This window comes from Trachypithecus francoisi, unplaced genomic scaffold (genome assembly GCF_009764315.1).
Source record: "Trachypithecus francoisi isolate TF-2019V2 unplaced genomic scaffold, Tfra_2.0 Lachesis_group19, whole genome shotgun sequence".
Taxonomy (NCBI): Eukaryota; Metazoa; Chordata; class Mammalia; order Primates; family Cercopithecidae; genus Trachypithecus; species Trachypithecus francoisi.
Genome location: NW_022681464.1, coordinates 37690770 through 37945695, shown reverse-complemented (window position 1 = coordinate 37945695; position 254926 = coordinate 37690770). Strand labels below are relative to the sequence as shown.

The following is a 254926-nucleotide window of genomic DNA, read 5'->3' as shown; positions in this document are numbered from 1 at the left end:
ATCCCAGCAGCAGCTGCTTTGGAAAGTTTTGTCCTCCCTGACTCCAGCACCACACACACACACACACACATACACGTAACACACACCATTCTAGGAAAATTGTCAAGGTGAAGTTTTTTCTGTTGGGTGCAGTAGCTCACACCTGTAATCCCAGCACTTTGGAAGGCTGAGGCAGGAGGATTGCTTGAGTCCAGGAGTTCAAGACCAGCCTGGGCAACATAGCGAGACCCCTCTCTACAACAAATTTTAAAAATCAGCTGGGTGTGGTGGTGCCCACCTATAGTCGCAGCTACTTGGGAAGTTGAGGTGGGAGAATCATTTGAGCCTGGGAGGTCAAGGCTGCAGTGAGCCATGATGGCGCCACTGCACTCCAGCCTGGGCGACAGAACAAGACCATCTTATAAAAACAACTTTTTCCCCTTCTTTCTCCTGCCAAAGGTAGCGGATGGGGCAAGAAATTTCCTTATACAGTTGGCAGGAACTGCTGCACACCCTCTCCTTTACAAGTTTAAGGCTGGAAATTGCTTCTCATCTGACTGTGGCCAATCCTTTTGTCCAGACAAGTGCTGGATGCTGCTGCTGTGACACTGAACACCAAGCAGGAGCCAGATGCTGTGTTCTCACTCCCAGATACGGCAAGTAGATGAGCTTCCCAAGGGTCAAGTGGACCCCATGGAAGGTGGCTGGCCACGAGCAGTCTGCAGTTCTCCCTGCCTCAGCAAGAGGCCTACCTCTGAACAAGCCGACCCAGAAGGAAACTGCCAGTGGGGGGACACCTGCTGGGGAGCTAAAGGCAGGACGGTGGCGGGGTGGGGGTGGGGGTGGGGGTGGGGAGGGTTCAAGCGGAGGCAGAGCTCCCATGCCAAGGGCCAAGGGCTGTACAAGCGAGAGGCCCCTAAGACTCTCCAAAAAACCCCCACCACACCCTTCAAAGGGCCAGCAACAGAGTTCCCAGCATCAGAGAGGTGGGGTTTCGGCAAGCAGCACCTCCCACCCCTTCCCTCATTTCCACCTGCTGGAGCCCAGACTGGGGAGAAAGCAAGAGGGATGTTGAATCAGGTGGAAACAAAATTTCAAAACAGTGTGTTCCCAATTCTGAAATTGTACAAAAATGTATGAAATCGAAGTGTGGCCTAAGACCCCTGTGCCCAGCAGAGGGGCGTGATAGAACACGGCAGCAGTGAGTCGGGAAGATGGCTTTGTGTTCGGAGCTCCATACACTGAGATTTCTCAATAAAAGAGTTACAAGAATCATTTCAGCCATTATAATGACCAAACTAAACCAGTGACCTCAAGATTTAATAGCTGAGGTAAAAAGCTGTTATTTCTACAGGGAAAAAATATAACTGAAACTATAGATCCATCACTTTAATGATGCCAAAGGTACTTTGTAACACGTAAGAATTTATGAACCTGTGACCTGGTCAATGTGAAGTGGTGGTACTTAGAGGATCAACTTGGAACACAGAAAAGACCATTCAGAGTTTACTTTAGTTTTATAAAATTAATATATAGATTGGGCGTGGTAGCTCATGCCTGTAATCCCAGCACTTTGGGAGGCCAAGGCGGGCAAATCACCTGAGGTCGGGAGTTCGAGACCAGCCTGACCAACATGAAGAAACCCCGTTTCTACTAAAAATACAAAACTAGCTGGGCGTGGTGGCGCATGCCTGTCATCCCAGTTGCTCGGGAGGCTGAGGCAGGAGAATTGCTTGAACCCAGGAGGCGGGTTCAATTGCTCTCACCATTGCACTCCAGCCTGGGCAACAAGAGCAAAACTCCATCTCAAAAAAAAAAAACCAAAAAACACACACACATATATATAGTATAGTCAAGTGACACATTTTAAACCCTAGATCTTCCTAAATTCTTGAAGTTCAACTTTAAAACATTATTTTTCCATTTAAAAATCTAACCATTGAAGAACATTAAGGCTGCTTTTTATAGCATAACTAAATTCCCTTTAATTTGTTAAGCTTTATTTATAAATTAATATATTTTCTCTCCACTTTAAGAACTACTATTGTCTGACCTAAACAAAACTGTCTCAAGAACTTAAATAACTTTAATTATCTACTAAACTAATTATATACAGAAAATTTGGAGTTTTGATAAATATTCTCATGTTGTATATAAACTTAGTAAGATGAACATAAAATCATAGTCAATGAAACATTTTACATTGGAATCACAAAGCTGGAGGCTGGGTGCAGTGGCTTACACCTGTAATTCCTGCACTTTGGGAGGCCAAGGCAGGAGGATCACTCGAGCCCAGGAGTTTGAGACTAGCCTGGGGAACATGGTGAAAACCCATCTCTACAAAAAATCCAAAATTAGCTGGGGGTGGTGGCATGAGCCTGTGGTTCCAGCTACTCGGGAGGCTGAAGCAGGAAGATCGTTTGAGCCTGGGAGGTCAAGACTGCAGTGAGCTGTGATTGCACCACTGCACTCCAGCCTGGAAGACAGAGTGACATCTGTCAAAAAAAAAAAGGACTTAAGTCACTAGGCTAAGACATTTCAAATACATGAAAATCAAATATGCACAGCCTACATAATGCAGGAATACTAATTTTGCCTAGATATAGGCCCTAAGATCTGGGACTGGAGTTTTAATACCTATGCCAGAATGAGAGAGAGATACTGGAGTTTTAATACCCATGCGAGAATGAGAGATGTAGACCTAGATTGTTTAAGGTAGTGAGTTGGTACCAGGATCCCTGCACAAATCTGAAATGCACAAAGAGTGGCTTAGTCAAAACAAAAATGGGAATAGTAAAAATATCACCAACTGACATAGAGAAGCTATACTGAAGCTTTCCATCTGCCTGAGGGCGGTTCTGGATAGACAGAAGATGTAATGGTTCCTCAAAGCAGCGCTGCGTGTTTGCGGGGTGCACATTTACAGCACCACATGGAAAGAATAGCAAGCCAAGAATTCCCATAACAATGGTCGATGTCGGGGGCCTCAGGGAAGCAAACGCAAAACTGCGCTCCACGGGACTTCTCTGTCTGCCCACAAAGGATTACTGTTATGGAAATTGTCCTCCCACCATGAACAACTAGAAAAACAGGCAAAATAGATGGAAAAATAACTTTAGGGCATTGGCCAGCAGATGTGCAGGCCCAGGATGCCTGAGAGAAGGAGAAAAAGCGATGAGACAACTATGATTGCTCCAGCTTCTTCTTGCCTAGACAGAGTGCTCAGGCTGCAATTCAGCAGGGGGAACCTGTCAGTCTCATTGAATTGAGGGGATAGAGATTGAGGTTCATGGAGGCTGGGTCGTCTAGAATTGATGAGAAAGAATAATAGAGAGAGGAGAGTTGCACGACGACAGGGTGCTGGAGTCTGCACGTGCTCTTTGGCTGAGTACTGTTCTGTGAGTGCACGGGAGCAAGAAATCCGGAAAGCCTCAGGTCACACAGTTCTTGGAGCTCACATGGGCTGGAAACAGATTCCATTTCCACCAGCTGGAAGGAAAAGAGTTTGTAATAGGTGGGCCTCGGGCAGAGTCCTCAGAAGTTTCTCACCTCAGGAGTGGGGCACTACCGAGGTGAGAAATTAATCCTAGATTAAAAGCTGCTCTGGCCCCACCCTAACAGAGCTTAAAAGCAAGCCTCAAGAGGATCAAATATCTACAACAAATTGTGTGTCACAACAAGGTGCAGCACACTTTAAATGAACACACTCTAAGATTCACAATAGCCAGTATCCAATCAAGAGCTAGCCAGCATCCAAAAAAGCAATATGACTCATAACAGAAAAGTACATTCACAAAACAAGCCCGGAAATGACCCAGATGATTGAATTAACAGACAAGGACTTTCGCGCATCCACAATAACTATGTTCCATGTGTTCAAGAAGCCAGAAGAAAGTTTTAATACATTAAGTACAGGTACGGAAGAATATCAAGGCATAGCATCATGAGTTTGCTGAAAAACATAGATCAAGAGAAAATCTTAAAAGCTGAGAATAAGACAAATTATGTACAGAGGAGCACAAGTTAGAATAATACAGGATTTCTCGTGAGACACTATAGAAGCCAGAGGTCAGTGGAGCAAGGTCTTCAAATCGCCAAAAATAAAAACAAACGAACAACAAAAAAACTGTTCACCTACCATTCTCTACCTGCTGAAAATATTGTACAGAAATTGAGTAAAAGAAAATCTTCTGACAAACTGAAGATAAGAGATGTACCACCACCAAATCTATGTGGTAAGAAATGTTAAGGGAAGATCTTCAGACGGAGGCAAATTATATCAGACAGGAGTTCAGATCAACAAGGAATGCAGAGTGACAGAACTGGGGAACACGTGGGTAAACATACTTATGTAGTTCTTGAGCCAGGGTCTCGCTTTGTCACCCAGGCAAGTGTGCAGTGGTGTGAATGGCTCACTTCAGCCTCAACCTCCTGGCCTCAGGTGCTTCTCTCCAGGAACTGGCTCAGATGATTCTCCCACCTAGGCCCCAAAGTAGCTGAGACTACAGGTGTGAGGCACCACGCCCAGCTAATTTTTGTATTTTTTGTAGAGATGGAGTTTCAACACATTGCCTAGGCTGGTCTTGAACTCCTGAGTTCAAGTAATCTGCCCACTTTGGCCTCCCAAAATGCTGGGATTACAGCCATGAGCCACCATGCCTGGCCCAAAATACATTTTTTTAATCCCAGCAGTTTGGGAGGCCAAGGCAGGAGGATTGCTTCAGCCCAGGAATTAGAGACCAGTCTGGGCAACATAGTGAGACCTCATCTCTGCATCAAAAGAAAAAAATGAAATACATTTTTTTTCTCACTTCTAGTCTCTTCTTCCTGCTTCTGATATGCCTCTGCCAGAGGCCCTCTGGCCAAGCCTCATACGTAAGCATGTACTCCCTCCATGTCAACCCTGCCCAGCACCAGGGTGCTCTGGCCTCAGGGCCAGTTTCTTCAAGGGCGCTGCATAGAATAAATGCTCACCCCCACTGACAACCTGTCCCATCCCTCCATCCCTCTGTCCCCAGGAAGTCCCACTCTACCCTCGGATGGACCACGTAGGAGGCTTTTGCAGAGTCTGTGAGAGGGTTGGCTGAGAAGAGGACACGTGGATCTGAAAGATATTTCGGAGGTGTAGTGACAGGACTTAAGTGTGGATTGCAGAGGGGCAGAAGGAGAAGGAATTGCTCAGGACCACTTACCCTGGTGCTGGGCAGGGTTGACATGGAGGGAATACATGCTTACGTATGAGGCTTGGCCAGAGGGCCTCTGGCAGAGGCATATCAGAAGCAGGAAGAAGAGACTAGAAGTGAGAAAAAAATGTATTTCATTTTTTTCTTTTGATGTAGAGATGAGGTCTCACTATGTTGTCCAGACTGGTCTCTAATTCCTGGACGACTGGACGGCTAAAAGGGGAGCCATCTGGAGACAGAGAGAAGGGGTTGCAAATGTAGCATCATAGCGAAATTGTGAGTTTACTAAAAACTTGGGGTTAGAAATTATGGCTTTCAGAAGATATCAGCTACAAAGAGCCCTGAATGTAAGAGAAGGGGGCAATGTGAGATGTGTGACCAGAACCTAGGAGATGGTGAAGCTTACATGATTACTGGGGTTGAATTGTAAGAACAAATAAAAGGGAAAATGTGAGTCAAAACACCAGGAACTTGGAATTCTTATACCCTGTATTACAAAAACGGAAACAAAACCCCTCCCAGCTTTGTGGGGTGTTCATTATGACAGCAAACCTTTCACAACAGAGGTATTAAAAGTCAGTTCTGGCGGGGCAAGGTGGCTCACACCTGTAATCCCAGCACTTTGGGAGGCCAAGGCGGGTGGATCAACTGAGGTCAGAAGTTCGAGACCGAATCGATGAAGCCCCCATCTCTACTAAAAATACAAAACTTAGCCGGGCACGGTGACATGTGCCTGTAATCCCAGTTACTTGGGAGGCTGAGACAGGAGAATCGCTTGAACCCGGGAGGCGGACAATGAGCCAAGATTGTGCCACTGCACTGCAGCCTGGGCAACAAGAGCGAAACTCCGAAACTCCGTCTCAAAAAAAAAAAAAAATGAGTCAGTTCTCTGAGGCATAGAATCAATCATTTTTTTTACTGCTCTGGCGGTTACTGTAGCACTTCCAAGCACTGTGTAGCATTTGTGGCACGAACCAACACTGTATTGTTATTAGCACAAACTGCATGTTCTGGTTACTTCTAAGTATCCACTACGATCAACTGAAAAAGTGGTTATGGATGGATAGCACCCCCGGCACAGTCTCAAGTGTTCATTAGTTCTGTTCTGTGGTTCTGCTTCACTTACCCACAGCAAGATGTTTAGATAAAACACTAATACATCAATTATATGGAGGATTACAAGCTGGATACACAGTGACCATCACATCACGGCTTCAAATATTTGCATTTTGACCTCTACCTTGGGCTTTAGAGATAAAATTATGTTTAAAAAACAGTCTTAAGTTATTTAAATTGCTTCTGAAGAATCAACTGATATATGTAAATGAAAATCTCAATCTCTAAAATGCACACGAAAGTTTCCAAAATTACTTAGCTCATACTTACTAACATCTAAGTGGATTTTTTACGTTTTTGGAACATACTTTAATTGTAGCCCAGCATCAGGAAAGCATAGTAGACTTGTCACAAAGCTCACACACACTGTGGTCACCCAGAGACAGTCCATGCCCCCTGCTACCCACTTTTGAGGACAAATATTTACATTCTGAAAAACGATATACAACTAAGTTTAATTTAAAACACTGTGGAAACAAATTAGGCACAGCTTGGAATAAATCATGGAGATAGTGCTCTCCTCCCCTGGTCTTGAGGTTCTACGGTTGCCTTTCGTGGTTTCTTTCCTCTCGTTTCTATTTTTAAAAGGTTAAGGGCATAACCTATCGGGCTGGGACTTCAGCCTGAGGCATTGCTAGTGCCCGTGGTATCACACAAAAGCCACCCACTCTGCTTGCTAAGAGCTGGTTCTAAGCCAGGAGAAAAGGTGTTACCCTGCTGGGTCAAATAGAAGCGAAGTGTTTCCTTTCAGAGACGAGGGGACGTGTCCCAGAAGCAGAGGGTGTTTTATTGCATTGACTCTATTTCAGTTGTTCCAGGGCTGATCTTAGTTATGTAAATGTCCCGTAGTTGCCCTCAGGAAGCCTCTCCAAGGAGACCCCCATGCCGACTGCAGTACCTATGAGAATGCCCCTCAATTTCCTTGTTCTTCACAGCTTAATATTCCTGGCTGGAAAGAGCTAACCAGATCTCGGAACCCTCTTTGCTCACAGGCTTCTGTCAGTACAGGCACCTCTGGGCCATAAGCTTCCCATGCAGTCCGGACACATTCTCCAGAATTTCACGAGAAGCGTGTGTCTTCCTTACACACTCAAAACCAGGAACTGAATTGCCAGGAGGCATTTGGCTTCATGGAAGTGAATACCGTGCAGAGAAAGAAGAGAAGCAACTCATGGCTGGGGCGGAACTGAGAAATCTGAAATCATCCTCTCAGGAGACAGTTTCAAACAGCAGCACTGAAGTACAGATGAAAAAATAATGAAAATGAAATCAGTTCCTGGTTTTCCTCTCAAAACTGGAGGAAAAAGCAACTATGTCATCCTATTAAAAACATGAGGCATTGCCTGAGCATGGTGGCTCACACCTGTAATCCCAGCACTTCGGGAGGCCAGGAATTTGAGACCAGTCTGGGCAACACAGAGAGTCTCCATCCCTACCAAAAACAAAAAATAAAAATAAATTAGCTGGGCATGGTGGCACATGCTGGTAGTCCTAGCTACTTGAGAGGCTGAGATGGGCAGATGCTTGAGCCCAAGAGCTCGAGGCTGCAGGGAGCCACGATCGTGCCACCACTCTCCAGGCAGGGCAACAGCAAGACTCTGTCTCCAAAAAAGACAAACCATAAGATATCATTTCTTCCATTCATTCATTCATTCATTCATTCAACAAATATTTACTTGACTCCTGGTGCGGGTCAGGCCCTGTTCCCCCAGGGTCTTCTGATCTGCCATGGTAGAAAGCCCTTTGTCCCTAAAATTCCTGCCTTTTTGCCTGGTTTATGTCCAGCACAAGTGGAAAATCACCAACAGCTTTGACCTCTGAACAGACACTGCCGGAAGTCATGGAAGTGAACTGGGGTGAGGAATTGGTTTTCCCATCTCACTCAAGTGTGGCAGGACAGTCGCTCTGTGGCGCCGGGGGCCAGGAAGTGAGGGAGAAGAGGCAGGAAATATGTACTGGCTTCTACACATAAACTTCATATCTATAAAGAATGAGACTATTTTGTTTAAACGTTTTTAGTTGGAATGTTTCTCACTTTTATATTTCTTGAGGCTCTTAATTTTGCTTCTTATCTGGGCTGCATCATGGTTGTTAACATTTCAAAAAGTGGTTCAGCATTTCTAACGCTGTGTAAAAGACGGTTGTTGCCTTTAAATACAAGGCAGCAAAGAAAAAGAAAAGCTGTCAGTAAAAATATAGGCCAAGTACGGTGGCTCACGCCTATGATCCCAGCCCTTTGGGAGGCCAAGGCGGGTGAATCACCTGAGGTCAGGAGTTAGAGACCAGCCTGGCTAACATGGTGAAACCCCGTCTCTACTAAAAATACAAAAATCAGCTTGGTGTGGTGGCACACGCCTGTAATCCCAGCTACTCAGGAGGCTGAGGCAGCAGAATCGCTTGAATCCAGGAGGCGGAGGTTGCAGTGAGCTGAGATTGTGCCACTGCACTCTAGCCTAGGCAACACAGGGAGATTCCTTCTCAAAGGAAATATAAAAATATAAAAACGTAATGATAATGAGAAACCATTTTAGCTAGAGTCATAGAAAAAATTCATTTGCATTTTAAAATATGGTCATGCTAAAATCACTTCAGCTTTTCAATAGACACTTTGATGTCCCTGGTTCTACTAGAAACTGTCAGTGACATGTGAACAACTTTTATGAAGTAGAAGCAGATTGATCTCCTGCATAGCTAAGGTTCAGAGACAATTTGTCTCATTTTCACTCTACTTTGATAATATAAAACTAAAATAATGGGGAAATGTATCACCATAAGGCAGAGGTTATTAAGTGTTCAGACCTTTATTGATAAATAATTTAAAGCAAAATAAGTCCAAAGTCTAGGGGAAGTTAAAAAAAAAAAACCACATGTCACTTCAAATGTTTATTATAGTGGTATGCTGTAGAGATATTGCTGTAAAGTATTGTTACTGTAGTGTTTGTGTGTTCTATAGAGATATATAGAGATACAGTTGTATATTGTTGTTATAGTAATATTAGCTTGTTTTATGGTTGTATATTATAGAGCTACAAACATAATAAAAATAAGAAAACTTGAAAGAAATTGTATAAAGGCCTTAATACAGTGACAGGATTGGAACTGCTCTCATTTCTATGGTAGTCACAGTAACAGAAATTCAGTGTGTCCTTTGTCAACACAGGAAGTTTGTTACAAAGACATCATTCAAAACAAGAGTCAAATTCTGGGAACTCCCTTTAAAATGAAAAGGGGAAAAAAATCAGAAAGCGTTTACTTTTATAGTCTTTAAAGTACTTTTTGTAGAGATTAGGCTAGTCGCTGCAAAATAAATAAATAAATTCTAATTCAGTTCACTTCTCTATGGACCACTTGCATGAGTCCTTGAAAATTCCACACCCTTAGAGCATATTTTCTTTTGCCAAAGGTGTTCATCGGCCTGTATAAAGGTGTGTATTAGTTACATGCCTCCTCTGCCCAACAAGGCAGGCTTTTGAAGCATTAACATTTTTGTTGTTTTTCTGTTTTGTGGGGTGAGTGGTGGTGGTGGTGTTTTGAGACAGGGTCTCTGTGTCACCCACGCTGGAGTGCAATGGCGCAATTATGGCTCACCGCAGCCTTGAACTCCTGGGCTCAATTGATCCTCCCATCTCAGCCTCCCGAGTAGCTGGGACTACAGGTGCACGCCACCACACCTGTCTAATTTTTGTTTTTTGTTTTTTTTGTAGAGACAGGGTTTTGCTGTGTTGCCCAGATTAATCTGGAACTCCTGGGCTTGGGTGAGTCACCTGCCTTGGCCTTGAAAGCACTGAGATTACAGGTGTGCACCACTGTGCCCGGCCTTGAAGCATTTACTCTGAGGAGCTGACAAAAGCATATTGTGTCTCAAATCAGTCAATTATTGATCATGGATTTGGGGAGCTTCTCAATACTTGACTTTAGGTGCAAAATATATGCCAGTTTTGCTGCTATTGTTATCATTCACTTATTCCTTCAACAAGTGTTTACTGAGCCATGTCTGTGAGAAAACAAAGACGAATCAGATGGAGATTTGCCTTCAGGATGTTTACTGCTAACTGATGTGTTAGCAGTATCAGAATGTGAATAACCACAGTATAAACAAAGTGTGCATAGGGAAGAGACAGACAGCATGCTACCGTCTGAGTTCAAGGAGAGTGCGATGCTTGCTGGGCGGTGAGGTTAGGGTACAGGGGAAGGTGGCTACAGGAATCAGAAAAGGCTTTGTGGACACAGACGCATTTAATCGTGCTTTGATGAGCAGGAGGGTTTTAGCCAGTTTCAAGACTGAAGGGAAGAGTATTTATGTTAAAGAAATCCCTCGGCTGGCTGGGTGCCGTGGCTCACACCTGTAATCCCAGTACTTTGGGAGGCCAAGGCAGGTGGATCACTTGAGGTCAGGAGTCCCAGACCAACCTGGCCAACATGGTGAAACCACATCTCTACTAAAAATACAAAAATTAGCCAGGCGTGGTGCATGCACCTGTAGTCCCAGTTATTCGAGAGGCTGAGGCAGGAGACTCGCTTGAACTCAGGAGGCAGAGGTTGCAGTGAGCCAAGATCATGCCACTGCACTCCAACCTGGGAGACAAGAGCAAAACTCTGTCTCCAAAAAACAAAAAAAGAAATCCCTCAGTACCATGAAGGCAATCCCAGAACAGACAAGTATACACAGGCATGTGCTTCAATATCTACTCCCAGACGAAGGAGGCATTGACCAAATTCATTCTGTCCTTATTACAGGCTGAATTGTGTCCTTCAAAATTCGTGTGCTGAAGCCCCCAAACCACAGTGCTTTAGAATGTGACTGTACTTGGAGGTTATGTCTTTAAAGAGGTAATTGAGTCACAGTGAGGTCACCGGAGTGAGCTCTAAACCAAAATGGCTGCTGTCCTTGTGAGAAGTTTAGGACATAAACTCAAAGGGAAGACCACATGGAGAAGGAGGGAAAATGTGGCCACTCGCAAGCCGAGGAGGGAGGCCCCGGGAGAAGCCAACCCCACGCACGCCTTGATCTCAGGCTTCCAGCTCCAGAACCATAAGGTAATACATGTCTGTTGCTTAAGCCACATAATCTGTGATCCTTTGTTATATGGCAGCACCAGCAAACTAACACAGTCCCCGTGGAGACTTCAGACATTCTCCTGGTTTGCACTTGGTTTGGTTTCCAGGCTCCCTACCTTGCCCCAGCTTACAGCTCAGCCCAGCAAGGCTGGTGGACCACTGTGATGGGCCATCTCACCAGCAGGTCCTGACGCACAAGGTGTGCAGGTAGAAGAAACCAAAATACAACAATAAAGGCAACAAGAAACACCTCTCCAAGACCTACTAGTCCTAGAGCCTTGTGATTGGCACTGGGTCATTGGTGTTTACACTGCCTCTATTCACAAGTACTTATAATGTGCCAGCTCCTGTCCTAAGTGCTTTACTCACTGAATCCTTTCTATAAGCGTGTAGAGGAGATGCTATTATTGGGCTGCTTTTCCACATGAGGAATCTGAGGAACCAAGAGGGTTCCTTTTGCCCAAGACCACACAGCTAGTAAGTGGTCTGGGATTTAAGCCTAGGCATTTAGGCTCCAGATTTTCTTAACAGTTAATTATACCCAGCTGCCTCTGGATAGAAATATTTTCACAGTCTTTAAGATATGCCAGGAGCATAGTTCACAGGGCCACATGTAAGGCAGGGGTGACCTCTGGCTATTACTGCAGGTTGAGCTACCTCCGTCACAGGACCCCCACAAACCCACATGCTCCAAACACACAACCATGCAAGATCAAATATAACAGGACTGTCCTTAGTACATTTAGAGCATGGAAGAAGAAAGAGAAACCTCTTGAATGTACAATTGTTCAGGGAAAAGACATTATTTACTTCATTGCTGCTTGTCTAGGGTTTAGAATCATGCCTGGCACATTAGTAAGCATTTGATAAATATCTATTGAATGAAAAATATTAGGGGTAGAAATGAACAGTGAACTCAAAGGCAAAGTAGTGTGCAAGTGTAAAAGTGAGTGGATAAAGAAGGTGTTGGAACTCAAACGTCAGGAGTGTGGAGCTGCTGGGGTCTTGTTCATACATCAAATGATCGTAGATCAAATATGTAGTATTCACTCATGTCAAAAGATGAAGCTGGCAGGGCGCGGTGGCTCATGTCTGTGATCCCAGCACTTTGGGAAGCCGAGGCGGGCAGATCACAGGGTTAGGAGAACAAGACCATCCTGGCTAACACAGTGAAACCCTATCTCTATTAAAAATACAAAAAAATTAGCCAGGCATGGTGGCAGTCGCCTGTAGTCCCAGCTACTTGGGAGGCTGAGGCAGGAGAATGGCGTGACCCCAGGAGGCGGAGCTTGCAGTGAGCCGAGATTGGGACACTGCACTCCAGCCTGGGCAACAGAGCAAGACTCCGTCTCAAAAAATAAAAAATAAAAAAAAATGAAGCCACAAACCTGTGTGAGGAGAGTTCCCTGTATAAAGCCAAGGAATTGTCCCACCTGTGAAACTGAGACCAGAACATTCTAACTGGACAACCAGTCCTGAGAAGCCTCAGCCGGCTGACTTGCTCCTCCTGTAACTTCTTGTAACTATACAACCTGAGGAGTGTGGCTCCTGAGAGAAAACTGGTGGAAAATACCTACTACAGATGGGTTCGTAGGTAAAAAGTGAAAACCATCTGGGAAAGGAAGCAGCACAAGGAAGAATCACAAAAGAGGTCATTCCCATCCGAGAACTCGAGTTAATGAATGGGAATGATCCATTAACTCAAAGACTCCTCCAGAGTCCCCAGAGTCCATTATGTCATTCTTATGCCTTTCCGTCCTCATAGCTTAGCTCCCCAAAACAATCATGTTTAAAATATTGAAGGAAGTAAAGGAAGAAATACAACCTCTAAAGCAGGAACAACGTATTATTGGGGGGAAAAAGCTACATGGATTTGGAAAATAACATACAGAAATCCTATACTGAAAACATATGAACTAATTTTTTTAATGTAATGGATGGTACGGGACACTCTGCCCTTCATTCTCACCCACTCTTCACAAAGTTGGGCTTCAATGGGCCAGAAGAGCACTACTTTGGCAGGAGGATCAGAGGTCTAGCCCGTCAACCGTGGGAGGTGGACAGATTAGGGGATGACGGCTAGATTATCATTTTATTACAGTATCAGGAACTATCTCAAAAGGAGCATTTAAAATAGCTGGCTATGAAGTGATGTCAACATATTATTTGTAACTCTATTTCTGTTCCTCTTAACTTTAATCCTGCTTCAGTTTTGGATAGATGCCCAAGAATATGCTTTTATGTATTTATTTATTTGAGACAGAGTTTTTATTCCCTGACTTCGAGAAAAAATAAAAATAAAAATAAGTCAGGGTTTTTCTCTGTCACCCAGGCTGGAGTGCAGTGGCGTAATCATAGCTCACGGCGCCTCAAACTCCTGGGCTTGAGAAATCCTCCTGCCTTAGCTTCCAGAGTACCTGGGACTACAAGCATGCACCTCCATGCCCAGGTAATTGTTTCTTTTCTGATTTTTGTAGAGACAAGGTCTTGCTATGTTCCCCAAGCTAGTTTTGAACTCCTGGGCTCAAGCAATCCTCCCACTTTGCCTTCCCAAAGTGCTGAGATTATAGGTGTGAGCCACCAAACCCGACCCAAATACATTCTTTACTGGAAAATAATTAAATCATGAGTCAACCAACAAACAGGCTTCATTGCACAGTATCACTTTTTTCTTCAAAAAATATTTATTGGCTGGGTGAGGTGGTTCACACTTGTAATCCTAGCACTTTGGGAGGTTGGTGGCGGGTGGATCACCTGAGGTCAGGAGTTCGAGACCAGCCTGGCCAACATGGTGAAACCCCGTCTCTGCTAAAAATACAAAATAAAAATAAAATTAGCCAGGTGTGGTGGCATGTGCCTATAGTCCCAGCTACTTGGGAAGCTGAGGCAGGAGAATCGCTTGAATCCAGGAGGCGGAGGTTGCAATGAGTCGAGATCATGCCACTGCACTCCAGCCTGGGTGACAGAGGGAGACCTTGTCTCAAAAAAAAAAAAAAAAAAAATTATTGAACGCCTACCAAAAGTAGGATACTGTGTTGAAAATGTTAGAGTGAAGAGCTGTGAAGATGTGACCCGACTATGAGTTGTAGAGATGATAAATAGTAATGACAATGAGTGGTAGAGACGATGAATGGTAGAGATGATGAATGGCAGAGATGATGAATGGTAGAGATGATGAATGGCAGAGATGATGAATGGTAGGCTTGAACTGGTTTGGATAGGATGATCCAGGCAGAGGGCGCAGCAAGTGCAAAGGCCCAGGGGCATATCTGCCCTTCGCATGTTTTAATAACAGCAAGTCGGTCAGTATGCCTGGAACGTAGGTACAAGGTCAGAAAGGGAAGCAGGGGTCAGATCATGTGGGGTCACATAGAGTGAGGTAAGCAATTTCGACTTTATTCTAAATCCAGTGGGAATCCACTGGAGGGTTTTAAGCAGAGGAACTTGAGTTCAATAACTTTTTTAAAAGATCACTCTGGGCCAGGCACAGTGGCTCACACCTGTAATCCCAGCACTTTGGGAGGCCGAGGCAGGCGGATCACAAGGTCAGGTGATTGAGACCATCCTGGCTAACATGGTGAAACACTGTCTTTACTAAGAATATAAAAAATTAGCTGGGCGTGGTGGCGGGCACCTGTAGTCCCAGCAACCCAGGAGACTGAAGCAGGTGAATGGCGTGAACCTGGGAGGTGGACCTTGCAGTAAGCCGAGATTGCGCTACTGCACTCCTGCCTGGGCAACAGAGCAAGACTCCGTCTCAAAAAAAAAAAAAAAAAATCACTCTGGGTGCTTAGTTGGAGATGGATTGAAGAAGGACAAAAACAAAAGGGGAAAGGGTCAAGTTGCTCTTCCACTGTTCAGGATAAAATTGAGGACATCTTAGACTAAAGCTAGCAGTAGAGTTGCAGAGAGACTGACGGATTTGAGATACAACTTCAGGATAAAGTTCTGTTGAAGCACTGGACATAGGGAATGAGGGAGAGAAGGAAGAGCCACGAATAACCTGGAGACTTTTAGCCTGTCGGCTGGAAGGGGCTGGGCACCAGTACTTGAGACATGAAAAAATGGGGAGAAAGAGTTTTGAAGGAAAATCAAGCCTCCCATATTGGGCATGTTAATTTTGAGACACCTGTTAGACGTACAAATGGATAAGGCAGGGAAGAAGTTGCATAGGTAAGTCTGTGGTTCAGGGGAGAGATCATGAGAGAGATGGAGATTTAAGAGTCATTGGACTACAGATGCTCCTGAAATCCACGGGTTTCCAAGAGAGGACCCCTTCTGGAAAGAGGGAAGGAAGGAAAAGAGAGCCCTGGTGCATACCAACATTTAGAGTTCTAGAAGAGGAGAGGAACCAGCAAAGACAACCGAGGAGAAGAAACTTGGGAGGCATAAGAAGGACCAGGGAGTGTCAGGGCGGTGAAAGAGAAGAGCATGTGTCCCCCAGACAGAATGGTCAGCTGTGTCCAGTGAGGATGAAGTTGTCATAGAGTTTAGTTTTTGTGACAGAAGCGTTGGCATGAATTTGAAAGAAAATGGAGGTTGAAAAAAATGGGACACAAGGCCAGGTGTGGTGACTCACGCCTGTAATCCTAGCACTTTCGGAGGCTGAGGCAAGTGGATCACCTGAGGTAACGAGTTCGCGACCAGTCTGGCCAAATGGCGAAACCCCATCTCTACTAAAAATACAAAAATTAGCCGGTCGTATCCCAGCTACTTGGGAGGCTGAGGCAGGAGAATCACTTGAACCCGGGAGGCAGAGGTTGCAGCGAGCCGAGATCCCGCCATTGCACTCCAGCCTGGGCAAGAAGAGCAATATTCCATCTTAACACGAACAAACAAATAAAAACCAGAAAGGAAAAAATGGGACACAGAGCACAGATAGATTTCAAGTAGTTTTTTGGACTGGGGAGTAAAGAAATGAGATGGTAGCTGAAGGGAACTCAGTGTAGGGTGGGGGACTTTAGGATGACGGGTGATAGATTAGAAGATGCTGGTGAGACTCACTGAGGAAGAGGGAGGAGGAAACAGTGCAGACAGATCTCAGGAGACAAGAAAGGGTAACATTCAGAGGACAGGCAGGAATTCAGCTGTGCTTGGATGAGGACCCTTGCCCTCTACCTTCCTAGGACAGGAGGCAAGAACACGAGCACAGATACAGGTGATTAATGGTGAGATCATGAGGATGTTCCTTTCTGTTCCCATGCTTTTAAGGAATTATGAGGCCACGTCGTCAGTTGAGAGTGAATAATTAAGAGGAAGATGGAAAATGAGGTAAGTGGAGAGACAAAAAGGCGAGATATAAATATCTTAGAGAGCAGTGGGATGTGGGAGGTTTCCAGGAAGTGCCAGGGTCCATTCGAAATCTGTGTGTCACATTCGAAATCTGTGTGTCGTCACATGCGTGACACCATTGTGCAATTATCTGCAACATTCATTTGCACAAGTGTGGTTATGCTGGAGGACGGGGCTGTGTCAGGTGGGTAAATAAATGGAGAGAGAACAAAGGAACAAAGTCAAGGGTGGCCCTTTCTTTTTTTTTTTTTTTTGAGACAGTCTTGCTCTGTCGCCCAGGCTAGAGTGCAGTGGCAGGATCTTGGCTCACTGAGATCTCCACCTCCAGGATTCAAGCAATACTTGTGCATCAACCTCCCAAGTAGCAGTAGCTGGACTACAGGTGCACGTCACCAAAACCAGCTAATCTTTGTGTTTTTTTTAGAAGAGATGGGATTTTGCCATGTTGGCCAGGCTGGTCTCGAACTCCTGATCTCAAGTGATCTGCCCACCTCGGCCTCCCAAAGTGCTGGGATTATAGGTATGAGTCACTGTGCCTGGCCAAGGGTGGTTCTCAGGGAACTGATTGTAGTGTTGAACTTTAGAGTCTAAGGCTGGGTAAGAAGAATGAGAAGAACATTTGACAAATGACGTTCAGTAAACTGATAGTCCCAATGAGATAGGAATATTTGGAATTTAAGCTTTTTGGTAAGCAGGCCAGAGGATATTATGGTCAGAGAGTGGAATGCTTAAGTGTGAGATTTCAAGACTGTTTTCCCCACTAACCTCTTTTATTAATAGGCAGAGTATTTAATAATCCATGGAATGAGATTCCAGAAATAGAAAAAAAAGGTGCATTGTCCTCACCTCACCCAAAATATATATCCCCTTATTTCCTCTCAGTGGGCTGGAACTGCATAATGAGAGAGCCATTCGCCGTTCATCAAGTTACTTCCTATGACTTACGCCAACCCAGCAGGGCACTGCATCTACTCCTTCTACTAGCGAGTATGAATAAAGCCCCTCTTGGCCCAAAGTTCCATGCAATCAAGTCACCCATGCACAGCACTGGGCAAGACCGATGCTGCTCCCAACTTCACACAATGAGCATCCTCCCTGCTTCACCTTTCTGGGAGAATTAATTTGTCAGATTACTACCAGAGAATGAGTTTTTATGTGATAAAGAGAAGAGAAGTCACCTGTAATCCTAGCACCTGGGGAGGTCAAGTCAGGAGGACTACTTGACCCCAGGAGTTCAAGAGACCAGCACTGGCAACAAAACAAGACCTTATCTCTACGAAAAATTTTAAAATTAGCTGGGCATGTTGGCATGCACCTGTGGCCCCAGCTTCTCTGGAGGCTGAGGCAGGAGGATCACTTGAACTCAGGAGTTGAGATTATAGTGAGCTATGATCATACCACTGCACTCCATCCTGGGCAACAGAGCCAAATCCTGTCTGTTAAAAATAAGTAAATAATACAAAATAAAGAGCAGAGAAGGTTTGGGCCTCCACAATTTGCTTGGTGCTGGCATTGTTTTTCTAAAAGGTAGAGCAAAACTGCAAGTTTTATGAAAGGGAATAAAAAGCAGAAATATGTATCAAAAATCTTAAAATTATATATCGCTAGACACAGAAATTCTGCATTAAATAATTCTACCATAAGAAAATAGAGATAATGGCCTAAGATATTTGAATAAAAATGTTCACCACTATATTATTTACACATCAAAACACACTCAAAGCATTTCAGTGCTAAAGAGTGAGACCTCTATTTTTTTAAAAATTAATGCTAAAAAATAGGAGATTTTTAAAAATAAAAATAAAAAATCCTGTGGTAATCCATAGAGGAAATGCTATGTAGCTGACAAAATGTTAATTGATATATTGCTTAACTGGTAAGGAAAGTTTATTTTCTTTTCTTCAATTTAAAATCACATAAATGGGCCAGGTGCTGTGGCTCATGCCTGCAATCCCAGAACTTTGGGAGGCCAGAGAGGCAGGATCACTGAGGCCAGGAATTTGAGACCAGCCTGGCCAGTGTAGCAAAACCCCGTCTCTACTAAAAATACAAAAAATTAGTCAGGCATGGTGGTGCACGCCTGTAATCTCAGCTACTTGGGAGGCTGAGGAAGGAGAATCACTTGAACCCAGGAGGCAGAGGTTGTGGTGAGCAGAGATTGCACCACTGCACTCCAACCTGGTCAATAGAGCAACATTCTGTCTCAAAACATTAAAAAAAAAAAAAATCACATAAATAAATGTGGAGGAAGAAAGACGAAAGGGGCATAAACCAGATTGTTCCGGCTGTAGGGTGGGATTACGTGTGAGTTTTAGTTTATTTTGCAATTTTTTTGTGCTTTACTGTTTTGTGGAAAAGCAAACTAAATGTAAGTGTATTTAATCATGAAGAAAAATATTCAATTTGATTTTATTCTCTAGCTGTACAAAATGTATTCATCAACCAGCCTCAAAATTCTGCCATAAGACTTAAATTAACTCTAACAAATAAAGCTTTTCATTCACAACACCTATTCTAATAGCATCCATCGCAAAAAAAACAGTTGACTCAAACTGAATTACTTGATCATAAAAAGAAATTATTGCCAGAAAATAATGATGCCCACGAACAGACAAGAAGGTACAGCATTCTTTTCCTAATATATATCTTTTTCTGGTAACAAAATTATCCCACTTTGGGAAATATAGTTAATGCAGTAGCTTGAGCTTGAAGACTGGCAGTATGGTAAGGCAAAAACAGTTCCGGCATCTTCCTGGAGTCTGACTGGGAGCATCACCGGAGGAAGTGATGGGGAATAATTGCAGGGACTGCCATCCATCTCTGCATGCAGAGAAGTCGCAGTCTGCCTTGGGAAGCGCTGTGTTCTAGCCCACTTCCTATGCTTCTACGTTAGACTCCAAACAGAGCAAGAGGGATGGGAGGGAGAGGAAGGAGGGCAATGAATCCAAAGATGGAAAAGCAGAGAGGATTTAAAAAGAGAAGACAAAGAGAAAAGAGAGGCCCATGTTACTTGTTCTTTGGAATGAAAGAGGGCAGGAGATACATTTATTACTCAATAAGACAATCATATATTCATTCATTCTCAACAAACACAAACCAGGCTCCCACAATAGCCCAGGCCCTAGGTTAAGACAAGAAAGAAAACCGTCTTTCCATCCAGGTGAACACAATAGGCCAGTCTTCTAGATGTGCTTTTTTTAAAGACAGAGACTCAGTTTGTTGCCCAGGCTGCCATGCAGTGGCACCATCATGGCTCATTGTAGCCTTGAACTCCGGAGCTCAAGCAATGCTCCCAACTCAGCCTCTCGAGTAGCTGGGACTACAGGTAAGCATCACCCAGCTGCCTACTGTTTAAATGTTTTGGGCTGAGCGCAGTGGCTCACACCTGTAATCTCAACACTTTGGGAGGCCAAGGCAGGAGGATCACTGGAAGACAGGAGTTTGAGACCAGCCTGGGCAACAAAGCAAGACCTTGTCTGTATAAAAATAAATTAATTGGGTTGGGCGTGGTGGCTCACGCCTATAATCCCAGCACTTTAGGAGGCCGAGATGGGCGGATCACCTCAGGTCAGGAGTTCAAGACCAGCCTGACCAACATGGAGAAACCCCGTCTCTACTAAAAATACAAAATTAGCCGGTCGTGGTGGCGCGCACCTGTAATCCCAGCTACTCCAGAGGCTGAGGCAGGAGAATCGCTTGAACCTGGGAGGCAAAGGTTGCAGTGAGCCAAGATTGCGCCATTGCAATCCAGTTTGGGCAACAAGAGTGAAACTTGGTCTCAAAAAAAAAAAATAATAATAATAATAATAAATAAATTAATTAATTAAATTTTTTTGTAGAGATGAGAGTCTTTCTATGTTGCCAGGGTTGGTCTTGAACTTCTGGGTTCAAGCGAGCTTCCCACCTCAACCTCCCAAAGTGCTGGGATTGCAGATGTGAGTAGAATATATTTTTTGTTATTCCTCTACACAAAACTTTAATGACCTTGGCTCACCACCTGGCTTCATAAACTTGGCTCACGGTTTTCCAGCCCCTGGAGTCACGTTCTCTTCCATGTTGCCTAGCCAAATTCTAATTCTTCTCTGCTGCTTATCTGTTCCACAGAGTCATCTTCAACTATTTCCTCTGAGCCGTGTGGGTATTTCACTGAACTCTAATTTCATTAATACTGAGCACTAGACTTACATGTTAGAATAATGTTATTCTTTATTTGTGTGCATTTTCTGTTCGGTTCGTAAGGTAGGTCTTGTGGGTTCCTCACACTAATACACTAAGAATAACAAACATCTATGTAGCATGTCTGTGAACTATAAACCAGGTGACATGTATAGGGGAAAATCATGAATGAAACATGGACCCCACACATGAGAAGGTCCATTGTCTCAGTGAGCAAAATAAGCACATTACCCGGATGTTTCACATGGCAGTATCTGGAGGCTGTGTGGGTATAATTTATCACCCGAGAGAACACACAGTCTTACTGGGAACCCCGCTCAAACACACCCTATGTCTAGAGAACACAGAAGTGAGTCTTAACTTTCACATCCAAACCCCCTGCCACTCACACAGAACTCTTTCCCTTCCGATGTTTACTACAAGTTCCATCAACTTCTGGTCTCCCTCCCACTTTTCTTCCTTGCTGTTTCCAGGGGCCTTTTCTGCCCCCCTGCCCTCCTCCTGCAGGATCCTAAGACACCAGGCACTGTCCCGGGCCCTCCTGCACCAGGGCAGCTGTGGGTCCCTGGTGGGTCTAGGCCTCACACATTCTTCAGACTGGACAGTCTATGAGACAAACCAACCTTTCTCCTGCTAATCTTGAGACCATCCCTGTAGTGGGTGATCAAGGTAGAAAGGGAGGGTCCAGGACCTGACACATCCTGTACCAATGCAGATCCACAACAAAATACAGTCGTGTGTCACATAATGACCTTTTGGTCAACAGGGAACCACACAGATGACAGCAGTCCCGTAAGATTATAATAGCGTATTTTTTACTGTGCTTTTTCTTTTTTTTTTTTTTTAATTGAGACTGAGTCTCACTCTGTCGCCCAGGCTGGAGTTCAGTGGTACGATCTCAGCTCACTGCACCTCTCCCTCCTGGGTTCAAGCGATTCTCCTGCCTCAGCCTCCCGAGTAGCTGGGATTACAGGCGTGCACCACCACACTTGGCTAATTTTTGTATTTTTAGTAGAGATGGGGTTTCACCATGTTGGCCACGCTGGTCTTGAACTCCTGACCGCAAATGATCCGTCTGCCTAGGCTTCCCAAAGTGCTGCGATTACAAGCGTGGGCCACCACGCCCAGCTTACTGTACTGTTTCAATACACACTTACCTCATTATATCTCCCAACTCCTTGCCACATAGGAGCTTCTCTGTAGGTATTTTATTATACACCAATGAGCTGAGTATAAGATGCGCAACACGAAGAAAGTGCCTACTGAGTAATCCAGACAGACGCAGGACAGACAGGCCATCTCCGGCCCAGGCAGTTGAGTCGGTTGAGGGGGTGCTAGGCACAGAAACTTCCTCTTGGCTTGTTGCCCTCAGTGGGGCTGTTAGCCTTTCTGCCCTTTATTTGCTTACTTTATTAGATTTGTTTAACTTCTTTTTGCATCTAGCACAGTGTCTTGCACAAGGTAAATACTCAGTGCATGTTCACAGAACTTAATGCAAACCGTGCCATGATTGGTATTTGGTGGCGTTTTTGTTTGCTTGATTGTTGATGAATGGGAAGCATAAAGCCTGCTGCATATAGGAATTGCTGCTTTTGTTTCCTGCCACCCTCCCTTGATCTCACTATGCAATCTGTCTTGTTCATTTTATAACTACCTGGGCGGCCTCAGTACAGTCCCCTGCAAGCCTCCATTGCTTCCACCCTCAGCTGGCCTTGAGATAAGCACTCCTAAGACTATTCGGCATGGGGGCTGTCCAGCCTAATCCGGCCTGGCATTTCCCACCATGTCCTCACAGATGGATCCCCTGCCCACTCTGGACTCCCTCTCAGGGTGCTCAGTGCAGTGTTCCTAGGTCTTGGCTACATTCCACCAGATACAGTCCTTGCTCAGACGATCTTGAGTAAACACTTCTCCCCGCTGAATCCAAATCCGGGCCATCTGTGGGTGGCCCATCTGCACGGTTTACCCTTTTCAGCAAGCAGAAACTAGACCAGACTTGTTGCTAATCCTCAAACCATTTAAATCTATAATTCTGGAATTCACTGACTACTTTTCCACAATGAAGTCTTTCTAAGAGGCTATTTGGGGGCATGAGAAAGTCTAGGGGAAGTTACTGGTGATATGACTGCTGTGTAAGGGAAGGCAGGACAGAAGCCGTGGACTCTGCGATATGGATACACAGTCATCCCTCCATAGCCACAGGGTATTGGTTCCAAGACTGCCCCAAAGATACCAAAATCTACAGATGGCCAAGTCTCTTATAGAAAAGGGCATAGTATTTTCAGATGACCTATACACATCCTTTTGTACATTTTATTTATTTATTTATTTATTTATTCATTCATTCATTCATTTATTTATTTTTGAGACGGAGTCTTGCTCTGTTGCCCAGGCTGGAGTGCAGTGGCTCGATCTCTGCCCACTGCAACCTCTGTCTCCCGGTTTCAAGCAATTCTCCTGCCTCAGCCTCCCAAGTAGCTGGGATTACAAGTGTGCAACACCGAACCCGGCTAACTTTTGTATTTTTAGTAGAGATGGGGTTTTGCCATGTTGGCCAAGCTGGTCTCAAACTCCTGACCTCAGGTGGTCTGCCTGCCTCGGCCTCCCAAAGTGCTGGGATTACAGGCATGAGCCATGCTTCTGTACATTTAAAATTCTATCTAGATTACTTCTAATTCCTTATGCAATGTAAATGCTGTGTAGATAGTTGTTATATGATATTGTTCAAGGAATAATGACAAGAAAAAAGCCTGTACCTTTTCAGGACAGATGCAACTATCCATATTTTTTCTGTATATTTTCAATCCGAGGTTGGTTGAATCCCCTGATGTAGAACCCACAGCTATGGAGGGCTGACTGTATTTAAAAACTCTCCAAGAAGGGTGAATAGCGCCATAGTTCTTTTTATTTCCTAAGTAGGAATGCCAGCTCTTGCCAATGAGGAAAATAAGCATAGAAAATAACGTATAGAGTAGACACGAGGCAGGACCAAAAATCTGAACGCACAGCTCCCAACTGTAACGGAGGGTCACCTACAGGATTTCCTACATCAGATTATACCTTTTCATTTTTTCTCAGACAGTGTCTTGCTCTGTTGCGCAGGCTGGAGTGCAATGGAGAAAACGCAGCTCACTGCAGCCTTGACTTCCTGGGCTCAAGTGGTTCTCCCACCTCAGCCTCCCAAGTAGCTGGGACTACAGGAATGTAGTCCCACACCGGCTAATTTTTTAAAATTTCTATAGAGATGAGGGTCCCACTGTGTTGTCCAGGCTGGTCTTGAACTCTTGGGCTCAAGTGATCCTCCCACATCGGCCTCCCAAAGGGCTGGGGTTACAGGTATGAGCCACGGCACCCAGCCTCAGATTACATTTTGTTGAATATCTCAGTGTAGGTGGAACAGTATTGATGTTATTAAGCTGAATCTATTCAGAATGTGTCTTGCAAAGCACAATCAAAGGTTATCCTGTGCTAAAAGCATAACTGATTAAAGGTCACTTGGGGAAAAATAAATAAGTCCTTTGCGTGTACATTTTGCTCCCCTGGTAACTCTGTTACCACCTTTCCCTAGTAGATCAGCAAGCAAATGAAGCACAGTCCAGTGGCAGAACCCTGGGGTTAGACAGATTGGCTTCAACCCCACCCTTTCTTACTGTGTGCAAGTTAGACCCCTCGCCTCAAGTCCTCCTCTAAGGTGGGGATAAGGACACTACACTGTCTCCCACATAGAGATTTTGCAAGGATTAAAGGGGTTCATTCATTTTTAACAGTGCCTAGGAGAGCACGTGGCACATAGTAGGCCGTCAGGAAGGGGCTTTCCCCCTCCCTGTGTTTCCTGCCTGATTTTTCCAAGGGTAATTTTCCAAAGGGCAAATAAAAACATATTATCGAAGTGAGAAAGGCCTCTGTTCCCTTCGGGAATACAGAAATCACTGGAGTATACGAAATCAGGAATTCCTATTTGTGGGATTTTCTTACTGGGACTGCCTTAAAAATTTTACTGAAACTGTTGTGTGTATGAAACATGTTTCTAAGTTCTTTCGTGTGCGTCAAGTAACATATCACCCCAATGAGGCAATTCGTGCTCAGATTACTGACCTCATTTTATGGATAAGCAAGCTAATGTTCAGGAAGGTGGAGTCAATCAAGCCATCAGGGTCAAGTAATATGCAAAGGAGGGAAGAAGAAACCAGGTCTCTCAACACTTCCACCGTTGTTATTTTCTTTCCAACAGCCCAGGATCGCACAGGTGGGAACACACCTTTGTTCAATGAATCTGTGTCCTGCTGCCAGTATATTCAGAGAACACATGTCCTTTGACTAGGATGGCTGGTGCAAATGACAGCTGCCCCCAAAAATCTCAAGGATTTCCTCTATTGTGCTGCCTTGGAAAAAGGAAATTTCCATTAGTCTCTCTCTCCTAAGAGTTTGCTACTATGGCTGTAATCACTGTCATTTGAGCTAAGGGACAGATGAAAAGTGGGAGAGGATAAAACAGAAGACAAGAATCAGGACAAGAGGCTTGTTCTTGATGAGGCTTTAATAGCTTCATCAAGGCAGACGGCAGCTGTCTATAAAATATGTTTCTAGGTCTTACTTCCTCCTTCACTTTGGTTTGTTGTGACAACTGGAGTTAAGTTTTAGGCAAATAAACACATAAGATCATATTTTCACTCTGAGTATTGGGATAATGAAAGCAATGGGATGCCTCACTTTATGGAAGAGATTTTCTTTTTACAAAGCAAGTTTTACTCTGCTTTCCTGGGGTTTGACGGAGGTGGCGGGACAGGTGGAGAATGTTAGGATCCGTTTCTCCCATAGAAACAGCTCCCAATATATGTAACTAATAAGTGAGCACCGGAGCAGTTGGTCTAGCTTCATGCTGCTTACGTTTGTACTCCACACTTCCCTTTTGTGCATTTGGCCTGGAGCCTACTCACCTGATACTGGTTCCTGGTTGATCAAACCTCCAGTCCCTTGGGTTCTGACATCTGCTTTAGATATGCCTCCCATGACAACACACCCATCCCAAGAACGAGCCTCCTCAAGATGTTCATGTTTTGTGCTCCAATTCCCTCTGCGCCCTCCACGCTGAGTGAGAGGATTACTAGTGTAAAATGCTAACCCCTTTTGAAAAACACGTTTTATTTTAACAAAGGCCCTTAAAGCTCAGATCTGGGATCCATGTTTTAGAGGAGCAGGTTCTTTCAGAATTCCAGCCGTGCTGCCCCTGCAGAGACAAGGATCGCTGGCGAACAGTGGTGAGGACAATGCCACCTTCATCTCCTGACATAAAGGTCACCTCAGTCTGCCAGTTATCAAGAAAGAGCACCTTTTCTCCCCATCTAATCCACTTATTCATTTTAATAAAATATGATTGTCAGGATGATGATGATTATTGCTATTATTATTTTTGGAGATGGGGTCTCACTCTGTTGCCCAGGCTGCAGTGTGCAGTGGTGTGATATTGGCTCTCTGCAACCTCCGCCTCCTGTGTTCAAGTGATTCTACTGCCTCAGCCTCCCAGGTAGCTGGGATTACGGGCATGCGCCATCACACCCGGCTAATGTTGTGTGTGTGTGTGTGACAGAGGCTCACTCTGTTGCCCAGGCTGGAGTGTAATGGCATGATCTCTGCTCACTGCAAGCTCTGCCTCCTGAGTTCACACCATTCTCCCGAGTAGCTGGGACTACAGGCACCCGCCACCACGTCCGGCTAATTTTTTCTATTTTTTAGGAGAGACGGGGTTTCACCGTGTTAGCCAGGATGGTCTTGATCTCCTGACCTCTTGATCTGCCCGCCTTGGCCTCCCAAAGTGCTGGGATTACAGGCGTGAGCCACCACGCCTGGCCTAAATTTTTTATTTCTTTGGTAGACACAGCGTCTCACCATGTTGGCCAGGCTGGTCTTGAATGCCTGACCTCAAGTGGTCCACCCACCTTGGCCTCCCAAAGTGTTGGGATTACAGGAATGAGCCACCAAGCCTGGCAATTATTATTATTATCGAGGTAGGGTTTCATTCAGTTGCTTAGTCTGGAGTGCAGTGGCACAGTCGTGGCTTATTACAGCCTTGACCTCCCAGGCTCAAGCAATCCTCCTGCCTCAGCCTCCCAAGAAGCTGGGACTACAGACATTCACCACCACACCTGGCTAATTTTTAAATTTTTTGTAAAGACAGGGTCTACCTATGTTGCCCAAGCTGGTCTCAAACTCCCGGGCTCAAGCGATCCTTCTACTTCAGCCTCCCAAAGTGCTGGGATTACAGATACAAGCCACTGTGCCCAGCCAAAATTATTTTTTAAATGATACATTTAAAACATTTTGAATGATTTCACATTTCTATTCAAGAATCAGCTCATCAGTGATCATTTTCCAGACTATCCTACTTTTTTTTTTCTTTATTTCAAATTTTATCTCAGGATTGTATTGGTTTGTTACAGAGTTATATTTTGTGATGCTGTGGTTTGGAGTGTAAATGACTCCATCACCCAAGTAGCTAGTACAGTACCCAATAGGTAGTTTTAAAGAAAGCATCTTTCCAAATGACTCAAACTAGAACCTCCAGGGGAAAATGTGGTACATCACGAATGACTAAAATTCAATAAAGCAAGAACTGAGTAGCAAAGGCCAGGGGGGAAATCAAGTGAAAGATTAAGAGTAAGAAAAAGATCTGTAAGGATAAGAAATAAAAGAGATTATATGGAAAGGTGCAGAAATAGAGTTTATAGACACGGAAGGAAACACCAGACAGTGAATGTCAGGTAGAACTGAGAGCAAGAAGAAAAAATGAGATGCTTCACAATGGTTGCTTCCTGGTGTGATGAGCATAATTTGACTTGATTAGACTGTCTAGAGTTCCTGATTTACATAATGCAGGAATAAGCTCAGGAGTGATCTGGTTACTGTTTACCTTTGAAAAACCCTATGTTTTTTGTCTTCTTTTAAATTTGGATTGGGTGGATTCTTTCATGTTCATTTTTAAATGTCAGTTTGTTTCTTTATAGTATCGTGAGATGTTAAAAGCAGATGAGAAGGGCCGGGCACGGTGGCTCATGCCTGTAATCCCAGCACTTTGGGAGGCTGAGGCGGGTGGATCACCTGAGGTCGGGAGTTTGAGACCAGCCTGACCTACATGGAGAAACCCCATCTCTACTAAAAAGACAAAATTAGCTGGGTGTGGTGGCTCATGCCTGTAATCCCAGCTATTCGGGAGGCTGAGGCAGGAAAATCGCTTGAACCTGGGAGGCACAGGTTGCAGTGAGCTGAGGTTGCACCATTGCACTACAGCCTGGGCAATAAGAGTGAAACTCCGTCTCAAAACAAAACAAAACAAAACAGATGAGAAGTTGCACTTTAAAAAATGACTGAAAAAAAAAAAAGACAAGACTACACCCTCCCAAGAAATTAAAACTCACCTTTATAATTGAAAGGGAAAGGACATTTCCTTTTTCCCTAAGTCCTAAGTCCTTCTTAGGCCTTAAAAAGGGTTGAAAAGAATTTTTTTTCCTCTCTTGTGCTTTTTTCAAGATTTCCTTTGGTTACACTGCATAATAGATATTAAACGTTTCCTAGTTCTGTAACCTTAATGATTGAAATAATATTGCTTTTCTGGTTTAAAACATTTTAATAGATCAGAACGGAAAACAATGTGATGGAAAAAGTAAATTTTTCAAAGGCATCTTGCAAAGTTTCTCACGTGAGCTAAATAGGCTTGTATATTGTGGTGGCTGATGATACAGGGTCTGGGGCTGCCGGGCTCCAGTTGCCATTCTGAGCTGTGTGGCCTTAATCAAAGTAGTTGATCTTAAGGGCATCAGTTTTTCATCTGTAACATGGAGATAATAATAAAGTCTAATACTTACAGTTGTTGGGAGGATTGAGTTAATATACATGTAAAGCACTTATTAAGCCTATGTGTTTGTTGTTTTTATCCAGTGAATTACAGCCACACTCAGAGAAGTCACAGAGATTAGAGGTTAGGCAAATTTGAATACTTAGAAGAAATCTTTTCAGTAACAATGTGATTTAATGTATGTTTAAATGCTCTTGGATGAGCGCAGTGGCTAACATCTGTAATCCAAGCACTTTGGGAGGTCAAAGCAAAAGGATCTGTTAAGCCCAGGAGTTCAAGACCAGCTTGGGCAACAAAGTGAGACTTCCATCGCTACAAAAAATTAAAAATTAGCTTAGCATGGTGGCATACACCTGTAGTCCCAACTACTCAGGAGGCTGAGGCAGGAGGATTGCTTGAGCCTGGGAGGTCAAGACTGCAGTGAGCCATTATCACCCCAGTGCACTCTAGCCTCGGAGATACAGCGAGATCCTCTTTTTTTTTTTTTTGAGATGGAGTCTCACTCTGTCGCCCAGGCCGGAGTGCAGTGGTGCGATCTCGGCTCACTGCAAGCTCTGCCTCCCGGGTTCACGCCAGTCTCCTGCCTCAGCCTCCCGAGTAGCTGGGACTACAGGTGCCTGCCACCACGTCCGGCTAATTTTTTTTTGTAATTTAGTAGAGACGGGGTTTCACCGTGTTAGCCAGGATGGTCTCGATCTCCTGACCTCGTGATCCACCCGCCTTGGCCTTTCAAAGTGCTGGGATTACACCCGTGAGCCACCGCGCCCAGCCGAAGAGATCTTATCTCAAAAAATAAACAAATAAACAGGCTGGGCACAGTGGCTAACACCTGTAATCCCAGTACTTTGGGAGGCTGACGGGTGTGGATCACCTGAGGTCAGGAGTTTGAGACAACCAGCTTGGCCAACATGGTGAAACCTCGTCTCTACTAAAAATACAAAAATTAGCCAAGTGTGGTGGCGGGTGCCTCTAATTCCAGCTACTTGGGAGGCTGAGGCAGGAGAATTGCTTGAACCCAGGAGGCAGAGGTTGCAGTGAGGCAGGATCACTCCACTGCACTCCAGCCTGGGCAACAGAATGATTCCGTCTCAATCAATCAATCAATCAATAAACAAACAAGTCCTCTTTGTTATTGTGTAAAAAAATCAATTTCTTTTGTAAGTTACTTGCAAAATGTCCAAACACGAAATGCTAAACAGTATGGTTGCAAGAGACCATAACTAGCTTAATCTGTAGCTGGAACGAATATATCTTTACTACCAAAGTCTAATAAAAAGCAACTTCCAAGAAGCAAAATGTTTGCCTCCACTTGATGACTTCTGCTGGGAGTTTCAACCCTGCAGTGGGCATTTTGTCCTTTGGCAGCTGCACAAAATCCAAATTCCTTTATTGTGTTAGAGGGAAGATCCTACTATATGAGTCTTGTGAGGGAAAGTCAAACAGCCCATGCCTATTGGTTTCTATCTTGTGCTATATTTAGCCCTCTTCTAGGTACACAATATATGTTGGCTGAACTAAAAATGTGAACAGGAAGGAGAAAGGTTTCACAACCAGGAAGACTACCCTGTGAGTCAGGGCTTTGTGCTCTGGACCCAACTAGCTCCATTGCAATTAGCTATCTTTGGTCAAAAACTTGCTCAGTTAGTTGCTATTTCTGCATCAGCATATTTCAAAAGGAAATGAACCTACTGATTTAAGTGATGTAAGGAGTTATCAGTGAATGAAAATTAACTGGAGATATCCATACAAAATTCTATTTGTATTTTATACTAAAAGATAAAATATGCCTAACTCACAAATACTCATTATAAGTTTTTTTTTTTTTCAGTTTTCTTTAGTTCAGCTCCTAGGAATTTCTATACCATATGTTATTATAAACGTTAATTTATTTTATTCTTCATACAATTATAAAAGTAAAACAAAACTTTTTAGATTGGGTGCAGTGGCTCACACCTGTAATCCTAGCACTTTGGGAAGCCAAGGTGGGCACATTGCTTGAGGCCAGGAATTTAAGAACAGCCTGGACAACATGGTGAGACCTTGTCTCTACAAAACAAACATTTTTTAAAAAATTACCCTGGTGTGGTGGTGTGTGCCTGTAATTCCAGCTACTCAGGAGGCTGAGATGGGAGGATCACTTGAGTCCGGGAGGCAGTGATCCAAGATTGTGCCAATACACTCTAGCCTGGGCGATAGAGTGAGACCCTGTTTCAAAAAAAAAAGAATTTTTTTAATCATGTTTCCAAATTCCAAAATTCCAGTTTCTGCACATTTAGGGAATCTTTCTTCTTCTTGTACTTAATTAAATAAAATCTTTTATTTAATTGGGAATTTATTTAACAGCTAACAACTTTTTTAGTTTTAATTAAATTGTATATTTCTTACTGTATTATTCATTTTTCTTTGTTCTCACCTTCTTTAAGGGCTTCTATAAATTCAGTTTCCTTTTTTTTTTTTTCCTTTGAGACAGGGTCTTACTCCGTTGTCCGGGCTGACGTGCAGTGGTGTGGTCTTGGCTTACTGCAGCCTCAGACTCCTGGGCTGAAGCAGTCCTCCCTCCTCTGCCTCCCAAGTAGCCAGGACCACAGCCACGCACCACCACACCGGCTAATTTTTTTGTTTTTTTGTGGAGCTAGGATATTGCTATGTTGCTCAGGTTGGTCTTGAACTCCTGGACCCAAGTGATCCTCCCACCTCAGCCTGGCAAAGTGCTGGGATTACAGGTATAAGCCACCACACCCAGCCACCAACTTTAACACATGAGTATACATCCTGTTCAGAAAACACACATCCATACATGGGCACATTTGCTTTGTTTTCCCTGCCACCTTCATCAACCTCTGCGATTTTTGCAAATCGTAAATCATAGCCACTAAATACAATAGACTAAAATTCCCCAACACGTGTGTGTGTCTCGCTAAAGCCAAGGTGATTTAGGATATAAGCTTAAAAGGACTATCACTGCTGTTTATTGACCTGCCTTGCCATTTTATGGCTTTTCCCAATGAAATGAGACATACAAACGTTTAATGAGAAGCGCACACAGTTTGGGAGACATAGCATTTTTAGCAATCTTTACAAATTAAATGCTGCACATGTGGGAGCCATACAGACGTAGATCACTTCACTGTCTGTAACACCGTTTCCACGTTCCCGAAAATCTGAATATAAAAGGAATTTTTGAAAGTGAAGCTTAATTCTTTCTGAAATGTGCCTTGAATCTTTTTATAAAACAAAGGAGCCTTCTGACATGTGAGCAGTAAGTCACCAATGTATCCTGTTTTACCAGCATAGATTTTAGGCTAGAACTAAAACTTCACTGAGCTTTTAGAGGTTTGGTTAATGAATTACCAAATATTGCCCAGGCATGATGGTGCTCACACCTGTAATCCCAGCTCTTAGGGAGGCCAAGGTGGGCCGATCACTTGAGTTCAGGAGTTTGAGAACAGCCTGGGCAACATGGCAAAATCTCATCTCTACAAAAAAATACAAAAATTAGCCAAGTGTGGGACTACGTGCTTGTAGTCTTAGCTACTCCACAGGCTGAGGTGGGAGGATCCCTTGAGCCCAGGAGGTAGAGGTTGCAGTGAGCCAACATTGCATCACTGTGCTCCGGGCTGGATGACGGAGTGAGACTGTGTCTCAGGGGAGAAAAAAAAAAAAAAAGAAATTAACAAATATTAATTGAGCACCTACTGAGTGTCAGGCACTATGCTATGTCTCAGGTGCACTGGTGAACAAAACAGGTAAGATCCTGCTGGAATGAAGTGTGCAGCCTAAAAGGCAAGACAAACAACAAGGAAACAAATAAATGAGATCATCACAGGAGAAAATAAGCAGGATGGTAAGACGGGAAAGTAGGCTGGGTGCAATGGCTCACACCTGTCATCCCACCATTTTGGGAGGCTGAGGCAGACATATTGCTAGAGGCCAACCAGCCTAATAAACATGGCAAGATCCTGTCTCTACAAAAAAATTTAAAAATTAGCAAAGCGTGACGGTGTGTACATGTAGTCCCAGCTACTCGGGGGCTGAGGTGGGGGACTGCTTGTGCCTAGGAGTTTGAGTCTTCAGTGAACTACGATTATGATTGCGCCACAGCACTCCAGCCTGAGGAACAAAGGGAGACCTCATCTCTAAAGAAAAATTTAAAAATAAAAAGAAATGGAGAATACTGGAGAAAGCATCCTTAGAAAAGATCACCAGGGGCTGGGCACGGTGGCTCATGCTTGTAACCCCAGCACTTTGCCAGACCAAGGCGGGTGGATCACGAGATCAGGAGATTGAGACTATCTAACACAGTGAAACCCCGGCTCTACTAAAAATACAAAAAATTGGCTGGGTGTGGTGGCATGCACTTGTAGTCCTAGCTACTCAGGAGGCTGAGGCAGGAGAATTGCTTGAAGCCCGGAGGTGGACGTTGCAGTGAGTCAAGATTGCACCACTGCACTCCAGCCTGGGCGAGAGAATGAGACTCTGTCTAAAAAAAAAAGAGGGCCCGGCGCGGTGGCTCAAGCCTCTAATCCCAGCACTTTGGGAGGCCGAGACGGGCGGATCACGAGGTCAGGAGATCGAGACCATCCTGGCTAATACGGTGAAACCCCGTCTCTACTTAAAAATACAAAAAACTAGCCGGGCGACGAGGCGGGCGCCTGTAGTCCCAGCTACTCGGGAGGCTGAGGCAGGAGAATGGCGTAAACCCGGGAGGCGGAGCTTGCAGTTAGCTGAGATCCGGCCACTGCACTCCAGCCTGGGCAAGAGAGCAAGACTCCGTCTCAAAAGAAAGGAAAAAAAGAAAAGGTCACCAGGGAAGGTCTCTATGAGGAGGGATCTTGGGAGCTGAGGCTTGAAGACAGAGAGAAAAGCAACTTGTGAAGAGCCAAGGAAGGGCATTCAGGTATTAACTTGGGGGAAATTTCATAAGTGCAGGGGCAAAGAAAGGCCTCAGGGAAGGCTTTTTGTTGGAGTTGTGTTTATCCAGTACACATAGAGGAGAAGGTTGGAGATAGGAGAGATCAACACCTTGGCTCAGTGCTCTAGTTCTCTTGCTTTGTTGAAAGATGTTGCCTATGATGGCATCTTTGAAATACGATAGTATTTCCTCAGGAATTCATAGGTTGATGAAAAAAAAAAAACAGATAAGCAACTGTGTTTCTTCCCTTTTAAAGCTCAGATGCCACAGGACCAGGGCTGGGGGAAAATAGATGGTAATGGAGGCGTACTTTCAAACAATAACAGTAACCTTCTGTTGAGGACTTACTCTGGGAGATTCTAAGGGATTTACATTAATCTCATTTACCCTTATAACCAGACTGTGAAATGAGGTACTCATTAGAGATGCACTCAGCTGCAAGTAATAGAAGACCTCAATGACAGTAGCTTAAATCGATGGGAAATGGGAGGATTTTTTCCTCATATAGTAAGGACTTCCAAGGTATACAGTCCAAGGCTAGAAGAGCTGCTCAATGATGCTGTCATGGACTCAGGATCCCTCTATATTTCTGCTGCCCCAGCCTTAAAATGTTGGTTTCTGTTTTCTGCTTATCCCCTCGCAGTTACAAAACAGCTGCTACAGCTGTAGCCATTACATGTATGTTACAGGCAGAATAAAAGAATACACAAAAGAGAAGCAACAATACCTCAGATTAATTTATGTCTTACTGGTGATAACTGAACCACACTGCCAACTCTGCCACACTGCCAACTCTGCCACACTGCCAACTCTGTCTGCAAGAGAAGCTGGAACACACACTCTGCTTTTTTTTTCTTTCCCCTGAGATGGAGTCTCACTCTGTTGCTCAGGCTGGGGTGCAGTGGCACGATCTCAGCTCAGTGCAACCTCTGCCTCCTGAGTTCAAGCGATTCTCCTGCCTCAGCCTCCCGAGTAGCTGGAACCACTAGGCGCATGCCACCACACCCAGCTAATGTTTATATTTTTAGTAGAGACAGGGTTTCACCATGTTGGCCAGGATGGTCTCGATCTTTTAACCTCATGATCCGCCCACCTCGGCCTCCCAAAGTGCTGGGATTGCAGGTGTGAGCCACCGTGCCCAGGCACATTCTACTTTTTATAGCCCGTAAGGTAGAGATAGATAAGGGAGGAGGGAGTTAGACTAAAGATCAGGTTTGCCAGTCAGTAGTACCTGCCAACATTGGGATTATCTTTCCATGCAAAAATCAAATTTAAAAACTGAGGTTTTTGGCCAGGTGCAGTGGCTCACGCCTGTAATCCCAGCACTTAGGGAGGCCGAGGCAGGCAGATCATGAGGTCAGGAGTTCAAGACCAGTCTGGCTAACATAGTGAAACTCCGTTTCTACCAAAAATACAAGAAATTAGCCAGGAATGGTGGTGTACGCCTGTAATCCCAGCTACTTGGGAGGCTGAGGTAGGAGAATCGCATGAAACTGGGTAGGAGGGAGAGATTGCAGTGAGCTGAGATTGCGCCATTGCACTCCAGCCCGAGTGACACTGCAAAACTCTATTTCAAACAAACAAACAAAAAACTCAGGGGTTTTTGTTGTTGTCGTTGTTTCTTTTTCATTTCATTTTTTTTTGAGATGGAGTCTTGCTGTTGCCCAGTATAGTGGCACAATCTCGGCTCACTGCAAACCTCCACCCCCCAGGCTCAAGCAATTCTCCTGCCTCAGCCTCCCCACCAGCTGGGAGTACAGGCATGCACAACCACACCCAGCTAATTTTTTGTATTTTTAGTAGAGACCGGGTTTTGCCATGTTGGCCAGGCTGGTCTTGAACTCCTGATCTCATGGGATCCCCCCACCTTGGGCTCCCAAAGTGCTGGGATTACAGGCGTGAGCCACCGATCCCAGCCTCTACAAACTGAGTTTTAAAGGAGTTACACTAAGACACAAAGTCACAAGCAAACAAGGGATGGATTCCATGGTTTTAACCACTGCCTGTGTCAGTAGACAACTCTTCCATTACTTAAAGTGTTCCAAAGATACAAAGGATGTCTGTGGCAGCAACAACATCCTCAAAGCAGCGTTAGGAAAAGTGGTACAAGCATTCATAATTATCTGTCATAGTCATCATTACCAAAAACATTTTTTACCAAAACTTCTATCCTAAATGACAGGGCTGCAAATAATTGAAGGACATTTTTAGTCCTTGAGGGAGTTACAAGTTAGTTGGATCAACCAGACAAGTGGTGGCTCATGCCTGTAATCCTAGCACTTTGGGAGGTTGAGGGGGCAGATCACCTGAGGTCGGGAGTTCAAGACCAGCCTGACCAACATGGTGAAACCCCATCTCTACTAAAAATACAAAAATTAGGTGGGCGTGGTGGCGGGTACCTGTAATCCCAGTTACTCAGGAGGCTGAGGCAGGGAGAATCAGTTGAACCTGGGAGGCAGAGGTTGCAGTGAGCTGAGATGGTGCCATTACCCTCCGGCCTGGACGACAGAGCGACACTCTGTCTCAAAAAAAAAAAGATAAACAACAGTGCAAGTAAGCATGGGTTTGGTACCAAGTGAATGGTTGCAGCAATATAAGTGCTAGAAGTTCCAAGAATGGAGAGATTAGTATTATAGACTATATTAACCGTTGAGGGCTTTGGAGGTCAGGTAATTCAATAACTCATTTTATGAATGAGGAGTCAGAGGTCAAGTAGTTGAGCAGAAACTAGGACCCAGAGATAGACTATTTTAATCCATTCCCTTTCTTCATGGCACACTGCATCAAGGACTAAACTATTCAAGGAAGGCTTCCTGGTAGAGATGGACTTTAAGCTGAGCCTCAGAGGCAGGGCAAGACTTAGACAATCAGTAACGGAGAATTAGAGTGTTTCAAGTTGGCTGAATGTCATAATAAAAGCTGCAGACCTGGGAATGGGTATGATGTTTTCCCACAGTAATGAGGAGATGGGTTTGGCTGGATCGGAGAGAGAAGAAAGGGAAAGCAAGGTTGGAAGTTGGTGGAGTTAAACGCCCTGGACTCTAGCTGTCTGGAAACAGGGCCAGGACACTACTCACTGTCACACAACTTTCTTGCCATTGGACATAGCTGTAGGAAGCTGTCCACCCACTGAGTAGATCTGTCTTTGCGGGTAAGGCCACATTCATCCATGTGTGCATCTTGTGCTTATAGAGGTTCTGCAGTGTAAGACCCAGGGCTGAATACTCTTGAGGAAATGACACAAATTAGCCATGCATCAGGCAGGCGAATATCTAATAATCTGGAAAGGAAGATTGGATTTACACCTAAATAATCACATGCAGGGCCTGTGTACAAGATACACACGCAATCTAGTTCAGATACAAACAAGTTGCCTTGCCATTCAGCAAAATGAAAGGAAAAATGATGTCTAGTTGGTGAGATGAAGGAAAACTTTGCAGGAGAGGCAGCACTTGCACAGAACCTGGAAGAACTGGTGGAATCGAGGAGCAGGGCAACACTGCAGGAGGGATCAACTTCAGCAAAGTTGGGTGAGGGGAAGGGAGTGCGTCCGGTTAACAGAGAGGACTGGAGGACGCGTGAAGGCGATAGTGAGGATCAGAGTGAGTGCTGCATGTCACCAAACCAATCCCTCTGGGGGCTCATTGGCTGAAGAGGAACTATAGGGCGGCACTGCCGTTGTGAGTATCTCCAGATTGCTCGGTTTTCCTCATATAACTGGTCCAGGCATTCAAAGGCTCGCTCTGTCTCCCACGCTGGAGTGCAGTGGTATGATCAAGGCTCATGGCAGCCTCAACCTCCCAGGGTCAAGCTATCCTCCCACTTCAGCCTCCTGAGTAGCTGAGACTACAGGCACAGCTAATTTTTGTTTTTTGAGAGACAGGGTTTTGCCATCCTGCTCAGGCTGGTCTCAAACTTCTGGGCTCAAACAATCTGCCTACCTCGGCCTCCCAAAGTGCTGGGATTACAGGCGTGAGCAACCACACCTGGCGCAAAGGCTACGGAGACTTTAAATTGGAAATAGTTGACTCTTAACAATTGTGTCAGTTACACCAAGCAAGCATCCTTCAGGTCCCACTTTCTTATTTATTTGTTTTTGAGACAGAGTCTTGCTCTGTCTCCCAGGCTGGAGGGCAGTGGCGTGATCTTGGCTCACTGCAACCTCCGCCTCCCGGGTTCAAGCGATTCTCCTGCCTCAGCCTCCCAAGTAGCTGGGATTACAGGCGTGCCATGCGCCACCATGCCTGGCTAATTTTTGTATTTTTAGTAGAGACGGGGTTTCACCATATTGGCCAGGTTGGTTTCAAACTCCTGACCTCAGGTGATTCACCCACCTCAGCCTCCTAAAGTGCTGGGATTACAGGTGTAAGCCGTGGCACACAGCCTCTTTTTAATTTATTTTTATTTTCATTATTTATTTATTTTATTTTATTTTATTTTTTAAAATTTTTTGAGATGGAGTCTCGCTCTGTCTTCCAGGCTGGAGTGCAGTGGCACGATCTTGGCTCACTGCAAGTTCTGCCTCTTGGGGTCATGCCATTCTCCTGCCTCAGCCTCCTGAGTAGCTGAGACCACAGGCGCCCATCACCACGCCCGACTAATTTTTTTTATTTTTAGTAGAGACAGGGTTTCACCATGTTAGCCAGGATGGTCTCAGTCTCCTGACCTCATGATCTGCCTGCCTTGGCCTCCCAAAGTGCTGGGATTACAGGTGTGAGCCACCACGCCTGGCCTCTTTTTAATTTTTATTTCTTGCAGAGATGGTGGGGGGGGGGTCTCACTTTGTTGCCCAGGCTAGTCTTGAACTCCTGGCTTCAAGTGATCCTCCTGCTTCGGCCTCCCAAAGTGCTGGGATTACAGGCATGAGCCACCATGCCTCGCCCCTGAACCTACTTTCTAACAGTGATGTGAAAGAAAGTTTTATTGAATATTATTAGGAGGTTTTTGAGTGCAACTCAGAAATGAGTTGATAAGATTCTCTGATGCCAGGGGCTGGCTTTTCAGGAGCCTTCTATCTCCAAAACAATAATAAAAACAAAATAACATGTCCTCTAGGAGGCTAAAAAGGGAAGAGGTAAAGAGATGTCAGCTCTGCAGGAAAAGCTTTCCAGGCCCGGGCATGCTCTTCTATATGGTGATCTAAATTTAGACTCCAATCTGAAAGCTGGAGACACGACTGTTTATTTCCCTTGTAAATTCCACTTTCCCGGTTTGAATTTCCTTTAGAATCTTGTGGAGTCATTTCAAAAACTCCCATCCCAGGCTGCATCTGCTTCCAGACTGTAGACACACAGAGCTGTGTTTTTGGGCACAGGACCACAGGAAGATTCCAGAAAGCTCCTCTAAAGTTGAGGAGCCTGCAACTTGGAAAGGAAGGTCATTATTTGACCGCGACAACATCAGCTATGAGGAAGATTTTCATCACAGTGCCCTACCTTTCCCCCACACTGCTCTTGTTTCTTGTCCACAGGGCAGTGGGTTACTGAAGTTGATGGCTGATTGCCGATAGCATGCGGAGGCCTGGGGTTCCTCCTTGTCAGCCTCCTCCTTGCCACTCCCCTGTTTGTGCCTTTCTTTTATCGCTTCCCTCCCGGGCTGACACAGAAGGTCTCAGTACTATGTGTTTCGTGTTTTGAGGGGAGGTTGGAGCGGGAGTGGGATGTGTTATCTGAGGGTGAGGGAGGGTTGGGGACGGCAGATATTCCAACGAGGAAACATTGGAAAATCTGCCCTTTTTCTTTCTTCCTGTATTCTTTGAGACATGTGATGATGCTTTCTTGTCCTCCCAGAAGTTTGTAGTCACAAACTAGGCAATCCCTGAGTTCAAAAGTAGTCTCCTTATAAAAGTTTTTTTGTTTTGTTTTGAGGAAGGGTCACCCAGACTAGAGTGCAGTGGTGCCATCTTGGCTCACTGCAACCTCTGCCTCCCAGGCTCAAGCAATCCTCCCACCTCAGCCTCCTGAGTAGCTGGAACTACAGGCATGAGCCACCACACCTAGTTAATTTTTGTATTTTTGTAGAGATGAGGTCTCACCACCTTGCCCAGGTTGGTCTTGAATTCCTGGGCTAAAGCGATCGGCCCGCATTGGCCTCCCAGAGTGCTGGGATTATAGGTGTGAGCCACCATGCCTGGCTAGATTAGCTAATTTTAATAACTACATAGTGCTCTAAAATTACTGAGCATTTATTTAATCACTTCTGGGAATTTTTACTTAATGACAAAAGAATCTCCTAGTGAGAATACTGAGATTCTATTTCTACCAGAGTAGAAAATAATCTATAAAGCCATACATCTTCCCCTTAATTTTTCTAACATTGGTGAAAGTTTGTCTAACATTAATAAGCCATTTAGGTAAATAAGGAGAAAGAAAACAAAAACTTTGTGCTGTCAACAAACATTTGTTGAATTAGAAGAACTTTCATGAAGGAGAAAGTTGGAAGAGGAAAAAGAGTGAAGAGTGAGAGACAACCACTCTTTTTTGCTGAAAGAGTCACTTCCCCAATAAGATTTCACTTTCATGATGTTAAATAAAAATTATGTTCAGGTGTGGTGGTGCACACCTATAATCTCAGCTACTAGGGAGGCTGAGGTAGGAGGATCACTTGAGTTCGGGAAGTGGAGGCTGCAGTAAGCCATGATTGTGCCACTGCACTCCAGCCTGGGTGACAGAGCAAGACCCTGTCTCAAAAAAAAAAAAAAAAAAAGAAAAAGAAAAAAATGAAAAAAAAAATTATGGGAGGTCATTGTTTCAGACTAAGCTCCTGTGCTAGGCCCCAAAAGACCAGACTAAAAATTAAAATGGGAGTCATCCATGCTACAGTTTCACATCACCAAACCCAAACTAAATTGTTATTGGACCTCCCAAGCAATCACGAGAGAGATAACAGCCAATTTCCCAAACAGGCCAGTGTAAATATTCAGTCTGCAGGATAAGGGAGTTCCCTCCGCTTTAAATCTTACGTAAAAAAGTAGAGTGACCTAATATTAACTAATCAGTTATTTTTCTATTGTTCTGTCTCCCTGTCTCCCCTTACAAGAAAAATAGCCTCGAAACGAATGCTGTCTTTGTTCTTGGCTTCTGCTCTCTCTGGCCCTTCCCTGTCTGTAAAGACAACCCTTCTGCTCAGCTCCGAACACTCACTCTATTTGATGGAAGGAAGTGCTGCCCGATTCTCATCACAAGGGCAATTGAGATCTTTCAACTACGTTTGTTGAAAATGTGTCTTTTGACACTACTGTTTAAGGAGCATCCCTTATCAGGGATCTTTGTGCAGGGCCCACACCCAAAAACTGAGGAGAAAGAAAGGAGGGGTTTAAAAGTGTTTTTTTTGAAAGGCTTAAGGAGACCAGACCTACCCTGGGAACACCTTCTTAGGGACAGTTTGCAGTAGTTCCAACATTCCATTCAAATTTGTGGCTATTCTGAAAATAATTTAAGACAATGGCTGTTGAACCCAGCAACCTGGAAGCGCTAGGAAATGTTCCGGGCTGGCCTCAGGGTCCTCGCCGTACAGCAGCTTTCAGACACGCTGGTGAGCCGATTTCTTCCTCCGTGAGTGCCTTTTAAAATCTCTCCTCCCCTCTATAGCTTCTAAAATGTTACTATCATTATTTGTTTAGTTATAATGTAAAATATGGGATGATGAAGGCTTAGTGTTACAAAGGATCAGAGACATCTCCACGTGCTAATAAATCAAATCTTTCTTACACAGAATTTACAGAACACATTTTCTCTATAAACGGCCCGGTTTTAAACTATGCAAGGCAGTGTGTTCTCCAACGGGATCATGATTTTCAGAGTGAGTCTACAGGCAGGTCTCCTTGGAGAGGTCTCTCTGCTGAGTGGAACAACAGCCCTGCCTAATCTTGGAATGAATTGTCCCTGACAAGAACTGCCCATGACCTGAGGGATTCAGACAGCACAAGAGTCCAGAGGAGATTTCTGCACAGCTGCAGTTCCCATACCTTGGCCTTGAAGATCCCTGGTTTTATGACCTGGCAGCACATGACCGGTGAAAAAAGAAAGTCCATTGACCAACTGGAAGAATCTTTGTACCCAGGACTAAGAATGATAACCACCCAGTTCAAAGAAATCAAACGGGCTGGGTGCGGTGGCTCACGCTTGTCATCACAACACTTTGGGAGGCGGGTGGATCACATGAGGCCAGGAGTTAGGCCAGCCTGGCCAACATGGCAAAGTCCTCTCTCTACTAAAGACACAACAATTAGCCGGGCCTGGTGGTGCATGTCTGTAATCCCAGCTCCTCTGGATGCTGAGGCATGAGAATCACTTGAACCTGGGAGGTTGCAGTGAGCTAAGATCGTGCCACTGCCCCCCAAACTGGGTGACAGAGGGAGACTCTGTCTCAAAATAAATAAATAAATAAATAAATAAAAATAAATAAAGCTAAATGGAGTGATCTGGGGCTATGTATATGTGAGTGACTTACTAGAAGAGTCTTCATGTTTCTACTAGTTTTTTTTTTTGCACTTCTGACCCATTTTGTGTAACTTATTCTTCCTCACCTTTTAGAAGGATTTATTACAAAACAAACTGCAGTGCCTTGTTGAAAAACCATTCCTTGCAGTGCTATAGGCAAGTTCTAGGGAACACTGAGTTTGTCTTATAAGTGTGAACGGAAATTTACAGAGCTTATAGGAGCACAATAACGTTTAAAAAATGCAGACGTATGTATTTATTAATTCATTCTCCTTTACCCGTCATCTATTTTAGTTTATATTGTGAAATAACAGTACACACAGACACCTATGTATCCATCACACAGGCCAAGAAACAGCACATTCCCCTGCTCTAGACTTACACCCAACTCGGATTGCGCTGTCTCTCTCTTTCCTGCAATTTCTGTCATTTCCTTATTTTTCTTTATAGCTGTTATCACCTATTTTATCTTGAAACAGTATATCATTTTTGGAATAGAATAAGTAGAGTCATGCTTTAATCTTGTGACGTCTCTTTGCTTAAGATTTTATTTTTGAAATTCATCTGTGTTGATGTAAATCAGTAGGATTTCATTATATGATTACACCACAGTCTAAGTATCTATCCCACCCTCGGTCGACACTCATGTTGTTTCTTTGCAATGATGAGCAATGCTGCTCTGTTTCTGTATGTGCCTTTCGGGGCACTCGGGCAAGACTTTCTAGAGGCATGTACTAACATTGGAATTACTGGTCCCTGTGTGTGTTCATGTTCAACTTTCTAGATATATCAAACTGTTTTCTAAAGTTGTTATAGTTTGACTCTGGGTACCCGTAGTCCCAGCTACTTGGGAGGCGGAGGGAAGAGGATTGCTAGAGGCTAGGAGTTCAAGTCCTGTCCGGGCAACATAGGGAGTCAGAGACACAAGCACCCATCTGAAAGACCTGGTTTCTTAGAGCAACCCATACAAGAAACAGGCTGCGTACACTACCAAGGAAGCTGCTGTCTGCAGCCATTGCACACGTACAACTTCTTTAACATGGATGTTCATGTCTCTGACCTTGCACTACCCCAGTGTAGGCTCCAAACAGGCATGCGAGGTGCCTTTGGAAAGAAAGCCCCAGGGCACTGTGGCCAGGGTTAACATTGGCCAAGTTATCAACATCTCTCTGCACCAAGCTGCAGAACAAGGAGCATGTCACTGAGGCCCTGTGCAGGGGCCTCATCTCATCTCATCTCATCTCATCTCAAAGAAGTGGGGCTTCACCAAGTTGAATGCTGATGAATTTGAAGACATGGTGGCTGAGAAGCGGCTCATCCCAGATAGCTGTGGGGTCAAGTACATCCCCAGTCGTGGCCCTCTGGACAAGTGGCGGGCCCTGCACTCATGATGGCTTCCACTGTGCTGCCCCCTGTTAATACTCACCAATAAATTCTACTTTCTGTCCCCAAAAAATGTGATACCATTTGGATTTGAACCAGTGATGTGTCTGAATGCTGGTTGATCATTGGCATTAGTAACACCTCCAACACTTGGCATTGAACAACTTTAAAAATTTTAACCATTCTGGCCAGGCGTGATGGCTCACACCTGTAATCGCAGCACTTTGGGACGCCGAGGCGGGCGGGTCACTTGAGGTCAGGAGTTCCAGACCAACCTGGCCAACGTGGCAAAACCTGGTCTCTACTAAAAATACAAAAATTAGCTAGGCCTGTAATCCCAGCTTCTTGGGAGGCTGAGGCACGAGAATTGCTTGAAACCGGGAGGTGGAGATTGCAGTGAGTCAAGATCACGCCACTGCACTCCAGCCTGGGTAACAGAGCAAGACCGTCTAAAAAAAAAAAAAATAATTAATTAATTTAAAAAAATTCAATCATTCTGATGGGTGTGTGGTGGTATCTCACTGCAGTTTTAACTTACATTCTCCTGATTACTGGTCAGGCCTCTGAGCCCAAGCTGAGCCATCATATCCCCTGTGACCTGCGTATACATCCAGATGGTCTGAAGCAACGGAAGAACCACAAAGGACGTGAAAATAGCCTTAAATAATGACATTCCACCATCGCGATTTGTTCCTGCCCCACCCTAACTGATATGATATATTCTCCCCCCGCCCTTAAGAAGGTACTTTGTAATACTCTCCCCACCCTTGAGAGTGTACTTTGTACGCCTATCCCAAACCTGTAAGAACTAATTATAATCCCACCATTCCTTTGCTGACTCCTTTTTCGGACTCAGCCCGCCTGCACCCAGGTGAAATAAACAGCCACGTTGCTCACACAAAGCCTGTTTGGTGATCTCTTCACACGGACGTACGTGACATTACTAATGAAATTAAACATATTTTCATAAGTTTATGGGCATTTGTGCTTATTTTTTGTGAAATTCATCTTCATTTCTTTTGGTAATTTTTCTATTGATTGGGAGATTTGTATTTACTGATTCATAGGAGTTCTTTATATATTCTGGATTCTAACCTTGGGTTGATTATGTATGTTGCAAATATATTCTCCTGGAATGGTGCTTATTTTTGTTTTGTTTTACTCTTTTTACGGTCTCTTTTAAAGAAGTCCTAACTTTAATGTAGTTAAATGTATCAATCTTTTCCTTTATAGTTAGTGCTTTTTGTGTCTTGTTTAATAAATCCTTTCACTCAGAATCTGATGGCATATTCTCCTATATTGTCTCCTAAAAATTTTGTATCACGAATCACGGAGTCTAAGTTGACGTTTATTATAAAAAAATCAATCACAATTTCAGAAATGGTAAAATGCGGAAAAGAAAGTATATCCTTAAAATGATGACAGCAGCACAATTTTGATTTGTCATTTAGATCTTTAATCCAACTAAAGCTGATTTTGGGATATGATGCGGAGTTGAGTCTAAATTTAATTTTCCCATATAGATAATCGCTATGGTTTGAACATATTCCCCAAACTTCATGTGTCGGAAATGTAATCCCCAGATTCATATGTTGATAGTATCTGGAGGTGGCACCTTTGGGAGGTCATTGGGATTAGATAAGGTCATCAGGGTGGAGCCCCCATGCTGGGACTGGTAGCTTTATAAGAAGAGGAAGAGGGACCTGAATGAGCATCCCTTGCCCTCTTGCCACCAGAAGTCCTCTGCTAGGTTACAGCACGAAGGACCTCACCAGATGCGGCCCATCCACCTTGGACTTCCAGCCTGCAGAACTGTGAGCCAGAGAAACTTCTTTTCTTTATAAATTACCCAGTGTGTGGTATTTTGTTATAGCAATGAAAATGAATAGTCAACCGCCTCCTAACCATTTATTGAAAAATCCGTCTTTTCCTCAATATTCTGAATTGCCCCCTCTGCCATACATCAAGTGTCTGTATATGTTGAACCTATTTCTGAGCTTTCTATTGCAGTTTTAGAAAATGGCTAGGTGTGGCGGCTCACACCTGTAATCCCAGCACTTTGGGAGGTCGAGGGAGGAAGATCACTTGAGTTCAGAAGTTCGAGACCAGCCTGGGCAACATAGTGAGACCCTGTCTTTTTTTTTTAATCACTTTATTAAAAAATAAAATAAAATTAATTTACTTTTTATATTTTCTTGTTTATTTTTATTTTTTAAAATAGAGATGGGGTCTTCCCACGTTGTCCGGGCTGGCCTTGAACTCCTGGCCTCAAGCAATCCTCCCACCTTGGCCTCCCAAAGTGCTGGGATTACAGGTGCAAGCCACTGTGCCTGGCCTAATTATTAAACTGACAAAAGTTACATATATTTATGGTGTACAACATGATGTGTTGATACACGCATACATTGTGGAATGGCTAAATCCAGTGGATTAACATATTCATTACCTCACATACTTTTCTGTGTGTGTGTGGTGAGAATTTCTATTGCATCGATTGGCCTATTTGTCTGCCCCTGTACTAATATCACCCTGCCTTCATCCTATAGTTTTAATATATAGAAAGTAATTCCTCCCTCTCTGTTTTTCTTCAAGAGTCTTTTAAAGAAGTAACCTCTATTTGGAATGAAATTGCATTGAATTCATAGATCAATTTATTAAGAATTAATATTTTTATGAGATTTGGTATTTCTATCTCCAAATATGGTATTTCTCTAACTAGGTCTTCTTCATAGTTTTTCATTGAAGTTTCTTAATTCTCTTTATAGAGGTCTTGCTGGGCATAGTGGCTCATGCCTGCAATCCCGGCACTTTGGGAGGCTGAGGCAGGAAGGTCACTTAAGCCCGATAGTTCAAGACCAGCCTGAGTAACATAGTGAGACCCTTGTCTCCACACATTTTTTTTTTTTTTTTTTTGGTGAGATGGCGTCTCACTCTGTCACCGAGGCCGGAGTGCAATGGTGCGATCTTGGCTCACTGCAGCCTCCATCTTTCAGGTTCAAGCAATTCTCCTGCCTCAGCCTCTCTAGTAGCTGAGACCACAGGCGTGTGCCACCACTCCCAGCTAATTTTTGTATTTTTAGTAGAGATGGGGGATCTCACCATGTTGGCCAGGCTGGTCTTGAACTCCTGACCTCAAGTGATCTACCTGCTTTGGCCTCCCAAATTGCTGGGATTACATGCGTAATACCGTGCCCAGCCTATTGCCACAAAAAGTTTTAAACAAGTTAAAAAAACTTTTTTTCAGCATGGTGCTGCAAGCCTGTGGTCCCAGCTACTTGGGAGGCTGAGGTGAGAGGATTCTCTTGAGCCCAGAAGTTGAGGCTGTAGTGAGCTGTGTTCATGCCACTGTACTCCAGCCTAGGTGACAGAGTGAGACCCTGTCTCAAAAGAAAGAATTTAAAAATTAAAGGTTTTGCTCATATTTTGTTAGATTTATTCCTCAGTTGCTTATTTTTTGATATTACTCTAAACGTATCTTTCAAAAAATCTCATTCCAAACTGTTTATCACTGGTATACACAAATGTTAACAATTTTGCATATTGATTTTAGCATCCAGCAACATTACTAAACTCTCATATTTATTTCAATAGGTTATGTATATATTCTTTTGAATTTTGTACCCATACAATCATGTCATGTGATTTCTTTCTTTCCAATACGTACATATTTGATTTCTTTGTCTTACCTTATTCCACTACTAGAACCTCTAGTACTATACTGAATAGAAGTGGAGATGTCCGCACACTTATGTTCCTCATTTTAAAATTTTATTTTATTTTTATTATTTATGTATTTTTTTGAGACACAGTCTCACTCTGTCACCCAGGCTGAAGGGCAGTGTTGTAATCTCAGCTCACTGCAACCTCTGCCTTCCAGGCTCAAATGATCCTCCTACCTCAGCCTCCCAAGTAGCTGGGACGACAGGCATGTACCACCATGACTGTCTGATTTTTTTTTAGAGATAGGGTTTCGCCATGTTTCCCAGGCTGATCTCAAACTCCTGGGCAAGTGATGTGTCTGCCTCAGCCTCCCAAAGCGCTGGGATTACAGGCGTGAGCCACTGCACCCAACCCCTCATTTTTTTTTTAAAGCTATGATTACTTATGATACTCGCTATATACGCTTTTGTAAATTCCCCCTTTTTTTCAAGGAAAATATTCCTAGTTTCCTATGAATTTTATCTGGTTGGATATTCAATTTGATCAAAGGCTTTTTCTGAACCTGCTGAGATTATCATAGGATTTTTTTTTCCTTTAGTCTTTTAATGTGGTGAATTACATTAACTGATTTTCTCATTTTAAACTAACCTTGCATTCTCGGATAAGCCAGTTTGGTTATAATGTATTACCTTGCTGGATTCATATTGTTGAAATTCAGCTCAGGACTTTTGTGTCTATATTTAAGAGTGTTTTGGCCTGAGATTTTTGTTTCTGACACTCTCCTGATCAGATTTTGATACAAGGCAATGCCAGCTTCATAAAGCGAGTTGAGGGATAATCTCCTTTTCCATACTGAGTGTGAGATTGGAATTACTTATTACTGGAATGTTTGGTAGAAGTCACTGGCAAACTGTTTTAGCTGGATTTTTCTTTGCAGAAAATATTTAACAACAGATTCAACTTCTTGGACAGTTACCAGTTTCAGTTTTATTAATTTACGTTTCTTGGAACTTCACAAAGTTCTTTTACCTTTGTAAGTTCTATATCATATGTGATTATAGCTTTCTCTTTATGCTTCACATTGTGTGTTGTGCCTTCTCTTTTATCCCTGATCATTTTTCACCATATTTGTCTTTCACAAATGCAGTGTTTGGCTTAGTTGGTTCTTTCTATTGCATGTTGGCTTTCGATTTTACTATTTTTAAGATTTTATCTTTATTATTTCCTTTCTTCCATATGACTTTAATTTCCTGTTCTTTTTCTAACTTTTTAGCTCTTTACATTTCAAACAATTTTCTCTTGTAATATAAACTTTTAGGTCTATAAGTTTCCCCTTAACAACTTGCTCAGTTTTATCCCTCATATTTTCATACATAGTATCAAATATTTGATATATAGCATTTAAATGTTGTCACATTTCCATAGTGCTGTTCATTGGCCCATGGATTTCCAAATAGGTTTTTCTAGTTACTTCTTTAAAAAGTTGATTGTTGGCCGGGTACGGTGGCTCAGCACTTTGGGAGGCCGAGACGGGCGGATCACGAGGTCAGGAGATCGAGACCATCCTGGCTAACATGGTGAAACCCCGTCTCTACTAAAAAATACAAAAAAACTAGCCGGGCGCAGTGGCCGGCGCCTGTAGTCCCAGCTACTCCGGAGGCTGAGCCAGGAGAATGGCGTAAACCTGGGAGGGGGAGCTTGCAGTGAGCTGAGATCTGGCCGCTGCACTCCAGCCTGGAGACTCCGTCTCAAAAAAAAAAAAAAGTTTATTCTTGTCTTAATTGCATTGTGATCAGAGGATATAGTCTGTATGATAAACATTTTCCTTTCTTTCTTTCCTCTCTCTCTTTCATTCTTCTTGAGACAGGGTTGTGCTCTATTGCTCAGGCTGGAGTGCAGTGGTGCAATCTGGGCTCACTGCAACCTTAACCTCTAAGGCTTAATCAATCCTCCCACCTCAGCTTCCCGAGTAGCTGGGACTACAGGCACACGCTACCCCTCACAGCCAGCTAATTTCTTACATTTTTAGTAGAGATGAGGTCTCTCTGTGCTGCCCAGGCTGGTCTCAAACTCCTGAGCTCAAGCTATCTTCCCAACTTGGTTTCCTGAAGTGCTGGGATTACAGTTGTGAGCCACTGTGCCCGGCCAATGCATTCAAAATTTTCAGATTTGTTGAGACTTGCTTATATATTTTATTTTATTTTATTTTATTTTATTTTATTTTATTTTATTTTATTTTATTTTTTGAGATGGAGTCTACCTCTGTTGCCCAGGCTAGAGTGCAGGTGGCCCAATCTTGGCTCACTGCCTCTGCATCCTGGGTTCAAGTGATTCTCCTGCCTCAGCCTCCTGAGTAGCTGGGACTACAGGTGTGTACCACCACACCTGGCTAATTTTTGTATTTTTAGTAAAGATGAGTTTCACGATGTTGGCTAGGCTAGCCTCGAACTCCTGACCTCAAGTGATCTGCCTGTCTTGGCCTCCCAAAGTGCTGGGATTACAGGTGTGAGCCACTGCACCTGGCCTATATGTGTTTTTTTTTTTTTTTTTTTTGAGACGGAGTCTTGCTCTGCCGCCCAGGCTGGAGTGCAGTGGCCGGCTCTCAGCTCACTGCAAGCTCTGCCTCCCAGTTTCACGCCATTCTCCTGTCTCAGCCTCCCGAGTAGCTGGGACTACAGGCGCCCGCCACCTCGCCCGGCTAATTTTTGTATTTTTTAGTAGAGACGGGGTTTCACCGTGTTAGCCAGGATGGTCTCGATCTCCTGACCTCGTGATCCGCCCGTCTCGGCCTCCCAAAGTGCTGGGATTACAGGCTTGAGCCACCGCGCCCGGCCCTATATGTGTTTTATATGTTCATATGTGACCAGCTTTAGTGAGGTTTCTGGGTTGTCTTGAGAAGTAATTTTTTTTTTCTTATTCTACTATTTTGCTTTCGCAATTCTACCTCTATTGGGTCTTCTATTAATCTCCCCACTTAAAGTACATACTAACTTTTACTTCTGCTGCACAAAACTCCCAAGGCTTCAAAAATCAACATTCAAACTCACTAGATTCAGCAAAAACTCTCCAGGCATATGCTGACTTTGGGCTGGGCTTATCTCTCTAGGTTCTGACCTTCACCCTGTCCTAGGGCAATTTCTTAATTTCTTGCCAGTTTATAGATGCCTTCCAGAATAGATTTTTATTATTTTGCCCAGTATTTGTGTTTTTGTTTTCAGTGTGGGAAGGTTGGTCTAGACACCCAGCTGAGCATATTAGATGAAATAGAAATCTTCACTTATTTTTTCATCACATATTTATTGAGCACCTACTATGTGTATAATAAGTACTATAATTGTGATCTGTACAAGGCGAACTGAGACACAAGAAAAAATACATTGACTGGGGTAGGACAGTAGGGCAATTGAGGGAAGGTAGTGGGAGGTAAAAATACAGGTTTGTGTTGGGCCAGGTGGCTCATGCCTGCAATCCCAGCACGTTGGGAGACTAAGGTGGGCAGATCATTTGAGGTCAGGAGTTCAAGATCAGCCTGACCAACATGGCAAAACCCCATCTCTACTAAAAACAAATTTAAAAAAAATAGTTTTGGTTCATTCATTTGATGGCTAAATAATAACTTTTTTAGAAAGAGAAGAAAAAAATAGAGGTTTAGGAGTCAAGGAGGGCTGGAGGCAAATTCTAGCATCCCTGCTGATAAGTTGTGAGATCTGAGGCAAGTCACTCAACATCTCTGTGCTGCAGTTCCTTCATCTATAAACTGGTGTTAGTGATAGACGTTAAATTACTAGAAGAGCTGGGCACACAGTGATGGTACAGAAAATGCTGGCTATTCTCTGTCCTCACAGATAAAGGGATGTAGAAGCTGGGAACAACAAAGCTATTTTTCTTTTTTTTTTTTTTTTTTGAGACGGAGTCTCGCTCTGTCGCCCGGGCTGGAGTGCAGTGGCCGGATCTCAGCTCACTGCAAGCTCCGCCTCCCGGGTTTACCCCATTCTCCTGCCTCAGCCTCCCAAGTAGCTGGGACTGCAGGCGCCCGCCACCTCGCCTGGCTAGTTTTTTGTATTTTTTAGTAGAGACGGGGTTTCACCGTGTTAGCCAGGATGGTCTCGATCTCCTGACCTCGTGATTCGCCCGTCTCGGCCTCCCAAAGTGCTGGGATTACAGGCTTGAGCCACCGTACCCGGCCCAAAGCTATTTTTCTAAGGCTGAATCATCTCCCCTGAGAGCTGCCAGATAGGAGGGCATAGGACCACCTCCTTCCAACTCCAGGCTAGATTCTTATTCTAGAGAAAATCCCTCTCTGCTTTCCAGATTCCCTCAAAGGTATGGCTTCTCTCTGGCCCTCTCCCCCTTGACTTAGATAGGTTCCTCACTGAGCATAGAGTTTTGGAAATAAAAGACAGGAAGGAAATGTCTTGCAGACAACTTCTGCTTTCCACTCTGCCAACAACCTCCTGAGACAAGCAGAATGCCTGGGTGCATTCTTGTAAGGAGAAGAAGAAAGAGAGAACTCAAAGAAAAACACAGAAGTTAATATATGAAAAATTATTCTTGCCAGCTACCGTGGCTCAAGCCTGTAATTCCAGTACTTTGGGTGGCTAAGGTGGGAGGCTTGATTGAGCCTAGGAGTTTGAGGTTGCAGTGAACCGTAATCACACCACTGCACTCTAGCCTGAACAACAGAGTGAGTGAGACCCTGTCTCAAAAAAAAAAAAAAAAAAAAAATTCTGTTGCAAATGGGATGATGGAATGGCTGAAGCATACAGACTAGAAGGTGCAGGAGAGAAAATCAGACAGAAAAGGAGCACACTGGATGCCATGCTAGGGAACTTGGCTTGTTTAGTCAAGACAATAGGTTGCCAACCACCTGTGCCATGGCCAGGTCTGCAATTCAGAGTAGAGGATGCTTGGAATTGGGCAGAACTAGAGGGTAGGAAGACCAGTTGGCATATTCCTACAATGGACCACAAGAGAGATGGCGAGGGCCTAATCACAAGCAGGGGTGAGTGGTGCAGCGGAGGAGAGCCCTCAAAGCGGCCAATACAGTAGCTCTGCAGAGAGCTAGAGCAGGAGTGACAAGAACTCCCTTAGGAAGAGTAGGAATCATGAGGAGGAATAATGAGGAGGAATGATGGAGGCAGCATGGGAGTAGAGGGAAATGAGACTCCCTTCTAGGTTTCTGGCAGGGATGACTAAACAGATGACAGTGCCATCAGCCAGGATAGGAGATTCAGGAGGAGCAGGTTTGAAGAAGCACAAATAATGGGTTTGAATCTGACATCACTGTGGACCTTGCTGGTTGAGGCGTTGCAAGCCACTGAGCACAGGCACATAGAATTCAGAGGAGTTCCCACTGATGAGGGGAGGAGAGAGTTTCAAGAAGAAAATAATATCAAGAGCATCTTGCCTTGCAGAGATCATGAGGCACGGGACATGAAAGGAGTCTGTTTTATTCAGCAACCAGAAGGTCATCGGTGACTTTAGCTTGAGCAGTTCAGGGTTAGAGGAGGAGCAAGCCTGTGAAGATGTGAGAAAACCTGAAACTCTTTCAGGTAGCTTGGGTGGAAAGAGAAACTGTGTGGTAAGTCAATAGCCTGAGGGGGAACCGAGGGGGCCACAAAAGCTTCTTTTTCTTTCTTTTTTTTTTTTTTTGAGGCAGAGTCTCGCTCTGTCGCCCGGACTGGAGTGCAGTGGCCAGATCTCAGCTCACTGCAAGCTCCGCCTCCCGGGTTTACGCCATTCTCCTGGCTCAGCCTCCCGAGTAGCTGGGACTACAGGCGCCCGCCACCTCGCCCGGCTAGTTTTTGTATTTTTAGTAGAGACGGGGTTTCACCGTGTTAGCCGGGATGGTCTCGATCTCCTGACCTCGTGATCCGCCCGTCTCGGCCTCCCAAAGTGCTGGGATTACAGGCTTGAGCCACCGCGCCCGGCCTCTTTTTCAAGAGCAGGAATGAAGCCAGCATTGAGGAAGAGGGGACAATTAGTGGAGTGAGGTTCCTCACCTTGGAGCTGGAAGGCGGTGGGTCAGAGGCCAGTTGAAGGAAGCCCTTTCTTCCTCTGACACTCCAGTGGAGTACGTGGACCTGGGGTGGCCCCTCCACACTTCCTAGCGCAGGAGGTACAGGGATTTATCATGCAATAAACACTTAATGAGTCACCGCTTTGCTTAAGTGGTGGTGTAAGCTAATAGACATGGGGAAAATGAGGAAAATACTAGCAACTTGAAACACTCGTTCTGGGTGAGGTCTCAAACGCAAGGTTGTTTGGAGGAAGGGGGTGGGGAGCTCTAGGGCTTCCTGAATGATGAAAGGAAGGAAGGTAGCTTGGCAGAATATTTCCCTCCCAAGGCAGATAGAGAAAATAGCCTGAGAAAAACAGGAAAAGTCTAAGTGGGAAAAATGGAAGAAGGAAAGAAAATAAACACTAACAGCCTGTTCCAGGTTGCAGACACTAAAGCAGGCACTTTATAAGTTATCACGGGGAATCCACAAAACAATTCTGTAAGAAAGACACTACTATCTTTATTTTATTGACGTAGAAACTGAGGATTAAATTCTTTCTCTAGCTTTAATTTTTCTTCTCCATATTTATAAAATCCATTGAATATGGAGGGGGATATTTTAGTCCTTAAATTTTTATTTTACTTGCGAGGCCAAGTGAGAAGCAGTGAAATGAGGAAAATTCCTAGTGGGCTTGTGCCAGTGCAACTACCTATGTTTCTGTAGAGCCTTGATTACAGATGGGGCAAAACTTGATCGAGTTTCAGAGAAAAGCAGAAGGAACTTAAGTGAGGAAGTGGTCGCCTGCTCCCTGGATCCAAGCACCGCCCAGCTACACTAGGCACTAGTGGGAAGAAACTTGGGCTGCAGCCGCGTCCTTCCCGCAACAGCTTTGTGTATGCAAATGCCTATTTCAGTACCCTCAGAGCTGTATAAATGATCACACACAAGATGCACCTCATAAATTAACTGGCATTTATATAGAAATAACATAGGCTTCTGTTCATTACTTTCAATCATAGAATAGTAATAGAATAGGCTGCAAATTAAAAACCAGTGTGCGCCAATAGTATAAAGCACCAGCAATCTAGTTTGTTTGAGACACAGTTTCGCTCCCAGGCTGGAGTGAAGTGGCTTCTGGGCTCACTGCAACCTCTGCCCGCCGGGTTCAAGTGATTCTACAGCCCCCGCCTCCCACGTAGCTGGGATTACACGCGTAATCCCAGCCAACACGCCCGGCAAATTTCTGTATCTTTAGTGGAGGCGGGGTTTTGCCATGTTGGCCAGGCTGGTCTCCAACTCCTGACCTCAGGCGATCGACCCGCCTCAGCCTCCCAAAATGCTGGGATTACCGGCTTGAGCCACGGCGCCCGGCCACATTTCTTTTCTTTTTGAGACGCAGTCTCTCTGTCGCCAGGCTGGAGTGCAATGGTGCAACCTCGGCTCACTGCAACCTCCGCCTCCCCGTGTCTCCTGCCTCAGCCTCCTGAGAAGCTGGGATTACAGGCACGCGCCACCACGCCCGGCTGGTTTTTTGTATTTTAGTAGAAACGGGGTTTCTCCATTTTGGCCAGGCTGGTCTCGAACTCCTGACCTCAAGTGATCCGCCTACCTTCAGCCTTCCAAAGTGCTAGGATTACAGGCGTGAGTCACCCATTTCTTAAAAAGTATATTTTAATGCTGGGGACGCTGGCTTATGCCTGTAATTCCAGTACTTTGGGAGGCCGAGGTGGGAGGATGCTTGAGCCCAGGAGTTGGAGACCAGCCAGGGTAATACAGCGAGACCCTGCCTGGATAAAAAGAATAAACAAAAAACAACAAAAGAACCCCGACATATTTTTAAAAATGCGTTGTGTAACAGGATTTTTTTTTTTTTTTTGGTGGGGATGTAAGCAAAGGAGATGTGCTACTACTATTGATCAAAAGGGGATTATAAAACATTCATTCCCTAGACTTTCTTTGCACTTTAATATTCCTTTTTGGCAACTGGACTCTCAGTCCCACGTGACCCGCCGCAGGGTTGCCATGGGGACCGGAAAAACTTTTTTTTTTTTTTTTTAAAGTAACGCTCCTGTCGCCCGAGGCAGTAGAAAATCGAGGCCCCGCCCTCACTCGGCCAGGGGCCCAGGCCCGCAGCCCCGGGACTGGGAGCGGTGAGAAGCCGCACGCTTGCCGCTTGCCTGCTGGGGCGCGGCGCGCGGCCGGGAGCGCGCGTCACGTGGCTGGGGCGGGGCCTGCGCGCTGCCCGCCCGCCCGCTGCCGGCTCGGCCGCCGCAGCCGCCGCGTCCCATTCATGAGGGCCGCCCGACTCAGCTGCGGCCCAGGCGGCTTCCGAGACAGCCGCGGCTGCTGGCGCCCCGACCCTGCGCGCGCCCCCGGCCGGCCCCGCCCCCTCGGCTTCCCTCCCCGGCGGGTCCTAGCCGTCGCAGTCCAGTCGCCGCCTCCCCTGAGCCGCCCGCGGGCCGGGAGCGGAGCCGCCGCAGGTAAGTGGGCGCGGGCCGGATTCCTCACTGGCGTCCCTCCGGGGCTGGCGGCGAGTGTGTGCGCCTGGGGGCTCCCCTCGGCGCGGACCCGGGGCAGTCCTGCCGGAGGCCGGGACCCTCCGGGGCGGCGCGGGCCCGGGGCTGTCCTGCTGAAGGCCGGGACCCTCCGGGGCTACGCGGGCTGAGACGTCCCCTCCTCGCGCACCAGTTCCCGCGCCCCAGTCCCCGCCTCGCAGCGACAGCGCCACGTAGACGCGGCCCCCGCTGTCGCCGCAGGACGGACCCCCGGGGAGCCGGGGGCGGCGGGGCATCGGTGGTGGCTGCTGAGGACTCTGAACCCGCGCAGCTCCCCCGCCGCTGCCCTGGGGATGGTTACCCGAGACCACCCCGGCCCCCGGGTTTGGGGCGCGGAGGGGAGTGCGGAAGGCGCGCGGGAGGCCGCGTCTCTATCCCGCCCCCGGCCCTGGGGGAGGGGGCGCCGGGCACGTGATCCGCGGCGAGGCAGGGGCAGCAGAGTTGCTGGTATTTCTTCCCCGCCGCACTTTGCCGCGCACCTCCGCGTTCAGGCCGTGTGGACCGGATTCAAATGTGGTTGGTTTTGTCAAAGCCCCCAGCCCCCGGTGCAGATCTTAATTTGTAAGGAACATGTTCAGATACAGTTTGTACTGAGAGCCTGTCAACTTCTAACGCCAGCGGATCACCATTTTCTCCACTCGCCTGAATATTTTAAGACTTTTCATTGAAAATTCAAGATGACATTTTTTAGGTATAATTATGCAAACCAGTACCAGAAAGATCACCCTTCCTTTCAGAAAGGTACTGGAACTCTGAATACTTGGAAATACTTTGAAGAACTGCCTAGCAAATGGCCAAACTAATTTTTAATGCACATTTGGGGCTTATCCACGTTTTTTAATGAAAACGAGGCTCTAGACTTGGTGTCAAGGTAGGCCCTGTTGAAGTTCTTTGTCCAGTAGTGATGCTGGGTGTTACTGTTTATTAAAACTTGGACTGGCTAGATTATAATGTTTTGACCATACAAAGTCGGTTTTGAAATACATTTTGAAATATTTACTAATTATTTAGTGGCCCATACTGGTTTATGTTTTAACGGTCTGGTATTGATCATTCTCAGTGGCTTAAGATTGAGAAGTGTGGCAGGTGATGCTGAAGCGGGGGAGAAGCGGCAGAGCCGGCCACACAGTGCAGGGGACGGAGACAGGTGCTGGGCTGGTCCTCCTGCAGCATCCTCAGTTGTTGGAGGGCAGTCATCCTCAGGCCATACCCAGCCAGAGGAGAAAAACAACAGTGTGAAGCCACACGTGAAAGCCATCCAACGTCGGCTCTTCCCTCCAATTAAATTGTAGTTGATTGTGGTATGTCAGACTGAAGCATCTCTTTTATTTCGAGACGAAGTCTCGCTCTGTCGCCCAAGCTGGAGAGTAGTTACGCGATCTGTCACTGCAATCTCCGCCTCCTCTGTTCAAGCGATTCTTGTGCCTCAGCCTCCCGAGTAGCTGGGGTTACAGGCATGAGCCACCACACCCAGCACATTTTTGTATGCTGGTCTCGAACTGCCGACCTCGGTGATCCACCCCTGTCGGCCTCCCAAAGTGCTGGGATTGTAGGCGTGAGCAACCGCCCCGGCCAGACTGAAATATCTCCATGCCCAGCTTTTGATAGAGGTAGCCATAGAATGTTAGAAATGAAACGACAGGTTCTGTTTTCACGTTTGATGGCACAGTTGAGAGTCAATAGGGACGCATTATGCTTAAGAGAAGCTGGAAATGATGTGTTTGAAAACCCTTGAACACTACAGTGAAGCACTGTTAAGAAGCAAATAATAGAGTCAGCTGGGGCTTTGTCTCCTTTGTTGCTGGGAGAAGGTAGCAATAGAGGTTCTCATCGCCCTGTATTTAGTACTTTTGGTTTTAAGGACTGGACCCAGAGTTCCTGAAAGCCAGACTCTATAGCTGCTCAGTAAGTTCCAAGCACATAGCCGGCTCTGGGATGCGATTCGCTCGAGGTCTGTTGAATGAAGGTAGAGGCAGCAGGCAGTTTGTCCTTACCAGTGACCTGGAAGCTGGTGGCACTTCCTGAGTGAGCTCACTTACCTTCCCTGAATGGTGAGGCATGGATGAATATTCCTGGTGGTGCCACGTGTTAGAGGTGGTGAAAGGTCGAATGTTTACTTTATTAATATTACATCATGGCTTGGTTCTCTGTGTCAACAGCTATTTTTCTATGCTTTGGGTACATACTTCCTAATATGTATCAGCACAGTAACGCTTAGCTGGAGACTTTGTCTTGTTAGTTGATAGATTAGTGGTAAGAGGTAGATTTGGTTATTTGGTTATCTCCTGTAGATGCTTAGCAATTTAAATGAGGAGGTTTTTCTTTTTTTTTTTTTTTTTTTTGTTTTTTGAGACGGAGTCTTGCTCTGTCGCCCAGGCTGGAGTGCAGTGGCCGGATCTCAGCTCACTGCAAGCTCCGCCTCCCGGGTTCACTCCATTCTCCTGCCTCAGCCTCCTGAGTAGCTGGGACTACAGGGGCCCGCCACCACGCCCGGCTAGTTTTGTGTACTTTTTAGTAGAGACCAGGTTTCACCGTGTTAGCCAGGATGGTCTCGATCTCCTGACCTCATGATCCGCCCGTCTCGGCCTCCCAAAGTGCTGGCTTGAGCCACCGCGCCCGGCCAGGAGGTTTTTCTTTAAGCCTGATTTTAAGTCTTTCCATCTTTAATTTAAATCCATTTCTTTTTACTCTGACCCCAGTGACTGTCATTGAGTATTTGCCTGACTTGCCATGCCAGATTGGTAGGCAGTGGTTTGGAATCTTCATTTTGAAATCCTGTTTTTCTCTCTCTCATACCCTTCACTGCTTGGTAAGTTTTTATACTTCTGAATGAGACGCAGGCTCTTGTGACCTACCATTTGCCTCCTTCATGATGAAACAACTCACAAGTTGGTAGACAGAGCCTCCAGTTGGCAGAATCCTATATAGAATGTGTCTTTAAAACTTGAAGAGTTTGAAGGTATTTATTATAGCCTGGAGAATTATGTTTTATGGCTATATCTTGGTAATGAGACATTGGAATCACTTGGCTTTAGTGGCTTTGGTAATTAACTGATTTTTGGAATCCACCTCCCCTGCCGCTGGCTGGAGTCTTCATTTTAGTAACACACTATGACTAACACTAAACATGTATTACACGTGTGTTTCAAGACAAGCGTGAGTGAGTTGCTCACTCTGGGGTCCAAATGAAGCAGAGTCAGTGGCAATCTATGTGTAGTGGGGAGATGGCCAGAATCCCGCCGGGGCCACTCCGTGGGGTGCCTTGCTCTTGATTTTCAGCAGGAAGCTGGTGGAAGCTGGGTTGGGCATCTGGCACTGCTCAACTTCTCAGTCAGAAAGGAAGGAGAAGAAAAAAAATCTATTAGGAGGTAAACTGTGTTTTAATACAAGATAAAACTCTTAATGTCACTTTCAGGATTAAAATGATGATAAAGTAAACATTTTTACTAATTTGATTCACTGACTGCAATTCAGTCTTTTTCTGCTAAAGCCTTTGAATGCTGCATTTCAGTGATCAGGTTTGCTTAGTTTATGTTGTTAAAATTGTTAACAAGAAATGAGGAAGAATGCCGGGCGTGGTGGCTCACACCTGTAATCTCAGCACTTTGGGAGGCCAAGGTGGGCGGATCACTTGAGGTCAGGAATTCAAGACAGCCTGGCCAATGTGGTGAAATACTGTCTCTACTAAAAATACAGAAAAATTAGCCAGGTGTGGTTATGCATGCCTGTAGACCCAGCTACTTGAGAGGCTGAGGCATGAGAATCATTTGAACCCAGGAGGCAGAAGTTGCAGTGAGCCGAGATCGTGCCACTGCACTCCAGCCCAGGTGACAGAGCGAGACTCTGTCTCAACAAACAAACAAACAAAAAAAGGTCCTATTTTTATAATCTTTGGATTTAGAATTTTACTAGTGTTTTTTTTGTTTGTTTTTTGAGACGGAGTCTCGCTCTGTCACCCAGGCTGGAGTGCAGTGATGTGATCTCGGCTCACTGCAACCTCCGCCTCCCAGGTTCAAGCGATTTTCCTGCATCAGCGTCCTGAGTAGCTGGGACTATAGGCGCGTGCCATCACACCTGGCTAATTTTTTGTATTTTTAGTAGAGACGGGGTTTCACTGTGTTAGCCAGGATAGTGTTGATCTCCTGACTTGGTGATCCGCCTGCCTCGGCCTCCCAAAGTGCTGGGATTACAGGTGAGTCACTGTGCTCGGTCACTACTTAGTGTTTGTAGTTACCTGTCGTGTCATATATTTTCAACATGAGCTATCTACAGTAGGCTTTTTCTAACTTCTTTGGAGGAGAAACGTTGGCTCACAGGAAAGCACACCTTGTGATGCTTGGGTAGCTGTGGATTTGCCTTCCCAACTTTGCCTTTTTCTGATTTCTTGGCATATATAAACAGTTTAGAAAATCTGTATTTTGGTACTTAATTTTCTAAACAGTAACTTATATTAAATTTGACTCCGTTGCCTTCATATCTTGGCTACCAATTCCCTTAATTTTCTTGTTCAGTAGTATGTGTATTTGAACTGCCTCATGTTTTCTAACCAGGAACGATATAAATTAATTAGTGATTTATAAGTTGTTTTTAGCTTTTAGCATTTAAAAAAATCTTTCCTGTTGAAGAATCTGCTGCAGTGATCCATTTTAATCCTTTAGCAAATCTGAATTTCTTATTTCAGTTTTCTTGTGTTGATACTGTTGTTTTGTGCTCTCTGTAGTGTCTTGCATTTGCTCTCAGGGTTTATCTGTGGCTTTCCTCTAGGCTTTAATCAGTAGTAGGGTAAGTAATATACTGTTTCCTCAGTTTTCTGGCGCTCCCTGTGGATAATGCCAGTCTGCCTTCTTTGCTGTCTGTAAATGTTGAACTAAGGAAGGAGTAGAGAGGGAGATGGAGAGTGTTGAATGGAGGTAATAAGAATCTAGCATTGGGCCAGGCTCGGTGGCTCACACCTGTAATCCCAGAAATTTCCGAGGCGGGTGGATCACCTGCGTTCAGGAGTTTACGAGCACCCTGGCCAACATGGCGAAACCCCATCTCTACTAAAAATGCAAAAGTTAGCCAGTGCGTACCTGTAATCCCAGCTATTCGGGAGGCTGAGACAGGAGAATTGCTTGAACTCGAGGCAGAGGTTGCAGTGAGCGGAGATCGCGCCACTGCACTCCAGCCTGGGCAACAGAGCAAGACTCTGAAAAAAAAAAAAAAAAGAATATAGCCTTGAAGGTTTGCAAATTCTACAAGAGAAAGTAGGATTTGAGGAGGGGAGGAAAGAACATTTAAACACGGACATCTTTGAAATATGGCCGTGGGGAGAGAGGATCTATTGATTTTATTTCATTTATTTTTATTTTTAAAACTTTTTTTTTTTTGGCTGGGTATGGTGGCTCGTGCCTGTAATCCCAGCATTTTGGTAGGCCGAGGCAGGCGGATCACCTGAGGTCAGGAGTTCAAAACCAGCCTGGCCAATATGGTGAAACCCCATCTCCACTAAAAATACAAAAATTAGCCGGGCGTGGTGGCAGGCACCTGTAATCCCAGCTACTCAGGAGGCTGAGGCAGGAGAATCACTTGAACCTGGGAGGCGGAGGTTGCAGTGATCCAAGATTGCGCAAGACTCCATCCAAGGGGAAAAAAAAAAAGAATTCTTTTGAAAGAGAGAAGTCTCCCTATGTTGCCCAGGCTGGTCTCAGACTCCTGGGCTGAAGTGATCCTCCTGCTTTGCCCTCCTAAAGTACCGGGATTGCAGGCATGAGCCACCGCATCCAGACAGATCTGTTGATTTTAAAATGGATATGAGGCCTGAGCCCTGGAGTTCGAGACCAGCCTGGACAGCATGACAAGAAGCTGTCTCTCAAAAAAAAAAAAAAAAAAATAGCCAGCTGTGGTAGTGTGGGCACCTATGTGATCCCAGCTGCTCAGGAGGCTGAGGTCAGAGGATGGCTTCAGCCGAGGAGTTGAGGCTGCAGTGAGCCATGTTTACACCACTGCTGGATGACACAGTGGAACCCTGAGTCTAAATAAGTAAATACATGAGTAAGTGGGAAGGAGGGAAGGAAGGAAGGATCTAGGTTTAAAAATTATTTGGCCTTAGTGGTTATGAGTAAGCTGTATTAGATGAAGGGAGGAGCTAAAGATGGGGAAAGCATCCTTCAGACACTTTTACTGCCCAAAAAATAGATATATGGTACAAAGTAACTTTGTTAGTGACAGATTGAATTTCTGCATTTACCTATTTCTGAAATAAAACGAAAGGGATGAATAACCTTAGAATATTGATTTAAACTTCTATTTTATTTGAGACAAGGTCTCACTTGGTCACCCATGCTGGAGTGCAGTGGTGCAATCTCGGCTCACTGCAACCTCCACTTCTAGGGCTCAAGTGATCCTCCCACCTCAGGCTCCCGAGTAGCTGGGACCACAGGCAAGCGCCACCGTGCCCAGCTAATTTTTGTACTTTTCTCTAGGACAGGGTATCACCATGTTGCCCAGGCTGGTCTCGAACTCCTGGACTCAAGTGATCCACCCACCTTGGCCTCCGAAAGTGCTGGGATTACAGGTATGAGCCATGTGCCCAGCCTAAGCATCTGTTTTTATATTTAAAATAAGATCATCTCTTTTTATAAAAGGAATCATAATTATAAACAAAAAGTTCATTGATTAGTGTGGGATTGCATTTTGCCTAGAAGACGTTCTGTATACCCCTGACTAACCAGTAGAATGTATGCTGACCAAGATCATCCTTGTCTCTTCAGTGCATTATGATATGACATTTATGGCTCTGGCAAGATAGATATGTCCAGCTGTACTGGAGACATGGCTTTAAACTTATTCTGAAAGGGAGGTGTCCAGAATGCAAACAGCTCTTGAAAAGTATTTGGAAATAATTTCAATATAAAGTCATCGGCTCATTTGATTATATGATTTTGAATTGCTGTCCAGTATGTGCCAGCAAAACCATCAGATTGTTAATATGAATTAGAAGCTCTGATTTGGAGCTGCTTAAGTTGTTATGGATATTTTTCTTGACGGTTGAGTCTATAAACTTGTGGTCTTTGTAAAACAATATGCTTTTCTTATGAGCCAACATAAGTTAAGAAATTTTTGGGCTTACCCTTAGCATCATAAGGGATATAATATATCTTTTGTTTGTTTTAGGAGACTGTGTTATTTTTTTCTTTGTAAACACTCCGAGACATCTGTCCATGAATTACATTTCTTTAAACTCTTTTTAACAGTTTTTAAAAAATTAATAATAGGTACCTGGATGGGCGTGGTGGCTCACGCCTGTAATCCCAGCAGTTTGGGAGGCCGAGGTGGGCAGATCATGAGGTCAGGAGATTGAGACCATCCTGGCTAACATGGTGAAACCCCATCTCTACTAAAAATACAGAAAATTAGCCAGGCATGGTGGCAGGCACCTGTAGTCCCAGCTACTCAGGAGGCTGAGGCAGGAAAATGGCATGAACCCGGGAGGCGGAGCTTGCAGTGAGCTAAGATCACACCACTGCACTCCAGCCTGGGCGACAGAGCGAGCTCCATCTCAAAAAAGAAATAAAAATAAAAATAAATAAATATAATAAGTACCTATTTGACATTGTAGCCATAATGTCAATTTACATATAAACTTCGAGAGTAAGAGTTACTTAGAGAAATACTAAAGAGAGAGAGAGAGAAAGCTTTCTGTTTTTATTATTTAAAATATTAAACAAGTGCTTGTCTTTTTTTTTTTTTTAAAGAGACAAGGTCTCACTCTGTCACTCAGGCTGGAGTGCAGTGGGGCTATCACAGCTCACTGCAGCCTTGACTTCCCCAGCCTAAGCAGTCCTCCTACCTCAGCTTCCCCAGTAGTTGGGACTACAGGCCTGCGCCACCATGCTTGGCTAGTTTTTTTTTTTGAGACGAAGTCTCACTCTGTCACCCCGGCTGGAGTGTGGTGGCACGATGTCGGCTCACTGCAAGCTCCACCTCCTGGGTTCACGCCATTCTCCTGCGTCAGCCTCCCAAGTAACTGGGACTACAGGCGCCCGCCACCACGCCCGGCTAATTTTTTGTATTTTTAGTAGAGATAAGGTTTCACCATGTTAGCCAGGATGGTCTTGATCTCCTGATCTTGTGATCCGTCCACCTCGGCCTCCTAAAGTGCTGGAATTACGGGTGTGAGCCACCGCACCCGGCCCATGCTTGGCTAATTTTTGTATTTTTTTTCTGTAGAGATGAGGCTTTGCCATGTTGCCCAGGCTGGTCTCTAACTCCTGGGTTCAAGTGATCTGCCAGCTGTGCTGACATTACAGGTGTGAGCCACTGTGCCCGGTCAACAAATGCTTTATAAGAAAGGACTGATCTTCTGTTGCAGGATTTTCTAACTGGCTCAGCCATTAAAAATAACTTACCTAGGTAACATTATTTGAAATATAGAAATTTGGCATTTTCGGGTCTTTAATATCTAGTCTGTCCACTGACAGTCTGTTGTAAAGTGGTGCTGATGCCTTCTACTTAGGAACACTAGGTATTTCGAGGAGGTGTTTAATATTTGTAAAAGATTATCATTATTACAGTTACTTTATTGAACAACTTTTTTAGGCCCTTTGTTAAGTTTTTTACATAAAGTATCTTTTAAGAGTGACGACAACTGTACAGCGTACAGATAACAATGCTTTTTTCTAGGTGAGAACCCTGAAGCTGAAAGAGATTTGCCAGAGGCCACAGCCGTGTGGCAGTGATGACCTGCCTTACCACATTGTCTTGTTCCTATGCTGCCCGACTGTCTAAGGACTCTTGACAGTTCCTGTGCATTGCTTTATCATCCCTAAATCAATTTTAGTGTTTTGGTTTTGCTTTATTATGATTATTGTTGTGAATTGTTATTTATAGAGGTCTCGCTGTGTTGCCCAGGTTGGTCTCAAACTTCTGGGCCCAAGCAGTCTTCCCGTTTCTACTTCCTGAAGTGCTGGGATTACAAGGTTGGGCCACCAGGCCTGGCCGTTGTTACTTTTATTAGGTAGAACTGGATAAGCTGTGTGTGTGTGTGTGTGTGTGTGTGTGTGTGTGTGTGTGTTTTGTTTTGTTTTTTGTTTTTTTTTAAGATAGGATCTTGCTCTGTTGTCCAGGCTGGAGTACAGTGGCACGATCTCAGCTCACTGCAGCCTGGACCTCCTGGGATCAAGCAATCCTCTTGCATGAGCCTCGTGAGTAGCTGGGACCACAGGCATGTGCCACTATACCCGGCTAATTTTAGTTTTAGTAGACGTAAGGGTCTTGCTATATCAGCTGAGGATGATCTGGAACTTCTGGGCTCAAGTGCTCCTCCCACCTCAGCCTCCCAAAGTGCTGAGGGGTTACAGGCATGAGCCACTGTGCCCTGCTGAGATGCTTTTCTTTTCTTTCTTTGTTTCTTTTTTTTGAGACGGAGTCTTGCTTTGTCACCCAGGCAGGAGTGCAGTGATGCGTGATCTTGGCTCACTGCAGTGTCTACCTCCCGGGTTTAAATGATTTTCCTGCTTCAGCTTCCCTAGTAGCTGGGGTTGCAGGTGCCTGCCACCACACTGTGCTAATTTTTGTGTTTTTAGTAGAGATGAGGTTTCACCGTGTTGGCCAGACTGGTCTCAAATCCCTGATCTCAAGTTGTCCACTGGCCTCGGCCTCCCAAAGTGCTGGAATTACAGGTATGAGCCACTGCACCCAGCCGAAGCTTTTCTTTATAGATGTCAGCATCTATAAATGGGTAACAGAGGGATAGCACCTACTTTAATAGGAGCTGTGGGTTTCTCTGGGTTATTTATGTTTTCAAAGGCAGTTGTGTCAAGGGGAGAAATACCACCCAGGAAGACGAGGAGGTGATGTGGCCCTACCATGCCTACTTGGTGCGCTCTGGAATGAGTTGGACAAGGTGAACCTAATGTCCTTTAGCCTGCCTTTCACAGCATGAACATATCGCTGGGCTGAGAATGGATTGAATGTCTAAGCTGTATTTCTCATACAACATGAACCCTAAAACAAGCTAAATATTGCTCTCGGGCTCATCCTGATAGGAAGGTGACTGTTTTAGTGTTGGGGAGGAGGAAATGGGCTCAGTGGGACTGTGTGAGACATGGTATGTCAGTATCCAACATGGTGCCTTCTTCACGGATTTACCCTTGTAATTTCGACAGTTCCTGATTTGAGTAAGTGTACACTGTGACCCCTGGGTTACATGGCACTGGACTGTGTGTAGAAGGATCATGAAGTTAAACAATTTCAGAATTGAATAGAGCTTCTTATCTTTTACTTTGTTCAGTGTTGGGGGAACCAGCCCCCAATATTTTAACGTAGGTTCTTTCTGTTTTCCCTAAGTGTCGGCTGGTCTGAGAAATAAAGAGAAAGAGTACAAAGGGGAATTTCACAGCTGGGCCTCTGGGGGTGACATCACATATTGGTAGGACTGTGATGGCAACCCCGAGCCGCAAAACCAGCAAGTTTTTGTTAGTGGTTTTAAAAGGGGAGGGGGTGTATGAACAGGGAGTAGGTCACAAGGATCACATGCATCAAAGGGCAATAAGATCACAAGGCAAAGGCAAAATTAGAATTACTGATGAGGGTCTGTGTCCCGCTGTGCACGTATTGTCTTGATAAACATCTTTACAGGAAACAGGGTTCGAGAGCAGAGAACTGGTCTGGCTAGAATTTACCAGGCTGGAATTTCCCAGTCCTAGTAAGCCTGAGGGCACTGCAGGAGACCAGGGTGTATTTCAGTCCTTATCTCAACTGCATTAAGACAGACACTCCCAGAGTGGCCATTTATAGGCCTCCTCCCAGGAATGCATTCCTTCCCCAGGGTATCAATTATTAATATTCTTTGCAGGGAAAAGAATTCAGCGATATCTCTCCTACTTACACGTCCATTTATAGGCTCTCTGCTAGAAGAAAAATATGGCTCTATTCTGCCCGACCCCACAGGCAGTCAGACCTTATAGTTACCTTCCCTTGTTCCCTGAAAATTGCTGTTATTCTGTTCTTTTCAGGGTGTACTGATTTCATATTGTTCAAACACACGCTTTACTAAAAATTGATTGTACAATAGTGGTCCTGAGGTGATGTACGTTCTCAGCTTACAAAGATAACGTGATTAAGAGATTAAAGTAAAAGCAGGCATAAGAAATTATGAGTATTATTAGGGAAGTGATAAATGTCCATGAAATCTTCACAATTTATGTTCAGAGATTGCAGTAAAGACAGGCGTAAGAAGTTATGAAAGTATTAATTTTGGGAACTGGTAAATGTCCATGAAATCTTCACAATTTATTTTCTTCTGCCTCGGCTCCAGCCACTCCCTCTGTTCGGGGTCCCTTACTTCTCACAACAGGTCAGAACTCCAGGTCCCATCACATTGTTGGTAGCCAGTGGAAACCCCTAATACAGTTGAGTATCTGAATTCTCTTTGAGCAGATCTGTCTTTTGAACTAGTGCTTTCTTCACTGTATCATTTGACTTACTTGGTAACTACATCTGCAGATGAGCTCCCCGCTAACGGAGTTTTAGTGGTGTTTTACTTAGTATAATTGAATAAATGAATGGCATATCAGCTCTGATGAAGAACCTTTCATTAAATAGAAATATACTCATAGACCTTTAGGAATTCCCAAATTCATGAATATTCTTTTGATGAATCATTTACTCTTTTGTAATAGGGAGATAACAGTACCTACTTGACAGGCTGGTTCTGAGGATTAAATGAAGTCATACGTTAAACTGGAGCCAGCAGCCACCTCTAGGTCTTACTAGGCCACAGGAACCGGTGTTGAGTCATAGGACAAAGGGCGAAAGGTGAATGAACATTCCTCTTGTCCTGAAGTAGCTGATAGTGTCATAGAGCAATCAAGTAGGTCTGCTTCTGCGTAAAGCAAGGTTTTATGAATCATGGACAAGGAGGGACTTAGAAGGGCGTACTGCTTGAGCGATTGTGGAGAGTCTGAGGAACTGTCTTGGAGATAGCACTGGGCTTATATTTTTAATGTGAGAATTTAATGTTTAGTTGGAAACTTATTTTTATCTCAAAAAAAAAAAAACCCCGTTTCGTGTGTTTGCTTAGAATTTCCTTCTTGACCCAGAAAGAAAGAAATTTCTTTATCCTCATAGTGCCAAAGTTAGAAATTTTGTATACAAATCTTATGCACGACATGTGTTTATAAATGTAATCCTTAAGATTTTTGCCATCATTTCATCTATGGCTGCTTGAATTTTGTTAATGTGTGGGCCTGTAGGAGGAGCCTTATCTTTGTATTTAGAATGGGACTTCTAGAAAGCACAGTTGTTTATACCTAGTATATTGCAGGTGAACATTTAACTAAAAGAAAAACATTTACTGATTAATTCATAAGGCCTCTAACATATTTCTATAAGCTTGAATAATTGATTTTCATTAGAATGGACACCAATTTTCTTAGATTATAAAACTACATGAAATTTTATTCTCTGCCAGTTGAAAAACATAGGAACTGGTACACCTGTATTGCTATGGTGGCTATTTTTTTTTTTTTGTCTTTTGAAGGTCATCCTTTTAAATGCTGTCTGAATCTTTCAGTGCTATCCTTGCCATGGAAATGGACCTCCCCCCCCCCCCCCCCCCCCCCCCCCGCAAGTGTGCTATCTTCATGACAGTCGAGGAATAGGACTTTTGTTTTAGGTCATCTCCCTGTCCCAAGTGAAAGAACTAGATAACTTTGTTGTATTTAAATTTCCCGGTTTGTTTGTTTTGTCTTACTAATGAGACATACCTAAAGGTCAGATGGACCACAGGTGCTGATCCTGAGAGTCGGAAAGTAACTTTTCCTAATTAAAAGCAAAACAAAAAAAGCCTTACAATGCTTATATTTGCTTGGTGTTCATATTTTCCTTCCCTTAGTAGTTTTCATTTCTGTAAATACGTTCTTATTCATTAGGCTATCTCACATAATAGTTCTGTTTATCTTTTAAAATCGTAAGTATATTATTTTTACATGTAAGTGAAACATTTAAGTACATAGTACTGTGAGGTTTATAATGAAAAACCCCAGTTCTCTTTCTCACAGCTGCTTACTGCTCCCTAGCAAAAGCCCCTTTCATTTTTCTGTTGCTTGTGGGATTTGATGCTGTGCTTGTATGCATACACTACTGTAGGTTGTGTTTTTAATTTTAGACCGTCTCTATTGATTTCCTACTCTGCAAGATGAAGGTTCATCTCTTACATAACCCTCCTATCACACACACGTTTCTTTATACTAAGCTCTCAATAACATTTTCTAATTTTCTTAATATTCATTGTTTATATTTTCATGGCTAAATATATTGCTTACAGCTAAGCATGTGCAGTGATTTTATTTCTTCGCCAGTTCATATTTTTTTTTCTCTAGAGTCAACAATTTTTTTTTGGTTTACATTTCTTAGTACCAGTCACAAATTCAGGCCCCCGGTTTCTGATAGGACTATAGAACTCTGCAGTCAACACCTCACTCACCCTGAATCCCAGTAATTTCCTGTGTTGGATTCTGAGTCCTGGATTACGCGTTGTCTTCTGTCTTGGCATACTTCCCCATTTTGATGGAGCACATCCTCCAGCAGCTTTTTGAGAAAGGGTTTACATGGAGGAAATTCTTTGAGAGCCTACATGTCTGAAAATGTCTTTATTTGAACCTCCTACCCAACTGATAAGCTAGCTATAGAATGCTAGAATGGAAATAGTTTTCCTTTAGAATTGTTACTTTTGAGAAGTTACCTTTTTTTGAGGAGTCTCAAGGCTTTTTGATTTCTCTCTCTTCCTCCCTCTACGCCCTCTTTCGCCCTTTTCCTATCCTTTCCCCCCACCCATTTTTTTTTTTTTTTGTAGCACTTTTACTTTGTCTCTTTTTAAAATATCTCATTATCATCTCTTGATGAAGCGCCTTGGTTTGGGATTTGCCATCTCAGTTTTTGGACGAGACACAGTCTCTTAGGAGGGAACCCAGGAAGTACCCACCTTATCTGGCTTCGCAGTGAACCCTCACCCCTGTCCTTGTTTCGTTACTTACACCCGGCTAGCGGGCAGGTATGTCACCAGATTCTCCGCAGGCCAGAGGGCATAGAAACACCCAGAGACTGTAGTGGGTATTTAGCAGGCCTGCTGAGGCCTCTTCCCACAGGTGGAATCATCTGTAGCTGTGTACACTCATGATGTTGGGTAAGTGGCTGGCACTAGGTGCCGTACATCTGATGGAGGGCGTGGTATGTATCCTGCTTTGTGTAGCCGTGCCCATATGGTGATTTTGGAATCCTGTGTGTAGCCTTTAACGTTGTCTGTTGGCATGTTTCTGTCGTGACTGTCTTAGGTGGAGCCCACAGCAGTGCAGGTATTTCTTCATCCTTTGACCTGGGCACCTGGTGGGAACTTTCAATTTGGAAAATAATGTTTCTGACTCCAGGAAATTTCTTGTATGATTTGTTTGATAATATCCAACCCCTGCCTTCCCCTACCTTTCTTTTTCCCCCTCCTGTTTCTGTTCTTTAAAAAGCCTACAAGTCAGATATTGGGGCCATTTTGGATTGATACTCTGATATTCATCTTTTTCCTCCTTTTGCCCATCCTTTTATCCTTACTGGATTTACTGGGAGATTTGCTTTCTACATTTTCTCCTCCTCCCCCTCCTGCTCCTCCTGCCTCTCTTCCTCCTCCTCTTCTTCCTTCTCCTCTTCCTCCTCCTCCTCCTCTTTCTTCTTCTTCTTCTTCTTTTTTTTTTTTTTGAGACTGAGTTTCACTCTTGTTGCCCAGGCTGTAGTGCAATGGCACGATCTTGGCTCACCGCAACCTCCGCCTGCCGGGTTCAAGCGATTCTCCTGCCTCAGCCTCCCGAGTAGCTGACATTACAAGCATGTGCCACCATGCCCGGCTAATTTTTTTGTGTTTTTGATAGAGACGAGATTTCTCCATGTTGATCAGGCTGGTGTCGAACTCCCGACCTCAGGTGATCCGCCTGCCTTGGCCTCCCAAAGTGCTGGGATTCCAGGCAAGAGCCACCGCGCCTGGCTCTTCTTTTTAAAAGAAAAAAAAACCAAAACAGAGATAGGGTCTCATTAATGTTGCCCAAGTTGGTCTTGAACTTCCAGCCTTAAGCAGTCCTCCCACCTCAGCCTCCTGAAGTGCTGGGATTACAGGTGAGACCCACCGTGCCTTGCTATTTTTTAATTTTTGTAGAGACAGGGTCTTGCTGTGTTTCCCAGGCTGGTATTTATTTTCCAACCGTTCTATAGAATGTCTCAGTTTTACAGTTGTGTTTTAATTCCCAAGAGCGCTTTCTCATTCTTGGATGCTTATTTTTATTAGCATCCTCTCCTAGCTGCTGGTGGGTCGCTGGCAGCCTTTGGCATTCCTTGGCTTGTAGATGCATCATCCCAATCTCTGCCTTTATATTCACATGGCGTTCTTCCTGTATGCATGTCTGTCTCTCTGTCCAGATTTCCTCTGTTTTTTTTTTTTTTAATTTTTTTTTTTTTTTTTTGAGATGGAATCTCACTCTGTTGCCCAGGCTGGAGTACAGTGGCACAATCTCGGCTCACTGCAAGCTCCACCTCCCGGGTTCACGCCATTCTCCTGCCTCAGCCTCCCAAGTAGCTGTGACTACAGGCACCCGCCACCACGCCTGGCTAATTTTTTGTATTTTTAGTAGAGATGGGGTTTCACCGTGTTAGCCAGGATGGTCTCGATCTCCTGACCTCGTGATCCACCTGCCTCGGCCTCCCAAACTGCTGGGATTACAGGTGTGTGCCACCGCGCCCCAGATTTCCTTTTTTTATAAGGACATCAGTCTTACTGGATTCGGGCCAGCCCTGATGACCTCGTTTTAACTTGAATACCTCAGTAAAGATCCCTTTTCTAAATAAGATCACATCTGAGCTACTAGAGGTTAGGACTTCAGCGTTTCCTTTTTGGAGAATATAGTTCAACCCAAACAGTGGGGTTTGAGAGCAGAGATAACACGTGACATCCTCTGACAGGATGTCTAGTTACAGCAATGTTTTTAAAGATGCTTTTAGTTACACCTGTCTTCACAAATGATCAGAAAGAAACTCTTAGAAAGTAATTTTTAGATAACAACTGGAGATTTTTGTTCAGACTTGTGACTGCTAAAATTTTCTGCATGTTCCTGAATGTTTAGTGACAGTATCTCAGTTGTCTCATTTTCACTCTTGCTTTGTTTCTAAAGTCATTTGAAGGTTGGCAAAATGACTAAAGAAAGAACAGCAGCAGTGTCTTATGAGAAAGTAAACCCTATCTATATCCTGGCATAGTTAGGTGAACATGTTAGCCAGTTTCTCATGCTCTGTCCCTCCATATTATACTCTTATTCTTTTTTCAGATATGAGCCTTCTTGGAGCTTTGTTGCTTTAAAAAAAAATCTGTCATGTACTTTCCTGTTCTGGGCTCTACAGCCCTTTTCTTTACTTAAAGTGTCTCTTGCTGCTCTTCCTCCCTCTCCTCAGGCAGCAGCACCCTCTTTTGTTTCCTTGATGATAGTTGTCCCAGCCTAACATATGTTGTTGCTGTTGTCTCTCTTCCCCCATTAGAATATAAGCACTACAAGGACAGGTACCTTGTCAGCCAATTTCACTACTTGATCCCCACTCTCAGAATAGAATAGACACTGCTGTTGAACAGATCAGTGAGTGAAACAGGCTTTCTTTTCTGACTTTCAAGTGCTGTTTCGCTGACTTGCTGTTGCTCTTGGAAGTCCTTCTCTCTTGTTGAAGTAGCTTAGTATGCAAGTCAGCTTGTGATAACACACTGCTGCAGCCTTACTTGGCATTTGTTTTGCAAAACTACTTAAAAATAGCCTAAATCTGAGTGATTGGTGGCATTGATTGCAGCAGTGCCATTGATATGGCCACAGCCTTTCCCTTTATCCACCCAAGTGTCCTCCCAGAGCCAGGAAAGGGAGGTTCCCCTCCTTACATTTCTGAAGATTCTGATGTCCCAGTGGACACCATGCAGAATTTAATAAAGCAAGGCATGAAACTTGAACTGTGTTTTGATTGACAATGGGAAGGTCTCCTCTGCAGACACAGGCACAGGGTGCCTGGAGCTGCCTGGCACTGGGAACTCTGCCTCACGGTCACCATGTTCTGTTTAACTGAGACAAGGAGACACTTCAGGCACTTCCAAAGGAAAGAGTAGAGAAGTAGTGAATTCATGCTTACTGATCTAGCAGACTTACAGTAACAGACTTCTAGTCATTATGGAAGAGCCTCCTTTCCCCCCCCGCGGGAGCCATTCAACAGTGATGGATGCCATATGTAAGGTTGGTGAATTGTTTATGCAGCAGAAGTCACCTTTTGATCAGTATTGTGGCAGTCTTGGTTTCATTGTGGCACACTGCAGAGTTACGGGCATAGTGGCCTGGTGTTCTGATGATGTCTTGAAAGTGACTGCTATAGCTTTGACTTCATTCATGTTCCTTTGAATTTGTTATGTTTAGAAAAGTAGAAGAAGCCTCTGCCGGGTGCAGTGGCTGATGCTTGTAATCCCAGCACTTTGGGAAGCTGAGGTGGGCAAATCACATGAGGTCAGGAGTTCAAGACCAGCCTGGCCAACAGAGTAAAACCCCATCTCTACTAAAAAAAAAAAAAAAACAAAAAACAAAAATGAGACCAGGTACAGTGGCTCAAGCCTGTAATCCCAGTACTTTGGGAGGCCAAAGCTGGCGGATCACCTGAGGTCGGGAGTTCGAGACTAGCCTAGCCAACATGGCGAAACCCTGTTTCTACTAAAAATACAAAAATTAGCTGGGCGTGGTGGTGGGCACCTGTAATCCCAGCTACTTGGGAGGCTGAGGCAGGAGAATTGCTTGAATCCAGGAGGTGGAGGTTGCAGTGAGCCGAGATTGCGCCAGTGCACTCCAGCCTGGGTGAAGGAGTGAGATCCCATCTCGAAAAAAAAAAGAAAGAAAGAAAAAAATATAAGCCTGCAAAAATGAAATGTACACATTTATGATATGTTGACTCTGGCACCTCTTCTGCAGAAGTTTACCATTAGCAAGTACAGCAAACTTGGTGCCATTGTCAAGGCCTTTGTAGAACCAAATGATGCTTTGTTTGGAGAGGGTGGGATGTGGTTCTGTTGTTCTGGGACGTATATGATGTTCAATAGATAGATAAAGATATTGGTTGGGTGTGGTGGCCCACGCCTGTAATCCCAGCACTTTGGAAGGCCGAGGCAGGTGGATCACGAGGTCAGGAGATCGAGACCATCCTGGCTAACACAGTGAAATCCCGTCTCTAGTAAAAATACAAAAAATTAGCCGGCGTGATGGCGGGCGCCTGTAGTCTCAGCTACTCAGGAGACTGAGGCAGGAGAATGGCGTGAACCCAGGTGCTGGAGCTTGCAGTGAGCTGAGATGGTGCCACTGCACTCCAGCCTGGGCAACAGAGCTAGACTCTGTCCCCCCCACCCCCCCCAAAAAAGAAAAGATTATCCTAGGAGGTTAGCGTGTAATCATATCTTTTCTGCAACATCACCATGCCTGTTGAAATGGAGATGTTGGATGATGTAATTGATGGACATTATAAAATAACCAATGTAACACTTTTATTTTTCGGAGGGAGTCTCGCAGTGTCGCCAGGCTGGACTGCAGTGGCGTGATCTCAGCTCACTGCAACCTCCAGCTCCTGGATTCAAGCTATTCTCCTGCCTCAGCCTCCCAAGTAGCTGGGATTATAGGCATGCACCACCACACTCAGCTAATTTTTTTTTGTATTTTTAGTAGAGACGGAGTTTCACCATGTTGGCCAGGATGGTCTCGATCACCTGACCTCGCGATCCACCCGCCTCAGCCTCCCAAAGTGCTGGGATTACAGGCGTGAGCCACTGCGCCCGGCCTTAACATTTTATTAGTAAGCCTAAAGTTTGCCCATAGAGCTAATTGCCTCTGATTCTTCAGTTTTGCCCTCCATTATACACGAATAATAATGAAACTTGGTACCCTGCTTAAAAAATGTGACTGTGAAGGAACATGACTAAAAACTTACACAATGAAATGTACTTTGCACTTTAGGGGCAACATATACATTTCATCTATGCTGTCATTCTGGAAAACATTTTGAAACACCCCTTCCTTTTTTTTTTTTGAGACGGAGTCTCGCTCTGTCGCCTAGGCTGGAGTGCAGTGGCCGGATCTCAGCTCACTGCAAGCTCCGCCTCCTGGGTTTACGCCATTCATTCTCCTGCCTCAGCCTCCCAAGTAGCTGGGACTACAGGCACCCGCTACCTTGCCCGGCTAGTTTTTTGTATTTTTTAGTAGAGATGGGGATTCACCGGGTTAGCCAGGATGGTCTCGATCTCCTGACCTCGTGATCCGCCCATCTTGGCCTCCCGAAGTTCCTTTTTAAATTGCTTTCAGAGTCTCACAGTATAACCTTTTATTCCCAGTGGTGGAAAATCTTTACCCTTCAAGGTAGATTAGGTGTTTGGAAATAGCTAGAAGCCATTCAAAGCAACATCTGATGAACCATGCACATCAGATGAATTATATTTACTTTTGGAGTATAAGAGTTGTGTGACTGTGGTATTGATACTCATTTTTATCCTGTGTAGCACCTAAATTAAATTTAAAGATAGTTCTTTCAGGAAGAAAGAGGAGCCCTCATGTCTTGTTACACAGTGGTATATCAGTGGAATTAATTTATTACAGCCTTCAGAGGTGATTGATTTAAAAGACAATATTCATGTTAGAGTGCAGATGTGACTAGACAGTTTTACACTAAAACTTAGAAGAAGAGAAAACACTGGGGACAAATAGGCTGTAGAGTGGGGTTCAGTTGGATGAGTCTTAAGGCATAGGGAAATGGTTTGGGAAGTTAAAACAGATGCACAGAGCTGATGATTGAAGCATTTAGATTTAGAAAGTCATTTGTTTTCCGGCCGGGCGCGGTGGCTCAAGCCTGTAATCCCAGCACTTTGGGAGGCCGAGACGGGCGGATCACAAGGTCAGGAGATCGAGACCATCCACGGTGAAACCCCGTCTCTACTAAAAAAATACAAAAAACTAGCCGGGCGAGGTGGCGGGCGCCTGTAGTCCCAGCTACTTGGGAGGCTGAGGCAGGAGAATGGCGTAAACCCAGGAGGCGGAGCTTGCAGTGAGCTGAGATCCGGCCACTGCACTCCAGCCTGGGCGGCAGAGCAAGACTCCGTCTCAAAAAAAAAAAAAAAAAAAAAAAGGCCGGGCGCGGTGGCTCAAGCCTGTAATCCCAGCACTTTGGGAGGCCGAGACGGGCGGATCACGAGGTCAGGAGATCGAGACCATCCTGGCTAACATGGTGAAACCCCGTCTCTACTAAAAATACAAAAAACTAGCCGGGCGAGGTGGCGGGCGCCTGTAGTCCCAGCTACTCGGGAGGCTGAGACAGGAGAATGGCGTGAACCCGGGAGGCGGAGCTTGCAGTGAGCCGAGGTTGCGCCACTGCACTCCAGCCTGGGCGGCAGAGCGAGACTCCGTCTCAAAAAAAAAAAAAAAAAAAAAAGAAAGTCATTTGTTTTCGTTTTCCTTTCCTGGGTCCCTCATTATTAAGTAGCTCCTTGATGGCTGGAAACCTGTCCTAACAGTCAGCTGCTAAAGCACTTACTGTGGCATATGTCTTGGAACTATTCAGTTCATTGTTCTTTTTTAATGAAAAGAAGAAAGAAAACTAGCATTTATAAAGCAGCTGGTAGTTTCCAGGCACCACCTTATGGGATCCTCACAGCAGTCCTACCTGACAGGTGCTCTTAACCCTGCTATATGAAGGGGGCCTTTGAAGCTCAGGTCCAGCTGAAACAGAGGAAGGTTCCATCCTGGAGGTCTGTGGCAAGTGGGAGAGTTTTGGTGTAAAACTCCCCGTCTAAATTCAGCCACGTCATGTGCTTGCCGGCCCTAACGTGTTTGTGGGGACCCAGTCAGAACAGGCTTATCAGTACAGGGCCACATACCAGCTGTTTAAACCAGTGGTTCTCAGCTGGGGACAGCTTTGCCCCCCACCCCACCCCCGGGGACATTCAGAAATAACCTGAGACCTTTTTTTGGCTGTCATAACTGGGGAGGGCACTACTGGCATCTGGTGGTTGGAGGCCAGGGATGCTACACTCCTCACTTCCCAAGCAAAGAATTATCTGACTAAAAATGTCAGTATGCTGAGAAAACCTGTATCTAAACTATTAAAAGCTGTAAATCCAAAGAAAAGATCGTTGTTCAAGGGGATGGATATCCCATTTACCCTGATTTGAGCATTACACATTGTATACATGTATAAAATATTATTACATGTCCTCCCCAACTATGATATATCATTAAAAAACATTTTTTTACAGCTATAAATCCAGTCACCACCCCCATGGCCTGGCCTCCATGGCCACCAGTGACCCTGCAGAAGCCTTGTCCTTTGCCAGCTGCCCTAGGGAGCCTGAGCGTAGGTCTGCTGCACAGATGTACACTGACTTGCAGGGCACAGGTCTGGGGCAGCTTGGCTTGTGATAACCACCTGTTCCCTTATCTAAATTGTCTTCAAAAAACTTTCCTAGAGGTCTGAAATGAATCAGAAAACACTTACTGCCTTCGTATTTTGGGTTCGTGATACACAGAGCCTTCTAAAGTGCAGGACCTAGGACTAAAGGCAGTATTGGTACCTGAGACATTATAGGCACCGGGGAAGTTTTTGAATGATAGGCGTACGTTTATGTACAGTCTGCACCACTTCATTTTAAGGGCTGTTACTGTGTAATGTAAGGCTAGATTGAGCATGTTTTAACTACTTTGACTAGGAAGTGATTGACTTTTTCAATGCGTGTATGCTCTCATCTTTCAAATAGCAGTGTGGTCTAGAATCAGGGGTTCTTTACTTGCGGTCTGAAGACTAACCATAGCAGGGTTCCATCGGATCCTCTGAGCACAAATCTGTGTATGGTTGTATGGGAATGCACGTATGCTGCTGGTTTGCATGTTTTCTGTAAAGAGGGTATATTGCAAAGCTTAGTTGGGGTCTCAGAAATGAGAGTAGCACAGACTACTCACGGGCTATATATTCTCTAGGGTTACTTCTAGATGTTTAGAAGCTGAGATTAGGAATTTGCGTTGAGATCAGAAGTGAATTTGTTGTGGTCCAATGTAATTTTTGACGGAAGGAAGAAGCTCTCTGTTGTGTGTAGGTATACATAAAATGAAAGTTACATGTAATTTTTTTGTTGAAATTACTACTGTGGAATTACCAAGCTCATGGTAAAAACTAAGTTGTGGGAAATACTTTGCTTTGTGCTTAGTAGAGTTGAACACCCAGAAAGCCATGGTTTTTGAAATGTCAGATTGTTTTACCTAGAAGGATACGTAGAAATTGTCTAGAAATTCACTTTTTGGGTGAGGAAATTGAGGGCTAATGATATTCAATGAGTTGTTCGAATAACCTAGGAAGTTTGTAACAGTATAGGAATAGAAGATGATATTTGTAGCCAAGAATGAATATATTCTCACTTTAAACTGTGGACTGTATTGACATTGCTTTACATTCAATTAGTTTTATTGCATAATTTTATTCCTATTTTTCTTCTTCTACCTTTTTTCCTTCTTCCTTCTTTCTTCCTTTTCTTCTTTTTTTTTTTCTTCCTCTGTCAGGGCCTCGCTCTGTTTCCTAGGCTGGAGTGCAGTGGTGTAAACATGGCTCACTACATGCTCAACCTCCTGAGCTCAAGCCGTCCTCCCACCTCAGCGTCTGAGTACTACAGATGCACACCACCGCACCTGGCTAATAATATTTAAATTTTTTTTTTTTTTTTTTTGAGACGGAGGTTTGCTCTATTGCAGGCTGGAGTGCAGTGTCACTATCTCGGCTCACTGCAAGCTCCGCCTCCTGGGTTCACGCTGTTCTCCTGCCACAGCCTTCCGAGTACCTGGGACTACAGGTGCCCGCCACCACACCTAGCTAATTTTTTTTTTTTTGTATTTTTAGTAGAGACGGGATTTCACTGTGTTAGCCAGGACAGTCTTGATCTCCTGACCTCATGATCCACCCTCTTCGGCCTCCCAAAGTGCTGGGATTACTGGCATGAGCCACTGCGCCCGGCCTAAAAATTTTTTATAGAGAGGAGATCTCACTACTGTGTTGCCCAGGCTGATCTTGAACTCCTGGAACTCAAGTGATCTTCCTCCCTTGGCCTCCCAAAGTGTTGGGATTACAGATGTGAGCCACCGTGCCTGGCCCCATTGCGTAATTTTCTTATTGTAGCAAGATTCAACCATTTTTGAATTTATGATTTCGTGATATTAACTACATTTACTATGTTGTACAACCATCACTGCTATTTCCAAAATTTTTCATGACCCCAAACTCTGTAACCATTAAGCAATAACTCTCCATTTCCCCCAGTCCCTGGTAACGTCTAATCTACCTTTTATTTATGAATTTGCCTATTCTAGATATTTCACATAATTGGAATCATATGATATTTGTGTCAGGCTTATTTCCTTTAGCATGTTTTCAGGGTTCATCCATGTTGTGGCATGTATCGGAACTTCACTTGTTTTCATGACTGAGTAATATTCCATTGCATGGATAGAACACATTTTGTTTCTCCATTTATCTGTTGATGGACAGTTGTGCTGTTTCCACATTTTGCCTGTTGCGAATAATACTGCCATGAACACTGGTATACAAATGTCTGTTTTCAGTTCTTTTGTGTATATACCTGGGAGTGAAATTGCTGGATTATATGGCAATTCTGTATTTATTTATTTTTTATTATTATACTTTTTGTTTGTTTGTTTTTGAGATGGAGTCTCACTCTGTCATCCAGGCTAGAGTGCAGTGGCACTGTCTTAACTCACTGCAACCTCCATCTCCTGGGTTTGGCAGTTCTGTACCTCAGCCTCCTGAGTAGCTGGGATTACAGGCGCCTGCCACCATGCCCAGCTAATTTTTGTATTTTCAGTAGAGATGGGGTTTCACTATGTTGGCCAGGCTGATCTTGAACTCCTGACCTCATGATCCACCTACCTCAGCCTCCCAAAGTGCTGGGATTCTAGGCGTGAGCCACTGTGCCCGGCCTTATTATTTTTTGAGACAGGATCTCACTCTGGCGCCCAGGCTGGAGTGTAGTGACGTGGTCTTGGCTCACTGCAGCCTCGACCTCTTGGGCTCAAGCAGTCCTCTCACCTTAGCCTTCTCAGGAGCTGCAATTATACGTGCACACCACCATGCCTGGCTTATTTTGTTTATTTTTTGTAGAAACAGGGTCTCACTATGTTGCCGAGGCTGGTCTCTAACTCCTGGGCTCACATGATCCTCCCACTTTAGTCCCCCACAGTGTGAGCCACTGTGCCTAGCCTCGTAATTCCATATTTAGCTTTTCAGAAACCACCAAACTTGTTTTCTACAGTGGTTACACCATTTTACCTTCTCACCAACAGTGCACAAGTGTTTCAGTTTCTCCAGTTTTCTTTCTAACATATTTTTTCTCTTTTTAAAAAATGTTGACAATTTTATTTTCATATTTCACAATATAAATAAAAACTGCACTTTTTTTGTCCCACTTCTCCACTCCAAAACTGTTCTCTCTTTAATAGGAAGGGGGAGCACCTTTCCTGTATCAGGCTGCTAGGAAAACACCCAGAGTCACAGCATTGTGATCTCCTGGTGAAGTAGAACAAGTAATATAGTATAACATAGGGAGGCCTCCCCTCTATCCTTTCTGTCTGCTCGAGTCATTCTGGGCCAAGTGGGCACCATCATGGGACAAGCAAGAGGTCTCATCATTGGGGGCCCAGGCATCATTGGCATGTGGCTTCCCATGGGCAGCCTCATTCCAGGAGCAGGTCCCACTGGCATCATCCTAGGAGGGGGCCCCATATGGGCTGCTGGCATCTTACCAGGGTGAGGAGGACCCAGAAGACTGGAGGGAGGTGGTATCATTGTTCCTGCCGGCGGAGGAACAGGGATTGAAGTAGGAAATATCGTTCCTTGTTGAAATGCAACCCTTGTTTTGTCAGTCAGGCTCTGAGCCTGTTCTTCCATCCATTTCTAATAGTAACCTTTCACATTCTCTCTGTTTCCTACCACGGCAGTATGTCTTTCTCATAAATGGAGAGTCATGGGTGAGGTATGTATTGCAGTAGTCACAGCCATTGGCCACTCTGTTCCCTTTTTACAGAAACGTTAGCCGTCATAGTGGGTATGAATTGGTATCATTGTGGTTTTGATTTGCCTTTCTCTGATGGTGAATGATGTTGAGCATCTTTTCATGTATTTATTTGCCATTTTGTCTGTCTTCTTTGAAGAGGGGTTTATCTAGATATTTTGTCCATATTTTAATTGAATCATTTGTCTTTTTGTTGTAGGAATTTTTAAATGTATTCTGGAGTTAAACTCCCCGATTTGCAAATATTTCACATTCTGTCTGATGTCTTTTTCTTGATAACGTCCTTTGATACAGAAAAAGTAATTTGAGTGAAATCCAGTTTATCTACTTTTTGTTACTCATGCTTTTGGTGTTACATCTGAGAATCCTTTGCCAAATCCAAGATCTGTGTTTTCTTCTAAGAGTTTTATGATTTTAGGTCATTGGTCCATTTTGAGTTAATTTTTTAGTACGGTGTAAAGTAGGGTTCCGAGTCATTCTTTTGCATATAGAAACTTAGTTGTCTCAGCACCATCTGTTGAGGAGACTGTTCTTTCTGCCATGCAGTGGATTTGACACTCTTGTCAAATATCAATTGGCCATAAATGTTTGGGTTTATTTCTGGACTCTCAAGTCTATTCAGTTGGTCTGTATGTCTGTTTTATGTCAGTACCACACTGTTTTGATTACTGTAACTTTTTTTTTTTTGAGACAGAGTCTTACTCCGTCACCCAGGCTGGAGTGCAGTGGTGCAATCTCGGCTCACTGCAGCCTCCGCCTCCTGGGTTCAGGTGATTCTCCTGCCTCAGCCTCCTGAGTGGCTGGGACCACAGGAGCCTGCCACCACACCTGACTAATTTTTGTGTTTTTTGTAAAGATGGGGTTTCACCGTGTTGGCCAAGCTGGTCTCAAACTCCTGACCTGAAGTCATCTGCGCACCTTGGCCTCCCAAAGTGCTAGGATTATAGGTGTGAGCTACTGCACCCAGCCTGATTACTGTAACTTTATAATAAGTTTTGAAATCAAGAAATGGAAATCTTCCAACTTCACTCTTTTTCAATATTATTTTGGCTAGTCAGGGCCCCTTGTAACTCCATATGAATTTGAGGCTTTGGGAATTTTGATAGAGATTGCCTTGAATTAGAAGATCACTTTAGATAATATTGGCATCTTAACAATATTGAGTCTTCCTATTCGTGAACACGGATGTCTTTCTATTTACTGAGGTTATCTTTAATTGTTTTGTCAGTGATTTTTCAATTTTAGTTGTACAAGCTTTCACCTCCTTGCTTAAATTTATTCCTAGGCATTTTTTTCTTTTAGATGCATTACATAATGTTTGAGATTTTAAAAATACTTAGCATAGTAAATCTGAGTTTCAGCTTAAATAATGAGTCTAAGAAGGTCCTGTGGAAGACATCTTGACTTCTAGCTGGTTTGGCCTTGGATATTTAAGTAACCTGTCTCTAAATCTCCATTTCTTCATCTGTAAAATATAGAGATAAAGCAAATCTGTCTCTCACGAAAATTGTGTAGATCAGAGATAATATATGCAAAGGATTAATTCCAGGGTGTGGCTTAGAGTAAATACTAAATAAAAAGTGCTTGGCTGCCCGGATTGTGTTTTCTTCTATGATTTCAATATAAATACCTATGTTGTACTTGAAGTATGCTTTTTAAAATTGAATACAATTAATTTGTTGCAAAGGCTAAGGATTTTTACACAAACGAAAAGCCCTGTTCCTGAGAGAGCCTTTTTGTATGAAGTATGCTGAGTCTGGAAGAAAAATAAAATGAAATGTCACACTTGTTCTGTTTCAGTGGTGCTTTATCCTTACAAGAGGGCGTATTTCTTCTACTGTTACAACTTTCAGATGCCTCTTTGCTTTTTGAATCCTGTGTCTTGACGTTACAAGGTTAAATCTTAGACATGACCAGCATTTAACTTGAAAGACTAGCAAAGCTGACTAACTTTTCCCCTTTTACTACTTAGTGCATTGAGGCTTTACCCTCACTGGAGAATGCAGTTACTGCCACCATCTGGAATCGGATTCATCTGTATGTGTAGAATATAACTTATGTATACAACTGAGTATCAGTGTTTCAGTTTTTTTCTTACACATCTTAGTCGAGCTTTGGATTGAAGTAGGCAGATTCACTAAGTGTAATCTGAGAATTCAGTTACTTTTCATTTTAATTTAAATTTCACCAGTTAAATAAAATTCTTCATAACAGACTTAAATATAGCATTAGAATTTCTAAACATTGTGAAACTAAATTCTTTATTCTCCTAGCAAAGTATATTAGTCATTTTTGCTGTTTCTCCTGAAGAGCATAAATGAGTCTGCATTCAAGAATATGGAATGTTGTACGTTCTGGTGGGGAAATAGAGTGACAGAATAGAGTCAGGTTGAGGAGCATGGAAGTTTGAAAAAGAACCAGTAATTGGGAGAGAGAGCTGACCACAGAAACCAATGAGGGTTGCCAGATTCTGTTGGGGACCCATTGAAGGCTACAGGTCAGTAATTTATTACCCATCTGGCCTGCTCGTGATTATTCTTTTTTTTTTTTTTTTTGACATGGTCTCGCTCTGTTGCCCAGGCTGCAGAACAGGCAGTCTCGCTCTGTTGCCCAGGTGTGATCTTGGCTCACTGCAACCTCCGCTTTCAGGGTTCAAGCGATTCTCCTGCCTCAGCCTCCTGAGTAGCTGGCATTACAGGCATGAGCCACCATACCCAGCTAATTCTTGTATTTTTAGTAGAGATGAGGTTTCACTGTGTCGGCCAGGCTGGTCTCGAACTCCTGAGCTCAAGCGATCCACCCACCTGGTTTCTAAGTACAGTACTTAACATTATAGCAGCCATTCGTTTCTATAGATGGAAGAAGGTAGCAGGAAGAAGAGTACCAGCTGATTACAAGTATCTTTTAAATTAAATAATTTTAAGTAATAGTTTGAAAGAGATCACAGCAACAGAATAATTTAGATAACCATCACCAGTTTTTCAGGTGGTTGAGAAAATCTTGAGTTAGAACTGTTGTGGGGAACCAGCTATAGAAGAGAAAATTGGAGTCGGAGATGGACCTGAAATGTCCACGTGGAAAAAAACAAGTAAAGGAATGAGAGGATGCGGGGTTCCTACATGTTGCCGATACATTTTGTGATAATTTTCACTTATATTTTCTTTGGATTGTCTTAATGATGTAATCAACTCTTGCTCACCTTCATTTGTTATTTGTTGCTGTTTTTGGGGGGCAAGCTTTAAACTGTCTCCCTTTTTGATCTGGAGTATAGGAACCCAGCACTAGCTTCTTCCAGTACCTTCACTTGGCCTCACTGTTGTGATGCACTGGGCCGCCTCTGTTATTGTGAGTCTATAACAAGTAATTTGCTTCTGAGAAGATTAAAGCACTATGCTTTGAAAATTATTTAGTGTTTTAAAATTTGACGATAGTAAGACTTGCATTTCAACAGGATTTTTGAGTTTGAATTAAATGGGGGTAATATAACCCTAGTACAGAAAATCGTATACTTAACGGTGTCATCACTGTGCAAACTGCTGTTCAGAGGTGAAATGGGAGAAGAAAAAGACACATTTAAACAGAAACCATTATGCAATTAACAGGCCCCCTCTTCGCCCCCGACCTCCACCCCTGTCAAGCAACTGAGGCCTCAGGACTCCTGCCTGAGCAGAACGGAGGGTTTTCCATTTCTTTTGACTTCAATTTGTTGAAAACGTTGTCCAAAAGTTGTGACACAAGTCAGGCCATAATTCTTCTGATCCATAATTAGGCTGTTTAGCTTTACTCTCTTAATGTTCAGATACACTTGACTGCTACAGCCAGGCAACTCTCGGTATTGTCTCTCTCGTCTCCAAAGAGTGGGTAAAAGCTTGACCTGGAACATTTGTGTTGGAAGGGTTAGACCACAGAGGTTGTTTGGTCCTAAGCTCCTTAAACTGCGATGTGCACACCGAACGTATTCTAATTCTTACAGTAAATGTATTGCATTAAGCTTTGAACTTGGTAGAAGAAAGCTTTGGCCAGTTAGTCTTCTTTTTTTTTTCCCCCACATTAAAAAAAAAATAGACTTATCAGAATAGACTACAAAATGTGTGAATTTTAAAGATAAATGACAAGTCTTCAAAGAAGTTTATCTTTGCGAGAGGCACTTTAAGCTGGGCCTCTGACCTCAGGAGACCCTCCCTTGTTTTTCCTCTTCTGTTCCTGGAAAGATCTGCTTGCTTTTGATTATTCACTCGCAGTTCAGTGACGTTGCCAGCCACTAGCTATCTTGTTTAGAATTTTGAGATTGTATGAGGATATTATGGAACACTGGAACTTGAGTAAACTATTTAACCATTACCCAATGAGCAGTTAAACTACAAATGTTTGAGAAACCCAAGAATGGTAGCAAGAGGACTTTTGGTTTTGAATAAAAAGTCAGTCCCTTTGGGGTTGTTTTCATAAACAGTGAATTATAAGTGATTCCATTTAGGAGAAGAAACACTTCATATGCTTTAGTGTAGATGGTGAGAGCCATTTGGCTCTAAATGAAAACGACGTTTGTTTCAGTTGAGCCATGGTCCTTTACATGTTCCCTTTGTCATGAGGGGCCTTGAAAATGCAGAAATGCACCTAAGTTCTTCACTATAGAAGAATTCTGGTAGGTGTTATGAAATTCTTTGTAATTGAGGTTATAAAATCTTTTCATGATTTTTAAATAATCAAAACTTTGGTTTTGTCACATCTTCATTGGTAATCCAGGAGCAAGGTGTTGTGTTGCCACAGTGTGGCCACTGGGGGAGTACAGTTATTTTCATGTTTTATGGTAAAATAACACACTTGTGGTGTAAAGGTATTTCTGTTGAACCAGCTTAGTACAGCTTCAGGTAAGCAAATTCTAGCTAGAAAGTTTTAAATACATCGTTACATCCTCTTAAAAAAGCCCTGTATATCAATACTTATGGGATTAGTAGTAGAAAAATAAAAACAAAGAAGGTGTATATTTTACTTAGCATCATTTTAAGTTGTGGAATCTGAACAAGATTCTGTTTTTCCTAGCATTTTAGCTTTGTTTCCCTAAGTTAGACTTTTTTAAGAGTTAAGTCTTGGGAAAAAGACTTCCAAATTCTACGCACTTTTAAAAAAAAGATCATTGAAGATATTATGCAAAAGTGAAAAGTAGCATTTCTCAGTATTCATTTATTCTTATTTTAGCCTGTAGAGAAAAAGTTTGACAATACAGTAACATTTTCCTTTGAAAATCATAGGGATGATTAAGAATTGTTGGTTGTGATTTTAACATTCATCCATGAAGACTGAAAAGTGTCACCTTACAGATGGGGGGCTGGAAGCAGAACTTTGGCTACTAGCCTTGAAGATCAGGGTGATCCACAGGTGGCCATAGGAGGAAACTGTAGGTGTGTGCCTGTTGGCAACACAGATGTTTAGAAAATGAGCTCACTTCTGATGGGTCCATAGTACATGTTCCTTGCAGTCAGGACATTCTGGGAGTCATCAGCTAAAACAAGGAAACAATACAAACACTAGCAGGAAACCCCAAATGACTGGCCTTGGCACTCCGCTTGTTGTGTAAGTTGCGTTGTAGACAAGAGTTGCTGAACAGAATTCTACCCACTGACCTCTCCTGCTGGATCTCCACCACGCCTCACTTGCTAAGCCTTTGCTCCTGCCTTTTGTCAGCCTCCTCCTGCCGATCTCCAGCATGTTCTCTCTTGGTCTCTGTTTGGCATAACACAAAAAGGCACTGAATCCGAAACTGGGAGGCTTCTTGTCCTGGCACCTTTGTTGACCAGTTGGGTGACATTGGGCTAATTTCCTGACCTCTTTGTGGACCTTAGTTTACTCACATTTAAAATGGATATGGTTTTTGTCTGTCTTCTTTCCACCCTCCTTACAGTTTTCCCCTTCTTCTGCTATCCAGTTGAATATTTTCTCATCTCTTCTACATTTTACTTCCCCTGCCCCTCTAACTTTTCTTTTTTTCACCTTCTTAGGTTTCTTTTTTTTTTTTTTTTTTTTTTTTGAGACGGAGTCTCGCTCTGTCACCCAGGCTGGAGTGCAGTGGCCGGATCTCAGCTCACTGCAAGCTCCGCCTCCCGGGTTTACGCCATTCTCCTGCCTCAGCCTCCCGAGTAGCTGGGACTACAGGCGCCCGCCACCTCGCCCGGCTAGCTTTTTGTATTTTTTAGTAGAGACGGGGTTTCACCATGTTAGCCAGGATGGTCTCGATCTCCTGACCTCGTGATCCGCCCGTCTCAGCCTCCCAAAGTGCTGGGATTACAGGCTTGAGCCACCGCGCCCGGCCAGGTTTCTCTTTAATCTCTCTTTCTCCTGCTAGCCTCCCCTTCTTGCTGACCTCTGACTTTTTCCACTTTTCTCCACCGGCAGCACCCCAATATCCGGTTGTTATCACTACCATCTGATGCCAAGGATCCTGAGCTGCAGTAGATCATGGATGAAGAGATTTAAATTTTATTCATTGCATAAAATTTAGACCATAAAATCCTAAACAGTTCTTTTCTGAAAGTAGGAGTTTGTGTACCTGATGTGTATTGAATTAGATTGCAAGTGACTGGGCACTTTGCTGTACTGCAGGCCACATTACTATCTGCTGGGCTAGAAGGCAAGCAGGAAAACGTGCTGCGTGCAAGATAAGTTTTGCCATTTCTAATTTTGATGAAATAGGTTTTTAATTCTGCCACTTAACATTTTTATTATATGAACCTTTGTGGTGTGTTACTGTATTAAACATCACCAAACACCTATTACTTGGTCAAATATTTGAAAATTTTGTCTTTTGTGAAGTTTACATGCAGAGAAAAAGGTTTACTGTGAAGATCATTAAATGGATGTGGATCAGCTAGTGTATTGTTGATGAATGAAATACTTTAAAGGAGTGATAAACAATCCGGTTGTCCTTAGTTCTTCCTTACCTGTAACTTGCCTGAATGTCCTTTTCTCCACCTTGTGCTCAAGATTTTCTCGGGGTTTGAGAGCAGCATTGTCCAATAGACATATAATGTGAGCCACATGTATAGTTTCAGATTTTCTAGTAATTACATTTTAAAAAGTGGAAAAGGAAAAAACTAGGTAAAAGTAAATGTAATACCTTATTGAACTCAGTATATCCAAAATATTCTTTAAACATGTTATATATGTTTGAAATTATGAGATTATTTTATTCTCTTTTCATTCTTAGTCTTGGAAATCCAGTGTGTACCTTACCCTTGGAGCACACTGCAGTTGGTGCTGGCCTGATTGCCAGTGCTCAGTAGCCACATGTGGCTCACGGCTGTTTGTGATGAACAGCACAAGCCTAGACAATGGTATGAAAAAAAATAGTATATCTTAAATCAGAAATCTAATATGTTTGTCCATGTGAGTTAAGTGTGCTTTCGGTTTTTAGAAAAATTCAGTTGAATTTACTGTGTGTTGACTTACTGAGAGCTGCCAAAGAAATACCGGGAATATTTGAATTTTACAATGTTGCATTATCATATTCTTGAAATGAAGTAAATTCTGCTTGTTATAGTCAGTGCTGAGCAGGATGCCTCCCAGAATTGTGAGAATGTCTTGGGTCATGCCAGTCTGACAAAGTCAAAGTGTTCAGTAGTTAGGCTCTTTGAAGCATGTCATCTGTCTGACTTTGGGAAGCTCTCTGCTGCTGGGAAAATGTATGTAAATGACTTCCCTTACATGATTAGCTTACATAAGATCACTCTCCATATGTATAGTAGCTGTTTTAATTTCTTAAAAATGAGGATGTGATTGGTTTAGAGAATCATTAACTCAATCCCTGTCCTGTGTGATGGAAGCTGCAGTGGCCATCATGTGATTGGGCAGGTCTTGGTGCCTATCAGTGTAAACACATGGCACAACCTGTCCCATGCCCCTGCTTATCTCCTTTGGGGAGAAGGGGTTGAGGCATTTTGAGCAAATCTCATTGGTAAACTTGTGTATGCATTGCTTTTTTTTTTTTGTTAGAACCATTTCCTTTCCGTTGTAGCCATATAACTGTGTCTGCAAGCAGTTTGTACCTAGTTTATCAAGAGAGCAGCTTTCTGTTTTGATTATACACCTTCATCTCTGAAAAAAGACATGCTAGTTGATTTTCAAGATGTTTTACTTAGAAGAAGATAAGGAAGATGAGGAGGTTTGTGAAGGCTCATTAAGTAAAACTCAAGATGTTTACCATGACAAGTCCCCTCCTGGTATCCTGGTGAGTTACATCTCCCAATGTGCCTCTTCCCTTCCCTGCTTGCTCAATCTGGACACTACTGAGAGAAGAGGGGACGGCACCCACCAAAACAAAAAGACTAATGTCCTTTCTTAGGAAAATGCTGTAGTGAATTTTATTAACTTCTAAGTGCTATGTTGAACAGAAGTCTTTGGCTACCTACCCTCCTTCATTCACTATACCATCTTTCTACTGTCTCTATTTGTTATTATTTAACAAGACTTTTTTTCTAGGAAAAAAATGAAGTTGCTGTTTTAAACTGAGAATTTTTAAAAATTACGTTTCAAAAATAGTATATTTGGTTTCACATTCTCTTTGCATTTAAGTGTAGTAGTAAAAATCATATAAAAGTGTTACAGGTTTTGTTGGCCTAGCCATAAAAATTATTGGAAGGGTAAACTAATATCTTGAAGCTGACGTTGTATTTGGATATATGATAGAGAGTGGCTGCAGTTGCTTTCTTCTGTGATCATAAACAAGAAATTTTTGTAAGCTTGAAATACATGGGGAAAATATAAATTGTCTGAACTTTTTTAATCCAGAGTTTTCTCTCTTGTTACAAGATATAACTTAGAACAAGTTATATAAGCTTAATGTAAGTCCCAGAAATCTGCATTAAGGAAACAAAATCAGTTGACTTGAGGACAGTATAATTCTACCTGTGGAAGCTTTCCTTTAAAAATAGTAGTAAGTAAACACGTATTTTCAAGTTTATTTTTTAAAATTAAGGATGGATATTTTTATGAAAACAAGCGTAAAATCAGTGAGACAAAAATTAGTTTCTGAAATCTGTGGCTCATAATCTGATTTTAGTTTTAAGGTTATACAAATGTTTATTATCTTTAAAAATGTTATCACACTCTGCTTTTTGCTTTTGGATCTGTTAGTAAAAGTGTGCTTGTTCAGAGTTCTCAGGGACTAATGGGAAGATGTGGTTTGAATATGAATGGAAGAGTCAGGTGCTACCAAGGGAGACAGTTTGGTTTTGAAATCAACATTTTAATATTATAGAGTGTATACATATACAGGCTGACTCACATTTGTTAAGGTCAGAAGGGAGAATAGAGAACCTTGCTGACTTTTTACGAAAGACTTTAAAAATCCATTTATTAAGTAGCACTAACCCTCATAAACTGTCCCTCACAGGAAGTTCTTGGGACTTGTGTCTGCTGGTGTTTTCCAGAAAGAGGTCAAGGGGTGTTTGCTTAGGCTGCATTCTATTAACGGTTCGGTTTTATGTTGCCATTAGAACATTGAAGTCTAGTGAGTCACCTCCCTGTCCCGTGAGAAACATGAGTTTTCTTAATGCTAACGTTTGGGATAAGGATCTGATATCTGCTTAGTAGCCTGTAATGATTATATAGGAGTTTGACTTTAGAACCTGGGTGTGTGTGGTGAGAGGGAGAACCCTGTTTCTCAGGGTCCAGGCCTTCTGTGACCTGAACACTCCTTACAAGTCACATCCTTTCTGGACACCCCTCTTGTAAGGTGACAGTTTAAGTTTTGAAAGAGTCTTTTCTCATGGTTTTGTGATTTGGGAATATAAATGTATCATCTCATGATTTAGAAAACCATGAGAACATTTCTGTGCTTTGTTAGAAACATGGAAATTTCAAAGACCATGTTTTCATATTTTTTGAAACAAGTGAAGACAATACCTTTATTTGCTAAAGAAAAGGCTAAATTATTTTATATTAAAATACCCTGAAGTCCCAGAATAATCTACTGGCCATATTTTCACCCCATTTTAAAAAATCACTTTGATTGCATTTTTTTTTTTTTTAACGTTTGGGCAGAATATACTACAGGAGTTCTTAGCCAAACTTGTAATCCTCAGAAATGCTTATAGAATTGGAGCCTTTCTGCAGTTTAGAGCTGGCAGGGACTCTAGAGGTCACCTGAGCATTCCTGTTAGAGAGAACCCCTGGCACAGAGCCCAGACCTCTTCTCCAGCAGAAGTGAGGCTTGATCCTGGGTCTTCACATCCTCACCAGCTGCAGGGGACTCCAGGAAGCCCTGAGGGCAGTGCCCCTCAGTCCTCATCTCTGCGAGCTATTTATCAAAGGACCTGGGCACCTCTGGTTGATGCCAAAAAGCTCAACCAGTTTTAATAACACAAACCGTGGTCGGAGGTGGCAAGTCACCCTGTAGGTGGGGCACATGATATGAGGCAGAGTGCTTCATGCTAAGTTAGGAAACCCTGAGTCCACCTGGAATTTGGGGTGGGGCTGAGGTTAGTTGTGGGGAACTCTACCCATAACACATTGTCATGACTGATTGCTGCCCAGATTCCTAGAACAACTCTAGGTGAATAAGTCTAAAACTAATTATGTTCCTCCAGTCTAGCATGGCCAGTGTTCAAAAAAGTATTTAATTGAGTGGAATTTTGTTTCCTCATAGAAATTGATGTTACTATACCTAACTGTCTCATAATTAGCCAGAGAACTCAACCAGAGTTCTGAGTCCTAGAACAAGGGGGGAAGAAGGGCTACTGCAAGAATTTCCTCTTTCTTTCTGGATAAGGGCCAGGTTTCACCAAAATTTTTGAGATAAACATTTTCTGAGCTCCATTTTCAAAACCATGTTTTAGCTCCCACTCTCCACAGCTAATAACTTTGGGCTTGAAAGCGATACCTTTCCTCCCTCCTAACTCCCCTAAGTTTTAGGAGTGTTTGTGCTCTTGCCACTGAGCTGTGAATGGGTGATGGTTCCTTAAGCCTTGCAGAAGTAGCTGCATTCGAGGGAGAAGATTCTAGTAAACCTACAGGTGTGCTTTGGTAGGCTCACTAGCCAAGTGACAGTGTGCGCTAAAATGAAAACTGAGGCCTGCTAAGAGGATATGTTGGGGGACCATACAAGATTACTGGTTCGGCAGTTTGGGGGATTAAATTCTCTGAAAGTCTTTGTTTTCAAAGCATGCTCACCACAGATGAGCTCAGGAGTTTGGGGGAGAGTAGTTTTGGGATTGTGGACATGAATAGGTTTCGGCTGTTTGAAAATTATTTATTATTCATTTTTATATTTTTTTCATTTTTATATTTATGCCCCCATCTGTTTTCAGTAAGGAAGGACTTAGAAGTAGTTTACGATTAAGAAATATATGCACACAAACTGCCTCCACACAGACTGTATATTGTATAGCTAAGCCTATTAATGTAGAGGAAACAAAATTGTCTTCATTTAGCAAATATTTATTGTGCTACAACTGAGTCCCCATAGATGCATGTAAATAAATTTTTTTTTTTGTTTGCCTTCACTAATATGTCTAAATTTTTTGCTGCTCTGGGTTTATGAATAACACAGCTGGGCAGATATCCAGCAAATGGCTATATGAATGCTACCATGTTGAGTTTGCCTGGATACTTGGTCGTGATTACATACTCGACATACTCAGTTCCTTAGAGTGCCTAGTGAGCCCTGTATTGTAGATGTGATCCAGGTGTAGTCTTTGTGCGTTGGGAAAACACACCTTAGTTCCATCACTGTGCGTTTAGATGTCCCAAAAGGTCAGGCTGCTGGCCTGGCCTAGAGGAGACGGACACAACTCTGCAAGGATCTAAATAAAAATCCCGGTTGGGCATGGTGGCTCGCAGCTGTAATCCCAGCACTTTGGGAGGCCCAGGCAGGTGGATCACTTGAGGCCAGGAAGTGAGGCAGGAAAGGAACAGGAACTACACCCTTCTTCAGCTCTGTTCACTGTCAAGAAAACAAGAGGGTTTGGAACTCATTCCATGCACCTGCGGTCCTGAGACACAGCTTGAGATGTGCTACATTCTGGGATCATTTGGAGGCTTTTAAAAGTACTTGCACTGGAATCTGCAGAGGGGGTGGCCTGGTCATGCGGATTCCCCAGGCACCTCAGTGACTCCCAGCGTGCAGCCGGGGGTGAGAAACAAGTCGCAAGGACGGTGATGCCCACATCTGACTCATCGCTGAGTGAATCCCTGTGGAGCTTTCAAAAGAAAATACGGATTTTCCAGACAGACTGAAGCAGAATTGAAGGCAGTAATGGAGGCCAAGAATAACTGTTTTGTTTTGAAAATGAAAGTACAGCCTTTATTCAGATTCTTCTTACTAACGTCCTTTTTCTGTTCCAGAACCCCCTTACCTTGAATTGTCCTGTCTCCTTAGTCTCTTCCAATTGTGACAGTTCTTTAGTCTTTGCTTTTCATGACCTTGATATTTTGATGAGCACCAGTCAGATATTTTGTTGAATTTGTCTCTACTTCGGTTTGTCTGATAATTCGATTGAGGTTGTATGTTTTTGGTCAGAATATCTCTGAAGGCCTTTTCAGTGAGTCGTAGCAGGAGTCCCTGAGGTGAATGTGTCTTAAGTTTTCCTGATCACTTGGTTATGGTGGTGTCTTCCAGGTTTCTCTACTGTTGAGTTAAAAGTTTTTTCCTTTTGTAATGAATGTGTATCTTGGGGAAAATACTTCAAGAATATCCAGACATCTTGTTTCTCCTTCAACTTTTTTTTTTTTTTTTTTTAAAGACAGAGTCTTGCTCTGTCACGTAGGCTAGAGTGCAGTGGTGCTGTCTTGGCTCACTGCAGCCTCCGCCTCCCAACTTCAAGCAGTTCTCCTGCCTCAGCCTCCTGAGGAGCTGGGACTACAGGTGCCACCACTTCCAGCTTCTTTTTGTATTTTTAGTAGAGGTGGGGTTTCATCATGTTGGTCAGGTTGGTCTTGAACTCTTGACCTCAGGTGATCCACCCACCTTGGCCTCCCAAAGTGCTGGGATTACAGGCGTGAGCCACCAAGCCCGGCCTCTCCTCAAACTTTTGCCTCTTATTTTTAACATCCATTGATGGATCTTGCCTTCCATAAATAATACTGTGATATATTCCAATAGTGAGTTTCTGGTTTCATTTTTTTCTTCATTAATTAGAATTCATCTGTAAGAGCTGTCATTTCTCACTTACATATTAATTTATTCTATCAGTGAGGACTCAAGAATATTTTATTCAACTGATTATAATCTAGTAATCCTATTTTGTTGCTCAAATTGTTCTGTGTTTAGCTCTTGGGAGTATACTTCTGTTTTTTCTGTGACATACACTCGCTCTTTTGATTTTGAGCATTTCCCAGTCTCTGGCTCCACAAGATGCTCCAGCATTATCTTGTATTTTCCTGCCCATAGCCATGGAATGAACCAACCACTTCTCCTAGGAGCCCTGGTTCCTTTTATTGAAGAATGATGTTTAGAAAGCAAGATCTGGGCCGTAGATACGCACATTGTTTTGAGAGTATCCTTGATTCTAGGTCCTGTTAATAGAGTTAGGATATTTGAGTGTGTTTTCTAGGTATAAACACATCAGTGCTTGTGCATCTAGTTACCTGTGTATATACTTTAAAACCATGAGTTCATACTGAGACCTCCAATTCCAGTCAAACACCACAGGGTTCGTTTTAGCCTTCCTCTCTGGGAAGTTTTATTTTTAGAAGCTTTCCCAGGTGTTTATGATTTGTTTTTGTTTTTTTTTTTTTGAGACAAGGTCTCACTGCCACTCAGTCTGGAGTGCAATGTAGGAGGCAGCCTCTGCCTCCCAGGCTCAAGCAGTCCTTTCACCTCAGCCCTCCTAAGGAGCTGGGACCTCAGGCACATGCCACCACACCAGGCTAATTTTTGTATTTTTCTGTGGGGACTGTATTTTGCCATGTTGCCCAGACTGGTCTTGAACTCCTGGGCTCAGGTGATCTGCCCGCCTTGGCTTCCCAAAGTGCTGGGAATACAGACATGAGCCACCACACCCAGCCTCAGGTGTTTATGATTAATTAGACTTGCAACGATGACTTCTGGATGTGTATCTGTGGATCCAAAGGCTATTATGGCTTAGTTAAGTACTCTTCGTTAATGAACAGTCTGTTCCATGGTGAAGTATCGTTTGCCATAACTGGGTTAATCATCATTTCTTCTTATACTAAAAAGAATTTTTATGTCACTCCTAGCTGGCCCTCATTAGTAAAGTCAGTCCCCTGTTTTGTGTGGGAATTGGTATAGTTTCATGGCTAGTATGCTTATAAAAATTTGTCAGAGAAATTGAGCACACCTCAGGAAATGTTTAGTGGGTTGAACACGCAGGGAAGCTGTTAAACATTTCAAAAAACATATAATCAATCCATGCGTACAAATGACAGAAAGGCTCAGGATTGCACTAAAACCAAATTAATTTTAATCCTTGAGGTATCTTCTTTTGATAAGGCAGTCTACATTCTTTTTTCTTTTTTTTTTTTTTTGAATTTTTTTTTTTTTTTAATTATACTTTAAGTTCTAGGGTACATGTGCATGACGTTTATATCATGTGTATAACTCCCCAATGCAATCCCTCCCTCCTCCCCCCTCCCCATGATAGGCCCCAGTGTGTGATGTTCCCCTTCCCGAGTCCAAGTGATCTCATTGTTCAGTTCCCACCTATGAGTGAGAACATGCGGTGTTTGGTTTTCTCTTCTTGTGATAGTTTGCTAAGAATGATGGTTTCGAGCTGCATCCATGTCCCTACAAAGGATGCAAACTCATCCTTTTTTATGGCTGCATAGTATTCCATGGTGTATATGTGCCACATTTTCTTAATCCAGTCTGTCACAGATGGACATTTGGGTTGATTCCAAGTCTTTGCTACTGTGAATAGTGCCGCAATAAACATACGTGTGCATGTGTCTTTGTAGTAGAGTAATTTATAATCCTTTGGGTATATACCCAGTAGTGGGATGGCTGGGTCATATGGTACATCTAGTTCTAGATCCTTGAGGAATCGCCATACTGTTTTCCATAATGGTTGAACTAGTTTACAATCCCACCAACAGTGTAAAAGTGTTCCTATTTCTCCACATCCTCTCCAACACCTGTTGTTCCTGACTTCTTAATGATTGCCATTCTAACTGGTGTGAGATGGTATCTCATTGTGGTTTTGATTTGCATTTCTCTGATGGCCAGTGATGATGAGCATTTTTTCATGTGTCTGTTGGCTGTATGGATGTCTTCTTTTGAGAAATGTCTGTTCATATCCTTTCCCCACTTTTTGATGGGGTTGTTTGTTTTTTTCTTGTATATTTGTTTGAGTTCTTTGTAGATTCTGGATATTAGCCCTTTGTCAGATGAGTAGGTTGCAAAAATTTTTTCCCATTCTGTAGGTTGCCTGTTCACTCTGATGGTAGTTTCTTTAGCTGTGCAAAAGCTCTTTAGTTTAATTAGATCCCATGTGTCAATTTTTGCTTTTGCTGCCGTTGCTTTTGGTGTTTTAGACATGAAGTCCCTGCCCATGCCTATGTCCTGAATGGTACTACCTAGATTTTCTTCTAGGGTTTATGGTATTAGGTCTAACATTAAGTCTCTAATCCATCTTGAATTAATTTTCGTATAAGGGGTAAGGAAAGGATCCAGTTTCAGCTTTCTACTTATGGCTAGCCAATTTTCCCAGCACCATTTATTAAATAGGGAATCCTTTCCCCATTTCTTGTTTCTCTCAGGTTTGTCAAAGATCAGATGGCTGTAGATGTGTGGTATTATTTCTGAGGACTCTGTTCTGTTCCATTGGTCTATATCTCTGTTGTGGTACCAGTACCATGCTGTTTTGGTTACTGTAGCCTTGTAGTATATAGTTTGAAGTCAGGTAGCGTGACGCCTCCAGCTTTGTCCTTTTGACTTAGGATTGTCTTGGCAATGCGGGCTCTTTTTTGGTTCCATATGAACTTTAAAGCCGTTTTTTCCAATTCTGTGAAGAAAGTCATTGGTAGCTTGATGGGGATGGCATTGAATCTATAAATCACCTTGGGCAGTATGGCCATTTTCACGATATTGATTCTTCCTATCCATGAGCATGGTATGTTCTTCCATTTGTTTGTGTCCTCTTTGATTTCACTGAGCAGTGGTTTGTAGTTCTCCTTGAAGAGGTCCTTTACATCCCTTGTAAGCTGGATTCCTAGGTATTTTATTCTCTTTGAAGCAATTGTGAATGGAAGTTCATTCCTGATTTGGCTCTCTGTTTGTCTGTTACTGGTGTATAAGAATGCTTGTGATTTTTGCACACATTTTTGTATCCTGAGACTTTGCTGAAGTTGCTTATCAGCTTAAGGAGATTTTGGGCTGAGACGATGGGGTTTTCTAAATATACAATCATGTCATCTGCAAACAGGGACAATTTGACTTCTTCTTTTCCTAACTGGATACCCTTGATTTCTTTCTCTTGCCTGATTGCCCTAGCCAGAACTTCCAACACTATGTTGAATAGGAGTGGTGAGAGAGGGCATCCTGTCTTGTGCCAGTTTTCAAAGGGAATTTTTCCAGTTTTTGCCCATTCAGTATGATATTAGCTGTGGGTTTGTCATAAATAGCTCTTATTATTTTGAGGTACGTTCCATCAATACCAAATTATTGAGCGTTTTTAGCATAAAGGGCTGTTGAATTTTGTCAAAAGCCTTTTCTGCATCTATTGAGATAATTATGTGGTTCTTGTCTTTGGTTCTGTTTATATGCTGGATTACGTTTATTGATTTGCGAATGTTGAACCAGCCTTGCATCCCAGGGATGAAGCCCACTTGATCATGGTGGATAAGCTTTTTGATGTGTGCTGCTGAATCCGGTTTGCCAGTATTTTATTGAGGATTTTTGCATCGATGTTCATCAGGGATATTGGTCTAAAATTCTCTTTTTTTGTTGTGTCTCTGCCAGGCTTTGGTATCAGGATGATGTTGGCCTCATAAAAAGAGTTAGGGAGGATTCCCTCTTTTTCTATTGATTGAAATAGTTTCAGAAGGAATGGTACCAGCTCCTCCTTGTACCTCTGGTAGAATTCAGCTGTGAATCCATCTGGTCCTGGACTTTTTTTGGTGGGTAGGCTATTAATTGTTGCCTCAATTTCAGAGCCTGCTATTGGTCTATTCAGGGATTCAACTTCTTCCTGGTTTAGTCTTGGGAGAGTGTAAGTGTCCAGGAAATTATCCATTTCTTCTAGATTTTCTAGTTGATTTGCGTAGAGGCATTTATAGTATTCTCTGATGGTTGTTTGTATTTCTGTGGGGTCGGTGGTGATATCCCCTTTATCATTTTTTATTGCGTCTATTTGATTCTTCTCTCTTTTCTTCTTTATTAGTCTAGCTAGCGGTCTGTCAATTTTGTTGATCTTTTCAAAAAACCAACTCCTGGATTCATTGATTTTTTGGAGGGTTTTTTGTGTCTCTATCTCCTTCAGTTCTGCTCTGATCTTAGTTATTTCTTGCCTTCTGCTAGCTTTTGAATGTGTTTGCTCTTGCCTCTCTAGTTCTTTTAATTGTGATGTTAGAGTGTCAATTTTAGATCTCTCCTGCTTTCTCTTGTGGGCATTTAGTGCTATAAATTTCCCTCTACACACTGCTTTAAATGTGTCCCAGAGATTCTGGTATGTTGTATCTTTGTTCTCATTGGTTTCAAAGAACATCTTTATTTCTGCTTTCATTTCGTTATGTACCCAGTAGTCATTCAGGAGCAGGTTGTTCAGTTCCATGTAGTTGAGCGGTTTTGGATTGAGTTTCTTAGTCCTGAGTTCTAGTTTGATTGCACTGTGGTCTGAGAGACAGTTTGTTATAATTTCTGTTCTTGTACATTTGCTGAGGAGTGCTTTACTTCCAATTATGTGGTCAATTTTGGAATAAGTGCGACGTGGTGCTGAGAAGAATGTATATTCTGTTGATTTGGGGTGGAGAGTTCTATAGATGTCTATTAGGTCCGCTTGGTGCAGAGATGAGTTCAATTCCTGGATATCCTTGTTAACTTTCTGTCTCGTTGATCTGTCTAATGTTGACAGTGGAGTGTTGAAGTCTCCCATTATTATTGTATGGGAGTCTAAGTCTCTTTGTAGGTCTCTAAGGACTTGCTTTATGAATCTGGGTGCTCCTGTATTGGGTGCATATATATTTAGGAGAGTTAGCTCTTCCTGTTGAATTGATCCCTTTACCATTATGTAATGGCCTTCTTTGTCTCTTTTGATCTTTGATGGTTTAAAGTCTGTTTTATCAGAGACTAGGATTGCAACCCCTGCTTTTTTTTGTTCTCCATTTGCTTGGTAGATCTTCCTCCATCCCTTTATTTTGAGCCTATGTATGTCTCTGCATGTGAGATGGGTCTCCTGAATACAGCAGACTGATGGGTCTTGACTCTTTATCCAGTTTGCCAGTCTGTGTCTTTTAATTGGAGCATTTAGTCCATTGACATTTAAGGTTAATATTGTTATGTGTGAACTTGATCCTGTCATTATGATATTAACTGGTTATTTTGCTCGTTAGTTGATGCAGTTTCTTCCTAGCCTCGATGGTCTTTACATTTTGGCATGTTTTTGCAATGGCTGGTACCGGTTGTTCCTTTCCATGTTTAGGGCTTCCTTCAGGGTCTCTTGTAAGGCAGGCCTGGTGGTGACAAAATCTCTAAGCATTTGCTTATCTGTAAAGGATTTTATTTCTCCTTCACTGATGAAGCTTAGTTTGGCTGGATATGAAATTCTGGGTTGAAAATTCTTTTCTTTAAGAACGTTGAATATTGGCCCCCACTCTCTTCTGGCTTGTAGAGTTTCTGCCGAGAGGTCTGCTGTTATTCTGATGGGCTTCCTTTGTGGGTAACCCGACCTTCTCTCTGGCTGCCCTTAAGATTTTTTCCTTCATTTCAACTTTGGTGAATCTGGCAATTATGTGTCTTGGAGTTGCTCTTCTGGAGGAGTATCTTTGTGGCGTTCTCTGTATTTCCTGAATTTGAATGTTGGCCTGCCCTACTAGGTTGGGGAAGTTCTCCTGGATGATATCCTGAAGAGTGTTTTCCAACTTGGTTCCATTTTCCCCCTCACTTTCAGGCACCCCAATCAGACGTAGATTTGGTCTTTTTACATAATCCCATACTTCTTGCAGGCTTTGTTCATTTCTTTTTCTTCTTTTTTCTTTTGGTTCTCTTCTCGCTTCATTTCATTCATTTGATCCTCAATCGCTGATACTCTTTCCTCCAGTTGATCGAGTCGGTTACCGAAGCTTGTGCATTTGTCACGTATTTCTCGTGTCATGGTTTTCATCTCTGTCATTTCGTTTATGATCTTCTCTGCATTAATTAGTCTAGCTGTCAATTCTTCCACTTTTTTTCAAGATTTTTAGTTTCTTTGCGCTGGGTACGTAATTCCTCCTTTAGCTCTGAGAGGTTTGATGGACTGAAGCCTTCTTCTCTCATCTCGTCAAAGTCATTCTCTGACCAGCTTTGATCCGTTGCTGGCGATGGGCTGCGCTCCTTTGCAGGGGGAGATGCGCTCTTATTTTTTGAATTTCCAGCTTTTCTGCCCTGCTTCTTCCCCATCTTTGTGGTTTTATCTGTCTCTGGACTTTGATGATGGTGACGTACTGATGGGGTTTTGGTATAGGTGTCCTTCCTGTTTGATAGTTTTCCGTCTGACAGTCAGAAGGACTGTCTGTTGGTCTGTTAGAGATTGCTTGAGGTCCACTCCAGACCCTGTTTGCCTGGGTATCAGCAGCAGAGGTTGCCGAAGATAGAATATTGCTGAACAGCGAGTGTACCTGTCTGATTCTTTCTTTGGAAGTTTCCTCTCAGGGGTGACGCCACCCTGTGAGGTGTGGGGTATCAGACTGCCCCTAGTGGGGGATGTCTCCCAGCTAGGCTACTCAGGGGTCAGGGACCCACCTGAGCAGGCAGTCTGTCCGTTCTCAGATCTCAACCTCCGCGTTAGGAGATCCACGGCTCTCCCCAAAGCTGTCAGACAGAGTCGTTCGGGTCTGCAGCGGCCCCGCTCTTCCCTAATGGACTGCAGCTGTGCGCTGTCCGCAGCGGTAGAGTCTACAGAGACAGGCAGGCTTCCTTGAGCTGCTGTGAGCTCCACCCAGTTCGAGCTTCCCAGCGGCTTTGTTTACCTACTTAAGCCTCAGCAATGGCGGGCGCCCCTCCCCAGCCTCGCTGCTGCCTTGCGGATAGATCGCCGCAGACGGCTGTGTTAGCAGTGGGAGGCTCCGTGGGCGTGGGACCCTCCCGGCCAGGTGTGGGATATATTCTCCTGGTGTGCCTGTTTCCTTAAAGCGCAGTATTGGGGTGGGAGTTACCCGATTTTCCAGGTGTTGTGTGTCTCAGTTCCCCTGGCTAGGAAAAGGGATTTCCTTCCCCCTTGCGCTTCCAGGTGAGGCGATGCCTCGCCCTGCTTCAGCTCACGCTGGTCAGGCTGCAGCAGCTGACCAGCACCGATTGTCCGGCACTCCCTAGCGAGATGACCCCAGTACCTCAGTTGAAAATGCAGAAATCACGGTCTTCTGTGTCGCTCGCGCTGGGAGTTGGAGACTGGAGCTGTTCCTATTCGGCCATCTTGCTCCGCCCCCTTCTACATTCTTTTTTCCAAGTGTTGTTTGCTTTCTACAGCAGGTGCTCTGTCAAACTTCTTGATAAGAAGCCCTTCAACCCCAGTTGTTGAGAGTACTGACTGTGAACTTTGGTTGTGCATGTGCTTGTTAATTTAGTAGCTGCCACCTTAGCTATAGGACTTGCAATGGTAGATCCATCTAGCTTGTTCTTGCCCTCATTACTAGGGTACCATATGATACAGGTTGAGGGACCTTCAACCCAGGGCATGAACACAGTTAGGACAAGTAATTACTTGACATTTTAAACTTTTCCTAATTGTGTTAATGTTAACTGTGATATTAACCAAAGTTCTTTGATGGGTGAGAGAGGACGAGATGGGAAATAGGGGGGATGAGCAAAGTTTAACATGTCCTTCCCTAAACGTAGAACCTATAGTAATATATTAGTTTGTTTCCAGTCTGGGGTTGTAATTTTGATGGTGGAAGAATCCTACGGATTCCTGACTTAGGTCGGTGTGTAAATAGAAAGAACTTCCGATAGAGTTGGAGTGTTTCAAAGGAAATTGTATCCCACCAATGTCAGTGATAGTAAACCCTGAAAGTACTACACATGGTTTCTATAGCAACCTGCTAAAATTGTTGCCTTTTGTATGTGGAATTAAGCTAAATAATCAGATTTCTTGGCTTATTTTAGAGTTGCTATGGTTATCAATAGTCGCCACCAAAATAGGTTAATTACACAGTTCTTTTAGAAGGTTTAGGGTAAGGACATACCCCCTAAAACACACTTTTATGATCATAACGTAATCATATCTGTAAGACTACTCATAAAAAAAGGCTTGGCTAGGTGTGGAATCCCAGCACTTTGGGAGGCAGAGGTGGGAGGATCACCTGAGGTCAGGAGTTTGAGACCAGCCTGACCAACATGGAGAAACCCCGTCTCTACTAAAAATACAAAATTAGCTGGGCGTGGTGGCGCGCACCTCTAATCCCAGCTACTCGAGAGGCTGAGGCAGAGGTTGCAGTGAGCCAGGATTGCACCATTGCACTCCAGCCTGGGCAACAAGAGTAAAACTCCCATCTCCAAAAAACATACAAAAAAAAAGGCTTAAGATTTTTCGTGTATGGTAGCATATGAAAGAATCATCATAGCCTTCTAAAAGCCTTTATGAAATTCTTAACCGCACATAGCCTGAAAATTCCATGAAGTTTTAGGAGCTGTTTTAGGTTTCAGTGAAATGAGCATGGGTATTTAAGGTGGACATCCCAGGGTTGTTGTCTGGTCATGTCTCTGTGTAACTGCTTGACTATAGATACGTTGCTTCTCTGGACCTCAGTTTTCTTATTAGTACAATGAATATAACATTTACCTCACCTAGTTGTGAGGATTAAATCAGATGAGGTATGTAAAATGGCGTTTGGGGTTTGAACAATTTTTTTTTTGTTTGAGTCAGGATCTTGCTCTGTTGCTTAGGCTGGAGTGCAGTGGCACAAACATGGCTCACACTACAGCCTTCACCACCCTGGCTTGGGCGTTCCCTCCCACCTCAGCCTCCAGAGTAGCTGGGACTACAGGCATGCACCACCACACGCAACGAATTTTTTAAAAAATTCTTTGTAGAGATGGAGTCTCCTTCCATTGCCCAGGCTGCTCTCAAACTCCTGGGCTCAAGTGGTTCTTCTGCCTTGGCCTCCCAAAGTGCTGGGATTACAAGTGTGAGCCACCGCACCCAGCCTAAAATGGCAATTGGAAGGGGTGAGTTAGCGCCCTCTCCTCTTTTTCCCCCATCACCTCCCTGTAACTAACATTAGGAAGAATAATGAAGAAAACATCTGAATTGTAGCTTACGTAATTTGTCAAGGATATACAATGTTTAAAAAGTTAAGACTGTGAGAAAATGAATTTGAATTTTCACCAGTATAGAGGTGAATTTACATTTTAAGCAAATCCCACATGTGAAAATCCAAACTGAAAAAACAAATTATTATCAGTTTGTAAAATAATGTAAGGAAGGATTTCTCTAATAATAGGCTCCCCCAGGGACACTGAAGATACCTTCAAAACAATAACAGTAAAATCAACTTTGTAGAAATATACCTTAGCAATCCCATTTTAAAATATTCAAATAAAATAAAATTACGTTCACACAAATGCCTGTACACAAATGTTTATAGTACAGAATGAGCATCCCTAATCCAAAAATCTGAAATCCAAAATGCTCTAAAATCCAAAACTCTTTGATGCCACATGTGGAAAGTTCCACACTTGCCCTGGTGATAGATCCCAGTCAAGGTGCAGTTGAAGCTTTGTTTTGTGTGCAAAATTAATTGAAAATATTTTCTATAATTACATTCAGCCTATGTGTTTAAGGTGTATATGAAACATAAATGAATTTTATGTTTGGACTTGGATCATTATTTATATGCAAATATTCCAAAATCTGAAAATATCCAAAATTCAAAACATTTCTGGTCCTGAGCATTTTGGAAAAGGTCTCAATTGCAAATAGAACTACTCAACCTGTAGTTTTATTTGTAATTGCCAAAACCTGGAAACAACCCAGATGTCTTCTAGCTGGTGAATGGATAAACATTTGATATATCCATACAGTGGGGTACTACTTAACAGGAACAGACTACTGATACATGCAGGAATATTGATTAATGTCATGTGGACTGTGCTAAGCTAAAGAAGCCAGAATCCAAAGGTACGTACTGTATGGTGCCATTTATATGATATTCCAGAGATGGCAAGACTAGGGACAGAAAACAGATCAGTGATTGGCGTGGGTAGGGAAGAGGGATGGACTCCAAATGGGTTTGGGCGTTTTGGAGAACAATCTGATTGATCTATGTCTTGACTTTAGTGGTGGGTACAGGAATGTGTGGTCACAACTAATGACTGTACACTACGAAAGGGTTAATTTTACTATCTGTAAAGTGTATGCTTTTTTTTTTTTAAGAAAAATCTATTTTGAATCGTTCAAGGTACAGCTATTTGCAGTCTTAAAACTTCATTTCATAGCTAAATTGGCATGAACATTTAGCTGGAATTCTTTCTGTGCTGGTAGGTATAACCATTACACAAAGGTTAACTTAAGTAATAGTTTAATATCTTTCATTATTAATTATAAACAGAATGTTGAACTGATTACAGTTCTTAATGATTTTACTTCTTGCATTTCTCTCTAGTTGCCAGTCAGGTTAAATGCCAGTCAGGTTAAACAGCATCTGTCACTTCATGTACAGAGGTCAAAACGGGGCATATTTTAGCCTTGATGGGAACAGACAAGAAATAAATTATCAGAAAGCTTCATGACAAGGTCTTATTCTGCGTTTTGGGAAATGAAGGGAGAAGCATGAAAGAGAAATGTGGGAACAGGAACCGTTTAGTTTTACAGAGCTGTGATAGTTGGAAACAAGTTGGGCCATGTGAGTGTTGTCGGGGCTGAGTAAGGGAGTTGGGGCCCCCTTTTGAGCATGCTGCTTGCCGTTTTGGGATCTCCTTAAGCCATACATGTTATTTTGAAGTCTAACGATAAAATTGAACACTATTTTTTCTTGCTCCGTACCAGGTTCTGTTGCTGAAGAAAATGAATATTCTGGTACATTGTTGAGCACAGGAAAATTAAACTATTGTTTCCAGCCATTTTTCTTAAAGGCTACGCTCTATAGCATATTATACTGGGCATTTTCATAAAAGTCAGCTGACTCGTAGAAAATGGGTAACTTAACTTGATGGTTGCGTTTCACTTTGTTTTCTGTAATAATCTGCAGTTACGGCACCCTTGCTTCTGCCTCGGCTGACTCCACGCTGACTTCCTCTGACGACCAGCAGTCTCTGCTGCAAGTTGCTGCTGGGCTGCTCAGTATTCTCCAGAATGATCTACGTGGCTGTCATTTGTTCATTTGTTCTCACAGGGATATTTTTAGATTTACCCATCCTGAAGCGGTGTCATTTTTGTCACTGACATAAACTAGATTTATGCAGGTTTTTCTCTGTGAGGTCTTTGGCAGCTTCTGGAGGAAAGTACTGGTTTCTGAACACATGAGCATTGCTTTTGGGACTTTGGGTTAACTTCCACCATGGATTTCTTTTCTTTTCTTTGTTTTGTTTTGTTTTTGATACAGAGTTTCACTCTGTCGCCCAGGCTGTAATGCAGTGGCGTGATCTTGGCTCACTACAACCTCTGCCTCCTGGGTTCAAGTGATTCTCATGCCTCGGCCTCCTGAGTAGCTGGGATTACAGATGCCCTCTACCATGCCTGGCTAATTTTTGTATTTTTAGTAGAGAGTTTCACCATGTTGGTCAGCCTGTCTCGAACTCCTGACCTCAGGTGATCCACCACCTCAACCTCTCAAAGTGCTGGGATTACAGGCGTGAGCTACCGCGCCTGGCCTGGGTTTTTAAAATTATTTTTTATTTTTTATATTTTTTACTGCACAGTTATATGTATCTTCACTTACCTCTTGAATTTTACTCTAAGTCAGTGAGATAAAACAAAACACAACAGTGTGTATAGTCCTCCCTCTCCGTGCCGATTCTGTTCACTAGGCCTTGCATTCATTCATTGATTTATTCATTGGTCCATTCATTGATCCTAAACCACTTACTAAGAACCTGCTGTTGGCTAGGCACTGTGCTAGGCTTCCAGGAGACAGTGAAGCTTGCGGGACTTCCCCTTCTTTACTGGACTCAGAGTTTGAAGGTGGCCTAATGTTCATGCCGCAAGGTGAGTGCTGTGGTGGGGAGAGGGCGGGGGCCTTGGGCACCCACAGCAACGGATCCCATCTTGTCACCTCTGCTTTCTTCTCAGCCACCAAGCCCACACATCCTCCCTCCATCATCTTTCTGATCTTTGCCATTGTTCTCTGGGGATTTACAGTCTGTTGTGGATGTACGTTCCTTTTTGATCCCACTTCCTCCTTACCGAGGAAACCTGAAACATCCTTGCTTCTCTTACAAAATATTAGATTAAGATGAAAACTGGTGTTGGCTTTTGAAGGATTGTCCAGAAAATTATTGGGCCGATGACTGGGGTGGGTAGAAGATGGGGGCTGGTAAATTTTGGAGATGAAATAGGTGATGTTCATGGTCCTTCCTTAAGTTATATGTGCTGAAAAGCGAAAGCAGAGACTGTCATTGAGTAAAGGTCTGGGCCACCACTCGGAGAGAAGGTGCATTGCTATAGTGGGAAAGCGTCTTCCCTTTTCTAAGCCCTACTCAGTCCAACAAAGCAGTTTATCTGTTTATAGAAAGTATGTTGAAACCATCATAGAGAAGTGAACTCAGTGAGCAGAAGTCTGAGCTTTCAGATTCCCTCAAAGGAAATAACATTGTGACAGATCCAAAAATCCTAATTTATAACTTAACAGCCCTGAGAACTAAGCTTAAGGCCAGCTTCATATTTTCTCATTTTTTAAAAATTAAAAAAAAATTTTTTTCTTAACAGATTAAATTGTTAAGTAGAATAAAGTGTTATCTGGGTTACATTGGAAGCATGTTCTTGCTAGTTTTGCCAGGCCGATATTTGCAGGAGGGTGGTGTAGGGCTCCAGGTTGCTTTATCCAGCCAGGATCTAGCCTGTTTGATGTAAGTGCTTTGTTGGCAACATTGGAAATGGACTCTGAACAACCCCGTGAAGAAACTTATGACTGGTTCATCATTCAGAGAGATGCCGAGAGGGCGAGCGGCTACTTGTGGTGTCGGTGTTCCGAGCTGGTGGGCCTTCTGCATCCCATCTCAGGGGGCCCCGCCCTCCCAGTCTTGGGTGGCCTTGGCTCTCCATACACTTTTCATGAATATCTGTTGGGGCCGGATGTCTCCCACCCCTGTCAGCCAGCAGATACCAAGGCCTGGATCCCATATTGTAGACATGGCTACTGGGGGCTTACCCTTGTGTTTCGGGGCCTCTCTGAGCACTGAAATCATTGAAATCCAGGAAGCCCTGTTTTTTCAGATCTGGCCATTGCCTTATGTGTCTGTTTAAATTCCCAAACAGAAATATTGAATCAGAAAATCCCCTCTTCTTACGTATCCCAAAGGTTGATAGTAAATAGTATTTGGTTGTAATTGTGGAAGGGTCCTTAGGAAAGCAGTCTTCCCAGGCCAGAATTTCTGAGTTTTGACAGAAGCACTGCAAGTTCTAGAATTTAAGTATCATAAAATAATCAGGTCAGCTGTCATTAAAATGTCTAAAGTTCTATTACTATCTATTGCTTCCACTTCTGATCCACACTTAACAGACCTTGACATCTTTATATGACAGGATCTGAACTTGAGCCCATAACAACTTAGTCTTTGTAACAAACTTAATCAGGGTTAAGAGGAGAAAGTTCTTGCAACAGAGCCTAGAGTTAGTTCCCAAACTTGGGTGTCTGTCAGAATCATGGGTAACAGATTTTTAAAGACCTCATTTCCAGCTTTTTAGGTAGTAGGTCTGGGTTGGGGTTCAGAAACGTGTATTTGTTTTTATCCCCCTTTCCCATGTTTTTCTTGAATGCACCTACATTCTTAAGCACCAAAACTTGATTCTATTGCAGACAGTCCAAGGACCACTCTGAGAAATACTGACCTAGAGTGTGCTCCTTGCCAGTTTTCCTCATTTAGTGGGGAAAAAGAAGTTAGATATGAAAACCTCCCTGACTGCGCCTTCAAACAGTGGAGGTGATGGGGTTGCTCTAATTTAGAAAGACAGAGTTCGTGATCTACAGGGAGTTGACTGGAACCTCAGATCCTCCAGAGCACACCTCATCCTGGCTAAATCTCATTCTCTCAGGAGGGAGTCCTCTGAGGCCCAGCACCAGCTCAGAAAGATTCAAAAACTCCCCTGTATTTTTTCTCTGTAAAAGGCAAAGGACAGGACAATTCCCAAGGCTCGGAGCCTTTATGTAGTCAGTTTTCTGTTGAACTGATTTTGGAAGTAGCACAAAGTAGCAAGAGCTCTTACTTTTACATGGAACTATGCTTCCCTAACCTGGCTCGTCTTCATAATTAGTTTTTAAGCTTTAAAACAAAGAGAAGGCCAGGCGCGGTGGCTCAAGCCTGTAATCCCAGCACTTTGGGAGGCCGAGACGGGTGGATCACGAGGTCAGGAGATGGAGACCATCCTGGCTAACACGGTGAAACCCTGTCTCTACTAAAAAATACAAAAAACTAGCCGGGCGAGGTGGCGGGTGCCTGTAGTCCCAGCTACTCGGGAGGCTGCGGCAGGAGAATGGCGTGAACCTGGAAGGCGGAGTTGCAGTGAGCTGAGATCCGGTCACTGCGCTCCAGCCTGGGCGACAGAGCCAGACTCTCTGTCTCAAAAAAAAAAAAAAAAAAACTAAGAGAAATTTCCATTTTTTAAAACCACCCCAAATGATTTTCATGTACAAAAACTTTTGAAGCAGTGTAATAGTAAGTAATGTTCTTTAAGTTCAACCTTAATAGGAAATTCCCCACCAGGTCTACTCTTTTTATTTCCATATCTCTAAGTTGGTTCATACAACAGAATTCACTGAATGCCACCCACCTATGTGCCAGAGGTATTTCTAGCTGCCTGGAAATGGTGGCATGGTCCTCACCAGTTTCCTTGCCCTTAGCATCTACCCTTAGTCATCAAGACTAACGGATTTTCAGCTCCCTGTGTGTCTCTTCTGCCTTAGAGCTGTGCAGTCTCTTGCCTGAATTTGTTGTGGTGACTTCTGGAGTAGTCTCTCTGCCTTTAGCTACCTCTTCTCCAGTTCATCCTCCTCCTGTGACCTAATCCTGTCACTTCCCTGAACAGAAGCACTGATTGCACCCGTTGCCCACATGGTAAGCTTGCCCAGAGTCCAAGGCCTTGCATCATCTCACTTTTGTCTCTCAGAACTCAGCACACTTTCCCATAAGCTGTTCTGTCTGCCTGGCACTGCCCGTGGGGAACCTCCCCTCCTTAGTCTGTTCAGCCCTTTATACATACTTCCACTCGAACAAATACTTTCTGCTCCATGAAGCCTTACCTAACTCTCCCAAGCAGATTTTTTCTCTTTTTGTTTCTGGTCTTCCTAACAGTTTCCCAAATAGCATTATCATAAGGGATTATGTTACATAAGACACCTGGCCACCTCTAGGTTACTCTGGGATTCTTGGAGAAAACCACAGGGATTTAGTATAACTTGAGTTCAGCCCTCAGATTTTTTTGCGCTCAGGGACACCACATGACCTTGAGACCCAATGATTTAAGCCATGGGTCAGAGGCAGTAGAGAAAGTTGGGACCCTGAATAGAGGTAGAACTGTGTTCTAGTGAATAGTACACACATCTTATCTCAATCTCAAATATAAAATGAAATTAATAATGCCTGCTATCACAACCTACATTCTCTTTTTGAAAATCAAATGAGGTATATTTGAGGAAGTTCTTGAAAAATATTGCATGCTAATCAAATGCAAACCGTAATCATGGGTGTCCTGAAGGAGTTCGGTCCAGGAGCACAGGAGCAAGCTGGAACGTTTACCCACGTCCTGGGTAACAGTGTCTTGTTGTCTGTTTCCTGAAGCATCTGATATCTCTGTTCCCTCCTAGCATACTCCTCATGCTCATGAGCAGAACGTTAGCTGCAATGGCATATGCTTTGGTAAAAACTGTTTTAATCTCTGTCCACAAGCCTCACAACATGTGGCGCTCCCAGGAGTCTGCTTTGTAACACTGGACTGTGGTCCAGTGGGAGGGTTAATAGTAGTGGTGTGAGGAGACTTGGAGGGTGAGTATGGCTTCTTTGGACTCCCTGTAATCATTTCATCATTATGTAGCCAAGTAGCATTAAGTAAAAATGATACTCAGATTGCTGAAAGTGGCCCACTTGCAGTAAGAAATCTGGAGGCTTCATGAAGGCTTTTGTCATGTTTACTTAGAGCATTTCTATCACTTAGAGATGCAGTCAAGGGCATAGGTTCTAGACTCATGCTTGTTTGAATATTAGCTCTGCCATTTAATAGTGTGCTGACCTTGGATGTTTCTGAACCCGAGTTTCCACATACAAGTGGGAATACCAAATCCATAGGTGTCTGTGAAGACTATATGAGATAACATACAGGTTGACATAGCATTGACACATGAGCGACGTGTAACAAGTGTAGTTGTGTGTTTGTTGGTAGTACTAACGATACTAGTACTGATTAGATGTTTGGAGATAAAGTTAAGAAACAGATTTTGAAACACTTAAAAGAGTGGTATAGAATGTATCCATTTTGAGGCCAGTCGTGGTGACTCAAACCTGTAATCTCAGCATTTTGGGAAGCCAAGGCAGGTGGATTGCTTGAGCCCAGGAGTTCAAGACCAGCCTGGGCAACATGGCAAAACCCCATCTCTACAAAAAAATACAAAAATTAGCTGGGCATGGTGGCACATTCCTGTGGTCCCAGCTGCTCAGGAGGCCGTGGTGGGAGCATTGCTTGAGCCCAGGAGGCGGAGGTTACAGTGAGCAGAGATCGCACCATTACCCTCCAGCCTGGGCAACACAGTGAAACCCTGTCTCAAAATGAAAATAAAAATAGATAGAATGTGTCTATTTTGTGCTGATAATGTATAAATTTTTCTTATTGTTTTAACTACCTTGTGTCTCTGATAGCTCTTTTCCTTAACAAAAGTTATTTTTGATTGAACACATCAAATAATTGAACTAATTTTAAGCAGTTTTTGTAGGAAGGGGACTGGTATTTGAACCTATTTACTGATACTTTTTTTTTTTTTTTTGGAAATGGAGTTTTCATTCTGTTGGCCAGGCTGGAGTGCAGTGGCGCGATCTCGGCTCACTGCAATCTCTGCCTCCTGGGTTCAAGCAATTCTCCTGCCTCAGCCTCCCGAGTAGCTGGGGCTACAGGTGTGCGTCACGATGCAGGCCTATTTTTTTAATTTTTAGTAGAGATGGGGTTTCACCATATTGGCCAGGCTGGTGTCGAACTCCTGACCTCAAATGATCTGCCCGCTTCAGCCTTCCAAAGTGCTGCGATTACAGATGTGAGCCACCACACCCAGCCTTCATTATCTTTAAAAATAGAAATAATACCACCTCTAAAGTAATTCTGAGATGATAATGTGTAAGTTTAAGAATTTGGGATGTTACAAGCTTTCAAAAAAAAGTTGCTTCTGGTGTGATTATTGTTAATGTTAGAATATTTCAGAGATGTGTTAGAAGCATTTTTGGTATTTGTTAAAAGAATGGGCTGGGTGTATTCTTCTTGTTCCAAGAATCAACAAGTGCACTTTAATATTTTTATTTGTGCACGCAAGCCTCAAGGGTGGGGATGCTGCTTCTGTGACTGTTCTTCCTTTCCACGTTTTGCTCTCTGTGTGGGCATCTCCAAACCAGCCTGCCTTTCTGGTTATATATTCTCTCTTTGCTCTTGTTCTTTTTTCTCTATGACTTCTTGTTTGTTTCTTTCTGCATGGCTCTCCCTTGGTCTTTGTCACTCTCCGTTATTTATTTTCTCCTCCCACATTTTCCCTCATCATTCATGATAAAATATGAGGAATAGTTTATAGTGGGTTTTTTTGCTGTATTTTTTTTTTTTTTGAGGCGGAGTCTCGCTCTGTCGCCCGGGCTGGAGTGCAGTGGCCAGATCTCAGCTCACTGCAAGCTCCGCCTCCCGGGTTTACGCCATTCTCCTGCCTCAGCCTCCCGAGTAGCTGGGACTACAGGCGCCCGCCACCTCGCCTGGCTAGTTTTTCGTATTTTTAGTAGAGACGGGGTTTCACCGTGTTAGCCAGATGGTCTCGGTCTCCTGACCTCGTGATCCGCCCGTCTCGGCCTCCCAAAGTGCTGGGATTACAGGCTTGAGCCCCCGCGCCCGGCCTATTTTGCTGTATTTTTAAAATACTTGGGTTACATCATTGTGTATCTTTTCTACTGCTGGTTCAGAGTGTGGCTTTCCCAGGTGTTGACCAGGACAGGTCTGACTTGGTTCTTACTGTGTGGCTATGCTGGGCTGGCATGTAGGAATAAGGTATATGGCGCTAGATTATGCTTCAAGAGAAGGCTGTTTAACATATCCCTCGTGCCTGTGATGAACAACTGCGTTTCCTCTGGACATAACTGTGAGGAAGGCTCTTTCCCCCGCTCTGTTGTGGTGACCCTTCTAGCAAGCAGCTGCTCAGCGTTCCCAGGGTGTAGCACTTTCAGCTACAGGCCTTCCTTTACTTTTGTTTTACCAGCCTTCATAATATAAATGTAATTGTTTCATTATCTGTCAAGAGAAAACCAGTTATTTGACAACCTGTATTTTTCTACATTTAGCAACTGGCATTTACACATTAGATTTTCCCATATAACAGCACATTCCTTAACCATGGTAATTAAAATAATCTTGAATAGATACAGTTACACTTAATTATGAATTTTATGCTGTAGTTGATGGAAACTTGTTACGTATTTATGTTTATAAGACTTGTTTGTGGCTGAATGTCAGTGCTTAAAAGTTAGCATTTTTTAGTTTCTTTTAAGAAAAGGTGTCATAGTTATGATTTTTTTGTTTTGTTTCTTGTAATAAAATTCATTTTAACATTGCCACCACCATTCAAGCAGTAATACAAAGACTGACTGCTTGGATGCTGTTTAATTCATATGTATGCTGTATAGGTAAAAAGCATGTTGTGAATATGCATTACTTACAGAATATATGCATGAGATTTGGCTGTGTTATATTTTAGAACCACATGTGAATCTATGGTCACCTCAAAATAGAAATTTAATTATTAAAAACATAATGGGCTGTTACATGAATATTTTGATGAAACACTCTTTTCTCTCTACACTTTTTTTTGGTTTATTTTATGTTTCTTTTTTTTATTCTTATTTAGTGCTAGTTCATTTGTTCATTCAAGAAGTGATTATTGAGCAGTTGATAACGTGCTTACCTTGGTTTAGCTATTGAGGGCAAATCAATTATTCCAAAACCAAAACCATCACCAGATTGTAATTGTTTGATACCACATAAAGGATGTCACCTTATTTTGTTACGTAGGAGTAAGTTTTGCAGAACAAGTGTTTTCCAGCTCTTCTGTGGGTGCGTTTTAGGGCCTTGGTAACATTAACTTTAAAATATTTTAAAAATTTCTTCTAGGGTAAAATTGCCATGGCGATGCTTCATGGTGTAGAACTGATGGGCCTTGATTACACATTCATCCGCGTGTAGGAACAGGAAACAATTTAGAATCAGGGTTCTGCCGTGGCCACTCATCTGTGAAGAGCAGAGTGAATTTCTGTGCAGGCAGATATCCTGGAGGCCCCTGAGTTTTCCCAAGAAGACAGCTTTCTTTCTCCCAGTTCGGTTTTGAACTCAGCTGGCAACACATAACATGGAGCATGGAACTTTAAGCTCAAGGCAGCCTCCAAGCTGGGTGTAGGGAAACCATGAGCGGCCTGTGGCAGACAGCCTGGAGAGCAGTCAGTCCGTCCTGTGGTTGGCTGAACGTTGGCCCCTGAATTGGCTGCAGCAGTGCACAGGGTCTCTTGGTTGCTCTCTGTCATTCCGGTCTCCAGAACGGCTTTCCCTGAATTGTACTTTGACATCGTATAGGGGTGTCAGTATCTAATGAATAAAATGTGCGAGTGTGTTCAATAGTTGGAAGTGAAATCTGACATTAGGACTGAAGGGGGGATTTTTTTTTTATTAGCGGAAAAGTTGGGGATGGGGCCAAGGCACTAAAGCCACCCCTGGCTTGAGCTATACTTCCTCTCCTTTGAGCCTTTCTGGAGAACTTGCAGACCTTTGATCCTGATTTGAATAGTGAACTGAGGTTGAGGAACAAGAGTAAAACCCTTTTCTGTGCTTTGAACTTTGTAGAAGTTGAATGTATGTTCCAGTTAGTTATATTGAGGCATAGAAGGGATTTTTCCCTAGAGGTAATGTTATAAATAGGCTAGGGTCAGGCAAACTTGCCAGAGTTTATTTAATCCAGCATGTATCTGAACCATACTATTCTGTTAATAGTTCCTTACAAAACGTAGCTCTCAGTAATTTATTACATTGGTTCTGTTGGAAGATGAATCTCTGGTTTCTCCTGGGGATGATGTTTGTTTTTTCTGTTTAGCTGCTGTGGCCAAAGTGGATGCAGTAGCCCCGGGTTCCTAAGGCTCTTGGGCAGGAGGTCAGGGTTCTTTGGTGACTCTGCTGGTCCTAACTTTGAGGAAAAAGTCCCTAATGGCAGAGCCAGTGCTATCCAGGTTGCTGGGAAAGAAAAGGGAATGCCTCAGGCCCTGGCTGGAGCAGCCTCTCAGATACAAAGGAGAATAGTCAGGGGTGGTCCGTGTGTGGAAATGTGTAAAAACAGTGGTAGCATGAGACTGTTGGGTTCAAAATTAACAAGGCTAATGATACCAAATGTGGCGTACGAGTGAGTGGTGTCGTTTTTGTTACGACTGTTCTTTGCCATTGTCAATAGATCACAAATTTAGTGTTAACATCTCATCTAATTTTTGTTTCTCGTAGTCTCAAACCATGAATTATGTGGGACAGCTGGCTGGGCAGGTGATTGTCACTGTAAAGGAACTCTACAAGGGCATTAACCAGGCCACCCTCTCTGGGTGCATCGATGTCATCGTGGTGCAGCAGCAGGATGGCAGCTATCAGTGTTCGCCTTTTCACGTTCGGTTTGGGAAGCTGGGAGTCCTGAGATCCAAAGAGAAAGTGGTGAGTGTCCTCAAGGAGAGGAAAAGTCATCCTGAGATTGAAAGAGAAAGTGAGTGAGTGAGTGTCCTCAAGGAGTGGAAAAGTCATCCTCTATGAATACATCACTACTGTGAGCTTTCTGGGCTTTTTTTTTTTTTTTGAAAACCTGAATGATGGGAGACAATGTTATGAGAAGTCAACCTTTATGTATTGCTTTTGAAGTCGCTTTTAAAACCAGAAAGCTTGACTGCAGGAAGTCTCTTCAAAAAAAGGGAAACTGAAAAATTATTATGATAATCTTACATGTTGCAACTCAGAAAAGCAAAACAGAAACTAGATGGGAGAACTTAGGCATATTTAGAAAAAGAAAAATTTCCTTTACCTTATATAGTATTTTTAAATACTTAGGTTACTTCATACTAATTGTAAGTGGAATAGGTTGGTATAGTCAAGAAAACACACACACACACATTTTTTTGAGTCGGAGTCTCGCTCTCTTGTCTAGGCTGGAGTACAGCAGTGTGATCTCAGCTCACTGCAACCTCAGCCTCCCAAGTGCCTGGGATTACAGACACACGTCACCAAGCCCCCCTAATTTTTTTGTATTTTTAGTAGAGAAGGGGTTTCACCCTGTTGGCTAGGCTGGTCTCAAACTCCTGACCTCAAGTGATCCACCCGCTTCGGCCTCCCAAAGTTCTGGGATTACAGGTATAGAGCCACCGCACCTGGCTGTTTTTTTTTCTTTTTTTAAAGGAAATTAATGCCACATTTTGTTTGTTTTGACAAAGCTGTAAAAACTTTTGTAATCTAAATTATGTTGTTGATACCAGGACTTGTCTCCACATTTGACTGAGATACTAACCAACAGACCATAGGCTGGTTGACTTTTGTTTGTTTTAGGGAAGATTCATTCAGGAAGAAGATACTTGTATAGGTTTTTCTTTTTTTTTTTTTTTTTTTGAGACGGAGTCTTGCTCTGTCGCCCAAACTGGAGTGCAGTGGCCGGATCTCAGCTCACTGTAAGCTCCGCCTTTCGGGTTCACGCCATTCTCCTGCCTCAGCCTCCCAAGTAGCTGGGACTACAGGCGCCCGACACCTCGCCCGGCTAGTTTTTTTTTGTATTTTTTTAGTAGAGACGGGGTTTCACCGTGTTAGCCAGGGTGGTCTCGATCTCCTGACCTCGTGATCCGCCCGTCTCGGCCTCCCAAAGTGCTGGGATCACAGGCTTGAGCCACCGCGCCCGGCTGTGTAGGTTTTTCTTTCTCTCTCTCTCTCTTTTTTTTTTTTAGATGAAGTCTCGCTCTGTCGCCCAGGCTGGAGTGCAGTGTCGTGATCTCGGCTCAATGCAAGCTCTGCTGGGTTCACGTTATTCTCCTGCCTCAGCCTCCCAAGTAGCTGGGACTACAGGCGCCTGCCACCACGCCCGGCTAAAATTTTTGTATTTTTAGTAGAGATGGGGTTTCACCATGGTAGCCAGGATGGTCTCAATCTCCTGACCTTATGATCTGTCCGTCTCGGCCTCCCAAAGTGCTGGGATTACAGGTGTGAGCCACCACGCCCAGCCAGGTTTTTCTTTTTTGTATATCCTCTTCAGGTTATGGAGCAGCTGGAAGTTTTGCTAGGATATCTGATGTTAATCAAATGAGAAAACAGAGCTAGTAATAACACTTTGCAGGTACATAGTAAGATTTCTGTTTGTACACTTGCCCCACAGTGTCTACTTAAACAACATAGAAAGGCTTTGTCAGCATTTTAAAGCACAACAAAAGATCCTCACCATTTTCTGGCACAGACCTAAAAGTATGTGGTAGAGGACCACTGGTGTAAGTCGAAAACATTTATTTTCAGCTTTCTGCTGTTTTATATAGCTGATCTTTAAATAGAAATTTCCCTCTATTTAATTAAACTTAAATGTTATTTTGAGAGGGAAAGAAAATGGATTTCACAAAACTGGAAATTCTTTTTCTTTTTTTCCTCCAGGAATAGCGTCTCATTTCTAGGTATTACAAAATCAGTTTACACAGGAGAACGACATTTCAGGGTAGCAGGGCTTGTGTGGTCTGGCCTCTGTTCAGGGTCACGCTTTAGAAAGCAAAAGCAGTTGCAGGTTACTTGGGGACTTAGAAACTTTCCATTGCACAACAGTGTTATTTAGCCATAGTTGAGCTTCTCTGGGATTTTTCTTTCTTTGTGGTAATACCAGTAGTACTTTCAGACTGGACCTGTTCTGGGGTGATTGGCAACAAACTGAAGTTTCCCATTAGTTCTGTATGGATCTATTGTAAAACTGCTGATAAGGTATCAGTCATCATTACTTTTTTTGCTGGGATTGTTTTTTTATCACACCGGATCAGTGTCTAGCCTTTCAAAATGGAACCTGCAGGCAGATATATATATAAGAACTTATACATCTGTAAACGGTGACCAAATAGATAAAACACCTTTTCCTGCGTGCTATGTGCCACTATTTTAGGAAATAGTACAATTCCTGTGCAAAAGCTACACAATCATGTTACTCTCTTGTCAAAATGTTGCATTTTTAATAGGCATGTACCCATGAGACACAGGAAAAGATAATTTTTTTCCCCCTACTCCCTTAGTATCTCAGAAACCAAAAAAATATGTTTGGGAGGAAATGTGGCCATTTGATTTACCAGAACAGCTTTCCTGTGAGAAAACTGAAAAACTGTGAGAGTAAACCTGAAATCATGCCTACTTTGAGATATGCTGGCAATTTGCATTAACTGTTTGTCTTATTTTAAGTCAATTTGGGTTAGGGAAAGCTGGCCATTGATTTGAAAGTAAGACCCCAATTTTTCAAGTATGGGTGTACCTGTGAAGTGAACTTGAAATCATGACCAGCTTGAAACCACTGTTTAGAGTGATTTAGTATAATAATTTTCCCACTGCCATCGATACGTAATTGTTTGATAGAACAGCAGTACTCCCAGTAAATTTAATAACTTAGGAGTTTAATTTTATAAAGTAAACCTGTACTTGATATTTTAAAATTTATTTTTATTGATATCAGAAAACTGATGACTTGCTTATTTATAAAAGTTTCTTTTTTTTTGAGATGGAGTCTCACTTTTTGTCACCCAAGCTGGAGTGCAGTGGGGCAATCTCTGCTCACTGCAACCTCCGCCTCCCTGATTCAAGCGATTCTCCTGCCTCAGCCTCCTGAGTAGCTGGGATTATAGGTGCCCACTACCACACCTGGCTGATTTTTGTATTTTCAGTAGAGACGGGGTTTCACCATGTTGGCTAGGATGGTCTCGAACTCCTGATCTCAGGTAATCCACCCGCCTTGGCCTCCCAAAGTGCTGGGATTATAGATGTGAGCCACCATATCTGGCCAGATTATTATCAAAGTTAAATAACCCAGCGTATTAACACTGTTTTCATTGCTGATAACAGAAATTTATCCTCTTCCAGCTTAGGCAAAACAACTTGCTGTCAGAATTCCCTTTTTCTTTCCCCACCTCTCAGCTCTGCTTCCACTTGTGTTTTCTCTGTAATGTAAGATGGCCACCAGTACCTCCAGGCTCACAATCTGTTAACGCATCACCCCCAGTGGGGAGAGAGCTTCCTACAGCAGTATCAGCATTTAGCCTCCCTGTCAAAGGAGCAGACATATCTCTGGGACCAGTTTCTGTAGCTGGAAAAGGGGTATATTTATTGGCTTGGACAACAGTCCACCTCTACTCGCTAAAGCCACACCAGAAATACAGGTTGACTATCCCTTATCTGAAATGCTTGGGACCAGAGCATTTTGGATTTCAGTTTTTTTCATTGTTTGGAATATTTACATCATACTTACTGGTTGAGCATCCCAAACCTGAAAATCTGACATCTGACATCCGAAGTGCTCCACTGAGCATTACCTTTGAGTGTCATGGTAGTGCTCAAGAAGTTTCAGATTTTTGAGCATTTTTGGATTTCAGATTTTTGGATTTGAGACCCAACTTGTATATGATTGGAAACAGGATGAATAGACTCTCAAAAGACATTTGAGATATTCTTACCCAAAGAGTGGTAAGCCAGTTCAAAAGTCTACTACATCGACTGTTTCTCAGAGATACCAGTTTCATTTCAGCATCTTAGTCCTATATTATGTTCAGCACAATTAAGCCACAGTGTAAGAAGTAAGACTATATGGAAATGAGGGGTTATTTTTAAAACCGTTTTACTAGCATTTAATATATCAAATTAGTGTCCTTTTTAAAATAATCACCTTGGTGGGAAGAATTTGTTCCAACTTGGTGCTCTCTCAAAATATTTCTAAAACTTTTGTGTTGTTGTTGCCTAAAGAGTTCACAGCATATTCTTTTAAGTATTGCCAATATTGGCATAATTTGATGTTAGGTTTAATATTTGGAAAGACCAAACTCCATTTAAAGTCAGACAAAGATAATAAAGTAAGTAGTCATATTGAGAAGTGTCGTATTTGATTTCTAAAAGTAAGGGCTGTGAAGTGTTAATTTTTCTGAGATGGTGTATGAATAGAGTCTGAATTTGCATGTTACAGAAGCATTCTTCTATTTTCCCGGCTACCCTGGATAAATGGATAGCCTCCAAAAATGAAATTAGTTGCTCAAATTGTCCCAATTTGACTGTTAGTATAGGTCCTTCAAGTTGAGTTCCTTTGAAATACTCCCATCTGTTTTTGAACCCTTACTTCCCGGTACCCGAAGATGTTCCAGAAGAAGCTACTTTCCCTGCCTCAGCTCTGGCATTGGTTATTTTACCTCAGTTTCTTTTATTGAAGAATAGTATTCACAAACAAAGATCTGGTTATTAGGTGTGCTCATTACTCCTGAGGTATCATTGCTTTTAGGCAACCCGAGCTGGCAGAGCTAGGAAGTGGGTTGGATGTGTGTGCAGACACACACACACACCCACCCACCCCGCATCTATATATAAAAATCATGAGTGCACACGGTTCCTCCAATTCCCATCCGCCATCACAGGCTTCTTCCCCCTCCTTATTTGTAACTTTTCTCTTTCAACGGGAAACATGGCTCTGAGTATCATCAGTATATCTGCTTAGTTAATCCTAACACAAAATAGTTTCAGAATTGCTAACTCAAATCTCTGTGAATGTACTAAGTACTGCACAATATTTGTTTGGAGTAACTTATATAAAATATGTCTTTAGACTTACAATACAAGTCAAAATGCTGTTTCCAAGGTGACTAAGGTCTTAGTCCCATTCTTCCTCACCTGCTTCAGTGTGGTTATGTTATTCATACATAGGAGGTTTTTTGTTTGTTTGTTTTGTTTTTCTTTTTGAGACAGAGTTTCACTCTTGTTGCCCAGGCTGGAGTGCAATGGTGTGATCTCGACTCAACTGCACCCTCCACCTCCCAGGTTCAAGTGATCTCCTGCCTCAGCCTCCCGAGTAGCTGGGATTACAGGCGCCCACCACACCTGGCTAATTTTGTATTTTTAGTAGCAACGGGATTTCACCATGTTGGTCAGGTTGGTCTCAAACTCTTGACCTCAGGTGACCTGCCCATCTCAGCCTCCCAAAGTACTGGGATTACAAGCATGAGCCACTGCGCCTGGCTCATACATAGGAGTTTTATAACAAGAATTTTGACAAAATGTGTTGATAAGGTTTGGATGTCCTCTCCAAATCTCATGTTGGAATGTGAACTCCAGTGTTGGAGGTGAGCCTGGTGGGAATGTGAACTCCAGTGTTGGAGGTGAGCCTGGTGGGAATGTGAACTCCAGTGTTGGAGATGAGCCTGGTGGGAGGTGTTTGGATCGTGGGGGCAGATCCCTCATGGATGGCTTAACACCATCCTCTTGGGGATGGATGAGTTTTTGCTGAGTTGACAAGATACAGTTGTTTAAAAGTGTGTGGCACCTTTGTGTGGCACCCCCAGTCTCTTGCACCTGCTCTCACTATGTGATGTGTCTGCCCCCACTTCGCCTTTCACCATGAGTAAAAGTTTTCTGAGTCCTCCCCAGAAACCAAGCAGATGCCAATGCCATGCTTGTACAGCCTGCAGAACCATGAGTCAGTTAAACCTCTTTTCTTTATAAATTGCCCAGCCTTGGGTATTTTCCTTATAGCAACACAGAAATGGCCTAACGCATATGGCTACCTCAATATTTTTTTAAACATGGTATTACTTATCCCATCATTTCACCTGGTTCCTGGGAAAATGGAACCACCATCATCAGTGACCAGTCACAGCACCGATTGTCACCTGTTACTTACATAGTGAGTTGTGGGCTGAAGAGCTGTCAGTGAGGTTGTACTTGATGCAGTTGCTCACAGCTCACATACTGAGGTTCCTGAAACTTATGTGTATCTGAACTGTGTGAGGTGAGGCCTGCCTGTGCCATAACTTGGAAAGTGTGCAAATGTTTGACAATAATATTTCCATTTTAAATTTGAAAAATAACTTAAAAATTTTTTATATGTTGTAAAAATAAGATGGTGAAACATTTTCTTTCAATTCCTATTTATCCATCTCTCCTTCTACCAGCTCCATTTGGCTTCTTAGGGGTTGGGTAGGGGCAAGTAGCAGTGTTTCTCAGAGGCTGTATGTAGTTCTCAAAACTATACTAAGTTTGGCTTGAGAACTCAGAGTTCCGGTTTAGTTTAACTTGAAGGAAAGACTCCTTGAACATTAAGTCATACTTTGTTTCTCCCACAGATTGATATAGAAATCAACGGCAATGCAGTGGATCTTCACATGAAGTTGGGTGACAACGGAGAAGCTTTCTTTGTTGAGGAGACTGAAGAAGAATATGTAAGTTCGCGTGGGTCACACCCTCCTTACACAGTGTGCTCAAGCCTCTGGCACGTGGCCCAAACTGACTGTTTAGCAGTTTTTTATGGTTGATTGTACACAGGACTGTTGTTGGCTAGACAAGCTTTAGTTTCATGTTGAAGAACTAAGCCATCAAAAAGGAGCTGAAGGGATGAGGAATTTCTCTCCATACAAAGTTTCAGGGTGCAGGGAGCATGCTGAATGCATGTACTTGCACTTTTTGTAAGGGAAGGCACATCACTTTCTAACTTTAGTGAGCCTACTTACTTAGTGTTGCTTCTGGTTCGCATCTTGACTTGAATACATTCATTTCTGCCTGAGTAAGGCATTTCTCTTCTGGCTATGTGTTTATCCACACGTGTCCTTTCCACTGGGAATCATGTTTACCATTTTAGTTGGGATATTACATCGCTCACCTTTAGTAGTCAGGTGAATTCATTTATTATGATCTCAAGAGAGTTAAATTGATTGGCCTATATCCTTTTATAAGTGATTAACATGTTTGACTTCTTCTAGCAAATGAGCATCATTTGTTATGATCCCCCCTCCCTAGCACATACATTCTGTATCTACTGACTTTGAACGCTGATTAACTGTTCTTGATGGATTCAGTGTGGATCTATTTATTTATTTGTAGATTTTACATTCTCACTAAAAATTCAGATCACATAATGTGAATCTTCTTAAAAATTCTTTCAAAGGCATCAGTACATCATTCTTAATAAAGAATAAAATCTCAAATAGCAAAACTGATGAGCGTCAACTTATTAAGGATACAGGACTACTGTTTTGGCTTTGAAGATGAACTTACAGTTTGATATAATAAATTTACAAAGAAAATTATTACCAAAAAATACAATAGTAAAATGAGGATTGTTTATCAGTTTTTGATTGAGAAGCCAACTGCTTAGTTACCAGTATGTAAAGCAGCATTGAAACACTATGATTTATGAAGGGGAAGCTTGATCAGACTGGTGCTTTTTCTAGTTTCTTAACTACTTGTCTTTATAATACCTTGTTTGCATTTACTTGGCCTAAGCAACATTTCTCCTTATCAGAGACCAGAGGGAGAGAGCAGAATGAAAAGTAATGAAAGACATCTGTCACAAAAATAAAACACTTTTTGTATGTTTCTTAAAATTATAGATAATTCATAACACTGAACTTCTAGATCAGCAGGCACAGTAAGTGAGAGGACTGGGTTATTGATAATTACCTCGTTTTCATGGCTTATTCTGACAGTTCCACTAAAAACTATGCTTATCAAGGACAACTTTGAGAATGTCAACTTTTCAGCCTTTTTCTCCCTATTCCACGTGTGACTACATTGACCAGAGTTTCTCTTGTGTTGTATGCTTCTCTTTAAAACAAAAAATTGTTAATTTATCCAACAAATGTTGTAATTACTAAGCTATGCCACATGCTATGAATACAGCATGCTGCTGTTCCTCTAGGGGTTCGTCATTTAGAGTAGGATAACAATGACCAAAAACCCAGTTGCCATTTATCTGCTTTTTTTTCTTTCAAATTTTTCTCATTTAATTATATGTCATCAACATTCTTTTCAAGTCTAGTTCTAAACCTAACTGTGCTTTTGATAACTGCACAGTATTCCATAGTATGGACATACCACAGTTTGTTTAACCGTTTTCTTACTGGTAGGCGTTCAGGTTATCTTCATTCCACAAACATTGCTATAATAGAACTAAGAAATACCACCAGAAACCAAAACAGCTTTCAGTAAGTAAAATAAAGATCATTGAATTAAAAAATCCTCAAAGTCAGAGACCACAACCTCTCATCTGGGTTTCTTTTGGGCATTCAGAATATCTTATTACAGTTTCTCTGTAAGTGTGTGTTGCTAGTGAACACACATTTCTCCTAGGTAAATCAAACTTTAGCTTCAGGGTAGTATGTTTATCAAAGCTAAGTTCAAAAGCTTAATAAAAAACAATGACAGAAACCCATACATTTTCAGAACTGTTGTTTAAAAGCTTGAGTGTTTTAAATTATATGAGGTTAATTTTTTGTTGTTTGTTTTGAGATGGAGTCTTGCTCTGCTGCCCAGGCTGGAGTGCAGTGGTGTGATCTCTGCTCACTGCAACCTCCCCCTCCCAGATCTAAGCAATTCTTCTGCCTCAGCCTCCTAAGTAGCTGGGATTACAGGCATGTGTCACCATGCCCAGCTGATTTTGTATTTTCAGTAGAGACAGGGTTTCACCACGTTAGCCAGGTTGGTCTCAAACTCCTGACCTCAGCCGCCCGCCTCGGCCTCCCAAAGTGCTGGGATTGCAGGCGTGAGCCACCATGCCCGGCCTGAGGTTAATTTTTATCTCTATTATGTGCCTTCCATGAATGAAACAAATGGCTAAGACATGAATTTACTGAACACCAGACTTGATCGTTTATTTAGTATTAGGAGTTTGACTGCTTCTAAATATTGGGCGTTATTTTCTTCTTTTGAATTCCTACAAGAAGGAATATTTATTTTTTTAAAAACATAAGTGCTTTATGGTTTAAAAATTTACTAACGTCATTTGTTATAGGATATTGTCTCTAATTGCCTTTCTCCACTTAATTTGGCAAAACGTAAGCATTGGCCACTCTGTATCACTGCATCCTCACGTCACTCACCTGTCCTGCTGCCCTTTGTCTGATACAGTGTCCTTAATCTCTGCCTTCTACTTTGTCCTGTTCTGAATGTTCTGTGTGAGTTCTTGAGCGAGTCCTGTGTGATACCTCCTGAGATTGTTGTTGCTGCTTTGATCTTTGCTTTGTGACTCATGTAATGGGCTTAGCTTTCATTATGGCTTTGGGGTGTTCATGCTGACTTGGCGTGTCAGTCCCTTCAGGCAGACTCGGTTACATGTACCCAGATGGGCTAGCACTTAGCTGCCTCACAAGGGAAAGGCCTCCTCAGAGTACAGTAGGCAATACCTTAGTTCCATGGGACTGTCTTGCCTTTAGGGAATATGTATTTTCTTTTTTACCACTGTGAAAATTTATGTATTCAATATATTACTGCTTTAATTCACTGTTGAGTTTGTCATGGATAACTTTTCTTTCTCCATTCTCCTTAAGGAAAAGCTTCCTGCTTACCTTGCCACCTCACCGATTCCTACTGAAGATCAGTTCTTTAAAGATATTGACACCCCTTTGGTGAAATCGGGTGGAGATGAAACACCATCTCAGAGTTCAGACATCTCACACGTCTTGGAAACAGAGACAATTTTTACTCCAAGTTCTGTGAAAAAGAAAAAACGAAGGAGAAAGAAATACAAACAGGACAGTAAGAAGGAAGAGCAGGCCACCTCTCCTGCTGCAGAAGACACATGTGATGTAGGCGTGAGCTCCGATGATGACAAGGGGGCCCAGGCAGCACGGTAGGGCTCTCAGCCTGGGAAGGGTCTTGTGCTGGTACCTAGAGTTCATACAAAGCCAGGAGCTGCCAGTTTTTCATGGATATATAGTGTGAGGTTTGGGCTTGTTTTCCCCCTTTACAGTTTATTGTGGAATCCAGCAGCAAAGGCAGTTACTTTGTTCCTTTCAACTGTTCTACAAATATGCTACTGAAATGTCATTTTTAGCAGACTGATTGTGTGTTTCTTTCCATAAATAAGTTTCCAGGAGCCAAATAAGTTCTAAGTCAAAAGATCTGAATTAGTGATTTGTTCTTGGGTGAGCAGATACAGTTGGACACAGTGTCATCTCTGGAATTGCCCTACCCAGTGGCCTTAGGGTTGGTATCTTTTTCCTGAGGAGTTGAATTTTGTTTTATTGGAATTGCAAAGGAAGGAGTTTTATTTATTTTTTTTATGTGAGCAATCTTGATTGCTGCTTATTTACCTGCTCTGTAGAAGAGCTCATTATATGCCGTTTTTCATGTCAGCACTGCTTGGGGTTGAAGGGTAACAGTTGGGAGTAGCACACATTTTCTCATTCAAGATTCCGTTTTCTTTCACCTGTTCCACTCAGTGGCCACCTTGGCAGTAGGACCATGGTGGGGATTCTCTTTATTGGTGACTACTGGACAAGAAGCTGCTGCCCACAAGTGGCCCTGCATTTCCAGACTCTTTATTTGTGGAGGGAGCTGCTGGTCCACTTGTGTGTTTTCACCCCCTCTGCTGAAAAGAGGTCACACCCTACTTCCTGGAAAACAGTGCCGTTCAAGTGTTTTTCATCCTAGAATAGAGGGAAATAATTTATTTCTCTAGTTACGGAAACCAAATATATATCAAGGGTAAACTCTACCTCAATCTAGTATATGTTTTGTTTGCCAGTCTTTTGTTTTAAATGGGTCAAATCAGGAAAAAAAATATGCTTTGTTTTGTTTTTTAATTGAGACAGGTTCTCCCTCTGTTGCCCAGGCTGGAGTGCAGTGGTGCTATCATAGCTCACTGTAACCTTGAACTCCCGAACTCAAGCAGTCCTCCCACTTCAGCCTCCCAAGTAGCTAGGACTGTAGGTGCTTACCCCTACACCCGGCTAGTTTTAAAAATTTTTCTGTAGAGATAGTGTCTTGCTATGTTGCCCAGGCTGGTCTCAAATTCTTGGCCTCAAGCAACCCTCCCGGCTCAGCCTCCCAAAGTGCTGATATTACAGGCATGAACCACTGAGCCCAGCAAAAAAATGTTAATTAATATAGTATTAGTATATTATAATTATACTGCATTAATGAATAACATAATCCCTTTTTTGTAAAACTTCATTTTCTAAAATTTTGAAATCTAGATTTTAAATCTTAGAATTAAACATCTACATTTGATAGTAATTTTTTACAATTTGATGTTATAAGTAACAGCCATTTTTAATACATGAAATTGTTTTCTACTCCTCTTGTTTCGTTGCTCACGAGCTGTCATGTCTGTGGTGTTCTCTCTTACTCCCCCCACACTGAATATGTAGAACACTTTGATTTCAGTTCTGATAGAATGCAGAATTCCTCCAATAGGACTAAACAACAAAAGATGGAAAGCAATAATGGAAAAGTATGTTAAGCTCTACAAACCAGAGTACACAATATTTACAAAATTTTAAAATCCTGAATGAATCAATAAATTTCGGTAATTTTTTTGTCAGTGTCAAAATACTAGCCGAGAAGAGTTTCATCGTAAATGTTCTGAACTCTACTTTTATATATCATCGATTCCCAAAGAAATTTAAGCTGATAAAAAGTACCAGAATTTCTTAAAAAGAGACTCTTCCTGTCCTTTTCCTTCCTCCTTTCAGTCTTTCAAAGGCTATTTGTCCTTCTCTTCTGTAGGAGAATAAAGTATGAGAAGTTTTACTTTTCTGCTGCTTGACTTCAGGAATATTAAAAACATTATAAAAAGGCCGGGCACAGTGGCTCATGCCTGTAATCCCAGCACTTTGGGAGGCCAAGGCGGGAGGATCACCTGAGGTCAGGAGTTGGAGACCAGCCTGGCCAACATGGTGAAACCCCATCTCTACTAAAAATACAAAAATTATCTGGGTGTGGTGGCAGGCTAATTACTTGGGAGGCTGAGGCAGGAGAATCACTTGAACCTGGGAGGTAGAGGTTACAGTGACCCGATAATCACACCACTGCCCTCCAGCCTGGGTGACAGAGAAAGACTCCATCTTTAAAAAAAAAAAAAATATATATATATATATATATATAAACAAACAATTCCTTTAAAAGTTTTGTCTTATGTATAGTAAAATGTGTAGGTGGGCAAGAAACATGTATTCTTTTGAGAAAAACTTGAAATGCTTACACATCTTAAATTTTATTAGGATCAGCCTTGTAATGCTCCCAGAAGTGCTTCGTTCCTAAAAATATTTTTACCAACTAAAATTCTTCCAAGATCTACCAAAAAGAGCACCGAAGTAATGCTTTTGCCTTAAAATTTTGTTAACATATGTCCTTTGTTAGACATAATAGAGCAAAGTTGAGAATTCCTGAACAACCTATAGCTTGGGAAGTAAAAAAAAAAATTTCTAAAACATAGGCCAAGTTCCCTACTAAATTGTACAAGAATCGTTATTCCAAAGGAATTTGTAAATGAATGTTGTAAGCCAATGCATGGCAGAAATATTAGTACACACCTTGTTTTTCCAGATGGTGTGAAAGGCTGTATCCACTGTGTACTGATTTGGTTGACAGGTATGAATGGCTGCCAGCCTATCTCTAAGCCAGCACCTTGCTGGCTTGGTAAGCAGGCATGTCAAAACACGTGTAAGCTGGGGCCTTGCAGTCATTTTCAGGTGGTTGGTGGTTTGCTTTTTCTTTAGGTTACCGTGGAATAGTAGATGCTGCCACCTGGAGGAACGCTTCCTGAAATTTCCTTAAAATAGAATCTGCTTAAATAATACAGTCAACAGAAATTAGGTCGTTAAAAAAAGAAAACAAAATGTAAACATCTGTGAAAATTCAGGTTGTATTCTGAAATGAACACTGAGCTAAAAGGTAGACAGACTGGGCCCATTATAGATTGTAGAACAGTAGCCTCTTCATCACTCAGGGCGTTGGTTTCTTTTCTTTTTTTTTTTTTTTGAGACGGAGTCTTGCTCTGTCGCCCAGGCTGGAGTGCAGTGGCCGGATCTCGGCTCACTGCAAGCTCCGCCTCCCAGGTTTACGCCATTCTCCTGCCTCAGCCTCCCGAGTAGCTGGGACTACAGGCGCCGCCACCTCGCCCGGCTAGCTTTTTTTGTATTTTTCAGTAGAGACAGGGTTTCACCGTGTTAGCCAGGATGGTCTCAAACTCCTGACCTCATGATCCGCCCATCTCGGCCTCCCAAAGTGCTGGGATTACAGGCTTGAGCCACCGCGCCCGGCCAGGGCGTTGGTTTCTTAATCTATAAAGTGAGAGGATGGAAGAGGCCTTTACAAGGCCCCTGTCAGCTCAGCACCTAGACTCTTAACATTATTTGAGGGAAGCTATTTATGGTCATTAACAGCATATGAAACAACGTGTTCAAAATCTAAGAGAAAAAGAATAGGAAGTCAGTTGCTTTTGCAGTTGTGAGGACTAGGAATTCTGTGGCGTTGTGGAATTTGCAGCTTTCCTATAGCATATTCTCCTCAGCCCCTACCATTTAGAAAAGAAATTATTTTTCTAGAGAAGATAAATGCACAAAATAGTTTTCTCTTTTGTTTTGACAAATGGCATTTCGTTTAAACTCTACTTTTCAAGAATTTTGTTGATAATAGAATTAAGGTTAATTGAGGCTCTTGAAGGAGGCAGATGGAAGAGGGAATCGTTTTTAAAGCAGATTGCTATAGCACAGCTGGAAGAAACTCATTTCTGGAAATTGGAGAGCTTTAAACTATACAGAGCTTTGTTTAAACTGTACCTAGTAAGTCTCCCTCCCCTCCTAAAGATGGGCGTTAGGCTTAAATATAACAGAAGCCTTGTTTGTCCTTCTAGAGGATGGACGGATGTCTGTGTTTGTGAGAGAGATTAAAAACATTGCACCTAGGCATACGTAGCCTTTTGGAGGGAAGAGACTCTGCATATTGGATGGTGTTCTAGCATAATCTTGAGTGCAAATATATGAAACATGCCACTGATGGAAATATTTCAAATACCAAGCAATAGCAAAAATGGAGGCTCAATATCAAACCATCAGAAAGGAGTCTCAACTTTTAATCCACTAAAGCAGACTTACTTAAAAAGTGATACCTGGGAGCTAAATCCAGGGAGCCTAAGACTTTTCACAGATAGCACCTACTGCTCTGATGATCTACATACTTCATCTGCTGATCAATAACTGACTTCTAGAGAACCCTCCATGTTCTTCTGGGGTGAGTGTAGATACTCGGGGTGACATGGATCTTACAGATGCTCCCTGCCTTTTCTCTCCTTCGATTCTGACACAGAACACAGAGAGAAGTATTGCAGGGCTCCATTTGTTTTATGGGAAATGCTCTATATCCAAATGCCAGCTGAGATCATTAGCCATGCTGAAATTCATTGACTAGTACTGTGCTAAGGTTACTGCTAGATGTTGTTAACAGAGTTAGTGATCTTTGGTTATGGTGGTTAGCAACCCCATTTATCCATTACATACTACCAGTGAAATAGTTTAAAATTCATGTTGCACCTAAAATTGATCCCACATAAATAATTCAGGCTATTTATTTTAGCATTCAATTGATTTTTTTTCTCACTTTAAAAAAACTGAGATATAATTTACACACAGCAGTATTCACAGACCGTAAGTGTGCAGTTCAGTGCATTTTGGCAGTCATATACATCCATGTAATCTCCGTCAGCTTTTGAATTGGAAAAATGTTAGGCTTAGAAAATGATGCGGAATTTGAAAGATGTGATGTTGTAGCACATCTGTGAGGGCTGGAGTGCCATGTTCACACTGGCTGTGAACCTCAGCCTCCGAGCCCCCAGCCCTGACAGAAAGTCACCGTTTACTTCTTTTGCTCGATTCTGATGTATTAGCACTCCTGTGTTTTACAAACAGAATCAGTCTTGTGCTGTTGTCTTCACGTTCTACTATGTGCACTCCACTGTAGCCTCATGCCACGTGCCTAATTTGTTACTCTGTCATGGTTTGCCTTGCAGGTCCCTGTTTTAAGGGATACCTGCCGTTTTGAAAGTTCCTAACAGGTTTCTAGAATTCCTATTTTAATAAAGGAATCTTAGGACTGAAAGGGATCTCAACATAAATCTTTTCTGTCACTGTAGTGGGCCTAGACTAATGGGCTGAATTTTTGTCAGGATATGACCAAAAAAGGCCATCTCTTGTCTTCCCGGGGCTGTGAATTCCGGTGGTACCTGATCGCTGTTTCAGTATTTTACTAAATCCTTTTTGCTTTGCTGAATTCTTCTTGGTTTACCTTTTATACTGCAGTGAAACATGATCCAATAAGTTAAATATTTGTAATATAAAAATTTCGGTTAGAAGTTTGTGTGACTTTTGCGTGGTTCTTTTCAGACCACTTTCACATCTGGATAGTGATGGCTCAAGCTGATGTGTCCTTTCAGAGTGGGCAAATAAGGACCATTCACAAACCTGATTTTCCCTTTCTCAAGGGAAAATTTGCCTTTTGATATCCCTTTATTGAAAAATAGAGTACTTTTTCCTAGATATCTTTCTCAGGCATATGTTCTCTCCCCTTGAATGAGTGATATGCCGGAGTAAGGCCCTAGAGATCAGAGTTAGGAAAACCTTAAATTAAAAGATTAAGCTATGTGGAAAAACTATTAACATGTCACAGTTAGTGGTAAATAAGAGTATGTTAAATTAGGATATAAAGGAAGAGCTTGGGCCGGGCGCGGTGGCTCAAGCCTGTAATCCCAGCACTTTGGGAGGCCAAGACGGGCGGATCATGAGGTCAGGAGTTCGAGACCATCCTGGCTAACATAGTGAAACCCCGTCTCTACTAAAACATAGAAAAAATTAGCCGGACATGGTGGCGGGCGCCTGTAGTTCCGGCTACTGGGGAGGCTGAGGCAGGAGAATGGCGTGAACCCGGGAGGCGGAGCTTGCAGTGAGCCGAGATCGCGCCACTGCACTCCAGCCTGGATGACAGAGCAAGACTCCGTCTCAAAAAAAAAAAAAAAGATATAAAGGAAGAAAAGTAATGTTAAAATACAAAAAAAAAACTAGCCGGGCGAGGTGGCGGGCGCCTGTAGTCCCAGCTACTCCGGAGGCTGAGGCAGGAGAATGGCGGAAACCCGGGAGGCGGAGCTTGCAGTGAGCTGAGATCTGGCCACTGCACTCCAGTCCGGGCGACAGAGCGAGACTCCGCCTCAAAAAAAAAAAAAAAACAAAAAAACCTGGTTTTCTATCCCTGTTTTTAGTCCAGCAAACTAAGTGATGTGGATATTCTCATTTACATTTATTTTCTGTCCTATTAGAACATTGAATTGTCTATAAGAAGCCTTTAAACTCGTATAATATGGCACTTTATGCTTTGCAAAGTTTTGTTTGTTTTTGAGATGGAGTCTCTCTGTCACCCAGGCTGGAGTGCAGTGGCGTGATCTCTACTCACTGCAACCTCCGCCTTCTGCGTTCAAGCAATTCTCTGCTTTAGCCTCCCAAGTAGCTGGGATTACAGGTGCCCACTTACCATACCTGGCTAATTTTTGTATTTTTAGTAGAGACACGGTTTCACCATCTTGGCCAGGCTGGTCTTGAACCCCTGACCTCGTGGTCCACCTGCCTTGGCCTCCCGAAGTGCTGGGATGAGCCATTGTGCCTAGCCAGAGTTTTTCTTTGTGCTTTCCTTTTTACTTTTCAGAGATTTCAACACGCTACACCATGTAACTCTCACAACAGGTAAATTGATTAAAACCTTATTAGCATTAGTACAACACCCTACCCAAGGTCCTTTTATGCATCTTAAAAGCATTTGTCATTTTTGTATCATCATCTTCACATCTTCACGTCTTGTAGATTCCAAGTAAAGGAAACCTTCTCACATAATTAGTCCTGAGATTTTAAGAGTTTAGGGTATTTTTTAAATTTTGAGCCATAGATCTTGTTTGTCTTTAGCTAATATTCATACATTTTCAAATGCTTTCAGTCAAAAGGGGAGAGCAGTGGAAAGAATAAGGGCTTACTTGTTTTGAATCCAACTACTTCCTAGCTTTTTGACTGAGCAAGTGACTAAATTTCTCTGGATCCTTGATTACTTAATATCTACAATGAAATATTACCTCATTTTGTAAGGATTGAATGAAATAGTCATAAAGCCTTAGTTTTCTTTTAGCCTTTGAATCACCCTTAAGGGATGGAAAAAAGAAATCACATTTCTCTTTTGTTCTCCCCCTATTTATTCCACATGTGAATAGTGATTGTGGTGTTTTATAGTGGGTGGCAGTGGTGTATCCCCCCTTCTCCTTCATATATTTTAAAGAGAGTTAGTCATCATTTATCCCTCTTCATTTTTATTGTTTGTAGTATCAGTAGGTTTGGGGGATTTTTTAAAGCTGACAAGAATGTCATCGTTCCTGCCTTTCTTTGGTTTCTCCTTTCATAGAGGATCTTCAAATGCTCCCTTGAAAGAAGAAGAATGTAAAGAGCCTTTGCTTTTCCATTCTGGGGATCATTACCCCTTATCCGATGGAGATTGGTCCCCTTTAGAGACGTAAGTATCTTTGAAATTTCTTGGTTTCTTGAAAGAGGAAGGAGGATGTATTAATTAGCTTTTCTGTTAATCTATAGTAATGATATTTCCCGTTTCTCTCACACAGCCGAGGAACTGAATGTTTACTTTTAACATAAATATGAATCTTTTCTCAATGATTATTTTATTTCTAAATTTGATCTGACTTACTCTAACAGTGTTGGCCAGTTGTAGATCTGTATAATCAGCATGGAATTTAGCCATCTACAGTTATTTTATTTTTTTTCTTTTTCTTTTTCTTTTTAGTAGAGACAAGGTCTTGCTCTGTTGCCCAGGCTGGAGTGCAGTGGCACACTCATGGTTCACTGCAGCCTTAAACCCCTGGGTTCCCGTGATCCTCCCGCCTCAGCCTCCTGAGTAACTGGGACTACAGGCATGCACCACTGTGCTCAGCTAAGTTTTAAGTTTTTTGTAGAGACAGAGCCTCGCTAGTTTGCCCAGGCTATTCTTGAACTCCTGGCCTCAGGTGATCCTCTCGTCTTGGCCTTCCAAAGCACTGGGATTACAGACATGAGACATTGTGCCCACTCATCTACCATTCTTAAAAATTCTCATCTTTTAGTGTCAACTGTTGGCTGTAACTGAATAATATAGTGAAAAAAAAGTATAGCCATAACTGTTTATTCTGCAATCAAATCCTCAGGTGTTACGTTAATTTGCCTGTTCTTCCTTAGCCTACAAAATTGTCTTCTTTCTCATTGACTTCTTGTGAAAAGCAAATTAGATTATGAATATACAGTGTTTACAAAGGACCTGGTAAGTCCTCTTAAATGCTAGTTGGTGTCATTTTTAGTATTATTAAAGAAAAGTGGAAGAAATAATTGATCTTCCCTTCCATGGACCATGTTTTTGTATTTGCAGGATAAAGTCGATATATTCAAATTTGTTTCTTTTCATCTGTCAGGCTCAGCAAGACTGAAGGTTTCCCGACTTTCAAGTCATCATGTGTCTTTATTCTCTTTACAGCACCTATCCCCAGACAGTGTGTCCTAAGAGTGATTCAGAGCTGGAGGTGAAACCTGCTGAGAGCCTGCTCAGATCAGAGTCTCACATGGAGTGGACATGGGGCGGATTCCCAGAATCCACCAAGGTACTAGGGTTTACTTGCCTGTGGAAAGTGTCTGATGAAACAAGCGAAGAATCCCTCCACCCACAAGTAAAGGAGGCAGTTTCTGACCGAGCTCTCATGAATGTAAATGATAGTGCTCTCATGTCGTAGAAGTAAATTCAAAGTTAACAGTTTTTGTAACATTTGGACTGTATATTTGCAACCGAAGGAATTCAGCAGTATTTTGTGTATATTTCTATTTACTGAATAATAATGATTGTCAATTATTATAAGGAAATTTTAAAAGGCACCTTAAACTAAAATTTTCTTTTTTTTTTTTTTTTTTTTGAGACGGAGTCTCGCTCTGTCACCCAAGCTGGAGTGCACTGGCCAGATCTTAGCTCACTGCAAGCTCCGCCTCCCGGGTTCACGCCATTCTCCTGCCTCAGCCTCCCAAGGAGCTGGGACTACAGGCGCCCGCCACCTCGCCCGGCTAGTTTTTTGTATTTTTTTTTTTTTTTAGTAGAGACGGGGTTTCACCGTGTTAGCTAGGATGGTCTCGATCTCCTGACCTTGTGATCCGCCCGCCTCGGCCTCCCAAAGTGCTGGGATTACAGGCTTGAGCCACCGCGCCCGGCCTAAACTAAAATTTTCACACTGCATTTTTATGTTTTATTTTTTTGGAGACAGGGTTCTTGCTCTGTCACCCAGGCTGGAGAGCAGCGGTGCAGCCAAAGCTCACTGCAGCCTCAACCCCCTGGGCTCAGGTGATTCTCCCACACCAGACTTTCAAGTAGTTGAGACTGCAGGTGTGTGCTACCACACCCAGTTAATTTTTTAGTTTTTATTTTTTGTAGAGACAAGGTCTCACTATAACAGCTTGGCCCGATCTCAAACTCCTGGGCTCAAGAGATCCTTCTGCCTTGGCCTCCCAGAGTGTGGGATTACAGGTGTGAGCCGCCATCCCCAGCCAACACTGAAATTTTAAACAAGAAATTGTTAAACCTTTTTTTGCAAGCTCGTAATGAAAGAAGAAAGAACTGGGAAGATAAATTTCTTGAGAGAGAAAATGTTTAGATCTCCTGTTGAATTTAGGTTTTTTAAATATACAGTTTGCTTATATTTGTGATCGAATTTAGACTTGCCACTTTTTTATACTGCTTTAACAGAGCCTTGATGTGGTCCAAGGAGGGCTAAATTTTCATTTAGTTTTCTCCCCCAAAATGAGTATTTTCTACTTCTTAGTAACTGAAAATTGTCAGTTTCTTCAGTCTTCTCCAGTATAACTTTTCAGTAGAACATTTAATGTATACCTTTTTTTTTGAGATAGAGTCTCACTCTGTCACCTAGGCTGGAATGTAGTGGTGCCATCTCGGCTCACTGCAACCTCCATCTCCCGGGTTCAAGCAATTATCTTGCCTCAGCCTCCTGAGTAGCTGAGATTACAGGCGCCTGCCACCATGCCTGGCTAATTTTTGTATTTTAGTAGATTTCATCCTGTTGGCCATGCTAGTCTCGAACTCCTGACCTCAAGTGATCTGCCCTCCTTGGCCTCCCAAAGTGCTGGGATTTTAGACGTGAGCCACCGTGCCCAGCCAGAACATTTATAAGTATCACGATATTGAGCAAAATGCAATTATTAGTTTTTCTCACTTTATTATGGAATTTTTACATGTACAAAGTAAGACATTTAATGAATGTGTTAAGTTAAAAATAGAATGAACACATTGGCAAATTATAACAAATACCCTGAAAATAGTTTAATTTTTAAACGATTTAACTTTTTTAGGTCAGCAAAAGAGAACGATCTGACCATCATCCTAGGACAGCTACAATTACACCATCAGAAAATACCCATTTTCGGGTAATTCCCAGTGAGGACAGCCTCATAAGTGAAGTTGAGAAGGATGCTTCCATGGAAGACACTGTCTGTACCATAGTGAAGCCCAGACCGAGAGCCCTGGGTACACAGATGAGCGACCCAACGTCTGTGGCAGAGCTTCTCGAACCTCCTCTTGAGAGTCCTCAGATTTCATCTATGTTAGATGCAGACCACCTTCCCAACCCAACCTTAGCGGAGGCGCCCTCAGAATCCAAACCGGCAGCTAAAGTAGACTCGCCGTCAAAGAAGAAAGGTAATCATTTGTTTAATTTGGCTGCAGGTACTCTCAAATTACATGGTGAATTATTTCAGTGTTCCACATAACATGTGATGGGTGCCTCTGTATTTGTACTCACCAGTCAAAGCCCATCGCACACTTTCTTTATTTTTCTTTTTCTTCTTTTTTTTTTCTTTTTAGCTGGAGTTTCGCTCTTGTTGCCCAGGCTGGAGTGCAATGGCGTGATCTTGGCTCACTGCAACCTCTGCCTCCTGGGGTCAAGCAGTTCTCCTGCCTCAGCCTCCTGAGTAGCTGGAGTTACAGGCACACATCATCATCCGCAGCTGATTTTTTTGTATTTTTAGTAGATATGGTATTTCACCATGTCTGGTCTCGAACTCCTGACCTCAGGTGATCTGCCCGCCTCGGCCTCCCAAAGTGCTAGAATTACAGGTGTGAGTCACCATGACCAGGCCCTTCACTCACTTTCTTAACAATTGCTTTCCATGGTGTCCCCCCTGGAAAGTCCACTTGGAGCAGGGCCTGACTTTCAACTCCTGTCTCCTGACTGTTGCTACTCAGTGGGTTCTTGAGAAGCATTTACTGAGAAAATAAATAATGAGTTGTAATCAATTGATGAGTAAAATTAACCACTTTATTGATTAGGTATGTCAGTAAAGTGAAGTAGAATCTTAAAAAATTAGAATAGAGAAAAAATGTTTTCACTTGTTTCATCTTCTTAGTTGAGGCTAAATTAGGTAGGTTTTTTAGCAGTAACATTGGATAAAAATAAATGCATACTAATTATGAGAATGTGCTCTCTTGTGCTGATTATTTCCCTTTAAAATAGGTAGAAGGCTAGGTGCAGTGGCTCACACTTACACACTTGTAATCCCAGTACTTTGGAAGCTGAGGCGGACAGATCACTTGAGCTCAGGATTTCAAGATCAGCCTGGGCAACATAGTGAAACCCTGTCTCTATCAAACATGGAAAACTGAGCCTGGCGTAGTGGTGTTTGTGTGTGGTCCCACCCAAGCTGAGATGGGAAGATCGCTTGAGCCCTGCGGGCAGAGGTTGCATTGAGCCAAGATCACGCCACTCCATTCCGGCCTGGGTGATAGAGTGAGACCCTGTCTCAAAAATAATAATAATAATAATAAATAAAAATTACCTTAAAAATTATTCTAATCACCTGAGCCCAGGGAGGTCAAGACTGCAGTGAGCTGTGGTTGCACCACTGCACTCTAAACCATGTGACAGAATGAGACTGTCTCAAAAAAAATAAAATAGGTAAAGCAAACATCCAACTCCTGGTTCAACAGTTCTTCCTCACTTTTGGAACACAAATTTAATCAATCAGAACATCCTTACTATTTGAAAATAAAAAGCCAACCATCGCTACTTGGTACAGTAAGAGTCAGAACAGACATACTCAGAATCCTGGCCTTGGATCCTATTTTTAGGGAAGTGTGAAACCTTCCCTAAAATTACCCAACATCATATATAGCTAGCTACCTATTTCACTTAAAAAAAAATTCTAGCACCAAAGATGAGGTAATTATAAACCAACTTAATATATATTCACTACAGGTATGGACCTTCAAGGTCACTCAGAAATAATTTATCTAAAATGAAAGAATGTGACTGTCAAAGGTATTCATGGTCAAATCCAACCATCTAGCTAATGGTGGCTTCACTTGGCACCTGCTCTTCCACCAAAGGCCTGTAGCCATTTGTTCTGCTCTAAGAGATGTTAAGGAGGGAAATCCGGTTCTTTTAGGATAAATGCTTTGTTTTTGGAACTGATGACCCTTGTTCTTTAGCACACAGTGCAGGATCTGACTAGAGACAGGAACCCTGAGTGGTTTTTACTATTCTTTGGCCTCGTTCTTTTTACCCTCTACTTTTTATTATACATTTTTGCCCTCCCTCTCTCCTTCTCAACCCCCTCTCCCTACATCTCTCCATTCATCCACATACAGTGTTGTATTAATGAAACATTTGAAAACAAATTGCAGGCATGACATTTCATTCTTAGATATGCCAGGATTTACCTTCTAAGAGTGTGAACATTCTCTGCATTGCCCCAGTACTGTTGTCATCTTGAAGAATTCCTGTTTCCATTTCCCTAATTGTACCAAGAATATTTTTTTAGCTGGCCTGTTTCCCAAGCCAGAATCACATCAGGGTTCACATGTTGCATTTGATTTTTATGTTTCTTTTAATTGATCTTTTTTATTTTAGAACGCTCTCTCATATACCCATACACACCCTCATACCCACTCTACACCCGTGATGGTAACCTTTTAAAGAGCCCAGCCAGTGTCTTCCAGGCTCTCTCATGTCCTGGATTTGTCTGTTTTTTTGAAGGTGACATTCCTGTATTTTCTTAACTGGTAGTTAGCTCTAGAACATACTGCCCACTGGAAATGGAATATGAATCACATGTGTCATTTTGAATCATCTCATTGCCAATTTTAAGAAAGTAAAATAAGGTGAAATTAAGTTTAGTAATATATTTCATCTAAGCCAATAAATCCAAAATATAATTTTACTGTGGAATCAATATAAAATTATTAATGAAGTATCTTAATTTTGTTTACTTTAGCAACAGTTTAAATGCTCAGTATACCCACATGTGGCTGGTGGTCACTAGAGTGGGCAGTACAGGTCTAGAGGCTTAGAGTTATTGTTTCAATTGCAGATTACTTTATTGCATATATTGGGTACTCATATTGTGTCTCGTGATGACCACTAATAGTAATGCTGAACGTGATTATTGTTTAAGATGTTATCTGCCGCATCTATCCATTGTGAAGTGTTTTTTGTCCTTTTGTAGTTAGAAGGTAACGCAGGGTGGATACTTGGGCACCATGTGAATATCCTGTGCCCAGACAACCTTCCCTTCATCGTTTTAGAGTAGTGCCCTCGTTCCCAATGCAGGTCATTGCCTTAAGTTTGGTCATGCTTGTTCTTACCTATAAATATAAAAAAGACTTCACCATTAAAATATAAATTATTTAGGGGCTAGTATTACTCAATTAACAGCAAATGAGAAAATAAGTAAAATCAAAGTATGTGTATGAAGCACTGAACTTCTCTTCTATTGGCATGGATGGGTGAGAACCAACCTAAGTAAAAAGGTTGGTTGACACCTTTAAAATTAAAACCCTATTCAAATCTTACTGTTTGCAAACCTGTGTGTGTTTTGCAAAGTTGTAAATGAAGAATAAATTCTTACCTCTGATTTTTTTTTTTTTTTAAACAGGTGTTCACAAAAGAAGCCAGCACCAGGGACCTGATGATATTTACCTTGATGACTTAAAGGGTCTGGAACCTGAAGTTGCAGCTCTTTATTTCCCTAAAAGGTAGAGTAGTCGAGTAGTCCTTGTTTATTGAAGGACAGCTCTGAAATAGTCTAATTATTTCTAGAGTAAAACATTTTATCTCAGGAAAAAAGAACAAGTTGATGGTATCCTTTAGCTAAATGTGATGATGGCTTCAGGTTTTGGAAAATTTAGAAATAGTTCATGTGTTATTTCGATATAGTGACTTGAAACTAATAATTATGAAGACATTTTCAATACAATGAGGAGAGAGATACTAGTTAAACCTACATAAGGGTATATGACTTCTGATTCGCTTTTCCTGTAGTGGTTAATACAAACTCAACATGCTTGGGGAAATTTTTTAGCATTTATTTTATTATGTGTTTTTAAAGAAACGCATCTTTATTTGAAAATGTTTTCCAAAGAATGCTTTCACTCCTTTGGAATCTGAGATCCTGAGCCTTTTCTGAGCCGGGTCTGAGTCTGGTGAGGTGCTGCCCCAGCCGCCCGTGCTCCCCACATGCCCTGCAGTCCCACAGCTGTCACCCAGCCCCCTCACTGTCCTGCACCATTTTCCCTTTGAATTAATTCAAATAAGAGCCTCAAATATGATACACTTGGACTGCCTGCCCAAGTTCATTTCCACTCTTAGGAGAAATCTGTTAAACTATTACTCTGTGGTTACAAAAAAACAGCTTTTCTCCACGGAAAATGTGACTTGCATATACCGAGCCATAGGCACACATAATTAAACACTTGCAATGAATTACTGAAAAGTATATTTTGTTTTTTATTTGGAATAGAAAGATGGGATTGATATAAGGCTATTTAAATTTTTTACAGGTATTTTGGGAAAGTTCTTAAAACTCTAGCTCTGTCCTAAATTTATCTCAACATATCTACTTCATTTGAGGTAATAGTTGGATTTTTTGAAGGTGAAAAAACAGAAGTGGCTTTATTTTAACAGTAGGAAAGTTCAAATATAAGCTGTCATAGAATTACCACCTTTTCCCCACATTTCCCAGGCCTTAATCATTTATTTATATTGGTGTTCCTTAGGTATATGTCTTAGTTTCTCTTTTAAAAAGTGAGGAGAGTAACTAAGGTGATGATACCTTACTCCACGCTACTGTAATTTACCTGTTCACAGTCACTGTCCATGCACTAAGGAAGCTTCTTACCTCAACTACTTCTTGAAACATTTCATAAATATTTAAAGATAGTGAGTGAGACTCTTGTAATCCATACAAGCATAGTCATGTCGTGATCCTTACCGTCTTCATTACCAAATTTACAGTATTGGTAATTATCACTGAACTTTAGTATAAATCACACACTTCTGTATTCGGTGGCATACTGAGTCAGATGGCATCCCCATGTTTGTAGATGGTGTTACTGGTTGGGGTAACACTAACCGCTGTAGAGGTGGAACCCCTGACCTTGTTGGCCTACCGCGATGGAGTTTTGTTTCTTGCCCCTGTGAGAACGCGCTGCGTTGGTGTTGGGGGGGAGGCCTTGCCCACAGGGATTCAGGAACACAGGCTTCTTTCACCTTGAGGCTCTCCCATCCCCAGAGGGTCTCAGAGTCCAGAGTTTACGGGCAGCAGAGAAAGGAATGAACATCGCATAGGAGAGGGCCCCTGGGGAGAGGCACCACGTATCCCTTGTTCACGGCTTGGTCATGTGCTCACGTGGCCACACCTGACTGCAGGCGGGCCTTGCCGTGTGCCCCAGAGAAAGAGGACACAGGTGTGGTGAACACAGAAGGGTTGGCCTTGCCCCTTACCCCCAGTATAACAACAGTTCTGATTTTCTGTGTCCAGTGAGAACATTCTGTCAGTCCAATTAATCTCAATTTTGTGGGTATGAGTGTGCATTGCTATTAAGAGAAAAAAAATCCAAAAACCTGAATTTTTTTGTTGATTCAAATGCGAAACAGCTTTTGAAGCTGTTTAGTTACAGCATAGCTGCAGTCTGCTGCCACCTACTGCTCGAAGATGAGATTTGTTGGAAAGAGCGAGTAAACCGCTGGGTCACTGTTTTTTTTAAATCAACATGAAAAATACCGGTTTTTTGAATAAAATAAGTGAATTTGAAAATTCTCAATATCTCAAATGTGACATGAAATACCTATTGAAAGGGTATAGAGTAGTAAGTGTTGGTGACCATGAGACTTAAGGTGCTGTGCCGTTCGTGATTGTTCCCTCTCATATTTGTACTTCATTGCATAAGGTTTCCCTTGATCACCTTCTGAAACCTGGCTTCTGTGCCTTATCTTGAAACATGAAAATATTCAGGAACCTCATCTTTAGCTCCTGGAAGGACAGTTACATCCAGTTTATTTCTCACTGCGTTTCTTTTTCTGGGTGGGTCTTGCCCCTGGAGAATTTGCTCGTTGAATTTCCCCTTCCTTCTTTGTGAGGTGACAGGCGAACTTAGGAAAGCCTTGGTTTTTAAAGAATATAACCTTGGACTACAGTAATTTTCTACAGGATGTGTAAAGTGCCACAGCTTTTTCTAGGATGTTAGGATCAAAGGTTTGCAAGCATCAGATTTTCTTAATTACCCTGTCATTTTCATCATGGAAATGTAAATAAATACTTATAACTGTTTTACTCCTTTAATTAAAAATCAGAAAGGCCATAGTTGAAATGTTTGCATTATTGTGAATGATCGTAGTGATTTTGTGACATATTTACTATATTCACAGTTACTTTCTCACTATTACTATATTAGGTTATCTTTAATGTCATTTATGATACAATTCTAAACCCTACCTAAGAAAAGTTGTGCCTGATTATGGGTCCGTCTGTTCTTTTTAGGGGATGTGTTATTTGGTTTGAGCCCCCAGAGAACCATGCAGTAAACCAGGAATTCAAGGAGTTGTAATAAAGCAGATCTTTTTCCCCATCCCCTGCCCACAGCGAATCGGAGCCCGGCTCCAGGCAGTGGCCTGAGTCTGACACACTCTCCGGCTCCCAGTCCCCACAGTCTGTGGGAAGCGCAGCTGCAGATAGCGGCACTGAGTGCCTCTCAGATTCTGCCATGGACTTGCCTGACGTTACCCTCTCCCTTTGCGGGGGCCTCAGTGAAAATGGAGAAATTTCAAAAGGTACGTGGGGTGTTCGTGCCCCGTCTTCATTTCAGAGAGCAGTCTGGTCATCACTTGCTTAAAACTTGCCATGTAAGCAATATCCTGCCATTTCAGGATATATAAATTCTTTAGTGATTTTGTGCAGTTAACAGGTATATTCTGTAATGTCAGACCCTTACACCCTCATTTAAGGTCTTAATTGACACCTGTTTATGGGGTGGCTTTGAGGTAGTGTGCCCTTAAAGGCTCTAATTTCAAATTAAGAGATTGGGAGTTATCCGGCCGCCCTGTTTTCTGAGCCGTCAGGGTGGGATCATCACACTGCACCAGTTTTCCCGTCTGTAAAGTTACTGAAACATTTATGGGAGTGGGGCCCAGCTGACCTTCTGGAAAGCACTGGGCCTTAGATGTGAATATAGGGCCCTGAAGTTGTAGAAAATTGATTGTCCACTGAGTAAAGGGTCTTTCTGGCAGAAATTAGGAGGTTTACTTCCTGTGTAAGGCTGGAGAGTTGGCCCACGAGAGTAAAGCTTGCTCAGAAGTCGGGAGGGAGTTTAGCAGAGATGTCAGGACGCATTTAGGCTGGGCTGAGTGCCGTGTGCGTCTGTCCTCAATTCATCAGCATTTTTTTTTTAACCTTCCTTTTTGAACTGAACTCTTCTTGGTATTTCTCAGTTTGGCCTGTGGCCCCTGTTTGATTTTCCTCTAAGGAAATATTTTCTTTCCATGACTAGTGTCATCTTTTGTCTTCCCTTTCCCTTAGAGAAACTGAAGGCATGATGTGGCAGACCGTATGGCCAGAGGCTCAGGACCATGTGTTCCTGAAGTCTTTCCTTTCCAGGGTCACAGGAAAGCTCATTATGTGTCTTCTCTGTCTCTTCATTGTTTGTTTGCTTTATATTTTGCAAGAAATTTAAAGTGTGATGTGGCCTGTGGTTCATTCTAGGGACAAAGTTAAATAGGTCACATTCTTTTTGTAATCCTCCTAAATGTTCAGTTTAAAAAATTATATGTGAGGGAATGAGAAATACAAAATATGTAAAATATAAAAGTTACACCTTTGTTTTAAATAGTGGTGACTTAGTCTGGTAGAGTTTATTGGAAGAGGCAGAAATGGCAAGTAAAGGTAAATAATACACACATTACCTGGAGAAACAGTCCAAGTGAGCAGTTTCTCTGTTAGCCTAGATCTAAGAGAATACAGGTTTAGGAACAGGGTACAAAGATTCATGGGAAGCCCTCATTCACTCTGTAAGAACTCTGGATTTATTTCACAGACCTTGAGCCCAATTCCAGGGTTTGTTTGTTTATTTGTTTTTAATTCTTCAAGCAATTCTAAGATACATGTTTTGTTGTTGTTGTTGTTTTTATTATTTAAGACAGAGCCTTGCTCTGTCACCCAGGCTGGAGTGCAGGTGGCATCATCTCAGCTCACTGCAACCTCCATCTCCCAGGTTCAAGCGATTGTCATGCCTGCCTCAGCCTCCCAAGTAGCTGGAATTACAGGTTTGCGCCACTACACCTGGCTAATTTTTGTATTTTTAGTAGAGATGGGGTTTCACCATCTTGGCCAGGCTAGTCCCTAACTCCTGACCTCAAGTGATTGGCCTGCGTTGGCCTCCGAAAGTGTTGGAATTACAGGCATGAGCCACTGAGCCTGGCCCAAACAATTTTAAGATATGTTTTGATATAGTGTAGCTTGCTAAAGCTGTAAGACCCCCTATGAATATTCCCCAGTTATGCCGTTGCCTGCCAGTAAAGTTTCTTCCTCTGAGAATAGAACTTAGAGTTTTCGCGCACGCATGTGTGTGTGTGTGTCCGTCTGTCTGTGTTTGTCTTCCGTCCCTCTCTAGCCACATCTGTATGTATTTTTTTGAAAGTCTCTGGCGTGTCCCATTTTACTAGTTTGTTTTCACTGGGAGACAGTGGAAAAGGAGAATAGAAAATAAGTGTTCTTTCTTGTCCTGGGGGAAAAAAGCATCTGATATTTTGCTTTTGATGAATATTCAAAAATTAGTTTTTTTAGAAAGATGATTTTAGCCTGCAATTTCTGCAATGCACAGAATATTATAATAATCTCATATAGGGATTTATGTAATCTCTAACTAAATTGATTATTATTTTACATTGCAGAAAAATTCATGGAGCATATCATTACTTACCACGAATTTGCAGAAAACCCTGGACTTATAGACAATCCTAACCTTGTAATAAGGATATATAATCGGTAAATACTCCAGCTTTTATAATTGTTAACTACTCTTGCCATTTTTTTACAAGGCCATTTTTAACTGTTACTTATCAAAGTTTTCCTTCTTATAAGACTTGTCATCTCATATAAATTAGCCACTGGGCAATGACTTTGAAGTGAAAGTAAAGCTTCAATTTTGTTTTTAAATGAAGCATTGAAATGTTACTCTGATAGATTTTATGGCTTTTCTGTTCAGAGAAGTTGTGCTTGAAGCAAAGGTTATTCATGTGACAAAAAATTAGCTGATCATCTTTATTGAAAAGAATGAGCAATTTTATATGTCACTTCTCTCCTCTCTCCCTTCCCCATTCCCTCCCCTTCTCTCTTGCTCACTTTCACTGTGTAATGGTTTTGCAAAATTTTTGTTTCTCACAGTTACTATAACTGGGCTTTGGCAGCTCCCATGATCCTTAGCTTGCAAGTATTCCAGAAGAGCTTGCCTAAGGTGAGGTGATCCACCATCTGCTGCCTTTCCGAAAGCATCCACTGCATCTAGTACTTACACGAATCCATATGTGCATATTTCTGAACTGGGTACTAGTCAAAGTTTTACTTGAGCTTAGTATTTAATATAAAAGATCAAAGTCATATGTACCCACTCAAAATATCTCATGCCCAAACTCTAGGAAATTAGCAGGGCTGCCACTTCTTTATTTCATTTTTATTAGATACAAATACTAGTTTCTGATGGTCTGTAAAAGTTGAGAGATTTTACTAATCATAAGTTAAATATGGAATGAATGAAAAAAACGTTTTCTCCCATTAATATGGGAAGAAGCAGCAAGAAGAAGGTGATGTAGCCAAGAGAAGCTTGACATCAGTGTGGTTAGGGCGGATGGTGGCTAACATACCTGTTATATACAAGCTCACAATTGGTTTTTAATCTGTCCACCAAGAAGACATCATCAGCCTAGTTGGTCCTCTTAACTCATGAGGATCACATTCTCCAAAGATAGATAAATTAGATTTGCCCACCTGTCAGCCCCTAAGGTCCTACATAGCAGACCACACGGTCTCATGCCACAGAGCTGTCACAAAGCTGTGCTGCCATGAAAGTAGGACAGGGTCTGTCTCTCAGAGGTGTTGAAAACGCTAGAGGAGTCTGGGAGGTGTGGAGAGAGCATCGCTCACGTTCTCACATTCCATAGTAAGGCCCCGTCCTTCAGGCTAACATAGAAGGTAGGTGCTGTGTGGCCGATAGATTGCCCAGACTAACCCAGCTTGGTTGTTTTCAGGCCACAGTTGAGTCCTGGGTCAAAGACAAGATGCCAAAGAAGTCTGGTCGCTGGTGGTTTTGGCGAAAGAGAGAAAGCATGACCAAACAGGTAACAGACCTAGAGGTCATCATTTCCATGGGCTAAAAGAATCTTTCATTTATTCAAAAAACCTTTTTGTCAGGTACAGGAATGTGGACTGTATAGTGCGATCTTACCATATAGCAGTTTCCATTTTTGAGCACTTACGACGTGCAGGTGCTGTCCCAAGTGCTTTGCATACATTACCTTGGTCCTTTACTATAGCTCAGCACTAGAGATGTTGGAGTTGCCATTTCACAGGTAAGGAAACGTGGGTGCTTCACGAAGTCACGTAACTGGTGAGAGACGAAGCTGGGGCAAGACCTTGAGTCTGACTCCAGAGCCTGTGCTCTTTCTACTGCGCTGCATTACCTATCAGATAGGAGCAGAAGGTTATCGTCTCCCTGCACAGCTCCAGATACAAATAACCAGAATCTGTCCCACCAGGTCTCCATGGAAATTCATCCAGAGAACCATACTAAACAAGCAGCAGAGCAAGTTTTTTCCCCAACACCTTCTGAAAAAGAGGGTTCAGGGAGTTTTCACCTGTTTTTCAAATGTCAGAAGGGAAGTCATGCCTGAACCAAGTTCACGTCCACATCAGCATGGGGGCTGCCTTTCAGTCCCTTCTGAACATGCTGAGTTACTCCCAGGAGGAAAAGGAAGCTGGGGACCTAACAAGTGTGGGTTGCTTGTATTATGTTTTGTGACTTGAAATGGTGCCCTTAAAATGCTTTACTTCTGGGTCTGTAGGGACCGTGATTTGCGTAGAAGCACATGACTTCTGTCTTAGGTTTCTAATTCTTTGGCTCAGAGTAGAGAAAGTCTGGTTTTTGAGCATTTTTAAATTGTGGGTTCAGAAAGCAGTTGTGTTCTTTCCTAGAGAGGGCTGCTGATGCACTTGGCTTATCTGTAGGGAAAAAATTGCATGTTGCCATTATCTTCTTGCTGTTACAGCTGCCAGAATCCAAGGAGGGAAAATCTGAGGCACCGCCAGCCAGTGACCTGCCATCCAGCTCCAAGGAGCCGGCCAGTGCCAGGTGGGTGCCCTGTCCTCTGCCCAGCTCATAGCACTCAGGCCCTCCATTACTTCTAAGTTGATTTTGGCAGCTTTTTTAGTTCTTGGGAACGTCTTCTACAGATATGACATGATGTGATACATTTGTGCCACTCAGCAGATGACAACTGCTCTTCTAAAAAACATCACCAGCTTAGAAAAATAAATACCCTACCTCCTTGTGGAGGCATCAGTGTATGGGAACGGGTTATGAGGAATGTTTTAACCGTGTTGTCCCGGGTGCCCCTGCTCCCCTGCATCCCATCCAGAGCCAAAGGGAGACATAAAAAATAATCTGAAGGTTGGCTTGGGTGGATTTCGTTTCCTGGAAGAAATAGCATTCTTTGGACAGTTAGGGTGAGCAGCCCTGAGAGGAGTTGCTCGCGATATGCCCTGTTCCTGCTTCTGCCTGTCCACCTCCCCCAGGCCAGTGCACGCTTGCTTCTCCCAGCCCTTGCCTATCTCATTTAGTGTCTAAGGCTGAGGTTTTATTTTCTTGCCCCTTACCAGCCCCCATCCTGTATCTTTTAAGGGGTGTCTAAAATTTTTCATACTAGTTGTTGATTTTTTTTTTTTTTTTTTTTTTTTTTTTTTTGAGACGGAGTCTCGCTCTATCGCCCAGGCTGGAGTACAGTGGCCGGATCTCAGCTCACTGCAAGCTCCGCCTCCCGGGTTCACGCCATTCTCCTGCCTCAGCCTCCCGAGTAGCTGGGGCTACAGGCGCCCGCCACGTCGCCCGGCTAGTTTTTTTGCATTTTTTTTTTTTTTTTAGTAGAGACAGGGTTTCACCGTGTTAGCCAGGATGGTCTCGATCTCCTGACCTCGTGATCCGCCAGTCTCGGCCTCCCAAAGTGCTGGGATTACAGGCTTGAGCCACCGCTGGGATGCAATGGCATAATCATAGCTCCTCCGGTCATGCAATCCTCCTGCCTCAGCCTCCTGAGCAGCTGGGACTACAGGCGTGGGACACAATGCCTGGCTAATTTTTAAATTTGTATTTTGTAGAGACAGGGTCTTGCTATGTTGCCCAGGCTTATCTCAAACTCCTGGGCTCAAGCAATCCTCCTGCCTCAGCCTCCCAAGTAGTTAGGACCACAGGCAAGTGTCACTACCCCTGGCTAATTTTTAAATGTTTTGTAGAGACTAGGTCTCCCTATGTTGCCCAGGATGGTCTCAAACTCCTGGCTGAAGCTGTCCTCCTAACTTGGCCTCTCAAAATGTTGGGATTATAGGTGTGAAGTACCGCGCACCCAGCCCCAAGTTTTGTTAAATCATTGTAAACGGTTATGTTTTTAATTTGTACCTTGTGAAACCTACATACCCTTTTCAACAAGAGTCAGTAGACCTTCTGGCATTCACTGGGCATAGCAGAAAACAGCAGGTCGCAGTCAGAAAGGAAGTACTTGCCAGTTATGAAAGTGGCCTTATCAGTTAACAATATGAATATTTCAGGCATGAAGAGCTGTGGATATGGGAGAATGGCAGAAGGGATAACTCTACCCGTTCCTAGAAAGGATTTAGGATATCTTTGTTTTCTTGATCCTAAATGAAAAGCTCTCATCAATAAAATGCCCTGCTGCCTCTTCTGTAACTGGGCTAATGTTGAACAGGCCGGCCGAGAATGACTCCTCGAGTGATGAGGGGTCACAGGAGCTCGAAGAATCCATCACAGTGGACCCCATCCCCACAGAGCCCCCAAGCCACAGCAGCACAACTTCATATAAGAAGTCTCTCCGCCTCTCCTCAGACCAGATCGTGAGTCTTGCGTGATGCGTGTTGTCCAGTAGGACTTATTTTAGTCATGGTTTAATTTGATGCACATCCTCTTCTGTCCACCTGTCCCCAGCTGCATACATGCCACACGGCATGGTCGTGTCAATGCCTATCCGTAGTGGAACCACGACCCCCACCCCCAAGAGCTATCAGACCCACCTGGGGGACCTGTGGCTTGGGTCCTGCCACCCACCCCAGACCTCCTTCCTCCTCCATCTCTGAGAGTCAGTCGTACACAGCTAACCCAGCGCTGAGCCAGGTACTGTCTCTTAGGAGCCACAGCAATAGAGAAATGACATTTTAGACACAATTTCTCCTCTCTTATTTCCCACCCTGACTTTGACCCATTTTCAGTATGGAAAGGTCTTCCTGGGACCAGAGCAGGCTGTGTTAAAGCAGTAATTCTCAGTTACGGAAGAAGAGTAGTAGACCTTTTGCTTTGTAGGGGTTCAGAAAAGTCCTTGGAACCCCAAAATACTGTTCAGGCAGTGGCTCCCTCAGTGTTGTTAGCTGTGCTTGGCACAGGGTGGGCTGTGTCTAACACCACAGAAACCATCCTGCCTCTTGCTGGGATTCCGAGACACCAGTTGTTGTTCTGTAAATTTTTAAATCGTTTCAAACTGTATGTTTTCAGCTGATTTTCTTTATTCTTATGCTTTTTAAAAAGGCAAAACTGAAGCTCCATGATGGCCCAAATGATGTTGTGTTTAGTATTACAACCCAGTATCAAGGGACCTGTCGCTGTGCAGGGACCATTTACCTGTGGAACTGGAATGACAAGATCATCATTTCTGATATTGATGGGACAATAACCAAGTAAGCTCAATCCTTCGGATGGGTGGCCGGGAGCAGCCCGGTGCTCAGGGAGGGACAGGCGGTGCGTGGTGGGGAGTTCCTCACCTGGGCTCGAAGCCCTCAGCCAAGGCATTTGATCAGCCATATGCCCTGAGGCATCCCCAGTATAGTCCACGTGGGGTCATTTTTTTGCATGGAGGAGATGGTGAGGGTGCATAACCAATGTCAACAATCACTTTGGGAAATATTTAGTTATTTGGTTTCAATTCTGATATGAAAACAAAGAAGCCCCTTGACATTAGGGTAGAGGAAAAGAGAACGTGTGGTGGTCAAGTACCTCCGCCCACACACATCTGGTTCTCATGAGACTCCGCTTTCAGAAGCACCTTGGTGGGTGCACTTGCATGGGATGGCCTTGCAGTTGCTTGAAGCTGTGATTAAATCCCCTTTCAAGAGTGTCCCGCCACCAATTAGTTATTGGCAGCTGATAGTCAACCAAATAGGAAAACACTGTATGTGTTTGATTCCTGATACCTTTTTCCTGTTTCTGCCATCGTCTTAGGTCGGATGCTTTGGGACAGATTCTCCCACAGCTGGGCAAAGACTGGACTCACCAGGGTATAGCAAAGCTCTACCATTCCATCAATGAGTAGGTACCCTCCCCACATGTTAACTCGCTCTGGTGAGCTGGAAGCTTGCTTTAAGAACAATAGAACAATGGTGTAAGTCTTCAGTCCACATAAGTCATGTGTTTATGCTGAAGCATTCCTGCTCTTCCTCACTCCTTTCCTGTTGATGGTGTGGGAGCTGTGTGCACCTGGCATTGACATCGAACCATGTGTCTTACCTGTGTCATCTCAGTTCTCATGGTGCTGGTGTTTCAGGCACTGCCTACATCTATAGCTAGAACAGTAGTTATTTTTTTTAGCTAGAATTTAACAAGATAGCTGATTTTCATTTTTGGTTTATTTTCTGGGTATTTTAAAATTGTATCTTTTTTTTGAGATGGAGTTTTGCCCTTGTCACCCAGGCTGAAATGCAACGGTGTGACCTTGGCTCACTGCAATCTCTGCCTCCTGGGTTCAAGTGATTCTCCTGCCTCAGTCTCCTGAGTAGCTAGGATTACAGGCACGTAATTTTGTATTAGTGTAGACGGGATTTCATCATGTTCGTCAGGCTGGTCTCGAACTCCCAACCTCAGGTGATACCCCTGCTTTGGCCTCCCAAAGTGCTGGGATTACAGGCATGAGCTACCGCACCCAGCCTTAAAATTGTGTTTCTTCCAGTAGATAGTGCACGCATGCATGGGGGAAATAGTTCTCGCATGGGCTGCTCTCTCTTGTGGCACCCTTTGCGGAGAAGATAGCAGTGCCATGGCCTTTGTGGGTTCCTAATACATATATTACATTGATCTGAAGAATCTCAGTGTCTTCATTAGTTGAGAATGCCCTAATAGGAAAATTACGAGTATGTCAGTTACCTGGGTATAATTTTGCTTCTTGTCTGATGGAGTGGTTTGCATCTTGCACATTGCCTTTATAAATAAGATCCCCTGTATTTTTTCTTTACAGTGTGTAATTTAAAGATAGTCCAAGGTTTTTTCTGTCCTCTAATCTGGCTTTCATGGACTAGATACTGAACATTTTATATCAGTACTTAGACATTTAACATAATCCTTAGTTGCCTGTACATCCATTTTTTCCCCACGTTTTCCATGGAAAGGTGAAACCTCTATAATCCTAAGCAGTTTCCTACTAAATTTGAGAATTTGGTTTTCACAGTAAACAAGAGGAACTTTATTTGGATCTTTTAAAAGAAAAGTGTGGGCCAGGCATGGCGGCTCACACCTGTAATCCCAGCACTTTGGGAGGCTGAGGTGGGCGGATCACCTGAGGTTAGGAGCTCAAGACGAACTTAGCCAACATGGTGAAACCCTGTCTGTACTACTAAATATAAAATGAGCCGGGCATGGTGTCACACGCCTGTAATCCCAGCTACTTGGGAGGCTGAGGCGGGAGAATTGCTTGAATCCGGGAGGCGGAGCTTGCAATGAGCCGAGATGGCACCACAGCACTCTGACCTGAATGAGACAAAGAAAAAAGTGTCAGGGTTTTTTGTTTTTTTTTTCCTCTTAACCAGAACATGGGGGCTAACAGGGTGTATTTTCTTTCAGGAACGGCTACAAGTTTCTGTACTGCTCGGCCCGTGCCATTGGCATGGCCGACATGACCCGTGGCTACCTGCACTGGGTCAATGACAAGGGCACGATCTTGCCCCGGGGCCCCCTGATGCTATCCCCCAGCAGTCTGTTCTCCGCCTTCCACAGGTACCTTTCCGGCAGGCAACTTGCTGCCCCACATGCTGGGCCCAAGATGGGGGGATGTGTGGGAACAGACGTCAGATGTTGGAGCTGCCAGGCCTCTGCCAGTGCTTGGGTTCCTGCTGGTGTCCTGTCCCATAACTGCTCACCTGCCATGTGGCAGGCCTGGTGAAGAAAGGTTCTAGGAACTGTTAAGTTTTCTCCTTCCCTGAACTTCCACTCAAATTTTCATAGTTATTAGACTGGCAAATAAGGAGAATGAAAGATTCCAGTTACAAAGGATTGAAGAAATTGGGTGGTTGTGAGCACTAAAATTTTTTTTTAAAATTTTAAACTCACTGGGGAAAAATGACCATTTTAAGATTGGTGATTGTATTTGTATTTTTTTCTTAGAGAAGTGATAGAAAAGAAACCAGAGAAGTTCAAAATTGAGTGTCTAAATGATATCAAGAACCTGTTTGCCCCGTCCAAGCAGCCCTTCTATGCCGCCTTTGGAAACCGTCCAAATGTGAGTATCACCTGGGCTCTGAGTTCTGATATGGGTGACATTCAGAGGTATGTATTTTGTGGGACGTAGCCACCTCCCAATTCTCAAAGCAGTTTTGTAAGCAAAATGACATGTCTGTTCTGCTCGCTCGGTTTTCACTTGACCTGTTCCAAATATCTGTAGCAACTGTGGAGGTCCTATAGGTGCAGATCTGCCCCAGAATTTATACGGAGGATGCTTTTGATTATTTCTGTGGCTGCCATTCCCTATCCTCAGGCAGCTCCAGCTCCTCTTCTAAGCAGTTCTAAGCTGCATCCTTGGATCACCCCAGAGCCAGGGTCAGTGCTGGCCCTTTGCTAGCACTTCCCAACCTGCCTACCTTCCGCAGGGCCGTCGGGCCTCAGGCGAGCAGATGTGGCTTCCCTGGCCTCTTCTGCATCAGGGCCCCTGGCCTCCCTTTGGTGGCTGCCCAAGTTATCTGACTCTCCAAGTACCACTCTGTAGTTTATGTTTGTCTAAAGCTCAGTTTCGGTGCCAGTGGCACTGTGCCGCCTCCATGTTTTCTGTCGAGTGTGTGTGCAGCGCTGCTGGCTCACAGGGATCCTGAGAAGCACCTCCTGACTTCTCCCTGGAATCACCCACTTGCTGTTTTCTTCTGCAGGATGTCTATGCCTACACACAAGTCGGAGTTCCAGACTGTAGAATATTCACCGTGAACCCCAAGGGTGAATTAATACAAGAAAGAACCAAAGGAAACAAGTCATCGTAAGTACATTCTCAGCTCTCAGCCCAGCGCCCTGCAGCCAAGGGTACAACTGGGGACAGACAGACCCTGTCCCTTTCCCCCCGATCGATCCTTGGGATCAGGCCCCGGTCAAAGGATTGCTACATCTCTGTGGGTATCTCTCTTTCACGGTATCTGTTTGAGGGGTCCCTGGTTCTCCTAGACTTGTAAGAGGGCGTTTGAGCCCTGGGATGGGACTGGGGCCTGCCTCTGAACCTGCCTGTCTGAGCGATCTGAGTGACAGCTTCTCACAGCCCCCCGTCTTGTGCCTTTGACCGATCTTGAAGTGATAGCCTGTGCCTCCTCCCCAACCCTTCTCTTAGGTATCACAGGCTGAGTGAGCTCGTGGAGCATGTGTTCCCCCTTCTCAGTAAGGAGCAGAATTCCGCTTTTCCCTGCCCGGAGTTCAGCTCCTTCTGCTACTGGCGAGACCCGATCCCTGAAGTGGACCTGGATGACCTGTCCTGAGGCGGCACCTCCGTGGGTGGGCAGGGCTCAGTCCCCCTCCCCACAGCAAGGGAAGGCGGCTGGCTCTTCTGCTGACCTCGGATACCAGCCTTCCCCAGCGGGGACAGACGCTCCTGGAGCTGGTCCCACCATCCTCCTTTGCCTTCCCAGGCTGGCTGCTGAGGCTCAGTAGGTCTGCAGCTCAGCTCCTGGAAGGAGAAGGGAGGCGCTGGGCTGGAGGCCTGGGGTCCCTCCTTCGTGGGTTGCACACGTTGCTGCTGTGAGCTAGGGCCTACTTCCATTGCATCATTTTAAAGGAAGAAAAAGGCAGCTAAAAAAGGGGACCAAAGCACTGCACACAGTGTGGTGTTACAGTTTCCACTGGGCAGTTGAGGTAGCTTCTGTAACTGGGGCTGTCAGGGTTGCTGAACTGCTGCAGGCCCAGTCAGTGATGCTGGCTGAAGCTGCCTGTGCACGTTTTTTCTCTGGGCGCCTCATTTCTGGAGCTACACTGAAGAGGTCAGCTGCTCCAGTGGGCCAAGTTGGGCAGCACCCCCACCCCCCGTAGGGCCCATGCACCAGAGCCACTGAGCCCAGTCCCATAAACCTGTTCCTCTTTGGGGAAAGATCCCCACAAAGCATCCTCCTTTCATCTGTGACGACTCCATGAGCCCTTTATTTCGTAGACCTCACAAGAACAGGTCTCACACGTATATATTTGATGTCTGTAATAAAAGTGGGAAGGTGGGTCTTAAGGAAAACCAAACTCCCCTCCACCCGCCCCCCCCCCGCCAAACAACTCTGCTTTTAGGAGACCTCAGAAATGCAGATGGGCAGTTGAGTGGGTCCTGGGAAGAGCGCTGGATCCCTCTGCTTGCTGCCTGGTGTGGGCCTTTGGAAAATGTCTTGCTTTGGGACAGGACTTCTAAAATTCCATGATTCAGATTTGTTAGGGAAGCACAGTGAAGCCTGCTTAAAGGCCCTGGCTAGCAGTGTGTGACTTTGGCTTTGGAATCCCACCCTGTCATCGGGCCCGTGAAAACCGTGGCAAAGAGGGATCTTGGAGCTCCTGTGGAGCAGACTGACCCCGAGCAGTGTCCCCAGCCCAGCCCTGAGAGACCTCGTGGGGACACGGGTGCCTATGTATTTTCACTAAAATATACATGGTAGCTCCATTTACTGATGCGGTTGTAATGAGCTCACATCCTGTCTGAAGGGATGGCACCAGGGAAAGGTGTGCCATAAGCTGCTCCAGAGCTTTTGGTATGCTGAGTGTTGACAGAGCTGCACTGTGAACATCGAGAGAACTGGCAGGAGCCCAGAACCAACCCCAGGTCTTGGTCTCCATGGGCGAGAACACAGGACGTGGTGGTTCCTGAGCAGAGAGGGATCTGCAGATCCAGGCTTGGTGCTCGGGGTGGTCTCACGGCCAGCTCTTCATACCCCTGCCGTTCTAGTGGAACCTCTACATGTTTTAGTTTGCTTCACCTAAAATAATGCTAATCTAGAGATAGAGAAAATAGGGGTGGATATTTTTCCAGATTGGAGAGTTGAAAGTCCCTGACTGATTTCAGCCATTTTTCCTAGTGCTGTTGGATGCAGAGACAGTGTTGAAATCCCCTAAACACAGTTCTCAGTGGCAAAACCTAGGAAGGCTCATGTTCCCAGAGAAGGGACCACATGAGCCTTCTCCCATGCAAAGCTTCCCCCAGTTCAAATAGTTCACAAGGACTATTTGTTTAATGAGTTTATGTACAGTAGGTTAGGGATCCTGGGTTGTTGATATGAAGTTCTACCCAGTTTGTGAATTAAAATTCTAGTACAGCAGCCGTGCAGCCACCTGATTTCATAGACGCCATCTGTGTCCTCTTGACTGCCTTCTAGAGGAAGAATGAGCTTTATGTGCTTCACTGAGCTTGTAATAGGACTTCTTCGCATAGGTATGGTACTGAAAACTCAATATACACCTTTAATCCTTGTTAGGTTGTCCTTTCAAGAGTTTTTGACTAGTTTCTTTTTCTCGACAGCTCTTCTCTTTGGACACATGGGCCTTCTTAGAGCGTTCAGTCTAGGACCCGGCTCTCCTGGCCCTGTGTTGAGGGTAGCTGGTCCCTCTGTCCCTGTGTCTGCTAGCACTAGACTTTGTTGCTACAGATTGATCCAGTGGGTACATAGGCTAATTAATGTGAGTCTTTTTCCTTGTTTAAAGGAGTCCCTCTTGCTGAAAGTACATGATTACTATTGCTGCGGTGTTAGGAAAGTATTAAGTTTGTGCTGAAAATCCATTGCCATTTGGTACAAATGCCATTTGTTCTTTCTGTGAAAGAGATGCCCTCGAGTGTGTGTGTACACAAACCCTTAGGATGGTGAGTTGAAGCATCACCCTCGCGCTATCTTCAGTGACGGGTGACAGCTCAGGGAGATGGCAGGCAGATTGGGCTCTTAAGTCATTATTCTCTCAGTTACTCCATGGGTGAAATGGCCCTTTCCCTCTTTGCAGTTCAGTCTAAGTCTCGTATCTGCTTTGCTGTCTGTGTGCTGAAGCTCGTCCTGTGTGAGTGGCTGTCTGCCTCTTGTCCGGCTGTGAGGTGCTCATGTAGACCTGGAGCATGCAGGCTGCCTCCACGTTTGGGTACTGTGCTGCGTTTTGCCCTGTCTAAAAACATCTGCATAGTTTTCAGCTGGAAAAAGAAAACTTAAAAATGGGATGTCCTAAAATGAAAGCTGCTCAAAGTCACAGAACAAGCGAGGGACAAAGGAGATAGGATGACTGGGAAGTGCTGGCCCTGAGTAGCCCCGCGACGGGGGCCTGCACACAGCCCTTCCACGGTTGGCACTGTGGGTGCAGGTCATCCCTTTAAAGAACAAACAAACAAAGAAGTCGGCTCTTTCACTTTTTGCAAATTGGCAAAAACGGACTTCCAGGGAGTTTCATCTTTTTATCATCCTGTGATGTTTTCCCGTGTTTTTGAGCTTCCGGGGGTTAATAAAATTGGTTAAAAATGGAGTCTTTCCCTGAAGTAAGTGCTCTTTCCAGGTGAAAACTCCTCTTTTGGTTTTGTTTGAAAGTAAGAAAGGGAGGGGAAACTTTGCTCTTTTAATAATTATGTTCAGCCTATGATGAAGTATTTGATTATTAGACAGCAACGTCACTAATAAGTTTTAAGTTGTCCAAAGTTAATTGTAAACATCAGTACAGTACTCTTAGTTACAGTAAAGCAATTGTCGCAAGATGAATGGCTCATTTTGGTGCAGTGTTTGATGTTCAAAACAAAATGTTAGAACAATAAACGAACATACACTGAATGCATTTGGCTCTTTTCTTCAGGGGACATTGAAACCATCTTTTTAGATTCTTGCCAGAAATTGGTAATTTCCATAAATTAGTATCTTGATATTTGCTGACACTTAAATTTGTCTACAGGAGGAGCTCCTTTTTGTTGCTTATCCTTAAAACCTGGCTCCAGAAGTACAGCTACACCCCCAGGAACTAACCTCTTGCTTTGTACCTTCTGCCAGGAAATGACCCATCCTATGTGACTTCTGCTGTGGCCTCGCGGCTGTCCAGGAGGCTGTGTTTACCTCCTGTCCCTAAGCCCTTGAATTCCCTGGGAGTCCTGTCCAGGGCCCCTGGACACCCCACCTTTCCTTAAACCGTTCCTCAGGGTGGATACGATTTAGCAATCAATCCTGATGTTTCCATCACGGAGTCAGAGGGAACTTTGAGCCAAACCCCGTCTCATCTGTTATTTAAATACTGGCCTTTTGTCCTCAGATTGCTGGGCCCTTACCAGATGCAAATCCCGAAGGCCCTCGAGAGGAACGTGTGTTCAGGATGGAAACGTTTTGCATTTCATGCCTCCTTGCCATGACGTGATGGCAACCATGGGTCTTTAGGAACACAAAAGAAGAGCTCAGGGAAATTGGTTACAAAGGAAATGGTCTTTACCCAGAGCAGCTTCGAGGGCTTCAGGGGAGCAGTGGACTCGCATCCCTGAGCTCTGAGGATGTGCCTGCGTGTGGCTTCTTTCTGTTGTGCCCTGCACCCATTGGAGTTGGCGTGTCCTTCCCTTTTCCTTCCCGTTTATAGGATGGCATAAGGAAAATACACATTTATGTTTGGAAAGGGGCTGTGGTGTGGATATGTGCAAAGCTGGGTTTCCAAGCTACAGGCATGAACTTCAGTGACTCCAATCACAAATACTCCCTGTCAAGCTGCAAATACATAAATTGTGAGAAAATGAGTCATCTGGGAAAGCTAGATTAACATGCCAACCAGGAAGTAATTTCAAATGCAGTTTAAGGTTTGCATTTATTGATGATACCATGTTGTTTTTAATCATGTAAATGAGGCCATTTGTTAGTGTCACCTGGAGGTGAGGACGGGAGGTCACAGTCCTTCTCTACCGAAGAAGTGTCCTGACCTTTTCTCAGCAACAACTTGATACCAGAAGTTGTGAACTTGGCTGGGCGTGGTGGCTCACACCTGTAATCCCAGAACTTTGGGAGGCCGAGGTGGACAGATCGCCTGAGCTCAGGAGTTCGCAACCAGCCTGGGGCAACACGGTGAAACCCCGTCTCTGCTAAAATACAAAAAATTAACCAAGGGTGGCAGCATGTACCTGTAGTCCCAACTACTTGGGAGGCTGAGGTAGGAGAATTGCTTGAACTCAGGAGGCAGAGGTTGCAGTGAGCTGAGATCATGCCACTGCACTCCAGCCTGGGCAACAGAGTGAGACTCCGTCTCAAAAGAAAAAAAAAAAAGTGAACTTGTTCCTGATTATGTCTCAGGGTTTGCCTCTGACTCACAGGCATGCTACTTCAGGGGTGATGACTTGAAGGGCTGCTCTGAACCCCACAGCCTTAAGCTCAGCCGACCTTGTTCTGCTTCCTGTACAAAAAGACAGCCTTTCCCTTTCTAAAGGTGTCTCCTAAGTGGGCCAGGATCCAGCTGTCATCCTGCTTTATCTCAAAGTAGAGGCAGGCTCCAGCCATAATGAGGCGTATTCTGTTTTGCCTGTTTTGAATTCACAGAGCTGAGATTCACCTTTGTTGGTGAGGAGAGACGCACTGAGAGGAGAACTGGGTTTTACCCGATGTTCCAGACCCATCTGCGGGGTAGGGAAAGCAACAGGTAGTCATCACCCACCTTCTGCCTGGGCCCTGCCCCTGCAGCTCTTGAGCATGCCCCCTTGGGCGCGGACTGCAGTCTTTTCAAAAGCAGCGTGAGGGGAGAGGGCCATGGCGCGTGCCGGCTGGGTTTTCCTGAGAACACTGCTACACTGGGCCTTTTTCCATGAGTCCCTCCTAGGACAGCCAAGGATACTCTGACAGCTCCCTTTAGCCAGTTCCCCAGCTGCGGTAACGGGGTGAGATGCCATTCTGCCTCCTGCTCCTGGACAAAGAGGTCCAAATTTTAAATAGTAAAACGGCACATCTTTAGTTCTTGCTCATATCTTACCTTGCTGTGGCTGGGGAAATAAATAGGAACTCGGAAGCATTTTTTACAGCGTAAGATCATCTTCTGGGCCAAGGAAACTGCAGCTCTTGTTTCTACTGTCCAAACCTTTCCCCAGTGGGACTTGATTAACCAGTAGGTTTTACCAACCTGATCCACAGAGACTACCTTGAACTGAGGGTGCTGAGAGGTCTCCATGGCCACTGGTGACAGATGAATACTCCCAGGCCTCCCCTCAGTAGAGGCGTCTCGCTGTGTGACGATGCCGTGTTCTCAGTGGGCTCAGCTGTCAGCCTGTGGCCAGCGTTAGGTTGAGCCTCCTGCTGCTTAGAAACCCGAGCGCTGGGCGAGCTGTGTCTGCTGGAGAGTGGTGCAGTGAAGCAGCAGGGATTCCGTTAGCCTGGGCAGCTGCTGTGGGGTCTGAGTGCAGCGTCCCCAGAGGAGCCGCTCCAGCTGCAGATCACATGGGGCCTTGACCTCCGTGCACATCTGGTCCGTCTTCACAAGCCAGAAACGAAACCCAAGTGTACAGCTTGGATGCGAAGGGGTAACAGTTTTGTAGCTGAGATGAGTTATTGAGATTAACGTTATTCAAGATTACTTTCTGTAGCCCTTTTTGAAACAACACATTTCTACAGTTTGCTTTTTAGCAACAACTCCTGATCCGTAAGGCACCACCCTTCACAAAAGTAACCGGAAATGGCTTTACATCTTTATTGACACTCCCTGTCTTTGCACTTAAATTGTACATGTCATTTAAGGAGCCCAACAAGCTTTGGGAACCTTCTCTAACGTATCCCCATTTGCAGCTGGGCCAAGGCCCAGGTGAGCAGGTGAGTCCCAGGCAGCAATGGTGAACCAGGGTCTCTGTGCAGCGGCACGGGCCACTTCGGCACTTCAGTGTTTCAACTTCTGCGTGCAGTGTACAGACAGACAGCTGGCCACAGTGCTGCCCTGCAGTCAAGACCAGCCACAGTGACCAGCTCTCCCCTGCCTCCCTCCCCCCAGCCCACAGTCAGACAGAGCCTCTGTGGCAAGCTCAGACCCAGTCCAGGGCCCTCAGAGTGTAGATACAGGTGGAGGCCTTTCCAAGTCTTCCACTTGTCCAGTTAGAGTGACAGAAAAGTCAGTGACCACATTCACCATGTGCCTCACTCTTCGCAGCCTGGCTGGATGCAGTAAGGCATGGTGGCCTCAACAGCGAGGGAGGGCCTTTATGTTAGGGACAGGTGGTGGGACATGCGGAAAACTCTACCCCTGTGCTTCCCCATTACATACAAAACCGAATATATTAAAGCTTTAGAGTTTTTACAACTATCTTTCCCCTGACCTCTCCCCAGCCACCTTAGAGGTGGGAAAGGAAAGGATATAAGAAAACCCCACTAAATGTGGAGTACATTTCATCAAAGTCTGTGTGAGCCAGCTTGCCCCCAGTCACGACCACGTTGACTGCATCTCCCGCCTTCAAGTGCACGATGAGGTGGAAGGCCCCCGGGCCCCCGCAGGTGTGCAAAGCCCCTGGGGGGCGGTGGTATTCCAGGAACTCTCTCCTGTACCCAGCGGTATGCAGCTGGGCCACGCTGGCATTGGAGACCGAGAGCACTGCTTCCACATAGGCGTCTCTCTCGGGGGTGAGGGTGGCTGTGATCAGGTAGCGCCCATCGTAAGGAGCCGTGAAGATGCCTGCGGGGAGACAGGCAAACCCTGTGCTCACCTGCTGTTGTCACAGCCCTTGCCATGGCAGTAAGTGGCCCCCTAGTGATTAACCTGGGCCTGGGAGACCAGCCATCTCTGTCTTCCCATGGCAGCTGGCTGCCCACCTCAGCTTCTTTTTACGCTTATCCCCTACAGCTTACCAGTGATGCAGAGACCACCTTAGCCCATACCACTTTTTGCCACGGACCTAAGAATGCCTCTTGGAGCATTTCTCCCTTATTTAGCACCTAACGGCTAAAGTCAGCCTCAAAGCTTGGCTGCTGGGCAGAATACCCGTGAGGCAGGGCCAATAAAAACGAAGCTTGCCATCAACCCAGGGAGAGGCAGACACAGCACCATGTAACCCCAGGGGCCGTGCCAGGCTCTTCCTGTAAGAGGCCCATTCTCCCCACGCTGGGCAAGGCCAGAAGTGAGCACTGATACTTAGCCCATGACCCACACATTCTGGGCCTGGGGTGGGAAAGGAAGTGGTGGCCAAAGATGAGGAAGGTGGAAAGATCTGTACATGTCACTATTTGCTAAGCAGAAGCAGCTGTAGGTGACCCCACAGCTAGGAGAGTCAGTGCCAACACCAAATGCTGGCAGGAATGGCCATCACTCACAGGCTCCACAGTGGATGCCAGACCTTGCCACTGACCACAAGCCAAGAGTGGACATAAAACGGCCCAGGAGCTAAAAAGAGTGGTACTGTGCATTCGTGGTGGCTCACACCTGTAATCCCAGCACTTTGGGAGGCCAAGGTGGGCAGATCACCTGAGGTCAGGAGTTTGAGACCAGCCTGGCCAATATGGGTAACCCCGTCTCTACTAAAAATACAAAAAAATTTTAGACGGGCATGGTGGTGTGCACCTGTAGTCCCAACTACTCGGGAGGCTGAGGCATGAGAATCCCTTGAATCCACGTGGCGGAGGTTGCGGTGAGCCGAGATGGCACCACTGCACTCCAGCCTGGGTGACAGAGCAAGACTGCCTCAAACAAATTTTAAAAAGTGGCTCCCAGGGGCCCAGGCCTTCAATCTGCTCTGAAAAACAGAGAAGGCCTGGCTACCCAGTCCCCTTCCCAACTTTGAACAGCAAGTAACTGAGGACTTTACAGAAGCTTCCTAAGGCACCTGGCCCTAAGGCCAGCGCCAGCCCTGGCGTTTTAGGTGTGGCCTTCACCTTTGTTCAGAGTCGCCTGTGGTGAAGCCTCGCTCAGTTCACCCAGAATTTCCTTTCTGCACGTGCTCCATGCAAGACAAGAGGGAGCTCTGGGAATGCGAGACTGTAGGTCACGGTCCCTGCCTGCAAGCACCACCTGACCTGTCCAAGCAGATGAGCCATCCCTATGGCCAAGGCAGTGCAGAGTGACCTGGGGAGGGTGACCTTGCTACAGTCAGGCAGATGGAGGCAGGGCAGGAGAGCCCCTACCCCAACTAGGAATGTCAGGCAACCATCAGCTGATGGTCCTGTGGTTGTGAACTGTCTCTAAACTAATGATAGGTTGCAGCCGGCACCACAGAAAGGCAGTGGCCCAATAGACAAAACCTGAAGCTGGTAATCAGCTGCTTCCCTCTAAGATCTCCGGAGTTGGGCGATGAAGCTCATGCATGCGCGTTAATAGGCAAAAAGGACGTTTAAATGGTGTTTAACTGCTGTGTGACCTCCTGGGAACACCTGACTGGTACGGGAAGAAATGTCACATGGGCACGCACACACCTCCAGGACACACCGCACACGCCCCCTCAGGCGCTGGCAGGCCACTGTGCGTGTGGACGGCCCCCCAAGGGAAGAATCAGGAAAGGGACACAGCACCCCGGAAGCATGCCAATGTATAAGACCCCAAGTCACCAGTCAGACCGCACTTGAATCTCTCAAGTCACCCACCCGGCCGTCTTACGAGTGGACTTTCCTGCTCTAAAACTTGCCTCAGTCTCACTCTGCCTCATGCCCCTTGGTCAAATTCTTTCTTCTGAGGCGGCAAGCACTGAGACCCATATGGATTCCCCTTCACGGACGTACTGATCCCAAAGGCCACTGCCACTCTGAGCAGAGGCCTGGAGGCCTGTGGGGCCCGGGAGGAAGTTCCACGGCGGTGGAAAGTAAGCAGCGCTCCTCTCGCCCTGACCTGCCTTCCAAGCCAAGCTTCAGGCTCATCAGCCCGGGGCACTAATAATTCATTTCTCTTGAGTTCTGCAGGTAACTTAGGCTTGCTAACATAACAGTTAAGAGCCACTGCCTAAGGACAGATGGAATTTAGCCAGACAGTGACCAGACAGGGCAAATGTGAGGCTGGGGGTGGCTAAAAACTACCAAGAAGGAAACCAAGTCCCCCTCCCTCCCAGTGGCTTATGAGTGTCAAGGCCTCCCTGAAATCCACTGCCCCGCCCCAGGAGGCCCTGGTCACAGTACGTAAGCAGAACAGTGACTGCTGAGGGCAGAGATCAGGAAAGACCCCGGGCCAGGGGGATCTCCTCACACCTGCCTGGGGGCTCTGTCCTGATGGGCCCAGGCACCCCTGGGCCCTGCTTTCCTTGAAGCTGCCCTCGCTCTGGGCAGAGCAGCCCAGCCCAGGTGGACGCTGATGAACAACAGAACTCAGAGGTCAACTCCACACCCATGATCCTTGGGACCCCCAGAAACAACCTGGGGCCGGGGGGCCCGCCAGGCGCCGCAGGAAGACTCGGGCTCCCAGCTGAAGGGATTGTGTGGTGGAGCATGCGGCCCTCTGGGGAGCGCAGTCCCTCTTCAGCTCTGTTCGTCATAAACCAGGAGACCCTGAGGCAGCCTCTTGCTTGTCGGCCAGGGTGTCAGGATGACTGTCGGAGCCCGAGACGGGCGCAGCGGTGGCTATCAGAGGTGGCCAGGCCATGGTGGGCTATGCTGGCAGAGCCCTCATAACTGCCACAAAAAATGAACAGCAACCCCAGTGGTGAACACTGAGGACTGGCGTGTTGACCTCACCACTAGAAAATGTTACACACCCATACAGCCTGCAGCCCTCGGGCTGGGAAGTGTTCTACATGAAAGCCCGGAGTGGGGCAGAGGAGTGCAGGCCCACTCAGGCATCTGCTCCAGGGTGGTGTCCTCCCTGAGCCCACGGGACCCTGGGAACCAGCCAGCCATGGTGGGAGGGGCCCCACCTGCATTGGGGTAGGAGGAGGACACCAGTTCCCTTCAAACACTCACCCGTGCTGGGGTTGTAAACGTCCCCGTCGTTCACCAGCACTTTGTTAAAGAGGACAACGCCCCCGTCGCTGGGGAAAGGCTTCTGGGTGAGGCCCGCAGAAAAAGACACCAGAGAAGGCACCGGAGCTCCTGGAGCAGAGAAAGGATGGAATGGGTTGACCTGGGTGCTTCTCTCCTCTAGGGGGAGGGCCTGGAAAACCGACGCCTACGTGCCAGGCCCATTTTATTTCACCCAAAGTGGTGAAGCCAACTCCTCACGCCCGAGAGCCAGAGGGTTCCCTGTCTGAGATCAGCAGGCAGGACAGCTGAGGAATCTTGAGAAACTGGACAGGCTCTTGTTAGGAGGATGTGTGTGAGGCTGGGCATGTAAGCATATGAGATGGTGTGTGTGTGTGTGTGTACACACACTCGTGAGCACACGTGTTAGGAGGCCAGGCCAGGCAGTGGGTGCATCATCTAGGGAGCTGCTTCCTTACTAATAAATCAATAAAACCTGGAGCCCCAGGAAGCTCATCAGGACCACACAAGGGCAGAGGCCCACCCAGTGATCCCCTTGGGAAACTCAGTGAGCTGGGATGGAGGAAGGAAGATTCCTCGTCTCGGGCCTGACTCTGACCCTCTCTTGGGAGCAAACGTTGGGGAATTTAGTCCACTGTAGTCAGCTGAGGGCTGTCCCAGTGCTGGTAGGTGGGGAAGGGCTGGGCCCAGGCTTGATCTGTGCTCATAGCTTGGAGGGAGGAGGCAGGAAATGCAGAGGAGGGGCAGAGGCCACCAAGGAGACCGCTCTTCCTGCCCCTGGTCTCTCAGTAGACGTACCTGGGGAAGCTACAGGAGGTGACTTCGGGTATCCTTGAAAAACAAAAAGGAAATGGCATGTCAAACAAGATCCTAAGCACCAGCTCCTTGTTCTGAGCCCCCTTTTTCCTCCTTGCTCCTCACAAGTTCAAATCGAGTCTTCACTACTAAAGAGACATGGAACAAGGGCACCTACTGTCACTGCCCTCCTAGAGGCAGAGGTACATTTGTGCCAGCCTGTCCCTGCTTCCTCACTAGCCCATTTATCCCTGGCAGGGAAGAGCGCACTGAGGGCAAGCTGGCTGCAGGAAAGAAAGAGATGGGTGCTGGAGCCTTGGAGACCTCTCTGCGACAGAGAGTCACACAAGCCAGCTAACATTTGCCCTCTAGCAGTGTTATCTGTTCAAGAGCTTTGGCTTCAACTAGACTGAACACAGTCTTTTGGAGGCACGGATAGGGGGGTGCCTAAGTGGAGGGACAAATAGATGGATGAGTGGATACATGCAGGGAAGAGTGCACAGCTTGATGCGTGGAGGGATATGCACATGCATGGGTGGAGGGATATGCACATGCATGGGTGGGTGGGTATGTGCACATGCATGGGTGGAGGGATATGCACATGCATGGGTGGAGGGATATGCACATGCATGGGTGGAGGGATATGCACATGCACGGGTGGAGGGATATGCACATGCATGGGTGGGTGGGTATGTGCATGGATACATGGGTGCACGGGTCCCTGGGGTGCCCCAGCCTCTGCATATGAGGATGCATATGTGGGTGGATGGATAGATGCATAGATTGGTGGATGGATGTGTTGATGGGTGGATACATGGATAGATGTGTGGGTTGGTGGATGGATGGAAGGGTGGATGGAAGGGATACACAGATAGAGGCATGGGTGAGTGCTGCATGCATGGAAGTGTGCATGGATGGACGAATGAGTGAACAAATAGCCCAAGAGAGCCTAAGCATCCATGATACATGGAACTAACAGAAGATAAGTGTTATCTTAGAAAACGCAGGACATGTGTCTAAGAGCTGTGATCACTGCAGCTCAGGTGTCTTAGAAGGAATAGAAAAAAGAGAGCTGGTGAGAGAAAATGTTTTCTTGTCTTCTCAGCAGTGACCGAGCCTTCCAGCCAGCCATGGGCATCAGGGGCCACAGGTGCACCAGGCTATCACTGATGGGGAACGACCCCAGCCCTGCCAGTGTCTGCATGTCCCTGATGGTCAGCCTGGTCTGACTCAGAGGGGACTGGTTTGCATGGTTCTATGCATGCATCTATGGCAGATGACATGATCTGCTGCATTCAGGGTCATCTGTTTATCTGTTACAGCCACAAATCTCAGTTTCCTCATCTGTAAAACAACACTGGCTTCATGGTGCCGTTGGGAGGGGTGCAGGAGATCCGGATGCGGTTCAGTCCCTGGCTCCTGGTGGGAATCCCACAGATGCTCACTTCCTTCTGCTCCTGTCTCTACTCTGACACCACCCCCACTGTCACCATAACAGTAATGGTGTGGACATTCACAACTCATGGGGAGCACTTCCCACTGGGGCACTGAACTGGGCTTTTCTCCATCCTCACAGTAACCCTCTAAGGTCCTGCACGCTCCTCATTTTGTGGTTGAAAGAACTGCAGCTCCAAGAGCTCAGGAAGCTGCCCCAAGTCCCAGAGCCTGTGGTTGACAGCCCTCCTGCCTAGCCAGCTGCTGTGCCACCTGCTTTGCTACTACCCAAGCTCCCAATACCCTTCTGGCTTCCAAGATCCATCCTGTTGGGAATCAATGAGCTGCCAATGTGGCACTGGTACTCCAACCGGCCGGGCCATTCTAAGTATAGACGACTGCACTGTCCCTGAGGTGCCCCAGCCTCCGCGTGCTGGATTAGCATGAGTGATCCCTCAGGCCTCGGCATCCCTCCAAAGCTGCACTTCTGAACTTGTCCCCCTGAAGGCTGGACCCCAGATCCCCAAGCCGCTCAGCAGACCCCGAGGCTCAGGTGGAAGGTCTGGACGAGCCCTGCACTCCTCCCCATGCTCCTCCCCGCGCAGCCCTGGGCCTCACCTGGTGCACCCGCAAAGCCTTCTGCGCTGGGGACGGTCCCGCTCCCGGTTTGGCCGTCCACACCCCGCGGCAGGCCCCGCCCCGACACGCCCGCGCCTGCGGGAGGCCCGGCCTGGCCCGTCTCCATGATGACCCCGGTGGAGCCCGGCAGCTGGGGCCGCGCGGTCCGGCCGGGCCAGGCGGGCAGGGGCGGCCTCTCCTCGGGGGGCCGCGGCTGCAGGGGCCGCTGGGGCAGGACGGGCCGCTGGCCCGCAGGTGGCCGTCGCGCAGGGTCCTCCGGGGTGGCGGGGCCGCTGGGCCTCGGCGGGGTGGGCTCGGGCTGCGGCGGCTCCTTGGGGGTCTCTGCGGGTGGCGGGGGCGAGGGCGCCTCCGAGGGCTCCTCCGCTGGGCGTCGGGAAAAAGAAAAAAAAACACGGGATTAGGAAACCTCCGCCCTGAATGCCCCGTCGGGGTCCCCTCCTTGAGCCCCGGCGAGTGGGGTCCCCGTGAGGACCCCGTGGCCACCCCCGCGACATCACGCTAGCAGGACACACGGGCGTCCGCTTGCATCTTCCGAGGGCGCCGTGGGTCACCCGGGAGCCGCCAGGGACCCCTGCCCAGGGCTGGGGGGTTTCCAGCCTCTCCTGCGCAGACGGCTGCACTCTCCAAACCGGTTTGGCTCCTGCACCCAACAATTCCCGATTTCACAGCGCGCGGACACCATGGGTGCATCGCAAAGGACTGAAAGGGACCTGAGGCCACTGACCCCCTCACAGTGTCTGAACCACGCTCCTCCCAGGGTCCCCCAGCCTCTCCCGCCGGCTGCCGAGGGACCCTGCCGGGAGGCCCCAAGGCTGCGCCGACGCCATGCCGAGGGCTCAGGCTCCACGGGGACCACAGCCACAGCGCCCACGTCGCCAGCCGAAGGGACTTCCAACGGAGGAACCTCCCGATTCCCGTTTCCCAGTCCTCTCGGGAAGCAGCCGGAAGCTGCCGCCCTTTCCTCCTTTGAATTCGTTCCTGGAACTAGCCCTCCAGGAAGCCCCTCCCGACTGTCCACGGGACGCCTAAAAATACCCGGGTCTGGCTGCGGAACCGCTCTCAAAGCAACGCCATCCCCCCCCCGCCATCCGTCTGGTGCCCGCAATGCCCAGAGTTCCAAAGCCCAGCATTAGGACCCAACAAAAACCAGTGACTGCATCTTGACCTGCTGTCTAGTTTTGTTTTAAAACTGACTAAGCGGGCCGGGCGCGGTGGCTCAGCCTGTAATCCCAGCACTTTGGGAGGCCGAGGCAGGGGGATCACTTGAGTCCCCAAATTCGAGACCAGCCTGACCAAGATGGCGAAACCTCATCTGTTCCAAATATACAAAAAAAAAAAAAAAAAAAAAAAAATTAACCTGGTGTAGTGGAGCACACCTGTAATCCCAGCTACTCGGGAGGCTGAGGCAGAAGAATCACTTGAACCCAAGAGGTGGAGGCTGCAGTGAGCCAAGATAGCACCACTGCACTCCAGCCTCACTAAGCTGGGGAGAAGGGCAGTGGAGGTGGTTAATGGGTTCAAAAATATAGTTAGACAGAATTAATAAGATCTAGTATTTGATAGCACAACAGGGTGACTGCAGTCAGCAATTATCTTTTGCACATTTTTAAATAAAAGAGTAGAATTGGAATGTTTGTAAAGAAATGATAAATGCTTGGGGTAATAGATACCCCCATTACCCTGATTATTACACACTGCATGCCTGTATCAAAATACCTTATATACCCCCATACATATATATATCTACTCTGTACACATAACTAAACATTTAAAAAATAAAACTAAGATAAATATGGCAGATCAAATACATGCCCCCCCTCCCTCCACCCACAAAGGCAGGTTGCCAGAACACCCTGAGAGAGGTGGTTTCTCCAACAGCCTTTCCTAACCAATGTTCCAGAAGAGAAGCCCAAGAGAAAACAATTTGAGTGATTACTTCCTCAATTTTCCCTCAGGATGATACAGAGCTAATTCCATTCTAGATACAGAGAAGTTAGTTCATTCCGTACAATAGAATAGCATCGGGGTTTACATCTCTTTGGAACCCTGGTTGCAAAAGGCTGGGTTAGACAGAAACTGAGGCAGAGGGATTGAAAACCATGGAGAAACCAGCTACAGTGGAAGACAGGATTAAGACACCAGTCTAAAAACACTAAGTGAAAGTCTGTTCCCTGAATAAGGAGGCTCACAGTCCCCATCCTCTGTTAAGCTCCCAGCCACTTACTTATACACCTCTAGCTGGAGATAGAAGGATTCTTCAAATTGACCCTATAATGATGCCCACAGTCATGAAACTCTATCTAGTGTCTCCCCATTAAATGTGAACCAAAGTCAAAATCACCTGACATAGGAGGAAAGCCACCAGTGTGAACGACAGGGACCAAAGCAAGCCACACGAACTAATGAAAAGGAACTCTAAAGAGACAGACACAGTGCAAGAAAATAAACACATACTATCCTCAGAGAAGCAGAAGACACTGCATCCAAGATGCAAGAATTGTTTGCTATACAAAAGGGATAGTCAGAGAGTAATGGTGAGCCTTTGCTGATTAAAAAGGCACTTGCCAAAATCAGAGATTTCAATGAAAGGGATTGGTAGACAAAAATCAAGGAAATCTTTCAGAAGATAGAAGATGATGACAAAATGATGAACAATAGGAAGGAAATCATAAGAAAATTAAAGGGTCAACCTAGGAAGTCCTTCCAGAAAAAGAGAGATCAGAAAAACTGGTATGTAGGGGTAATGGAGTGGTAAGGAGAGAATTATCAAATAAACACACAACTTCCCAGAACTGAAGAAAATGAAAGATCCCAGCACAATTATTGAATAAAAGGAATAAACCAAGCCGCATTCAGAACAGTGAAGATAAAAAGGAGATATTACAAACTTCAAGGGAAAAAAATACAAAAATTGACTGCAAATCAGGAAGGCATCACCAGGCTTCTCAACAGTATTGGAAACTAGAAGAGAAGGGAACAATGTCAAATACTGATAGAATATAATTGTCAACCTTGAATTCTATACCCAGCAAAAATACTCATCAATTACAAGAATAAAGATATTTTTAGACAGGCAATACTTTAAAATTTTTAAAATGCTATTTCTCAAGCACCCTTTCTTAAAAAGGTATTGGAAAATGTACACTACAGAAACAAGGGAGTAAACCATGAAAAAGCAACAGAGAGTAAAGAAAGGGGAGAGAGGTTAAAGACATTTCTAGGATAGTAGTGAAGGCAGGCTCAGATTGAAAGCCTTATTGCAAAAGTCTAGAGAATAACCAGTCCAGGTTAGATCAGAAAGAGCAAGAATTCCAGGAAGGAGGTCAATTTTTAAAAAAATAGAACTGACAAATGATCTGATACTTTTTATGATATAGAAAATTGTATTAAGAGTGTTGAAGGGTAGGAAGACTCCAAAATAGATACATAGGATAGAAGCAACACTACTACCAATTAAGAGAAAAGTAAAAAGGAAAGTAACACAATCTTAGAGAGCTATTGAGCTCAGCATAGCATAGACATTGCATATTGACTGTAGGATAACTCTGTTGGGAATTGGGAGGAAGGGGAGTCAATATACAATGTCTAAAGCTGATAAATCAATTTAGAAATACAGACGTAAGTACCAAAGAAAAGAAACAGCTGGAAGTTACATGTGGCTGCCTCTGGGGCGTGGGAAGAAGAATGGGGAAGGGGGCAGGGGAGCTGGTTTTCATTATGAGCTTCTCAGTGTTATTTTACTTATTTTTATAAAATATAATTGTAGAAGACACTGAGGGCCTGTTTCTGACCTTTCCCCTCTAATCCAAGCACACTTGAGTCAACTCATCTTCCTTTTCTTTCCTCCTCCTCTCTGGACACTGTCTTCCTGGCTCAGAAGCTGGCCTGCCTCCCAGGGCACACGCCTCTGCCTGAGCCCCAGCCCCACCCTCCCTGCTCTTCTTGGATCGGCTCCATCTGACATCACTCCTCTCTCTTCTTAACCTCTTTCCTTCCTCCCCCACTAGTTTCTTGCTTTCAGCCCAAGCATGTGTCTCTCCATTCAAAACTCAGGGGAAAACAGAATTTTCCTCTGTCCTTCAACCATCGATAAGTTACAGTCAGCAAAGCATCTTAAAATGGCAAAGTACAGGCCACCCAAACTGGCCCTTATTTTCTTTCCTGTCCCCACCAACCCTTCAGATCACCCTTTGCCTCTCAAATCCACCCTTGTTCTCCCTCATCCAGGCACACGGAGTCCTATTTTACTCTTCCTTCTCCTTTGGTCACCCCCTCCCAATCTTTCACACACCAATTTATTGCTAGGCCCAGCTGATTCTAATTTTGAAATATTGCTTGGATCCTTCATTCACACCTTTTCCAGAATGCTCTTTAGAAAGCATTCTAATCATATTTTCTGCTCAAAAAGCTTCCATTGTTCTCCACTTCTCGTAAAAATCAAACTGACTGTCCTCGGCCTGGCATTCTGAGTCCCCCGCCTCCTTTGGCTGCCATCAGTATGCTCACTGGTACCCAGCTCTCATGTGACTTCCCTGGCTTCGTGCCTTTGCCATGTGCACCCCTGAAATGGCCTCTTCCAGCACCCTCACTGGAAGCGCCCTCACAACGGCACCCACTCCTGAAGTCCCAGTTCAAAACCACCTCTTCCATGAAGCCTTCTTGGATTGGTCCAGCAGGCTTGAACAGTCCTGCCTCCGCACCAGGAAGCAACATGGACCTTGGGGGCTCTTTCTGTGGTTCTGACCTTTCCTCTCTGGCTGACTGATGAATACTTGAGCATCTTAATTCTCTGCCATCCCCAGGGCCTAGCACAAGGCCTGGTAACTGACACTGAACAATTTAAGTATTGGGTGAATAAAAGAAGGCTGAACCTATCTATGACAGGCACTGTGGGCTATGCACCCTAAGAAGGCTGAACCTATCTATCACAGGCACTGTGGGCTATGCACCCTAATTCCTGCCAGCCATTAAATTTGGGAACCCTAATTTTGCCAAAAATAATTGCCATTCTGGGGTCCTAACAAGGCAGTTCTGATACATATAGGACAGTGATCATTCTGTCTTTTACTATAATCCATTTTAACATATCCATTCCTCCCTCAACACCCAGACTTGTTACACTAGTGGAAGGCCGAGGAAAAAGAATGAATTAGATATTGCTTGAGCCAAGTATCTTCAGTGGATCTCCTTGGGGAGTCTGTGCATGGGGGCCATGGACAGCTGAGGGCTCCAAAGCAGCCCGCCACATCACAGCAGCGACAGTCATGAAAAAGCGACGTCTCATTCGGATGGGTGCCCCCAGCCCTGGCCTCTCCCAGCTCCGGCTCAGTCCACAGCATCACGTGGGGTGCCGAATGCACACATTTATGACCAAGTCTTAACAAAGGCTGGATAGCACTCTGCTCATTCTCTCCAGCAGCCGACTGCTTTCTGAACTGAACATGTGTTTCCAATTCAAGAACGGACCATTTGAAATGAATTCTTCATAAGAGCCAAGGGTTGCTCCTCATGTGTTTTAACTCCTGAAGAATGATAGGGACAGACCAGCCACACCACACCAGGCCTGCCTGACACCCCACATGGGTCGGGTAGGGTCACAGCCTCATCATGGGTGAACCTGACATGTAGGGATTGAAGGCCATTCCCTGTCCTCGAAAACTCCTATTGAAAGTCAATTTCAAAACCAAATATCAATTTCAACTTTTACTAAAACAAAGACTTTCCTAAGAAAATCCCCAATAATTCATGGGCTGATGTGCTAAAAACAAGTGTCTTCCCCCCGAACTAACACCCTCGCTCATTAAGGAGTCAGGGGTTGCCTCCCGTCTCCAGGAAGCCCTGCTTTCTGCAAGAGCCCTGAGCAGCTGGGCTGCAGGAGGAGACCTGGGGAAAGGGTTGGCCCTGTTCTTGGCAACTAAGGGATGTCTTGTCACAGAGCAGAGGCTGTTGGAGAAAGCCTGGCCTTAGCCGTTAGAGCCTGTGGCTGAGACTTGGCTGTGGGAAAGCCACTGAAACCTTGTCCATGCAACGGGCTCAACCTGCAGTGTCCTCCTGTCATCCAGGCAGAAATTGATGCCCATCAGATGAAGCAATGGATGTGGGTATGCCCCGCTAATGCCCCACTATTTGTAAAACACTGTGCAAATGTTAAGTGTAATTCATCAGAAGTCCAGTGAAGGTGAAATCTGATCTCCCTGCCATCCAAAAGGTATACCTGCTGACCAAATGCTGAAACTGGAGATGTGTTTTAAAGATGCTGATCAAGACTTCAGACTTTTTAATAAAAAAAAGAAAAAAAACTTCAAAGTGCTGACATACAGAAAGCTAAGTGGATGGACGGAAGATGCTTTCACAGTTGACTGCTCCGCTGAGTGGCAAAACTCTAGTTCCTGGGAAATAACCCCCATACCATCATGGACTAAAGCATGAGAAATGCTGGACTCATCAGAAAATTCAGAGAAACTGTGGCTTGTGGTGCTGAATGGGTGCGGGGTGAGCTTAGACAAAGGGTTTTTTTTGAAGAAACAGTTGTTGGTCTTCCCTGAAGGACAGGAGGGCAGGCCACCAAGCTGGCTGACAAGCAGGCATGCAAAAGGATCCCTGATGCTGACAAGGCAAACGTGCATTCCCTGGAATAGTTCTACTCCAAGTCAATGGCCATCTCAATGCTGCTTTTGAGCTGGGCACTGTGGCTTATGCCGGCAATCCCAGTAGTTTAGGAGGCTGCAGTGGGAGGATCGCTTGAGCCCAGGAGTTCAAGACCAGCACTTTCAACATAGCCAAACTCTGTCTTGATAAAAAACTTAAAAAATTAGCTGGGCATGGTAATTTGTGCCTGTAGTTTTGGCTATTCAGAAGACTGAGGCAGGAGAATAGCATGAGCCCAGGAGTTCAAGGCTATAATCACACCACTGTACTCCAGCCTGGGCAACAGAGCAAGACCCTGTCTCAAAAATAAATAAGTAAATAAATTTTTTTTTTTTGAATTTGGTTTGAATGAAAAAAAAAAAAAAAAACCCTTGAGCTTCTAAGAGGGAGCACTGTGTTGGTTGCACTGCAGAAGGTGCCATATTGACACCAAAATGATAAGAATCCAGACCTAACAATGTGAAACCAGTAGAATAGGGCTAAATACAGACTATGGGTCTAAATTTCTGCAAAGTACAAACTAGTGAATGTTGAAATATAAATACAGCTTTAGTCATGTATGCTAGCATCCATGGCAATACATTTGAGCTGGAAAGTAATTTGCTATCACGGAACCCCAACAGAGAAGGCACTCACCCAGCTGAGCATCAGCAGCACTTGGAATTTTTAAATTTTTTTTAGAAATTCACAAGCGAGGCCAGGCGCAGTGGGGCTCATGTCTGCAATGCCAGCACTTTGGGAAGCTGAGGTGGGTGGATCACCTGAGGTCAGCAGTTTGAAACCAGCCTGGCCAACATGGTGAAACCCTGTCTCTACTAAAAATACAAAATTAGTGGGGTATGGTGGCAGGTGCCTGTAATCCCAGCTATTCAAGGAGGTTGAGGCAGAATTGCTTGAACCCAGGAGGCAGAGGTTGCAGTGAGCCGAGACTGTGCCACTGCACTCCAGCCTGGGCAACAGAGCAAGACTCTATCTAGAAAAAAAAAAAATAGCAAGAAAGAAATTCACAAGCTGATTCTAAAATTTATATGGGCGTGCATAGGAGGGTCTACACTGCTTGATTTTAAGACTCACTATAAAGCTACAAAATAAGCTACCAGGAGAGACCTCAAAAACTGGAACAGAATGGAGTCCGTAAGTGGGCTCACACAAAACTGACTTCTCCTGGTGGTGCAGTGTCAAAGTCAGTGGTCCATTCTGTGTCCTCCCTTCCCCCTGCCTCCTCTGTTTTTGGGCACAGCTTACCTGGGGTGGGTAGATCCCACTGCCTCTGGGGTAGCCTTCCTTCAATTTCTAGGACTAGAGCCAGCAGTTTGTTTGTTTTAGTCACAAATTTAATTACAAATTCCTGGGCCTCACCTCATCCCTGCTGAACAGCGATCTCCTGAGTGAGCCCAGGAGTTCCTTTTTTGTTGTTTTTTTGTTTTTTGTTTTTTAAGATCCCAGAGGCATTTGTGCACACAGCTCTGGAAAAGCTCTGTTCTCAGAACACTGCAGCTTTAAGTTCAAGGCTAAGATGCAGAAAAGCAGCTGCGGTTTACACAAACCAAAGAGCATCGTAGAAACCTGATGCCCACAGGATAAAGGAGGCGAGTTGTCAGGAGTTCCCTGTGGCCTGAATAGAAGCAATTTATTGAGCCTTTATATGTTTATAAAACCCTAAGTCCATCATGCTGCCTTGGGCCTACACTCTCCCCAAACTCAGCTGATCTCGAGTTGGGGCAAAGGGGTCAGAATGTTGGCATCAGGCAGTGCCCTGGCCAGGCTTTCTGGTTAAATAGTTATTTGAGAAGGCTGTGCTTTTTCATTCTTATAACTTAAATAACTCCATAAAAATAGTAGGCTGAAACCTGCAGCACTCCTAAAAGAAATGCTATGATGAAAATTACTCAGAGACATGAGCAGAAAAGGGTGGGAGAACAGAAAAAGGAAGTGATGCCGTTATGTCTAGTGTGCCGACATCGACGCCGGCTGGCTCTTCGTGGAAGCGTGACATCTGGAAAGAGAAGTCCCCTGCACTCAGCTCCATCCCTCTGCCTACCCTTCCTGCTCGCCACCAGCACCCCTTCCTTCCCCTACTGGGAGAGGAACAGTGGGAGTGTGGGGTCCAGCTGAGGCTCAGCCTCTGCGTGGGGCCAGGGGAAGCTGCTAAACCCAGCTGGGGAGGGCAGGCTGCGCCATTCTCCACACGCTGCTGCCACTGGGCTGCAGGCTGGGGCATCCTGGGTCCCAGGCATGGAGACAGCCTCTGCTGTCTCCCTGTGAATCACTCGTGGGTCAAGACTCGAGTGGGGGTAAGGCTGGACAACTTGAGGAAAGGGAACTAAAGAGGGTGCCTGCTGAGGCAGGGCAAAGGCTCGATGCTCCCCCCACCTGTGAAAATGGGAGTGAGTCCATCTGGGAAGGAGGGCTCAAATCTGTGACCACACTGTCTAGGGAATAAAGGGCCTCGAGGCTCCTTTCCATTTAGAACCTAATTTGTTCGTAAGTGATGAGATTCTGCTCAACAAAACTATTGATCCATGAGATACATGAAGCTGTGAATGCTGAAAAGGGAGATCTCTACACTTTTTTTTTATTTTTAAGAGACAGGATTATGCTGTACTGCTCAGGCTAGAGAGTAGTAGTGCGATCATAGCTCACTGCAGCCTCAGAGTCCTGGGCTCAAGGGATCCTCCTGCCTCAGCCTCTTGAGTAGGTGGAACCACAGGTGCACACCACCACACCCAGCTAATTTGTGATTTGTACAGACAGGATCTCACTGTGTTGCCCAGGCTGGTCTTGAACTCCTGTGCTCAAGTGACCCTCTCTGCCTTGGCCTCCCAAAGTGCTGGGATTACAGGCATGAGCCACTGCCCAGCCATTTCTAAAGCTTTTTATACTGTCTATTTGAACCCTAATTTTAAAAAGAAGAAAAAGAAAGGGAAAGCAAGAAAAACAAAAAAAAAGCCATGACCATCTACAGCATCCCCGCAGCCACCAGGGCCCCTCACCCTGTGTCTTCTGTGTTTACAGGCCCTCTCTCACTCTTCCAAGGCTGGAGGCCTGGGGGTTTATAGGTAGAGAAAGGGAGAAAAGTTCAGTCATGAACAGATTAAACATCCATTCTAGGGGAGGTTTAAGTAATAGGTAATATTTCCTGAGTGATTACCAAGTCCAGGACACTAGTTAATCACCCACTGTTTATAAGCATGGATGAGCTCAGATTTCAATGGAAGTCATCACTCCCCAAATCCTTCCATAGTTTCTCATGGCACTTAACATCTAGCTCCTTTATCACAGCCTAGAAAGCCCACGTGATCTCATTCCTACCGCCGCTTTGACCTCATTGCCAATGACCTGCTGCTTTGCTTCTACACTTGGCCAGACCAGTATTCTGGGTTTTTCAAAAGAGCTTCCTCATAGCCCTTGAGAATGCTGCTCCCTCTGCCTGGACCGTTTTCTCAAAAGTCTATTTTTTTTTGTATTTTTTGTAGAGACAGGGACTCCCTGTGTTGCCCAGGCTGGTCTTGAACTCTTGGGCTCAAGCAATACACCCGTCTGAGCCTCGCAAAGTGTTGGGATTACAAGCGTGAGCCACTGTGCCCAGACATGTGGACCTTTTGTCCCCCAACCTCCTGCTCCAAAAAAATTGTCTGGGCACACTGATTCATGCCTGTAATTCCCAGCACATGTAATTACAGCACATGCCTGAATCCCAGGCTGAGGCAGGCGAATCATTTGAGTCCAAGAGTTTGAGACGAGCCTGGGCCACATGGTGAAACCCATCTCAAAAAAAAAAAAAAAATAGCTGGGCATGATGACACGTGCCAGTAGTACTAGCTACCTGCGTGGCTGAGGTGGGAGGATCACCTGAACCTAGAAAGGTTGAGGCTGCAGTGAGCTGTTATTGCACCACTGTACTCTAGCCTGGGTGACAGAGCAAGATCCTGCCTCAAATATATATATCTGGCTGTGCACAATAGCTTATGTTTGTAATTCCAGCACTTTGGGAGGCTGCAGTGGATCACCTGAGGTCAGGAGTTTGAGACCAGCCTGACCAACATGGTGAACCCTTGTCTCTACTAAAAATACAAAAATTAGCTGGATGTGGTGGCAGACACCTGTAATCCCAGCTACTTAGGAGGCTGAAGCAGAATCGCTTGAACCCGGGAGGTGAACATTGCAGTGAGCCAAGATTGCACCACTGCACTCCAGCCCCAGTGACAGAGGGAGACTCCATCTCAAAAAAAAGTTTTATATATATATATATATAATATATATGTAATATATATTATATGCATATATTATATGCAATATATATGTGTGTGTGTGTGTGGTGTGTGCGCGCATGTAATTTCAGGAATCCCTTTTAAGCCCAAGGAAGAACACCTGCCCTTAACAGAAGGACACGAAAGAGACTTGGATCTATTTAAGCATCAGTTGAAGCCCCTTCTTCTCCCCTATTGGTTGCTTCTTGGATAATTCAGCCTCACCTCAGTGATGCTTCCAAAGGAAATAGGATCTGTGAAGAGGGCAACAGGCTGAGTAGAAACACCACAGTGTGTTTTCCTGGTCTGGCGATCTGCTTACTGGTCCGAAACCATCACACATCTTCACCTCTGGACCTGTGCTCACTGTGGTAGATATCATGACCACCATTAATCCCCCTTCCTTCCCCAAACATACCAGCCACATCACCCTTCAAGAGCAGACCTGCTTTGACAATAGAATGTGGCAGCAGTGATGCTGCTCCAGCTCTCGGCTAGCCTGTGGGAGGCCCAGCAGCTTCCACTTTCCCTTGACAGTTGCCATCGTCTGACTACTTGAGACCGCCATGCTGTGAGGAAGCCCTGGTTGGCCACACGGAGAGAGAGGGGCCAGGTGGAGGAGCACCGAGGCACCAGACGTATGACGGAGTCTTCACAGACCTTCCAGTCAACCGCAAGCCAAATGCAGCTGAATGGGCGACTCAAGTTGATGCCACATAGAGCAGAAGAACCGCTGAGCCAAGCCCTGCCGGGGTTCCTGACCTACAGAATAATGGAAACTAATACATCTTTGTTGTTTTAAGCCAGCAAGATTTGGAATGGGTTGTTATAATGCAATAAATAGCTAATCCACTATGTCCTCCCCTCCTGCTTTCTGAATCCCATCCATCCCTCAATCAGATCCAGTAACATCTCCTCTGGAAGCTTCTCTCATCTCACCTCATTCCTCACCCTATCAGCCTCTGTACTCTGCTGGGTAAATACCTACACTGAGGGCTCGGCTCAGGGCTCTCTCCTCAGAATCCCTCCCTGACTTCCACTGTGGGTGCTTCTCTGAACACCCAAGGTATCTCATGCACACCCCATTCCTGTGACCATCTGTCTGCTTGTTTCCCCATCAGACTGTCTTTTATCCACATACTCCCCCACACAGCCATTACCTCCCACATAATAGGGGCTCAATAAGATCTTATGAACTAAAGGGATCAACCGCTATGATCTCATTCACTCTCTCTGCAGACCTGAGTCTCTTTCCCACTGTGATTGCAAATGCTTTAGACTAAGGATTATACCTACTTATCTCGAGGTCCCCCAAGAGCTTTGCACATGGTAGGCACTCAATAAACATTCTGTTGACTTTTAACTGACTGACATGTCACTCTCACGGTGACCTTAGCTCCAGATTCTCCCATGTCCCTCTGATACTCAGGTTCCAGGTCTCCTAGACCTGGATGCTAGACAAGGGCAGAGGAGGCTCTGCTTGTTTATTTCTGGCTCTTTTCCAATCAATGAAATTCTTGAAACTCCATGCAGTCTACACTCACCACAATGAGCTCTGTCCAAAGGGATAATGTTTTATAAGTCACATTCTCTTTTAAAAGGATTCACCCCCAACTCCTACTGCAACAGACAAATGTGAAAATGTTAACACAGCTTCCCACGCCACCAGAGAGTTCCAAATCAACTGGAATTATCTGATTCAATCTGTTATCGTAAGACACAGACCAGACAGCGTTGTCACCACAAGGGACAATCATTCTATGAACACATACATGGTCTTGTGACCTCTACTCAACATTCCAGAGATAGAGGAGCTGTGTGGCCCTGGAGCGGGGGAAGGGCTGGGTTATAAATAGTGAGGTGCAGCAGGCCGGACACTGGGGTGGGGGCCAGATTCCTGGTCCTCCTGGGCCTAGGCGACTCCTCATCTGCAAGATAAGCACAGTGCTCTGGGGACATCCAGGGCATTTCCCACCTACCTCGGACCCTCTCCACCCTCCTGAGCTGCCAGGACCTGGCCCTGGCTCTCCCTGGCCAAGCCAGAGCTTGCCTGCTTCCCATGTTCTAGCCTGCCCTGCCTTGGGTTTTATGTCACATCTGGGACTTGATCATAAAATCCCAAGGCTCACAGAGGCCGTAAAATCTCAGTTCCTTGTGCAAGGGCCTGTGTCACCCGGAGCGGAACCAGGTCAGGGAGGTAAAAGTCCCAAAGGCAAGCAAGGGAGAAAAGAAAACAGGGACGGGGAGGTCAGGAAATAGGCTCCTTCTAGCACAAAGCAGGTCCCTCAACAAGTCCCTGTGGACCAAGTAAGTCTGCACTCAGCTCTGGGAGACACACAGTCATCATGGCCGGACTGGAAGAAAATAATTCTTGGATGTAGCCTGGCCTGGTTCTCATCCTGGCTCCCCCACTGAACAGCCACATGACTTCGGGCACATTTTCACTGTTGGAAAACAGCCTTTCTGTGAGGCCGTGATGGAATTCAGTCCCCGTGAAGGGACTAAGCCGGAGCTGTACACTTTCTATGTGTGTACATAGAAAAATGTACACAAAAACGCGAGCTCCCTCTTCCTTCCTTTCACACCCGGACTCCAACTAGAGGGGGCTGGCTCATGTCTGAGGCTGTCTCAGAGTGTAAACCCAGGTACAAGAGAAGTTCTGTCCTTCAAGGAGACTGCGTTTAGCAGTAGCTAAACAATCTTTTGCTACCCCCAAGTAGCAAAAAATCTTATTGCATATATTACTCATTCATTCATTCATTTGTTCAACAAACATGTTTGTTGAGTGCCTAAGGTGTAACTAGCATTGCTCTCAGCACTACTGCTGAGCTTCCTGGATCCAGGCACTATGGAGCTTCAGATAGTTCCTGCCCCTAAACTGCTCTCATCCACGGTCGTGTCTGGAAACAAATATGACAGCATCCTATCTGCCATCAGCTAAGCCCTGAAGGTGATAATGACACAGATAAAAAGTGATGCTTGAAGAGAGGTACGCAGGAGACTCCCTAGGTAGAAGAGAGGACAACATCCACTGCCCGAAGCTGTTATGCCAAAAATCTGACCCCAACTCTGAGCTCACCAACCTGATTCTACAGATAATGTTTTGCCATCCATCTGTGGGAAGAACCAGTTTTCCTTTATTTTCAATGTGTTGTGAACTGATATTTTTGTAAAATACATAGATCATGTGCTTAAACACTGCAATGTTGTTAGTTTGTTTATTTATTTGAGATGGTACCTCACTCTGTTGCCCAGGCTGGAGTGCAGTGATACCATCTTGGCTCACCTTAACCTCCGCCTCCCAGGTTCAAGCAATTCTCCCACCTCAGCCTCCCTACTAGCTGGGACTACAGGCGCATGCCACCACACCCCGCTCATTTCTGCGTTTTTAGTAGAGATGGGTTTTCACCATTTTGGCCAGGTTGATCTCAAATGCCTGAACTCAGGTGATCCACCCTCCTTTGCCTCCCAGAGTGCTGGGATTACAGGCATGAGCCACTACGACCGGCCTGTCAAATTATTTTAGAAGTTCCTAAATATTAACATTGAGAATATATAATTTATCTCATTGCTACCCAGCACCAAATAATCCAGGCACCAGTCTAGGAACCACATTTGGGTAGGACTGATAGCATTTAGTTCATTCCGTGAACTGTCCAAAATCTAGCATAATACTGTCACATTTTTACCTGATGAAGTTTCAACAAAATCAAAAATGAACAAAATATTATTTTAAAAATGTTGTTGCGTGCTGCAAAGAAATACAAGAAATAGAATTGTAAGATTCAACTTACTTGCTGATGGTTGAAATTTGACCAGATCTTGCAAATCAGTAGAAATCTGGAAGACGTGGCTGTAGAACTGCTGGACTGAATTCTTCAGGCCAGAAATGTCTCTGGAATGCGACCTGAGTGTTCCGTTCATCTGCCTAACGCAGTTCCACAGGCTGCTGACATGCTTGTTGAGCCCTTCCTTGATCCTCTGAAGATTTCCTGAGATAGAGTCCAGCTTGCTGCAAGTTTTTTCCATATGAGACACCCTGCCCTCCACCATGGAGACCTCCCTCTGGACCCCCTGTGTGCTTTCCTTACAAGCGTCCAGTTCCGAGAGGAGCTGGCTCTGCAACCTCTGCCACCCCTCCTCCAGCTGACTGCAGCAATGGGTCATGGGGTGCTGGGGGGACGGCAGGGTGTCCACTGTCCTTTCTTGCTCACCCACCTTAGTGAACCCATCCACACCAGCATTTTCACCTGCTCTACAGTTGCTCAATTCCTTCTGAAGATGAGCCACATTATTTTCTGTGTGGTTTAATTGAGAATAAAGAAAACTAAAATCCTGTTGAAATTTCTGGATGGTTCGTTCGGTTTCTTGAAACTTACTGTGCATCGTGTCGTTGAGAGATTTCAAAAGGTGCAGGTTGTCGCGTACTGCGCGATCTTCCCTGTTTGGCAAGGCACCTTCCATCCCGTGAGGCTTTCCCTGGATGTTCTGCAGGCAAATGTCTTCAACAAATTGAACTTTGTCCTTCAGGTGGTTTAATTCCATCATGACCCGCTCATCTCCTGGCCCTGACACTCCTGGCAGGGCTGCTGCCCCTGGGGGACTGAGCTCTGCACCAGTGTTGTTGGCCATGTGTAGGAGAACAACCCCCAGACGGTCTTCCAGAGACTGTATTTGCTGATCGACAAGCTGCTTCAAGTCACCCACCTCTCCATTAATGGTCCCCCGAAGGGTTTCCTCAATGTAAAAGCAATGCTCTTCAGCGTTCTTCTCCGTCACGTTGATCCTTGCATCAAGTTCGTTCCATTTTGCATCAAAATCCACATCTGGCTCTGGAACTATAAGGCGGTCAAACTCATTGTCCATTCTTCCATTCAGCATTCTGGTGGCTTCAGCAACTCTCTCAATTTTCTGGTCCAACGTCTTGATCTGTTGACCAATGTCGCCATTCTTTTCACTGTCACAGCAGTTTGCCTGGGCTGAAGGCTTCTGTAGCCGGGCTCGGAGGTCATTCATCTCTTTTCTCAGGCTTGTTTCCTTCTCCCCTATGAGCTCTATCACTCCCAGGTAGCTGCTCCCATAGTCGTCACACTGCTGTTGGAGGCCAGTGAGCTTGTACTCACACGAGTTTTTCAGGTCAGCCAGCTTTCTGTCCATGCCCTCCATGAGCTCCTCTCTCAGGGCGTCGATCTTACTGTCCACATAGGCTTGGTAGAGCTCGTTGGTTGTCATGGTCACCGTTGGGCCCTGGGCTGCTTCCTGGAGCTGTCTGAGCTGCCCTTCATAGCCCTTCACTTTTCCATCCAGCTCTTCCAGCTTGTCACTTTTGTTCTTTAGAGTATCTTTGACTTCAGCCAATTCAGACTTGATGTCCTTCACGCCAGATTCCTTAGTGTTGAAGACGCCAGGACTCCGGGCCGTTTCTGTGTCTCCACTAATGGTGGTGTCAGGCTTGGGGTGCTGGCTGCTGAGCCCTGGCGCCCGTGTTTTACTGGCATCATCCTGAGTGGCATGTTTGAGATTTTCACTCACTCCAGCAAGGGAAGACTGGAGGTCAAGAACCGTCCTTGTGAGTCGGAGAACCTTCTCCTCTAGCACCTGTATCTTCTTTTCCTGAAGTTCCTGGGGCCCCTCTTTTGGATCTACTCCCCGGCTTGGTTGTGCTGTACCAGTTGGGGACAAAGTCTTCTTGGGCTGTGAGACTTGGCTGGGTTCATTATCTATTACAAAGATAAAGTTGGACATGAATGAACACTTTCTACCTTTAGCCAGATTCTGCCAAGACAGTAAACAGGGTACCTACAAAACACACGTACACCTTCACTTACAGGTCACTACACAATTGTAGGTAATTACTGTGGTACAGTAGAAAAGAGTAAGGGCTTTGGAGTCAAATAGACCTCTGTTTGCATTCTGGCTCTGCTATTTACTGTTTGTCCTTGAGCAAGTTAACTAACTTCTGTGAACTATAATCTTCTCATCTATAAAGAAGGGGTACAATCCCTCCTAGAGCTGTTAAAATAATATGTACATGGCACCAATTAGATAACCAATGGTCTCTTTCACCCTAAGGGGAAATATTCGTTATCTGCTTTATCATATGAATACTTCATTCCCATATTAGTGAACTGCAGCCACACCCCAAGAGTTGACTACATACAGTAAAACCACAAGAAGCCACTTCAGCAAGATCCACCCATTAGCTGTTGCATGGTGATATCATATGATATCATATCATCTGATGTTACCCTCAAAGCAGTGCCTGAATGTTTTCTCTTTTACTTTTATTAACATCTCTGTGCTCGAAGAGTCTCAGAGACATTGTTTAGCCCTGCTTGCAGTTTGGGAGACAAAAAACAATAGAGATAAAGCAACTATTCCATCAGTGTCTTCTAACAGCAGCACCGTCTGACCATATATAGTAAGATTCACTAAGTCAAAGAATGCAAATATCGAAAGTTGCTCAGGGAGGTGGTGTGTGCCTGTAGTCTCAGTTACTAGGGAGGTGGGAGGATGGTGTGAGCCCAGGAGTTCAAGGGCATCCTGGGCAATATAGCAAGACCCTGAATCTTTAAAAAAAAAAAAAAAGAAAAAAAGAAAAAAAAAGAAAGAAAGAAGAAAAAAAGAAGAAGAATGCAAACACTGAATTTTGGGTAATCTTATTGTGAGAAAACACCAAGGAAACAATCCAAAAGAAAGAAAAAAAATATTAATTTTTAATAATGATAAGGGGGGAATGATAGTGATGAGTCCTAAAACAAAGATAAATTAATAGACATAGAGATAAATAAAAAGGGGACTATCAAAACCTGCAGCAATAGGACAATAAGAAACAAACTATGCCCTGAGTACAGCAGGATACAAGAAATACTGCGCCCGCGCATGACGGCTCACACCTGTAGTCCCAGCACTTTGGGAGGCTGAGGCAGGTGGATTGCTTGAGGATAGGAGTTCAAGACCAGCCTGGCCAACATGTGAAACCCCATCTCTACTAAAAATACAAAAATCAGCCAGGTGTAGTAGCGGGTGCCTGTAATCCCAGCTACTAGAGAGGTTAGGGCAGAAAAATCACTTGAACCCAGGAGGCGGAGGTTGCAGTGAGCCGAGATAGCACCACTGACTCCCGCCTGGGCAACAGAGAGAGATCCTGTCTCATAAAAAAAAAAAAAAAAAAAAAAGAAAGAAATACTGGCCGGGCGTGGTGGCTCAAGCCTGTAATCCCAGCACTTTGGGAGACCGAGACGGGCGGATCACAGGTCAGGAGATCGAGACCATCCTGGCTAACATGGTGAAACCCCGTCTCTACTAAAAACTACAAAAAACTACCCACGCGTGGTGGCGGGCGCCTGTAGTCCCAGCTACTCGGGAGGCTGAGGCAGGAGAATGGCGTAAACTCAGGAGGCGGAGCTTGCAGTGAGCTGAGATCCGGCCACTGCACTCCAGCCTGGGTGATAGAGCAAGACTCCATCTCCAAAAAAAAAAAAAAAAAAGAAATACTGAAAGAGGTTAACACTGACAAACTTGGCAACTATAGTGAGACATATCATATAAAGTAGAAAAAGTCAAACACAACATAGGTTGCAATTAAATAAAATGCATTAACACAATACACTGGAAAACATTGGAAATTAATTTAGAATGCTATAGATATTTGAATTCAATGATCATTGTTTTTTCCTCCTCTGAACTTTTGCACAAGCTCATAATAGCAGCTATTATTAAAATCAAGTTAGTAGTAAAACCAAATCTGAAATTCAGATATCCAAATTCCCAAGAATCTTTCTTTTTGCAGACAACTAAAAAGAACACCTCGTTTTCCTTACTGAAATATTTATTCTCTCCTAAGATGCTAAAGAAAGAAACAGGTCATTGAGTCATATGCAAGTGGAAATGCTGTTCTGAGCAAAGGAAACAAAACAAAGGGCAGTGAAGGGGAAGATTGAGGATGTAAGGAAACGCTTTGCTCATATGCCACTGGTGACTGTGCAAATTGCATTTTTTTCAAAGGATAATTTGGCAATATGTATCAAAATACTCAGAATCTTTTGACCCTACAATTACACTTCAAGAAATTTATTCTAGTAAATAATCAGAAATGAGTACAAAAATTTAATAGGAAAAGATGCGTATTCATACATGATCTATAATAGTGAAAAATTACAAACAACCTAAGTGACCAACAGTAGAGGATGGTGTTCAGTAACTCACATTCTCTCAAGTCATTAAGTGGTATTGTAGAATATTTCATGACATGGAAGGTTGTCCATTATAGGTTATTCAGTAAAAAATAAGCTCCAGGTCAAGTGCAGTGGTTCACGCCTGTAACCCCAGCATTTTGGGATGCTGAGGTGGGAGGATCACTTGAGTCCAGGAGTTCAAGGTTGTGAGCTATAATCATGCCACTACACTCCGGCCTGGGTTACAGAGCAAGACCCTGTCTCTAAAAAAGAAAAAGTTGCAAAAATAGTATGTTTTTTTATAATGACAGTGAATTCAGGATATGTTCGTCCATTCTGTATTGAAATAAAGGAATATCTGAGACTGGGTGATTTGTGAAGAAAAGAGGTTTATTTGGCCCACAGTTTTGCAGGCTGTACAAGCAGCATCTGCTTCTGGTCAGGACCTCAGGAAGCTTTTACTCATGATGGAAGATGAAGAGGGGGCCAATGTGTCACATGGTAAGACAGGGAGCAAGAGGGAAGGAAGAAGGCGCCAGGCTCTTCCAACCAACTAGCTCTCATGTGTACTAACAGAGCAAGAACTCACTCATTACTGCAAGGAGGGCATCAAGCCATTCATGAAGGATCAACCTCCATGACCCAAACACCTCCCATGATGCCCCACCTCCCACAGTGAAGATCACATTGCAACATGAGATTTGAAGGGGATAAACTTTCAAACATATATATCAGAGGATAAGCATTTCTTTTTACTCCTTCCTAAAATCCCACTAAAAGGACAAAAAAAGGAGGGGGGAGACAAAAAAAAAAAAAAAAAAACTATTCAATTCACACACAAAAAACTGGGAGTCAGAAGAGTTTTGGTCTTTTTTTAACAGCAATATTGGAAGCTAGAGAAAAACTGAGCACTATTTTGAAAATTCTGAAGGAAATTGATTTCCGACCTAGATTTCTGAAGCTAGAATAAAAAATAGTTTTCACACTATAAAGTGGTAAAAAGTTTGCTTCCCATGTAATTGTCTCATGAAGCTACTAAAGGACATGCTCAAGCAAAGCAAGGGGATAAACCAAGAAAGAGGGAGCAGGCGACACAGGAAACAGGGAATTCAATAGGAGAGGGGTAAGTTAACATCCTCGGGTGATGACAGGGAAAGAGAACGTCCCGTCCAGGTAGGACAAGTGAGAAGGCTCAAAGGAGACTTCTTCAAGAAGATGAAACTGCTGTGTCTGTTTCATATGGAGGGGACATTTAGAGAACCAGAGAAGAGCTGGGTTGAAATAGCAATAAAAAGAAAACCAAGCAAAGGAAAAACATAAGACAATGATTAACTGTAAGGATTCAGGCAGCTGTGTAGAAAGAAAACCTATTCACAGTACACCACATGGCTCAGCTGTAAACATTATCTACATAGTTATTACAATGTAAACATTGAATTCTGAACAAATAAAGAATACGGTCTAACTATATGGAAGGGATGGGGGGATAGGAGCCATGTGTTCAGGAGTGGATGAAAGGGAGTTAAATTCTCACCTTCCATAATGAGAAACCAATAGATGTGGAGGTAAATTCCAAAAGATTCATCTGAAGAGTTTAAAGTACTACCTCTGAGAAGGGAAAATGAGGGAAAAGGGTTTGGGGGTGATCATTGTTTTTCCTATTCGTCCTTATAAAGCTGTTCAGCTTAAACTACAACATGCTTAAACTTCTGTCAAACAAAAACTAAAATGAAACAAAACAAAAATAAACAATTACAAGCCCCCAGCTCCCATATCATGTTCCCCCCATCCCAGTACCTGTCATGAATTATTGTAATTACTGTCTAATGTCTGCCTTCTACAAAGTCAGGGACTCTGTCTGCTTTTTTTCTCACTTATTCCAAGTACCCAGTATAGAGCTTGACAGATACAGAAGTTCAATAAATATTTGTGAGATGAATGAATTTTTAACAAAATGAATGTACAGACATAGGAAAGAGAGTAAGGTTCTATAACAAAATGTCAACAGTAGTTCTCATTTAGTCATGAGATTATGTATCCTTAAATATTTTTCCTATATTTTATAAACATTCTTTAATTGACATGCATTACTTTTGTAGTTAAAAAAGCATTTTAAAATCTATTTTTACAGACAACGTTGGGAAGCACTACAAGTTTCAAAATTGAGAACACCTCATGGTAAAATATCATTTAAGCATCTAATTTCATAAGAAAACTATGCTACATTTATTGTGACTGAACTTAAAAAGATGAAGTGATGGCCAGGCACAGTGGCTCACACCTGTAATCCCAGCACTTTGGGAGACCGAGGTGGGCAGATCACCTGACGTCAGGAGTTTGAAACCAACCTGGCCAACATGGCGAAATCCCATCTCTACCAAAAGTACAAAAATTAGCCGGTGTGGTGGCAGGTGCCTGTAATCCCAGCTACTTAGAGGCTGAGGCAGGAGAACTGCTTGAACCAGGTAGGCAGAGGTTGCAGTGAGCCGAGATTGTGCCACTGCACTCCAGCCTGGGTGACACAGCGAGACTCCATCTCAAAAAATAAAAATAAAAAATAAAAACAATTTTAACCCCCTTTAAATTCAGATGTATGCACCCAAGTAAAAACAAACAGTACATCATTACATCTGAATCTCTTTAAAACTGTGCCTCCAGGTGACACAAATCTGAACCCACTGGCATTTCCTACCCTGATTTTTAAGGCACTGGCTTTCACAACAAGCTGGCCCTAGCAAAGCAATTTACTTGCAATGAAGTTTGTCTTACAACTGCTACTGCTCCTACGAATAAATTTGTCACGTGTGGCTACCGCAGGCATCTATGTGTGTTATTTGTAGGCCATTCAATGTTCACCACTGTAAAGCACAAATCCCGTTGTTTGAAGGAGCACCGGAAATATTAAAGGTGGCCATACATAACAGCACAAATAAGAAGTTACCTGTGGCTTGCTTCAAGCTGTTTCGAGGCCGAGCGGGCGTGGGTTGGAGGGTCTTCACGGGCTCTTTGGGACCTTCTTGGCAATCTCCCCCTCTAAAGCCAGGACAGCACCTCCATTCCAACTGCGTCACTGTCTTATACCTAGTGACATACCTAGGTCTGAAGTTCACTCGATACCTGTGGACACAAGGGATGGCATCTCTTCTTTATCGGCTGCCATTACAAGCATCTTCCAGCGCTAGACCCAAATAAAGAGGACTCAGGGCACGCAGGACCCTGCCTGCTCTCCGGGTTGGCCCAGAGGGGATGTCAGTCTCCTCAGTTCAGATCTGGCTGTGGGGGGTTCAGCCTGACTCAGATCAGCCTCAGGAAGGCAGGGGCTCTCCGATCCTTCACCTGCCCTGAGCACCCCTGTTTCCCAGCAAGGGGAAGACACAGCTTAGAAAATCACCAAGACTCCCATTTGAGAAGGACACTTTTCAGCCTCCAAACCAAGCTTCTGTTTCACCAATCATCTGTTCTACAATTCACAGTTTGTGGGGACCTGTTTCAGGTGTCACTAGCGATTGTTTTGTTTTGTGTTTTAAAGAAATATTCCTGGCCAGGCATGGTGGCTCATGCCTGTAATCCCAGCACTTTGGGAGGGCGAGGCGGGCGGATCACTTGAGGCCAGGAGTTCGAGACCAGCCTGGCCAACATGGTAAAACCCTGTCTCTACAAAAAATACAAAAATTAGCCAGGCGTGGTGGCGTGTGCCTGTAGTCCCAGCTACGGCTGAGGCATGAGAATTGTTTGAATCCAGAAGGCAGAGGTTGCAGTGAGCCAAGATCATTCCACTGCACTCCAGCCTGGACGACAGAGCGAGACTGTCTCATAAAAAAGAAAAAGAAAGAAACATCCCTGGCGCCCTGCTCTCCATCGTGTCTGTGTGTTTACTGCTGCACCTCCCTTCCCCGACACTAGCAAAGGTGGCCACCAGCTTTTGGAGATAGCAGCTCACGCTATTTGTGTTCACTTTTTTACAGAGATGCCCTGGTTCATACTGTCAGTGACAGAAATCAGGAAGCAGAATTGGAAGCTCTCAAAAAGCCCTAATGACAGTGCACATTCCCTCATGCCCTGAGCAATGCAGAGAGCTTTGCGCGAGCTGGAAAGCCCTCCAGACTCAGGGCTGGGCCTGGGCCCACAACAGACTTCGACAGCCCCGCAGCCCTGGGCTCACCAGGGATGGAGGCAGGAGTTCAGCCCCCACAGGGACCCCGTTCACAGCACAGGCAAAAACCACAGCCACACAGGATGGGGCCTCCCTACTTCAGCCCAATTGCGATTTCCTGCCTTGGAAATCATCTCTCTTGAAACTCTTCAGCTCCTCTTCATTTCTTACACCAGCACCAGCAGCTGGCCTTCTTCTTGAGCCAATTCCCAGAAAGCAACAAGCTGAGTGTCACTTTTCCACATGGGTTGCTGAGAGCTGCCCATGGGGGAGGCGGGACAAAAGCAGCAGGGGGATTACCTAGCAAATCTATTCCCTCCCAAGCACCAGCCCTGTGGCAGGTGGACTTCAAAGTTACCTCCCTAAGGAAAGCACAAATCATGTGCTGGACCTTTGACACGTGATGGACCTTTGACATCCTCCCCCAGGGCCACACCCTGACAATTACACCCTGGGTATAGGATCCACCCCACGGGGACTGGCCAGGCACCCTGCAGAATCCCAAGAGGGCCCTGCTGACAGCCAGGACCCGCCAAGCCCGTTAGACTTCCTAGCACCTTCCACTGTCCCTGTTTCCTTTGGTTTTTCTTGTGTTTTTTGTTTTGTAGAGATAGGTACCACTTGGTCGCCCAGGCTGGAGTGCAGTGGTACAATCATGGTTCACTGCAACCTCAAACTCCTGGGCTCAAGCAATCCTCCCACCTCGGCCTCCCAAAATGCTGAGATTACAGCCACCATGCCTGGGTAATTTTATTTATTTATTTATATACTTATTTTTTCACTCTTGTTGCCCAGGCTGGAGTGCAATGGTGCGATCTCGGCTCACTGCAACCTCTGACTCCCGGGTTCAAGCGATTCTCCCGACTCAGCCTCCCAAGTAGTGGGGATTACAGGCACCTGCCACCACGCCCAGCTATTTTTTGTATTTTTAGTAGAGACAGGTTTCACCATGTTGGGTGGACTGGTCTTGAACTCCTGACCTAAGGTGATCCACCCACCTTGGCCCCTCAAAGTGCTGGGATTACAGGTGTGAGCCACCGTGCCTGGCCAATTTTTTATTTTATTAAGAGTTAGGGTCTCATTATGTTGCCCAGGCTGGTCTCGAGCCCATGGCCTCAAGTGATTCCCCAACCTCAGCCTCCAAGTGCTGGGATTACAGGCATGAGCCACCATGCCTGGCCTGTTTGCCTTGGTCTTTCGGGCAGTGGTTCTTAGCTTGAACCATCAGAATCACTCCGGAAACTGTGAAAAAATACCCATGCCTGGGTCTCACCCTCAGAGGTTCTGATTTAAGGGGTCTGGGGTGGCGGCCAGGCATGCAGATGTTACAAAGTTCCAGCCAGCCTTTTCCAAGAAAACTAAAGAGGAAGCCCAATAGCAAAATGAAAAAACAAGGGCTGCTCCAGGGGTTGGGGGGATGAGGAGGGGAAACACCTTCCTTCTCTCATTCTTGTCTGCCTCCACCAAGGCCCGACTATACATTTTCCCCTTTTCACAAGTGAGAAAACAGAGGCTCATGGGGTTAAGTGACTTGTCCAAGTTCAAACAGCCTGGAAGGGGCAGGGCCGCTGAACTCAAGCGTCCTCCCTGCACCCCACACAAACAGCCCTTCTCTCTGGTGATGCCTTACGTTTGAGGAAGCAGCCCTACCTGGAGATGTTCCAGAAGGCCCTAAGGGCTGGGTAAGAAGGTAGGCAATCCCCACTTCGGCCAACCCATTCCTGAGCATCCCACCCGTGGCCAGGTACACGCCAGCCCTCCGTCTCCACCACCACCTAGCAAGAGTCCTCTGTGTGGTCCTCAAAAATGTAAAAAGGGAAGAAAGCATCATTGCACTGGATTGTTTTGCGTTCTCCAGTAGAGCATAATGCCGGAAGAATGTGTAATCTCAGAAAAACGTGGTTCCTCTGAGCATTCAGACTGAATATGAAATGTGTTTGCTCTCGGGTTTTGTTCATCTGCCAGGAATGACGGCCCAGGCCTGCATGAAACCCTCTCAGAGGAGGCCGAGCCAGGCCGGGCAGAGCACACTCCTGTGCCCACTGAAGAGGAACGGCCCCCACTCCAGCCCAGCAGGGGGCTGTGACCTCCGTCATGCCCCAGAGCGGAAGAAAGGCCTTGCTGTGCCAACACACTTTGTTCTTTTCTTTCAAGGCAATTTTATTCTGGGGCCAGCTCCCTGCTCCTAATGCTGGAAAGTTCCCTGGAGCCTCCGCCCCTCCCACTCTCCACATGTTCCCCACTCCTGTTCCGCGTCTCATCTGCCTGCTGTTGAGTTTCTGGCCAAGGGAGTTCAGGTTGAGGCGCTCCTGACAAGTTTTCAAGTCTAGCGTGGGGAAGAGGCCTTCCTGGCTGGCACCAACAGCTGGAACCCGTCAGCAGCCACCTCCTGCGGTGGGAAAGCTCCCTAGGGATGTCGCACGGTGATGACAGGGCTGGATCTCAGAGGCGGCCTTGGGCCCGCTAGTCAGCCCTCAGGCTCAGTTGGGAGGGAGCTCAGGGGGAGGGGGAGATGAAAGGGTTGGCCAAACCCAAATCCCTACTGGGATTTTCCCAGCAGAAAGGGGTTCCCACTAAGGCAGTAGCCAGCTAGAAGGTTCCCTAGAGGATGGGGAGCAACCAAGGAGGATTCTGGGTCACCCTCTTCATCACCTAAGGCACTGCAGGAAAATAGCCAATAAGCTTAGAAAATGTCAAGGAATTTTCAGGAAAATTGTGCCTTAATTGGTGGAGGGTGCTCATACCTTTCTCAAAGTCCCCAAGTCGTTGTCAAGTGCAGCCAGAGTGGAGAAGCCCAATCCAGGCTCCATTTCCTCCCTCCAGGGAATCGGCCACCCTCGTATTAGGCCTGGGAGCCAGAGGACCAGGCAGGGGACATGAAGCAGAGGCAGGCAGCCCAAGCATCCCCAGGGGCCCCTGGGCTGCGAGCACACGGGAGATGCTCACTGCATCCAGAATCAGTCAACTAACTGCAGCGTGGGGGTGGCCAAGCCCAGGCACCCGCAGCCAGAGGAACAGTTAAGGCGGCGGGGCTGGGCGGCGCTGGAGGGCGGACTAGGCTGCAGCCCTGGCTCCCTTCCCAGCCTCGGCTGTGACTGTGATCGTTCCCCAGCCCTCTGGAGAGCCCCGTCCACAGCTGCCTTGGGTATGGGCTGGGGCGGTCCTTGGAGCTGTAACCCTGGGCCTGTTGCCCTGCCGCCTCACCCCTGTGAACTCTCCCCCATTCCAGCCAAGTCTCCTTTCCGCCGCCTCTTCCTCTAAAACCCTTTTTGGAGATGAAACAAGGGTTTCCCATTTTTACGGGTTCAGCCAATGTGTCAAGACACTGGACTGGCCCAGGAGATTCTAATGAGAAGGAAGGTATCAAAAAAAAAGGCCTGGAAAAGTTGTGTCAGTGTCCAGGGACCATATGACTGGAAGTGTCCCTGTTAAAATGTGATAAAATGACAGTACCTTCACTTGACATCAGCCCCACAGACTCCTTCCACTGACTCAAGTTGAGACCTCCTTCCTAACACACCTCAGTTCACACGTGTGTTTGCTCACTCCGTGTTTGTCTTCCCTGCCAGAGTGTAAGCCCATGAGGATAGAATTCCTGTTGGTTTTGTTCACTATAACATCCCATTTAAAAAAATTAATATACCAGGCTGGGCACAGTGGCTCATGCCTGTATTCCTAGCACTCTGGGAGGCCAAGGAGTGAGGATCACCAAGCTCAGGAGTTCAAGACCAGCCTGGGCAACACAGCAAAACCTCGTCTCTACTAAAAATCTTTAAAAGTTAGCTATGCACGGTGACGCACACCTCTTATCCCAGCTACTTCAGAGGCTGAGGCAGGAGGATCATGTGAGCCCTTGAAGTTGAGACTGCAGTGAGCCATGATCACACCCATTGCACTCCAGCCTGGGCGACAGAGACCCTACCTCAAAAAATAAATCTATCAAATTAATACACTTAATTTTCTTTTTTGGGGGGCGGGGGGTAGACGGAGTCTCCCTCTGTCGCCCAGGCTGGAGTGCAGTGGTGCAGTCTCGGCTCACTGCAACCTCTGCCTCCTGGGCTCAAGTGATGCTCCTGCCTCAGCCTCTTGTATAGCTGAGATTACAGGCACCCACAACCACGCCAAGCTATTTTTTTTTTTATTTTTAGTAGAGATGGGGTTTCACCATGTTGGCCAGGCTGGTCTCCAATACCTGACTACAGGTGACGTGCCTGCCTCAGCCTCCCAAAGTGTTGGGATTACAGGCATGAGCCAGTGTGCCCAGCTAAACTTTTAAGAGCAGTTTTAGATTCACCGACAAATTGAGAAGGTACCTAGATTTCTCATATACTTCCCTCCATCACGTACAGCCTCCCTATCAACGTCCCCCTCAGAGTGGTGCATTTGTTACAACGGACGAACCCAACCTCCAGTGACACCATCAACACCCTGAGTCCATAGCTCACCTCAGGGTTCACTCATGGTGCTGTCCATTCTACAGATCTGGACAAGTATATAATGACATGGATCCACCATTAGAGTATCGTACAGGGCATTTCACTGCCCTGAAAATCCTCTGTGCCCCACCTATTCATCCCTCAGCTTTTTACTATCTCCACAGCTTTGCTATTTCCAGAATGTCATATAGTTGGAATCATACCGTATGTAGCCTTTTCTTCTTTGTTTGTTCTACAGGGTCTTGCTGTCTTAGCCCAGGCTGGAGTGCAGTGGTGCAATCACAGCTTACTGCAGCCTTGACCTCCCATGCTCAAGCAATCCTCCAGCCTCAGCCTTCTGAAGAGCTGGGACAAGAGGCACGTACCATCATGCCTAATTTTTGTTTCTAATTTTTTGTAAAGACAGGGTCTCACCCTGTTGCCCAGGCTGGTCTCAAACTCCTGAGATCCAGTAATCCTCCCACCTCAGTCTCCTAAAGTGTTGGGATTACAGGTGTGAGCCACTGCATCTGGCTATCTGTAGTGTTTTCTGATCAGCTTCTTTCACTTACTAACATGTATTTAAATTTCCTCCTTGTCTTTCCATGGCTTCATGATTCATTTCTTTTTAGTGCTGTATAACATTCCATCATCCTTTCTTAAAAACATCCCCATTTTTAGGCCAGCCATGGTGGCTCACACTTGTAATCCCAGCACGTTGTGAAGCTGAGGCCAGCGGATCACTTGAGGTCAGGAGTTTGAGGCCAGCCTGGTCAACATGGTGAAACACTGTCTCTACTAAAAATACAAAAAAAAAAAAAAAATTAGCCATGTGTGGTTGTGTGCACCTGTAAGTCCCAGCTACTTAGGAGGCTGCAGCATGAGAATCGCTTGAAACTGGGAGGTGGAGGTTGCAGTGAGCCAAGGTGGCACCACAGCAGCCCAGCCTGGGCAATAGAGTGAAACTGTGGCAAACAACAACAACAAAACATTAAATCAATAATTAATCAAACAATTAATGACCAGTCATCTTGTGCTAGTAGGTTTTGGGGAGTCCAGTGTCCATACTGTAAACCCCAGCGTCATCCTCAGGTCTAATCAAAGCAGATGTGAATTCCCGAGTCTTTCCAGAACCAAGTCAAGCTCCAGGATCCTTAGGCTGTAATGATCTGGACGAGATTCACACCAGAGCTGACCTAGGGCTGTGCTGTCCAATAAGGTAGCCATTGGCTGTACGTGGCTCTTAACATTTAAACCAATTAAGATTGAACATTTCATTCCTCAATCACACTAGGCATATTTCACAGACTTAACAGCACAAGTGGCAGTGGTTGCGCCTGCAGTGTTGGGCAGCGTGAACATCTCCATCATCACACAACATTCTACCTGACAGGGCTGCGCTGGGGATTCATGAGACTGTTGAGTAATCAGCAGCAGGCATGCATCTGTTCACATCTTGATCCCTAACCCCCCATCAACCTGTCTTCTCTCTCCCCCTACATCCATTCCAGACCTACGAATGGAATCTTCCCTGAAAATACCCGCATGTCCCGGAGGGAATCCTCCCAGGGGACCCTCTCTCCAGCTGCTCCACAAGGCAAGACTCCTTGCTGTCCTTGTGTTTAATGGCACTGACCTGGGTTTTATTTTGACACAGGCTACTAAAACTGCACAGAACCAATACCTGGTGCCCCCCGGGGACCCTCGCTGAACGGGATTTCTCCGGAGAGGGAGAGCTGACTTTCTACTAAATCCCTCTCGTTCTAGTCACTGACTGCCCCCAGAGGCCTGGAGCCAGCTCTTCTTGCTCCATTTGTGTGTTGGGGAACACAGTATTGACTGGAACAGAGCCAAGGGGATGGAGGAAGAAACCAGAAAGGAGGTGTTTCCGCAGGGATGGTAGGAAGTACCCTAGCCAGGCCAGGAGGAAGAACTGCCTGCCCCAAAGAAGGAAAATGAGCATTTCCAGGAGACTCCGATTCTCATGCAGGGCAGACTGGGTTGGGTCACCCAGAATCCGCTACTGCACTGTTTCCACAGAGCAGTAGTTCATTCCAGCCACTGCAATTCATTCTTTTCAAATTTTGGTAAAATACATATAACATGAAATTTAGAATCTTTTTCTTTTCTTTTCTTGAGACAGAGTCTCACTCTGTCACCCAAGCTGGAGTGCAGTGGCGTGATCTCGGCTCACTGCAACCTGCACCTCCTGGGTTCAAGTGATTCTCCTGCCTCAGTCTCGCAAGTAGCTAAAATTACAGGCACCTGCCACCAAGCCTGGCTAATTTTCTTATTTTCAGTAGAGACAGGGGCTCACCATGTTGGCCAAGCTGGTCTCGAACTCCTGACCTCATGTGGTCTGCCAGCCTCTGCCTCCCGAAGTGCTGGGATTACAGGCGTGAGCCACCACACCCGGCCACCTGAAATTTAGCATCTTAACCACTTTAAGCATACAATTCTGTGGTGTTAAGCACACTCACGTTGTTATGTAATCACCACTAGCCATCTCCAGAACTGTTTCACCTTCCTAAACTGAAACTCTGTCCCCATTAAACACCAACTCCCCATTCCCCTCTGTCCCCAGTCCCTGGAAACCACCACTGTACGTTGTCTATGAATTTGATGACTCTTATACCTCATTTAAGTGCAATTATAGAGTATTTGTCTCTTTGCAACTGGCTTATTTCACTCAGCATAATGTCCTTAAGGCTCGTCCAGGTCATAGTGCGTCAGAATTTCCTTCCTTTTTACACAGCAATTCACTTTTACAAAGTTGACTTCAGTGTTCTAGTTTAAAAATTCACAAAACAGTGGACTGATTTTCTTTCTTTCTTTTCTTTTTTTGACCCATGGAGCATGGGTCTGTTACCCAGGCAGGAGTGCAGAGGTGCGATCTTAGCTCACTGCTACCTCCACCTCCTGGGTTCAAGTGATTCTCCTGCCTCAGCCTCCTGAGTAGCTGGGACTACAGGCACATGCCACGATGCCTGGCTAATTTTTTGTATTTTTAGTAGAGATGGGGTTTTGCCATGTTGGTTAGGCGGGTCTCAAACTACTGACCTCAAGTGATCTGCCCACCTCAGCCTCCCAAAGTGCTGGGATCACAGGCATGAGCCACAGCACCCAGCCAGTAGACTGATTTTCTAGGAACTACTTATGACAAATGTTTTGTTTGTAAAAAAACAAACCAAAAAAAAACAAAAAAACAAAAAAACTGTCAATCAACGAATAAAAAAATAAGCTTTTTTTTAGACGATGTAGTATGAGAAAAAAAAAGAGGGCTTTTTATATTTATTGACACTGCTAAATGTGTTGTGCAGTAGAGGTTATCAAGTTTGAAATAGGAAGTGATTTCAAAACTAGGTTGAAGGAAAAGTAGTTCTGTCCAGTGGAGGCAACACTTTCCATCTGAATCTACTTTGTCCTCCTGACAGTCAAAAATCGGCCATTTGGAACCATGTGCATCTGAATCTACTTTGTCCTCCTGACAGTCGAAAATCGGCCATTTGAAACCATGTGCATCTATAAGCCAATCTCTGCATATTAGGAGGTGCACTCTGACCCCTGAGATCCCTTCCAATGCAAACATTCCACAGTCTGAAAAAGTCTCCCACGCCAGATAAAGTCAAGGAACCAAAGGACCTTCTCGCAGCTTAAAGCACATCAAATGCCAAAATCAGAATTTTCATCTTATCTCTTTCTGCTACATTACATATTTCAATCAGATCTCTACATGGAGAAATTAATAACATGAAAGCAAAGAAATGTGAAAATATTTCACTTGGCCTTTTAGGAAAATTCATCTAAATTCTCAAAGCCAGAATGCTTGGGCAAATGTATTTCTGAAACACAAAATGTATCCAAGGAATCTAAAAGACTGAAGAGCCCTGATAAAAATCAGATTATAATGTAGCTTTGTACATATTTTTAAACTCACAGATCTAAGACCAATGCAGTGTGTTCGAAATGAAAATATTCTACAGGAAACTGTTTCCCAGTACAAAGGATGTATCTGCTGGAGAAACCACAATTGCAAGCTGCTTATTTTTCCATTTCCTCTTGAATTAATTTCCTTATCACAGAGAGTGGCAAGCTAGATTTTAAAATCTAAAATCCTGGCCGGGCACAGTGGCCCACGCCTGTAATCCCAGACTTTGGGGGGCCGAGGCGGACCGATCATGAGGTCAAGAGATGGAGACCATCCTGGCTAACACGGTGAAACCCCGTCTCTACTAAAAATACAAAAACTTAGCCAGGTGTGGTGGTGGGCACCTGCAGGAGTTCTCTATGAATTTGACGACTCTTACACCTCATTTAAGTGCGATTATAGAGTATTTGTCTCTTTGCAACTGGCTTTTTTCAACCAGCATAATGTCCTTAAGGCTCGTCCAGCTCGTAGTGTGTCAGAATTTCCTTCCTTTTTACACAGCAATTCACTCAGGAGGCTGAGGCAGGAGAATCACTTGAACCCGAGAGGCGGAGCTTGCAGCCAGCCAAGATTGTGCCACTGCACTCCAGCCTCGGTGACAGAGCAAGACTGTGTCTCAAAAAAAAAATCTAAAATCCTTTTCACTTCTCAGGATTTTTGCCCTGATCATATAGCGTAAGGAACAGGAGTTTTCCCCACAATTTATCACCCCCCATATCCCAAAAGATGGAGCAATTCTATAGTCCAAAAGAAAGGTGATGAAAGAAAACCACAGCAGCTCTGCTGCGAGGCTTGGTCCCAACTTGGCTGCAGCAGACAGTGAAGTTGTTATTCTTAGATTTACTAGGAGAGCAGGACCTTCCTTTTGAGTAAACTCACATGGCTAAAAATGACATCATCTCCAAGTGCAGGCTGCACCCAGCCCCATGAAATACAGCTCATCGCATGCCTTCCACCGTGGGAGATGCACCACAGAACTCAAGGCACTGCCCTAGGCGTGGGGAGGCAGGGAGTGAGCGTGGGGCATCCCACGAGCCTTAGCTAACTGGCATGGCTGAACCATCCAGGACTTGGTGGAGGCCCAAATCCTCCTAAAGAATTATTTTGGGGAGGGCCATCGCTGCTGCAGGCTCTTTCAGCCAAATACATTCTATACTATCCCATTCTGAAACTGACATCATGTTTCCTCATTCCTGGAGGCAGAATCACAGAACACTGGTCTCACGATCCCTCCCTCATCAACTCGCCGAGTGTTCCCACGGCACAGCCATGAGAACATCTGCTGGCCTGAGCCATTAACGTGGTGCTCACCACGAAGCGACCCTCCCTCCGTGGACTTGGGATCCAACCCTTTTTCTATTTGGAGCTGCTGAGCAACTCTATTTTGATTATTTCTTTTCTTTTTTAATGGCCCAAGTTCTCCTACAAAAGTCACAAGAATGACTGACATTCTTTCTCCTGCTTATCCCTTGACCTGGCCCTTTCCCTGGTTTGCAGCTCTTCAAGGACTCCCTCTTCAAGGACTTTGGTCACCCCGTGCTTTTCTCTTCCCAGGTGGCACATCCTCCAGCTGAATCAAGTGATTCAGCTTCAGAATCACTTGAACCCAGGAGGTGGAGAGAACTGCCCATCCACTGTTCTCAGTGTTGTTTTTAGATCCTGTACACCAAGAGAAGTGGCCGTGGCATCCCTTTTGGAATCAATTTCAAACCTTTGGGTGAAGGCCACAGATGCTGACAAGCTCTTAAACAGGCCACGCCTGTGACCTGCTGCCAGTCACTCAGAAGCATCGAAAATCTGGAGACATTAAGAGTTTCTTTGCAGATATAAACATAGTTTCTTCCTTTCGGCAAATTTATTCTCATTTTAAACACAGGGACACTTACATTTCTGTTCTAATTTATGACCATATGGAAGGAAAAGGACCCAAACATTATAACCTGGTTTCAAATTTCTTCCGTAGTCCAGGTTAACATAGTATTACTATGTTTTCAAAATTCACAGTTCACATAGTGAGGTGCAGACGTTTTCATTCACCTGCACTCTGTTCAGGAGTGGCATGGCGTTTCTGGAGGAAAGTGCCAGAGCCCAACCCACCTCCAGGTTGGAGGGATAGACAGTACCAAGGAGGGGAGGGGGCTGCTTAGTGAGATAAAGAGAAGAACTGAGGCAGTTATTTTCCCCATTCTGTATGTCACCATGTCTTCAGCAAATGATGGTATATACACACACACACACACACACACACACACACACAAAGAATCTCTCCAACAACAAAAAGTAATCAACTACAGCTGGGTGCAGTGGTGCACACCTGGAGTCCTAGCCACTCAGGAGGCTAACGAGGGATTGCTTAAGCCCAGGAGTTTGAGACCAGCATGGGCAACATAGTAAGACCCTGTCTCTTAAAAAGAAAAAAAATGTAATCAACTTCTAATATATACTATTATACAACCTGAATGTATTTATTTGCTCTTAAATGTGAAGAGCGATGGAGGTGGCGGCCATGGGGGAGTAAGAAGGAAAGAGGAGCTTTTCTCCAGGACGAATCAGGGTGGCCAACAGACTTTTAAGGTTGGGGACAACTATGATGTCCTTTAAGTCATTTGCATTGTGACAGTCATCAGTAAAGTCCCCACGACTTTTGCAGGCTTGTACGACTGTACTTCTATTAGAGAACTTGAGGGTATAAGGTTTCACATCAAGGCCAACCCAGAGCGGTTCAGACAGCTAGCACAGAACTCGGGAAGCTGCAGGACACTAAGCCTTGGGAATCATCCCTGTCTACAGGGAAGATTTGGGGCTGCCCCAATTCCTGTACTTCCAGAGGAATGAGACACATATGTAGACTTCTGAGGTGAAGAGGAGCCCAACCGACATCTGTTCCCAATTGTTTTCATTTTTTAAATTTTTATTTATTTATTTAGAGACAGTCTCACTTTGTCGCCCAGGCTGGAGTGCAGTGACGTGATCTCAGCTCACTGCAAGCTCCGCCTCCTGGGTTCACGACATTCTGCCTCAGCCTCCTCAGTAGCTGAGACTACAGGCGCTCGCTACCACGCCCAGCTAATTTTTCGTATTTTTAGTAGAGACGGGGTTTCGCTATGTTAGCCAGGATGATCTCGATCTCCTGACCTCGTGATCCGCCTGCCTCGGCCTCCCAAAGTGCTGGGATTACAGGCATGAGCTACTGCGCCCAGCTATTTATTTTGTTGAGATGGAGTCTCTCTGTCGTCCAGGCTGGAGTGCAGTGTTACAATCTTGGCTCACTGTAATCTCTGCCTCCTGGATTCAAGTGATTCTCCTGCCTCAGCCTCCTGAGTAGCCGGGATTACAGGCATGCACCACCATGTCTGGGTAATTTTTGTATTTTGAATAGAAATGGGTTTTTGCCATGTTGGCCAGGCTGGTCTCGAACTCCTGACCTCAGGTGATCCGCCTGCCTCGGCCTCCCAAAGCTCTAGCATTATAGGCATGAGCCACCATGCCCTGCCCCGGCCTGTAAGTTTTAAATATAGGTGGCTTGCTTCCCATTTCTTTAAGTTTTTGGTTTTTTTTTTTTAAATCACATAATCTGCATTATTTTGTTGTTTTATTTAAATACAACACTTAAGATCTGTGGGTTAAGCAGTGTTTCTTGCCCTCTTAATAATAAACATGGGCATAAGCTGGCCCACGACCCCAAAAGACTTCACTTTGCCTCAATCAATTTTTACAAATAAAATATAAAACCAGGCATGGGATTCTCAAAGAAGCCACACAGTTAATATGAAAAACAATTCCCTATGTGTTTAGTATTCACCTTTTTCAAAGAACAGTTACATCTTTGGTCACTGTATCCTCTCGGTAACACCAAACCCTTCTCTATAGTGGCATGACATTAACCCTCACAATTTGAAAGCCGTGTCATAGATCAGAGACAGTCACTTACAGCTTGGCACAAAACATGTAAGGTCACACCGAGATTGCCAAGTAAATAATCTACATTACAATTTATATCATTACTTTGGTTGATTTAATTAGAATCTACCATATCACATCACTTTAGCTGCAAGCTACTGCTTTTTCATGGAGTATTAAAAACCATTTTCAGTCCAGGCACGGTGACTCATGACTGTAATCCCAGCACTATGCGAGGCCGAGGCAGGAGGATCGCTTGAGCATAAGGGTTCGAGGCCAGCCTGGGCAACATGGTGAGACGCCCATATGAATTTTTTATGTTAAAAAAAAATTCAAGGACTATATATCTCACAATTTCCATTTTAAAAATACAAGCCATGGACAGTTGTTCAAATTTATAGTCTCCATGACTGAAAATTGAAAACCCAACCCAGATCACATGATTCTTAGTAGAAGAAAAGACAAACTAAAAGCACTTGCTTTTTCATCCATTCATTAAGCAACAGCAGCATCCTTTGGATGCCTACCAGGTGGTACCCGGGCACCACAGACTTTCTTGAGCCATCAGTATTATGAAGCAATTATACTAATATGGAAACTGTATGAACAATCAACATATCTCTATCATCCATAAGAACTGAGGTGCACTAGTCCCAGCTTGGCCAAAGATCAGTTACATCAGACAAGCCCCAACCCTGCTTTAATCCTCAGTTACCTCAAATATCAACTAAGATTTATAATATTTGCTCCTCTTTTGCCCTCCAGACATTAAAAGAATAAAAAAGGAAAAAGCTTTGAAACAATAAAGCTTTACAGAAACGAAAATTATATACAGTGTATTTATTTACCATAAGGCAAACATTTGCAATAAAAACTTGGATTCCCTCCATAATAATGGACTCCACTGCCCACATGAACGGTTATACTTCCTGACCATCAGGTGATGAATAATGAGGTCCTGATTGTCTCTCAGATAAAAGCAATCCTGCCATAACCTCCAAATGACAGGCCATGAACTAATTCAACTTTCTTTGCAACACGTGGTTCTTTCTAGCAATACCCTCAACAGAGGAGCACACCGATCCCTGCTCAGTGCCAAATCTCCACGTCCTCAGAACCTGTGGGGCAGGAGGAGCTGCGGTCCCTGGCCCAGTGCTCACTCCCTCCACTGCCAGCTGGACATCCCCCTCAGTTCTGGCATGGACTGCCAGTCTCCTGAGTGAGTCCCTCCTGTGCCCCTCACCCCACCCAGTCCGCCGACCCAAATACATTTTGCACGCACAGCTGGTTAGCATTTGAAAGCACAGCTCTGATGATGTCCCTGCTTGGTGTGGTGCCTCACGCCTATAATCACAACATTAGGGAGGCGGAGGCAGGAGGATCACTTGAGCCCAGGAGTTCGAGGCCAGCCTGGGCAACACAGCAAGACCCCATTCTCCATAAAAAGGGGGGAAAAAACCAAATTTGATGATGTCCCTAATGAAAGCATTTGTGACCCTCCTTTGCATGGATAATAAAGCCCACACTCCCAACCACAGTGTCACGGACTGAACTGTGTGCCCCCCCGAAAGACATGTTGGAGTCCCAACCCCCAGTACTGGAAAATGTGACTTTTTTTGGAGATACAGTCTTTACAGAGGTGATCAAGTTAAAACAAGGTCATTAGAGTGGGTACTAATCCAATAGGCCTGGTGTTAGAAAACGGGGAAAATTTAGTTAACAGGGTAGCTAAAGAAAAAAAAGGGCGTAGGGGAGTTTGGAGACAGAGACAGGCACAGAGGAAAGATGATGTGAAGAGACACAGAGAAGACGGACGTCTACGAGCCATGGAGAGAGGCCTGGAACAGATTCTTCCCTCGAAGCTCTCAGGAGAGCCAACCCTGCCGATGTCTTGATCTATGACCCCCTGTGGACACCCACCTCCAGGTCCCTGCTCGTGCATCTTGGCTTACACTGACCTTGGCCTTCTCTCACATCTGCATATATTCAACTAGAAGCTTCCTTCAAAGTCCTAAGATGTCACCACTTGCAAACAAGTTCTCGGATTCCTCCTGGCTGGAAATAACTTTCTTCCACCTCTGAACACCCCCAGCACTTTGTGTTTCTCTTACTGCAATTCTCATTCCTGCCTCTGATGTTGGAATTATTTATGTTTATGTTTCAGTTCACTTGCTAGATGTGAACTTCCGGAAGCCAACAGAAAGATCCTTACCGTATCCCTGTAGAAACTAGTTCTGGGCCACATGTAGGCCTTGCACAAAAACATTTGTTTAATGAAACAGTCTTCAAATAATAAGTCTTCTTTCAAGCCTATTGAACTTTCTGCCAATTCAAAATGGCTTATGCTAATTATGAATCCTTAATCCAACATTTTCCAGGGCTATAAATGTGAAATGTTTTTTACTTCATCATGTTTTTATTTTTATTTACTTATTTGAGACAGGGTCTGTCACGTAGGCTGGAGTGCAGTGGCATGATCATAGCTTACTGTAGCCTCAGCCTCCCCAGCCCAAGCGAACCTCCCACCTCAGCCTCCTGAGTAGCTAGGACCACAGGCGTGCACCACCATGCCCAGCTAATTTTGGTATTTTTGGTAGAGACTGGGTTTTGCTGTGTTGCCCAGGCTGGTCTCTAACACCTGAGCCCAAGTGATCCGCCTGCCTCAGCCTCCCAAAGTGTCATATTACAGGTGTGAGCCACCACGTCTGGTCCATTATTATTTTTATTTTTTTTATTTTTTTTTATTTTTATTTTTTATTTTATTTATTTATTTTTTTTGAGACGGAGTCTCGCTCTGTTGCCCGGGCTGGAGTGCTGTGGCCGGATCTCAGCTCACTGCAAGCTCCGCCTCCCGGGTTTAGGCCATTCTCCTGCCTCAGCCTCCCGAGTAGCTGGGACTACAGGCGCCCGCCATCTCGCCCGGCTAATTTTTTGTATTTTTAGTAGAGACGGGGTTTCACCGTGTTAGCCAGGATGGTCTCGATCTCCTGACCTCGTGATCCGCCCGTCTCGGCCTCCCAAAGTGCTGGGATTACAGGCTTGAGCCACCGCGCCCGGCCCCATTATTATTTTATCTAGTGTTCTATATCTGTAATGTATTTCCCATCTCAGTTGTTCTTCAGAAACTCCGAGAGGTATCCTTAGTATACTATAAGTTATTTTTCCCACTCTGTATTTCACGTCTTCAGCTACTATATACAAATGATGGTACACACAGGAATCTATCCAACAACAAAAAGTAATCAACTACAGCCAGGTGCAGTGGCACACACCTGGAGTCCTAGGCACTCAGGAGGCTGAGGTGGGAGGATCGCTTGAGCCCAGGAGTTCAAAACAAGTCTGGGCAATATAGTGAGATCCCATCTCAAAAAAAAAAAAAAAAAAAGTCAATTACTGATACATACTACAACATGAATGAATCTCAAAATCTTTCTGTTCAATGAAAGAAGCCAGCCAAAAGAGAGTACAATCTGTATGACTGTTTACATAAAACTTTAAAATATGCAAACTTATCCCTAGTGAGGGAAAGCTGATCAGCAGTTCCCAGGGAGGGGGTGCATGGGGAGAAACTGGAGGGAGAGATTAGCAAGGAATATGTTGACTGTGATGTTGGTTTCGCGGGTATATATGTCAAAATATTAAATTGTACAACTTCAAATATGTGGCATACTCATGTAAATTATATTTCAATTAAGCTTTTTTAAACTATGTAATTTCTGCATTAAGATATTTTTAAATCTCTTCAAATCTGTGAAAGCAAAGTACCAGAGTCTTTTCTTGACTATGCAATAATGTATTTCAATTACATAGAAACTAAAATCAGCATCATTAAGTCTTTGTCAAAGTTTCAGCATGAAGGTTTAACTAGAGTTGTTTTTTAAAAAATGTATCAGATTACTCTTCATACACATAACCAATTGTTTCCGCCTATTGAGAACTCAGGTCTAATATTTACTTTTGTTCTTTTAAAGGCATTGGATCAATGATTAAGGAAGAAAGCCAAACAGGATTTAAAAAAAAAAAAAAAAAAAAAACTCCCTTCAAACTGACATATTGTGTAAAATAACACAAAACATGACAGCTGTATATTAGCATTTTGAAAATATAACAAGAAAAAAGTCCAGGACCAGATGGATTCACAGCTAAATTCTACCAGACATTGAAAGAATTGGTACCAATCCTACTGACATTATTCCACAAGACAGAGAAAGAAAATCCTCCCTAAATCATTCTACAAAGCCAGTATCATCCTAATACCAAAACCAGGAAAGGATATAACAAAAAAAGAAAACTACAGACCAATACCCCTGATGAACATAGATGCAAAAAATCCTTAACAAAATACTAGCTAACCAAACCAACAGCGTATCAAAAAGATAATCCACCATATCAAGTGGGTTTCATACCAGGGATGCAGGGATGGTTTAACATATGTAAGTCAATAAATGTGATACACCACATAAACGGAATTAAAAACAAAATCACATGATCATCTCAATAGATGCAGAAAAAACATTTAACAAAATCCAGCATGGCTTTATGATTAAAATCCTCAGTAAAATTGGCATACAAGAGATATACTTCAATGTAATAAAAGCCATCTATGACAAACCTACAGCCAACATAATACTGAACAGGGAAAAGTGGAAAGCATTCCCTCTGAGAACTGGAATAAGACAAGGATGCCCACTCTCACCATTTCTCTATTCAACATAGTACTGGAAGTCCCAGCCAGAGCAATCGGACTAGAGAAAGAAAGGGCATCCAAATCAGTAAAGACGAAGTCAAACTGTCATTGTTTGCTGATATGATTGTATACCTAGAAAACCCTAAAGACTGCTCCAAAAAGCTCCTAGAACTGATAAGAGAATCCAGCAAAGTTTCAAGATACAAAATTAATGTACACAAATCAGTAGTTCTGATATATACCAACAGTGACCAAGCTGAGAATCAAATCACAAATTCAACCCCTTTTACAATAGATGCAAAAACAAAAACAAAACTTAGGAATATACCTAACCAAGAAGGTAAAAGACCTTTACAAAGAAAACTACAAAACACTGCTGAAAGAAATCATAGATGACACAAACAAATGGAAACACATCCCATGTTCATGGATGGGTAGAATCAATATTGTGAAAATGACCATACTGCCAATAGCAATCCACAAATTCAATGCAATTCTCATCAAAATACCACCATCATTCTTCACAGAACTAGAAAAAACTAATCCTAAAATTAATATGGAACCAAAAAAGAGCCCACACAGCCAAAGCAAAACTAAGCAAAAAGAACAAATCTGGAGGCATCACATTATCTGACTTCAAACTATACTATAAAGCCATAGTCACCAAAAAAGCATGGTACTGGTATAAAAATAGGCACAAAGACCAATGGAACAGAACAGAGAACCCAGATATAAACCCAAATACTTACAACCAACTGATATTCAATAAAGGAAACAAAAGCATAAAGTAGGGAAAGGACACCCTATTCAACAAATGGTGCTGGGATAACTGGCAAACCACATGTAGAAGAATGAAACTGGATCCTCATCTCTCACCTTATACAAAAATCAACTCAAGATGGATCAAGGATTTAAATCTAAGACCTGAAACTATAAAAATTCTAGAAGATAACATTGGAAAAGCCCTTCTAGACATTGGCTTAGGCAAAGACTTCATGACCGAGAACACAAAAGCAAATGCAACAAAAAGAAAGATAAATAGGTGGGACTTAATTAAACTAAAGAGCTTTTGCAAGGCAAAAGGAACACTCAGCAGGGTGAACAGACAACCCACAGCGTAGGAGAAAATCTTCACAATCTATACATCTGACAAAGGACTAATATCCAGAATCTATAACAAACTCAAATTAGCAAGAAGAAAACAAAACAATCCCATCAAAAATAGGCTAAGGACATGAATGGACAATTCTCAAAAGATGTACAAATGGCCAAAAAAATATATGAAACAATCCTCAACATTACTAATGATCAGGGAAATGCAAATCAAAACCACAATGTGATACCACCTTACTCCCGCAAGAATGACCATAATCAAAAAAATTAAAAAATAATAGATATTGGCATGTATGTATGTGGTGAAAAGGGAACACTTCTACAATGCTGGTGGGAATGTAAACTAGCCCAACCACTATGGAAAATAGAGTGGGGGTTCCTTAAAGAACTAAAAGTAGAACTACCATTTGATCCAGCAACCCCACTACTGGGTATGTACCTAGAGAAAAAGAAGTCATTATATGAAAAAGAAACTTACACATGTATGTTTATAGCAGCACAATTCACAATTGCAAAAATGTAGAACCAACACAAATGCCCATCAATCAACGAGTGGATAAAGAAACTGTGGTATAGGGCAGGGTGTGGTGGCTCACACCTGTAATCCCAGCACTTTGGGAGGCTGGGGTGGGTGGATCACTTGAGGTCAGGAGTTCGAGACCAACCTGGTGAAACCCCGTCTCAACTAAATATACAAAATTAGCCAGGCATGGTGGCAGGCACCTGTAATCCCAGCTACTCGGAGGCTGAGGTGGGAGAATCACTTGAATCCAGGAGGCGGAGATTGCAGCGAGCCAAGATGGCACCACTGCACTCCAGAGCCTGGGCAACTGAGTGAGAATCAGAAGAAAAGAAAAGAAAGGAAAGAAAGAAAGAAAAGAAAGATAAAAAAGAAACTATATATGATGGAATACTACTCAGCTATAAAAAGGGATGAGTTAATGGTATTCGCAGCAACCTGGATGGAGTTGGAGACTATTATTCTAAGTGAAGTAACTCACGAATGGAAAACCAAACATTATGTTCTCACTCATAAGTGGGAGCCAAACTATGAGGATGCAAAGGCATAAGAATGACACAATGGATTTTGGGGACTCAGAGGAAAAGGGTGGGAAGGGGCTGAGAAATAAAAAACTACAAACTGGGTTCAGCGTATACTGCTCAAGTGATGGGTGCACCAAAATCTCACAAATCACCCCTAAAGCACTTACTCATATAACCAAATACCAGTCATTCCCCCAAAAACCTATGGAAATAAAAAAACATAAAGAAACAAAAAAGAAAATACAACAAAAGGCGCTTCCTAATTGGGATTACTCATTTTCTGGTAATGATTCTGACAAGGAATGTCTAGAAAGTGCTTTGCTCTTTGGTTCCAGACACGAGACACAGCAACCTTTCTGCTTTCCCCCTGCACCGGCTGTGAGAAGGAGATCTGTGCCTTGCCTTGCCAGTTATTTTCAGCAACAATGCAACAGAATGACTCGCAAATCTCGAGAGTGGCCAGGAGGTGATGAAACTTGTTGTGATGGGAAAGGGCGCATTGCCCATCATGGCGGAGTGGGGGCCCTGACCTTGCTTCCCGGCACCAACAGGCTGCTGCTCCTGCTGAAAGCTGCCCAAGATCTCCAAGGTCGGAGACGCCTGACATAAACCAGGCCTGAGCACCCTCAGCACAGCAGACCGGACTCAAGGTTCTGGAATGTGTGAAATATTAAGAAAGGCTTGACCATGTCTCCCTGCTCCAGTCCTTCATTCAGAGGCTAAACGCAAGCCAGAGTCGCTTTAACTGAGAAAGGTTCTCCCAAGAAGGGCTGGATTGCAAAACTTGTCCCACGCCCTAAGTTCTGTCGCAATCGCCCCCTCGGCTTTCCTCCTCTGTTTCAAGATATGTGGGGAAAAGCTTCAGTTAGCAGAAAAACAAGTAGCATTGTCACCACTATGGTTTAGAAAACATTTTTAGGTCTTTACCTCATTATCCTCTCACAACATCCCTGTCGAGCAGATGTAGGGAAACCACTTCAAGTAAGATGGAAACATCTTGTGCCTTGTCTTATGATGGGCTGAAAGTAAATCTCTGTAAAACATAACCTAAGGAAGGCCGTGCATTAGGTAGAACCTGTGCAATCACAAAGGTGCACAGAGATGGGAAAAGTTGGGGAAAAGCTGCAAAGTCTCAGCAAATTCTTCCATCAAAATTATCGACTTAAAAAGCTTCACCTACACTGTTTTTTCTTTAACCAAACTTCTTTTAATTAAAACACATAATAAAATACATTGTCCTGAAAGGCTGACTCTGCAAAGAGTAATTCTTAGGCGTATTCCCTCAACTTCTAATATTTTCTTAGGTGGAACAAAAAAAAAGGGCAGCTGAGTCCTTCTGGGTCCTGCTAAGTGACACACCCAGAAACGTTTGCTTTTACAGCACTTTCGAACCAGGAATCTGGCTCATTTGAATGCTCTTTACTTTGTTTCAGCACCCATCACAATTTTAAAACAGGAAGGAAAGAAGAAAACTTACTGGCATGTTTAGCTTTAGTCATTTCATTATTTTTCCTTCAGTGTGAACTGCTGTCATGTTGGAAAATGAGGGGCTCCTCCCTCGGTTCTCCCAGGGAAACGGTTCTTTGTAAGGAGAAGTCATGCTCAGCTGTACCATGTTATCAAGTGGTTTGTTGTTATTTTTAAGCCCAGAAAACTGCTTCATCAAGGATGGAAGCAGTTAACGCTGAGCAGTAAGAAAGTCATGCGGCCAACAATAAATCAGAACTTTTGTGTGGCGGACTAGAAGGAATCTCACCACTGGTATAGTTTACCCCGTTTTTGATTTTTAAAAACAGGATATAAAGTTCTGTGTAACTGTTGGATGTGGCACCTACTTCATTACGTACATGCAGCACACGTTAGTAACATCTTAATATTAGGCACATGAGGAAGAGGATTTTTTTCTAAAAGAATTCAAGGAACACATCAGTGGCTGTGAGATAGATCACCTGGGGATTGGCACTAGTTTACCACCATTCACAGCAACATCCAACATCTAGCTAACCTTTCTTTTTTTTTGTAGTTTTTTTTTTTTTTTTTTTTTTTTTGAGACGGAGTCTTGCTCTGTCGCCCGGGCTGGAGTGCAGTGGCCGGATCTCAGCTCACTGCAAGCTCTGCCTCCCGGGTTTACGCCATTCTCCTGCCTCAGCCTCCCGAGTAGCTGGGACTACAGGCACCCACCACCTCGCCCGGCTAGTTTTTTGTATTTTTTTAGTAGAGACGGGGTTTCACCGTGTTAGCCAGGAGGATGGACTCGATCTCCTGACCTAGTGATCCGCCCGTCTCGGCCTCCCAAAGTGCTGGGATTACAGGCTTGAGCCACCGCGCCCGGCCTAGCTAACCTTTCTTTACGGGCCTACTCCAGGCACACAGACACCTGCAGAACCAGTAAGAAATCCTCAGAGGCCACTGTAGCATTGACCTTGACCATAACCATTTATGTGCATTCCCCAAAAGAGACTGCACTGCTGGCTCGGCTTCCAGTGTCATCTCTAAGAATTTCACTCAGTTTTTTTACATTTAAATTTTATTTTATTTTTTAGAGATGAGGTCTCACTATGTTGCCCAGGCTGGATTCAAACTCCTGGACTCAAGCGATCCTCCCGCCTCAGCTTCCCGGGTAGCTGGAATTACAGGAACACACCACCGTGCCCGGCAGAGCTTCACTTAATCTTTTAAAGTTCATCTTAGTCAAGTCAGTGTCATTATTATCTTAATTCACTGAATTTAACGATTTCAATTGTGAACGTTTTAGCCTTTCTCCAATGTGTCAGCAAGCATTAACTTCAAACCCAAAGATTTTCAAAGATCAGATCACCTGTGAGGCAACAACATTCCAAACCGACAACGAAAACAGTGAGTGTTCACCAGACGTGCCTGCTAGGTGTGCCTTACATTAGTGTGACAGCGCAAGTTTTAAAAGTTCTGTCAGCTGTGTTTCCGCCCTTGGGCCTCCTCCCCACAGCTCTGTCATGTAGACGTGAGGAAAGTGTGCCTCAGAAGGGCTAAGTGACTTGCCTGTGGTCACACAGCTTGGTGGTGGGAGACGTCAAGCTGCAGGCCAACTCTTCTATCTCCTCTTCCAGAGCACGTCAGCCACCCACCCAACCTGGATGCAACACCCCCAAAGCTCCCACCTGTTCGCCGTTCTTTACAGCCTGCCCCCACCTGCCTCCCCTTTTCTGGCTACCTCAGGGTTTTTAACTCAAATACCACGTGCCAATGTGGGCGGAACAGATGAACAGAGGAAGACCAATTACAGGGCTTAATTAAAACAAGTTCTAACAAAAAGCAAGCTGTTTTTTGTAAGGCCATTACCTCTCTTTGAATACTATTCTCTGTTCTGTAAGACAAAGGGAGAAAGTGTAGCCCCTAAGCATGAAGTTCTTTTTCCAAGACCCCAGATCTCAGCCCTACCTAGTCTCCTGGCTGAACTTGTGATAAGAATAAAATAATGGTGTGGAAATGTTCTGGAAAAGCCAAAGGGCCCTGCAAGCAGAGTATCTCCTCCACTGGGAACCTAGGAAGAAGACAGGAACAAGAGAAATAAGAAACTTCAAAGGAAGGTCTGGAGATTTTAGGGGAGCAGCCCCAAGGGGCCAATAAGGAATGGAAACCCCAAGAAAGAAACTCAAAATAGCAACAGTGTGCAGCTCTCCAGGATTGGAAGCCTGGGATTCCAGCCCTCCCGGGCAGGAGTCTGACACGAGCTCAGTCCTCCTCAGCTGACCCCAAGTTACCTTCGATGCCAAGGAACAAGCCTCCTAACAGCCAATTGATGGCGAAACTTTTGTTTAAAAGCTGAAGGAAAAAAAAAATTCCCCCAAAGCTATACACAAAAAGTACTTTCTGAACTGAAAGTTATTCTGTTCCTGGAGATGTAGAAAACAGAAAATGGACTCTAGAATATGTAAGCCCTCATTTTCTTCCCCCAGACTCCTGCAGCTTTACATGTTCTATTCTGGGTTTTGTTTTGTTTTTGGACTCTGTCACCCAAGCTGGAGTGCAGTAGTGTAATCATGGCTCACTGCAGCCTTCAACTCCCAGACTCAAGCAACCCTCCCACCTCAGCCTCTCCAGTAGCGGGGACTACAGGCGTGTACCACCATACCCAGCTAGTTTATTCTATTTTATGTAGAGCCAAGGTCTCACTATGTTAATCAGGCCGGTCTTGAACTCCTGGGCTCAAGCAATCCTCTTGCCTCAGCCTCCCGAAGTGCAAGAATTACAGGCACGAGCCACCACGCCCAGCCAAATGTTGTGTATGTGTGTCTGTGTTTTTTTAAGCCACCTTTCCTGGCTGAGGTTATTCCGTAATAGACAAATTTTCTTCCGACTGAACAACCACCTGCTCCCCTCGGAGCCTGAGGAGGATTAGAGGTGTTCTGAATGCAACAAAACTCAACACCTGCTGCAGATTCCTGGCGGGCATTATCTCAGCAGCACAGGCTCTGTGTGTTGGCCCCACCCAGATCCCTCCCCCGACTGATGAGATCTTTTTAGAAAAAGAGCTAATAGGAAAAATTCCACCAAGATACAACCCAGGCCACGAGGTGGTGAGGAGGAGGTGGCCAGATGCTGATAAGCCCAAGTCAGTGTGTGGTGTCAGAAAGAGAAAACTCTGGGCCCTACAGAAACTCAGCCCTGAGTTTGGAGGCAAAGTGAACTCAGAGGGAAGAATCCTGCCTCACCTCTGGGGTCCTTGAATGTCTTCGCCAACAACGCAGCCTATCTGTGGACCGGACACCTCCCAGTGCCTCCAAGACTAGAACCATCAGGCTGAGCAGGAGACGACGGGACAATTTGGACGCATGAAAGAAAACAACACCAGTCCAATAAAGAGAAGAAAGATTGTGCTGTTTTCTACCAGCCGTACATCCAAACACGACCAATGGGTATTGGAGGCTGTAAGACACGTCAGGCCCTTCCCTCCTGCCTTCCCACCCTGCCAGGGAGGCTGCCAGTGCAGCACCCACTGCGTTAGGCATCACACAGTCACCCTCAGTGTGCTCAGCCCGGCTGTGGGTTGAGACCTTCCGGGGTTGCCGGGTGTGGAGTGGGAGGAGTGTGAGGTTTGAAAATAACAGGCCTGGATTTGGAGGCAGGCTCTGCTGCTTCCTAACTACTTGCCCTCCTGTAAAACGGGGGTAATGACCCCAGAGGGTTGCTGTAAGGATGGAGAACAATGAACGTGGCAGGGCTCATCACATTCTCATGATGCACCTTAAGGAAATACTCCCACTGCGGTCAGTCTCAATCCCACGGATGCCAACCTGCCCAGTGCCTCACACAAAGAATTCCAAGTCACTCCGATTCCATGTCTCCACGTACCTGTCCCTAAAACCAGCCCATGACCAAGGCAGAACCTCTCCACCTTTACAGCCACTCCGGAGAGTCCAGATTCAGAGGCTGCATCCACCACACTGACGGGCGATCGCCGGGAATATCCTAAGGGCTGGGGCGTGGCAGAGTCTACCAGACCGTTCAAGCTACCAAGAGTTTTTAGAATTGGAAAAATTCCCCAATACAATGAAATTTTTAAGAGATTTGGCTTTATGAATGTAGAAGTAGAAAGTAAAACAATTATCTCAGCCTCAGACCCACCTTGGGAATCAGGACTGAATGGCAAATGCCCAGCCTGCAGGTGTGTGCTGTTCAGAGTCCACAGGCCCTTCTGTAGCCTCTCCTTCTCTGCCAGGGGATGGCGACCCTTTCCTACTCCTCCTCCTCAGATCCTATTGAGCTACCCTTAGGAATTTATGGAGGGAAGACAAATCATGTTTTGTTGAAGCAGTCCTGTGCCCGGAAGATGCAGAGCCCTCCTCACATCTAGGACCTGTGCACTAGAGGGAGACACAGAGAGAGAAGACATCCCAATTTTAAATTCCTAAGGGATGGTGAATCTTTATAGGTGTTAAGAATGATTATTGCAGGCCTGGTGCAACGGCTCATGCCTATAATCCTAGCACTTTAGGAGGCCGAAGCAGGCGGATCACTTGAAGTCAGGAGTTGGAGACCAGTCTGGCCAACACGGTGAAACCCCGTCTCTACTAAAAATACAGAAATTAGCTGGGTGTGGTGGTACAGGCCTGTAATCCCAGCTACTCAGAAGGCTGAGGCAGGAGAATCACTTGAACCCGGCAGGTGGAGGTTGTAGTGAACTGAGATGGTGCCACTGCGCTCCAGCCTGGGCAGCAGAGCGAGACTCCATCTCAAAAAAGAAAAAATGAATTATTATTGCACAATTATTTACACATAAGACTAGTATCACAATCATTAGGGCGTGGGCTTTAAATTCTTTTTCTGGAAGCCTGCTTTTAACACCATTCCCCTGTGACATGCTGGCAGCTGAGCTCAGGAACATACGTGTGGAAGTCCTGAAGTGGTCAAGCTCACTGGTCCATGCAGTATATCCGATAACTCTCGCCTCTCTAATAACAACTTTAAACAGCCCAATCTGCCCATGTTTCATTAAAATAAGCCAACAAACTGTATAGTGTGAAAAATGACAGTTCATGCATCATAGGAAAATGACCCACAGTAACGAGAGGGTTAAAGGCACATGCATGCACATGCGCACACACGTGAATGCACACGGAAATGCTTTCTCAACACTTTTATATGAGAATTGCCTTTTATGAAAGAAGGTGTAAATACTCTTAGTAGTTGAGTACTGTGCAACCTACCGAAAGCATACACTCAGACAAACAAACGGGCACATTCCCATTGCTATAGAGACAGAAGGCAGTCTGCAGAGCCCTGGACTAGCAGGCGGCTCAGTGGCTACCCTCACATGATCACAGGCAACTTAGGGAATGGCTCATCTCAGTTTTCTCCTTGGTGAAATGGAGATAATACCATTCAACCTGAAGGGCTGTTGCAGAAACTAAATAAACTAATATATGGAATGGAAAGCCCTAACACGGGGCCTGGCACAGAGAAGGTACTTTATAGTATCAGAAAAGTCATTATTTAAAATGCCCACTTATCATAAAAAAAAAAAAACCCTTTTATTCCTGGTTTCACGTAACAATATTCAAATTCACAATCTGGAATCTAAGGCTTTTCATACATATAAATGGGGCACTGTCTCATCCTTCTGACAAGGCACCTGCGGCCTGCAGTCAGTCTCTACAGCTAAGGAGGCTGGTAGGGCCCAACCACATGGCCAGGCGCAGAAGCCCTCCTCCTGTTATTTGAATGAGTACCTTCATCACACCCCATTTCCCAGCAGTTTCACCCTCAGTCTTGGAGTACTCTCTCTATGGCTACTTTACTTCTGTCCCCAGATAGGCAGAGCGCTCTCTCTCTGTTTTAGACAGGGTCTCACTCTATCATCCAGGCTGGAGTGCAGTGACATGATCACAGCTCACTGCAGCCTCGAACTCCTGGCCTTAAGCAATCCTTCTATCTCAGCCTCCCGAGTGGCTGGGACTACAGGTGTGCACCACCATGCCCTGCTATTTTTTTAAAAAAATTTTATAGTGATGGGGTCACACTATGTTGCCCAGGCTAATCTCAAACTCTTGGGCTCAAATGAGCCTCCCGCCTCGGCCTCCCAAAATGTTGGGATTACAGGCATGAGCCACCCTGCCTGGCCCAGAGTTCTCTCTAAGTAATTATTTACCTGCTTGGCTACTATCTAACTTTTTTCCCATCAGAGCCTTTTTCCCATCATATCGTTTTCTGCGTAACTAAGTTTCTTCATGACTCGCTCCCTCAATCTCACACAAATTACAATGCCTGCACCCCACTGACCTGAATAGTCTCTTTCTGCAGAAACAACTGCTTCCTGCTCGCTAACCCATGGCTTTTCTGGAGCCTGAAGCCTCCAGGACTTCTCCTGAGTCTCTAAGATGGGGTTTCCTCTACCAATATCTTTGCTTCACTCTCTCTCCTTGCCTGGCTCTTCCTCTTCCTTCCCCTCCACTGTTCCGAAGAACTCAGCTCTGCTCAACCATGTCAAGGCCTCAATGACGCCAACCTATCTGTCACTCTCAACTGCAGAAATGTGTTTCTATCTCCAGCATCTCGGCCAACCTCCACCCCTGTACTTCCAACACTGCTCACAAATTATCCCTCATTCACTCTAGGGTGAGTTTCTGAAGAACCTTCTTTTCCAGCCTGGGCAACATAGTGAGACCTCATCCCTAAAAAAATAAAAATAAAAAACTAGCAGGATGCAGTGACTTGTGCTTGTAATCCCAGCTACTCAGGACGCTGAGATGGGAGGATCGCTTGAGCCCAAGAGTTAGAGGTTGCAGTGAACTATGATGGTGCCACTGCACCCCAGCCTGGGTGACACAGTGAGACCCTGTCTCTAAAAAACAATAATAATAAAAACTCAACTTTCCTTCCACAGGTCCCAGGTGACTCAGGCTTCCGGATTCCTCAGAAAAAAACTGATCAATTCCATGTGAAACAGCCATTCCTCCTTGTTAAGTATAAAAAGAAGGCTCCTTCCTTTGTCTTCATTCATCCACCAATTCTCCAAACTTAGGGGCCGGACATGGTGGCTCACGCTTATAATCCTAGCACTTTAGCAGGCTGAGGTGGGCCGATTGCCTGAGCTCAAGTTCGAGACCAGCCTGGCCAACATGTTGAAACCCTGTCTCTACTAAAAATACAAAAAAAAAAAAAAAAAAGCTGGACATGGTGGCATGCACCTGTAGTCCCAGCTACTCGGAGGCTGAGGAATGAGAATTGCTTGAACCCAGGAGGCGGAGGTTGCAGTGAGCCAAGATCACGCCACTGCATCCCAGCCTGGGTGACATGGTAAGACTCTGTCTCAAAACAAAACAAACAAAAAAGAAACCTTAGGAAGCATTCCTCAGTTGAAAAATAAGGTAAACCATTCGGTCCCATCCCTAAAGATACTGAAAAAGGTCAAGACTGAATTTACTGCTGAAACTAAGGTCAAGATTTTCAAGTTCATCAGCTCAGTCTGACTTTGTTTCTTAAACTTCACACTTACAGTGCAGTACTTAAAATGTAAAAATGCACTTGAATTGTTTACGTGGTTATTACTGAAGAAAAACACCCAGGTCACTTATTTTGGCTTTAATAAAACAACAGAAACATCTGTCATTTTGTATAACAATTCTGTTGTCCTACTCACTGGGTGGCAAAAATGCACTCCCACTGCCTTGCATTAACCTACTAATCTGGAGGCGATTCACTCCCCACTGACAACCAAGTTTCACTGAGTTTTGGTCAAATAGAACAATTAAATCATCCTTTGGTTTTCCAAGCAGCTAGAATAATTTGAGAAAATAAAAACAAGCCATCTTTTAAACAAAAATGCATTACCTCCCGAAATGAAAAATTCATTTATCTCCAAATTGTCACCAGTAAGTTTTAAGGTTATAGCAAGCCACAACATGCAGTTCGTGTATAAGATGAATAAAATATTCCTGACTAATAACTCAATTCTAATTTTAAACAAATGCATTCAAACTGAGTTGAATACTTAATTTGTATCACTCCCACAAGGTATAAAAACCTTGCTTGGTTCTGATGTCACTGACTGCTGGCCGTAGATGATGAGGTCTCAATCTTACTAAGAGATTAAGGTTGGATGACAGTACGGTATCTCTCTGACAATGTATCCCACTCAAAGAGACAGCCTAGCTGGCCATTCCATTTCAGCGTTTTCCACTGTATATTAGGAAGTGGGGACCTCGTCTAAGTTTCTGTTTTGCTTTGTTTTTGCCAAGCAGGAATTAGCTGAACCCCGTTGGCAGCTCCTCCAGCAGCCCACGTGGGGTAGACCCAGCGACCACTTCCCACAGGACTTCAGGCTCATGTACTGTTCTCTGGAATAAGGTTTCCTGGAGTACAAGTTCCAGTCTGTCCCTTGGTTTGGCCAAAGACAGATCCGCCTACTGGCTATTCTCTGCTATAATGACAACTGTGCTCTAAGACAAACAACTTCTTCTTAGTGGGAAACAATTAATTTCAGCCATCACATGTGCTCCTCAACAGCCATTTATTCACACTGGCCCATCTTCCGATATCAGACTGACACAAAACCCCAAAGACTTGCCCGATGACAATTGAATGAGTGTCATGTATTTAACGGCATTTGTACTTTATTGCATTGCTTCCTGCTTGTTTAAGATGGTGAAATCTTTATAAGCAAAGAGATGATTAATTCTTCCCCGTCTTTAACGGCCATTCTCTCCCACAATCTCTAGCGAATCTCCAAATCTAAGTTGCAGGGAGGTATGCTGGGGAACCACACTTTTAAGCAAAATGTTCCTGAGGTTTTAGCTCAGACATCTACAAGACTGGAAGATTCCGTTTTATGGGGACATAAGGACAGAACTCACTCGTTTTAGAGCACTACTTAGCCAAACCTCTCAACGAATCCTACATTGAAAAGTCTTTAGCAGTATACATTTTGGAATCTTCTGTGTGCCCCAGAACACACAATATGGATCTAATTAGATTCAGCTGCCTTATGTTAGAAACAAACATTGAAAGGAAAAAAACAGAAGTAGGAGTGGGAACTTTGTTCATCCTCTCGTATGCCCCCGCGACCCCACACTCCCAAGGCGTGCGCATCCTACCCGCTCACTCCGGCAGCACACGCTCCCTAAACACCCCAGCGTGGCCGGTGCCCCGCGCAGCGCTCTGAGCGCTTTTCCGCTGCTGGGTTTTCACCGGATCTGGAAGAGATTTACAGGAGGATTGGAGCCCAGCGCGGCAACCCCACCCCACCCCCACCGCCCCGGCCCGGGCGCGCCCCGCCCGCTCCCCGGCTCCAGGACTTACACCAGCGCGGACGGACAGGGCATCTGGTTCCAGGCACAGTTGTACTGAGCCTGAATAAAACTCTCACTTCCCTCCAGCACGGAGCAGCTCACATTCTTGTTCACGATGTAGGCGCACCAGTTCCTGGGGTGCAGGAGAGAGAGGGAGAAGGGCACGGTGTAAACCTGGAGAACAATGAGGCCGGGGAGAGGGGACGGCAGCCCCAGACCGCGCGAGGGTCGGGGTGAGAGCCGTCGCCCTCTGCGGAGGCGGGAGCTTCACAGAGCAGACGCCGGAGGGTGCCCGGGTGCGCCTCTGGAGAGCGCGCGCCTGGACCCGACCAAGACGGGAAAGAAAAGCACTCACGGTCCCAGGGGCTCCTGGAATTCCTGGGAGTCGTTTTCGGACCAGCCGGGTCTGCGGGACACTCTGCGCCCACGCCCCCGGAGTCAGCTCTGCCTGAGGCGCCGGCGGCGCAGCGCGCGGTCACCCAGAGAAGGAGCCGCCCGGGGAAATCCAAGGGAGACCCCCGGCTGCCGCTCGTCGTCTTTGGCAGGGCAGCTCCAGGGCTCAACTGGGGGCCGGGGAGGGGTAGGCGGTTTGGGGCCAGCCGAGGGGCGCGCACTTACTTGTTCCTAGCGCTGGGCCGCGCGGGATACCCGGGCTGCGGGCCGGCATGGCACAGCCCCGCGCAGCCCAGGGCCAGCAGCACCAGCGCCCAGCGCCAGGGCGCGCGGGGCCAGGGCTGTGTCGGCTGCCACATCCTGCGCGCAGCGGGCGCTTCCCGCCTGCCCGGGTCCGGAGCGCGGCGGATCGGGGCACCGGCCACAAGGCTGCTGGCGGCCAGGTCGCCGCCCGCGAAGGCAGGAGGCTCGGGCGCTTCGCGGCGCTCCAACCCGCGCTCTGCGGCCGCCCCCTCCGGCTTCTGGTTCCTACTTCTCCTTTTGCAGCCCTGTGCGCCCTGCGCTTCTCCTCGGTCCCTCAATGACGCACAGGTCCCCCCGGGTGCCGCCCTCTTTATTTCACTTCCCTCTGCGAAACGTGACTCTCCCTCCACCACGTCTCCCTGTCTCCAGTCCCTTCGCTTCTCGGCAGGGGGCTTGGGGTGGAAGAACTAAAGGGTTTGGGATAAGGGTCTATGTTACAGAATTTCCAATTACTCATTCCTTTGGTCTCTTCCCAGATGCCGAGCAACTCCGCCTCCCACCTTCCAACAGGCGCGCTCCCGGCCCCTCGGGACGCGGCCGCCGTCGGCGAGTCTGGCTGTCCTCGCGTCGTGCCTGGGTGCCAGCCTCTCGGGGTGAATGAGGGACATGTTTATCAGTCCCGCGGGGAGAGGAGTGGGGGCTCGACTCGGATTTCCTCCTCGGGCAAGACATGGCCATTCCCCCACCACCTCCATGGACTTATAGAGTCCAGGGGGAAATGAACGCTGGTTCTCTTCTTTCTTTACCCATCTCTGCCTTAGGAATCATCTAACAGTTTCCGAGTCCACGTGGGGGGCGGCAGGACAGGACAAGCCACAGCCCCACCAATTCCCAGTGGCTGCTGCAGCTCAGAGTCCAGCTCCACAATTTTTGAAAGGTGATCTCACAGCCTCTGCTTCTGAGGTCCTACTGTGAACTTTCTTTTTCTATTGAAACTAAGGCATTTACTCACCTTTGCTTCTCAACAGTTCAGGCACTGCTAGACATCTGTCTTAAACTTTCTTGTGTGTTTTCTGCCTATTCTTGAGTTACACTAATCTCCACCAATTTCTTTTTGGGATGAAGTACTGGAATGTTAAATAAAATCACCACCCAAGTGCTGTATTCTAAGGAGTGTTGGAAAGTTATGTATTTGAGATGACCTGCTGCATCTAATTAATGTACAGGGTCGTCAATGACATGATTACCAGACTCCACAGATAAACTGTAGCCTCTGTGAGCTAACCAGACGCTGTTAGCCATGACTTGTCAAGTGAATAAAGCTTTGCTGTGGGCCAGGCGGGGTGGCTCACGCCTGTAATCCCAGCACTTTGGGAAGCCAAGCCGGGTGGATCACCTGAGGTCAAGAGTTCAAGACCAGCCTAACCAACATGGTGAAACCCCGTCTCTGCTAAAAATACAAAAAAGAAAAAAAAATTAGCCGGGCATGGTGGCACATGCCTGTAATCCCAGCTACTTGGGAGACTGAGGCAGGAGAATCGCTTGAACCGGGGAGATGGAGGTTGCAGTGAGCCAAGATCTCACCACTGCACTCCAGCCTGGGCAAAAAGAGTGAAAATCCGTCTCAAAAAATAAAAAAGAAAAAGGTTTCCTGTGTTCCTCCTCTACTAAATGAAGCCATTGGTCTATTTTGTTTCTAATATTCTTTGATGGTGTTGTTGGACCTTTTGATTTGCAGATGAAAGAAAGAGAAGTCCCTAAGTAGAAACTACAAGGGCCAAGCAGAAGATTATACCATGTAAGGACATCATCTGTCCCTGGACTCTAGCGGAAGATCATGCAAATAGTGGACTGAAGTCATCCCAGCCTTCAAAAGAGCCACCGTGGGGGGGAAATCACAGAAAGGGATAAAAAGCTGTCTTTCGTAACCCAATCTGTATCTTTCTGTGTGACTTCCCTATCCTGCCTGTCCTAACACTATCTCGGCCGGAAAGACCCATAGAATAGAAACAGAGTATAGAAATGAAGAAGGGGAAGAGGGGAAAAAATGGAGGAAACGCACAAGTTGTGTGTGTCTACAACTAGCAGAGAACAACTCCAACGTGTCTCTGATACAGGTAAATCTCAAACTTAAAAGTGTGTTGAACTGATCAAGTCAATCTGTTTTTTCCGTCAAATCAAAGTTATACTAGGAAGTTGTCCAAGAGTATAAGGACCAACTTTTCATTGAGATGACCACAATACTATATTTAATCAGCTATTAATAGCATTTATCAGTAAATAAATTTCATTCTGAGCATCTGTTACAAGCTAGGCATTGTGCAAAAATACTGAGGATTCATGAGTGAGCCCAAACTGACATGGGGCCTGTGTTTGGAGGGCTTCCAGGCATTGCCATGTAATGAAGGGTGTTAGTTCCTGATGGACAGTCAACTAAGTGAGCTAATGTTTATTGCACGTCTTTCTCTAGACACAAGCCCATGTATGTTTTTGTGGGCCTGCGCTGGGAAGACAGAAAATTCTTGACTTTCAGAAGGTTACTTCCCTCTTTTGTATTATTTATTATTTATTTATTTATTTATTTAGTTGGGGGAAAGGGTCTCACTCTGTCACCCATGCTGGAGTCCAGTGGCGTGATCATGGCTCACTGCAGCCTCGAGCTCCCAGGCTCAAGCAATCCTCCCACCGTAGCCTCCCACGTAGCTGAGACCACAGGTGTGTGCCATCACACTCAGCTAATTTTTCGAATTTTTGGTAGAAATGGGATCTCACCATGTTGCCCAGGCTGGTCTTGAATGCTTAATCTCAAGTCATCCTCCTGCCTTGGCTTTTTAAAGTGCTGGGATTTCAGGCATGAGCCACTGTGCCTGGCCTATTATTCCCTTCTTTTACTTTTTTTTTTTTCTCTTGAGATGGAGTCTTGCACTCTCATTCAGGCTGGAGTACAGTGGTACAATCATGGCTCGCTGCAGCCTTGATATCCCTGGGCTCAAGCAATCCTCCTGTCTCAGTCTTCTGGATAGCTGGGACTACAGGCGCACACCACCATACCAGGCTGATTTTTTTGTACGCCATCATAGCTCACGATAGCCTGCAACTCCTGGGCTCAAGTGATCCTCCTACTTCAGTCTTCTAAGCAGCTAGGAGTACAGACACACACCACCATGTCCAGCTAATTTTTTATTTTTTGTAGAGATGGGAGGGGGTTCTTACTTGGTTGCCCAGGTTGATCTTGAACTCCTGGTTTCAAGCAGTCCTCCTGCCTTCGTCTCCTAAAGTCTTGGGATTACAGGTGTTAGCCACTGTGCCCAGCCGCAAGGTTATTTCTTGATTTGAGGCCAAGATCCCAAGAGACCCTCTTTCTTTTTCTCTTTTCCAGCTGGAGGAAGGGATGCAACAAACTCAGGAACCAGAATGCCTTGCACAAGAAACAAGACAGAGGGAAGCTTCTGGAGGATAGAGAGCTTCAGCACATTAAAAAACAGACTAATTGGGCAGAACTTCTGATCCCTGCCATGAACAGTGATGTGGACATGCTGCCAGAAAGCTGCAGGTATGAATTGTTTACAAGCTGCCAACTGCCTTAAATGAGCACTTGAAAACTGTGTTTTCTATAACAATCTGAAGGAATTTCTTCTGCTTTGAAAACAAGTGTCCCATAGTAACTTGGGACGCACACCCTTGATTGTGTGACCAACTTACCTAAAGCAAAAATTCAAGGAAAAACTACTTCATTATGAATGGGTCATTCATACAATCTATTCTCTCATTCACTTGTGGATCATGACATAAGCTGTTCATCAGGTTCTGTGCGTGCTTAGGGACGGTTGTCTTGGAAGCAGTGAGCCTCTCGGGCCTCCAGCCCACCCAGGTGCTCCCTCCACCCTTCCATTGCCTGCTGGAAAAGGAGGGTGACTATCACTGAGGCAGCAGGCAAATACATTTCCCCTAGTCCCACCCCAGCCATTTGCGCAGCGACATTTGATCAAGATGAACTGATTTGCATCTAGGATGTGGTCAAGAATCACGAGATTAGCCTGGGTTTTCCGCCCTTCTGATCCCTCATCTGTTTTTGGTGTTTTTTTTTTTGTTTGTTTGTTTTGTTTTGGATATAGGGTCTTGCTCTGTCACCCAGGCTGAAATGCAGTGGTGCTACCATGGCTCACTGCAGCCTCCACTTCTCAGGCTCAAGCAATCCTCCTACCTCAGCCTCCTGAATAGCTGGGACTACAGGCACATGCCACCTCATCTGGCTAATTTTTATCAATTTTTTTGTAGAGATGGGTGTCTCACTATGTTGTCAGGCTGGTCTTGAACTCGTGGGCTCAGGCGACCCTCCCGCCTTGGCTCTTTACTTTCTGGAGTTCAAAAAAACTGTTCCCTGGATTTCTAGTGTACTTTTAGGTATCTTTATTGCTTCCTAGTTCTGCTTAGTTAATGATGGAAAAAGAAAGTTCTTGAAGACTAGATATCTTGAATAAAAGACATCCTTCATTCTTTTAAAAACAATGCAGTTTAATAGGGAAAGAGAAATATCCCCGAGAAAAATGAACTGGCTGCAGCATCTAGCCTGTTCTGTGTTCTGGAATGCCAGGGGGTGGGCGATACAATTTTGTTTAGCTCCATTTGAAATAGGCATTGTGTTGGAGAGGGACCTTCAGAACAATTTTTTTTCTTTTCTTTTTGAGATAGTGTCTGGGTCTGTCAACCAGGCTGGAGTGCAGTGGTACAATCGGGGCTCACTGCAGCCTTGACCTCTTGGGCTCAGGTGATCCTCCCACCTCAGCCTCCTGAGTAGCTGGGACTACAGGTGCACCATACCCAGCTAGTTTTTGTATTTTCAGTAGAGACAGGGTTTCCCCATGTTGCCCAGGTTGGTCTGGAACTCCTGAGATCAAGCAATCCACCTGCTTCGACCTCCCAAGTGCTGGGATTACAAGCACGAGCCACTGCACCAAGCCCAGAACAAATTCAGTGAGACTCCAGACTTCAAAATTTATAAATAACAGCTGCTTTCTTGTCAAAGGCTTTGATAAAACAAATCAAATCAAAACAAAGAACACTTGCCCTCTTCAGTTTTTCTTAACTTACTTATTTGTAAATATCTCCTTTGCTATACAAAGCTAAGGAGTCAAAAATCTCCTTATCCTTTGAACCTAAGACAGACCTTATCAACTGACTGATTAGATGACACTCTTAAGGACTGTGGCCGTTATTTTAATCATCTTTCGTGAGAGATGCCAGGAGGAAATGTTTCTACGTTGATTAGGGGCGTGTGCCTTAATACATTGTACACTATCACCTGGGAGTTTCAAAACTGAAAAATTGAAATCACATGGAGAAAAAGGGTTTTCAGAATTCATGCAGGAGCATTAGTGTACTGTTCAAAATATGACACCCTCACCCGCTTAGCTGAATGATCTTGGACAAGCAATACACCCCTCTATGCTCCATGTTCTCCTCTGAAAATTGGAATCACTCATCTGGCTGTGGGGAGGATTCATTGGATTGCCAGATGTAAACTGTTAGCATCGTACCTGGCACTCAGTGAAAGGAGGGTGAATATTCACCATTGTTATTGACATACCCACATCAGTAACAATAACAAATTTGGAGTAAGGTTCAGGGGCTGTATCATTCCTTTTGTTTTCCAGTCAACATGGAAGCTGACCATCTACTGCAGTTCCTTCCAAACATGAAGTGTAAAGAGAGCATGTGTATAACTCAATCAGAATGGCCCTCAGTGCGATTGTCCAGAATAGAATACTGTGCTCTGGGGGGCTCACAACTGTGGTCCCAGCACTTTGAGAGGTCAAGGTGAGCAGATCACCTCAGGGCAGGAGTTCAAGACCAGCCTGGCCAACATAGCAAAACCCATCTCTAATCAAAATGCAAAAAATTAACTGGGTATGGTGGCAGGCGCCTGTAGTCCCAGCTACTCTGGAGAATTGCTTGAACCTGGGAGGCGGAGGTTGCAGTGAGCCGAGATGGTGCCATTGCATTCCAGCCTGGGTGACAGAAGAAGACTTTGTCTAGAAAAACAAGAATACTGACTTCTAGCCCAGTTTTCTTTCTGCTGCTCCCCAGAGAAAGCAGGTAGCTCAGCTTATTGTTTAGAAAATTTATCCTCTATACAGCAAAGGAATTTATTTTAGAACAAGTCAATGAGCTCTTTGAGAGATTAATAATGCTGCATAAATAAATTCAGATCATCAGGCAATTCAACAGTGAAGATCTTCCTCAAAAAGATGAAATCAGTTACTCCCATATCCCTTAATTTTTTTCAGATGTTTCTTAGATCTAAGAATACTTTCTACAGTTAACAGTATGCCATACACTGCATTTGAGATGTCATCGCTGACACACTTATGGTATGGTTTTGAACACATTTTTTTCATCATAAGAAATAACTGACAAAAATAGGCTCTTAGAATTTTTTTGCGTGTCTCTTTCCAAGAGAGCTATAATAGCGTAGGCAATAATGTCTTCATTTACATGAGCCACATCAAACTATGTTGTAGTTCATCATTTATTTATGGAATGTGAGTTGACTGTTCTGGAATCTAAATAGGCAAAATGTATTTGGTGATTCTGAAATAAATTATTAAATTTTAGCACAATCATGGTCTATACTCAAAATAGGATGGACTAGTCATGAACAAGTTAACTCTTTCTAGCATTTCAGACTGGGCAATTCTAAACAATGTTTATTTAAGTACAGTCCTCTTTATTTGCAGTATTTACATTTTATAAAGTTGCTGTGAACACCGAACTAGCAAATATCGAACAATTGCTTCTAGGAGAAATACAGCATTAGGTTCTTACAAGCCTCTGGCCAAAAAGTGCTTTTATCAATCAAGCAATACAGAACTTTGTTTTATGTGTGTTTTTATTTAAAGATACCTAATTTAATATATCTTTTTGATTAACACTGAACTCGTGGCCAATGCAACTATAACTCATATGGAAATGATGCTTAACACACACACACACACACACACACACACACACACACACACACACTTTCTCCATAAGGCACATCATAGCCTTCTTGTGCAAGAACATTACACAATCCTTCAGCACTATGCCTGGGAGCCATTTTAAACAGTGGAATTGTTACCGGCAATTCTGTATCTGTAGGGGGTCTGCAGCAACCTCAATTCTTACCTCCTCAAAAGAAAGAATTCGACTAAGGGGCATAAGGCAGAAGGAGAGGCTCTGCCTTCCCCAGCCCAGTGACTCAAATTTTAATCTCTTTTGGCAACACCCTCACAGACACACCCGGGATCAACACCGAGCCCCAAATCTGCTAAGATTGCCCTGAGTGAGAGTTTTAGCTCCTGTAGAGAAAGAGCTGAAATTCTGGAAAAACAGATGCAAGCTCTTATCATGCAAGTGGCTGACCTGCAATGAAAGGTGCAGGCACAACCTTGCCAGGTGTCTACTGTTAAAGTGAGGGCATTGATTGGAAAAGAATGGGACCCTTGGAATGGGCACGTGTGGGAGGATACTTAATCTGGTGGGCACAGTCTAATCAGCTGCTGGCTATTAAAGCAGGCAGAAAAACGTGAAAAGGAGAGACGGGCCTAGCTTCCCAGCCTACATCTTTCTCCCGTGCTGGCTGCTTCCTGCCTTCGTACATCAGACTCCAAGTTCTTCAGTTTTGAGATTCAGACTGGCTCTCCTTGCTCCTCAGCTTGCAGACAGCCTATTGCAGGACCCTGTGATCATGTAAGTTAATACTTAATCAAATATATACATGTATATCTATATATAGTTCTGTCCCTCTAGGGAACCGTCGCTAATACAGGTCATATAGCAGTTAAACTCTGCCATCTTGTCTTGTGGTCATGCTTGAGCCCACTCACCCAGCTCCTGAGATCTTATCTGGAAGCTGCTTATCACCACCTTCAGGTGTTTTCTATCTATTGGGAGCCTGCCCTTCCCTGGCTCTGGCTGAGACCAATTGTTATTTTAGCGAGACAGTTAACAGCTCCAGAACCATCACCTGATGGTCGCCGGACATTCCCGGTGTGTGTTGCGGGGCACCGCAGGGGAACTCTCTCCTGCCCTGCTCATGCCTGACTGACTACTATAAAAACATCACCAACAAAAAGCACAAAATGCAAAAAATATAGTACTGAATTTACCATGAAAGGATACTTACCTACAAGTGTGAGCGGAAACAAGAAGGCAGGCTGTGGCTTTCTTGTACATTGCTGGGAACACACATCAGGCAGCACACATTTCTCACCGCTGTGTGCATATCCACAAATGACCGTGAAAGTGCCATAAATGTCACTCTTGAGGCTACAGATTTCAGTAAGTGAATTCACAAATAGGAAATCCATGAATAATGAGAATTCATTATATTTCAACTGTCAGGGAATAATAGTAAATGCCACCTGGGGGTGGGTGAGGTGAAGAAAAGTTCTTGGAATTTTGTGACCGTCAAAAGATTTCTTTATTCATTGAGAATATTGAGGGCTGGATGCAGTGGTTCACGCCTGTAATCCCAGCACTTTGGCAGGCTGAGGCGGGTGGATCACCTGAAGTCAGGAGTTCGAGACGAGGCTGGCCAACATGGTGAAAACCCCTCTCTACTAAAAATACAAAAATTATCTGGGTGTAGTGATGTGCACCTGTAATCCCAGCTACTCAGGAGGCTGAGGTGGCAGAATCACTTGAACCCGGGAGGCGGAGGTTGCAGCGACCCGAGATAGTGCCACTGCACTCCAGCCTAGGTGACAGAGTGAGATTCAGTCTTAAAAACAAAAAAAGAATATTGAGGACATGTTGCATATTGAACGGTGTACCAGGCAATCTGGGCGCCGGAGAAAAGCAGTTCTAGTCCTGTCCCATCATAATGGACGAGTAAGGCACAGACAGATGAAAATAAACAGTGACTTAGGAACACTGTATATTACGCTCAACAAATAGAAGACAGCATAGTAAAAACCTGTGTACTGGGCAATGATGAAGAAATCGACCTTGAAGCAATCAGAAAAGTTGAATATTAATTAGGAAAGACTGTGGAGTAGTGTGGGTTTGAGCCGAGTGTTCTCTTTCTTGTTTGGTTTGATTTTGTTTTAAATCAGCCATGATATCCAAAATGAATGTGATTTGCAAGAGAAGAGGGAATAGTTAATGTGACCTTGTACATTGGATGTTTGTAATAAATAAGGAAAGGCAGGGCTGGCTGGTAGATTAGCTAGATTGAGATACACGGCCCTGCAGTAGCCAGGAGGGAGGGAGGGCAGGTAACCAGGTAAGATTGAGGAGCAACAGACTTGAGGAAAGGGTGCAGGATATGCCACTGTGAAAAGATGCAGTGGGCCACGCACAGTGGCTCACACCTGTAATCCCAGCACTTTGGAATCATTTGAGGTCAGGCATTCAAGACCAGCCTTACCAACATGGTGAAACCCTGTCACTACTAAGAATACAAAAATTAGCCAGGTGTGGTGGGGTACACCTCTAATCCCAGCTACTCAGGAGGCTGAGGCACAAGAATTGCTTGAACGCAGGAAGTGGCTGCCTCAAAAACATAAATAAATAAAAATTTAAAAAGACACAGTAAAGGCGGATGGGGAAAAATCCCAAAAACTCTAGTTTGTTTACTCCCAAAGAAAAGTAGCGTGTCCAGATGTCTTGATTTGCTCGGTCAGTCTCAGTTTGCTTGTGTTGTAGGTCAGTAACACTGTTAATTATCTTTAGTGTCTCTTTTCATCTTCAAAAGTGCCTAGTTTTGGATAATAAATTATTCAGTGGTTCTAAAGGACCCAAAATGAACTGAAAGCCACACAATGTTTGTTTAACAAATCTTGATAAAGGCTACATCAGTAAGTATCAATGCACTAGTAAAGTCAGGAAAGTAGACAGAGCTGGACTGTCAGTCATCACTCTATCCAGGACAGGTTCTTCTCTCATTGCCTTATGGATTTTGGTAACTTTTGACATTTATATATGTTTTTTAAGTTGAAGAAACACTTCACACTCGGTGGTTTAGTTGCTTGTGGATGAAGCTGGATATTTGCATGTGCTTTCCTTGGCTTTATCTTTGTAGACTTCATTACTTAAAAGTGAATCATCAGAGTCATACTTCTCAACTCCTCCTCAGGAGCCAAGTAAGAAGAATACAGACGCGTGGTGCTATAGTCTATTTAAATGCCCTGGACTCAATCTCCTGACCTCATGATCCACCCACCTTGGCATCCCAAAGTGCTGGGATTACAGGCGTGAGCCACCACACCCAGCCTGAACAATTTTTATTTAAAAAGAGTAAAACATAGCCAGGCACAGTGGCACGCACCATGAGGTCAGGAGTTCAAGATCAGCCTGGCCAAGATGGTAAAACGCCATCTTTAGTAAAAATACAAAAAATATCTGGGCAGGATGGTGGGTGCCTATAATCCCAGCTACTTGGGAGGCTGAGGAGGGAGAATCACTTGAACCCCGGAGGCAGAGGTTGCAGTGAGCCACTACACTCCAGCCTAGGTGTCAGAGCAAGACTCCATCTCAAAAACAAAAACAACAACAACAACAAAAAAGCTTTATTAAATTTTTAAGTGTTTATTCAACTTAAAAAACATATATAAATGTCAAAAGTTACCAAAATCCATAAGGCAGTAGCACGGTGTTTAAGTAGTACAGCCTTTTAAGATTGAAACACATTGGAACTAAGTTAAAGTATCTTTTATTCTAATATTCTATTTTTCCCAGAAATCCTGGCATTGCTTTGCCCCCAAAAAGCCCTTTAGAAAGCAGAACCTCAGAAGATTTAAGAAATCAAATACTTTGTTTTTGTGTTTTTTAAAGTTAGGCAAAAACATGTAAGAGTGCATACAAAATGAAGGCAGGGTCCTCCTTGACCCCTCGACACTCTCTAAATAGGAAACGCTTATTTCACCTTGCACTTTCCATTAGTCCAAAGACAGTAACAGCTTTGATCTGTCCATAGCATGTTTATGTTGTTCTAGTTTTTTCATTTTCCCTGCTTGAGAATTTGTTTAGGGTTTTTAGACAGTTTTGAGGTCAGAAAGTTGCTAGTTCAAATCATGTGATGATTTTTTTCGTTTTAAGAGATGGTGTTGGGCCGGGCGCTGTGGCTCACACCTGTAATCCCAGCACTTTGGGAGGCCAAGGCGGGTGGATCACAAGGTCAGGAGATCAAGACCATCCTGGCTAACATGGTGAAACCCCGTCTCTACTAAAAAAAATACAAAAAAATTAGCCGGGCATGGTGGTGGGTGCCTGTAATCCCAGCTACTCTGGAGGCTGAGGCAGGAGAATGGCGGGAACCCGGGAGGCGGAGCTTGCAGTGAGCTGAGATCCGGCCACTGCACTCCAGCCCGGGCGACAGAGCAGGACTCCATCTCCAAAAAATAAAAGAGATTGTGTCTCGCTGTGTCACCCAGGCTGGAGTGCAGTGGCACAACCACAGCTCACTGCAAACTTGAACACCTGTGCTCAAGCGATCCTCTCATCTCAGCCACCTCTTGTACAGCCTGTAGAACCATGAGCCCAATAAACTTCTTTTCTTTATAAATTACCCAGCCTTGGGTATTCCTTTAAAGCAACACAAAACAGACTAAGGTAGGGTCTGAACTGGTTCAACTACTTTGGAAAACAGCCTGCATTACTATTTATATTTGAACAGGTACATACTCTAAAACCCAGCAATTGCACCCCTAAATATATACCCTTAAGGAAATCTTGGACAAGAGCACCAGGAGACTTACATTAAAATGGTACCCAGCCTGGGCAACATCGTAAGTGATCAGCTCAATGAATTCTCACAAAGTGAACATAGCCATGGAACCAGCATCGGGATCATGAAGCAAAACACGACCACCCCCGGAGAGCCCCTCATGGCTCCTTCCAGTTGCCAACGCTACCCCAAAGCCACATCTGTTCTGACCTCTGACACCAGTGTTCCCTTTTTTTTTGTTTAAATAGAGATGGTGTCCTGCTGTAGTGCCCAGGCTGTCTTACAACTCCTGGCCTCAAGTGATCCTCCTGCCTCAGCCTCCCAAAGGGCCGGGATTATAGGTGTGAACCACTGTGCCCTCCTATTACACTGTTTTTTTTTTAAGCAGAATCTTGCTCTTTCATCTAGGCTAGACTGCAGTGGTGCAATATCAGTTTACTGCAATCTCCGCCTCCTGGGTTCAAATGAGTCTCCTGCCTCAGCCTCCCGAGTATCTGGGGCTACAGGTGTGTACCACCACACCCAGCTAATTTTTGTATTTTTAGTAGAGACAGGTTTTCACCATGTTGACCAGGCTGGTCTCAAACTCCTGGCCTCATGTGATCCACCCATCTTGGCCTCCCAAAGTGCTGAGATTACAGGAGTGAGCCACCGCACCCAGCCCCGGCTATTAGCTTTGAACAAAGACTTATCAGAATAAAAACTTGTTTCTTATTTGTCTCATTCATATTTTATCCCTATGCCTGGCACAGTTCCTGGTGCATAACACTTGTTTAATCACATAGGTCAAATGAGTGAGAACACGCAGACAGGCATCTGACTTTTACAGGACAGTTGACCAAATTAACACATATAATGATACACAGGGGGGAAGCGACCCTTGATTTGGGTGAGAACTAAGATCCAGAAATGCTAACTCAGAAATGAGCTGAAAACTCAAACTTTGAACCGAAGACTACACTTCAGTTTTCTCCTGTAACAACTGTAAACAACTGTAATCAATCTAAAGCTCTGTGAAGCTTTGTTGAGGGCTTCCTCAACTGTCCTCCAAACACATGCACTGTCCCTGCTGAGGCCGACCTCCGGGGACCTTGTGTCTCCGTCTCACTTGTCAGTGACCCTGTGTTACAGAGACCCTCCTGCCTTACCGATGCAGACAAGAAATGACTATTTTCATCCTTCCCTGTGCCACTCCAGGGCCTGGTCAGTCCGAGGACAGAATAATCACCCTCTCCCTAGGCCAAGCATGTGACCCCAGCCTGAGTGCTTCCCGCCCCATTGAATGAGATAATGAGAGGCCAAATAAGGTTTCAAAACATGCGTTACCTCAGAATTACAGTTTTCTTTAACTGTACTTTTAAATAGCTGGGATTAAGAACCAAGCACTGCCAAATTGCAGCTTAGCAAGAGAGATCTGTCGACTGTGAGAGATAACAAATGAAGAAAACTCATTTCAAGCTTTGAACTGTTGTTCCTAAATGATTCCCAGAGAAATACAAATAAATTATATCTTTTGAAGGGCAGATTCATGATGAATAATCTTGTTAGGCTGGGGTTCCAAATACTTGTTCAAGATACTTCAGAATTTTAAAGGAGCACTTTGGGAGGCCAAGGCAGGCATATCACTTGAGGTCAGGAGTTTGTGACCATCCTGGCCAACACTGGTGAAACCCCATCTCTACTAAAAATACAAAAATTAGCTGGGTGTGGTGGCGAGTACCTTCTCAGGAGGCTGAGGCAAGAGAATTGCTTGACTTCGAGAGGCTGAGGGTGTAGTGAGCTGCGATCACACCACTGCATTCCAGCCTGGGCAACAGAGTGAGACTCTGTCTCAAAAAAAAAAAAAAAAAAGTAAAGGGAGCAAGTCTTGACCATGAAAATGATTAGGATGCTGTCCTCCAATCTGCCCCAGTCTCCTCCTCAGAGATCTGTGGTAATTTCTCAGCGATAAGCCTTCAAAGACTCCGGTGGAGCTAAAGCCTCAACTGGAGATGCACAAATCCATGTTATCCACATTGTAAGCAGTCTTCAAACACAGGAATGTTCAAGCCAGAAACATACCGAATTTGCCTGGGAAAGCTGAGTGGAGAAAGCAATTCTTTCTCCTTTCTACCTCTTTCCAGTGATGTGTGATTGGAGGCCCTTCAGCCAATGAAATCCTTGCACAAGTTGTTCCTCTGTGTGGGATGGCAGGGGTAAGCCCTGCTGCCTGGAGAGCTTCAGCTCCACCTAGAAGACCCTGGTCCTCAGCCCTTCTTTGAAGCTTCTCCAGTGCCTCCAGGCCCTCTCAGATGTTGCAACAAATAACTGAGAAAGAATGTATAGTGGAACTTAGCAAATCAGCAACAACAACAAATCAACAAGAAAAAGACAGACAATCCAGTAGAAAAATAGACAAAAAACTGGAATCTGCACTTCAAAGAAAGAGGAACATCAAATGGCCAATAAATGTCAATACACTCAACCTCATTAATAATCATGAAAGTATAAGTAAATACCCACTTCGTGAGTTAATATCTATACAGTTGGATCACGCTACATGCCTGACAGATGGAAAAAAATGTACAAGTCTGACAATGCCCAGTGCTAGTGAGAATATGGAGAGAAACCGTCATGTGCTGCTGGTAGGGGTGTGCTATCGTTTGGAACTCTGTCCCTCCAAATCTCATGTTGAAATGGGATCCCCAAGGTTGGAAGAAGGGCCTAATGGGAGGTGTTCGGGTCATGGGGCAGGTCCCTCATGAACAGATTATTGCCCTCTCTGGGGAAGGGGGTCAGTTCTCACTCTGTTAGTTCTCATGATTGCTGGTTGTTAAAAAGGAGCTTGGCACTCCCCGGCTCTCCTGCTTCCTCTCTTGCCTTGTGACCTCTGCACATGTTGGCATCCTTTTGCCTTCTGCCATGAGTAGAAGCAGCCTGAGGTCCTCATCAGAAATAAGTGCTGGGGCCATGCCTCTTGTACAGCCTGTAGAACCATGAGCCCAATAAACCTCTTTTCTTTATAAATTACCCAGCCTCAGGTATTCCTTTAAAGCAACACAAAACAGACTAAGATAGGGTCTGAACTGGTTCAACTACTTTGGAAAACAGCCTGCATTACTATTTATATTTGAACAGGTGCATACTCTAAAACCCAGCAATTACACCCCTAGATATATACCCTTAAGGAAATCTTGGACAAGTGCATCAGGAGACTTATACTAAAATGGTACCCAGCCTGGGCAACATAGTGAGACCCCATCTCAACAAAAAATTTTAAAAATTAGCTGGGCGTGGTGGCATGCACCTATGGTTCTAGCTGCTTGGGAGGCTGAGGTGGGAGGATCATTTGAGCCCAGGAGGTTGAGGCTACAGTGAGCTGCAATCACACCACTGTACCCCAGCCTGGGTAACAGAGTGAGACCTTGTCTCAAAAAAAATCAAATAAGTTCCAGTGATGTTTACAATAGCCAAAATGAGAAACAATTGAAATCTTTCTTAAAAGTAAAATGGATAAGGCTGGGTATGGTGGCTCATGCATGTAACCCCAGCACTTTGGGAGGCCAAGGTGGGCAGATCACTTGAGGTCAGGAGTTCAAGACCAGCCTGGCCAACATGATGAAACCCCATCTCTACTAAAAATACAAAAATTAGCCAGGCGTGGTGGCATGCACCTGTAATCCTAGCTACTCAGGAGGCCGAGGCACAAGAATCACTTGAACCTGGGAGGCAGAGGTTACAGTGAACTAAATTCACGCCACTGAACTCCAGCCTAGGAGACAGAGTGAGACTCTGTCTCAAAAACAAAACAAAACAAAAAAAAAGTAATATAGATAAATTGTGGTACATCCACACAATGGAATACTATATAGCAATGAACATGGATGACTACTGATGTGCACATCAATATGAATGAATCTCCAAGCACGTTAAGTGAAAGAAATAAGTTAGAGAAGATTCTTCCATTCAAGTATAATTTTTTTATTTCTATAAAGTTCAAAAATGTCAAAACTAACTAATGGGGGCCTTTGGCAGGTAATTAGATACTGAGGAGCCCCCATGAGGGGATCAGTTCTCTTGTAAGAAAAGGAAGAGAGCTAACTCTCTTTCTGTCAAGTAAGGATACAGGGAGAGCTCAGCTCTCTGAAACTCCAAAAAGGGCCCTCAGCAAGAACCCAACCCTGCTGGCATCCTGATCTGACTTCCCATCTGCAGAACTGTAAGAAAGAAATTGTTAGCTAGGTGCCATGGCCCACCCCTGTAATCCCAGCACTTTGGGAGGCCAAGGTGGGTGGATCACTTGAGCCTAGGAGTTCAAAACCAACCTGGGCAACACGGCAAAACTCCATCTCTACAAAAAATACAAAAATTAGTGGGGTGTGGTGATGCCCACCTGTAGTCCCAAGTACTCAGGAGGCTGAGGTGGGCGGTTCACTTGAGCCCAGGAGGTAGAGGCTGCAGTGAACTGTGTTGGTATTACTGCACTCCAGCCTGGGTGACAGAGCAAGACCCTGAAAAAAGAAAAAGAAACAAGAGAAAGGAGAGAAAGGAAAGGAAAGGAGAAGAAAGGAGGGGAAAGGAGAGGAAAGCAGAGGAGAGGAAGAAAGGAAGAAAGGGAGGGAGAGAGGGAAATTGCTAATCAGGGCAGTTTGTGACATTTTGTTACAGTAGCCCAAGCTGACTAGGACAAGCTGTATTCAGATTTTCTATTCATGATTGAGTTTTAGTAAGTTGTGTATTTCTAGGAATTTGTCCATTTCATCTCGCTTATCCAATTGGTTGGCATATCCATATACATTTTAAACTCAGGTTGTAAAAAAAATCCTCTTTCTCATATTCCCCTTCAAAAAACTACTTCTGTTAAGATTATGATTATTTTATAAATAATATTTTTGTAATATTCTTTAACTCTAGCTAAATTGCAATTTTAAAGTTTTTAATTTTCTAACTAATGCTGGCATATAGACATACAATTAATTGTTATATATTTATTTTGTATCCTGAAATATATCTGGTCTTGTTTCTTTATTCCTAATTATTCCTAATATTGAGGTTGAGCATATCTTCACTTATTGGCCACTTGAGTTTCCTCTTTTGCAGATTCCAGCCTTCTGTCTTGTCTCTTCTTTCTTTTTTTTTTTTGAGACAGAGTGTTGCTCTTGTTGCCCAGGCTGGAGTGCAATGGCGTGATCTCAGTTCACTGCAACCTCCACCTCCTGGGTTCAAGCAATTCTCTTGCCTCAGCCTCCCAAGTAACCGGGACTACAGGTGCACGTACCACACTAGGCTACTTTTTGTATTTTTAGTAGAGATGGGGTTTCACCATGTTGGTCAGGCTGGTCTTGAACTCCTAATCTTAGGTGATCCATCTACCTGGGCCTCCCAAGGTGCTGGGATTACAGGCATGAGCCACCTCGCCTGGCCATTCTGTCCATTTTTATATTGAATTGTTTTTCTTTTCTTTTTATTTTGGACAAGGTCTCACTCTGTCATCCATGCTGGAGTGTAGTGGTGCACCCATGGCTCACTACAGCCTCCAACTCCTGAGCTCATGCAATCCTCCTGCCTCAGTCTCCTCAGTAGCTGAAACCTCAGGCACACGCCACCACGCCTGGCTGTTTATTTTTTTATTTTTGTAGAGACAAGATCTCACCATATTGCCCAGACTGGTCTTGAATTCTTGGGTTCAAGTGATCCTCCTGCCTCAGCCTCTCAAAGTGGTGGGATTATAGGCGTGAGCCACCACACCCAGCCCATAATGGCAGGTTATACATGGCATAATGTATAAGGGCATATAATGGCATAAGGCTGTAATAGCAGGTTATACATTAGCAACATGGACTTCCACTCACCAAGGCCAACCTGGCTATAGCCACTGCTGACTGCCCAACCTGCCAGAAATCAACACTGAACCCCTGATACGTCACTGTTCTCCAAGGTGGTCAGCCAGCTACTTGGTGGCAGATTGATTACATTGGACTGCTTCATCATGAAAAGGGGAATGTTTTCTCCTTACTGGGATAGACACTTACTCTGAATATGGATTTGCCTCCCCTACATGCAATGCGCCTGTCAAAACTACCATCCAAGGACTTACAGGATGCCTTAGCTGCTATCACGGCGTGCCACACAGCATTGCTTCTGACCAAAGAACTGACCAAAGATGTGTGGCGGTGGGCTCATGCTCGCTAAATTCACTGGTCTTACCCTATTACCCACTGTCCTGAAGCAGCTGGCTTGACAGAATGGTGAAATATTCTGTGGAAAACTCAGTTACAGGGCCAGCTAGGTGGCAGTACCCTGCAGGCCTGGGGCAAGTTTCTCCAGAAGGCTGTATATGCTCCGAATCAGCGTCCAATATACAGTGCTGTTTCTCTGGTAGCTGGGATTACTCCTAATGATCCACTAGCACAGTTTTTGTTTCCTGTTCCTGCAATTTTTTCCTCTGCTGGCCCAGAAGCCTTGGTTCCAAAGGGAGGAATGTTTCCACCAGGAGACAACAATGCTTTCATTGAGCTGGAAGTTAAGACTGCCATCTGGCCACTTTTGACTCCTCAGGCCTCTGAGTCAACAGGTCCAGAAAGGAGTTATGGTGCTGGCTGGGGTGATTGATCCAGGGTACAAAGGGGAAATTGCACACTACTCCACCATGGAGGTGGGAAGGAGTATGTCTAGAGTACAGGAGATCCATTAGGGCATCTGTTAGTACTACCATGGTCAGTGATTAAATCAATGGAAAAACGACAGCCCAATGCAGGCATGACTAATGACATAGACCCTTCAGGAATGACTCCCTTCGGGGGTCAGTCCACCCGGTAAAGAACTATGTGCTGGGTGAGCATCATCTTGTCCCTTGAAGGAACAAATAGAAAAGAATAGGCAATCTCTCTCTCTCTCTCTCTCTCTCAATCTCCCTCTCTCCCTCTCTCCCTCTCTCCCTCTCTCCCTCTCTCTCTCTCTCTCCCTCTCTCTCTCTCTCTCTCTCTCTCTCTCTCTCTCTCTCTCTCTCCCCGCCCCCCCCACCCCGTCTCTCCCTCCCTCACTCCTTCCCTCTCTCTCTCCCTGTCTCTCCTTGAGCTGGGACATCCATCTTCTCTCACCCTTGGAGATGGGAGCTCTTGGGTCTTGGGACTTTGGACGCCTCCAGGACATACACCAGCAGCCTCCCTGGTTCTCAGGTCTTGTGTATGGAGTAGGAGTTACACCACTGTCTCCCCTGGTTCTCAGGACTTCAGACTTGGAATAAATGATATCACTGGCTTTCCTGCATTGCCAGACTGCAGGTGGCATCTTGTGGGACTTTTCAGCCTTCATAATTGCATGAGCCAATTCCAAACATGAATCCCCTTTTTATATATCTCTCTCTCTCTCTCTATATATATATATTGTACTGGTTCTGTTTCTCTGGAGAACTGTAACTAATATCGTTGCCATACAAGTATCTGTTTCTGTCCCTGTTTTCAATTCTTCAGGTATACTCCTAGGAGTGTAAATGCTAGATCATATGGGAATTATACTATATTTATCTTTTTGAAGAATCACAATGGCATCATTTTTTTTATTCCCATCAGCAATGTATAAGGGTTCCAGTATCTCCATGTCCTTGCCAATTCAGATGCTCCTCAACTTACAATGAAATTGTTATGCCCCAATAAACCCATCATACACTGAAAATATTGTAAGTTGAAAATGCTTTTGTTTTTTTTGAGACTGTCTCTCTCTGTTGCCCAGGCTGGAGTGCAATGGCGCGATCTTGGCTCACTGCACCCTCGACCTCCCAGGCTCAAACAATCTTCCCCCCTAGCCTTCCAAGTATCTGGGACTACAGGCACATGCCACCATACCTGGCAATTTATTTATTTATTTATTTATTTATTTTTTTTTTTTTTGGTAAATACAGAGTTTCACCATGTTGCCCAGGCTAGTCTTGAACTTCTGGGCTCAAATGATCTGCCTGCCTCGGCCTCCCAAAGTACTAGGATTACAGGCATGAGCCACCACACCCAGCCAAAAATGCATTTAATATACCACCAACCAGCCCAGAAAAAGATCTAGATTCAAAAATTCAGATACGGTTTTCTAGTGAATGCATCTTGCTTTCGTACCGTCAAAAGGTAAAAAAAAAAAAAAAAAAAAATCCTGTCAAACCATTATAAGTTGGAGATCATTTGTACTTGTTGTTTTCTGTAGGTGTTTTGTTTTTTGAATTATAGACATCCTACTAGATGTGAAGTGGTATTTCATTGTGGTTTTGATTTATATCTTCCTAATAACTAAGAATGTTGAGCATCTTTTTATGTGTTTATTGGCTATATATTTTCTTTGGAGTAATGTCAATTCAAGTCCTTTGCCCATTTAACAATTGGGTTTTCTTTTTGTTTTTGAGTTTTAGGAGCTCTTCAACTATTTGGGATATTAAATCCCTATGAGATATATGATTTACATATGAGAATCATGTATGATTTCTCTTATTCTGTAGTTTGACTTTTTTACTTTTTTGATAATGCCCTTTGGTGCAGAGAAGTTTTGAGTTTTGATGAAGTCCAATTTATTTATTTTTAATTTTGGTGCTGGTGCTTTTGCTGTCACATATAATACTTTTTTTTTTTTTTTTAAGTTCTAGGGTACATGTGTACCACATGCAGGTTTGTTACATATGTATACATGTGACATGTTGGTGTGCTGCACCCATTAACTCGTCATTTACTTTAGGTATATCTCTTAATGCTATCCCTTCCCCCTCCCCCCTCCCACATATAAGAATTTCTTGCTGATTCCAAGGTCATTATGAATTACCCCATATTTTATTCGCAGAGTTTTATGGCTTTAGCTCTTGTATTTAGGCTGTTGTTCATTTTGAGTTATTTTTTGCATACGATATAAGGTAGGCATCCAGTTTCATTCTTTCCCATGTGGAATTCTAGTTTTCCCAGTACTATTTTTTGAAGAATCTATTCTTCCCCCATCAAAGGAACTTGGTACCATTGTCAAAAATTGGTCATTGGCTGAGCGTGGTGGCTCGTGCCTGTAATCCTAGCACTTTGGGAGGCCAAGGTGGGCGGATCACCTGAGGTCAGGTGTTCGAGACCAGCCTGGCCAACATGGCAAAACCCCATTTCTACTACAAATAGAAAAATTTTCTAGGTGTGGTGGCAGGCACCTGTAATCTCAGCTACTCAGGAGGCTGAGACAGGGAGAACTGCTTGAACCCGGGAGGCAGAGGTTGTTGTGAGCCAAGATTGTACCACTGCACTCCAGCCTGGGCAACAGAGCAAGACTCCATCTCAAAAAAAAAAAAAATTGGTAATAGCTGTATGGGTTTATTTCTGGACTCTCAGTTCCATTGCATTGGTATATGTATATCTATCTTAATGCCAGTACTGCATTGGTTTGATTATGGTAGGTTTGCATTAAGTTTGAAATGAGGAGGTGTCAGTCTTCTGACTTTGTTCTTTTTCAGGATGATTTTTTTTCTGTGCCCCTTGCAATTCCATATGAATATGAGGATCTATTTTCCTTTTTTTTGCAAAAAAGGAAAAAGCTGTTGTTATTGTGGTAAGAACTGTGTTTAATTTGTAGATCACCTTGGGTAGTTTTGACATCTTAGTATTCAGTCTGCCTACCTAAGAATATGAGGTGTTTGTCCATTTATTTAGATCCTTAATTTCTTTCAGCAGTATTTGTAGTTTTCAGTGTACAAGTCTTTCAGCTCATTGTTTAAATTTATTTCTAGGTATTGTCTTCTGGAAGACACTATTATAATTAATCACTTTCATAATTCCTTTTCTGATTTATTGTCAGTGTTTAGAAATTCAACTGATGTTTGTATGTTTATCTTTTACTCTACAACTCTGCTGAATTCCTTTATTAGGTCTAATAGCTTTCTTGTGGATTCCTTGGGATTTTCATTTATAGGATCATATTTCAGAATAGATGGTTTTAATTATTCCTTTTTAATTTAAGTGCCTTTTTTTTTCTTTTGCTTGACTAATTGCTCTGGCTAGTTCTTCCAGTACCATGCTGAATACCAGTTGTGAATGTAGCATTCTTGTCTTGTTCCTGATCTTAGGGGAAGAATTTCAGTCTTTCACCATTGAACATAATGTTAGCTGTGGGTTTTTCATAAATGCCCTTTCATTATGTTGAGAACATTCCCTTCCATGTCTAGTTTTCTGAGTGTTTTTATAATGAAAGAATGTTGGATTTTGTTAAATGCCTTTACTACATTAAGATGATCATGTGATTTTTTTCATTCATTCTATTAATGTGATATATCGGTTGGTTTTTCTTTTCTTTCTTTCTTTCTTTTTTTTTTCTTTGAGACAGAATCTCACTTTGTTGCCTAGGCTGGAGTACAGTTGTGTAATCAAGGCTGACTGTAGCCTCAACCTCTCAGGCTCAAGCAATCTTCCCATTCAGCCTCCCAAGTAGCCGGAATTACAGGCATGCACCACCACATCTGGCTAATTTTTGTATTTTTTGTAGGGACTGGGTCTCACCATGTTGCCCAGGCTGGTCTTGAACTCCTGACCTCAAGCAATTCACCCATCTTTGTCCTCCCAAAGTGCTGTGATTACTTTTTTTTTTTTTTTAAGACAGGGTCTCTCTCTATGTTGCCCAGGCTTGAGTACAGTGGCACAATCATGGCTCACTGCAGCCTCAACCTTCTGGGCTCAAGTAATCCTCCTGCCTCACCCCCCCAAATAGCTAGGACCACAGGTGTGCACCACCACACCCAGCTAAATTTTTTTTGTTTTTTGTAGAGACAAGGTTGTGCTGTGTTGCCCAGCCTAGTCTTGAACTCCTGGGCTCAAGCAATCCTCCTGCCTTGGCTTCCCAAAGTGCGAGGATTGCCGGTTTGAGCCACTGCTCCTATTTAATTGAGGAGTTTAATTCATTTACATTTACATTTAAGGTAATCTCTGAGGATTACTTTTGCCCTTTTGCTACGTTCTGTAGTCTTATACGTTTGTCCCTCATTTCCTCCAATACTTCCTTGTGTTTAGTTGAGTTTTTTGTTGTTGTTCCTTTTTTTTTTTTTTTTTAATTTGTGGGGAACGATTTTGATTCCCTCATTTATCTATGTAGGTTTTTTTTAAGATATTTTCTTTGTTATTGACAAGAAGTTTGCATTTAACATTCTAAATATATGACAATATAATTTGAATAACATTGAGATAGAAAAAAAATAAAGTAGCTTTCCTGCCGTCACACACACTTCTGGTCACCAAAATATGTGGAAGTTTTTCCCACACACCACGCGATTCTCCAGTAGACACCAACTGGGTATCCTACAAGTCAATTCAACGGTGATGCTATCTACTTGGAGTTAGAGTCAGAGCCCACAGGTTATGGGCTCAATTACATGGGATTGCCTCCCTTTTCAGATGCCAGGTACAAGTAGTAGGTTGTCACCCATTTTTCTGACCAAGTGGCTGTAAATTGGAGTTCCAATTACCACATCCTTAATTTCAGTTCATTTTCTAAGAAGGCTCACGTGACTCAGGGAACTTGTACTTACTGGTTTGTTATAAATATATTACAAAGGATACAGATGAAGAAATACATAGGGCAAGGTATGTGGGAAGAGACATGGACCTCGCATACCCTCTCCAAGCACACTACCTTCCAGACATCTCCAAGTGTTCAGCAATCCAGAAACTCTTTAAACCCTGTCCCTTTTTTTTTTTTTTTTTTTTTAATGGAGGCTTCATTAGATAAGCACAGCTGGTAATATTGGCCACTGGCAATTATCTCAAACTTCAGTTTCTCTGTCTTCCCCAGATACTGGGGGAGTGAGTGGAGCTGAAAGTTCCAACCCTGTAAACACAGGATTGGTTTTTTTTGACAATCAGCCCCCATACTGAGGCTTTCCAGGTGCACCCTGCCACCAGTCATCTCATTAGCATACAAAACGACATTTATCACTTAAGACATTCCAAGGGTTTTAGGAACAGTGTACCAGAAAATGGGGAGGGAGGGAAGACTGACTCTATATTTCTTATTCTAAATCACAGTATCACAATAGTTACCAACTTAACCTCAATAGTATACAAAAACATTGCTTCTATCAACTCCCCCAAGTCTTTTTTTTTTTTTTTTTTTGAGAGGGAGTCTTGCTCTGTGGCCCAGGCTGGAGTGCAGTGGTGCGATTTTGGCTCACTGCAAGCTCCACCTCCCAGATTCACGCCTTTCTCCTGCCTCAGCCTCCCAAGGAGCTGGGACTATAGGCGCCCACCACCATGCCCAGCTAATTTTTTGTATTTTTAGTAGAGATGGGGTTTCACCGTGTTAGCCAGGATGGTCTCGGTCTCCTGACCTCATGATCCACCCGCCTCGGACTCCCAAAGTGCTGGGATTACAGGCATGAGCCACCGTACCCGGCCATGTATTTCTTACTCTAAAACACAGTATCACAATAGTTACCAACTTAACCTCAGTAGTATACAAAAACATTGCTCCTATCAACTTTGCCTCCCCCATCTCTTACACTGTCACACGTTACATCTTCATACATGTGTGCCCCATAACAGATTTATAATAATAGTTATTATTATTGTTTTAAGACAGAGTCTTGCTCTGTTGCTGTAGTGCAGTGGCTCAATCTCGGCTCACTGCAACCTCTGCCTCCCGGGTTCAAGCAATTCTCCTGCTTCAGCCTCCCAAGTAGCTGGGATTACAGGCATGCTCCACCATGCCTGGCTAATTTTTGTATTTTTAGTAGAGAAGGGGTTTTGCCATGTTGCCCAATCTGGTCTGAACTACTGGCCTCAAGGGATCTGCCTCTCAAAGTGCTGGGATTACAGGCATGAGCCACCAAGTCCAGCCAATTGATAATTATTTTTCATGCATTTGTACTTAAATCTGGTAGGAAATAAAAGTTATAGTTACAAACAAAAAATAGAACACTGGCTTTTATATTTGTCCATGCATTTACCTCTACTTGAGATCTTTATTTCTTTATATGGCTTTAACTGTCTAGCATTATTTGATTTCAACCTGAAGGACTCCCTTTATCATTTGTTGTAGAGCAAGATTAGTAGTAAAGAACTCCCTTAGCTTTTGTTTAACTGGAATGTCTTAATTTCTCCCTTTTTTAAAGAAAGGTTTTACTTTATATATAATTCCTGGTTGTTGTTTTTTTTCCTTTTATCACTTTATATATGCCATCTCAACCCATGGCATCAATGGTTTCTGATGAGAAGTTTGCTGTCAATTTTATTGAGGATTACTTGTATGTAATGAGTCATTTCTCACGTGTCTTTCAAAATTCTTTTCCTTTGTTTTTCAACAGTGTGATTATAATGTGTCATGGTGTGGGTCTGTTAAAGTTTATCCTACTTGGAGTTCATTGAGCATTTTGGATTTGTGGATTCATGTATTTAATCAAATCTGGGAACTTTGGGCCATTATTTTTTTTTTCTTTTTTTCTTTTTTTTTTAAATGCAGTCTCACTCTACCACCCAGGCTGGAGTGCAGTGGTGCAATCTTGGCTCACTTCAAGCCCCGCCTCCCAGGTTCACGCCATTCTCCTGCCTCAGCCTCCTGAGTAGCTGGGACTACAGGTGCCCGCCACCACGCCCAGCTAATTTTTTGTATTTTTAGTAGAGACAGGGTTTCACCATGTTAGCCAGGCTGGTCCCGATCTCCTGACCTTGTGATCTGCCCACCTCAGCCTCCCAAAGTGCTGGAATTACAGGTGTGAGCCACCATGCCCAGCGAAGGTCATTATTTCTTAAAATATTCTTCATTCTTTGTGTTTCTATCTGCTCCTCAGATGCAGTAATTTCAAGTGTCCTATCTTCATGATCACTGATTTTTTCCATTTTTATGCTTACGACTGCTGTTGTTCTCTCTTAGTGAGTTTTTTATTTCAGTTATTGTACTTTTTAATCTCAAGAACTTCTCTTTGGTTCCTTTTTACAGTTTCTCTTCACTGATATTCTCATTTTGTTCATACATTGTTTTCTGATTTCCTTTAGTTCTTTGTCCATGTTTTCCTTTAGCTCTTTGAGCATATTTAAGATAATTGGTTTAAAGTCTTTGTATAATAAGTCTGATCTGGAGTTTCCCAGGGACAGTTTTTGTCCATTTATTATTCCATTAAATGAACGACAGTTTCCTCTTTCTTTGTATGCTTTGTGATTGTTGTTGTCGTTAACCGAACATTTGAATAGTATAATACTATAATGTGACAACTCTGAGAATCTCCTCCCTAAAGTTTGCTCTGTGTGTGTGTGTGTGTGTGTGTGTGTGTGTGTGTGTGTTACGGCTGTAGTAGTCTACTCAGTTAGTGATTTCCCAAACTATTTTTGCAAAGACCATTCCTTGTTGTATATGGTCACTGAAGTCTCTTCCTTAACTAGTGTTCAGCTGATGTTTTGACAAATTTCCTGGAGTACCAGGAACTAAAACAACAATAGCCCTTTCCCAGTCTGCAGGTTGACTCTGTGTTAGGGCCCTCCTTCAGCACTTAAATAGGCTTGTCCTAAGCCTAGGGATTAGCCTGAGGTGAAAATTTATGGTCTTCTCAAGTCTTTTCTGAGCTTTCATCTTGCCTGGGCAAACATGTGGCTTTTTAAATACCCACATATACATGTATACATGCTCCGTTTTTTTTTAAATATTTTTTTTGTGAGATAGGATCTGTCTCTAGCTCCCTGCAGCATTGATCTCCTGGGCTCAAGTGATCCTACCACCATAGCCTCCCAAGTAGCTGGGACTATAGGTGCGCACCACCATGTCTGGCTAATTTTAAAAAAATTTTAGTACAGATGAGGTCTCGCTATGTTGCCCAGGCCAGTCTCGAACTTTTGAACTCAAGCAATCCTCCTGCCTTGGTCTCCCAAAGTGTTGGGGTTACAGGCATGAGCCACCAAGCCTGGCCTCCATGATACTTTTGAATGATTTTAATTTTCCAAGGAAACTCTCCCCAGCTTTTCCTCCTAGGCCTTAGGCAGTCTATTGCATATTTTTATCATCATCTTTTCCCCAGACATCTATGGGTTATTAATGTAGCTTGTTTTTTCATGTTTCTGAGCGATGCCTGTTACCTTCCCATTCTGAGCTCTGAGTTCCTTTCATATGTTGCTTTATTTATTTTGCTGGGATTTCATTGAGGATTTTTGCATCCATATTCATAAGAAATATTGGTCTGTAGTTTTCTTGTGATGTCTTCATCTGGTTTTGGTTGTCAGGGTGTTACCGAACTCAAAGAATGAGCTGGAAAATTTTCCTTTCTATTTTTGGGAAGAGTTTGTGAAAAACTGGCATTAATTCTTCAAATGGATGGTAGAATTGAGTGGTGAAGCCATTTAGGTCTGGGCTTTTCCTTGTGGGTAGTTTTTTTGATTACTGATTCAATCTCTTCACTTGTTACAGATAAATTCAGATTGTCTATTTCTCTTGAGTTGATTCCAGTAGTTTGTCTTTCCAGAAATTTTTCCATTTCATCTATTTTCTAATTTGTTAATATATAATTGTTCATAGTATTCCTTTATAATCCATTTTATTTCTGGAAGGTCAGTAATAATGTTCCCCCTTTCTTTTATGATTTTAGTATATTCTCCATTCTAGTGTATTTTCTTTTTTTCCTTAGTCAAACCAGCTAGTGATTTGTCAATGTGGTTTATTGCTTCAAAAAACCAACTTTGTGTTATATTGCTTTTTTTCTATTGCAGTTCTGTTCTTGATTTCATTCTATTCATTTCCACTGTAATCTTTATTATTTTCTTCTTCCTGCTTACTTTAGGTTTAGTGTTTTCCTCCTTTCCAGTGTCTTAAGGTGAAATATTGTGTTACTGATTTTTGATCTTTTAGTTTTCTTAATGTAGTCATTTGTAGCTACAAATTTGCTTCTAAGTACTTTTTCAACTGGATACCATAACTTTCAGTATATTGTACATTGACTTTTACTCATCTCAAAGTACTTTCTGAATTTCTTTTGATTTCTTCTATAGCCCATTGGTTATCTAGGAGTGTATTGTTTAATTTCCACATATTTGTGAGTTTCCCAAATTTTCTCATTACTTTCACATTTTATTGCGTTGTAAGCAGAGAAACATATTTTGTTTGTATTATTTCCATCCTTGTCAATGTGTTGAAGTGTTATAGACTTACATATCCTGAAAAATGTTCCATGTCTGTTTAAGAAGAGTGTATATTATTGTTGTTAGATGGAGTGTTCTGTAGATGTCTGTTAAATCTAGTTGGTTTATAGTGCTGCTTGAGTCTTCTATTATGTTTTCATCTTATGCCTAGTTGTTCTCTTCATTATTGAAAAGGGGGTATTGACGTCTCCAACTATTATTGTTGAATTGTCTATTTCTCTCTTCGTTTCTGTCAGTTTTTGCTTTTATATTTGGGTTTTCAATTTTTAGGTGCATATGTTTGTAATTGTTAAAAGTTTCCTCTTTAACAGCACGTTTTGTGTTTGAAAGTCTATGTTGTCTGATATTAGTGTCAGATTCCCTGTGGCTGCTGTTTACAGAATGTACCCTTTTCCATTCTTTTCATCTATCTGTGTCTTTGAATTTAAAGTGTCGCTTCTATAGACAACATATACTTGGATTTGTTTTTTAAAAATCAAGCTTGATACACCTCTGCCTTTTGATTGGATTATTTAAACCATTCGCAGTTAATATTATTGATAAATTGGATATATGTTTGCCATCTTACTTTTTGTTTTCCATCTATCTCATGCTGCTTTTCATCTTCTATTCCTCCTTTATGGCTTTCTCTTGCAGGAGTATTAGTCAGCTTGGGCGGTCATTACAAAATAGGGTAGACTAGGTGGCTTAAACAACAAATTTATTTTCTCACAGTTCTGGAGACAGGAAGTCTGAAATCATGGTGCCAGCATGGTTAGGTTCTGGTGAGGGTTCTCTTTGTGGCTTGAAGATAGCTGCCTTATCACTGTGTCCAAAGAGAGAGAGGAAGAGAAATCATTTCTTCTTATAAGGCCAGAGTTCTACCAAATTAGGGCCTTGGCATTGTGACTTCATTTAATGTTAAGTCCCTCCTAAAGATTCTATCCCCACATACAGTCACATTGGAGGTTAGGGCTTCAACATATAAATGTTTTGGAAGGGAAACACAATTCAGTCCATAGCATGTAGTATATTCATTTTACAATAATCATTTCACTATTTTTTTTAATGGCTACTTTTGGGTTTATCATAGACCTCTTAGAATCAGCTCCAATTTATACTAGCTGATATGGTTTGGCTCTGTGTTCCTACTCATGTCTCATCTTGAACTGTACTCCCATAATTCCCATGTGTTGTGGGAGGGACCTGGTGGGAGATAAGTGAATCATGGGGGTGTTTTCTCCCATACTGTTCTCGTGGTAGTGAATAAGTCTCATGAGATCTGATGGTTCTATCAGAGGCTTCCGCTTTTGCATCTTCCTCATTCTCTCCTTGCCTGCTGCCATCTGTGTAAGACGAGGCTTGCTCCTCCTTGCCTTCCGCCATGATTATGAGGCTTCCCCAGCCACATGGAACTGTAAGTCCAATTAAATCTCTTTGTTTTGTAAATTGCCCAGTCTTGGGTATGTCTTTATCAGCAGTGTGAAAACAGACTAATATGGTAAATTGGTACTGGCAGTGGAGCATTGCTGAAAAGATACCCAAAGATGTGGAAGTGACTTTGGAACTGGGTAACAGGCAGAGGTTGGAACAGTTTGGAGGGCTCAGAAGAAGACACAGGAACATGTGGAAAAGTTTGGAACTTCCTAGAAACTTGTTGAATGGCTTTGCCCAAAATGCTGATAGCAATATGGACAATTAGGTCTAGGCTGAGATGGTCTCAGATGGAGATGAGAAACTTATTGGGAACTGGAGCAAAGATGACTTTTGTTAGGTTTTAGCAAAGAGACTGGCAGCATTTTTCCCCTGCCCTAGAAGTTTGTGAAACTTTGAACTTGAGAGAGACGATGTAGGGTATCTGGCAGAAGAAATTTCTAAGCAGCAAAGCATTCAAGAGGTGACTTTGGTGCTGTAAAAAGCATGCAGTTTTAAAAGGTAAACAGCATAGAAGTTTGAAAAACTTGCAGCCTGATAATGTAGTAGAAAAGAAAATCCCGTTTTTTGAGGAGAAATTCAAGCTGGCTGTAGAAATTTGCATAAGTAATGAGGATCCCCATGTTAATCCCCAAGACAATGGGGAAATTGTCTCCAGGGCATGTCAGAGGTCTTCATGGCAGCCCATCCCATCACAGGCCCAGAGGCCTAGGAGGAAAAAGTGGTTTCATGGGCCAGGCCAAGGGTCCCCAAGCTGTGTGCAGCCTAGGGACTTGGTGCCCTGTGTCCCAGTCACTCCAACCATGGTTGAAAGGAACCAATATAGAGCTTTGGCTGTAACTTCAAATGGTGCAAGCCCCAAGCTTTGGCAGTTTCCACATGGTGTTGCACTTGTGCATGCACAGAAGTCAAGAATGGAGGTTTGGGAACCTCTGCCTAGATTTCAGAAGATGTATGGAAATGCCTGGATACCCAGGCACAATTTGCTGCAGGGGCGGGGCTCTCATGCAGAACCTCTGCTGGGGCACTGCAGAATGGAAATGTGGGGTCCGAGCCTCCGCACAGAGTCCCAACTGGGCCCAGCCTAGTGGACCTGTGAGAAGAGGGCCACCATCCTCCAGACCCCAGAATGGTAGATCCACTGACAGCTTGTACCATGTTCCATAGTCAGTGTCAGCCTGTGAAAGCAGCTGGGGAGGCAGGCTGCACCCTGCAAAGCCACAAGGGCAGAGCTACCCAAGACCATGGGAACCCACCTTTTGTATCAGTGTGACCTGTATGTGAGACATGGAGTTAAAGGAGATCATTTTGGAGCTTTAAGATTTGACTGCTTTACTGGATTTCAGACTTGCATGCACCCTATAGCCCCCACCCCCACCCCAACTTCTTTTTGTTTTTGAGATCGAGTCTCACTCTATTGACCAGGCTGGAGTGCAGTGGCACGATCTTGGCTCACTGCAACCTCCACCTCCTGGGTTCAAGTGATTCTCCTGCTTCAGCCTCCCAAGTAGCCAGGACTACAGGCACACACCACCATGCCCAGCTAATTTTTGTATTTTTTAGTAGAGATGGGGTTTCACCATATTGGCCAGGCTGGTCTCGAACTCCTGACCTTGTGATCTGCCCACCTCGGCCTCCCAAAGTGCTGGAATTTACAGGCGTGAACCACCACACCCAGCCAGCCCTTTTGTTTTTAGCTAATTTTTCCCATTTGGAATGGTTGTATTTACCCAACGTCTGTATCCCCATTGATCTAGGAAATAACTAGCTTGCTTTTGATTTTACAGGTTCATAGGCAGAAGGGACTTGCCTTGTCTCAGATGAGACTTTGGACTGTAGACTTTCAGTTAATGCTTAAATGAGTTAAGACTTTGTGGGACTGTTGGGAAGGCATGATTGGTTTTGAAATGTGAGGACATGAGACTTGGCAGGAGCCAGGGGCAGAATGATATGGTTGACTTTGTGTCCCCACCCATATCTCATCTTGAATTGTACTCCCATAATTCCCACATGTTGTGCGAAGGACCCTGTGGGAGATAATTCAATCATGGGCATAGTTTCCCCCATACTGTTCTTGTGGTAGTGAATAAGTCTCATGAGATCTGATGGTCTGATCAGGGGTTTCCGCTTTTGTGTCTTCCTCATTCTCTCTTTACCTGCTGCCGTCCGTGTAAGATGTGACTTGCTCCTCTTTGCCTTCTGCCATGATTGTGAGGCTTCTCCAGCCATGTTAAACCGTAAGTTCAATTAAACCTCTTTTGTAAATTGCCCAGTCTTGGTTACGTCTTTACTAGCAGTGTGAAAATGGACTACTACACTAGCTTCATTCCAGTAATATACAGAAATGTTTCTTTTACATGGCTTTCTTTACTTTTGTCTCTTTTTGTGGTATGTTATATATACACAAATGAATGCTACAAACCCAGCAATATATTTTACTTAACTATGTCTTCATATTCTTAGCCTATTATAGCTTTGTTCCCACCCACTTGTGTGATGTTATTGGCAAATATATTATGCACAGGTTACATTTCACATATTATAGGACCAACAACATATTTTATACATATTATTTTATACAACTGCATTTCAAATCAATTAAGAAAAAAAGGAGAACAAATATGCATTAATAGTGTCAATTACATAACTACCTTTTCTGGTGCCTTTTGTGTGGATTTAAATGACCATTTCGGCCGGGCGCGGTGGCTCAAGCCTGTAATCCCAGCACTTTGGGAGGCCGAGACGGGTGGATCACGAGGTCAGGAGATCGAGACCATCCTGGCTAACACGGTGAAACCCCGTCTCTACTAAAAAATACAAAAAACTAGCCGGGCGAGGTGGCAGCGCCTGTAGTCCCAGCTACCCGGGAGGCTGAGGCAGGAGAATGGCGTAAACCCGGGAGGCGGAGCTTGCAGTGAGCTGAGATTCGGCCACAGCACTCCAGCCTGGGTGACAGAGCGAGTCTCCGTCTCAAAAAAAAAAAAAAAAGACCATTTCAGGTCATTTTGTTTTTTTTTTTTCTGAGACAGAGTCTTGCCCTATCGCCCAGGTTAGAGTGTAGTGGTGCAATCTCGGCTCACTGCAACCTCTGCCTCCTGGGTTCAAGCGATTCTCCTGCCTCAGCCTCCCAAGTAGACGGGATTACAGGCGCCCGCCACCATGCCCAGCTAATTTTTTGTATCTTTAGTACAGACAGAGTTTCACCATGTTGATCAGGCTGGTCTCGAACTCCTGACCTTGTGATCCGCACGCCTCGACCTCCCAAAGTGCTGGGATTACAGGCATGAGTCACTGTGCCCGGCCTGGTCATTTTGTTTTCAACCTGAAGAATTTCCTTTAGTGTTTCTTCTAATGTGGGCCTGCTTGCAAGTTTGGAGTTGCAATGAATTGTGTTTATCCAGGAAAGTATTTTTCCTTCATTTTAACAATAGCTTTGCTGGGGATGGAATTACTGTTTTTCCTTAGAGCACTTTGAAATAACCCACTGCCATATGGTCTCTATTGTTTTTGCTGAGAAGCTAGCTGTTAATTTATTGGGGCTGTCTTTGCAAGAGATGTGTATTATACTTTTATTTCTGCTGCTTTCAAGATTTTTTCCTTGTCTTTGACTTTCAGAATTTGATGTGTTTATTTGTTGGTCTCTTTGTGGTCATCCTGCTTGATATTTGTTCAGCTTCCTGGATGTATAGGTTATTGTTTTCTAATAATTTTTTCAGCCATTACATATTTGAATATTTTTCCTACCTTCTGTGTCATTAAGTGCACATTGGTGCGCTTAATGGTGTTTCACATTTCTCTGAGGCTCTATTTTCTTCATCGCCTTTTCTCTGTTCAGTTTTTACATAATCTCTATCAATCTGTCTTCAGATTCACCAGTTCTCTCTTCTGCCAGTTCAAACCTACTGTTAAGCCCCCTGGTGAATTTTAAAATTTCAGTTATTGTACTTTCCAACTCCAGAATTGCCATATGGTTCTTTAAACATTTTTCTCTTTGATATATATACATCAATTACAAATATACACATACATATAATTTCAACTTTTTAGACATGGGGGTACACATGTGCGGGGTTGTTACATAGGTATATTGCACCCAGTTAGCGAGCATAGTACCCAATAGGTAGTTTTTCAACCCATTCCCACCTCCTCACCCCAGCAGTCCACAGTGTCTATTGTTCCCATGTTTATGTCCATGTGTGCTCAATGTTTAATACCCCCTTATAAGTGAGAACATGCGGTATTTGGTCTTCTATTCCTGTTAGTTTACTTAGGAGATATTCTTTATTTCATGAGACATTGTCATCATGTTTACTTATTTAATCAAGCTTTTGTTTAGTTCTGTGAATATATTTATTTATAATGGGTAATTTTTTTTGGTTCAATCTGACTTCTGATCACTCTCACAGGCAGTTTTTGCTGCCTGCTTTATTTCCAGTGTATAAGTCACACCTTGTTTCTTTGCATGCCTGATACATTTTTGTTGGAAACTGGACATTTTAAATAACATACTGTAGTTACTAGTTCACCTCCCTCTGGTTTGGTTATTATTTGCTTAAGCTTAGTGCCTGGATGGATGATTTTAGTGAAGTCCAACCTTCCCTAATCCCAACAGCGTTGTTTCTCAAGTTCTTCCTCAGGGAGGCACAGCATTTGGTATGCCCCCGAAATCCTGGGGATGATAATGGTACTCTCGTCCACTTTTTCCTCTGACCATATACCGTTGTTCAACTCCACTAATTACTGGCTTATTATTCTATTGTTTACACTAATGTCCTAGTTCCTCTCTGCAGTCTCACCCTTAAGAGCAGCCTGCCCTGGAATACTCTTTCTCTCAGGGTGTACTGTCTGTTCTGCACTTAACTTTCAAAATATTCTTTCTCCTTTACAATAAATTACTCTATGTTGCACTTCTTTTGCTGTGTGTGTCTTTTTAAAATTCTTTGAAACTAAGAAGTACCGAAGTATCACAACAGCCTTCAACAGCATAATTTGAAAGACCTCTCTAGTTTAAACTTCTCATGCTCTTTTTCAAAAGTCAGTTCCTTTGGAAAGAGATTAGGAGCTGTTTTGTTTTCATCCTACCTCCTTTGCAGGCAAAAATCTCTGAGCCAGGGATCTGGAGCTAGAGGTGGGGACAATGGCAAGCTTGAGTTGACATTCTAGCTCTAGAA

General features: G+C 44.2%; 3 protein-coding genes, 1 long non-coding RNA gene and 1 other non-coding gene across 10 annotated transcripts; 1 reads left to right on the top strand and 4 right to left on the bottom strand.

Moving 5' to 3' along the window:
• Positions 1 to 37872: 37872 nt before the first annotated feature.
• Positions 37873 to 44234, bottom strand: LOC117063863. Its single transcript, XR_004429130.1, has 3 exons — positions 43942 to 44234; positions 40403 to 40407; positions 37873 to 37908 (listed from the first exon to the last, which is right to left on the bottom strand). It is a non-coding gene; the product is annotated as an uncharacterized LOC117063863 (long non-coding RNA).
• LOC117064270 lies at positions 42944 to 43073 on the bottom strand. Its single transcript, XR_004429344.1, has one exon. It is a non-coding gene; the product is annotated as a small nucleolar RNA SNORA70 (small nucleolar RNA).
• Positions 44235 to 52450: 8216 nt separating the features above from the next.
• LPIN2 (lipin 2) lies at positions 52451 to 156899 on the top strand. 6 transcript variants are annotated; one of them, XM_033178218.1, is made up of 20 exons: positions 52451 to 52630; positions 114740 to 114940; positions 121591 to 121686; positions 124789 to 125090; positions 132674 to 132781; positions 133787 to 133910; positions 135658 to 136003; positions 139237 to 139336; positions 142222 to 142409; positions 144525 to 144618; positions 145018 to 145087; positions 145878 to 145967; positions 146895 to 146977; positions 148605 to 148749; positions 149435 to 149583; positions 150125 to 150211; positions 151736 to 151888; positions 152276 to 152390; positions 153031 to 153134; positions 153477 to 156899. In XM_033178218.1, the coding sequence occupies exons 2-20, from the start codon at positions 114749 to 114751 to the stop codon at positions 153619 to 153621; spliced, it is 2691 nt and encodes an 896-aa protein (XP_033034109.1). In that variant the 5' UTR covers positions 52451 to 52630; positions 114740 to 114748; the 3' UTR covers positions 153622 to 156899. The 6 variants fall into 6 exon arrangements, with proteins under 6 accessions (XP_033034109.1, XP_033034108.1, XP_033034105.1 ...); XM_033178217.1 differs by lacking the exon at positions 52451 to 52630 and adding an exon at positions 55304 to 55531; XM_033178214.1 differs by lacking the exon at positions 52451 to 52630 and adding an exon at positions 88734 to 88959.
• LOC117064257 (U1 small nuclear ribonucleoprotein C-like) lies at positions 79830 to 87193 on the bottom strand. The gene is given in 3 exon segments (XM_033178504.1): positions 79830 to 80648; positions 80650 to 80740; positions 87097 to 87193. Coding segments are annotated over 3 exon segments (621 nt in total). The 3' UTR covers positions 79830 to 80215.
• A 2844-nt stretch (positions 156900 to 159743) lies between the features above and the next one.
• Positions 159744 to 220828, bottom strand: EMILIN2 (elastin microfibril interfacer 2). Its single transcript, XM_033178213.1, has 8 exons — positions 220527 to 220828; positions 219919 to 220041; positions 188844 to 189019; positions 181520 to 183445; positions 166807 to 167190; positions 164758 to 164790; positions 163942 to 164070; positions 159744 to 160741 (listed from the first exon to the last, which is right to left on the bottom strand). Exons 1-8 carry the CDS (start codon positions 220658 to 220660, stop codon positions 160404 to 160406), a joined length of 3243 nt encoding a protein of 1080 aa, XP_033034104.1. The 5' UTR covers positions 220661 to 220828; the 3' UTR covers positions 159744 to 160403.
• Positions 220829 to 254926: the final 34098 nt, after the last annotated feature.

What these genes read in the sequence shown, in the direction of transcription:
- LPIN2 (XM_033178214.1), top strand. Translation starts at nt 88,858, where the DNA reads ATGTTTTACTTAGAAGAAGATAAGGAAGATGAGGAGGTTTGTGAAGGC. An exon ending in GAGAAAGCATGACCAAACAG is followed by an intron (nt 145,968 to 146,894) that starts GTAACAGACCTA and finishes TTGCTGTTACAG; the next exon opens with CTGCCAGAATCCAAGGAGGG. An exon ending in CTCTACCATTCCATCAATGA is followed by an intron (nt 150,212 to 151,735) that starts GTAGGTACCCTC and finishes ATTTTCTTTCAG; the next exon opens with GAACGGCTACAAGTTTCTGT.
- EMILIN2 (XM_033178213.1), bottom strand. Translation starts at nt 220,660, where the DNA reads ATGTGGCAGCCGACACAGCCCTGGCCCCGCGCGCCCTGGCGCTGGGCG. An exon ending in CCCTGTCCGTCCGCGCTGGT is followed by an intron (nt 189,020 to 219,918) that starts GTAAGTCCTGGA and finishes TTGTGTCCACAG; the next exon opens with GTATCGAGTGAACTTCAGAC. An exon ending in CGTTTACAACCCCAGCACGG is followed by an intron (nt 160,742 to 163,941) that starts GTGAGTGTTTGA and finishes GTCTCCCCGCAG; the next exon opens with GCATCTTCACGGCTCCTTAC.